The 224,661-nt window shown below is 40.9% G+C and overlaps 2 protein-coding genes across 2 annotated transcripts; both read left to right on the top strand.

The window, feature by feature from the left end:
* The first annotated feature begins 1,900 nt into the window (after positions 1–1,900).
* CCDC6 (coiled-coil domain containing 6) lies at positions 1,901–127,062 on the top strand. Its single transcript, XM_003409276.4, has 9 exons — positions 1,901–2,454; positions 63,548–63,697; positions 80,574–80,702; positions 96,868–96,971; positions 99,443–99,603; positions 106,355–106,511; positions 109,658–109,758; positions 116,449–116,573; positions 122,341–127,062. Exons 1-9 carry the CDS (start codon positions 2,146–2,148, stop codon positions 122,533–122,535), a joined length of 1,431 nt encoding a protein of 476 aa, XP_003409324.1. The 5' UTR covers positions 1,901–2,145; the 3' UTR covers positions 122,536–127,062.
* A 51,877-nt stretch (positions 127,063–178,939) lies between these two features.
* On the top strand, positions 178,940–179,294 carry MRLN (myoregulin). Its single transcript, XM_023547201.2, has one exon. It carries the CDS (start codon positions 179,154–179,156, stop codon positions 179,292–179,294), a length of 141 nt encoding a protein of 46 aa, XP_023402969.1. The 5' UTR covers positions 178,940–179,153.
* The last annotated feature ends 45,367 nt before the right edge of the window (positions 179,295–224,661 follow it).

Genomic DNA, 224,661 nt, shown 5'->3' with positions numbered 1-224,661 from the left:
TGTGGTCCTACTCTCTGCTAGCTTCACTCTCTCGTTTCACCCAGCAAGTGAGTTTTCCAGAAGCGTTTCCAACTTAACAAGCTGCTTATCTCCTGTTCCAAATCCCTAAAAGGAAAAGTTGGAGAGAAAAAATAATCCAGGGAAAATTAAACTGGATCCCGTATAACATTTAGATTGGCAATATGTTTCCGAAGAGCAAAGCCACGCCCCCGCTTTTGGCCACACCGAACAGTGACTAAGTTTGGAAGTCTTCTAGCACTAAACTGAAAAATACCTAGGAGAAATTTGGGGCTTAATTGCAGTTGGCATTTCTGAGCTGTTTGCTGGGAGCAGCCATTTTAGTAAGAGATGATGTCATTTGGAACACTTGGAGTTTTAGTTTATTCCGAGATACCAGTTTCCATTAGCCATTGAATAATAGATCAAGTTTAGGTTTAAAGATAATAGGGAAGGGGAAATAAAAATCACTCAGCCGCTTCTTCATTCTTCCTAACATTTTATAAATCTTTCAAAAAGTTCAAAACAATAGTTTTGTTTGGCGCTGCAGGCCTCCCCCTTCCTCCCTCCCCCCGCCCCCCGCCCTTTTTCTGTTTCCATGTGTTTATTCTTCCGTTGACTAAGCTTGGATAATAAAACTTGTCTGGTCAGTTTCACTTTCCAATTTTTATACATAAGTGAAAGCTGTTTTGTGTCAACCGTGTAAAGTGTTTAGAATCATTTCACCTGCTGGGCCAATTTCCTGCCAGCGTTTCTTTGGGAGGGGGAGGGGAAATAAAAATATTTGGTTTTGGATTTCTTATTTTTCAAAGCTGCTTGTTTGGTATAATCAAAATTTCAACTCACAGTGAGTCCATGTGACCGTTGAACTGCCCCACAGGGTTTCTGGAAGCAGAGCTGTTGGGTGGGTTTGAACTGGCAACTTTTCAGTTAGCAGCCAAGCTCTTAACCTTTGAGCCATCAGGGCTCCATGTGAAAGTAATTAATCTGTGTCATTTTGTAACTTATTAAAGTTTTCTAGGAGTGGGCAAGACCATAGCAAAGGCGGGTAGTAATGTCTTCCCACTTAACCAGGGCACATTTGTATAGCATAATATGCCAAGTCTGCAATGACTTTGGAAAATTGGCACTTAAAGATGTATTTCAATTCTTCCACGAGAAGTGTTTTTCCTTCCTTTTTGATTAAATGTTAGTGCCTTAATCCTGTTGCATGACATGTACTGGTACTGTTTGCAAGATGCAAAAAAGCAAAAGAAAAAAAAAGTTGCACCTTGTTTAAACAATTGAGCGCTGCGCGGTTCAAAAGACTATTAAGGGAATAAAAAAGGCGGTATGTCTCTTCTGCAAAATTCTTTCTTAACGAGGTTAACCCGTGGCTATTTCACACCAGTGAGCCCCTTGTAGGGGAACTTTCTGTTTTCTTAGCTCTATCCAAAGCTTCCCAGTCAAGCACTTTGTTCACTGGGAAGATAAAACTGCGAGGGCTGCGAGTATGTGTAAGGCAGACAGAGGGAGACACGCGCGCACACACAGTCGGCCGAAGATGGGGCCACTGCACCGCCCGGGCTGAATGCTGGAGCGGGGCTGACCTTCCCACGTGTCCCCAGCACCTGCGAGACTGGCGGGCCATCGCATTGGGCTCTTTTTCTCCCCAGCAGGCTCAAGGCCGGAAGAGGCTGGGCTGCCGCGGGTTTAGGTCAGGGGGCTCGGAGGCCCTCCCCCAGACCACGTGCGGCCGGCAAGCTGCTGGCGCGGAGGCTGGCCTGGTTTTCCCCCACTGACCGTGCCCGCGCGTTCCCAGCCCGCGGCTGACGCCAGGCGACCTGCCGCGGCAGCGGGCGGGTCCCGGAGCTTTCGACAAGCCTTGCAAGGGCGGCCTAGGGAGCGCGCCAGGCCTGGCTGGAGCGAGCCCCAGTGCAATACTGCCCGAGCCCGGGCGGGGTCTCTGTTCTCTGGCAGAGGACGTCCCTTGGCAGCGGGAAGCTCCCTCTCTTTCTCTCGCTGCCTCTCCGAGTCTGCGCCCTGGTGCCAGGCGCCCTGCTCGGCGCTCCCCTGTGCTCGCCCGGCGCCCACTCATTTGCAGCCCAGCCTTCGCCGCTGCCACCTCCCTGCTCCTCTTCCTCCTCCTTTCCCCAGCCCGCCGCGGCCATGGCGGACAGCGCTAGCGAGAGCGACACGGACGGAGCGGGGGGCAACAGCAGCAGCTCGGCCGCCATGCAGTCGTCTTGCTCGTCGACCTCGGGCGTCGGCGGCGGCGGTGGCGGCGGAGGAGGCGGCGGTGGTGGGAAGTCCGGGGGCATTGTCATCTCGCCGTTCCGCCTGGAAGAGCTCACCAACCGCCTGGCCTCGCTGCAGCAGGAGAACAAGGTGCTGAAGATCGAGCTGGAGACCTACAAACTCAAGTGCAAGGCGCTGCAGGAGGAGAACCGCGACCTGCGCAAAGCCAGCGTAACCATCGTGAGTGTCCCCCGGGGGCGCGCCGCAGCGCCGACCTCTTCCCCTCCCCCCCCCCCCAAGGAGGGACTGCACCCCGACCCGAGCAGCCCGGAGTCTCCCGGCATACTCCCTGCGGAAACCTGCCGGCCCCCTGGGTGGAAGCGTGGGGGCGGCGGAGAGGGTGGTTGTCCCTTCTTGGGGTCCAGGCCAGTCGCCGAGTGCGGCGGAAGACCGCTGGGGCTACCACTCGCGGTCCTTTTTTGCTTCTAGGAAGGTGGTCGCTCCGGGGCAGGGCTGGAGGCCGGCGGCGTGGCTGGGGGGCGGGGTGAGACTTTTTTCAGTTCTAGCACGCCTGAGGGGGTGCGTCCAGAATCTGGGCAAACCTAGGCTAGGGGATAAGGAGGAAGTTGGGGCCTGTTCCAGGGGCCTGGCTTTTGGGGTGCAAGAGGTGCGCAGCTGGGCAGGGCATACAGCTGGCATCTGGACTGCGCTAGCTGGATCGCCCGGGGAGGGGACGGGAGAGTGAGGCCGGGAATCCGGGAAGTGGAGTTTTCTGGCCAGGATGGAGAGGGAAGGGCGGGTACTGGAGCTGGTGCACCCACCTCCTTTGGAAGCCCGTTCCTTTGGGTGGGTGGTGGGGTTGCGGGGGTAGTTTAGAGCGGTCAGAGTACAGTATCTTAAACTGGTCTGCACAGGGCTGGGGCTGAAGGTGGTTTGAAGAGTGGCGACTGTGACTCTAGCTGAACAAGATGTACGTGTCTTTGCTTTATTGGTGGTGAAGTGTCCAGGGGTATCTTGCCTGTGAGTCTAGATGCTTTAGGAGAGAAAAGGCCATTTGTTTCACATCCGCCTGGGAGCTTTCCAGAAGAGGGTAAGATTAGGTCTGTAGGTCTCACTCCTGGTGTAGTAGGCGTTTTGAAAAGGCCACTCAGTACAGGGTGATGAGGCGAAACATAACTGGCAGAAGTACACTGCGTGCTCTCACCTGCCATTCCTGCCAGCTAGCCACACCATTAACATGCAGAATCCCATACAGATAACTATTCGGGTCCAAACAGTTGCAGAGAAAATGTCAAGCGATCTAGGGGATCAATTGCCATAGCTGCTGCACAATAGCTGATGAGAGGAAACCTTCAGATGGAGAAGAGGTAAATCTGGGTGTGGGTCACACCTTGGAAATGAAATGGGGTGAGTTGAGGCTGACCCTGTGCCAGGAAAAAGAGTTCAGTGGAGGAGTGTATATTTCCCCTAACACCCGCTCATTCCTGGGAACTGCATGGCCTCCTTAATTTGTTTTGAAAGCAGGCTTCCACCAAAATTTCAGTGTGCTTGGGAGCTTAATTAGAAATAGATTGTAGAAAGATACTTTCTGTGCTCAAATCCAGTCCTGGCGGATAGAATTAGAGCAATGTTCATGCATTTCCCAGCTATGAAGTTCTTGCAGTGCCCTTATGGTAGGAAGGGGGAGGAATTTGCAGAGACAGCTTCCAAGCCTCCTCTGCAGACTTTCTTGGCTGAGAGAGATGTTTCTGCTGAGTGGGGGTTTGAGAAGAGGGGGAAGTTGGTAAAGGCAGTTTATTTAAGGTTTGAGTTAGTAAATGAGAGGGTTGGTCCCTTGGAGAATTTAAACCACTGAAAGTAGTAAAACTTACATGAAACTGATCTCTAGCTTCTTGCATACAGTGAGCAATTCAGGCTGTTTTTGTTTGTTTGGGAGGGAGGGATGCGGGGTGGATATAGAGACTATGAAAGGGTTATCTGTTTGATACTTTGGCCATATTATAAGTAGGTCTGTAAATTGTACGTAAACATGTTGGCTTTACATGGACAAATATGTTCATTTCTAGTGTATCAGAGGCCTTCTGAATATTTGGCTTGAGGTGTTGTGTAAGGTGGTAGCTTTATTTCTTAGCACTTACCCTCAACTAAAACTGAAATCCAACCAAATACACTTTGTGAAATGTTCTGGCCTTAGTAAAGTTTAAAATTGTTTTAGGTGACAGCCTACAAATACCAGAGACCTCTCAGTTCTTTTCTAATCTCTGATTAATACGTTCAGGGAGACAAATGAAGGTACTTGGGTTCACTCCTATTACTTGGCAGGTGTTTAGTAAGGAGCTGTATGGCAACTATAGAGAAAGGATTCCTTCAAGATTTTGAGGCTTCTGTTAATGACCTAGGATCCAGGTTGCAGTGGGTGGATTTGACCTCTCAGGTATGTGAATAGAAGGAGAAATGTCTGTCCGTCCTTGAGATGGGTCTGGATGTGAGGAGTCCAGGGAATAACACCTGAGTGGTGGTTTATGTCAAGGTTAAATGCAGAATCCCTGACAACTCTGACTTAAACGTTGCCTTTGCTAGTAGCTGCCTAGGCAGTTGGTGACAATGCCTGGATATCTAATTAAGTGAAGGCCGTGCTAGATTTTTTAAAATTGTTTTACTTAAGTTGAAGGGAAGACAGTACCATAATCTTATTAGTTGCCTTTCTGGCTCTCATCCCTCAGTTCCTCCAATTATGATATTAACTTTCATGTTCTTGAGCACTAAAGATGATTATGGGCGTCTTTGCTTTTCCCTGAGCATGTTTTGGAAGACACATTGCTAATCAGCCACACCCTGAAGGAGAAGAAAGGGGCTCTCTTTTATTTAGCCAATTCAAAAGGCTAATAGAAGCACTAACCTAGTGGTCTCACCCATCTCAGTTGGTATATGGGTGCTGAGTCTGATCAAGCTACCCATTTATGAGACTGGTTTCATGGGCCTGTGTTCTCACAGCATCTGTGTGATAGAGGCAAACATCATCTCTGGGGAAGAATCTCTGCATCAGTATCTACAAATGCCTAGCGTATCTAGGAGTTATAACTTGCATTTTATGGGGGAGGGGGGCTTCAATGGAGAATGGAATGTTTTCAGTAATTATCCAATTTCAGCTAGTAAATCAGCGGTGGAACTGGGCTGCAGATTATAGATCATACTTTCTTTGTTGTGGGGGAAATAAACAAACAAAAAAAGACTCATCTTTTTGAGTCAGATCCCCCCGCTTCCTGTCAGGATAAAAAACCCAAACCAAACCCAGTGTGTTCGAGTCTAATTCCGACTCGTAGCAACCTGTCTTGGCTAATAGGCCAGATCTGTCTGGCTTATACTGTGGGTAAAACTGTGATTGTGGGTCATCTGATTCACTGCAGTGAGAAATGGCAAGGAGTGGTGGTCTCTGGGCAGATGAGGAAATGAAGTTGTGGGCAGTAATTGGATGGCTTCAGAGTTCTCAACTAGTCGCAGCTGTTCTCAGTATAAGCAGGGCCTCACAACCAGTGGGGGCTGGTTCTCTGGGGCCAGTGCTTTTTTCAAGACAGGTTCAGATCTTCAGTGTGGATTTGGTTTGGAAATAAAGGCCAATAATAAATTACCAGTTTTTAAATATCTTTTTTTTTTTTTTTTTTATCTGTGGGATTAACCTTTCATCGTAGATATTTAGGGGGATACAGAAATACAAAGGCATTTTGAAGTTATAGTAGAAAAACATGTTGGTATGGCATGATTAGAAAACCTGGCTAGTTTAATCATCAACCGTATAATGGGTTCATTAACCAATAAAAGCCGCTATATAGTTAATGGTGTGCCTTTTGAGTTATTTACCCTGGAAGCCTAATACACTAGTTTCCATTTTTAAGACTTCATTTTGGCAGACACTCTGAAGCTATCAGATTGAAGTTGCCCTTGTTAAGAGGTGTGGTGTGTCTTTTTTTTTCTTCTGTTTAAAAAAAAAATTTCTTAGATTCTTAGGGAAACACCCAACTTTAAACACAGTTTTGGGGAAAGTATGACCTAACAGTTAGGTCTGATTGTGCACAAGTCTTCTAAAAGAGGCTGTTCTCAATTTTTTTCTGTGTTCAGACTTTCTCACCTTTGTAGATTTAAAAAAAAAAAAAAAGTGGAGGTTGTGACAGTCTTTTACTGTGTTCTTTTTTTTTTTTTTTTTGCTGGGGGGTGGTGGGAAGGAGTTTAGAGAATGACCAGTATCCAGTTCGTGGCTGACTCTTGTTCAAGGCTGGACTTAAAAGCAAGATTGTCTGCTAACCAAAAAGTCAGCAGTTTGAATTTACCAGCAGCTCCTTGGAAACCCTGTGGGGCAGTACTGCTCTGTCCTGTAGGGCTGCTATGAGTCAAAACGGACTCCACGGCAGTGGGTTGCAGGTTAGTCATTGCTTGCTTAAAAACTTTTAATGTCTCCCAGTTACCCCCTGGGTCAAGGTAAAACTTTCTGGTGGTTTACCAATTATGTATGATCCTGGCCCCTGCTTGCTTCACAGCCACACCCCTAGGACTCTCTGGGCTATAGTTCATCTGAACTACAGGTTCCTGGAATTTCAGTAGGTTTCTCTGGCTCTTCTAGAATGTATCCCTGCCTTAAATGCTCTTCACTTCTTCCCTCCCTTCTACCTTATAAATCCAAGCAGACTGTACTGTCCCCACCACCACCGTTTGCTCTGGTACTGCCACTTCCTCAGCCATACACCGGGTTATGTGCCTGCTGATATGGTCCCACAGGGTTCCATCTGCCAGCCACTTATCCCCCATCACACAGGCCTCCCCAGTAGATGTGTAAATTCCTTTGGGAGTAGAATTTGCCTTGTTTATCCTTGAGTCTTCAGTGCCTGACATGTGGTAGACACCCTACAGGTATGTTGAGTTGACTCTAGAGGCATTGGGAGGAACTGACTTACTGGGTTCATAGAGGACCGCTTTCCTGTCCTAAACAGCAGTCATCATCTTCACCAGTGTTGGTTAGAAGACTGGGTGGATGAGTGGATACACTGTATACTTTGGGGGACCACAGTCATTAATGCGTGCCCTGAGCCCTTGCCTTCTAACCATGGATGGTATTGTAAGCTACCTTGTAGCATATCCCTGCACATGCGTGATACATTTCACCTCTGAAAGGAGAAAAACACGTCATGTCTTTGGGTTCACCTTTCCTGGGATTTATGAGCAAGGTTTGGGGAATAAGTGGCTCTGCTGGAAGTTTGATTTGCCACCTTGGTTTCGGTGATGGTAACAGATCATTCCAGGCTCTTATTATGAATTTCTTTAACACTGAAATACCCACAGCTGCCTCTGGGAAACAACTGTGGAAAATAATAGAGGGATGTACCTGTACAGGTTCAGGTTTCCTGGAACTCTCATTGGGGCAGTATCTGAAGACAGGATTGTGAGACTTGCTGAATCCTTGTAGATGTCCACGTGTGGCTTGGAGAGTGGAACTTGGGGTGTGTTGATAATGTGTGACACACCGTACTTGCATTCTGTTTTTTTTTTTTTTTTAATTTAAATCATGCCTCGAAGGGATAATTTGGTTTATACCTAGAAATGCTAATCCGAGCTTTTAAACTTGCGGCCAGGCTGAATAAAAGTAATCCTTCTTGTCCCCTCTGCATACTTTTTTCCTCGGTAGGTAGGTAGGTGTTGCGTTTTGTTTTCAATCACAATGTGCTTGCTTTTAGGTATATTGAATTAGAGTCAAAGCTGGAAAAGTCAATGTTCTCAGGCTCAGTGTGTTCTGCCTACTGGTGGTTGAAAATTTCTTGACAGGGAAACTAATGTTCTGGAAAATATGTCTAATTGTCAGGATCTATGAGAGGAGGTGTAACGTTGCAGGCTCTTTCTACTTCCCCAAGACTGTCAAATTTTCTTATCTTTATGGCCGTCAAACCCACAACTGTGAATTTTATTCCAGTGCTAATGCCAGTAAATTGCAGACATTTTTTTTTTAAATAATTTTTATTGTGCTTTAAGTGAAAGTTTACAAATCAAGTCAGTCTCTCACACAAAAACCCATATACACCTTGCTACACACTCCCAATTACTCTCCCCCTAATGAGACAGCCAGCTCTCTCCCTCCACTCTCTTTCATGTCCATTTCGCCAGCTTCTAACCCCCTCCACCCTCTCATCTCCCGTCCAGGCAGGAGATGCCAACATAGTCTCAAGTGTCCACCTAATCCAAGAAGCTCGCTCCTCACCAGCATCCCTCGCCAACCCACTGTCCAGTCCAATCCATGTTTGAAGAGTTGGCTTTGGGAATGGTTCCTGTCCTGGGCCAACAGGAGGTCTGGGGGCTATGAGCACCGGGGTCCTTCCAGTCTCAGTCAGACCATTAAGTCTGGTCATATGAGAATTTGGGGTCTGCATCCCACTGCTCTCCTGCTCCCTCAGGGGTTCTCTGTTGTGTTCCCTGTCAGGGCAGTCACTGGTTGTAGCCAGGCACCATCTAGTTCTTCTGGTCTCAGGATGATGTAGTCTCTGGTTCATTTGGCCCTTTCTGTCCCTTGGGCTCGTAATTACCTTGTGTCCTTCATTCTCCTTTGATCCAGGTGGGTTGAGACCAATTGATGCATCTCAGATGGCAGCTTGCTAGTGTTTAAGACCCCAGATGCCACTCTTCAAAGTGGGATGCAGAATGTTTTCTTAACAGATTTTAGTATGCCAATTGACTTTTTTTTTTTTTAATTGACTTAGATGTCCCCTGAAACCATGGTCCCCAGACCCCTGCCCCTGCTATGCTGGCCTTCGAAGCATTCAATTTATTCAGGAAACTTCTTTGCTTTTGGTTTAGTCCAATTGTGCTGACCTCCCCTGTATTGTGTGTTGTGCAGACATTTCTTTGTGTGGGCTCTCTCTTTTAGGGAAAGAAGGATTAACAGTTTGATCAATGGTTATTATTTAGAAATAATTCTCCCCCTTGTTTTTGGTTCCTGAATCAACTCGATGGTGGCAGGTTTTTTGAGATCCAACGTATGGGGTGCAATTTAATAATTAAAATTTATTACAGTACTCATTTGTTTAATTTAGTGCCAGAAAATTTTCTGTGATTTTTTTTTTTTTTTCCTTACCCTCCCTTTGCCTGCTTGATGTAGTGAGTAGTTAAGAGCTGAGCTGCTAACCGAAAGGTTGGCAGTTTGAATCTGTCTGCTGCTCCTTGGAAACCCTGTAGGGCAGTTCTTCTCTGTCCTGTAGGGTCACTATGAGTCGAAATTGAATCGACAGCAAGGGTTTTGGTTTTTGCCTGCTTAGTAAGGCACAGAACAGCATGTGGTAACTACAGCCTGAAACAGACAGGATTCAGCCTACAAATGCTTATGAAAGGCCTACTGTGGGCCAGCTGTAGCCTCAGTGGTGCAGACGGTTAAGAACTTGACTAGTAGCTGAAAGGTTGGTGATTTGAACCGACTCAGAGGCGCCTTGGGAGAAAGTCCATGATCTGCTTCTGAATGTCACAGCCTTGAAAACCCTATGGAATACTACTTTGCACACATGGGGTCACCATGAGTCATAATCAACTAGGTGGCAACTAACACCAACAACTGTGTGCCAGATACTCAGAAAGGTCTGAGAGGAATGTAAGGGCTCGTCCAGCAGCCTCCTGAGGATCGCGCCTGACTTTCATTCAGCTTGGCCCTGGTTGGGCCCTGTAAGGAATTCAGAGCAGAGTGAACCAGCCCTTCCCTCTCCAGCCAAGAGGGTTGTGAAGTATCAAGTGCAGGAATTACTGACATACAAAGTGGTTGTAATAAAGGAAGGCCAGGCTGAGTCCTGTAGGGGTTCTGAGGATAGGTAACTTTACCTTATGCCTTCCCAAATGCAGTCCATCTCAGTGAATACCTTTAAGGCAAACAATGTGTCATATTGACTAACAATTTAATTAGCTTGTAGTTTATTTTGTTAGGCAGAGAGGGGGAGAGCTGTTGCTCAACTTAACCCTGCTGAGGTGGCACAGGGAGGCATTTTGTTTTCAATTTTCTTTTTTATTTGGTGATGATTGAAAAGAAATGTCCTTGATGTTTTAATTTCATAGTTTGCATCTGCCAGTAGATTGAAATTATCTAGGTGGTATTTTTTCTCTTGTTATATTCTGGCGCCCACCCATGTTCCTTTCATGGAATATTGTTGGGCGGACTGAATTTCTTAAGTGTTAATTCAGAGCTATGTGACAACAAAAGACTTCTTACATTAAAATTAATTAAAAACATTATGGGCAATTTCAAATTCCATTTTTTTTTTTTTTTTTAAGAAAGCAGTGTTGATTGATGTGATAATTTTCCACTCATCTATTCCCTGTCCAACCAGCCTAGGCAGGCGCACCAGGTGTATGTCTAGAGTGATCTGGTTAATGCCCATGAGGGCATTTCAGGACACTGAGGATCAAATGAGGCCATTTGGTACTTAGGAGCAGAGTTGGAATATTCAGCCAGACCAATATTCATAGATCACAATTCAAAAAAGTTTTCCATAGAAGGAAAGAGCAAAGTGAAGGAACGAAAACAGCGTGAATTATGGGTTGAGCTAAGAAGGTTCTTAGAAATCTAGTACCAACATTAAACACTTCCATGTGTTGCTTACATAAGTGAACAGTTTGGGTCTTTTTGCGCTATCAGCTTTTTGAGACTAAATTAGAAGGGCTACAATGGATACATTGAGAAAAAAATATAGTTGGTGTTTAATATAGAAAAATCTTGATTTATGAAATTATTTGCAGGTAAGTGGTGATTGCTTTTTCATTTTATACTAATATACCAACTCAAATGATAACTTTTATTCCATGGCGTCTTTTTTTTTTTTTGGTTCTTCACTAGACAGGCCTTAATTTATCAAAATAAAGGCATTTGCTGAGAGTCAAAACATTGTGTCTCTGCTTCATTTAGTAGCTCCAGATTACAGAGAAGCTAAAATTTGAGGGAAAAACCAGCTAGATTATTCTAATGTCTTTGTTAACCAAGAGTAAAAACATAAGTATATGCTCCGTAAAGTAGAGGTTTGGACTTCTTTGGGTCCCAGTCACTGCCTGGTAACAGGCCATCTCTTTTGGAAAGTACATTACCTGTTTGACATCTTTTTGAACCTTGAATGTATGTAGCTTATTGCCTAGAAATACTTTCGGTATCCAGAGAAATACTTCAGGTACCTAGGGAAATACCTTAGGTACCCAGGGGACCCAGTGACTTGCCAAAAAAAAAAAAAGCCTTTTTTTTTTTTTTAAAGAAAAACTTACTTTGATTACAGAAGCAGCTAGCTGCTTTTTATTGTCCTGACACTAAAGCTATGAATTTGGACTTAACATATTTTAGTAAAAGTGCTGTTGGTATTTTGCTCCAACTTGTTATTATTGCCTATTGGTTATCACTGGTGGCACAATGGTTAAGCGCTTGGCTGCTCACCAAAAGGTGGGTGGTTCAAACCCACCAGTGACTCTGAGGGAGAAAGATGTAGCAGTCTGCTTCCGTAAAGAGTTATAGTCTTGGCAACCCTATGGGGCAGTTCTGCTCTGTCCTGTAGGGTCGATATGAGTCAGAATCAATTTGAGGGCAATGGGTATTGGTTTTCCCACACCTGATTCTTTTCTGTTATTCAGCAAACATGTAGAGAGGAGCCCCTGCCCTCTCCCCAGCTCTGGGCTTGTTGCCTCTTGTCCAGATTTGTATTTAGCACCCAGATGTGGAGAACACTGGTGAACAGCAAACATGTCCTTCAGGAAACAGACAGGAATTTGCCCTAACACTGTATAGATATGGTTGCTTTTCTTTTTTAAATGAAATGTATGGTAACCGTTTGATTTCCAGGACAGCATGTTGAGTAAACCATAATTTAAGAAAGCTTGAAGTTAATAACAATTCTTATTCACCAACATTATCCTATTTCCAAGTCATTTTGTGTGGCTGTGATAACAGCTAATGTTTATCAGGTGCTTACTGTGGGTTAGGCACTGTTGGAAGGGCTTTGCATACATCCTTACCACAATTGGCTGTGTTCAGTACTACGGTAATCCCTAGCTAAAAAAAAAAAAAAAAAAATCCCTAGCTACAGACTTGTAAATTTAGCTCCAGAGAGGTTAAGTTACTTGCCTCAGGTCCTAAAACTATTAGGTGGGGCTTGGATTTGAAACGAGGTTTGGTCTCAAAATTTAAGCACAGGGATACAGTGCCTCTTGGTGGGCGGGGCATAAATTAATTTAGGAATGATTTTCTTTTCATCTCCTTGTGCGCATTTTCCTCTTAGTGGTTTCTATATAGTTCTATTCCTTCAGTTAGTCCGGCTGCCCCATTACCACAGCAGATTCCCAAGATACCAGGCCTAAGGGATTGTTTCCAGGGCAGCCAAGTCCCTGTCTTGGAAAAGAAACAGTGATGGAGAAAGGACGTTCACTGTGTAAGGGTTAGTTTGTGCTCCCCTTCTGGCTCCGTTGCCCTCCAGCATTAGGCCTTGGTCTATGTTTTTAGGCCACCGGTGCCCACTCCACCCCGGTACCCTGTCCAGTGTACCCCGGGACATTGCCATTTCTGCTTGTAGCATAGCCATTTGGAACCCTCCCCCCCATCCAAATGTGGTATGAGTCTCTTCCTTTGTCCTTATGGTATACCCTCGACTTAAAGAGTCTGACTAGCACAGTAATAGTGGGTGTTTTCAACAAATGTATTGATCGCCTGCTGTGTGACAGGCAGTGTGCCATATATAGCAGCTGGGATGAGATTCTGCTGGGGAGTTGTAGGAGGGCTCCTGACTCAGTCCAGGTGTGGGGGCCATAGTCAAGGAGGGCTCTCTGGAAGGAGGTGGCTTTTAAGCTAAGACCTGAAGGATAAATTGAAGTTAATCTAGTGGGAAGTGGGAGGAGGCTGTGGAGGAGTTCAGGGCCCAGATGGGCAAGTCTGGTGGGCTCTGCTCCTGGGTCCCATCCATGGGCTAACTGGGGTGAGGGGTAGAGGGGTGAGGGGTAGGGGAACAGCAGAAGCCTTTCTGCATTTAGAAGATTTCAAAGCTGCTTAGTGGAAACATATATTTGTGTTTCCCCTTTAAAATATCTGAAGATGGGGATTTTGTCAGTTATCATCTGTAAGATTGTCCATTCCATGATAATAGTATTCCATGATAATAGCAGTATTACTGTGTGCCTGGTATAGTTACAAACATTTTGTGTATAGTGAGTGATTTAATCTTCACAACAACCCTTTGCTATCTCCGTGTCACAGATGAAGAAATGAGGTATACGGAGACTAAGCAACCCCTGAAAGATTTCGGTAAGTGGTAGAGCAGGGATTTGAAGCAGGCAGCTGGTCTGACAGTACCTGGCATAGTAACTGGCACCTACAGGCCCTGCTGTTTGAAGGATCCTTTGTGTTTTAATAGTATGTTGTTAGGTGGAGTTGATTTCAACTGATAGTGACCCCACGTGACACAGAACTGCCCTAGGGTTTTTTTAATCTTTACAGGAGCAGATAGGCAGGTCTTTCTCCTTTGTATCTGCTGGGTGTGCTCGAACTGCCAACCTTTCTGTTAGCAGCCGAGCCCAAGCACTTAACTGTTGTGCTACCACGGCTCCTCTTAACAGTGTAGTGGCTCCTCTTAACAGTGTAGTTATTCAATAAAGTCTGGAATTTATTTTGAGAGGTATTCAGGTTTACTTCTTGTAAACTCTTGAATGGAGTATGACATGTATACAGTAAAGTGTACAAACTTAAGTAAGCCCAGTGAATTTATAAATGAATTTACTGTGTAACCACTGGTGCTCAAGATAAATGCTGTTATCAGCAACCCTAAAGCTTCAGCATGCTCTTTTCCAATCAATACATCCTGAAAGGTGACCCTGCCCTGACGTCCATCAATATAGATTCATTTGGCTTGTTCTTGAACTTTATATAAATAGAATTACACAGAATGCAATTTTGTGTGTCTGGATTCTTTGATTCATTATCCTGGTTTGTGCATTTACCAATATTAAGCAGCATCCACATAGCAGGAGATCTTTTAGTGCACATAGTATTCCGCTGCATGAGTGTCTGTGGAATTGTTTTTACTTTTAGTGTCTGCCCCCTGGATGGCTCCACTCCCTTCTCTTGGTACTAGTTGCTGGGCATAGGGACAATGTGAACAGAGTCTAGTGCAGCATGGGACATATAGGCCCTACAGAACATGGGTTCCAGTGAATTGAGTTTCTAGCTGCTTTACTCACTGAATTGTATTGGGTTCATTGGATTCAGAGCCTTTGAGCCTGTTTATTTAGCTGCTAAAATAATGATATTTTAAGTTAATATCAGTCTTGCTTCCATCCCAGTAGTGTTACAAGGATCGAATAAGGTGGTACACTTGAAAAAAGGAGCCCTGGTGGTGCACTGGTTACGCGTTTGTTTGCTAACTGAAAGGTTGACGGTTTGAATCCACCCTGTGGCTCCATAGGAGAAAAGACTTGGTGATCTTCTGTAAAGATTATAGCCTAGGAAACCCTATGGGGCAATTCTGCTCTGTCACATGGGGTCACTATGAGTCAGAATCGACTCAATGGCACCCAACAACAATAACAATGCACCTAAAAGCATTTTGCTAATTTGTGAATTACTATTACTGTATAGAATGATACTAAAAATCATTAGTATCCCCTTCCTGTCCAGAAGCACACTTTCTTCTGTCTTCCAAAATACGTTTCAAAATCAAGGCTGCTGTAGTTAATCCTAACAGAAACGATAGCAAAATAAACCTCTGGAATGCTGAGAGGGGCAGTTGAGGCAGCACCACGCTCTCCAAAGACAGCAGACTGGACTACTTCAGCAGCCTGGCTCCCTAGGACTTCCCTTTTCTGGGCATTTGAAAGGGATGCCTGGGAACTTGGCTGATTTCCGAGATTTTGGTGAGCCAGGATGAAACCAGTCTGTGTAGTTGTATAAACGTAACAGTACAGCAGGAGATAAACATATTTCTTAAATGATCCACTTCTTTCTGTAGTTTTTGAGGCCTTTCCATTATTTCTTGAGCAAGGAGCCAACGTGTACTCTGTCCCTGTTTTCTGACATTAGCACTGGGAACAAAAGATGGTCAAAGCCCTCTTTCTTAACGTGTGACTTTTGACCCTGTTCTGTGGGGTAGGGATTCCAGGGGTTGGACTTTGGTAGCCAGTTCACGAGAGCCACTCTCTTTAGATAAAAACATGATTATCTTTGAATATGACTTAACTTTGCAGGCTTGCAGTACCTGTTATGAGTCAGGAGCAGGTCTGTGGGAGGCCAGTAGTTTTCTCTCTGCAGGGACTTCTCAAGGGACCTGCCCTCCCCACCCCCACGTGGCCTCTGGCTCTCTCTAACAATAGAAATGGCAGCCTGGGAGCTATTTGAATGTTGAGGAGCATGCCCTTCACCAGGGCATTTTTTATTGGCTTGGTGTGATGACTTTTGTGGTGACCAGAAAGGGCAAGGAGAATACGTTGAATTCAGGGACCAGTGGCATCACTAAGGGGGTAGGAGAATTGTGTACTATACCCAGAGACACTGTCAGAGGTGGTGACTCCAAAATGGCCGTTTCAGCAGAAATTTATTATTTATAAAAATATCCCTATTATTAACTATAATAACAAAAAAGGTTCATAATCTCCAGTTTACATGTATCAATATACCTATAAGGCTAAAACTCTATGCCAGTTTACTTTTTGAATCTTCTAATGCACTCCTGTCAGCTGTCATTATTACCCACTTACAGTGATGCTTCAAATCACGTGATTTATCTGCAGGTGCTACAGGCATGTGCTGTTTTCATTGCTGCCAGTGTTTTTATAGTCCCTGATTTTGTCAGATTTTCTGGTGGTTTAACTACAGTATTGTGGTAATTAGCATGGGAGGGTGACACCTTGAGTTACTGCATTGAATGACACCAATCCTAGTGACACCACAGACAGGGACCCCGCTCGCGTTGTAAAGAATTAGGTTAAAGTAACCCATTTTGAACCCAGGAATGCGCTTGACTGTTTGACTAGAGTCTATCACCACTAGGGAGGTGGGGCCCTCACCAAGATCGGTGGAGCCTTTTGGTTTCTCTCTGCCTCTTTCCCTTAGCAGTCACCTGGACACCTTCCCATGGAACTCTTCTTCAGGTAAGGGAGATTAGCACTAATTACAGTAATCCCTTATTTAGTTGACTTTTACTTGGCCCCATGGGAGAAAGATGTGGCAGTCTGCTTCTGTAAAGATTTATAGCTGGAAACCATTTGGGGCAGTTCTCCTCTGTCCTATAGGGTTGCTGTAAGTTGGAACTGACTCAACGGCAACGAGTTTTTTTTTTTGTTGTTGTTGTTATTTGGCCCAGAACCTTGCAGCTCTGGGTCATTGGTACCTGATGCGTAATATGAAAAGGGAACTCACTTGTTTGCTAGCCCACAAATGAAAACAGTGTTACTGCCTCCTGTAAGTACAGTGTACTCTTTCTCCAGTTCTCAAAGTCCTGTGTGTTCTACTGCTCATCTTTTCTGTTTTTAATTTTATGTGTTTCAGATTAGGATCCTCCGTTAGGCCATCCGAGTGAATTATCCCCCTTTTCAGTTTTATCCTTTAACTCTTTTCTGGTTTTCCATCCCCAGGTTCCTTGGGAGAACTTGGTGTAATGGAGAGAGACTTGGAATCCGGGTAGGGTTGCCAGATTTAGCAAATAAAAATACAGGGTATCCAGTTAAATTTAAACTTCAGGTAAACAATGACTAATTTTTTAGTATATGTAGATCCCAACGATTACATGAAGTAAATGTGTACTAAAAAGTTATTTGTTGCTTATCTGAAATTCAGATTTAACTGGGTGTCCTGAATTTTATCTGGTAAGGACAGTGGTGGTTCAGTGGTAAAATTCTCACCTTCTGTGGAGGAGACTCGGGTTTGATTCCTGGCCAATGCATCTCACACGCAGCCACCACCTGTCTGTCAGTAGAGGCTTTTATGCTGCTGTTATACTAAACAGATTTCAGTGGAGCTTCCAGACTGAGGTGAACTAGGAGGAAAGTCATGGCTACCTACTTCCGAAAATCAGCCCATGGGAAACCCTGTGGGTCACAGTCATCCCATCCACAACTGGTCGTGGGACAGTGCACGACTAGGCAGCGCTTTGTTCTGTTGTGCGAGGGGCTGCCATGAGCTGATTTACTGGCAGCTAACAACAACCTAAAACCAGGAGGACTTGCGTTAAAAATCTCAGTTTTGCTTCTTCCTAGCTGAGTGATCCTAAACAGTTCACCAAATCCCCAAGCTACCTTGTCTTTCCTAAAGATGGACCATGATATCTTCTCAGCTGTTAGGTTTTTGGGATAAGTGGTGTGATTTAAGGAAAGCCTCAGAGCACACTAGGCATGCGTGTTCCTTTTCCTTTTTCCAATGATTATGGATTAGCTTCTTGCCCATTTTTCTTCCTTGTCATCCTTTCCTTTTCTTTGGATCTGAGATAAGGTTGCTGTGCAGAAGAAGGCAACCCAGCATCCTCTCCTTAGTCGAGGGCTCTTAGGAATCTTCTTCCTCAGCTGCTTCCAGTTTGCTTTCACCTTTTCTGACCTTCCATCACCAATGTGTTTCTCCCCTCTCTAGAAGTCATCTGGAGCCCCGGTGGCACAGTGGTTAAGAGCCGTGGCAGCTAACCAAGAGGTCAGCTGTTCGAATCCACCAGCTGCTCCTCGGAAACCCTATGGGGCAGTTCTGGTCTGTCTTATAGGGTCCCTATGAGTTGGAACCAACTCGACGGCAGCAGGTTTTGGAGAAGCCATCTGTGGTTGCATTTCTTAGTGTCTTCCTTTATTTGGCCACAGGTTTCTAAGGCTCTTGTTTCATTTCTCCTTTCTTCCTGAGCCTGAGATGGCACAGGGAGAACTGGACTGTTGGCTTCTCACTTGTCTGTGCGACAAGGCATCAATCACATATGCTTTTTGGGGCCTCATGTTTCTCCTCAGTCCGCTGAGAAGGCTGGTTTAGAATGCTGTGATTGCAAACTGGCAGCCTGCATTTGGCCCACAGGTGAGTGGTTTGGCTAGCAGAAGTTTTATAAGATCTTTGAAAGAGAATGCCTTGGGAAGGGCATATGCTCTCTAGTCCCTCATAGGTATCACCTCTCTCTGTTGCTCCTCACTCCTGCAGCTTCACCTGCTTATTTACTTCGGCTCTGTTGGCAGTGGAGTTTGAGATCCTTGGAGCTGTGCTGCAAATAACGATTAATGAAGCCATGTGCATGAGCTTGATTTAGCCCTTGAAACACAACTGTGGGGCACAATTATTGCAATTTTACAGGTTGAGAGAGTTGAGGTATAGAGAAGTTAACTTGCTAGGGCCATTCAGCTGGTAGGTGGTGGGCCAAAATTTGGCAGTCTGGCTCTGGAGCCCTTGCTCTGAACCACTATGCTGTATTGCTGTGACCACTTGCTACTCTGAGATTCTATGGAATGCCTAGTAGGGGTTTGAAATATAGCAGCTTTATTTTATTTTATTTTAAATTTATGCTTTAGAGTCTGTACTGCTGGACAGTTGCTGTAATTCTTGAGTAGTGAATCCTTACAATGAATTTCTCCTCAAAAGCGTCCTTCATCTGCCCTTTAAAGATGCTTCCATGAGTTTTCGTTCCGTGGCCTTCCTCTCTTATTTGTCATAGATTATGGATTTAACTTGTTTTTGGATACCTGCTAAGTGCCAGCTATATGCTTGAGATTTCCTGTTAGGAGCAAGGCAGGATGTGATGAATGACTATGGACCCTGCCCTGGGCCAAGGGCATCTGAGGCCCAGGAAGACATGGTGTCTGCTGTTAAGGAGCTCAGAGGCTGGTAGGAGAGACAGGTGGGAAAACAGTGACCACACGGTGCTGGAGAAAGGTGGTTGGTTTATCATTCAGGGTCCACACAGGAAAACAAACCATACCAGGTGTTTGAGAGGAAGAGGATTTAATGGATAGAATTGATTATTCCAGTGGTGGAGTTGCTAAGAAGACAGCAGGAGGCAGTGAAACAGTCCAGGGTTTTGTAACGGCAGGATGCCACTCCTAAACCTTGCCTGGAGGATACAGGGGCTGAGGTACTCAGAGAAAGAAAGCTGGAATCACGGTGGGCCATGAGACAGGATGCTGCCCGAGGTGGAGAAAACCTGTTGGCATCGAGTTGATTCTGACTCATAGCGACCCTATAGAACTGAGTAGAACTGCCTCATAGAGTTTCTAAGGAGCGCCTGATGGTTTCGAACTGCTGACCTTTTGGTTAGGAGCCGTAGCACTTAACCAGTATGCCACCAGGGTTTCCCAAGGTGGAGAGGAAAGGGGGAAAAATACTTTTGGTTCTCCCTGCTACCTCCAGTCTCTTGCCAATGCCTCTGATTGGCTAAATCCAGTTGAAAGCTAGGGAACTTCAGAGAACTGGGAGATAGAACTTACAGGGAATATCCTCTGCCTTGTAGAACAGGAGAAGGGCAATGTAGGGGTCTTGAGCCAGATAGACCAGGACTGGCTCAGCATACAGTGAGAATGGAAAGACTGTGCTTGGCCTGGATAGTCAGAGAACACTCACAGGTGACAGAATGTTGGATGACACATAGGTTTTTATTCCCCCTAGGAGGTTAGGAGCGAAGGGCATTCCAGGGAGAAGGAGTATCATGGCAATGCATAGCAGCAGGCTTCACTTGTAGCATGGCTGAACTGGTACTTGAGGTCCTTCTTGTCCCTCTTTCTTCCACCTGAGAAGCCACTTTCATAACATGCTTTCTTACATGTTCACATCATCATTTATGGCTGACACCAGGGGACTGACAGGTGGGGAGCTCTGTACCCTGAATATCTTCCATGCCAGCTGCTGATGACAGAACCTGTATCACTTAACAGTGGTAAATAGCTTGGGGTGCCCCGATAGCACCCAGATGAAGTTCAGGGCCATTAGTCAGTTACACTTAGATCAATGAATGGTGCCGGGGTCCCATCATGTCCCAAGGCTCTGCCCTGATGAGGATGCTGGTGGCTTGGGAGAAGAAATGGCTGCCCAAGTTAGTGACTTAGAGGCTGCCTCTTAGCCCCGGACACCTGGCATTAGATCAGATGTTAGAAGATGTTTCTCATATTTTCCCCTGCTGTGAAACTCATTTTTATGATAGTGGATTCTGTATAAAGTGTTTTTTATTATGGAACTTTTCAAGTATACACAAAAGTAGAGCGACTGGTATTATGATAAAGTATCATGAATGTCATCTACCCATGACTTAGCTTCACCAGTTCTCAACAGCAGGGTCAATCTAGTTTCATGCTTTTACCATCTTTCCTCACTGTTTCGTTTGGCTGTAGTATTTTCAGCCAATCCCCTCCCCACCTCCAAACAGTTTGTATCTCTGATAAGGACTTTATAATCTCTGTATTAGTTTCTAGCGCTGCTGTAACAGGTACCACAAACTAGGTGGCTTAAAACAATGAAAATATATTCTCTCATGATCCTGGAGGCTGGAAGTCCGAATTCAGAGTGTTGGCAAGGCCTTGTTCTCCCCAGGGACTTTTGGGGAAGATGCTTTCTTGCCTCTCCCAGCTCCTGGTAGACCTAGCGTTCCTTGGCTTGTGGCAGCTGTAACTCTAGACTCTGTTTCCTTCTTCACATGGCTGTCTTCCCTTTGTGTGCCTCTGGCTTTTCTCCTCTTAAGGACACCAGTCTAAAGAGATTAGGGCCCACCCGACTGACATAAAGAGATTAGGGCCCATCCTAATGATGTCATTGTAACCTAACTCATATCTGCAAAGACCTTACTTCCAAATAAGGTTACATTCACAGCTGTGGGATATAGGGTTTGAACATTGACATAAAGAGATTAGGGCCCATCCTAATGATGTCATTGTAACCTAACTCATTATATCTGCAAAGGCCCTACTTCCAAATAAGGTTACATTCACAGGTGTGGGATTTAGGATTTGAACATATCTTTTGGGGGGATGCAACTCAACCTGTAACAACCACTATGCCATTATCATACCTAACAAAATAGGTAATATTTCTCCTAGTAAATTTGTCTTTGAAAAGTGAACAAGAAAGGCTTCTCCTGATCAAATGTGTTATCCTTGCTTCCCCTCTGCTTTTTTATACCCCTGCACCCTGAGGCTGCTGGCCTCAGATCTGGCCCTCCTGTGCTGCTGACAGCAGGCTTCAGGACCTTTTATTGCTGCCCTGTTTCCTGGCCCCAATCTGTCAAGCATCCTAGCCATACTGGGTCTGCCCTCAGTAAGTATGCAGACTGACTTCCCAGCCCCCATGGCACATACTTAGCTGTAAGGCACCAACATACAAGCCACCAACATACAAGCCACCAACTCTTGCTTGTGGAGCAGGAAACCTGGCTTTTGTGAGGCAGCTTATCTAGTCTTCCCTGGAAGCCTTTAGCTGGGAAATTTCTGCTGAGCATCCTGGGAGAATCATGCCCTGGGAAGATGGTCTGGTATCATTGGCTTCCAGAAAGTCTGGCACAGGGTTGTGTGTGAAGCCATGCAGAGTGGGAGAGCACCAGACAAGAAGCTGTGGGCAGCTTGTGCAGGCAAATGTCTGCAGGACAGGTAAAAGTGGTCTTTGCTCAGAATTCCCAGCTCCAAAATCTGCATCTTGTACAGCATCAGAAACTGTTTTCAACGAAATTATTTCATGGAGTCTTGCAGCAAGTCTGTGGAGGTAGGTGGGAGGAACCACACTTTAAAAACAAAGGATCTGTGGCACAGGTAAAGTGCTGTTAAATTATTGGCCAGAGTTTTTTCCACTCTGTGAGCTCCTTGGTAAAGAAGGAAAAAAGGGCCTGGTAGTTAATTAGAAGTCTGTGGTAGAACTGAATAAGCACTTAACTACTAACCAAGAGTTGGTGGTTGGAACCCACCCAGAGGTGCTGCTGAAGTGATCTGTTTCTGAAAGATCACAGCCTAGAAAACCCCTGGGAGAGCACAGCTCTACTCTGCACACGTGGGGTCTCCAGGAGTCGGAATTGGCTTGACAGCAACTGGTTTGGTTTTGGTTTTTTTTAGTCAACACTTAGAAACAAAGGGAATTGAACATAACTTTGATTTATTAATTTATTTATATTAATTTATTGATTTATTTATTAAGGAGAATGAGGTGAGAGATAGCCAGTCTGTTTCCAGAGGTTCTCCAATGCTTGATGGACCTGTGGGAGATGGGACTGGTATAGGGTTAATGAGCCTCAGTAAGAGATGGGGCAAAAGATGGCCAAGCCTTTTACTTTATGATTCTAGGAAGAGAAATTGTAGACAGCCTTAAATATTGAAATTCATTCCAAGGGATAGTCCAGATTATATTACTTCGCTACCATTTGCATGTCAATTACTGTTTTAAAAGGGCCTCTGACTTGGGGGCTTCCAAAAACCTAAACCCAGTGCCGTCGAGTCGATTCCGACTCATAGTGACCCTATAGGACAGAGTAGAACTGCCCCGTAGAGTTTCCAAGGAGCACCTGGCGGATTGGAACTGCTGACCCTTTGGTTAGCAGCCATAGCACTTCGATATGTATAGCCAATAATCTTTCACCTTTAAGGCTATGCCTGTGGTTGCCAGACTTTGCTATCCATTGGAATCACCTGTAGAACTTCAGAAGTCACAATGCCTTAGGTCATATCCCTCAGTGCCCGGGGATGGGAGCCAGGTATCACTATTTTCTCAAGATTCTCCGTTAACTCCAAAATTGCATTTGGCCCAGCAACAAAGTTGGGAGCCATTGCTGAGGCTTGAAATAATAGTAATAATACTGCTCCTTTTTAAGGTTTTTTTTAAAAAATTTTTTAATGGAATTTTTGAATAAGAAAACATCACATGGTATTTTTTCCTCTTACGTAACAGTGATGTACACTGCACTTTGTTCTCTGCCTTTTCCCTCCATGTAATTATGTTTTGGAGATTTTTCCATGGCAGTACGTTGATTACTTCATTCTTTTATCCAGTTGCGGAGTAATCCATTGCTTCTTATTAATGGCTATTTAACTTGTTTTGTCTTGGTCTCATAAACAATGCTGCAGTGACCTTGAACATGAGTCATTTTATATGTGGGCAATTATATCTGAGGGGATAAATTCATTAGCTAATACTTGTTAGTTGCTGTCGAGTCATGGGAACCCCATGTACCCACGTAAAACAGAATGTAATGTCTGGTCCTGAGCTGTCTTACCAAAGTTCTGTTGTGATCTATAGAGTTTTCATTGGCTAATTCTTGGAAGTAGATTGCCAGCCTTTTCTTCCTAGTCTGTCTTAGTCTAGAACCTCTGTTGAAACCTGTCCACCGTGGTATTTAAAATACTAGTGGCATAGCTGCTAGCATCACAGCAACACACAAGCCACCACAGTATGCCAAACTGACAAATGGGTGGTGGTAGCTAATACTTAAATATGGCAGAGTATGTACCAGTCACTTCATTAAACGTTTTCTTTATATTGATTTACTTAATCCTCACATCAGTCCTGTGAGGTAAGCAATATTGTTCTCATTTTGTATCTGAGGGAACTGAGGCCCAGAGACAGTTGAGTGGTTTGCCCAAAGTCACACCCCAGAGAGTGTCAGAGTTGGATTCATACCTAGCCACGCTGACTCCAGAGGGATTCCTTCACTTTGTGACACTGCCTTTCTGGGTAAATTCCCAGAAGTGACATTGCTGGGTCAAATGCCCTCTTATATGTGTGATTTGAATAGATGTTGCCAAATTGTCCTCGGCAGGGGTTGTACTAATTTAGACTTACATTAGCAGGATATGAGAGACATGTAACCTCATACCTCACTGACAAGAGTTTTATCAAGCTTTGATTTTACCGGTCTGATAGATGAAAAAATGGCATCTTGGTGCAGTTTTCACATTTCTCTCAAGGGGGTGGCTGCACATCTTTTCATGTGTTTGTAAGAACCATTTGTGTTTCCTTCTCTGTAACTGTCTAGTTCATGTCCTTTCTCATTTTTCTATCGGTATGTTGACCTTTCTCTTAATCCAGTTTTTTCTCAGTACTTGTAATATATTACAGAGACTTGCCGTTTTTTTTCCTCCTCCAATTTTGAGTCGTAAAAAAATTCCCCACTTGTCGTTTATCTTTTGACTTGGCGTTTGGTGTTTTTGGCCACAATGAAGTTTTTTTTTTTTTTTTATGCTTTCTTAATGTCACTTACAATCTACCGAAAACATTGCTAAGATGTTGCAGGAAAACTTGACTGTACATTTAGTTTTTTGAAAGAAAGAAAAAATAGGACAGACTACTCTTGTGTTTCTGTTGAAATGATTTATAATGCATTTAAGGGAGATTCAGAAGAAATTGTCAAAGTAATGATGCTAGGTAAATTTTTAAATCGCAATAAACCACAGGTAGTCCCCGACTGATGACGAGGTTCTGTTCCGACAACTTCGTCCAAAGTTGGTTCTGACGTAAGTCAAATACCGCTTCTTTTTGGTTTTTTAGTTTTCATTATTATTGCGTTTTATCAGTGTCTTTATAAATCTTGACATTGAATATGTGCACGTGAACATTTGAGAATGATAACATCAGCAAATTATGTGCTACAACGTTGTATGTGGTATGTATTACTAATGATAAGATGTAAAAAAGAAAAAAAAAAAAAGCCCAAAAAACAGATGGTCGTTAAGGGCAATTCATTGTAACTCGAATATGCCGTAAGTCAGAGACTACCTATACTTAAACTGATTGCTGAACTGAACGCTAGAGGCATGTCCTACTGTAACACTTTATATTTCATCTAAGATTAGGATAAATCTCCTGTGGCTAGTTGATTAGTTACTGAATTGTTTGCATTTTGGATACGTTTGTTGTATTCCCCTAGAAGCTTCTTAAATGAGCTCAAGTTTAACTGGCATTATTTCCCTGTCTTGTTCAGTTTCAGGCTCTGTTTATCTAGTGGTTTTATTTTACTCCGCAGTATTTTCCATTTCCCCTGCTCACAGATGAGTTTAAAGCTCTGGACCTTGAATTTAATCTCCTTCCATAGTGACCAATTAGCCATTCTTCTTTGTTTCTTCGACAAATTTTACTGAGGATGTTCTGTGTGCTGGATACTATGCTAGGGTCTAGGGGACAACCCTCATTTTGGAGCTTATAGTCTAGCAGAGGAAGGAAACATCAGACAACTTATTCCACAGTTACAGAATATATATTGTGATAAAATTTTCAAAGGTTGTGTGTATGGTTTTCAGAACATATAATAGGGGAAACTGATCTAATTTGGAGCAGCCAGGGAGCTTCCCTGAAGTGACATGCGGGCTGCTGTCCTCTGAGTGATGAATAAAATTTAACCTTGCAGAGGGTCGGTAAAAGAATGTTCTGGGCCAAGGCAACAGCCTATGCAAAGGTCTTGAAAGTGGCATAAGCATGGCAAGTTTGAGGAACTGAGAGATGAGTTTGGTCAGAGTTTAATAGGGATGTGGCTTGAGGAAGGATCTGGAAGTAGGTGAAGCCAGGTCTGACAGGGCTTCTAGTCCTGTCCCTTGGAAGCTCCAGAGTTTTACTTTGAGTAAACTCTGAACCCTTAGTAAAATATACAAGATGTCAACTTGAAGGAAAAAGACCTACTCTTCAGCTTACCCTCTTGCTGTCATCAAATTTCTGAGCTGAGAACACTTTGTCACTTAATGCTAGTCCAATGCTCATTTTACAAATTTTGGACCAGGGAACAACTTGCCCAAGTTTATACTGGTAGCCAGTAGCAGAGCCGGAGCTTGAGGCTTGGCTTCTAGACTGTGTTCTCTTTGCTCTGTACTTTCTCTTCCCTCAGAAAACATGAGTATTAACTGAAAATTGAAATGTATTTTTATGCATTTTTTGACTCATTAACCATTAACTTTATGTACGCATTAAGAAACGTATGACATGTAATTGGTCATGTTTTAAAACCATATCCTAATGCTAAAAAGAAATACATATTTTTTATTGTGCTTTAGGTGAAAGCTTACAGCTCAAGTTAATTTCTTCATATAAAAATTTACACACGTATTGTTTTGTGACATTATTAGCAATCCCCACAGTGTGAAAGCATACTCCCACTTTCCACCCTGGGTTCTATTTGTCCATTCAACCAGTCTCTGTCCCTTCCTGCCTTATCCTGCCTCCAAATAGGAGCTGCCCCTTTGGTCTTGTGTACCTGATTGAACTAAGAAGCACACTTCTCTAGTGTATTATTTTTTGTCCTGTCCTTTTTTTTTTTTTTAATAGTCCTGTCTAATCTTTGAAGAGTTGGCTTTGGGAATGGTTTCAGTTCTGGGTTAACAAAGTGTCCGGGGGCCATAGTTTTGGGGGTTCCTACAGTCTCTGTCAGACCATTAAGATTGGCCTTTTTATGTGAATTTCAGTTCGACTCCACACTTTTCTGCCTCTCTGTCCAGGACTCTGTTGTGTTCCCTGTTGGGGCGGTCATTGGTGTAGCAGGGCACCCTGTAGTTCTTCTGGTCTCAGCCTGGTGGAATCTCTGGTTCATTTGGTCCTTTAGTCCTCTGGGCTAGAATTTTCCTTGTGTCTTTGGTTTTCTTCATTCTCCTTTGCTCTGAATGGGATGGGACCGATAGATGTATCTTAAATGGCTACTCACAAGCTTTTAAGACCCCAGACACTACCCACCAAAGTGGGATATATAGAACATTGTCTTTACAAACTGTTATGCCATTTGGCTTAGAACCAAAAAAAAAAAACCAAAAAACCAAACCTGTTGCCATCGAGTTGATTCTGTTTCATAGTGATCCTACAGGACAGAGTAGAACTGCTCTTGTTAGGGTTTCTGAGGAACACCTGGTACATTTGAACGGCCAACCTTTTGATTAGAAGCCAAAAGCTTAACCACTCTGCCATCAGGGCTCCAAAATTGACCTAGATGTTCTCTGAAACTATGGTCCCCAGGCCCCAGCCCCAGCTACTCTGTCCCTCAAAGTGTTTGGCTGTGTCTAGGAAACTTGTTTTTGTTTTGGTCCAGTTGTGCTGAGTTCCCCTCTATTGTGTGTTGTCCTTCCCTTCACGAAAGTTGACCCTTGTCTACTATCTAGTCAGTGATTTCCTCTCCTCTTCCCTCCCCCCCTTCATAACCATCACATAATGCTTTTTTCTGTGTTTAAACCTTTTCTTGAGTTTGTATAATAGTGGTCTCTTACAATATTTGTCCTTTATCCATGTTGTGAGATGTTTTGTGGATTCATCATTGTTCTTCATTGTTTCATAGTATTCCATTGTGTGCATGTACCATAGTTTGTTTATCCATTCGTCTGTTGATGGCCATTTAGGTTGTCTCCATCTTTTTGCTGTTGTGAATAGTGCTGCAGTGAACATGGGTGTGCATATGTCTATTTGTGTGACAGCTCTTATTTCTCTCAGGTATGTTCCTAGAAGTGGGATTGCTGGATTGTATGGTATTTCCGTTTCTAACTTTTTAAAGAGGCACCATATTGTTTTCCAAAGTGGTTATACCATTTTATATTCCTACAGCAGTGTATAAAATGGAAAATATTTTTATTTTCCTTCTCTGACAGGTTTCTGTCTTACACAGGTTTCAGCTTTCACAGGTTTTACTGTAGTTCAACCTTGAGGTCATAGATTCTTTACCTCTCCTCAGTGGGATTTATTGGCAACTTATTAACATGTCTAGGGGTCTTCTGACCTGCACCTTGAGTGAATCAAAGACTCTGAACTGTCCGTGGTTGGAGCCTGTGCATTTTTCCCTTGTAGCTGTCTCTGAAACATCTCGTATGAACATTTAGGATGTTAACTGGCTGTGTAGGGATGGCAAGGGACCCTGGAAGAGAAGGTGGATTAGCTGGAGCTACAAATGAGGCGGGCCAGAGGCTGGGTCCAAAAGGGCAGGTTAAGGAGAACAAACCAAAAACCAAACCTAGTGCCGTCGAGTTGATTCTGACTCATAGCAACCCTATAGGACAGAGTAGAACTTCCCCATAGAGTTTCCAAGGAGTGCCTCGTGAATTCAAACTCCCGACCCTTTGGTTAGCAGCCATAGCACTTAACCACTACACCACCAGGGTTTCCAAGGTGAACAGTAGGGAACAATTAATGTTAGAGTCTTAGATAGGCAGGAATTGAATATAGAAAGATTTTTTCATGTAGGAGTCAGCTGCCTGGGGAGGTGAATGGAGAAGAATCCGGTTATCTAGGGCATGGTCTGGATCTTTGCACGGGGCACCACCATCCCGAAGGGGCTTGCTATTCAGTTTGTGAAGTGGAGGCCTCTTCTGTTTCCTGCCCAGGGCTGTTCCATCTCTTTGGATGTCTATGGAATTAACTCTGTTGATGAAGACAAGCAAGAGCATCCCATAGACATTTTTCCCAGGACGCAGTCTGTGTTTCTTCTTTACCCGCTTCCATCATTAAGTGTTTTTTGCTCATCTCTTGTCCTTGGTGCTGAGCCCTCAGCTGCTGTTCTCTGTAAAGATAACTGAGACTCATGCTTCACTGATACAAGATGCATAGGTTCCATATTAAAAGTACAAAAGATAAATGGTTTTATATTTTAGGGCAGATAGGTTTAAAAAATTAATCGATGCATTAAAAAAAAAAAAATGGATACATGTGGAATTCAACCCGTATAAAAGTGAAAAGTCAGTCTCAGCAGCCCTGATTCTAGTTTGTCTCCATAGAGGCAACCACTGTTACTAGTTTCCTATGCATTTTCTTAAGTGTTTTTCTGGATGTATTTTATGCAGATACAGGCATATGCCTATATTGTCCACCTTAAAAAGTACACAGCGATAAGAGCACTTTATACGTGCTGTCCTGTCTCTTGCTTTCTTCAGTTAACAACACTTCTCGTGAGTTCTTCCGTATCAGTAGACATAGAACAGCCCTATTTTTTTGAATGACTCCCTGTAAACTATTCCATGAAATGGGAGGACCCTATTTTATGTAACTCTTCCTCTGTTAATTGTTTCCAGTCTCTTGCTTATTACAAATAGTCACAGTAAACATTTAAAAATATTTAACATAAACCATAGTGATGGTTTGTTAGTATTGTTTTTAGGATAAATAGCTAGCAAGTGGAAATACGGAGTACATGCTTTTGACATTTTCTTGTTTATCTTCATTTGGGCAGTATTAAGTCATCCCTTGCTTATGTGTCATCTCTCTCTTGACTTGTAATCCTTTCTTTTTTTTTCCACTCTTGCCTATTTTGGCCTTTTCTTTGTTCTGTAGGAGGAAACATGTTGAATTCCTTATTGGTTTTACTTAGAAAGTAGCTGTCCTGTTGCTTACATCCCCACCCTATTGGAGCTTAGTCAACTTTCTTAGCTTAATTCTTCTGCCTAGATAACTTAGAATTGAGAGAGCAAAGATAAATATGGCTTTTATTATCAAACTCTCCTCTCAGTAAGAAGCTACAAATTGGTAGACATTAAGAGTTCTAAACTGGTTTTGGTGCCCCATTAAATACTGTGTTTTGTTAGCAGGGAGCACTCCCTTAAGTCACATAAGAAGGTAGTGTGCCTTGTAAAATGCTAGGAAATTTGTTCAAAGTTAGGGGCTCTCTGTTAAAAGTGAAGGTTTAGAACCTCTACAACAACACATTTAATTTATTAAGCTTGTCTGGTATATACTGTGCAAAGTCTATACATACAGTTTCTTAAAGCAGGTTCTTCCCTGATCGCTATCAGCCCACATGGTAGGACTCTTAGCCCCTCATTCTCAAATATGTCCTAGGGACTTGTAGAGCAAAGTGGATTTCTTCACTAAATACCTAATCATTGAGTTCACTCTAATTTATGAAAGTTGAACCAGCAAAAGGAACAGAAGTTTTTCAAATTATGGTCCATTTGGGTAGGGTTTACAAATTGAGCAACCTTGCAGTAAGACTTAACATAGACTAATTAGCTTTTTTTCTCCCCATCATTAACTTGTGCTTACACGTGGATTCTCTTGATCGAATAGGAAAGATCAAAGAAAAATGAAAATCTGGATTTCAGAATAATAGTCTCAGGAAGGAGGTGATGGCTCCCATCGAGGGTACTCCCGTTGCTTCTAGAGTCGCTGGTCGTCGTTGGGCTATCTTGGTACACGTTAGTGCATCTTAATTTCGACCCTTTCATCCTTTGCAAGATATCGGTGCCATCAGTTCCCTTGGAAATCTAAAAGATGAGTTTATTTCCTTTCCTTGTTGTCTGCCTCCCCCTGCATCTTCCAAGTTCATACACTTCTTTAGTCTTCGTCAAAGCCGATGTGCTGTATGCTTATGGCAAAGACATGTGGTGTTTAATACAAAGATTAGGATCTGAGGGCCATTGCCAGTGCAGAGAAATGGAGACTAGCAAGATCACATTGGGCAGCGGTTCCAGCGAATGACTTAACTTTACATGACCCTTTGGAATCCCTATTACTTACTGTGCTTTGTTGTTGTTGTTGTTGGGTGCTGTCAAGTTGATTCTGACTTACAGCTTCTCCATGTCATAGACTAGAACTGCGCCATAGAGTTTTCTTAGTGGAAGCAGATTGCCATGTCTTTCTCCCATGGATCTGCTGGGTGAGCTCAAACTGCCAGCCCCTCGGTTAGCAGCCGAAAGCTTAACTGTTGGTGCCACTAGGGCTCCTCCATTGTGCTTTGGGAGTAAGAATATATGCTTTAATGCATTTTTCCTCCTGAGTGAATTTTTTAAATTAAAAATAGACAAAACACTATAGTGAGCAGCCTTATATCTCTTACCTAGATTTGCCCCCCTTCCCTTCTCTCTTTCTTGCCTTCTTCCTCCCTAATTCCCTACTTCCCTCTGTCTCCCCTTTTGCCAAACCATCTGAAATTAGGTTTCAGATATCAGGTCATTCCATTCCTAAGTATTCAGTGTACATCTCCCAGGGATAGTAACGTGGAAGTGAGAATATTTTTGAGGCTACTATCCACCCTGTTACACGGTATTCCTTTTATGGGGCTTCACAGAAGAAATGTTTTTCTTAGGTCTTAATACCAAGTAAAGCTTTTCAGCTTCTGGGCAACAAAGAGTGTATTTCTGTTTTGGATCAGTATTATTTTCCCTGGCTACCAAAAAACAAAAAAACCAAACCTGTTGCCGTCAATTCTGACTCATAGTGACTCTATAGGACAGAGTAGAGCTGTCCCATTGGGTTTCCAAGGAGCACCTAGTGGATTTGAACTGCCAAACTTTTGGTTAGCAACCATAGTTCTTAACCACTACGCCACCAGGGTTTCCACTTAGCTACTAGGACACTAAATTTTCAAAATACATAGGACCCGTTGATAAGCATTGTAACTAACTTTTAGCTCCATTTGACTATTAGACTTCTGTTCTCTGTGACTATCCTTATTCCCCACACATTATTTTTAAACAAAATCCTATCATATGTTTATGCAAAGAGCCCTAGTGACTTTAAGAATGAATTGGTGTATAAAAATTTGTACAAAATGAATCTGAAAGTTCAGTAGGCCCTCAGCTGACCCCTAAGAGGGGAAACGCTGGTAACAGGCTTGTGACATTATGCCTCTTCTTCTGAGATACCAAGACAGAGCAGATGGAATTTCCCAGTTCTACAGCCCAATACTTTCTCTACTCTTTTGAATATGTGGCCTTGATGTCATCTTAAAACCATTCTCATCTTAAGCCTTGGAGAGTATGTCACACTTCAGCTCATACCCACTTCTCAGGGAGGGACCTTGGGCCTCACTTCTCTTAGGCCTGGCCTGATGTGACTTTGGGTACCAGGAACCCCAGATAAGCCATGGGCTTGATCCATGACGGTGGGTGAGAAGGAAGCACCAACTTAATGATTAGGTCTATGAGAACAAAAAGAGCCCGGGTGAGACAATGGTTAAGCTCTTGGTTGCTAACTGAAAGGTTGGCAGTTTGAACCCACCCAGTGGTTCTGCTGGAGAAAGACTTGATCTGCTCCTGTAAAGGTGGTGGTGGTTCCTCGGTCTAATCAGTCCCGAGTCATAGTGACCCCTTGCATAGCAGAACGAAACGTTGCTCGGTTTTGCACTATCCTCACGGTTGTTGCTGTGCTTGAGCCCATTGTTGCAGCCACTGTGTCAGTCCATCTCATTGAGGGTCTTCCTCCTTTCTGCTGACTCTCCACTTTACAAAGTGTTAGGCATTGAATTGTGTCCCCCTAAAATATGTGTCAATTTGGCTAGGCCATGATTCCCAGTACTGTGTGGTTGTCCTCCATTGTGTGATCTGTTGTAATTTTCCTAGGTGTTGTAAATCCTAATCTCTGCCTGTGGTTAGTGGGCAAGATTAGGTTATGCTAAGGAGGATTAGCGTGGGATGGAATACCCTTATTCAGGTCATAGCCCTGATGCGATGTAAAGGGAGTCTATCTGGGGTATGGCCTGCATCACCTTTTCTCTTATAGGAGATAAAAGGAGAGAGAAGTGAGCAAAGAGATAGGAACTTCATGCCACTAAGAAAGAAGCACCAGGAGTGGAGCGTGTCCTTTGGATCTGGGGTCCCTGCACTGATAAGCTTCTAGACCAGGAATAGATTGATGATGAGAACCTTCCCCCAGAACTGATAGAGAGAGAAAGCATTTCCTGGGAGCTGGTGCCCTGTATTCAGACTTTTAATCTCCTAGACTGTGAGAGAATAAATTTCTGTTTGTTAAAGCCATCCACTTGTGGTATTTCTGTTATAGCAGAACTAAATAACTAAGACCCCAAGCATGATGTCCTTTTCTAAAGATTGAGCCCATAAAGGTCACAGCCTAGAAAACCTTGTGGGGCAGTTCTACACTGTCACGTGAGTTGAAATCAACTCGATGGCACCTAACAACAATAACATGAGGACAAAGTGAAAAAAAAAAAAAAAAATCAGTATTGAATGGTACAGGCAGTACATGGCTGTTGGAATCTAAAGCATGGAAATGAGAATTATCTGAGATAGTGGAAGCCTTTGTGGAGATGGTCAGAAGACAGAAGTTTATGGATTTGTCGAGTGACCTGCTGAGCAGGACTAGAAGGCTCAGGTTGGGGAAAGAGGAGATAAAGGGAGTGTGGGAGGGGTCAGACTTTGATCTGCTCTATGCCAGTTTGTAGGAGGGAGCCATCTCTTCTTGATTTTCAACTCGGAATGAGAAGGGATGTCCAAGATCTCCTGAGTTGAATGGGTAGAGACTGGAGCCCTGGTGGTGCAGTGGTTAAGAGCTTGGCTACTAACCAAAAGGTTGACAGTTCAAATCTACCAGCCGCTACTTGGAAACCCTATGGGGCAGTTCTGTTCTGTCCTATAGGGTCACTATGAGTTGGCATCTACTCGACAGCAGTGGACTTGGTTTGACTTTGGAAAGTAGAGACTGGATGGCAGGACATCGAGTTGGTTGACTCACCATGTTTTGTGAACCAGGCACCAGACTAGGTACAGGCAAGATCTCACGTCACCCTCAAAAGAGCCTCTGAAGTAAGCAGTTATCCTCATTTATAGCTGGAAAATGAGGCTCAGGTTAATAAACTGTCCTTACTGGTGGACATGTGCTACCTCTAGAGTCATAGGTAAGTGGAGGCCTCTCTGTAGCTGTTACTCCTTCATCCCTTTTGTTGTTGTTGCTTTTTGTATTCTTTTGAAGTATAACCCATATGCCTATATACTTGTCACATGTGCAGCTTGGTAAAGTTTTACAGATTGAAGGCACTTGTATAACTTCCACTCAGATCAAGAAAGAGAACATTATGAGAATCTTGGACCCCCTTCTGCCTTTTGCCAGTCTCTATCCCCCCAAGGGTAACCATGTCCTAATTTTGAAATCTATTTAATTGGAATTATATAGCATGTACTCTTTACTGTTTGACATCTTTTCTCCATTATGCCTGTTGTTGATCCCTTTGTTTTTGAAATTGGGTCTTAGGTCCAGAAAAACCATTTAAAGTATAGATAGGGCTATAGAATCATCTTAGGGTACAGCTGGTATTTTCAGAACTTATAAATTCGCCACATGTGCTCCATTAGGTGCCATGATAGTTAGCCATGCTTTGAACTTCGGAAGAAAAAGCTATATGGATTTTCAGTTCTTGGTCTAACAAGTCATGTATCTATTAACAGGGAGACACCTTTCAGTATTTCTTCAAAGAATGGAGTAAAAAGCTTTATGCTGTCACAGTTTCAGCTGGAAACGTTTTGTCTTATAGATATAATTTCCTTCCATGCGGTAGCTAGAATAGCTAGAAATGCTTGTTTGTAAATGAAGTTAAATTTGGTTTTTATCAAGTATTAATTTGATATAAATGAAGTTAAAGTTGGTTTTTATCAAAAGCATGTGGGGGATTCTCGATGGTGAAGGAAATTAGAAATTTGTGAAATATCTGTACCTTTCAGCCAGAGGCCACCAGGAACATACCTGTAGTTGAATGAGAGTTTATTACTCATTGTCATGAGGGAGAAAAGTAAGAAGAGTAAGAGGGCTTGGAAAGAACGTATTATAGGATTTGGGCTTTGGTTGTGTAATTTTAGGGAAAATCTAAGGAAGCAGTGATTCCTCTAGACTGGATATTTTCAGAATGTGGGGGCAGTTCTGTGATTGGATACCTCAATAGATTTTATCTATAGGGAAGGCAGATTAGAGGGAGGCTAAACCTATAATTGAAAAAGATGCAGCAGTCGTTCATTTCATCATGGTTGCAAAGTGACCTTGGTTGATGTAGATGTTTTATGAGATTGTTTATGTCCTATAGGAGAACAACATGACTTAGATGTGTCAAATCAGTTTGTAATAACACGGAGACCAGCTGTGAGCATCAAATCAACTCTTAGACATCAGGCTGCCTTTTTTTTTTTTTCCTCAAGGAAAATTTCTAGGTTTTTGTTTTTCATTAATCTATACTATATAAAAAGAACCCTGGTGGCACAATGGTTAAAGCCCTCAACTGCTAACCAGAAGGTCGACGGTTGGAACCCACCAGCTACTCCATGGGAGAAAGATGGGGCAGCCTGCTTCCATAAAGATTACAGACTTGGAAATCCTATGGGGTTGCTAAGACTTGGAATCAACTCAACAGCAGTGGGTTTCGGTTGGTACTTTATAATGTGGGTGTTCTTAAAATAGGATTGATCTTTACTAGATACTTATTCCTTAAGATACTAAATAAATATTCCTAACAGAAAGTATATTCACGGTAAATCCAAAACCAAACCAAAATGTTGCCATTGAGTTGATCCCGAGTCATAGCGACACTGTAGGACAGAGTAGAACTGCCCCACAGAGTTTCCAAGGAGCAGCTGGTGGATTAGGACTGCCAACCTTTTGGTTAGCAGCCAAGTTCTTCAACACTGTACCACCAAGGCTCCATATTCATATTCAGAATATTACCTTTAAATTCTTGTTTTGTGTTGTCTTAAGTGACTGGGGTTGCCCACATGGCACTGGTTTTAGAGGATTTAGGTAACCCTTGTGAAGTCATGTGGATCTTTGGCAATTGTTTAATCACAGTTGACCCTTCTCTTATTACCTATTAAATGAGGGTAATTATAACAGTAACCCACATTTCTTAATGGCCCCTTGTGATGTAATTGATCAGTCTCAAAATAAGATGGTATCTGCTAATTTGTACAGCACCTACTTCTGAAAAGAATTCAAGGTGGTCAGGAAGATTTGCCTTCCTTCTAAAATATCTAGCCACATCTTTTCCTTTCCTCAGTGGCTTGACCTATATGAGTAGTCACAGTTGTCAAATAACTTCTTGACCACAAAGAAAAACATTTTTCCAGAAAGGAGATCTTTATCCAGTAACGCTTCATGTAGAGCTGCCCTATGAAGACACTGAAATACTTCATTATGATTGCTTTTAAAGCACAGTTTGAACAGAAACCTGTTGTACTTTGGTGAGCCCAGTGTTCCATTCGATTGTGAAGACTTAGGGACTTGCACATCTCATTCTGGGCCACTTTAGTCTCCTGACCCTTTTCACATGGGCCAGGAATGGGACTTGACCAGCACAAGCTTTTCTGATTTCCTTGTCCAACAGAACATTTAACCTTCTGATTTCCAGTGCCTCATTTTTGCTACCTCGAATGCTTGTGAATTTACCCTTACCAACAAGCTATAGCTGTGTGTAGCTTCACATCCAGTTTTATAGAATAGAACATGAAAATGGCCAATGAGAATAGTGAGTTTTACCTTGTAATATCCAGCCTGAAAGAAAAGAAAAGAAAAGAAGGGGGGAAAAAAGATGAAGAGGAATCTCGAATCAATTTAATAAAAGTTCAAACCAGTGGAGGTAGGTGAAATAAACAAGGGAGGAGCTAGAAATAGACATATTTTTGCTATTAAGTGTAGTGCTTCTTGTGAATGCTTTGAGGTACCACCTAATTTTATTTATTTATTTATTTTATTATTAACTTTTATTGAGCTTCAAGTGAACGTTTACAAATCAAGTCAGTCTGTCACATATAAGTTAATATACATCTTACTCCTTACTCCCACTTGCTCTCCCCCTAATGAGTCAGCCCTTCCAGTCTCTCCTTTCGTGAGAACTTTGCCAGCCTCCAACTCCCTCTATCCTCCCATCCCCCCTCCAGCCAGGAGATGCCAACACAGTCTCAGGTGTCCACCTGATATAATTATCTCACTCTTCATCAACATCTCTCTCCCACCCACTGTCCAGTCCCTTTCATGTCTGATGAATTGTCTTTGGGGATGGTTCCCGTCCTGTGCCAACAGAAGGTTTGGGGACCATGGCCGCCGGGATTCCTCTAGTCTCAGTCAGACCATTAAGTATGGTCTTTTTATGAGAATTTGGGGTCTGCATCCCACTGATCTCCTGCTCCCTCAGGGGTTCTCTCTTGTGCTCCCTGTCAGGGCAGTCATCGATTGTGGCCGGGCACCAACTAGTTCTTCTGGTCTCAGGATAATGTAGGTCTCTGGTTCATGTGGCCCTTTCTGTCTCTTGGGCTCTTAGTTGTCGTGTGACCTTGGTGTTCTTCATTCTTCTTTGCTCCAGGTGGGTTGAGACCAATTGATGCATCTTAGATGGCCGCTTGTTAGCATTTAAGACCCCAGATGCCACTCTTCAAAGTGGGATGCAGAATGTTTTCATAATAGAATTATTTTACCCGTTGACTTAGAAGTCCCCTTGAACCATGGTTCCCAAACCGCTGCCCTTGCTCTGCTGACCTTTGAAGTATTCAGTTTATCCCGGAAACTTCTTTGCTTTTGGTCCAGTCCAGTTGAGCTGACCTTCCATGTATTGAGTATTGTCCTTCTCTTCACCTAAAGCAGTTCTTATCTACTCTAATTTTATTTTTGACTAAATAGATGGGCATTTATCCCAGCACGATTTATTGAAATGCTTTAAAATAGTATCTAAACAAACAAACAAACAAAAACTAAACCCGTTGCTGTCAAGTTGAAATAGTGGGCACAAATTGTTTTCACCACCCAAAAAAACCCAAACCCCTTTCTGTAGAGTTGATTACGACTTACAGTGACCCTATAGGACAGACTAGAACCACCCCATAGAGTTTCCACAGCTGTAATTTTTACGGAAGCAGACTGCCACATCTTTCTTCCATGGAGCAGCTGGTGGGTTCAAATCGCTAACCTTTGGGTTAGCAGCAGAGTGGTTAACCGCTGTACCACCAGGGCTCCTTCTGTGTCACTCAGAGACCTAAAATGGCATCCAAATTATATAAATGCCCAGATTTAGTTATGAACACTCTTCTGATCTCTTAATCTCTCTGTTCCTTTGTTAATAACTTATTTTGTTTATTGTAACTTTACAATAGGTTTTCATATGACACATTGTCTTTCAAAATCAACTTTCTATTATGATTCTTCTCATAGTACTGTGTCCTTGAAATCCTGCAGGGCCTTTAGGTTGGGAAGAATTCATGTCTTTAAAAACTTTAGTTCCTCTATTTATTAAGGCTCGTTTTTCTTAATTATAATCCTCCAGTAAGTTTTCAAAAGCTATTTTCCTTCATGTAGGATTTACAGGCTTACGATATTTTTTCACTTAGGTACCTTGTTCTTGCCATTGTATAAAGGATTTTTTTTTTCTTTCACTTTCTTATTGTACTTAGGAATTATTTTATATTTTTTAGATATGTTTTGTTTCTTATTACCTTGATGAGGAATTTACTAGTTGGTTCTCTTGTGCTTTCCAGGTAGATGATGTCTGGAATGACAGTTTCATCTCCTCTTTTTCCAACATCTTCCCATCTCTTACCATAGAATCAGGCCATACATCCCACTTAACCTGTTCAGTTATTTGCACCCAGAGAAGAGTGATAATTAAATAGTTTTAGCTCCTCTGCTCCCTCTTATGCCATGTCTGTAGGCTCTGGGGCAGTCTCCCCCTCCCTTAGTTGGCCACATTTGTTTCCTTGTACCTTTCCACTGGAGCCTGTTTTTTACAGACCAGGACTCCCTAACCCTAACCCAACCATATCATAATCAAAGGAGAACTGACTTTATGCCATTTCCCACTTACACGCTGACCTTGGAACCTAACCCTAACATAAGAAACACCTCCCCCATATTTCCTTTCTGTTTATTGTATTACCTAGGACATTCTGTACAGTGTTGAATAATATCGATAATAGCAGATGTCATTCTCTTGTTCCTAATTTTAATGAGAGTGCTTCTAACACTTTGTTCTTAAATATGTTATCTGATAAAAAGCTTTTCGTAGATGCTGGAGTGTAGGATGTTTGCACTTTTTTGTTTTAATATTACAGTTTCTTGAATTTAAGTGATGTAAATGGGCAAGGGGACAAACTATTTGGAAAAAATATTTTCCTAAAAAGTACAGTAAGTATGGTCACCATGAGATTCCAGAATAATTCAAGAAAGAGCCCTTTCTTTTTCATGTATAAATTTATTTTTTAAAGATCCTGTGATTGGTTTGGAGCCATGGTGGCATAGTGGTTAAGAGCTTAGCTGTTAACCAAAAGGTTGGCAGTTCAAATCTACCAGCTGCTGCTTGGAAACTCTATGGGGCGATTATACTCTGTCCTATAGAGTCGCTGTGAGTCGGAATTGACTTGACAGCAATGGGTTTGTTTTTGGGTTATCATTGATTTGGTGCCCTGGTGGTGCAGTGATTAAGAACTCAGCTGCTGACTAAAAGATCGACAGTTCAAATTCACCAGCCACTCCTTGGAAACCCTACGGGACAGTTCTACTCTGTCCTGTAGGGTTGCTATGAGTCAGAATCTACAACGGCAACGGGTTTTGTTTTGTTTTTCTTTTTTTGTATCGTTGGTGTGATGTGTTAGTTGTATTTTTTCTAGTACTTGTTAGATACATTGTTCTTGTTGTGGTTAGCTTCTGTAGCATAGGCCTCTGACTCATGGTGACCCCACATACAATGGAACCAAACGCTGCCCCAATCTTGAGCCATCCTCATGGAGATTGCAGATTGGACCGTTGGTGATTCATAGGGTTTTCTTTTCTTTTTGGTGAAGATACACACAACAAAACACAACCAATTCAACAATTGCCACATAGACAATTCAGTGACATTGGTTACATTAAAGCATGATTGACTGAAACGCTTTAAAATGGTATCTGTCTTGGTTACCTAGTGCTGCTATAACAGAAATAACACAAGTGGGTGGCTTTAACAATCAGAAAATTATTTTCTCACAGTTTAGGAGGCTAGAAATCTGAACTCAAGAGTGTTGGCTCTGGGGGAAGGCTTTCTTTGCCTGTGTGGGAGGAAAGTCCTTGTCTCTTTGAGCTTCTGCTCCTGGGTGACCTGCATGTGGCTTGGCATCTCTCTTTACCCATCTCTGCTAGCTTGCTTGCTTGTTTAATCTCTTTTATATATCAAAAGAGATTGACTTAAAACACACCCTTCACTAATTCTGCCTCATTAATATGACAAAGACATGGGATTAGAACCACAGGCATAACCCAAAAAACCAAACCCACAGCCATTGAGTTGATTCCCACTCATAGCTACGCTCCCTATAGGATGGAATAGGACTGTCCCACAGGATTTCTAAGGCTGTAGTCTTTACAGAAGCAGACTGCCACATCTTTATCCTGTGGAGTGGCTGGTGAGTTTGAACTGCCCACCCTTCAGTTAGCAAAAAAAAAAAAAAAAGAAAAAAACCTGTTGCCGTCAAGTCGATTCCAAGCCACGTTGACCCTATATGACAGAGTTGAACTGCCCCATAGGGTTTCTAAGGAGCTGCTGCTGGATTCAAACTGCTGACCTTTTGGTTAGTGGCCACAGTGTTTAACCACTGTGCCAGTAGGGCTCTACAGGCACAGAGATTAGGAATTACAGCACATAATTTTGGGGGACACAGTTCAATCCATAACAGCATCTGAATCGAAAAAACAAAAACAAAAACCAAACCCTTTGTTCTCTATCCTTTTCCAGATTATTTTATCACCAATAACACAAACTCATTGCTCCCTCACCTTCTTATCTAACTCATCTAACCTTTTAAGTTGCTGTTGTCAGTTTGATCACATATAGATAGTTCTTGTTTTATTTTGTTTGCTGTCAAAACTGAGCAAAATTTTGTCAGATGTTTTGCATCTGTTGAGATGATCGTATTTTAAAAATCCCCATGTAATGAAATGCAGTAATAGATTTTCTAAAGTTGAGCCATCCACTTATTCCTGAGATAAACTCTATTAAGGATACTTTTTTAATACACCACTGCTTTCATTCTGCAGATATTTTATTCAGGATTTCTATACATTTATTAAAAGTGTCCATTGGCTTTTGTGTTGTACTGTTTTGGAACTAGAGTTACTTCTGGGTAGCTTTCTTTCATTTTTATTAACAGATATCGGTTTATACAGCATGGTCAAAAAAACCCTCCATTGCCATTGAATTGATTCTGACTCATAGTAACCCTATAGTACAGAGGAGAGCTGCCTCGTAGAGCTTCCAAGGAGTAGCTGGTGGATTCAAACTGCTGATCATTTGGTTAGCAGCCAAGCTTTTAACCACTGCCCCACCAGGGCTCCATATAACATGGTAGTTATCTTCATCCTAAAAAAGTTTGGTGGAACTTGCCTGTAAAAACCATTTGGGGCTGGTATCTTTTCTAAGGAGCTTTTTGCAAATGTCAGAAACTTCCATGGTGAGGGAATAGTGGTGGCAATCTATTTAGTGAGGCAGCTGGACATGCAGTGCATCAATGGTGACACGTGCGTATACATACATGTCTGTGCATGCACGTTGTACGTACACACACACACACGGGATTGCGAAATTGATTGCTACCCAAGATTTATCAAATGTTATTTTTTTCGGATTACAGAATTTAGTATTTTGGTGGGAGTATATAGTACCATGTTACATCCCATTAGCAATGTCCTTTGCATGGTATCATCAAACACATTTAGAATGCCGTGTTGCCAAGGCTTGGGATGGTCAGAGCTTTTGCCATGGTCAGTTTCAACCAGTTTGGTACCCGTCGTCTTAACAACATTGAATTGAGTATAGGAGTGTCTGTCCTGACAGGATCTTTGTCTTCCTGAACAACTATGCTTTCTGCAAAAAATCATACACTAAAAATATTAGGGCTTAAGGAACAATAGGACTTGGGTAAACCACTCACTCCAGCAACGCGATGCTGTAACTAGAGCTTTAGCCGCCCAGTTTTTGGTGTCTTGGGAGATGGCTTAGACAGCTCAGGCGGGCAGCTCAGCATGGTTGGAAGCTGTCTCAAGATATTAAAAATGCTCAACAAGAGGGCATTGAGTCAAGATAGAGCGTTGGGATGTTGGGAGTGCAGCCTTCTAGAAGCCAAGTGCAAGACTGTTCAAGTACCTCACAGAACAGACTCTAGAGGTCTCACTGAATTGGAGTGGGGAGAAGGAATTAGCATATAGGACATCAGGAAGAAAAGTGCTACAATAGATTTCTGTTAGCTGCTACTGAGTCGGCCCGCACACATGGTGACCCCGTGCACAACTGAACAAAATGCCACCCTGTCCTGGGCCATCACCATGATTGATTATGGATTGAACAATTGTGATCCATAGAGTTATCATTGTCTGATTTTCAGAAGTAGATTGCCAGGCCTTTCTTTTTAGTCCATCCTAGTCTGAAAACTTCACTACAACCTGTTCAGTGTCATGGCCACACACAAGCCCCCACTGACAGATGGGTGGTGGCTACACAGGAGGTGCGTTGGCCAGTAATCAAACCCAGGTCTCCCGAAGGGAAGGTGAGAGTTCTGTCACTGAACCACCAGTGTCTACCCAGACCGGTACAGACCAAAGCAAACTTTTTACTTTGATGTGTAACTTGGAGTTGGTGAGTAATTTTCAACAGATCGGCAACATTCAAATGAAGTGCTAATGCATGAAGTGCCTGCTGTGTGCCAGAGGTGGGAAGATAGAACAGTCTTTGTCCTTGACATTTACCTAGATGAGAATCTTTCATGCTGTGAACCCCCCTTTTTACCCCTGCATGTTCTTCCTCATCTGTCAAAAAAAGCTTGTCCTTCCCACACCTTACCTGGTTCATTCACCAAGGAGCAGCCCCAGCCATCTCTAGAGGAGCAGATCTCAGCCAGACTTTACTTTTTTTTTTTTTTGCCATCGAGTCAATTCTGACTCATGGTGACCCTATAGCACAGAATAGAACTGCCCCATAGAGCTTCCCAAGGACCGGCTGGTAGATTCGAACTGCCGACCTTTTTGATTAGCAGCCAGAGCTCTTAACCACTACGCCACCAGGTTGAACGAAACCCATTGCTGCTGAGTTGATTCCGACTCACAGTGACCCTGTAGTCATTTCTGTTGCATCTGAGGGCTGGTATGAATCCTTAGAGGAGGTAAAATTGGGATCACGTTGTGATTCCTAGGCTGCTGGCTCCTAGTGGACACACAGCATGACAATTTTCATTCGGTCTTAAGTATACCGGTACCCACTGCCATTGACCTAGCGACCCTACAGGACAGAGTAGAACTGCCCCATAGGGTTTCCAGGGAGCAGCTGGTAGTTTTGAATTGCTGGCCTTTTGGTTAGCAGCCAAGCCCTTAACCACTGTGCCACCAGGACTCCAGACTTCAGTATGATAAAACTAATGACAGTGGTGTTAAATATGGCAGCATATTATTCCACTGTGATCAATTTTATCATATCATGACATCATGATAAAGCATCGTTTATTTTATCACACTCTGTATTAATTTTCTGCTGCGATTGTAAAAAGTCGCCACAAACTTAATGGCTTAAAACAAGACAAATTTCTTATCTTACAGGTTTGGAAGTTAGAAGCCCAACAGGTGTCTCACTGGGCTAAAATCAAGGTGTTGGCAGGGCTGCATTTCTTTTGGGAAGCTCTAGAGGAGAATTCATTTCCTTGCTTTTTCCAGCTTCTAGAAACCACCCATATTCCTTGGCTGGTGACCCCTCCTTATTCATCTTCCAAGCCAGCGATGGAGTGTTTCTCAAATGACGTCACTCTAATCTCCTCTCTGCCTCCTTTTCGCACTTTAAAGGACACCTGTTATTATATTGGGCCCACAAGGATAGTCCAGGATAATTCTGTTTTAAGGTTAGGTGATTAAATACCAGCCTTAATTCCATCTGCAAATTTAATTCCTCTTTGCCATATAACCTTTCATATTCCCAGGTTCTGGAGATTAGGATGTAGACATCTTCGGAGGGGGGCCATCCATTGTTGGATCAGTTGCTTGTTTGCATTCATATATATGGAAGCCATCTGGCTTGGTCATCTAGTGCTGCTTTAACAGAAACACAAGTGGATGGCTTTAACAAAGAGAAAGTTATTTCCTCACAGTAAAGTAGGTCAAAAGTCCAAATTCAGGGCGTCAGCTCCAGGGGAAGGCCTTCTTTCTCTGTAGGCTCTGGAGGAAGGTCCTTGTCCTTAATCTTCCCCAGGTCAAGGAGCTTCTCAGACTTTGCTCCCTGTGCTGTTTTCTTGGTGGTATGAGGTCCCCTCCCCGAGGCTAGCTTCCATTTCCTTTTATCTCTTGAGAGATACAGGTAGTACAGGCCACGCCCCAGGGAAACTCCCTTTACATTGGATCAGGGATGTGACCTGGTAAGGGTGTTACAATTTCACCATAACACTCTTTTAACATAAAATTACAATCACAAAATGGGGGACAGCCACAGAATACTGGGAATTATGGCCTAACCAAGTTGATACACATTTTTGGGGGGACATAATTCAATCCATGGCATTCCAAGCTTGTTTGCATTCATATATATGGATGCCATCTAAGTGAACACCTTCATACATCAATCTCTGTATCTCTGATTAATCTGCCGGCCACCTCTCTGTAACTGGAATGTGTCAAAGTGATCATTTAAAGGCCTTTGATAAAGTTATCAAATTACTGAAAATCCAGTCTTAGTTGCATAGGAGAGTAGAAGTCAAGTTTAGTGCCATAGAGAAAATTTCAGAACCAGGATGAGGCCAATTTCTCCCCTGTTGCATTCCTGTTGGAATGTAAGGTCCTGTCTGACGTTATACTTCTGTTGTATCCGTTGTGCCTTCTGGTGTATGTAACACACATAGGAGCTTATTGGTATGTGTCTGCCGGGTAAACGAGGGAGGCAACGAGTATACATGCATGTGCAAACTTGCTCTTTTGCTTTCTCTTTCCCCGCCATTGAATTGTTCTTTCACTTTGATTCGTTGCCAGTATTAGATATCAGTAGATCTGTCTGAATTATGAACCATAGTTAATTTTGCAGCGTTTTGGTTGTTGACAGCAGTTTTGTATCTAAGTGTAATAGTGCCTCCACCTCATTGAAATGGAGGCTGTTGATTCTCCTGTAAAGCATTTAAGATGTAGTTAGATGATTTGGGCTGTTCTGTTTTGCTAATTTTAAAGGCTAAATATGTCCTGCGTTTGCACTCTCTGAATTCTTCTTTCTCCTTCTTCCCTCTTCTATTTTTATAGGCAGTTTATTACAAGATCTTTATAAGATTATGTAAATACCAGTTGCCAGAGAACCAAGGATGAAACTTGGAGTTACTTTGAATTGCAGAATAAAATGATCCGGATCCCTGGGGCTGGATGTGTCTTAGCATTAAGTTTTTCTGGCAGGTGGGTAGGTGGGGGTATGGAAAGGTAATCCTGAACGTATACCACATACTGTATGGCACCGTCCGTGGGTTGGAACTGCAGGTCATCATCAAACACATCAGTATTTCTGCAGCAAAACGGGTGAACGGTCACACTCAGTATGACAGCACAGTTGCAAACAGCCGCATGGCCATTCAGGTCAGGCTTTGCCACCAAATGAAGGCAGGTCAGGTTGGCTTCGTTTCCTACCAAATATTGCAGCTTTTGATTTTCAGAGTTTCCTGGAATTGTATTTAAAGGATTGAGGGTCTGTGCTAGATTTTGACTTGAATCCGTAACAGTGGGTTAGCAAGCTTTCTTGGAAGTTCTTGCAGGGGAGAGTTACTACTTAAGTACTATCCAGGGTAGGTGGTTTTTGTTTTTTCTTTTCCCTGCCGGAGAAGCTTATCCTCTTTGACCAGACTCACCCCTGGGTATCAGGGAGGTGATGTATTTTGACCACTATATTCTCACGTCCAACTGGAATAGAAACTTTATGCAGAAAGTTAAACCCTTGCTAGAAATTAAACCTTCCCTCATTCAACCCCTTCTCCCTCACTGAAAAACAGAAAACCACCATGCCTCAAAAACCCCCAAATCACAAAGGTACCCTTAGAGTTTAGCCAAAGCATTGTGCCTTTTACCTCTTCAGAGGGAATGCTTCCACAGAAGGTGTTCAGAAGCCAACCCCTTAGACATCCTTGCATGAGCAGGCAGACAATGAGCAGGAAATAAATTGGCTACTGCTTTTCTCATCTGCAACTGCACAAGAAACAGACATGACTTTGTAGCTGCAGATTTAGGAAGGTGTTTGCTTAAATCCCCGTGTCTTAGCTGAATATTGATACCCACCCAAGGTTGGAGCGTGGGCTGGAAGGAGCATCCAGCTAGTACAGCAGAAAACATTGTTCAGGCATATTTGTTTTAACAATTCTTATAGCAGAAGCGTTGGCAACAACTCGAATGTCAGGCAGTAGGGAAATTGTATGGCACGTTAATAAGATAGGATATATGTAACGTCAAAAATTATTGAGAGATCCTGAAGTCCACATTTCAGCCAAAGATTAGATGAGCCTATAAAAGAAACAGTAACATACACTGGGAACATGCTTCTTATTCTTAGCTCAGTCAAGTATATGAGACCAAGACCAAAAGCAAAGATGAGAAGGCAGGAAGGGACTGGAAACCTGGACTAATAGACACAGAGAACCTGGGGTGGAAAGAGAAAGGATGCTGACACATTGTGGGGATTGCAACCAATGTCACAAAACAATTTGTGTATAAATTTTTAAATGAGAAACTGATTTGCACTATAAGCTTTCACCTAAAGCACAATAAAATTTTAAAAAATTGTGGGAAGAATGTTTAGTCAAAAGAGAATATGTACAATGAAAGTGGGGAGAAGGAATAAGGTGTGCGTACAATGTGAACCAGTTTTGTTAAATGTATTAAAAAGCGTAGAGTTTGGAAGGGGATGGATAACAGTGTTAGTAGTGCTTTTCATAGGAGATTATTTAATTTCTTTAGACTTAAGAGTTTTCTAGTTTTTTTGTAATCCTTCTTTTTTTCCCCTTTCTTCCCCTTTAAATCCCTTGATCCCAGGGGCCTTTCGCTTTTGGAGGAGAATTTGTATTCTCTTATATTTTTTTTTATATTTAATCAGAGTGCTGTCCTCTTTCTGCCATTTAGCAACTGAGGATTTTGGGAATACTTCCCATGGGAGTTGCTATTCAAAGCAGACCCTCCCCTTACTCTCCCCACCTCCCCGCCAAAAGCAGGCTGATATTGTGGAAAGAACATGGAATAAACTGAACGGAATATTTGAGTTTTAATTCCTAGCTCCCCACTGGCTGGCCATCTTTCTTGGCCTTAGTTTCCACTGATAATGACAGGGCTTGCCCTTGAGTATGTGACTGATCTTTATCAGCCTCTGTGCCATAAGGGACTTTAGATTCTCTGACAGTTTACAGAGGCTTAGTGAGGAAGGTATCTTGCTGAGGTTAATTAGGAGTTAACAGCAAAGTCAGGCCTACAGCTAAGGTTAGTTGATTGCTAGTGTAGTGCCTTTTCATCTGCCCCTGCCTTTTCTTCTGGCTAACCTAGGAACCACGGGGCCATACCCCTCAGATCTGATCCAGTGGGTCAGGGGGTAGGGTCTGGGCAGTATATAGTTTTTTTTTTTTTTTTTTTAAGTGAGTGTTAAAAATCCATTGCCATTGGGTTGATTCCAACTCATCGCGACCCTACAGGACAGAGTAGAACTTCTCCGTAGGGTTTCAAAGGAGCAGCTGGTGGATTTGAACTGCCAGACTTTTGGGTTAGTGGCTGAGCTCTTTACCACTGCACCACCAGGGCTCCAAATGAATGTTCAAAAAAAAAAAAAAAAAACAAACCTGTTGCTGTTGAGTCGATTCTGACTCATAGCGACCCTATAGGACAGAGTAGAACTGCCCAATAGAGTTACCAAGGGTTGCCTGGTGGATTCCAACTGCCGACCTTTTGGTTGTCAGCCGTAGCACTTAACCACTGTACCACCAGGGTTCAGTCCGGATATTAAGATTTGGGACTCCATTGCCTGTAAAGTAGTTCCTCCCAGATTTGTGTTTGTGTGTGTGTGTACATATAAACACAAGGTGAATATTCATTTTTATGGTATTTTGAGTGTTCAGTATGTACGATGTTCTTAACCTTGGGGATGTTGTGTAAAATTATGTCTCTCCAGAGGCATTGTTGTATTTCCTGGGCACAGTTCTAGTAAGTTTTTTATGTTCAGAATTGTTTGTTTATGTAATATTTTTATATAACATAATGGACTATTGTTTATAATTTGTAATACTTATTAGTATATGAATGTTTTATTTCTGTGCTCTCATTAAATAACACTTTACTCATGGGATCATAATGCATGTTCTCTCTAGCATTTTGTCTTTTTAATTTTATGTATCTTGGGGAGTTTTTCATTTCTAAACTTGGCTCTGTCTCTTCTCTCATACCGATGAGTTTTCACTTCAGAAACTGTGTTAGGGTAGAGGTTAAACCTCTGAAACAGAGACTCAGAAGTATAGTGACTTGAGTTGATGTTGCTCTCACCTGCAGGTCCAGAGGAAGGTGGGTGGTCCAGGGTAGGTGGGGATTTTTCTCCGTGAGGTTACTCACTGGCCTAGGGACTTCTTATCTCATTGCATATCTTGTGGGGCGTTAGGCTTGCCTGCGTGGTGGAAACGGGCTCATAACTGCCAGTTCTGATTCCAGTTTGTGGGAAGGGCAACAGGTATGGATGGCAACTGTTTCCTTCTTAATGATGTGACTCCAGAATTGGATGCTGCTACTTCCACTCTCAACTTATTGTCCAGAAATTAGCTCCCTGGCCTGACCTAGATTTTACGGAGGCTGGGGAGTCATGCATCCAGTTATAATGGGAGAGGGTCCTATTATCAAATGGAAGAAGAAGGAAGTTAACGCTGAGGGTTAGCGTCTCAGGCTGAGTTCTTTAGAGAAGCAAAACTAGTGAAGTGTGTATATATGTGTGTGTGCATGTATGTATATATGTATGCGTGTATCTATGTATGTGTGTGTGTATGTGTATATATATATATATAATGTATGTAAAGGTAGAGAGAGAGGTGGATTTATCTCAAGGAAATGGGTCACGTGGTCGTAGAGGCTGGAAAGTCCTAAGTCTGTGGGTCAGGCATCAGGCTGGAGGCTACCCCTAACTCATGTAGCCACAGGGGCTGACAAATCCAAGATCAGCAGGTCAAATGGCAGGCTGCTGGCTCATGGGCTGCAGAGGCTAAAAAACTCAAGATTGGCAGGTAAGACAGCAGGCTGCTAGCTCAAGTTCCTCGAACTGGAGGTCAGATGATGATGAGCCAAATGCAGGATCCAGAGCACAGCAAAAGCCGAGAGCTTTACCAGAAATTTCATATATATTGGATACAAGCCACACTCCCAAGGAAACTCCTTTTTAACTGATTGGCTTCTCATAGCACATCTTGTCATGGAGGTGATTACATTATATCAGATCCCATCATGGAGGTGATTACATCATTATACGTAACTGCCAAACTACATCATAACTGCCAAAGCACTGAGAATTGTGGCCCAGCCAAGTTGACACACAACCTTAACCCACAGTTGGTCACTTGAATGGGCTGCTGTATACATTGTAAATAGTGGTGATAGGGTGGAAAAGTGGAAGAGTTAGGTCTCCTAAGTACAGGGCTCATGCTTTGGTATTGACAACATCTGTGAAAGCAATTATGGGGATGTGGAAGGCTATAAAGAGCTGGAATACTAGACTGTGAGTTCCTCCAAGAGTAGGAATAGTAGCTGACTTAGTACTTGAATGACAGCCCTACAGCTAAGTAACAGAAGAGTAGGGAGAAAAGATTAAGAGATTGAGAGGCTTTTCCCACATCTTAGCAAGTGTCCATTTGTTCAACCAATATTTGAGCACTTACCATATGCCAGGCACAGTTCTAGGCTCTGAAGCTACACTAGCCCTGCCTCATGGAGCCCACGTTATGATGTGGAGTGGCAAGGAGACAAATAAAGAAGTAAATCTGGTGGTAGTGAAGGAAGCAATGTAATGGGGTGGCAAATGAGGCGGGGCTGACTTTATATTTGGTGGCAGGGGCAGCTCAGAATTGGAGTACCAAAAGGGAAGTACAAGCTCACCATTCTCAAGTTGAAAGAGCTGAAGAAAACAAAGCGTCAAGTTGCAGTATTGAAGAATTCTACAGGGAAAACGTGGAACGACACAGGAAACATAAAAAAACAGATGAAAACAATACACAGAGTCACTGTACCAAAAAGAATTAGTTGATGTTCAGCCATTTCAGGAGGAAGCATATGATCAAGAACTGATGGTATTAAAGGAAGAAGTCCAAGCTGCATTGACGGGAATGAAAATTGACAGAATACCAACTGAGATGTTCCAACAAATGAATGTAGCGCTGGAGGTGCTCACTTGACTATGTCAAGAAGTTTGGAAGACAGCTTCCTGGACAGCTGACTGGAACAGATCCATATTTGTGCCCATTCTAAAGAAAGGTCAACCAAACAGAACGCAGAATTATTGAACGATTATCATTGATATCACACATAAGTAAAATTTTAATGATGATCAGTCAAAATTGGTTACAGCAGTACATTGACAAGGAACTGCCAGAAATTCAATCCAGATTCAGAAGAGGACGTGGAGCAACGGATATCATTGCTGATGTCAGATAGATCTTGGCTGAAAGCAGATCATACCAGAAAGATGTTTACCTGTGATTTATTGACTGTGTGGATCATAACAAATTATAGATAACATTGCAAAAAATGGAAATTCCAGAACCCTTAATTGTATTCATGAGGAACTACAGCCTAAAGTATGGATTGCACTTCAACATAAAGAAAACAAAAATTCTCACAACTAGTCTCCTAAGCAAAGTCATGATAAACAGAGAAAAGATTGAAGTTGTCAAGGATTTCATTTTACTTGAATCCACAACCAGCGCCCATGGAAGCAGCAGTCAGGAAATCAAATGACGTGTTGCATTGGGCAAATCTGCAAAAGACCTCGTTAAAGTGTTAAAAAGCAAAGATGTCACTTTGAGGACTAAGGTGCGCCTGACACAAGCCATGGTATTTTCAATAGCCTTATATGCATACAGAAGCTGGACAGAGAATAAGGATGACTGAAGAAGAATTGATGAACCTAAAAACAACATGCTTGAGTTGCCTTTGTGATCTCCAGTTGGAGATGGAAGGTAGGCAGTTGATTAAGAGTGTGGAGATCAGGGGAGTGGTCAGGGTGAGGTTGGAGAGAGAAAGCCTTGGCTTGAGATCTTTCTGACTAAATTGTTTGATGTCCTATTTAATCTCCTTGCTTGTACCACTACACTGAGATCTTTGGGCCATGACAAGTACAGGGTGTGCTGTCTTCTCTGACTTCCCTTGGCTTTTGAGAGATACATGAAAGGGTATTCGTTTTTAGATATGTGGGGTGTGACTTTTCTTATCCTGCTATTTCTTTATCGTATTGAATCCATATCCTTACTGGCCTGCTTGTGGCAGGCCTGCCCCTTGGGCCTCTCTGGCACATCTCCCCGCACTCTCAACAGATACATCTTTAAGTCAGTATCTGAAAGAGGAAGGGAGAAGAGCATGTGAAGTGAAATGAAATTACCAGAGCATGCTGTCAACACACAGGAGCACCAAATACGGTGATGTGTATGCTATCAGGAAATATAAGTTCTCTACTTGCAGTTTTAGTCGCAGTAGCAAAATGTGGCTCTTTTGCAGTTCCTAAAGATTACCTGTCAGTCACCCAGTGTTAGTTATTCTTGGTTTGGAAAAACAATTACAGGGTGTCTCTTCCCAACAATGAGCTGCTTTGTGATGCTCAGGTACAATGAGGCATAAATAACCTTGGCTTTAGTTGTGAGATTAGTGGATGCTGGCTTCTAGAGCATGATGCAGTACCCTTTGGCCCAGCATTACCGGAATGTTGAATGTAGGCTATATATAGAAAGACTAGGAGCTTTAGAGTCAGTCCAGGGTTTAGGTTAGAACTATAGTCCTGATACTTAGTAGCTTTGAGTCTTTGGACAAGCTGCTTGGCCTCTCTGAGCCCTTGTTTTCCCAGGTATGATGTGGGTGGGGCTGTGTATGGAGGCAGTGTATGAATTAAATGAGATGTATGCATGAGCCTGCCCATAGTGTCCTATGTATAATTGATACTTAAACATGGGCTGCCAATATTATTATAGGAATGGGCTCCATAGAGTTAAAAATGTGTGTGTGTGTGTTGTTGTTAGCTGCTGTTGAGTTGACCCCCAACTCATGACAACCCCTGACTCATGGCAGCCCCATGTGTGTCTGAGTAAAACTGTACTCCCTACAGCTTTCAGTGGCTGGTTTTTCAGGAGTAGATTGCCAGACCTTTCCTCACAGGTGCCTCTGGGTGGACTCCAGCCACCAAACTTTTGATTAACAGCTGAACGTATTAATACGTGCACCACCCAAGGGGATGTGTCTGTATTTGTGTAAGATTATGCTAGATACTTATTTAGCACATGTTTGAGTGCTTATGTACCAAACCCCAGGCCTTAAGTAGCGTGCTATCTTTCTTTTATTGCTGTCATGGATAAAATACTTAGCCTTTTCTTCTGAGTAGCTTAATCCCATTTTAAATCCCTTTATTCTTTAGGTTATGTTATGGAGCCAAGACCATTCCAAGGCCAATTACAAAGCATATGGATTAAGGATGTTGCTTTCCTTTAATTCCTAGGAAGATTATATACCCCTTCAGGGCAGGAACCATATCTGCGTTATTCTTTGCCATATTCACACAGCACTTGCCATGCAGGAGATGCTCGCTCCATCATATGTGTTGAATTACATTTTAAAAACCTGGTAGGTTCTTTTTCTACTTGCCAGCTCTTCTGATTGGGAACTTTTTATTGAAGAAGAGGTGTAGGCGGGGTTGCCTACTGCAGGTAGGGTTAAGGCTTACCACCTCTGCCCATGTCAGAGCAGTGCAAACATGTTTAGAATAACAGGGTTCCTGGTGTAGGGAGGAGCCCTGGTGGCATAATAGTTAAGACCTTGGCTGCTAACCAAAAGGTCGGCAGTTTGAATCCACCAGCTGCTCCTTGGAAACCTCTTGGGGCAACTCTACTGTTTTGTAGGGTCACTGTGAGTTGGAATTGATTCAGCAGTGATGGGTTCGGTGTAGGGGAGCTTTGTGTTGGGTACGTGGCGAATGGTTCACGGCCAGTATTCAGTCTGAAATAATATTCATTTGCAATCAATTTTCCCTCCCAGGTGAAATTGACTGCCAATGAGTTTTATTCTTTGCTCAAATTTTTTTGTTGTTGTCTTTGTTGCTGTTTTTAATTTTCTTTAAGACTTTTCTGACCTTGGGAATGTAAGCTTGTGGGTGGGTGGGAGGTGTTGGAGGAGAGATGGATTTCTCAGTCTTTTTTTCAGCTATAATTGGCCTTACTTCCTGTTTCCACAGAGTTCACCTTACCCCAGAGCTCCCTCTGTTGATTGTTTGGAGTAGGAGGTACTTGACTAACTCCTTTTCTAGTCACAGGTGGCAACTAAGTAATAATTACGTCACATCTCCCAAGCATATAAAGCTGTAACCAGTTCATATCCCTGTTCCCCAGCCTCAGTCACTGCCGTAGCACCTCAGGGGTAGGTCTCCCGGAGAAGGGAGAGTTGAAGAAGTTGTGGCATTGCTGGTTTTCTCGTGAATAACTGAAGGAGGCCTCAGCCATAGGAGCACGTCTAAGAGTAATGAATAATTTCCCATAGTGGCATTGTTGTCTGAGCCAAAATATGATTTGGGGACAGTAATTGATCAATCTAAAGATCTTGGATTTAAGTTCATCGATGGTGTCAATCATAAATCACAGTCACTGATATGGTCATTTCTCCCTTTCTGTTTAGACATCTAGTTTGTGACACTTATTTGTACAAATGTGTGGTTTGTGACTCTGTGAGGCACAGACCTTGGACCCCCATACACAGGGAGTGTAATTTTGTCTAACGTCTTTATACAGTAAAACCTGTGAAAGCTGGAATGTATGTAAGGCAGAAACCTGTCAGAGAAGGAAAACTCAAATTATTTTCCATTAATCGAGAGCGATACAAAAGTGGTAAGACTGTACCCTCTCAAAGCCAGAAAACTTGTGAGCCTGGGAAAAACAAGGCAGTCCCATTGAGTTCCAGCTCTCACAGGTTTCACTTCTAGGTCTGGGGAAGATTGCCCATGATAATGCTGCAGGACCAGTTCCTGTGTTTGTAATTGGGAAAATGGTTTGTTACTCCACACTGAGGCTCTTCCATTTCAAGTGCTGTCAACAAGAGAGAATGAATATTTGCAGTATGAATATATCATGTAAGATTAAAACAAAAATTCTTCCGATTATACTTAATTTGGTTGTTAACTTACACCTGACCTAACGTGCTAACCAAATTCTGCAGTTGTTCCTCTCCCTTGCTGATAAGTTACTGAAAAGCCTTGAGAGATTTTAGAAAATCTGTGCCTTCAAAAGAAGGGAAGATGTGTAGAAAATGGAAGTGTCCTGGTTGAGTGTGGTAGACTGAAAATTATGGGCACAATATTTTACTGCTCTTCCATCAAGAGGAAGCCCTGGTGGCATAGTGGTTAAGAGCTACGGCTGCTAATCAAAGGAGTTGGCAGTTCGAATCTACCAGGCATTCCTTGGAAACCATATGGGGCAACTCTACTCTGTCCTGTAGGGTCGCTATGAGTTGGAATTGACTTGGTGGCAATGGGAATGGGTTTGGGTTTGGTTTGGTCCCATCAAGAAGGGGAGTCTATTTCCTATTCGTGATCTGGGATATTCTGGCTCAGCTGTCCCTTCAGCCGAATGCAGACATACGCGTAAGCCAAGTGAAACTAGCGGAGGACTTGCCCACCAACACCATACCCCTCTTGGTACATACCTTGTGCTTCCTGCATCTATAGATTCATGTCTTGCATTAGTTCTGAGAAATTTTCAGCCATCGCCTCAATATTCTCATCCTCTTTTTCCTCTTTAGTATATTTCATAGTCTTTAGTTAGATGTGGTTTTGTTTTTCCTTCCTGTATCTTTTGGTACCTTTCACATTTTCTGTCTTCTTGTTTCTTTGTGCCACATTTTTGGGATTATTTCTTAGGTCTTCCAGTTCTTTAAATTGCTGTTGAGCTGTGTTGAATTTGCTGTCTAAATCCAAAATGCAAGATGGACTTAAAGATGTTTTTCGAAAAGTTCTATTTTCTTTTTCAAACTACCTGATTTTTTTTTTTGTCTTTTCTCCTAGTCCACTGTATTGAATTTCCTTAAATACTTTATATAAAGTTATTTTTATAGCTTATGAGAATTTGAATATTGAAGTCTTTGTGGGGTGTGAGGGTAGGGTAGTGTATGTGTGTGGGATCCTAAATAGATTTTTACTTCTGATGACTTACTCATAGTAGTTTATGTCCTTGTGTGTGTGATATTTGGGAGCTCAACAGGGCTTCTCTACTTTATATATACACATTCAGCTTTGGATTTCACTTAACCATTGTTGCTGGATATACTTTTATGTCAGTATGTTGGAACAATATTCTTTTTCATGATTCCACTATATTTCTTTTTGTGGATACACCATAATTTTGTCCTTTTCCCCTTTTTGTTAATTGAAGGAAGACAACAGAAGTCTTCATTGTATTTTCATTAATCAACCCGTTCCCCCTCCCCAGCCCTTCTTGTAGGTATCTCTTGAGTTCTTAATCATGCAAGGCAGTGTGATGATACACTTTATATGAATTATTTCAATTTTTCCTCACAACCAACCCAGAGGAAGGTGCCATTATTTTCATTTACAGAGGAGCAAATGGCGGCATAGAGGTCACATGACTCTCCTGGGATCACACAGCAGAGGCAGGAACAACCACACTGTAAACCAGGCAGTCTGAGTCTAGAGCCTGGCAGTGTGTATGAACATCCCCTGAGCCAGCACTATTCAAAGTGTGGCCTGCGGACCAGCAAGTGAACTCTTTGTCACCTATGCACAATAAGTTCATAAATCAAGCATGAGTTACACAAACTTCTGTGGCAAATTCACATTGCTCTAAATCCAAACAAGTGACCAGTGGACTTGCCTTCTTGATCCAGGTATGGACCAGATTGGGTGTTGAATTCATGTGGTGAGATGTGTACGTGGAGCTATGTACTAACCGTGTGTAACAGGAAATGCACAGAAGGACATCTGTGGGCCCACAGCAGACTAGTGGCGGGGCGGGGAGGGGGGAGGCGGGCATTAACTAATCTTTGCCTAAAGATGGTTTCAGAGGCACTGAAGGGGCTTCAGGCATCACATGACTGATAAACCTTAGTAACTGTCAGGGTCCTTTGGAGCCTCAAGTTTTGGAGCTCTTCATGTCCCGGAACTCACCGTAGTGCTGCTTTCTCCTTGCCCAGCACTCCTGTAACAAGGGCCTAGGCATAGCATCGGGGGAGGAGCAGCACAGTTGTGAGGCCTAACTGATGATTCCTGCCCCTTATCTTTATGTACTTACTGATGTGCTGGCGATACTGGAATGAGATAAATAAGATACATGCTTTAATTTATCGACAATTGCTTTTACTGTAAGCTGTTGTGCAGTATATGGCGGAAGCACAAAATAGCCTAGTGCTTCTCTAGACTAAATAGAGAATTGTAATACTCAGGCGTCTAACTGAAATTGTCTCCTTAAAAGTTCTTCTAATAGAGAAACAGAGGTATATATGGGCTTGTCTTCTGTGTCATCTGCCCCCCGTCTGTGTTGTAAACCTGTTGCTGTTGAGTTGACACTGACTCATGGCTACCCTATAGGACAGAGTAGAACTGCTCCATAGGGTTTCCAAGGCTTTAATTTTTTTGGAAGCAGACTACCACATCTTTCTCCCATGGAGTGGCTGGTGGGTTCAAACCAATGATATTTGGGTTAGCAGCTGAACCTGAGCATTTAACCACTCCGCCACCAGGGCTAATATGCCCATCCATTGCCATCAAGCCTATTTCTGATTCATAGCGACCCCATAGGGGTTCGTTGGTTAGCAACAGAGCTCTTAACCACTGCGCCAGCGGGGCTCCTTACTCCTGTAGTAGTGTTTTAAGGTGCCATCAAGTTGGTTCCCAACCACAATGACTCTACGTACAATAGCACAAAACACTGTCTGGTCCTGTACCATCTTCACAGTCGTTGCTATATTTGAGTCCATTGTTGCAGCCACTGTGTCAGTCCATCTTATTAAGGGTCTTTCTCTTTTTTGCTGACCCTCTTACTTTACCGAGCATGATATCCTTCTCCAGGGACTGGTCCCTCCTGATAACGTGTCCAAAGTACTTGAGATGAAGTCTCGTCATCCTTGCTTCTAAGAAGCATACTGGCTATACTTCTTCCAAGACAGACTTGTTCGTTCTTGTGGCTGTCCATGGTACATTTAATGTTCTTCGCCAGCACCGTAATTAAAAGGCGTCATTTCTTCTTCAGTCTTCCTTATTCATTGTTCAGCTTTTGCATGCATGTTGTTGTTGTTGTTAGGTGTTGTTGAGTTGGTTCCAACTCATAACGACCCTTTGTACAACAGAACAAGACACTGCCCAGTCCTGTGCCATCCTCACAATCTCTGTTACGCTTGAGCCCATTGTTGCAGGCACTCTGTCAATCCATCTCGTTGAGGGTCTTCCTTTTTTTTGCTGACCCTCTACTTTACCAAGCATGATGTCCTGTTCTAGGGACTGATCCCTCCATGCATATTAGGCAATTGAAAACGTGATGGCTTGAGGCAGGCCCACCTTAGTCCTTAAAGTGACATCTTTGCTTTTCAACACTTTAAAGAGGTCTTTGCAGCACATTTGTGCGGCGTAATGTGTTGTTTCTTGACTGTTCTTTCCATGAGTGTTGATTGTGGATCCAAGCAAAATGAAACCCTTAACAACTTCAGTCTTTTCTCCATTTATCGTGATGTTGCTTATTGGTCCAGTGCTGAGGAGTTTTGTTTTCTTTATGTTGAGGTGTAATCCATACTTGATCTTCATTAGTAAGTGCTTCAAGTCCTCTTCACTTTCAGCAAACAAGGTTGTGTCATCTGCACATCGTCGGTTGTTAATGAGTCTTCCGTCAGTCCCAATGCCATGTTCTTCTTCATATAGTCAAGTTTCTTATGTTATTTTGTTAGCATACAGATTGAATAAGTATGGTGAAAGCATACAACCCTGACACATACCTTTCCTGATTTTAAACCACACAGTATCCCCTTGTTCTGTTCGAATGGATGGCCTCTTGGTCTGTATACAGATTCCTAATGAGCAGAATTAAGCGTTCTGGAATTCCTATCCTTTGCAATGTTATTAATAGTTTGTTATGTTCCACACGGTATTAGTACTTAAATGTGACAGATTTCCACTGGACAGTGGTTTATGCTGACAAACTCATTGGCATGAATAATACTCCCTCTAATCCTGCAAGTGCCAGCCAGCTTTCAGTCATCAGTCATGAGGGATGCTGCTAAATTCCGAGCATCTCCTGGAACAATCGATATGTGCAGTGGTATCACCTAGTAAATAACAGTTTTTTCCACCCCCTGTGTGTGTTGGGTGGATCCTGCCTTCATAACTCTATGGTTTCAGATGCTATTTTGAATTGAGATGTTAAGGTCATTAAAATTGAGGTTTGACTAGACAACACAATAAAAACCAAATCAAACCCATTTCCATCTAGTAAATTTAAATAATTAGAAGAACACATTTAGATAGATATATAAATTTAAATAATCAAAATAATATATAGGGTGTTCCAGGGTTCTTAAGCATTAAAACTTATAGGTACCTTAGTTTTATGATTCTTTGCTATTAAAACACGTCACCAACTAACTTAAAAGAAGTTTTTTTTTTTTTAAACAAATGCAAATGTATTGGGTACCCACTTGAACTTTATCCTGATCTTCTCCTTTACGTATGGCTGCTACCAAGCAGGTATTTGCCTGTAATTTCTTGCTGGGAAAACTGTCCTTTTTCTTGGGCTTGACATATCATGAGTCGAGTCATCCCACGTGATTTTGTCTTTGGTATCTGGATTTTCTCATCAGCAATGGATGCTGTTGTTCAGAGTTTTTGAATTTTTCTTTCTCTGCTAACCCTCGATCTCCAAAATGCCAATGATAGGAGAACCACTAAACAATCACACTGGAATCTTCTGTCAAATTTGTTCCCTGGTTACAATAACAGTAGGTCAGAACAACCTGTATTTTCCTTAACCACCAAAAATTACTTTCATTTATAATGTGATCATCTAAATATGGGATGACTCAGGAGAAGATAACTGAAGAATTTTTTTTGGTGTGTATTTTTCCCAGAGGATCTGGTAAGTTTCTCCAGTCACTCCCACCACCCCTTTCTCCTTCCCTTTTTTTTTTTTTTATTTCACTTTTTTTTTTGTGTGTTGGTTCTTTCTTGGGATGGGGAAAGAATGATGGAGAGATGCTTTATACTCTAGTCCTCATGTTAACAGGTATTGAGTAAGTACTGCTGGGTGAGGGACAATGTGTTAAATAACAGACACCAAGTAACGAGTGAAGATTATACCAAATTCACTGTTTCTAAGCATAGCAACTAGAAACATATTGATCATGAAAACAGAATGACTAATTCTTTGATTTCCCCAGTCTTCAGTTCTGCAAACGTATCCAAAACACTAATAACAGATTTCTTCCTTCAATGAGTTCCTAATTTTTTTTTCCCACATTTTCTTTGTTGATGAGAGCTCGCAGTGAATCTTGATGCATTTGTTTAGTATTTGAAAGGCAGCTTTATTTTTGAATTTGGGTGTATTTAGGTATTGGGTGATTTTCAAGCACTTCAAATAAAAAGGAAACTATCCTGATCATCAAACCTGATGATACAGCTTCATAAGGCAGCCTATTTTATTTCCCCTCTGTCCACCCACTGTCTGCTCCCAGTCTGTCCCCCTCATAGTACGTACAAACGGTGGCTGGGGCTTGCGTCTTTGCTACCTGGCTGTGTGTACTTGGCTCCTGGCTTCTTTTGGGGGAATAAAATGGGAAGGTAATTTGTTTTGCAGCTCAAGTAGAAAACCAGGACTAAGACTAAGATTGAGATAGTACACAGAACATGGGGAGAAGGCAGCAGGGTGGATCAGCCAAAATGGATGCTTAATCCTTGTCTGTGATACGTGGCTTATTCTCTGAGAGTCAAGGTCTTATGCATGTTGTCAGAAGGGCGAGCTGGGTTTTATGTATTGGGGACTGGGAATCTTACTTTTCTGGATGGTTTTCTCTGAGCTTTCAGTTTCTGTGGGGGGCAGAATAACATCCTCCCAGTGAGAACCAAGAAGTAGGAAAGACTTAGCTAAGGAGGCCTCTGGTAAGATCTGCATTGTGTTTCGCTACATTAGATAGGCCTTCACAGGCATCGTAACGGTTCCTGTTATTTATTTAGGGATCCTAAAAGTGGCATTTGCTGCTTGATGGGCTTTGCCAAGAAACAAGTGGCTATTCTGCAGTGATGAATAATGTTGTTTGCCAGTGCCTCAGCTGCCCACAGCTGTTGATGGGTCACTTACTTTGGGAAGCACTTTTTTTTTCTCTTTCTGCTGCATTCCCTGGGAAAAACACAACAAAGAAAAAAATGCTCTCTGAACTACCAACCCTCCCCACCCCCTGAAAAAAAACAAAAACAAACCAGTTGCGATTGAGTCAATTCCGACTCGTGGCGACCCCATGTGTGTAGAGTAGAACTGCACTCCACAGGATTGTCAGAGCTGTGGCCTTTAGGAAGTAGATGGCCAGGCTTTTCTTCCAAGCCGCCTTTGGGTGGGTTTGAACCACCAACCTTTTGGTTAGTAGTTGAGTGCTTAATTGTTTGTACCACCCAAAGACTCCTCCTTTGAACTAACCATAACCAATCAAACCCATTGCTATTGAGTTGATTCTCACTCATAGTGACGGTATAGGACAGAGTAGAACTCCCTATAGTGTTTCCAAGGCTGTAATATTTCCAGAAGCAGACTCCTGCAGAGCAGGTGAAGGGTTTGAACCCTTGACCTTTCAGTTAACAACTGAGTGCTTTACCACAGTGTTCCCAGGATTCTTTCCTTTGAGCTACAAACCCTGCAGATTTTCAGAGGTTTTTTTTTTCATTGAGATATAATTCACATACTGTAAAATTCACCCATTTAATATGTTTTTAATATAGTCACAAGGTTGTTTTAATTCCAGAACATTTTAATACCCCCAAAAGAAACCCCATACCCTTTAGCAGTCATCCCCAACCCTCCATCCACCCCAGCTTAGACAACCACTAATCTATTTCTTATCTCAGAGTTTTTTTAAAGAATATTACACTGAAATCTGTTGTCCGTGTAACTTAATGGTTAGATGAGGGTATTGGGGGTAGGAAGAAGGTAACTCTTAGGGTCCAGCCTCTTGTTTTCAATTTCTCATCTCTAGGCTCCTATGTAAGAGGGAAGGGAAGGTGGTAGTATGATCTTCTGTCTGGTTCCCTTTTACTGTTTACGATTAAATTTGCCGGTTGCCTAAAACATTAAATGTGTAATATGGGTAAGATGTTGAGTCTCGTTGATAATCAGGCCTTTTGCATGGATGGCAAACACCCTTTTGAATTCTAAATACAGAACCGACAGCAGAAGCAGTACAGTGGCTCTCGACCTTTCTTTTAGAGCAATCAACATTCAGATCATATAGAACTTGGTCAAAACCAGAAAAACAGGTAGCTTGAACAGATTGCAGGCTTGGATATATGTGTCAAGTATGCCCTCAGTAAATGCCTTGGATTCCTGCCCATTGCACTGGTATGAGAAATCTGGAGATCTTGAAGTTTATGCACTTTGAAGATGTGTCAAGATTAAAGGGGGAGGGAAAGTACCGATCTACAGCAGTTTCCCTTGACCTTGGTGGAAGCAGTAACGCATTGAAAAGTGCTAATGAAATGTGAAGTGTGTAAGGGAACCACGGGGGGATAGGGAGTGCTCACTTGATGTCCTTGGCTGGTAATAAAAATTAATTAGCTGAATGACATGTCCTTTGTTGCTCAACCCTCCCAGTCGATCCCAGACTGGTGTCTTAAAGAACTTGAGTACGAGGCCTTCTCCTGGCAAAGCTACCACCTTTCGTGTAGCAGTGTTTCTCAGTTTAAGATACATGTGTAGTCCTCTTTTGTAGAATTGCTTGGAAAGCACTTTCAGGGATTGGTGTACTTCCTCTAAGGCCACTGTAATTGAGAGCAGGGATTGTAGAATCCACAGAAACCATGGATATCAGGGTGTGGGTGTTGGGGGAGCTGGCGAATATGTACAGAAATCTGAAGCACCAGAGCTGGGAGTGGTTGTCAGACCTTTTTACAATAAAAGGTGGTAATTGCTTAACGCAGGTACCCTTTTCTCTCCTGCTCTTCCGACCCTCTTGTATTTTTATAAGTGACAGGTGATTGGAGGCTTGGGATTCATGTAACTCTCCCGCACTTGGCAGAAACACTGGAAATGCATTTTTTGGGATGAATGCATCAAAACGTTGCAGTTTAAAAAGTGCTTTGAATAGCATTGAGCCTATTTGAGACAAGTAAGCTCTTTGTGGAAAGATGAATTTCCTTCAAGGATTGTTAGATTTTTCTGTTTCTTCCGTTGAAGCATTTTGGGGGGGATCTACAGAAGAATATTTTCATCTCTACTGAATTATGTCAGACCTTCTTTCCTCCCATATTTTGAAAATTCAGTAATGCCTGTCCTGGTCCTTCTCCCCAAAAAACTCCCCGAAAGGAAAATAAAGTCAAAGATGAAACTCCTCCCATTCGGCCTTACCCTCCACCCCCTAGATTCCCACTATCTTGCAATAATGACTTTTTAGCCATTTGGTGTATTTCTTTCTGTTCAGTAGTCAATGAATATATAAATGTGCCCATGTGTCTCTGTACGCCTTTTCTAATGGCATATCCAAACCGTTTCAGTAACATCCTAAGTAAGTGACATGATGTTGCTTTTAAGTACGTTGAACTTCTCTATACCAGTCCCCTAAATATTTTAATTATAAACCTCTGTGCTGTATGTAGGGACATGCAGAAGGTTGTCACAAATCAGCGCACATACCGCAGAAGCGAACCAGTGTTCTGTATTCTGTTGGACTTGGGATTGCTGCTTAAAAACGACAGGATGGTCTTGGCTAATTTCTTTGAAGTATGACTTTAAGAATGACGCGCTGGTGGCTCAGTGGTAGAATTCTTACCTTCCACACGGGAGGTCTGGGTTCAGCTTCCAGCCAGTGCACCACATGCAGAGCCTCCACCTGTCTGCCAGTGGAGGCTTGTATGTTCCTATGATGCTGAACAGGTTTTAGCAGAGCTTCCAAAGAAAGACTAGGAAGAAAGGCCTGGTGATTCTACTTCTGAAAACCAGCCAGTGAAAACCCTGTGGAGCACAATGGTCTGATGATCCGCAACCTGTCATGAGGGTGGCATGTTGTGTTTGGGGTTGCCCTGAGTCAGGGGCCAACTCGATGGCAGCTAGCAACAATGTCCGTTTAAGAAGAGGATAGTACATAGCACAGGAGGGTCCTTTGCGATAGTAGTAACATTTGCTTTTATGGTTGCTGCTCAGCTCGTCTGGTTTGTGCTTCTTGGGATGTGCCGGTTCATAGTTAAAAATAGAGCTCTAATTAAAATGGGTACCCACTTTGAAACTAAAGAACTATATTTCAATTAGTGAATTTCCTATTTGCTTAACATGTGCTTTTGTTTTGTTCTCTCTTAATTTTTTTTTTAAACAGCAAGCCAGGGCTGAGCAAGAGGAAGAATTCATCAGTAACACTTTATTCAAGAAAATCCAAGCTTTACAGAAGGAGAAAGAAACCCTTGCAGTCAATTACGAGAAGGAAGAAGAGTTCCTCACTAATGAGCTCTCCAGAAAATTGATGCAGGTAAATTATCTTTTCTACCGTCTCATCTTCCCTGCCGAATTTTCCTCTCTAGGAAAGAAAAAAAGACTTGGATGGGGCACTTTGCTGGAAACATTTGCGATGAGGTTGCATCTCAGGTCCTTCGGAGGTTAAAAATACCCAGGTAAAGATGGTGGCAGTGTGGTAGTCAAGGCTGGGGTGTCGTAGCTCATCTTCTTAGGTAAGGTAAGACATTTTGTACCCGGAGTACTTCAGAAAATTGCTGATGAGTATGAAGCCTTATCCTAGGAGAAATTACATAATGCAGTCGGTAGCATTCTGGGAATAACGGAGTTTAACGTCAAATGCGAAGTTTCTTTCTCCTTTTATGTTGTGTCTATAATGAATTCACCATCAACCTTTTTGGCAGCCAGAGCTGAGTCATTTGTACTCAAATATGAGTACATGAAGTGAAATGTCACTTTCAGGGAGAAAAGAAGTATCCGTGATGGTTAAAATTACATACAACAAACCATGCTCAGATGAGGAATGTATCACTGAACAGATATTAGACTAATGTGTGATATTAAAAACTGATGACAGTGTTAATCTCTAATAGTATATGGAAAACACCACAGAAAACATACGGAATGATCTGGTCTCTGGGGTTCAGCGGCTCATTTCCCGCCCCCTCCCCCACCTTGCTAGTGAAATGCGAAAGTGCAACATGTTCAGGGGAGACAAGTGGGATATTTAGTTGTCATTCATTCTTTAGCATCGCATGTCCAAAATAGTGAGCAGGCATAAAACTAGCTAGCATCACTAAAAATTACATTCATTAATTTAGGTGAAATATTGTATTTTAGTGAGGTTATAAAAAGATATTTAAGTCTTTTTAAAAATTTTCCTAAATTTGTATCTTACCTCTCTACGTAGATGATCCTGTACTATTGTACAGCAAGCTTTGGTGTAAAAACACATATACAATGGGCCAGGCACTTTTACCCCTGTCTTTTTTTTAATTCTCACTTGTCTACCTAATTACTGGATAAAGATACTATTCTAGTTGTATTTAAAAAAAAAAAAGAAGAGAAATTGATTTGTATAGTAGTTCTTGAAATGTGTAGAATAAGGTGCCCAGGCATTGTTGTCTGTCAAATTTATGGCAAAGTTCCTGTGCTGAAACTTTTTGTTTATTCATGTGCGTTCTGATTTAGAGAGAAAATGAGGAGGGAGAAGGTTCGTTTGACCTTTGACTGTATCTCACCTTAGCAGCACTAGATGATTCATTCTATATGTTGCTTCTAACTATAGGGGTGCAATTATGGTTGGTTTTTCTTAGTGTGTACTCAGGTACCCTAATCTTTAACACTGCAAGAAACTTTTTTTTTTCTTTTTTTTCATTTTACATGGTTGTTAGTATTTTGAGTCTTTGACCAAAGTACATGGTAAAGCCATCAGAACCCAACCAGGTCATGCACATTTTCGCTCATCTTCAGCGGTAGAAGGTTGTGCAGTATATCATCATTTATTATCACAGCCTACCTACTTTCCAAGGACATTGATGTTTATCGAAATAAGATACTAAGTAAGAGTGAAAACAAAAGAGCTGTGAACAACAGAAAAGGAAGTTAACTATAGCAATACACTTGGCATAAGAAGGCTTGAGCTTAAAATTTAAACTCTGAGCGTCCTAGAAATAAAGCGATAACCTAGAGCAAGGTAGTGATTTTTTGCATAATTCTTGTATCTGAAATAATAGTTCTTCACTGAGTTGCTGTTGAGAGTGTTGGAAAAATTTGGAAACAAGTAGTGCTGATGGTTGTATGACATGATGAATGTAATTAATGTCACTGAATTGTACACATAAAAAATATTGAAATGGCAAATGTTTTGTTATATATATTTTTGCCACAATAAAGAAAAAAAGAGTTCTGGTTGGTCAGGAGGGGAAAAAAAAATCATATATTAAAAACCTAAAAAAAACTTTTTGGGGGGCTGGGGCAGATGTTTTTAAAGAGATGGAATAGTATATAAACCAAATAGCACAGTAAACTGTTTTTATTGAATATAAAATTAGTATGTAATGTTTGTATAGCACAAGTCTTCATGACGCCATGTCTTATTTTTGCCCTCAGTCAAGACAAAAGGTTTACTAGTTCAAAGGTATGATTCTGAGAAGACATGTTTGGGGAGCGCTAGTGAAAACCCTATTGGTGTAGTGGTTAAGTGCTATGGCTGCTAACCAAAGGGTTGGCAGTTTGAATCCACCAGGCACTCCTTGGAAACTCTATGGGGCAGTTCTACTCTATCCTATAGGGTCACTATGAGTTGGAATCGACTAGACGGCACTGGGTTTGGTTTTTATTTTGGTCAGATGGATTAGTAGACGGTTGATGACCTAACTTAAAGAATCTGAACAAATGGATGGTTAGCATGTCCTTGAGACAGTCCCTCCTGTATCCTGGCCTGGTGCGTAGGCTTTTGAAAGGAAATGGATAGCAGGTAGTGTGAGGTTAAGGTCTCTGGCAAATTCTATAGCTATGTTTATTCTCTGGCATTATAAGTGATCTTTTTAGGTACCAGTTAGTACAACATGCGATAAATACCTAAGAACCTGCCTTCTGTTGTTGACCAATTGGAGAGATCTCTCATAGCTGCAGGGGAAACGGCTGTTGGGTCCATGCTGTCCACTGGCCAGGCTTCCAAATATGTATTTCCTTAAGGGTTCTAACTGGTCCTTTGTTAAAGGCCCATATTTTCTGCCACACTGCATGGAGAGCTGACCTCCACCTGGAGGATTTTTAGAGTAATTGGTTCTAATAGACCTTTCCAACTATGTGATTAATGTGTCTCTCTAGGTGTTTGCTTGTGGATAGGTCCTTGTTCTGAAGAGCCTGAAAAGAGCAGCCATACTCCAGATTTTACTGAGAGACCAGTGAATGCATTGATTTCACCATGCAAGTGTTTAACGTTTTTTACAGAAAGACTGCAGAGGGGTTACTTTACAGAACAATTTTTGTTTTGTCACCGTGGCTTGTGTGTTATCTCTGATAGTGATTGGACAGTGCTTTTCTGCATATTTTAAAGGGATTATGTGATCCTGAGAGAAAATGAGATTATTGTTATGGAGAGGACTTCTCTCTTCCCAACTACTGTGATAAAACTGGTATCCAGTGCCATGAAAAACTAAGTCAGGATTATTTATGTGTAAATTAGAAGACGACAGGAAACTCCTTTGCCCCTTTAGAAGATCAAGATTGTGAAATAGCTTTAATGTCTACAGAAATGATAATTCTCACCAAAAGAAACAAAAACATACACATAAAAACAAGTGTAAAGCTTTTCTCCCTTGCTTTTGTATGTGTCCAATGGACAGACACAAAATTATATCTTCATTTTGAGGAAACACTTGTCTGAAAAATATATATCCTTCTGAGTCCAAACCAGGGAATTGATCACTGGCCAGTAAAACATTGTCCTAAAAAGAACCTCGTAGTACTTTTGGTAAGCCCAGCACAGGCCTGCGTTAGAACTTAAATTTAGCTCTGGATATCCTTGAAGAGAGTTTGTAACTTAATCATTATTTATAACTTAAAATTCACAAGAAATATTTTATGTGCAAAAGTCTTCAGAATTTATAAGGTTTATGTTAGATAAAAGTCTAAAAGACTGTTCTTTAAAATGTTAAAGTGATTGTGCTTGGGTGGTGAGTTTATAGGTTACATTAATTTTTCTTATGTCCCTTTCTTCTAATTTTCTAAAAGCAGTGTGAATTATTTTTATAGTTAGAAAATATCTTTATAAAAAGGAAATTTAAAAACCTGATGCCCTTTTTATCCTCCCCTTTTGAAATCTCCTTCTACATCACTGACTTTGAGAGCTGAGTCCTGCTGTCTTTGTTGCATCTGTTTGCTATGGAGAACAATGCACTGAAGGCCCCCCATAGTGCCAGGCTCACTTGCTGATGATAGAAGATTCTGGACTGTCCACATCATTAAGAACTAGTAAAATCAGCAAACACTGGACAAGAATAAGGAAGACTGAAGGAGAATTGATGCCTTCGAATTATGGTCTTGGCAAAGAATATTGAATATGCCGTGGACTTCCAGAAGAATGAACAAATCTGTCTTAGAAGTACAGCCAGAACGCTCCTTAGAAGTAAAGATGGCAAGCCTTCATCTCATGTACTTTGGGCATGTTATCAGGAGGGAGCAGTCCCTAGAGAAGAACATCATGCTTGGTAAAGTAGAGGGTCAGCCAAAGAGAGGAAGACCCTCATGAGATGGATTGACACAGTGGCTGCAACGATGGGCTCAAGCATAGCAATGATTGTGAGAATGGCACAAGACTGGGCAGTGTGGTACATAGGGTTGCTGTGAGTTGGAATCGACTAAACGGCACATAACAACGAGCAACAGCAGTGTGATTAGAATGCTCTAATGACTAGTTTGGAAACCCTGGTGGTGTAGTGGTTAAGTGCTATGGCTGCTAACCAAGAGGCTGGCACTTTGAATCTTCCAGGCGCTCCTTGGAAATTCTATTGGGCAGTTCTACCCTGTCCTGTAGGGTCGCTATGAGTCAGAATTGACTCGACAGCAGTGGGTGGGAGTGATTAATTTAGCTGTCTTGTCAGTCTTCTTTTGATTTACTGTACTGGCCCTCAGCTATACAACTTTTTTTTAAATTTCTGGTTTCTCTGGTAAGGCCTGATCACCACTGGCAACTAGAAGTCCTGCTGTTGCTGAGATTAATATGGTTTTAGCAATTGTGAATTTTCCCACCTGCATTTATGCATCAAGTTCACTTCCTGTTCTTTGGGGAGCCCTGTCAGCTCGTTTGTTTGTTGCCTACACTCTGCTCAACCAATATCCCCGCCAAAAGTTAATGAGTACTCTTTTTCTTACCCTGGAACAGAACTGAGATGAGAAGCTACTGGGTATTACATCTCCGAATGTTTTCAATCAAATCCAAATTTCAAATTTCAGACCTTAAAATAACAAATAGACCTGTAGCATTATACTTTGGATTCACATACTAAATTGGATCTGGTCCTCAGAAAATAATACCACCGTAGGTATTAGAAATTATTATACCGTATCCTCATGAAGGGGATACATTCTTATTGATAATGATAATTGAAAGTATGCAAGAATAAAAGTGTTTTGGATCTCTTTCCAAGTGGCATGGCTTATTTACTTATTTATTATCGACTCAGTCCCTGAGGTTAGGATGTCTCCTGAAATTAAAGTAGTTGAAGTTTCCTAGCTTCTGTGGAAAGATGATATATGGAGGAGAGGAAGGAAGTTGTGGGTAAAAACCACTGCTGAAGCTGCCACTACCAAATAATTTATAGCTGAGTGGTTCAGAAGAATATCATGCAACAGCTTTATTCTTCTCTTTCTGTTTACACAGGAATAAAACTAAGAGGAAGAATTTTAATAAGTCCTCAAATCTGCATGCTCCCCTGACAAAAGGCTTAAACTACGTCGTTCACCCTCTTTCTTTCCTCCTCCCAATTCTGGAGAAGTGGTTTCTCCTTCCAATACCATCTTACTGGATCCAGTTTTTGCTGGAGCTTATACTTCCCTAACCCTTAACCCTAGAAGGGGTGTGTTTCTGGGTATCCTGGCCTGTCTGCAGGTGAAAGAAGTACATCTGGACACTCCAGTCCCTTTTTCTCCAGCGTGTAGACCAGAATCAGAGGCTGTTTATTTTTCCCAAGTCACTAAGATGGCAATGTAATCATTTTGTTTGTGCAGGCAGCAAAATCAGATGTCAGGTGATGAATATGTATAAAACTCCGTTTAGTGAATTTGAAGGGCACCTAAACTAAGACCGCCATTGCATCCATTCTGATGAAGACTTGGTTCTCCCTGTGGTTGGGCAGAAGAGTCCTTGAAATGTGTTCTTCATTAATGTGGTTAGACCTGGGCTCTGTTGGGTTTTAGTTTTTCAGGGCTAGTAATACTGGTCAGAGAAATGTGCTATCTCATCATAGCTTACAAAATGGTTGGGCAGAGTTATTATTTTTTGTTATTTTTCTTTTTAACTCTCCAAGCCTCAGCTTCATCTGTTCATTGTTTCTTTTTACGGGGCAAAGGACTTGGATACTGCATTCACAGAACATCTGCAAAGAGCTCTTGGGCTGTTTTTAATGCGTTTTAAGTGCTGTAGCCACCAGTGGCCAATGTATAAGCCAGAATTCTCCTGTTAGTAGCACCCCAAAACTTTCTCAGTTCAACATAATTTGTACAATTTGCACAATAAACTCAAAGGAGTTCTTCAGTCCTGAGAAGTCACTGAGTTTCTTTTAAGGCATGCATGCATGTGTGTGTTTACGTTATGGCTAGATTTGATGTGCCAGCACAAATTCTCAAAAATGTAAGGGCTATAGGAAGGTCAAAGAAGTTTCCCTTGCTGACTTCTTTGACATAAAATGTGGGAAATGCTGGTAGAGGGAAAATAAAGGTAGAAATAATAAGATGCAGCTGGGGCGAGAAGTTGCTTTATTTTCCAGGGTGGATGGAAAGCACTGTTAAGTCTAGTTGAAAAGATAGATCTTGGCCCTACTGTAGATGAGCCTTAGCCATCACTGGAAATGCTTTTCGAATGACTTTAAAACTTTGTAGTTTTAACATTTGGTTATAAATACAAGTTGGTTTCATGGTTTGGTTCTTTTTTATTTTCAAAACAATTTACAGACAACCTAGTCAGCAATTACCTTAAAATACAGAATTATATCCCTTAAAATACAGAGTTATATCCTGCTGCTGTCTTCACCTTCTTTTTTTCCCTCTTTACTCATAAACTAAGAAAGATGATCCTTTTTTTTTTTAATTTCCAGTGATAACTTAGAATGAACTCTTTGAGCTAAACACTCTACTTCTCAGAAGAAGAAACTGGAGATATTTTAAAATGGATTTTCAATGCAGTAGTCTGACTCCAGAGCCTAAAGGACTTCTTTATCTATTTGTGGAGCATCTTGTTTTTAACCTTCTTCCTAAGCAGATTTCTCTAAAGGTGTTAATGCTTTTAGCCTCATCACGCTTTTGGAAATCTAGGAAACTCATATTTAGCCCTTTAGGTATTCTGAGTGTATGGGAAGCTTGATGTTGGACTGGAGCTATTTAATCAGAAGTAAAGGCCTGACTTTAGTTCTTGGTGTTGAGAATGCTGACAAGGAACTAAAATGAAATAAATAATTTCCTGGAAGGACCTAGTTATTTATTTTTTTTCCTTTACAGAAGTTATATATGTCTTCCCTTCTAGGAAATGACAGATTAGATAATTCAGACAAACCTTGCTTGAAGATAAATAAAAGCTAAACAGAATGCTTTTCAATTTTTATTAAAAACATTAAAGACTAACAAAGATGGTGAAGAACTGTCGGGCTCAGATCTGGGGGAGGCCGGGAATAAGAGAGGAGACACCAGTACCCATTGTTGCTTTTGTGCTGAGGGCATTTGCTATTCTTTAAGAAACAGCTAAGAAACTGAGTTGTGCTTTGGTAGTTTTGTGGGGCTAGGGTACAGAAATCAAAGCTTGGGCTAGCCAAAGGTAGGGATTCTGGTAAATCATCCCAACTTTAAACTGAAATCATAAGAGCCCCACCCTCAGAAATAGAGTGAACCGGTTTTGCATCATCTGAGTGAACATGAAGGTTTAAGTTTGGATTAAAGTACACCCGGATTTATGGTGGCTGGCAGAAATTTTTTTTTTTTTCTGGAGGAGGGTACTATTGTCCTAGGCTTCAAGTTTCTCCTACAAATAACTTCAAATACAAAGTCCAGCACACAGTAAAGGAGAGCCAGGCACATCAAAATATGGGATTCCATGAATATAAACCAGCAATAATAACAGAACAGAAAAGGACTTCACAGACACTTCAGGTATTTGATTATCAGGCATAGACAGTGAAAGCAACCATGCTTTTACTGTATTCAAAGAAACATAAGCCAAGCTTGAAAGCTTTGGCAGGAAACTGGAAACTGTATAGACATTCATATTTGAAAAATGATCAGAAAGTCTAGAACTGAAATACAGTAGCCCAAATTAAGAGCTGAATAGCAGGATAGATGCAGCTGAAGAGAAAACTTATAAACTGGAAAACATTTCAGAAGAAACTATCCAGAATGCAACCCAGTGAGTTAACAACATGCAAAATACAGAAGGATTAACGGACATGGAGGATACAGTGAAAGTTTTATGCTTTTCATTGGGGTTCCAGAAAGGAAGGACAAAGAATAGGATGAAAACAATATTTGAAAAGATAACAAGGAGGATTTCTGATGAAAGACGGCAATCCAAGAAACTTATTAAATCCCAACTAGGATATAAAAAAAAAAAAATTAAAGTGAACTTTCAAAATCCTGAAGACAAAAAGGAAAAATCTTTTAAGCAGCCAGAGGTGTATCTAAAAAAAAAAAAAAATTAAAGTAAACTTTCAAAATCCTGAAAACAAAAAGGAAAGATCTTTTAAGCAGCCAGAGTAAAAAGACATATCTTTAGAGGAATAATAAACTAATAGCTGATTTCTCAACAGAAAATGGAAGCCAGAAGACAGTGGAATAATATTGGTAAGGTGCTGAAAAGAAATCACTTTTAACATGATATTTTATATCCAGCAAGAATATTCTTCAAGAACAAAGCTAAAGATATTAAAAACAAAACAAAATTTACTATCTGTACCAGAATAAATTCTCAAAGATGTACTTCAAGTAGGTAGAAATTGATCTCAGATGGATGGTCAGAGATATAGGAAAGAATTAAGAACGTGATATTTTATATCTGTGTATGTGTAATTATATACATTATAATTTAGTTTAATTATAATTAAAAACAATAGCCTGTATGCTGGGAAGGGGAATTAATCACAGTTAGGATATTCTAAGGTTGTTGTGTGTCTAGATGGAGAATAAAATATTTATTTATGTTAAATTTTCATACAATCATGCTTGTAATTTCTGAGATAACCACTGAAAAATGAAAATGAAGTGTATAACTTTGAAATAATAAAGGGCAAAAAATTGAAGGATGATATAATCAATTCTTGAGAAGGTAAGAAAGACTGGAAAGCACAGAATAAGATGGATTTAAGTCTAAATATAGCAACCCAGAAGAAAAATGACTAAAGGCTTGACCAGGCTTTTCACCTAGGTGAATAGCCAAATGGTTAATAAATGAAAAAGTACACAAACTCACTAGTAATCAGGAAAGGGGAATTAAAACCACAACAAGAGACTACAAGGGAATTTTCATGCACTGCTAGTGGGAATGGAAATTGTTACAAATGTTTTGAAAACGATTTGGTGTTTCCAATAAACTGGGGCTCTCTGGTGGTGAGATGGTTATTAAGAGCTCAGGCTGCTAACCAAAAGATCGGCAGTTTGAATCCACCAGGTGCTCCTTCGAAACCCTATGGGGCAGTTCTACTCTGTCCTATAGGATTACTATGAGTCAAAATCCACCCAGTGTCACACAACAACAGCAACAGCGATAAAGCTGGAAATACTCATTCTCTTTGACCCAGGAGTTCCACATAATGTGTGCACACATGCACCAAATGTGTGCAGAGATTTTCATGGTGGCATTGCTCATAGTAGTCGAAACTAGAAATGGCCCATCACCATAGAGGGGATAAATTTGTGATACACTCATCCAGTGGGATATTATAAGGCAATAAAAGTCCCAACTACAGTTAGACTCAATCACAGATCAGTCTCACTAGTGCATTTAGCAGAAGAAGCTACACAAAAAAGAATATAAAACAAAGCAAAACTAATGTTTAGAAATAAACACATGGGGGTAAAATTTTTAGGAAAAATATGCAAGGAAGTAAATGCCATAAGAATTACGGTAGCAGTTATCTCTAGGAGAGCGGGAAGCTGTTCACAGGAAGGACATAGGAGGCTCTTTGGGGAGTGGGCAGTATTACATTGTGGGTGATAGTTATATATATGTAATTCTCCTTAAAACTTTTTGCTGTTCTCTGTTCTACAGTCTCTTTGACAGCTTCTTTCTGTATAACTTAACATCCGCGTTATAATGATCATATCTATTCATTTGTTATTCTGTCAGCTTTTTAATGACATCTTTTATACTTACCCAGCTGTTTTGCTCATCCGGAGGCTTAGTTTAGAGAGGAACGGTTCACACAAAGTTAGGATTTTTTCATTTATTCAATTGATATTTGCATATGTAGTGTTTTCTAGATCCTTTGGAATACAGATTTAAGGAAGACCTGACCACCATCCTTCACAGTTCTTGAAGTCCTCTAAAGGTGATCGAGAATGCACCCACGTGCTAGAAGGCAGCAGCCCATGTCAGGGTTAAAGGCAAAAGCTTTGAAGCCAGAGACCTAGGTTGGAACTCTGGATCTCCTCCTCACCCACTGTATGACTTTGGGTAGGTCACCTAACCTCTGTAAGCTGTGGTTTCCTCTTTCATAAACTGCAGGTGATAATAACATCTCCCATGGAGTTACAAAAATGAAGTGCATTGGCAGACATTAAATATTTGGTACATAATAAACACCCCAAAGTGCTCAGTGCTTTTAGAAGTAACTAATAGAAAGGAGAGCCCTGTGGTTAAGTGCTTGGCTGTTAACCAAAAGGTGGACAGTTCGAACCCACCAGCCACTCTGAAGGATAAAGATATGGCAGTCTGCTTCGTAAAGATTTACAGCCTTGGAAACCCTACAGGCAGTTCTACTCTGTCATACAGGGTCTTTATGAGTCAGAATCAACTGAATGCCAGTGGGTTTGGGTTTTTGAGTAGAAAGGATGTGAAGAATGCCATGAAATAATCACTGAAATGCCAGAGCAAGTGGACGCGTTATGCCAAGGGTATGTGGGAATGCACTGTAGTGAATGTCTTATGAGCCATTCTCCCAGTTTCTCTAAGTTGGAGTGAGGGATTCAGACACTCTAGGCAGAGATAGGGAGGCAGGAAGTGGGCAGCAGTGTCTGAAATCAGTGGACTCTGACTAGCAGGGGCTGCAGTCCAGAAGCCCTGAGACTAGAATGACCTTTCAGCAGTCTTTGGCCAGGATGGTGGGTCTTACTTTTTTACTCTAGTTTTTAGAAAAAGACATGAGCTATGCTTTTGATTGTGGTTACCACCATTCTCTGTGCTTAACCTCATCCACTCTTTGCACTCAGCTTGGGCCTAGAAGGCATTTACCTTTGCAAACCTTGGACTAGCACTTGGGCTGTGTGAAAATAGCGCAAGGAAGGGATGAAAAGCTTGCATAGAGATTGGATTGTGGAAGGACTGGAATGTTGTGCCAAGGGGTTTAGACTTAATCTGTAGGTGGTAGGGTGCCATCGAAAGATTTTGAGCAGGGCAGCAAGGACTAGTCTGCTAGGTGGATCTCTACTGGATTTAGGGAGATCAACTAGGAGGCTCTGACGGTGGCCCAGTTAAGAGCAAAGAAAGACCTGAACTAGATTGGAGCCATGAGCACAGAAAGAAGGGAGTGTGCTATTATGGAGGCAGACTTGATAGAGTTTGGCAACCGATTAGATTTGAGGTGTTGGATGACTCCCCCACCCCCCCGCCCCGAACTCTCAGCCTGGGTGACTGAGAAGAGTGGTGTAGTAACAGAAATAGAGGAGGAGGTGGGAATAAGTGATGGGCCCAAGAGTCGTTTATTTAGTGTTTAGTGAGGGAGGAGTCTGACTTTCTGCCACAGCTGCTCAGTAGAGCAAACAGTTGGTTCTTGAGAGACTCCTGATACTCTGAGAGACATAGTTGAACTTCCTTTCAAAGCTTGTATTAGTTACTTGGTAGGTTTTTGACAGTTGAATGACATAATGCAGTTAGTGACCTGTGGTGGCCTTTACTTCGTCCAACGCAGGCAGCTCTAGCCTTTGGTTTACCAGTTGCCATTGAGTCTGTTCTGACTCATGGCAACCCCGTATGTGTCAGAGTAGAACTGCGCTCCATAGGGTTTTGAGGGGCTGATTTTTCCACAGTAGACTACCAGAACTTTCTTTTGGGGCTCCCCTGGGTGAACTTGAACTGCCAACTTTTCAGTTAGCAGCTGAGTACAGGCATACCCTAGCCTTTGGTACCAAACCAAAAACCAAACCCAGTGCTGTCGAGTCGATTCCGACTCATAGTGACCCTATAGGACAGAGTAGAACTGCCCTATAGAGTTTCCAAGGGGCGCCTGGTGGTTTCGAACTGCTGACCCTTTGGTTAGCAGCCGTAGCACTTAACCACTATGCCACCAGGGTTTCCTAGCCCTTGGTATTGCCAGTAAACCAAGGGTGTCAGCTGAGGGGTTGTGAGAAATACACAGAGAAAAAATAATAGTGTTGACTAATGAAGACAGAGGTGGGGGCATCTTCGGTTTATTCTTAAACTGTGTTGAGAAAGCTAGGTCCTGGGGCTGGTGGCCAGAAGGCTCGCCTCATTTGGCTTGGGCTAGATTGACCACAAACCCAGAACTGCAGATTCATTCTCCTTGCAGCCTGGGATTTGGCAAACCCATTGCGTGCTAGGTGGACAGGCTTGTTCAACAGACAACATAATGTGCACCTATTATGGCTTTTCGAGATAGTTCTGTCAAGTAAACAGTTCCTCTGCCTCTACCTCAGAATTTTGCTGGGAATAAAAAGTCATTTGGTGAAGAGTTTTTCAGTCTTTTATATCAGGTTCCTGGTTCACTGAAGTGCTTCCAGAAAGCCTTTGTAAATTATAAGGACAACAATTATTGCTAATCGAGTGATGCTTAAAGCTAGCCTGCTTTAGATCAAATTAATGCTTCACTTGTGTTTTTAACATGCTGGAAGTTTGCTTTGGGGCCACATATACAGTCAGTAGATACAGTAAGATAATGCTCAAGTTTTAGTACTTAAAATTTATAGGTCTATAGTTGTATCTTTGCTCATGACTTTTTCAGTTATATTAGTATGTTTTTAATGCTGAAACTTAGGGAACAAACCTTTATTTATATAGCCCTAATTCTCTTGAAAAATGTGACCAATGTGACCTGCTGGTAGATCATCTGTTGGAATGCTGTGTGATTCCAGTTTTATAAGGATTTTTTTTTGTAGTGTTAACAGTATGGTGCACAAATAAGGGTTATAATACTACTCCATAATCTTTGTGATTGACTTTATAAAAAGTATACGTACAAAGATTCCAATTAAAAAAATTTTTAATCTTCCTAAATGTTTTGCTTTAGATATTATCTAAGGCAAACACGAGTTTCATTTCAAACACACTTCTTGCCAGAATACTCCTTAGAAGCACGGATGGCAAGACTACAGCTCACATACTTTGGACATGTTATTAGGGGGGACTAGTCCCTGGAGAAGGACATCATGCTTGGTAGAGGGTTAACAAAAAGGAAGACCCTCAACAAGATGGTTGTCACAGTGGCTGCAACAATGGGCTCAAGCATAACAACGATTTTGAGAATTGCACAGGACCGGGCAGTGTTTCCTTCTGTTGTACATAGGGTCGCTATGAGTCAGCACCCACTTGATTGACAATTTATTTCCTCGTTTGAATTATTTTTACAGTAATTCAGAATCACTGACCTTATTGGGAGTTTTAAAATTGCTTAATTAGTGTTATTTTAAGACTTGGAATTAGAAATTTAAAATCATGCCTTGAATTTTATGCCTATTTTGAAGACACTACTCAGAGACGAAACTGGAGTTTATTTTTGATAGCTAACACTAAGCTTTAAAGTTGTTACGTTTGTGGCATCTGTTTAAAAGCAGAATCCAGCCCAGGAGTTCTGATTTTTTCCCAGGCAAACTGGTAGTCCAGGTGACACTATAGTTATTAGTTCCTGAACATTTCACCCCTTTCTTCTGCCTCACTCCCCTCTCCCTCCACCTCCTTCTCTTCCCTGCCCTCTTTTGCCTTCTTGCCCTTGTAGATCTTAACCTTCAGCTTAGGCTTTTTTGTTTTGTTTTGGTGATTGTCAGTATTTCTCTCTGTGCTTATCTTCTTGTTGACGGTTCTCTTTGTTCCAAGGAAAAACCATATTCTCTGTTTGTATTCCTAGTGTTCCGTTCAGAAACGCCACCTCCTGCTTCCTAATTGCCATGTCATCTGAGAGGTGGCAGAGCAAAGCAAGCAGCAAAGCCATTGGTTTTAGCTCTCTGTTTTGGGGGTGGTGAAAACTATGAATCTTTGGCAAATGGAATTAGATCTTGGGAAAGGCTTAATGTTCCTTAAATGGGTTAGTGTAACCCAGGGACCTTACTTGAGTTATGATAGTGATGACTTTACCACCAAAATTCTCCTTAGGGTATAGCTCTTCAGAGGAAAAAGCCTCTTAAAATTGAGAGCTCTTCTAGACTTTATTACTAGTTAATGTCTATCCTTAAAGGAAATAACCTAATCAGATACTGATGTTGCAAGACCGTATGTCCAAATACGAATATCTTTCTGCAAGTTAATGAGAGCCTTACGCTTTCTCAGGTTAACATTCTGTGACAAACACCGCTTGGTGGAGAGAGATTTTTTCAAAGTTAGATTGCATCCTTTATTGTTTTAACTTACCTCAGGGCAGAACTATGCCATTGTGTTTTTTTTTTTTCAGGGCAGAAGCATAAAACATAAAAAAAAAAAAAAAGGGAGATCTTTCCAACTAAAATGACAGCAATTGAAAACACATTGGTGAAAACACAGCTACTATTTTAAAAATTTATATAAATGATTTCAAGGTTTTAAGACTCCAAAGTTCATCATTTCTCTAAAATCAGTTGATACCACCTAAGCTTAGTGTTCATAAACTGTTTTAGGGCAAGGATAATGTCATAACTATAGATTTCACCTACTACTAGCATAGTTCCTACAGATAGAAGACACACAACACATGTTTATTGAATAAAAGTGATATATAAAGATGTACCTTTTTTTTTGCTGGGTTTTTTTTTTTTTTTTTTCTCTCCCCTTATAAGTGATAGGGGTCTTGTTGAGGTCTTCTATGTCTAAAATGCTCAGGACTTTTCTTGTTCTCCGTCCATTCCTTAGTTCTTTTCTTTACTGCTTGGTTTTTGCCGAACCTGAGTTTTAAAGGGATAGCTAAAAATACTTGTCACTGTAAGCACCTCCACACACCCGCTTTTTTCCTGGGTACCTGGAAGGTTGACCAGCCCTTTTTGGAGCTGCACATCAAAAACAGTCGGAGGGAAAATAGCAGCTGTTTAGTTAACATTTTCAGTGTTGGAAGACTGTATTAAATTTAAAACTTTTTTTTTCCTTAACCGTGGAGTATGTGTTTTTAGAAGAGTGGAAATTGTGTCAAATGTGGAAGGGGGGTTTGTGTAGCCATTTTGAGGTTGATGAGGCCCAGCTATGCTTTCTGAGTTGCCATTGCACCACATGGAGGGTTTACAAAGTGACACAGCATCCCCTGGGGGGGAGCACACATGGCTTATTTATTTGACTTATTTATTTATTTTTTTCGTTTAATCATTTGACTTTCCAAATATGAAGGGTGCATGAGGCGCCAGTGGGTAGAAGAGTCTGAAGTTGACCCCTGTCAAGTATGCTCAGTGATACAGTGAAGAGAGTTCAGCTTTGGGGTTCAGACCGGAGTGTGGATCCCAAACTCTTCTGTTTTCCAGCGGTATTAATAACCTATTGTGTCACGTGTGAAATGAGGGTGGGAGTCCTGGGTGGCACAAACAGTTCAGCTTATAACTGATAGGTTGGGGGTTTGAATCCACCCAGAGGCTCCTTGGAAGACAAGCCTGACGATCTGCTTTTGAAAGGTCCCAGCCTTGACAATCCTGTAAGCCCAGTTCTACACTGTAAGACATGGAGCTACCATGAGCCAGAACTAACTTGATGGCAGCCAGTTTGGTTTTTTGGTTTTTAAAATGGGAGCAATCACACCTGCTTCAGTGAATGTAAAGAACTTTGTGTAATAACCTGGAGAAATGGGCTTGTTTTGTAGGTTAAATTAGGAAGCATTGTCATCTTAGACCAAAAAGTCAAACTCTGTGTGCGTCATTATTTTTAACAGCTTTCACCTAGCCTTTCCTTGTTTCTGAAAACATTGAGCCCTGTGGCTATCATTCCTCAACCACCATTATGGATCGATCCCACCCCACACCAGTGCCATTGATAGAACCTCTAATTTAGAGCGCTAGAAACAACACACGGGTATTAATGAGAACTGCAGGTTCACCCATGTCCAGCGGAGTTTCTTTTTTACCTTTTTTTGGCTTACGAAGGTAAAAGTAATTAAAAAAAAAAAAAATCCCTCGTAACTGCATGCGTCCACATAACCTTATCTTTTAATTGCATAAATAAGAGGTTTTTCTCCTTGATTTTTAGGGAAGGTGTAGGAGGTGTGATATAGGATCTCATTATGGAAAGGTAATTAGTTGCACTGATTTCGGCCAAGGCGTGCTTGCTAGACGTTGTGAAATAGCGTCCTAAATAATGTACTAAGTGTATTTTGTGATTGTGACATCGCCTGCCTCCCTACATACATTATGTAAATCTAAATAAACTGCAATTCATCTAATAAAAACTGACAGTGTGAAATTTCTGTTTTTTAATTTATTAATTTTTATGTCTGTGGTATAAAACTTAAAAGGTACAAAAGGGTTTATGTGGAAAAGGAAATTTCTTTCTTTACCTCATTCCCCAGCTTCCCAATTCCTTCCTATGGAGGCATCCACTTTTGTGTCTCTTGAAATTGAAATCTCGGTTCGTGACTCAATACCTACATGTATTTGTCCTACGATCTTTGGTTCTGTGTTCCAGGAACCAGTTAGGAGCAGATTGGTAGGTATATGCTTGGCTATACGAGCAGCAATGAGTAACGTCACCTTAGTGATGGTGCCTCTTAATCAGTGTGACCAGCTTTGGAGTGAGCGTTACTGTGGCTTTTGAGCGTCTTGATTTCCACGTCTGTGTTTCTTTCATTTTCCAGTTGCAGCATGAGAAGGCTGAGCTGGAACAGCACCTTGAACAGGAGCAGGAATTTCAGGTCAACAAACTGATGAAGAAAATTAAAAAACTGGAGAACGATACCATCTCTAAGCAGCTTACATTAGAGCAGGTAAGCATCGATCGCTCTCCCTCAAATTATTAACCGACCTGTTCTTTCCAGCTTGAAGATGCCCTGAGGACTATGAGTGAGGCATATTTTTCAGCGTTTTGTCCCTGCAGTGGCACTTTCCCCTCTGAAGTAAGCATCCGCGGGTTTACATAGCACCTGCTCACTCTCTTGCACGCTGTTTCTTTTTTTAACCGCAATTAACAAAGTGTCAGGAGATGTGTTGTTATGTACTGATTTATAGCAGGAAATGTTAGGTTCCTTTCACAAAGCAAAGGGGGAAGGATACGTTTTTAACCACAGGATAGTTTCTATGAAATTTCCTGAGGTGGTGTTTCTGTGGAACGAAAGCTGTCCTCTCCAGAGTTCTTCAAAATAACCAGTTAGCTTTTTTATTTTTTGAATTATTAGCAACCTCAGTGGTTAAGCACTTGGCTGCTAACTGAAAGGTCGATGGTTTGAACCCGCTGGTTACTCTGTGGGAGAAAGATGTGGTAGTCTGCATCTATAAACACTACAGCCTTGGAAACTCTATAGGACAGTTCTGCTGTGTCCTGTAGAGTTGCTATGAGTTGGAATTGACTAGATGGCAACAGGTTTTTGGTATATGGACCTTGTGTTATCCAGGTAGACTTGTTATATAGATACGGAGTTGGAGATTTGGTTCTGCCTTCTGAGTCAGCCACTAACCAGTTGTATGACCTTGGATTAACTTCGTTGACTTCTCTGGGCCCAGATGCTCCATTTGTAAATAGAGCAGGACAGATCTAAATCAGGAATGGCAAACTTAAACCATAATAGATGCACAATCCCTTTGTCCATTGCCCTTGACAGATGTTGGTATTTGATTACAGTACTTGCCTTGGGAGTCCAGGCTGGGCCTCACACCATTACTCACACATGGGCAGTGTTATCAGTCCATCCAAGTTGTTGTGCCAGACAAAAAAAAGTACCTGCTGTTCCTGGCGTAGGTGTTCCCTGAGGCGTTTTCCATCTCTGAGGTCCTAAAGTTTTATTTTCCCTAAGATAAATTATAAGAGACTGCCCGGAGTATACTGCTACCTGGGTTCCCATGTAAAATTCAGTGTATTGATTATGATTTTCCAGCTTTTTGTAATTTAGATTCTGATTGTCATTATGATGATTTGGCTAAGCTCTTCACGCTAAAGTGGTCTGGTTCACCTCAACTTTAACGTCTTGGTTGCATATCTTAGTCCATGCTGACTGGTCCTTAAGTTATCCTCAGGTCCTCTCTAGTTTCAGTATTTTACCTGAGAATGAAATGATGGTGGGAATATGAGGTTTGAGGGGAAGTCAGGGTTGGTTTTAATCTAATACTAATTGACCCTTGTTTTTTGTGTTGTTCTCATGCATGCCTATAGGGAGAATGTTACTTAGTTTTCCAAGGCTATGTATGAATGGTGGCCCTAAGTTTTTCTTCTAGGGGGGAGAAAAAAACCCAAAAACATAAGTTTTCAAAGGTTAGCTATTTTATACACATTCAGAGAAATCTATTCTTACCATTTATCTTCAGAATTTGATGTAATATCTACTTTTAGGAGAGTTCTTTCCCCACAGTTTAAAGGCATTTTGTTCCGAGTTTCTCCTATTTAATTCCCAGGACAGTCAACAGCTCCCGTTCTGTTTAAGTTAAAACTTCGAACATTCTTTGGGATTGTTTAAATATCTGACACACCAAGTATTTGCTATTCGTACTTGTTAATCAAGAGTTAATCATGTGACCAAGTGAAATTGTCATAGTTGGTGTTGTGAGAACTTCACTTGTTTGCCACCTTCATGGTGATGATTGTCAGTGTTTTTAAACAGCTTCTCTGTCTCATTTGTTCTCTGGCTCCTAAGGAGACTAGAGACAGACCGTGACCCCCAGGTTTAGCTATGGCCACAAGGTGGAGATAGTTGCTTAGTGTCAGAGAGAGAAGGCCGTCTGATCTGCTGCACGGTCTTGACTAAAGGCCCTTTGGGGGCTTCACAAGCTGAACTTCTTGAAAATGAAGTCCAAGACTTACCTTCCCTACACCAAATGAATGACTTAACTTTTTATATTCGGACCTCAACATTAAAGAGTGAATTTTCACAATGGAATATGTGCATTGTAAAGTCCTCTGCTAGGAGTAAACCTCATATCCAGAATATCAAATCCATATAGTAATAAAAATGGAGAAATTCAGCATTGTTATAAAGTTTTTTTTTTTCCTTCTACTTTGGGTTATTAAGTTTTGGGCATTTAACTCTGTTTTCTTTAGCCGTAAATAATTTTTTGGAAGTGTTTAGAGGGATTTGTTTTTCCTGTAGTTGAAATAAATATCTTCTGCACTTCTGTGGATATGATCTCTCTTGTGGTCAACTCTTGGGATTGTCAGCTGTAGCATATTATAGTATGGGAGTCCCTGGGTGGCACAAATGGTTAAGCGCTTGACTACTAGCCTAAAGGTTGGCAGTTCGAATCCACTCAGAGGTGCCTTGGAAGACAGGCCTCGTGATCTCTTCCTGAAAGGTCTTATGGAAAACCATATGGAGCTGCTGTACTCTGCACATGTGGGGTCACCATGAGTCGGAATCGACTCCATGGCAATGCTATACATTGTAATAATTTATATATCTTTGTTCTTCTATCTTACAATAAACTTTTTAACCCTGTAAGTTATTTGAGGGCTATCACTGTGTATATCTTGTGCACCACACATGTACTATTGTGTACACATGTACCGTGGCATTGTTGGAACAGTTAAGCCTGGATTTGGACTGGTAACTGGAGAGCAGTCATTTGTATTTTAGAAGGCAGCACAGTGTCATGTTCAGGGCCTGGGCGCTAGAGTCTAAAGGAGCCAGGTGTGAACCTGTTTTCTCTGCTTAATATCTTAGCCCCTCTCCTTTTTTTGTTCTTTTTCTTATTTTGTAATGATTTTATTGAGATAGTTCACCCATTTAAAACATTCAATTCATTGGTTTTTAGTATATGCACAGAGTTGTGTAAGCATCACCACAATCAATTTTAGAACATTTTTATCACCTCAAAAAGAAACCGTGTGCCCTTCGGCTGTCGTTCCTCAATCCTTCTATTCCCCCTCAGCCCTAAGCAACCACTAATATACTTTTGGCCTCTGTAAAGTTGCCCGTTCTGGACATTGCATTTAAGTGGAATCATATAATACGTGGTCTTTTGTGACAGGCTTCTTTTCACTTAAACCATATTTTCAAGGTTCATTCATGTCGTAGCATGTATCAAGACTTCATTCCTTTTAATGGCTGACTAATACTTCATTGTATGCCTGTACCACATTTGTTTATCCATTTGTCAGTTGATGGACATTTGGGTTGTTTCCACATTTTGATGATTATGAATAATAATGGTATGAACGCCCATGTATAACTTTTCGTGTGGACATATGTTTTCATTTCTCTTAGTTATATCCTTAGGAGTAGAATTGCTGGGTCACATGGTTACTCTGTTTAACTTTTTGAGGAATTGCTAGACTGTTTTCCAAAGCCACTGCACCATTTTACATTCCCGACAGCAGTGTATGAGGTTTTGGATTCTCCACATTCTCACCAAAATTTATTATCTGACTCTGGTATAGCCATCCTAGTGTGTGGAGGGGCAGAGGTGGTTCAGGGGTCGAATTCTTGCCTTCCACACAGGAGACCTGGGTTTGATTCCTGGCGAGTGCACCTCACCCGAAGCCACCAGCTGTCTGTCTGCAGAGGCTTGCGTTTTGCTGTGCTGCTGAACAGGTTTCAGCGGAGCTTCCAGACTAAGGTGGACTAGGAGAAAAAACCTGGTCATCTACTTCCGAAAATCAGCCAGTGAAAACCCTAAGGAGCACAATGGTTCAGTCTGCAAACAATCATGGGGATGGCACAACATCAGGCAGCTTTTAGTTCGGTTTTGCATGGGGTTGCCATGAGTCGGAAGCCAACTCAGTGGCAGCTAACACCACCACCACCGACAGTTGTGTGTGGAGTGGTATCTCATTGTGGTTTTGACTTTCACTTGTTTGATGACTAATGATACTGAGCATTTTTTCATATGCCTATTGGCCATTTGCATAGCTTCTTTGGAGAAATGTCTATCAAGATCCTTTGCCCACTTTTAAATTGGGTTGTTTGTCTTTTTATTGTTTAGTTTTGGGAGTTCTTTGTATAGTCTAGATAAAAGTTCTTAATCAGATATATGATTTACAAATATTTTCTCCCATCCTTTTGGTTGTCTTTTCATTTTCTTCGTAGCAAAAGCTTTTAATTTTGATGAAGTCTAACTTAGCAGTGTTCTCTTTCATTGCTTTTGTTTTTGGTGTCATATCTAAGAATCCTTTGCTAAACTAAAAGTTGTGAAGATTTACCCCTATGTTTTCTTCTAAAAGTTTTATCTCTTACATTTAGGTCTTTGATTCATTTAGATTTAATTTTCATTTATGGTCTAAGGTGGGATCCACTTCATTCTGGTTTTTTTTTTTTTTTTGGTGGCTATCTAGTTGTCCCAGCCAGTTGAGCCTCAGTTTCCTCATTCATAAGTGGAAATAATAGCAAACCTATGGCAGGTACAATGAATGAAAGAGAGTGTAAGGTAATTCGCGTAGTGCCTGGTGCATAATTATTCAACATGGGGTAGCTGCCACTTTCGTTTTAAAAATCATCCATATTTTGGAAGGCCTTCTGCCAGGGATTTGTGTTGGTTTTTATGTGTTCATTTTGAAGCTCTAGCTTGGATTGCAGTGCTTTTCTAAGTAGGCATCTCCCTGTTTTCTGTAAGAAGAACTTAACTAGGTTTGCGACTCAGTCTTGGGCTCCTTCCAGAGTAGCCCCCAGTTAACTAATGCACTGGAAAGCTTTCGTTTTAAGTTCATCTCACCTAAAGACAGGCCTTCTACATGAACACTTTAATTAATCAAACAGCTTTTATTTTTCTCTTAGACCTAGAAACTGGGATCGTTTCTTTTTTCAAATAGGGGATGTTAGCAGCTTGTTTTTCAAGCTCTCTGAGCTACAAATAGGTTCTGTTGGTGTTTTTCAGTGTGTGAATTCATAGAATTCTGGAGCTGGAAGGCCATGCTGTGGGGAAGAATATTTGTTCTTGTCCCCAGACGCTAGTGGTTGCTTAAAATTCAAACCCGTTTCCATCGAGTCAATTCCAACCCATAGCAACCCTATAGGACAGAGTAGAACTGCCCCATGGGGTTTCCAGGGAGCAACTGATGGATTTGAACTGTTGACCTTTTGGTTAGCAGCCTGAGCTCTTAACCACTGTGCTCCTGGGGCTCCTGTGGTTAGGCCAGGAGGTAATATGTGCACATTCAGAAACTGCTTCCAGAATGGGACAGTAATAGCCTCTTGCTCCTATTTCCATCTGCAAAACTTGGTGCAGAGAAGTAAGTGTGGTGGGACTTGGTGCTTGGTGATAGACCAGTTGGGCCTGCAAGTGGCCCAGTGTTTTTCAATGCTCCTTTTACACAAATGGAAACCCAGAGAGATCAAGAGGCCTTCCTGAAGTCACACAGCTGAGGAGTAGCAGATGGGGGCCTTTTGGTTCTGCGCCTGGTCTTCTTTCCTTAGACCCAACTGGCTCCATAGCTTTTGCAGAAATAAAGGCAGTGTTATCTTCCTTCTGTACATCAGGAAACTCTCCTTTCCTGTGCAAACAGCCTGTGTTTGTTTTTCAGCATTTATTTTAGTTACCCTTTTGACACTTATCTTGCATTTTAGGTGCTTAACTCCTAAAGACAATTTTATTAAGCAAATGTTTAAAAAACAAAAATGTTCAAAATAAGATAAAGCTGTGAGGTCTTTGTGGCCCGTGGTATTTGTCTAATGAACTAGATTAGTCTAGTCAACATGACTTTTGTGCCATTAAGGGCTCTTTTTAAAAGAACACTGGTGGCTACTGTAAACTCTTGTTTGAAGGTTTTTGCTCAAACATGGTCGCTGCATGTTTCTTAGTATTCACATATTCTTAGATGACGTAAAAACATTTAGAACTTTGGATTTTTTCTTAGTGGCAAGAAAGCTTGATCTGAATGATGTTTTCTGCCCCTTAGGGAGGATTTTCCTTAATTATTTGGTGAAGGGTAAGCAGCATCAAGAGGTACACATTAGCTTATTTATTAAATGACGTTCAGCTCAGTGGATTTGAGTGCCTTCTGTCCACATGGCTCAGAAGATTATCTTGTGGGAAAGATGAAAGTGGTGGCCGTATAACATGTGAACTAGATACTAAAGCATATTAAGTAGTACACTAGAAAACTAATGGAATATCCAGAGTGTAGGTTTCCTAGTTACGCCTGGAATTTGGTATGTATTTTCTAGCCCGAGTTGGCCCCTGAAAGTACTGACACCGTATCTAAAGGTTGGATTTATGTTTGGTAGCTGGCTTTTTTTTTTTTTTTTTAAGCTGGCTTAGTTTCTTAGTGCTGCTATAACAGAAATACTACAAGTGAGTGGCTTTAATAAACAAAGTTAGTTTCAAGCAGTTTAGGAGGCTAGAAATCTGAGTTTAGGGCACTGGCTCTAGGGGAAGGCACTCTGCTCTGGGGGAAAATCCTCGTCTCTTTCAGCTTTTCTTTCTTAGCGATCTCCATGGGACATCAGTCTTCTCCCATCTGTGCTTCCTTGTTTCTGCGCCTAATCGGTTCTTTCATATCTCAAAAATGGTTGGCCTAAGACATACACTACACAGATATGGTCTCATTAATGTAACAAAGAAAGCTCTATTCCCAAATGGAATTACATCTACAGGTGTAGGGGTTAGGATTTATAACACATATTTTTGGGGGACACAGTTCAATCTATAATACTAGGATAATTTTAGCATCCACTTATCATGACAATGTCTTAGCCCATGTAGTTTAGAGGAAGTCTTCCCTGGGTTCGAATCTCCCTTTCCTCTGAAATAAGTGGCATGACCTCAGGCAAGAAATTTAATCCCTTTTGTGATAAAAGGCAGGCTATCTAATTCTAATACCTAGTTCATAGGTTTGTTCTGAGGGTTAATCTTCTCAATGAATCACTCAGTGAATATTGCAGTTCTTTCATTTCTCTGATGCAGAGTTGTTCAAAGTGGGAACTACATAGTCAATAATAAGTTTACATGGTAAACTGATGGTAACTGATGTTTTTGTAAATAATATATATATATGACTGAAACAAGTTTCATGAAACAATACTTACACGCTTTGCACTGATTTTGGTTCACTCCTACTTAATTAAAAAAGACGTACATATTAGTGGCTACTAGGAGCTGAAAGGGAGGGAGGAAATGGGGAATTATTGCTTAAAGGTACTGAGTTTCTCTTTGAGGTGATGGAAAACTTTTGGAAATGGATAGTGGTAATGGTGATAGTGGTGAGTCACAGCATGGTGAATGTAACTAATGTTACTGAATTGTCTGCTTAAAAATGGTTAAAATGGAAAGAAAATGCTTTGTGGGTATTTTATCATAATAAAATTAAAAATGAGAAATGCAAGTCATGACCGACTGAGGACCCGCAGTTTGAAAAGCATGCTCTGACGTGAAGAGTGCTTTCTTGCCTCCGGACCTTTATGGATCTGTTCTCTCTGTGTGAAGTATTTTCTCCCTCCTGTGTTTCATCCCTGTTCAAGACTTCCTGACTTCCCTCCTCCAGTCAGTGAGATGTCTATGCTATCATGTCAACGGAGCCCTGGTCACTGTGAGCCGTAATCTACTTGATGGCAGTGGGTTTGGGTTGTTGTTTTTTTTTTTTTTTTTTTACGTAAGGAATTGGGATGAATGTAGTAATGACTTTAGAAAGGAATGATTCCTTTTATCAAGAAAACATCCATTTTGGATAAAGCATGTCAAGAGATATTTCCCTAATGTTATTTTTTTAAACTTACTTGAGATAATAGACTGATGTTAGCAGCTAATGTGATACTGTATTTGCGATAGTTGTAGATGGGATTTCTTTCCCAAGGACTTCTGTTACACTCTCGAAGCAGAAAAAGAATTTGCACCCGATGCTTTGAAACTTGTTTTCCATCAATGATAATGATCCGGTAAGAGGATCTGTTAGAATTATGAACCCGATAGTTAAATCTGAGTGAAGTTTAATAGGGTGAAAAATTTGGCAATACCCAAATGGAGAAGATTTGCCGCTGGCATACACACCCTGGAGATCCTTGTGTCGCTGATATCTTTGTGTAATATATTGTATTGATGTCAGAGTGATGAAAGCGTAAGTCCAGACCACTGAAACCTGAGTAATTATATCTGTGTCTATTTCAAAAAACATTATTTTTCAACATTATCGAATAGAAGTAAAATTTACTGAACTGGTAAACTGTTGAAACAGTGTCAGTAGAGTGTGATATTAATATTATTCTGAAGTTATATCACTTTCAAAGAACTAATCTAATTTTAAGATTAGGTTAGGAACATAAGTTTCGAGACAAAAAAGAGTGTAGGCTTTAGTAAAAAAGGTTAGCTGTGGGCTATCTGGAAAATTTACTCACCTAGAACACAGATTTCTCGGAGTCTCCCAGATAACTAAGGTTTCACTGCCATTTATCTTTCTGGGAGTTGATTAGCACATTCTGTATTTTCTATGCATAAATTTATACCCTAAATTAATGGATGTACTGTAGTTCAAATTATATTAGAAAACTCAGTTTTGAAAATTAGATTTCTTAAAATGTTTTCTATTACAAAAGTATTAAATGTTCATTAGAAAACATGGAAGGGGCAGGAAAAATAGGAAGATAAATTGCTACCAGTATTTTATCTAAGGAGCAAACCATATTTATCTTATGATACAACTCTTCGATTTTTTTCACCTTTTATTTCTTTTTCCTCTGTCAGTGTGTTTCTGATACACATAGATAAATTTCTTTTCAACTATAATTTTGACCTCCTAGACTTGAAAAAAAGGACCCTGGTGGTGTAGTGGTTAAGCCTTCAGCTGCTAACTGAAAGGTCAGTGATTTGAAACCACCAGCTACTCCGTGGGAGAAAGATGTGGCATCCTGCTTCCACAAAGATTACAGCCTTAGAAACCCTATGGGGCAGTTCTGCTCTGTTCTACAGGGTTGCTATGAGTCGGAATCTACTCGATGGCAATGGGTTTAGACTTGAAAATGTCTGAGCTTTCTCCCTTTTCCTCTTGCTCTTTACCGACAGACGTCCCTCGTCACCTTGTGTGGTCAGCATTGTACGAGCCACGGTGATGACCTAGAACTTGTTCTGAATTCTGAAACCAGTAGCAGCTTGATTAATCACATAGGCACCTTGGGGGCTCTGTGATCTATGAACACCTGTCTTAACTCATCTGTAGTACAAACTGGCTGCTTGACTTCTCTTAAAAAAATATTTTCCAGAAGGCAAGGGTCAGATCTCTTCTAGCCTAGGAGGAGAATTGCCAGGGCTGAGCAAGACTCCACTGATGATGACCCGAGCAGACGCCAGCAGAGGCAGTGCTGAGGTTTGACTTTTTGTCTGTGTTGTTTTAATTCGTGAGGGCCCTATCATGGAGCGAGGACCATTGTGCATTGTTTTCAACTATTTCCATGTCAGTTTCACATGGTATGTTTTGATAATAGCCTCTTAAGAATCCTATTAATGACTTCTTTACAAACTATATGTAAAACCTTGATTAACTCAAATACATTTTATTGCCTTTGCTCTTGTGGTAGAAACAGAACTGTGTTCATTTTCTGACTGTGATTTAGTCATTTTCCAGATATTATACTTAATTTTTCCAGGTGATCTTGATGACCCTAGGGTCAGCCTTCTGAACATTTGAACAACTAATGGTATTATGTAATGAATTAATAAGAGATTGGGCTGAACTATTAATGACCTTTGGAGTCCCTGGATGGTGTGTATGGTTAAAGTGCTCAGCTGCTAATTGAAAGACTGGAAGTTCGAATCCACCTAGAGGTGCCTCAGAGGAAAGGCCCGGTGATCTGCTTTCCCACAATCAGCCACTGTGGAGCACAGTTCTACTCAGGAGTTAGAGTTGACTCATGGCAGCTGTTTTTTGTTTTGTTTTCTTTTTTAATGACCTTTAGACATAGACGGTTTTGACCATAGAAAGTTTTTTTGGGGGGGGCAGGGGCTTAGGGGGGCGCAGGTTTTTAATCCCCAGCAGCTGCTTGTTTTCTTAAGATTTGCCCCTCTCTGTTTAAAAAAAAATCTGGTCAACTGAGAGTTTGGTTAACGCAGGTCTCAGGGTGCTGGGCTGTTTCTTTTTTAACCATTAGGGACATTTCTTGTAATGTTACCGTTTTTACTATATCTGTGTTCTATTTATATGGTAGCTGTTACTTTGTGGGCTTTCACTTCCTGTAGTATGCTTAGCCCTGGTGGTGCAGTGGTTAAGCATTAGGCAATTAATCAAAAGGTTGGAAGTTCGAATCTACCAGCCACTCCTTGGAAACCCTATGGGGCAGTTCTCCTCTGTCCTATAGGGTCTTTATGAGTTGGATTAACTTGACAGCAATGGATTTGGGTCTTTTTTTTTTTTTTTTTTAGTATGCTTGGACTAGTGAGTGTTAGCTTTCTGACACATAGTTTTTAAGTCAGATGTTTCATTTCAAAACATATTTTCCCATAGAAGCCATGACAAAATAGTGTTTAGACTAAAACCTTCTAAAGTTGTTTGAAAAAGTACACTAAAATCTCTCAGAATCCTATAGCTGATCACAATAGTCAAGCTAAAGCTCTCATCAGACTTTTTTGCCAACCGTTCCTTTTCCCTGCCACCACCTCAGCATCATAGCCATTAACCCCGTGTGTGTCAGAGTAGAGCTGTGCTCCATAGGGGTTTCAGTGGCTGATTTTTCCAGAATTAGATCACCAGACCTTTCTTGTGAGGTGTCCCTGGGTGAACTCGAGCCTCCAACCTTTCAGTCAGCAGCTGAGTGTGTTAACCATTTGCACCACCCAGGGCCTCCCTCCTCAGCATCATAATCCCCTTTAAATGGAAAATACAGTGAGAAAGAAATATGATAGTATTGGAGCCTATCTTTTGGCTTCACCTGCTTTTCCTGCTATTTTGGTGGTGCTCAGTGTCTGTTGAGAAGACAGCTAGGAGGGGCTGTGAATTCAGATGAGGCCAGCTGTATTTTTTTACACTGTTTATCCATTGGAGGAATACTGTTTGGGGAACATGATAAAGAACTCCTGATTTGATGTTAATTAACCTGCAATGAGAGAGCTAAAGAATATGGCAGTCCATTGAACTGACTTAATTACAAAGCAGCCTTTGAAATGAATACTGTATAAACCAGGTATATTCATTCGTGCTCAGTGCTCGCAGAACAAGCATGGTCAGAAGGGGCTTGGGTTAGCCTGAAACTTTGAAGTTTCATGACGGATGGGTGAGTGCCTGCTGCATGAACTTAGAATAAAGAGAGTGATCAGATATTTCTAGGAGGGAGATGGGCAAGACTATTATAGATAGACACCACTTTAACAAAAGCAATGTGTCACTGGGCTAATGTTTCCATTTCAAGCAAGAATTATTGACTTACTGCCCTAGAAACTCAACATATACAGTCAGGGTTGAGGACTGATCGATGATCAGGACAACCCCAAGCACTGAAAATCTGCTTCTGTCTGAATGGGCAGTACTGGTGTATTTGATGTGGGATTAGGTGGGCAGCGGGTGGGAGGGCGATAAAGAATGTAAGGGTTGGGGGGAATTAATCAGGTGGCTTAACATGGTTTCCTCCAGTTTTGCTGCCCTTTAATGTCAGTGAGAGTTCCTCAGCAATGCTGAGAAGTTGAGATTTTTCAAAATGAAAAAACAAGACAAGATATTCAGCTCTTTCTAAGGCTAAAGATAATGTTGGCTTCTATAGGACTGGCAGCCAATGTCATGAAATACTAAAGAATCCAGTCCAGTTGAACTGGGGTCTGCTGTGTGTTATCAGCTTCATGAAAATATGTCAGTAGAGCAAATTGGGACAGCAAACCTAAGCTTCACAGCCAGGGAGCCCTGGATTGCTAAGGTGAGCCGTAAATTGGTAGCTGGTCAGCTCCACCAACAGGTGCTAACAAGAATCTGAGATTCATGTACATATTCAGGCCACGTTTTCCTGCTCTCCTGTCTCTTTCCTTATGCTCTCTCGCTCAAACTCCCGAAGGTATCCTTCATTGCCCATCATCATCTGCCCCCTACTCTGCCACCTCCACGTAATGCTGGCAAGGGAAATCAGCTCACAAAGTGTAACATAATTTACCTCAACTCCTGTTTTCCCTCAAGGCCTTCTGCCCAGCTCTTTTGGCTGTGACGGTGGCGAATATCCATTCCTATTTGGGTGGTATCCCTTTGCCCAAGTCACATCATCTCTTAGGCCAGTGCTTTCCTCATCTCTAAAATGAAAGTTCAATTTAGATGATCCCTTTTGCTGTGTCTAGCTCTAAATGTCTGTGACTGAAGACAAGTGTCATCTTGAGATTGGGTGGTTCTGGAAGGGACCTCAGAGATCATTTAGGCCCACCTTCTCATTTCACACATGCGGTCTTTGAGGCCCAGGGCAATCATGTGCCTAGTAAATTACACATGGGCAAAGACAGCTTCGTCTTGATTTTGCACATCAGAATTACTGCTTAGCATCTGAGTTGGAGCAGACCCTAGGCTGCTAACAGCAACAAACAACAACTTCAAAATTAAAAGCACTTTTAAGTAATGAAAAGTAATTGGGCACCAGTTTCTCTGCCAGACATCCTACAAAAAGGTGCCTTGCCTCATTTCTCTTGCTTACCAAGCATCTCCTCTAATACTTTTAGCTTTTAGTTAAACACTGGAATAGGATCCTGAAAGGGTGAAAGCATTGGATTTTTTTTTTCTTCAAAGAAATGGCTGGGAATTGTACTTCAAAGGTTGGCCAAAAATGTGTTGAGCACAGAGAAGCACAGAGTTCAACAGGGTTTCTATGAGGTGTTCCAGAATTTTTCCTCATGGCTGCAGGGAGGAGCTGTTTAACATTCTGAGGAACGTTTGAGAGTTAGCCTGCTCCCAGCTTTTCGGCACAGAGTGCTTCTGGCTTCTTCTAACCTTCTCCTTCCCTTTTTCACTTCAACTGTTCTTCAGAGTCACATTCTGTTGTACAAAGAAAGTATTTTGAAGCTGTACTGTTAGTTGACTATGTGATCTTGGCTCATTTACTTGTCAAATAAGCTCTTTGATAATTATGGGTGGCCTGTTATATGCCAGGCACTGTTTCAGACACTGAGGATACACCAGTGACCAAAACAGTGAAACCCCTTACCTCGGGGAGCTTACATTCTAGCAAGCTAAGCAGAAGTAAAGCAGGTATTCAGGATGATGATCACAGTAGCTGTCATGGATTGAATTGTGCCCCCCCCGCAAATATATGTTAACTAGTCAGTGATTCCCAGTATTGTGTGATAGTCCACTGTTTTGATAGTCCACTGTTTTGTTATCCGATGTGTTTTACTGTATGTTGTAAGTCCTACTTCTGTGATGTTAATGAGGTGGGATTAGTGGCAGTTATGTTAGTAGGGCAGGACTTAATCTACAAGATTAGATTTTGTTTTAAGCCAATCTCTTCTGGGATATAAAAGAGAGAAGTGAGCAGAGAGACATGGGGACCTCATTACCACCAAGAAAGAAGCACTGGGAGCATAGCATTTTCCTTTGGACCAGGGTTACCTGTGCTGAGAAGCTCCTCCTAGTCTAGGGGAAGATTGAGGACCTTCCTTCAGAGCCGACAGAGAGAGGGAAAGAGCCTTCTGGAGGTTGATACCCTGAATTTGGCCTTCTAGTCTACTAGACTGTGAGAGAATAAATTTCTCTTTGTTAAAGCCGTCTGGTTGTGGTATTTCTGTTATAGCAGCACTACATAACTAAGACAGTAGCCAATAAGTATTGAGCACTTACTAAGTGCCAGTCAGTTATCAGTGTTTTGCATGGCTAAGACATTTAATGCTCACAATAACCATATGAGACGAACATTATCTTTATCCCTCATTTTACAGATGATGAAATTATTTCTAGTAATTTTCCAGACATCTCCACCTAGAGATGCGTGGAGCTGGGATTTGAACCCAGGTGTTTGGCTGAAGGTCTGTGATCATAACCACCCTATTCTGCTGCCTTTCTGAGACAGAAGTATAATTCACAGGGAGTCTATTGGCTGGTGCTTTGCAAATGTACCTAATTTTCAAATTGAGAGTTGTTTCTAAAGCTATTATTGTGGTATTGGGAGGAGAAAAGGAAAACTTAGAGATTTATGTTGTCAGATGAGAATATTTTCCCCATATATTCTGAAGCTTTCCCTCGCCCTCAACTTAGGAGTGATCATTTATTATCTTTACATCATTTCTTCCCAGGTCTTGATTGTTTAGGTCCCAAGACAACTGATTTTGTACCTACTTGTTGTGGCTTAGATGAGGAACGAGTAGCTGCTTGCCTTTGTAGAGCTCTCCTATGCTGCTTGTGTGATTGATTACAGGCAGGCCTTCTACCCTCTTTGGGTTCCTTAAGGACCCTGAGGGGATGCAACATACTAATCATTTCTAGGGATTGGAATTTCTGCTGCTTTTGCATGAAGACTAAACTGTGAGAGATGTTGCAGAAAGAGGAATTTCATTTTGGTGTAACAAAAATAAAACTGCACAGGTCACAACATGAATGAGCTTCAGAAACATGCTGAGCAAAAGATGTCAGTCAGAAAAGGACAGATATTGTATATCTCGTTTATATGAAATAAGCAAATATATAGAAATCAAGGATTGCTAGTGGATACCAGGGGCGGGAGGGAGGGGGATAGGGGAGTTTTTGCTTAGGGGACATTGAGGCTACATTAATGGGGGTTGGAATGATTTGCAAAAAGTTAGCGAGGATGGTTGTACAACTTGAAGTGTATAATCCATGTTATTGAATTGTACATGACAAAATTGTTGAGATGGCTTGTGTTTTGTTATGTATATTTTCACAATAAAATAAAACTGCACTCTAAATGTTGTTTTCCGATGTTTGATGCTTTGTTTAAAAGACTATATTTTTACATAGTATTGGGCCAGCCTTACTGTATATATACAAGGGACCTTTGATCAAAGAGAAACTTGCCCATATGACCCACTAGGGACATGTGAAATCTGCCACTCTGGCATCTTTGCAGCTGTGTAATTAATAATTTGTTGACCTAACAATTTGTTAAACATTTAAGAAGGTAAATTGCCATTGGTCGAAGAAGCAGTCTGGGGACAGTAACATAGCCATTCCCTGTTTTATAATTTCCTTTTACAATTACTTATATTTCAAATATATAGACAAGTATAGAAAATGATATAATACTATGCAACACTATAAAATATATTTATCATTGTACTTAGTCTCACAGTCCTATTTTTCTTCATATCGCTTTTTCATCCTCTACCAAAGTTTATAATTAACTTTCTTCGTTTGCTCTCTTGACCCCACTAGAACGTAAGTTCCGTGAAAGTGGAAATTCCTAATTCCTTGCCTCTCCCGTATGTACGTCCTTATTTATCTACTGCTTGGCATTGTTCTCAGATTTTATTCAATATTGCCGAGTACTGATTGATTAAATGAGTTTTTCCATGTTTGCTTCTTTTTATGAAATAGAATGCAGTTTGGAGTTCCCTCCCCAAATCAAATTTCCCCTCTTCTTTACTCCTCCTCCCGAGGTAACCAGTACTGTGAGTTGGTTGTTTGTAATTGTCATGCATCTTTCTATATTTTAGTACGTTTTTATGTGCATACATTAACCAGTAATAGAATTGTTTTTAGGTGCTTAAGAGGTATAAAAATGTCATATCCTTTCTGGTTTGATGTGGAACATTTGACTAAATGTAGGACTGAGGAGACAAACCAGGATACATTTTGATATGACTGGCGAACAGAAGTTCCCCAGATCCTCTTCAAGGAAGTTGCTCCATATGTCTTGAATAAATGCGGAAACAAGAAGTGTGATTCATGTACCAGACGACAATTAAGCATTAACATCTAAGAACAAATGAATCTATCTCGGTTTTCTCAATTAAAACTTAGGAACTAGATGCGGTTAATGTGTCCTGTGCCAGAAAATTGGTCATTTCTTTGCAGTTTTCTCTAAGTGAGGAGGTCCTAATTGTTCAGTCAAAAAATCTAATTACCAGAGTTTAAGTGGCTTAAGATTCTCAGTAAAACTTTTTTTTTCTCTTTAGTTGAGACGAGAGAAGATTGACCTTGAAAATACATTGGAACAAGAACAAGAAGCGCTAGTTAATCGTCTCTGGAAAAGGATGGATAAACTGGAAGCTGAAAAGCGGTTTGTTTAGTCTTACTGTTCCACGTTGGGGGGTGTGTGTGCGTGTATCTGTCTAGGGTACTGTTCTGGATGTGACTGTGGGATAATAACAAATGAACAACGGGACGTTTTAATTCCTCGCTTGATGCACGTCATTTTAATTTGCTAATGGAAAAAGAATGTTGGAAGGGTTCTGGAATATTCCCATATTGGCTGCTTCTTTTTTCTTCTCTGTCTTACTATCCCAGAAGGATTTCTTTTTCATTTGATGTTACAAACCTATGATGAAATTAGTCATAGGTGCTATTGTTTACCTTTAAATTGTTCTGAAAGATAGCAGCAGTTTTAACTTCCACCTTATTGAACTGGCTTCCTCAGTTGTTTTCCAAAGTATTTAGGATGTACTACGTTAATTATTACATATCCCTGAAATTTACTTCATTAGGGAGTATTTTAGTCATCTAGTGCTGCTGTAACAGAAATACCACAAGTGGGTGGCTTTATCAAAGAGAAGTTTATTCCCTCACAGTCCAGTAAGCTAGAAGTCTGAATTCAGGGCACCAGCTCCAGGGGAAGGCTTTCTCTCTGTCAGCTCTGGAGGAAGGTCCTTGTCATCAGTCTTCCTTTGGCCTGGGAGCTTCTCAGTGCAGGAACCTCGGGTCCCAAGAATGTGCTCTGCTCCCAGCACTGCTTTCTTGGTGGTATGAGGTCCCCATGTCTGTCTGCTCATTTTTCTCTTTTATATCTCAAAAGAGATTGGCTTAAGACACTAACTCTGTAGATCTCATCAGTATAACTGCCATTAATCCATCTAATTATATCATAGTGATAGGGAAATCACATCACATGACAAAATTATAGACAATCATACAATACTGGGAATCGTGACCTAGCCAAGTTGACAGATATTTTGGGGGGACACAGTTCAATCCATGACAGGAAGCTTGAGACTTTAATAGAAAATTTGCTATGTATTTGTTTTTAGAACTCTTTGTAAAGAAATACTTGCACATATTTAAAATTAAGATTCTTTGAATTAAATATATATATGTGGATGTGAAATGTCATTCAGTTCAACAAGCAAATATTTCTTGAATCCCTTTGTGCAAGGTACTATCAGATCCTTATTTTAAAGCATGGTATGCTTTGGAAGTGGTGGGGCAAGACTTTTAAGAGTGGCAGGCAGGTTCTGTATGTGGAATGTCTGTATGGGTGAAAGGGTGAGTTTCGTGAAAATGTGTATTCATCTGCTTACCAAAGTTTTTGTGCTTGTTAAGCAAAGTCCTGCCTTAAGTGTTTGGTTTAGATGAATGTCGATAAATTCTTTTGAGTGCATCTCTAGATCTGTAAAATACAGACACATGTCATATAGCTTGGAGAGCAGTGAAAATTAGAGCTATATCTACAGGGGAATATTCGAGCCATCAGCTAGGCTTTGCATTACTATAGTGGTAGTAATAATAGAATTATGAAAAATTATTTAGTAAAATAAATACAGAAACCGCTATAATATTTAACCTATCGGTTTTTTCGGTAATGGCAGGCTTGGAGGTAATTCACAGTTTGGCCTTGGGTAAACTCAGAGGTAAAGAGTTAAAAACAAAACAAAAGAACCTGACAGCTTATAGAAGGTACCAGAGATCTGTTCCTTTGCAGAATGCTGTTGGAGGCCTTACCTATATTAGTATCAAATTATCAGGTTGAAGAATATGAAGCTGTCATTTTGTAGGTCAAAAGCTGCTGGGCATCAGCAGTTTCATGTGATTAAACCTAATACTGACAATTGGTACCATCTTCTCTCCCAGAGTGATTTCTGCTATGGCCAGAAGCAAAAGGCCCTCAGTCCATGCTCCCGGGACCTGTTTTACAAGAGGGAGCTTTAGACGTAGAGCCTCTTCTCTCACCATAATGACTAAATCTTTATGACTCCAACATCCAGCCTCTAAGGACATTCACAGTAAACAAAAACCAAACCAGTTGCCATTGAGTTTTTAATGGCTTTTCCGAGGCCTTCCTTCCAAGGCACCTTTGGGTGGACTTGAATCACACACTGCTGAGTTGGTAGCCAAGCACATAACTCCTTGCACCCCAGGGACTCTGACATTCACAGTAGGTAGTTCATAAGTTCCAGCCAAAGGTGTTGAGAGAAATTCTTTGCCCTAAAACCAACATGCTGAACATTTACTCAGCAGATAATTCTGAGAGCCTACTGAATACCAGGGATAATAGTCAGAACCAAATATTAAATGCACAATTAACAGTGGTAATATAAAGGCAAAAAAAAAAAAGCGTCAATCTTTTAACTGCCTTTTGATCCGAGATACCAGGTAAGGGCAACCAGAAATTGATATAAAATAGGAAGAGGACTTAAGCTGCCTCGTGGATTCTGGCAATTAGCAGGAGCTTGCTTTTAAAACAAACTCTCCAGCTTATATTTTATCTTTTAACAGCAAACAGTTTTTTTATTGTCCGAATTTTTCTTTTCAATGAAGAATCCTGCAGGAGAAATTAGACCAGCCCGTCTCTGCTCCACCATCACCCAGAGATATCTCCATGGAGATTGACTCTCCAGAAAACATGATGCGCCACATCAGATTTTTAAAGAATGAAGTGGAGAGGCTGAAGAAGCAACTACGAGCTGCTCAGTTACAGCGTATGTAACCCCTGGTTTCACTGGTCTTGTGTTGTAGAATTAATAAATTCACCAGAGGCGGGGTATTTCTGATATTTACCTTTGACTTTGCATTAATCAAGTCAGCGTTGTATTTTATCACAGATTACATGTTTACATAAATCTGTATATCCTGTCATAATTTGTGTTGTTGTAAGCCACCAAGTTTATAATAATTTGTTACAGCGGCTCTAGGAAACTAATACACTGTATTTTTTAAAGGTTACATAGGTAATCTTTTTTTTTCCAAACAAAAGGCCTCACATATTTATTACTGAATCCACTTTTTTAATGCAGAAGCATTAAAACAAAAGAAGAAACCAGAATTTTCCCAACACAACGTGTTTCATTATTCAGACAGTGGTAGAATTTTCAGCTTGATATGGTAAGATGCTAGTGAACTTGATGGAGCACAAATATATGTGCCATCACTTGTACAGCTCTTATAGACCCAGCTTAGTTCTTCTCCAGTGTCTCTTCTTGGAGTCGTCCTTGAATTTTATTACCAGTTTTCATTCAAATCCATTGGAGAGTGAGACAATTCTGCTTTTGTTTCTTGGCCCGGGATCTCTTGATCTGAAAGTCTTGTGAGAAGACATGGTGGGGATGGAAGTTGGCTGCACACAGGACAGTGGCAGAGAAAAGGAGAGGGACTCCACAGAGGAGCTCCATGCATCGTCCCAGATGCACCACTGGACTAGAACGTGCCATGCCCTTCAGAGAAGAAAATGTAAAGAAAAGAACTACTGACAGCTTAAAAGTATATTCTGCCTGATCCAGCAGTTCCACTTCCTGGAATTTATCCTGAAGGTGTCCTTGGACAGGTGTCAAATCTGTGTACAGAGATTTTTTTTTTTTGGCATTTTTTTGTTGAGGTAAAATTAACCATTAACAATTTTCAAGTGTCTAATTCAGTGGCATTTAGTACAACCATCGCCTCTTTTTAGCTTCAAGACATTTTCATCACCCAGAAAGAAACCCTGTACCCAATAAACAGCCTTGAAGTAAATGATTTTATTATCATTGAAGTAGATGTTGTATTATAGTAGGGCAGGGCAAATCATTTAGAATACTTTCAGAATGTAATTCAGATAACGTCAGGAGGCTCCAAAGATCAGAGGTAATATTTAATATCCCCGCCCCGCCCCCATGCTCATCTCTAGGCCCATGCTAACAGGAACATTGCAGGAGCCTTCAGTGTACTTTTGGGGAATTAAAGCAGAGAATAGAATGTTTACGTTCTTGACTGTTAAATTTAGCCTCAGCTGACAATCATTCCAGGTACTTGAAGAATAAATAGAAATTTATACTTACTATTTTGGGGACAGCCAGGATGTTGAGTTGGAAATCAAAGGAACTAGATTTCTGAATACTTGATTAGGTCTCTGTATTTTCTTGGATCTCTCTTATTTCTGCTTTTATGCCATTGAAATTTATGTATGTATTTTTGAATAGACAGAATCGACTCAACAGCAGTGGGTTTGAGGAGATAATATGGTAAGAGGTTTGCACTGAAAAATAAGTCTCCCTCTTACCCTGTTCCCCAGCCAACCACAATCACAAATTTTTTTATGTATTCTTCAAAATACATACATGTGCGTGTGTACTAGCACGGCAAACATACTTTTTTGCACCTTTCTGTTTTCACCTATTATATCTTCAAGTTTTCTCTGATCGCGCAGTGGCTAAGCACTTGCCTGCTAACTGAAAGGTCAGAGGTTCAAATCCAGCAGCCACTCTGTGGGAGAAAGATGTGGCAATCTGTTTTTGTCAAGATTACATCCTTGGAAACCCTATGGGGCAGTTCTGCTCTATCCTATAGGATTGCCGTGAGTTGGAATCAGTTGGACAGCACACATCACCACCACCATCAACACATATAGAGTTGCCTTACTCCCATGTTTAAAGGCTGCATTATGTTCAGTTGTATGAATATGCCATAGTTTATTTAACTAGTCCCATACCAGTGGACCTTTCTGGGTGATTTTTGGAACTTTTACTATTTCAAATAGTGCTGCGGTGAACATTCCAGTGCACGCATCTGACACCTGTGCAAAGACACCTTCAGGATAAATTCCAGGAAGTGGAATTGCTGGGTCAAGTAGAATGTATATTTAAAATGTCAATAGTTCCTATCTTTAGATTTTTCTTCTCTGAAGTTCATTGCATGTTCTAGTCCAGTGGTGCATCTGGGATGGTGCATCAGGATCATCTGTGTAACCTTTAAAAAAGTGTAGTGTATTAGTCTCTTATGACTGCTGTAATAAATTATCACAAACTTAGTGGCTTAAAACAACACAAGTGGATTAGAGTTCTGAAGGTCAGAGTCTCACTGGGCTATAATCAAGGTGTTGTCAGGACTGTTTCCTTCTGGAAAGTTCTAGGGGAAGAATCCATTTTCTTGCTTTTTCCAGCCTTTGTAGACCACCTGCATTTCTTGGCTCATGACCACTTCCTCCCACCTGTGTTTCAATGGTCACTTCACCTTTTCACCCTGACTCTCCTGCCTCCATCTTATCAGGGCCCTCATGATTACATTTTACAGGATAATCTCCCCATCTCAAGGTCCTTAACTTGAAAAATCTTCAGTGTCACTTTATCCGTGGAAGGCAACGTTATTAACAGGTTTGAGAATTTAGGATGTGGGCATCTTTGGGAAGCCATAACTTTGTCCATCTCATATTTCTTATTCCGGGGTGGTTTATTACTGACGTAGAGCTTGGTCCTTTGTAATTTTTTTTTTTTTTTAATTTAGGCAATTCCGATGTGTGCCCTAAGTTGAAAACCGCTATATGTATTCCATAAAAACAAATGAGATAAATCAAGGCGTTCTCAAATATTAACTACCTTAAGGTGTTTTTGAGTTTCAGCTGTGTTGGGCAGGCACATTTATTTAAGCACCATTCTGAGTTCTTCTTAGTGCCGCCAGTTTGTGTTTTCTTCCTCATATAGACCTGCCTTGTTGTGCCCCAAGCAAAATTTTTGGAAGAAATCTGGGAAGAAGTTTTCATTCCCACTGTTTCCTCTCTATTGTACTATTTGATCTGTGAAGGGACTACAGATACCAACAGAGGCACCCATAAGTGCTATTTTGATTCTGTGAGGATAGAGAATGAGCTGAACTGAAGCAACAGTGAGTGGCACTTACCTGCTTCCTGTGGTTTGGATTGGGTTTAAGAAAATGACTTGACTTTCCTGCATCCATTTGCCGCATCCTCCTTAGTTCCAGTGACCCTTGGCTCCCTTGGATGGCAGCTGTGGTAGTTGGCCCTGCAGCCTACAAGCCCGAATATGTCTAAACCTGAACCTCTCTGCAGGAGTTTGCAAGTCTGGCTGAACATTGGAATTACCTGGGGAGCTTTTAACATACCAGCACAGAGACCTCATCCTCAGGGGCGCTGATTTAATCGGTCTGAAGGCGCATTGGTGTTTTCTAACCAAACATTTGAAAAGGAATGCAAAATGTAAAGACCACCTTTAAGTCATTGGGGAACCACTCCTTGTGGTCTGTCTGGGAGTCACGCTCAGTTGCTACTGTCTTTGATTACATGTTGTAAGATGGCCGATGATGAGGGAAATGTAAGCGGGAGCTCCTAAGTACTGGAGCCCAGTTTCAGAGAAGGTGGGAGGCCGACTCACACTAGTAAACTGGTCTCTCTCTGATGTAGCTTGAAATCATCAGATGTGGAGGTGTGCCAGCAGAGGGCACTCAAGGTATGCCAAGACGCGGTGGCCATCTGTACCTAAGTCTGAAACACCTGGAGGTGTGGGACCTGGTGCCTTCTTTGAGCTTCCAGCATCTGTGTTCATTGCTAAACTGCCAGGAAGTCTTCTGGCCATCTATCCTGATGACTTTCTTGTCTATAGATTATTGTTTAAGGTTCTCCTTGCTGATTCCCCAGACATTAAAGTATTGCCATTTTCTTTGAAAGATTAAGAAATTATGGTTCTGAAGTTATTGTTCTCGGAGACTCATGGATTCAGAAGCTTTCCTGTGTTTGGGAAAGAAAGACAACTTGCTCTGACACTCACCCTTCTGGTTCTAGAAACAGTATTCCAAGGCAGGGGGTGGGCAGTCTAGTGCTTCCTTAGAGCTAGTGAGAAATTCTGCATGCTTGCATATTTGGGATGGAATAATTTAAATCATTTATATTAAAAGTGTATTTTGTAATATTTTCCCAGCATGCCGTCAATTAAAGAGATTTTTTTGCATCTGGATTAGCCAGCAGGGCTTCCGACTATATTGAAAACAACCAAGGGATTTAGTGTTTTGTATGCATAATAGTGTTTAATAATTTTGGCATTTTTGTTTGAATTTCTAAAATAAGCATATTTGACTACTTTTATATGTTCTGTAATGATGCTGCCTTGGAAATCATTGATTATTATCAAAAGTTATTATTTGGTAAACAGCAAAGCTTGATAGAGTTGTTTATAACTAACTTTAGCTGTAACTAATTTGGTGGCCCTTGGGAGTTCTAGAAGGGTCATTTTGTGGGAGAGAAATGGTTAACATGGCATTCAGCTCATTCTTTCTTTAATATGGAGCAGTGGCCTGTAGGACTCTCTTGGTTGGACATGGTCATGACCACTCTGAATTTGGTTATTTTTTTTTAGAAAAGTGAAGCACATGGAGATTTTACTTTTCACAAGTTCCTTGGCTGAGACAGGGAAAAAGGAGGAATCAAGTAGATGGGTAGACACAAAGTTGTTTTGTATTTATATTATTTTGGTGACTAGTAACAAGAGATTTGGTGACTAGTAACAAGGGGCCATGTTCTGTAATTTATTGGAAGACTGCTGCAATATGCCACAGAATCTTAGAAACATAGTCTTAGAAGTGCAGGGACTGCAGTCAACCAAAAACCAAACCCGTTGCCATCAGGTCAATTCCAACTCATAGCGATTCTATAGGACAGAGTAGAACCACCCCTCCAGGGAACTCAGCAGAAGAAGATACTATAACCTCATGAAGATCTCAGCTCCACATTTCAGATTCTTGGGAGAGAGAATCTAATTGGCTCAGCCTCAGTCCAGCACCTGGCTCAGGGGTCATCAGCTCTAACCAGGGAGACAGATGCTATAGTAGAAACCTGGTTATATGGGGGCAGCTCCTGAGTAAGGAGTATTTGTCATAAGCTAGGCACTTTTCCAAGAGGTGTTGGCTGTACAGGTCTTTACCTACTACCTGGCTCAGAAGAGCTGCAAATGAGTTAAGGAAGCAGAGGATTGGGTGTACCACAAAAATTATCCATCTACGGTTTCCTTGCTTAACTACATCAGTTTCTATTATAAAAAGAATACTAACCATTCTGGAGAATGGTCTTCTAGCACAGGGCTCTCAGTGTACTTCTAGCACTGTGCAAGGTGGAGGTGCTAACAAGTGTGACAGGCTCCCACAGAGGACTTGGCTGTGTTGTATCTGGAGTTTAGGGGCAAGAGAACTGGTGCCTTCAGGGGAGCCTGTGGGCAGAATCTATATCCCCGACTTGGCTCCCTCACTTCCAGTTCCAGCACGTAGAGACGAGTTCTAGTTGCGGCCATATCCAAACTTAGCTACGATTCCACAGATTCCTCTTCCACTTAAAACACATTAGAATGTAAATGAGTGGGAGAGAAGATGCCTAACCTCACCTCACTGACTTTTGTATCTTTTTCTAAGTGCAAGTCATTGGTACACTTTGATCCTTGGGGTGCATCTGAAATCCAAATCTCATGTCCCTGTGTGTGAGAACTACTGCAGTCTTTTTTTTTTTTTTTTAAGATTTGGGAATGAATGCAAGGAACATGGTTTATTTTTTTATCTACCTGTCTGTCTGTCTATCTATCATCTATCTAATCATTTGTCTATACATTGTATTGTGCTTTAAGTGAAGGTTTACAATTCAAGTTAGTTTCTGATACAAAAACTTACACACGCATTGTTATGTGACCCTAGTTGCTCTCCCTACAATGTGACAGCACACTCCTTCTCTCCATCCTGTGTTTTCTGTGTCCATTCAGCCAGCCCCTGTCCACCTTTCCCTTCTCATCTTGCCTCTAGACAGGAGCTGCCCGCGTACTGTCATACCAGTATCGTTTTATGTCTTATAGTCCAGGCTAATCTCTGTTTGAAGAGTTGGCTTTGGGAATGGTTTCAGTTCTGGGCTAACAGAGTCCAGGGGCTGTGACCTCTGGGGTCACTCCAGTCTCAGTCAGACCATTAAGTCCGGTCTTTTTACTAGAATTTGAGGTCAGTATCCCAGTTTTGTCCTGCTCCATCAGGGATTTGCTGTTGTGTTCCCTGTCGGAGCAGTCATTGGTGGTAGCCAGGCACCATCTAGTTCTTCTGGTCTCAGGCTGATGGAGTCTCTGGTTTATGTGGCCCTTTCTTTCTCTTGGGCTCATATTTTCCTTGTGTCTTTGGTGTTCTTCATTCTCCTCTGCTCCAGGTGGGTTGAGACCAATTGATGTATCTTAGATGGCTGCTTGCTAGCTTTTAAGACCCCAGACACCACTCACCAAAGTGGGATGCAGAACATTTTCTTAATACAGTTTGTTATGCCAGTTGACCTAGATGTCCCCCAAAACCATCATCCCCAGACCCCCGCCCTTGCTACTCTGTCCCCTGAAGCATTTGGTTGTCTTCAGAAAGCTTCTTAGCTTTTAGATTAGTCCAGTTGTGCTGATTTCCCCTGTATTATGTGCTGTCCCTACAAAAAACATGGTTTAATTAAGAGCTCTGGCTTTTTAGATTCAGAGAAAATGGCACAGTATCTGGAGGAGGAACGCCACATGAGGGAAGAAAACTTGAGGCTGCAGAGGAAGCTGCAGAGGGAGATGGAGAGAAGAGAAGCCCTCTGTCGACAGCTCTCCGAGAGCGAATCCAGCTTAGAAATGGATGATGAGAGGTATGTGCATGTCTTCTCAGCATAGTAGATAAACCACGCCCGGGGAGCCCACCACATTAAACTAGATGCTGAGAATGAGACGCGTGAAGAAGATTGAAAGTTCTCCTTCAATACAAAAGAAGGGGGAAAAAATCACCTTTCCAAGATGACTTGGTGTTGAGAGAAATGGAGGCAGGGTTATTCGTAGAGAAGGCAGAGTTTGCATTTGTTGAGTTAATCTAATCCTGTGTAAAGCATGGGGGGACATTCTAATTCAGAGATGGGGAAAAGTTAGCCATGGTGAAGCCTAAGGAGGCAAATGCATACATGTGCTGAAAAAGCCAGCAGGAGAAAGGGAGAGATTGTTGAAAAACTGAGACCTTACTTAACACACTGACAACTTTTGAGCCTTTTTGCAGCTACTTTGAAAAAATAAATGCAATGCATTTATCTGCTCAAGCCTCAGCATCAAGCTCCCTCATTGTCCCAGTGGGGAATGGGCTGAAATAAGAGTATCATCTGTAGGTTAAATGGAGGACGTGGTCTCAACATTTGTCTCTCATCCAGATCTTCCTCCCTTCCCTCCTTCCCCTCTGCCTCCATCCTTCTTTTCTCCCTCTATTCTTTGTTTTTCCCACCTTCCTTCTCTCTCCCTCCTTTCTTCCATGTATAAAATTATCACCCTAAAATTCCCAATATCACTGATCTGTTTCTGAGAGCTTCTAGTTCTCTCTAAAGTCCTTATCCTCTGAGAAGCATATCACTAAAAACATTGGCTAGAACACTAAATAACTACTTTTTCAGATATGGAGGACTGCTTTTAAAATTAATTACTTTAAAGGAGCAGACCCATGTTAGCATACATGACACCTTATAACCATTTTGGGTAAGACACCATGTAAACTCTGAGGGACATGTTCTCCTAACTACGGTGACAATCCTGCAACTGCTTCAGACTGCCTTTTGTAGGTCAGTTCTTCCAGGTAGAGTACAGCTGCCCAGCTAGTACTTCTCTCCCTACATGGAATGATGATCTCACACTTGGGAGAGGGAAAATAGTCTGATACTTAGATGTCTACAAGTGTATTTGTTCTTCCTTAAAGACCAAGAGCCAGTCTTAGATGCCTGACTGGATGTACAATACAAGGTACTGTCCAACATGGTGCCACCAAGTAGGCGCTTTAAAGAGAGTAGGAGGAATGAATGGCGGGGTTAAAGTGCTCGGCTGCTAACTGAAAGGTCAGCAGTTGGAACCCACCAGCCACTCAGTGGGAGAAAGATGTGGCAGTTTGCCCCCCGTAAAGATTTACAGCTTTGGAAACCCCAGGGGGCAGTTTTGCTCTGTCCTGTAGGGTCGCTATGAGTCGGAATTGACTCAGTCACAATGGATTTGGTTTATCTAGTTGAGATGAGGGCAGTGGTGATTCATCAGTAGAGTTGTCGCCTCCTAAAAAAAATTTTTTTTTTTTTTATGTGGGAGACCTGGGTTTGATTTCCAGCCAGTGCACCTCATACGCAGCCACCAACCATCTGTCATTGGAGGCTTGTATATTGCTATGATGTTGCACAGGTTTCAGCAGACTTTGTAGACTGAGGCAGAGTAGGAAGAAAGGCCTGGTAATCTCCTTTCGAAAATCAACCAATGAAAACTCTGGATCACAAAGATTCGATCTGCAACAGATTGTGGGGTGACGCAAGACCAAGCAATGTTTTGTACCGTGTGCATGGGGTCACCATGAGTTAGGGCTGACTCGACAGCAACTAACAACGACAACAACATCTAGTTGAGAGCAGTTGAGAGAAAAAAAATTTTTTTTTTTTGCGTGTCAAATTAGCAAGCCAGGTTTTGTTCCAGTTGAATAACCTAAGTAAAAGGTGGCCACATTAAAGTTCCTCATGCGAACCGATGGAGTGGCAGGGCTGAGGCCTTGTGGGATGATGATGCATGTACACGTGAACATTCCTTCCTTGGGTTTATTACAAAGCTTCTCAAGCAGAAACTTTTCCTAGACAGCATTCTGTGTCCGGTTTACAAAGTGAAAACTGATGTTCGTGATAGTCACCCTTCAGTGTCCTCAGGTTCCATTTGACTTCGGGATCTAGGAAGAAGCTAGCATCAGCATGGTGTGGCTCACTGTGGCCCTGGAGTAGAGCTCTGTACTCATGTCTTTTATTACAATCTTAATGCAAGTAGGGAGCTCTGGTGGCGTAGTGGTTAAGAACTACGGCTGTTAACCAAAAAGATCAGCAGTTCAAATCCACCAGCCACTCCTTAGAAACACTATGGGGCAGTTCTATCCTGTCCTATAGGGTTGCTATGAATTGGAATCCACTGGACAACAAATGGGTTTTGTAAAATGTAATTAGGATGTAATTATCACATCCTAATGTAGCGGTCTCTATGAGTCAGAATCAACTTGATGGCAACGGGTTTGGTTTTTTGTTTTTTAATATAATGGTGACACAGTGGTTAAGCCCTAGGCTACTAACCAAAAGGTCATTGTTACAAACCCACCAGCTGTTCGGTGAGGGAAAGATGCCACAGCCTGCTTCTGTAAAGATTACATCCTTGGAAACTCTATGGGGCAGTTCTACTCTGTTCTGTAGGGTCGCTGTGAGTCAGAATTGACTCGACAGCGGTGGGTTTGGTTTTGTTTTTTTTTAACGTGGTAATTTGTTAACCAAGGTTTGCCTTGTAAAGAGTGGACATTCAGCTCGTGGGAATATGTATTGTTAGGCTTTAATTGGATGACATAAATCTCAGCGGGCTTGTTTGGTTTTGAGTTTCAAATAACAAGTTCAATGTAGTTACTAAAACGTGGCTGCCCTTGTAATTCTTGGGACAGTGGAGGTGAATTTCTTCATAGCTGTCCTGTGATGGAGGAGAGGCCAGTCCTCGCTGTTGTATATAGCACAGCTGTCAACAGGACTCTGTCCTGAGCTAAAACATCCTTGATTCCTTAACCTCTGCCCTGTGGAGGGAGACTTGTCAAACAGCGGAGCAGCTTTAACTTGGGAATCCATGTTTACAGACGTTCCCTAGCTACAGCGCCACTCTAAACAATCAGGATTTTGACCTCATGATGTGAACCCCAAGCATTTTCTCAAAGGCTCACTCTTTACTTAAACACAGGCAGCTCTGATTGAGTCCTTCTGTCTCCTCTTAGGTATTTTAACGAGATGTCTGCTCAAGGATTAAGACCTCGCACTGTGTCCAGCCCGATCCCTTACACGCCTTCTCCAAGCTCCAGCAGGCCTATTTCACCCGGTGAGTATGTGTTCTCAGCTTCTTCTGTGACTGGGTTTCTGGTGAGTTTAACAGGCAACCCTGAGTATGTTCCCTTCCAGCAGAAAAAATCTTATAAACAGAGAGATAACATTGACATATTTTTCAGAAACATCAAAAAATAAATCATTATCAAGACGAGCAGTCTTAGTCTTGAAAATCTTGAGCATAGATGGCGTACTGCCAGCTGGTGTCGTTTTTCAATTTTTTTTTTTTAATGGCAAAGGAATTTGACTCCAGAGAAGCCTTTTTAAAAAGAAGACTATCTTCAGCTGTGATTTTAAGAGCCAATGGACTGATAAAAAGTCTCGGGTGGCTTTTTAAGATGCATACTAACACATCTTTGGTGTGTTCTTTTTCCGTGTTTCACATATGCTATCTCATTTTATCCTCAGAACAGTTACCATAGGTGTCATTTTTCCCATGTCAGAATTGAAGCAATGACTCAAACGATCAGTAACTACTGATCACAGCCAGGAAGTGGCAAGACAGGGCGCGTTTGTCTCCAACACGCCTGTGTTCTTCCTAGCATGCATGAGCTGCCTCCCAGTAGTTCCAACGATCCATGAGTGAACTCAGCCTCAGTAGGCAGGCAGGCAGTACAGGGAGGAACTTCCATCAGGCGGTCTGCTCCTTGCTTTGTTCCTCGGAAGCCTTTCCCTCAAAGGCATGCTTGTCTTCATCTGACCCCAGAAGAACTCTCCCCGGGAGCTCTGGCTCAGTGCCAGCATAGTGTGGGGTCTCATGGGGCTCTTGGGCCAGGAGGGCAAGTAAATGATCCAGCAAGGGAGAAGGATGAAGCAGAGGGGGTGGAGACAAGTAGAGCTGAGGGAGGAAAGAAAAGGTAGCGGGCCAAAGGAGAGCATCTTGTGACTCAAGTGATGAGACTGGCTTTCTTGTACTTGCTGGTAAACAGATTTTATGCAGAGTTGGGTGGATGGAGGAGGAGTTTCACAACAGAATAGAGTGAGCTGACTGCTCTGAAGAGTGGCAACATAGAGGTTTTATTGTTTTGAAACGTAATGCAGCTTAATATTAGAGTGACATCTCATTTTGTCTGTGATATTATTTAACAGGAATGCCCTTTAAGTTGATAAAGGGGAAATGCCATAGATAGAGGTTGAAATAGAAATGGCTGGGTTTTGTGAGTTTAGGGTTTAGCCCAGCACCATGCCTCCACGATTTTTTTTTTTTTTTCCTTAAGTTTAAAAAAAAAAAAGATGAAAAGTCTAGCACAAAGCACGGTAGTTTTTGTACACTTCAGGCCAGTGTGCTCGCTGGCATCTGACAGGGGTAAACAGGGGCTGTTTGCAAACCAAAAGAACTTTCTAGCACGGATCAGTGGTAATGTCACCACTGCTTTTTCCTGCCAAGAGGATGTCCCTGAGTCTGTAGCCTAAGTCTCTGGGAAAGCTGCTCTTTCTAGCTGCCTCTCTGTTTTCCCAAAATAGCACTTGGGGTTTCATTTCCCTGGTAGAGACCTTCCTTCACCTTCTGATTGATTAATGTAAAAGGAAGGCGTGAGGCAGGAAGACGCAAGGTCGGGGGTTGTTTTTGTAGTTAATGGTGGTGCTGATTCATACTAAATACAATTGAATGCCCTCCTTGATTTATTTAAACCTAAATAAATTTCTACCGGTACCAGTTACTGTCAAATCCATTCTGACTCATGGCAACCCCATGTGTGTCAGAGTATAACTAACTATGCTCCTTAGGGATTTCAGTGCCAATTTTTCGGAAATAGATTCACCAGGCCGTTCTTCTGAGGCACCTTTGAGTGGACTCAAGCCTCTTACCTTTTGGTTAGCAACTGAGCACATTAACTGTTTGCACCACCCAGGGACTCCAGCGAAATCTTTGTTGATGTCGTTAGTTGCTGTCAAGTTGGCTCCGACTCGTGGCAACCTTACATATAACAGAATGAAATGTTGCCAGGTCCTACGCCATCTTTGTAACCTTACCGATGGTTGGTAACGAACTCTTCAGAGGTGTGTAATTTTCAATTGGTTAAATATAATGTTATGGGCACTGAAAAAAAGAAAAAACAAAAAACTGAACATCATGCCTTGGTTTGGAATATTACTTATAACAATTATCTGTGAGAAAATCTTACTCCATTTACATAATTTTGATTGCACATTCCTTCATAGAAACCTACTTAGAGTGTGTGGGGTTTGCTTGTACGTACAAGTTGTCTGGTTTTTCTTTAAACTGTGTAATACATAACACCTATGTGTCTTTTCCTTTCAATGTCCTTAAGTGATAACATTTTTATCCTACTTTAAGTTCCATAATAACATCAAAGTAAATTTTATCTCCTATTTGGCAACAGAATTATTCTTGTTCTCATCTAGTATGTTGCAATGTTATACGTGGTAGATCAGCAAAGCCTGAATAGTCAAGCTTTCTTTTCACTTTAGGTTATGTTGGAAGAGTTTATAGTATTAAGACTATCTACTCACTTTCTGGGTGGGAACATGCTGTTTCTATAGTTTTCATTTCCATTTTAAGCATTTTGGCTCTTCTTCCTCTCTTCCCATTTTTGGTTGGTGTGGAAACCTTGCACGTTCCCCACCTTCTTAAAATATTTTTTCAAATATCTCACAATTTGATTGAAAGGTATGTTTCCTAGAACTTTTGAAAGATCCTCTTCTTGATATATGTGGACTTCTTTGAGGGGAGGATGTTACTACTATGTTATGCAGCCTGAGAGAAGGACATTCCCAGTTAGCATGTGCCTATATCAGAAATGGGGAATGATGAAGTTTAAAAAAAGGGTCTGATCCCTAGCAGCAAGCATACCCAATGTCCAGATCTTGGTTTCTAATACCATTCTCCAGTAAAAGGAACCAGGGCTTCTTGGGGAAATGGATGATTCTAGGGCTGGGGCAGGGCTGAGTACACAACAGCTTTCCATAGTATTTTTGAAACTCCTTGTAAGTCATATATTATCTCAGAATGAAAGCTATAAAAAAGAAAAGCTAAATAGTGTAAAAGGCCATTCAAAGAAGAGAGAGTTATCGGGGTTTTGAGATGGGCCTTGAAGAAGGGAGTTAATGAGCTAAAACTAGTTGAACACTTACATTGTGCCAGGCAGTTACTAAGAACTTTGTGAAATTAATTCATTTCATCCTTGCGACAACCTCGTGAGGTAGCTATACAATTATCCTATTTTACCATTGAGGAATCTAAAGCATGGCAAGTTTGACGTGTTCATCATTGCACAATACCAAGTGGCAGAGCTGGGATCTTAGATAATCTGGCAGTCTGGCACCAGAGTCTGGGCTATTTGCCTCTCCAGAGGATGAATGAGATACCGATTGCCCTTGACATTGGGGGAAGGAAGCAGCAAGTACTATAGTAAAGGGCACAGTATGCGTAGAGACAGAGAGGTCTGAATCCAAGTGAGGTGGGAGATCACCTTGGTTCTCAACACTGGTTGCCCTGGGGCCCTGCTCCTCAGAGATTCTGATTCATTTGGTTTGGGGTGGGGCATGGGCTTTGATGCCCCTTATTGAGAGCTACAGAGCTAGAGCATCAGACGATAGTTTAGAGCCAAATGTAGAGCCCTTTTATATCAGCCACAGAAGAGTTTCTTTTTTTTTTTCCTTAAGTTAAGATGGCAGTAGGGATCTTTGAAGATTCTTGATTAGCACCTTAGCATATCTTAATTACTTTTGAGAAGAATTAACCTAGCAATGCTAGAAAACAGACTGATCGTATTGCTTTATTATGATTTGAACCTTATGAGCTTTTCTATTTGTGGATAAGGATCCACTTTCATAGCCTTTCTCTTAAATTTCACCATTTTCATAAGAAATAGAATTAGGATTGTATTTCCCAAAGCTGTTGAGAGAAAACTACTTCTTCCCTCCCCCAGCTGAATGAAGTCCTTATGATACAGTAAACATTGCATTAAATAACCATTTGGCTCCCAAGGACCTGTACTTTACCTCAGAGCTTCATTTTGTAAATGTGAACCAAAAATCCACAATTAGAAATGGAAATATGTTAAATGGAAAGTGTCATTAATTGAAAGTCAAACCAGGAAATAAACTCTTAGTGTTAGGTGTCAAGGGCACAGAAGACTTCTGCGATAGGGCAGCTATAGGTAGGCTTGGTGACTGCATGTCTCAGTCATGGAAGCTGAAATACAGTATAGAAAAGAGCCCTTGGCAGCTCGTTGTTTTCACATAATTCAGAACAGAGGTATGTGGAGTTCACCCTGCTTGCCATCTTGGTTACAAAGTGATTGACAGAGGTAGTTTCTATCCAAACTCCTCCAAATTGCTTCTTCATTTCCATTTTCACTCCATTCATTCAGTAAATATTATGGAATCTACTCAGTGCTAGATTCTCTGGTAGATGCTGGGAACTCAAAGATGTGAAGACAGCTACATTCAAGTAGTGACAAGTAAGTGATGCCTCAGATAACCATATACATCAGCGCTCAACTCTCCAAAAACGGGAGTGCTTAGGCAGGCATGTGGTGACAATCACTTTCAGAGCTTTTTCAAAATACAATGTTTGGACCCCATCCCAGACCTATTAAATTGTAAGGAGAGTCTAGGCATGCTTACTTTTAAAACACTTTAGGGATGATTCTGGGGCCCTACATTATGACAATGCAGAATATTATAGTAGACTGGGGTTGTTTCTTCCTTAAATATCACTTTCTTTATTAGGGAACATTAGCATATGTAGGGCTTTTGTTCCCTGTATTGAATATCCTCAAGTTGCAAAGTTCTCAGTAGTGATCATTCTTTGCCTTTATGGCTGCTACACACATAAACACACACAAAACGGTCATGTCTCATCTTGTTGGTATGTCTTTTGACCCTTCCTGTTTTCTCTCTCTTTTATTATGGTCATATATGTACCAAAAAAAAAAAAAACATATTTCATCAATTTCTACATGTACCCTCCAGTGGCATTTATTACATTCTTCAAGTTGTGCAACCATTCTTGCTATTTTTCTCCAAATTATCCCACTGCCATTAACATGCATTCAGTGCATTCTAAGCAAAACCCTCCACTTTCCCCCTCCCTCCCATCCCAGGTAACCACTAATTACTTATGGTTTCTATACATCTGTATATTTCATATAAGTGATATCATACAGTATTTGCCATTTTGTGTCCGATTTATTTCACTCAGCATAATGTCTTCTAGGTTCATCTGTGTTGTGGCATGCATCAGGACTTAATTTCTCTTTATGGCTGAGTAATATTCCATTTTATATATATACCATCTTTTGTTTATTCATTCATCGGTTGATTAATCTGTCAGTCATTTCTACCTTTTGGCTATCGTGAATAGTGCTGCAGTGAATGTTCGGGTACATATGTCTGTTTGTGTTGCTGCTTTCAGGTCTTTTTGGAATATACCTAACAGTGGAACTGCTGGGTCGTAGGATATTCTATGGAGACCCTGGTGGTGTAGTGGTTAAGTATTATGGCTGCTAACCAAAAGGTCACCAGTTCATATCCACCAGGCGCTCCTTGGAAACTCTATGGGGGCAGTTTTACTCTGTCCTGTAGGGTTGCTATGAGTCGGAATTGACTTGATGTTAGTAGGTTTGCTTTTTTTTTTTTTGGTATGGTATTCTATGTTCAACTTTTTGAGGGACCACCAAACTCTTTTCCACAGTGGCTGTACCAGCTTAAATCCCACCAGCAGTGTGGACAAGTGGTCCTGTTTCTCCACAACCTCACCAACACCTATTATTATTATTTTTGATCATTGCCATTCTAATGGGGGTGAGATGATATCTTACTGTGGTTTTGATTTGCATCTCCCTGATGGCTAATGACTTTGAACATCTTTTCATGCACTTGTTGGCAGTTTGAATATCCCCCTGGGTGAAAAGTCTGTTCAAGGAGACATTTCACCCGTTTTTTTTGATTGAGTTGTCTTTTTGTTGTTACATTTTGGAGTATTTCATACGTTTTGTATATTAGACCTTTATCGAATATATGGTTCCCCAAAATTTTTCTCCCACTCTGTAAGCTGTCTTTTCTTTCTTTCCTTTTTTTTTTTTTGATAAAATCTTTTTCATGCACAAAAGTATTTAATTTTCATGAGGTTCCCTTTGTTTATTTTGTTTTTTGCTGCATATGCTTTTGTTGTCTTACCAGATAGGCCGTCACAAAAACCTCAGTCCTACAGCTCCGCCCATACATTTTCCTCTATGGACATGTTGGTTTAGTTTTGAGATTAAGGTTCTTGATCCATCTTGGTTTGGTTTTTGCGTATGATGTAAGGGTTGGATCCTGGACACATCGCTTTTCTTGCATCTCATTTTTACCCTTTTGCCCCCTTCTTTTTTCTATTTTATTCTTGTTTCTTCTCCTTCTCCTCATTCCTTCCATACCTCATAGTTGAAGGCCTAGCAGTACTTGATTTTTATATCTCCTGTCATCTAGGGTACTCTGTCCTATAGGGTCTCTATGAGTTGGAATCAACTCAGCAGCGCTGGGTTTGGTTTTTGGTTTGCTCATAGTGGGCCGTTGGTGAGCCCACTGCTCTTGTCTATTTTCTTTTTTGTGGATAATGGAGATCTTTTGCATTTTCAGACTTCCTGAACAGCTGGAAATACCAGATAATTGGGTGCCATATGTGTGGATCTTTAGTGTTGAGAGATAAACATAATAATTTGTTGTTTTATTTCAGGTCTATCATATGCAAGTCACACAGTTGGTTTCACACCACCAACATCACTGACTAGAGCCGGAATGTCTTATTACAATTCTCCTGGCCTTCACGTGCAGCACATGGGAGCCTCCCATGGCATCACAGTGAGTATTTGTGGGGAGAAGCAGCACTTTACTCCTGATGGTGGTACCAAGTGGTCCTCTTTGTAAGACCGGGATTGGTGCCCTTAGATGTTTACCTTTCTTCCTCTCTCACTTGTTGTTCACCTTAAAACTATAGAGGCTTCCCAACTGTTTGATATTGAATCCTGGAGTGTTGAAACCGAAATCCTCAGGAGGCAAAACTTCCACTTCACTTCTTGTGAAAAATTGCCCTTTGTGAAACGTAATTTGAAATCTGACCAGTGCCTCAATTGATCTCCTTGCCATAAAGAATTATTGTTGGTTGTTCAAAGTCTAAAAATATTTATTGCTGCACTTCCACAGGTCATTGACCCTAAACATAATTCCTAATATTAGCTTTGTTTCTAGATTTACTCAGAATTTTCTCTTTTGGAGTTAGAAGGAAACTTAAGTTCACCTATAGACTCCACTCAAAGGAGTCTCTTTCTTCTTTCAGAGTTGGTTTTCAGTTGACTAATAGAGCAGTTGGAAATGTAGCTGACACAGGTTACAGGACAGGCAAGAACTGAGGGTATTCCCCAAAATAGAATATTTAAAGGAAGATCCCTATTCTATAAAAGCAATTAAGATAATTCTGTTTTGCCAGCTCAAGGGACTTTATATAAAAGTGGGAACTTCTTTGGTTGAGCTCTACGTTTCAGGGCATTGAAAGGGGTTAAAACTTGTTCCAGATGAATGGTAGAAGGAACTGGGCACATATGGCTGGCAGAAATGATTTAAGGGGATAACATGACAGCTGTTTTTTTTTTTTTTTTTTTAATTGGACTGTCATACTGAAGGGGGAGTAGAGTTGTGCTAGGTTGCTACTAAGAATAGAATTCGAACCAGAGCAAAGATAGTACTTAAGAGGAAATTGTATCAATGCTAAACAGCAGTGACAGGGGCTGCCTCACAATAGTGAACTCCTCATCACAGGAGTTATTCAAGCAGACCTAGTGACTGTAGTTTAAACAGCATATTAATGCTTTTGCTGCATGGGAGATTGAACTAGGTGATTGATGAGCTCCCTTTCAACTCTTGAGTCTCTATGCTGTGTTTCTAAAATCTCTTCACAGTCTGGGTCAGGGTTTCTTAGCCTTGGCATTACTAACATCTTGGGCTGGAAAATTCTTTGATGTGGGGGGCTGTCCTGTGCCTTTTAGAATGTTTAGACTTAACCCCTGACCCCTACCCATTCTATGCAGTAGCAACTCCAAGCTGCAACAATCAAAAATGTCTCCAGATATTACCAGATATCCACTGGGGTTGGAGGGGTGAGGGCAAAACCTCCCCTGGTTGAGAACCACTAGCCTAGGTTGATGGTCTCTGTGCAGGAAAACTGAAGCCCCACTACCTTATTACTGCTCTGGAAAGAATGGATGGTAGCCAGCCAATAGGAAAATCTTCAAGGCATTCGCACAAGATTCTCTTGCCCCAGGACAGGCACCATTTATGTTGGCCAGGTGGCTGAAAAGCACAGAATAAAACTGAACAAATATATGGGCTAGCATCTGTATTTTATCCATGTTGGATTGACTTTCATCTGCAGTTGGGTATCTATCATTTCAAGAATTCCAAAAGTTTACTGTGAGATGAAGAGCCAGATAGAGCTGGGAAATGCTGCAGGACACGCTCATTGGCCAATCTCAGACCAAGGGAGGCTCATTTGAGGCTGTGTGTGCCCCTGAGAGTGAAAACAAACACATCTGAGATGAGTCTTCCATGGATATGCTCTGTCTGCTGTTGCTAGTTTCTTGTTAACCTAATTTCTTTTTTTACCATAGGAATTACTTTCTTAGGAAAAAAAAAAAACATGATTCTCAAAACTCTGAAGGTCAGATCAAAGTCTCATAAAAAATAGGATGTTAAGGTGGGAAGGGCTCAAATATGGATCTCTTCCAGCTGGATGGCCAGGTAGCTGTCTTCCAAATTTCTTGGCATAAAAGAGTGGGTGCTTCCAGTATTGGCGTTTGTTTGTTGAAACATCTCAGTTGGCAGTCCATCAATTCCTGGAGCCTTGTTTCTCGCCAGAGCCTTCAGTGCAGCTTGAACTCCTTCCTTCAGTACCATCGATTCTTGATCAAATTCTGCCTGTCAAAATGGTTGAATGTCGACAATTTTTTTTTTTTTTTTTTGGTACAGTGATTCTTTGTATTCCTTCTGTCTTCTTTTGATGCTTCTTGCATTGTTCAATATTTTACCCATATAGTCCTTTGATATTGCAGTATTGTAACTCAGAGCTTGAATTTTTTCTCAGTTTTTTCAGCTTAAGAAATGCTGAGTGTGTTCTTCCCTTTTGGTTTTCTAACTCCAGGTCTTTGCACATTCTTTATAACAGAATGTGGAAATTATCGAAGTCATTAATGTGACACACAAGTAAAATTTTGCGAAGATAATTCAAAAATGGTTGCAGCAGAACATTGACAGGGGATGGCCAGAAATTCAAGAAGAGGACATGGAATGAGGGATATCGTTGCTGATGTCAGACGGATCCTGGCTGAAAGGAGAGAATACCAGAAAAATTTTATTGATTATGCAAAGACATTCACCTATGTGGATCACAACAAATATGGATAACATTGCGAAGAATAGGAATTCCAGAACATTTAATTGTGCTCATGTGGAACCTGTACATAGACCAGGAGGCAGTCGTTGGAACAGAACGAGGGTATACTGCATGGTTTGGGATTGGGAAGGGTGTGCGTCAGGGTTGTATCCTTTCACCATACTTATTCAATCTGTATGCTGAGCAAATAATCTTAGAAGCTGGACTGTATGAAGAAGAACATAGCATCAGGATTGGAGGAAGACTCACTAACAACCTGTGATATGCAGATGGCACACCTTGCTTGCTGAAAGTGAAGAGGACTTGAAGCACTTACTGATGAAGATCAAAGATCTACATGAAGTCTACAAGTCTTCAGTATGAATTACACCTCAACGTAGAGAAAACAAAAATCCTAACAACTGGACCAATAAGCAACATCAATCATGATAAATGGAAAAAATAATTGAAGCTGTCAAGGATTTCATCTTACTTGGATCCACAATCAATACCCATGGAAGCATCAGTCAAGAAATCAAATGATGTATTTGCACTGGGTAAGTCTGCTGCAAAAGATCTCTTTAAAGTGTTAAATAGCAAAGATGTCACCTTGAGGACTAAGGTGCTCCTGACTCAAGCCATGGTATTTTCAATTGCCTCATATGAATGCAAAAGCTGGACAATGAATAAGGAAGGCCAAAGAAGAATTGAGGCATTTGAATTATGATTTTGGTGAAGATATTGAATATACCATGGACTGCCAGAAGAATGAACAAATCTGTCTCAGAAGAAGTACAGCCACAGTGCTCCTTAGAAGCAAGGACTTCATCTCATATACTTTGTACATGTCATCAGGAGGGACCAGTCATGCTTGGTAGAGGATCAGTGAAAAAGAGGAAGACCTTCAACGAGATGGATTGACACAGTGGCTGCAACAGTGGGCTCAAGCATAGCAACAACTATTGTGAGGATGGCCCAGGGCTAGGCCGTATTTCATTCTGTTGTACATAGGGTTGCTGTGAGTCTGAACTGACTCGACAGTACCTAACAATAAGTTGGTAACTGATGATGAAGTCAATAAAAATAATTCTTAGGTATCTATTTACATATACCTTTATATGTATATATATCTTAGGTATCTTTATATATACCTTTATATATATATATATATTCTATTTATATATAGCACAGTGGAAGGCACATGTAGTTCAGTAGTTATTAGCAAAAAATCTATAATCTCTCTTGAAATAGAGTGATATGATATAATTCTGTTATTGGATTATTTACTTACTGTTCATTGCTAGTAAGTGTATTAAGCTACACTGTAAGCCTGGGTTCTGCAAGCTTTTTCTGCAAAGGGCCATATGGTACACATTATTAGGTTTCGTGGGTCTCTGTCATTAGTTTCCTGCTAATATAATTCTTCCTTGATCATGGGAATTACACTCTCAAAAAAACCAGTGATTCCCAAAACTATGACTAATGAAATCAGACTTTCTGTTTCCATTAACTCTAACAATGCTGTTCAAAAGCAGCCATAGACAATATGTAAATGCGTAAGCATGCCAGCATTCCAATAAACCTTTGTATGGGTACTGAAATTTGAATTTTGTATTATTTTCATATGTCATGTATATTTTCTTTTGTCTCTTTTCAGCCATTTCAAAATGTCCCTAGCTTGCGGACCATACAAAACAATATTAAGTCTCGGCATATTTCCTACATTCTTTTCAGTTGCAGGCATAGTATAACCTTTTCATTAGCCCCTCCCCTAGAAACCATTCTATTTTTCTGTAGACAGCAGACTTTGCACACCATGGTATGTTCAGAGTTAACCATTAGTAAGTTGGAGGCAAGTATTTTGCATCTTTTAGGTCAAGTTGGTTACTTTTTATTTCTCTCTATGGGTGGCAGCTCCGTAGGATCACTTTTCTTGAAAGTGGAAGTATAAAAGAAAACCAGATTAAAAAACAAACAAGAAAACCAAGCCATTTGACAGCGCTGGTGGTACAGTAGTTAAGAGCTTGGCTGCCAACTCAAAGGTTAGCAGTTTGAATCCACCAGCGGCTCCTTGGAAACCCTGTGGGGCAGTGCTAACTAAAGTTACCGATCAAGTAACCTTTCCGAAAATTTATAGAACTACTGTCTTACATTTGGCACTTAACGTCAGATGATAGCACTGTAGATTTATGCCCTTTGGCTGAGGGGTACCGTTCTCAGTCATTGCTTTCTGATCCCAATATGAAGCTGAGTCATTGTCCCATTTTTCTGTCGTTTTAATTCTCTGGGTACAAAGAATTATTTTCGGTTAACCTTGTAATTTAAAAATTAGTTGTCTTTTGTGGAAAGTAATAGTGCTTTCCTTTTGCTAATTAATAGCTATTCATTGAGTAATTACTACCTGGCAAGCCGAGAGCATGCTGAAGGCCTGATACGTATTTATTCGTGCAACAAAATCTTGAACACCTACCATATATCAGGCGTTATGCTGAACCTGGAGATACAGTAGTGAAGAAATTGGGCCCAATCCCTGCCCTGACGGAGCTTACATTCTCATTTAATTTTTACAACAAGATGAGAGCTACCTTAAAGATGAGAAAAGTGAGGCACAAATAGTTCAGAAACTAGCTTTCCGAAGAGACAGAGTTGGCATGTGCTGAAGCGTGGATTCCTACCCAGATTTTAACCATTGTGCTTGCTCTCTTCTTGCATGTATGTGTGTGTTTCTTAAAAATAGGCACACTGTTCAAAATAAGGTCTGGCTTCAGTCTAGACCTTATCTGGTCTAGTCTGAGCAGATAAGGAAGTCTCTGATGGTCTGTAACATGAAAATGTCTTGTATTTCCTAGGGAAATACAGATGTCTGCCATTAACATTATTCTTGGAGTTTGTCCTGTCTTACAGTTTTATTGAAATTAAATTACAGGCATGCATCAGGATAACCACAGCTCTAAAATGGGTCCCAAGTGCAGCAGTTTGGTCAATGCAAGTTTTATAGTAATTTTACATAGCTCTTTTTTTTTTTTTTTTTAGATGCTAGCCCAGCCTTGTTAAAGTGTTCAGAAACCAGCAGGGATGGATGAGGAAATCCCTAGTTTCTTGTCTTTGTCAGTCAATTTCCTTGCCCCTCAGCTCTGTGTCAGGCTGTGTTAGAAAAGAGCTGTCTATACCTTGACTAACCTGCTGTTCCCGTCCATTCCACAGAGGCCTTCACCACGGAGAAGCAACAGCCCTGACAAATTCAAACGGCCCACACCGCCTCCATCTCCCAACACACAGACCCCAGTCCAGCCACCTCCACCTCCGCCTCCGCCACCCATGCAGCCTGCGGTCCCCTCGGCAGCCACCTCGCAGCCCGCCCCTTCGCAACATTCGGTGCATCCCTCTTCCCAGCCTTAATGCATGTGCTTAGTCTGAAGTTTAAGTTGGGACTCGTAAAATGGAGCCGTCTACTCAACGCCAAAGGCTTCCTTCCCTGGCATATTTGGATCTGACTTATTTGCACTGAGGTTATCTACGCTTCACTTTTAATTGTGTTGTAAATGTTTGTCAGAAACGCAGCCAGTGTTGTGGGTCGGCGACACTAACCAGACGACTTTTCCATCAGTGTTTTACTTGAATCTACATGTACGTCCATTCCCTGGCTGGAACATTTGCTTTTCAATATTTGGTAATCAGCAGCAGTGTGCAATTCTTGCTTGGCCCCAGAGCTTCATTTTCTTGGCTTTTAGGTTTGTAAAATAAAAAGGGATATCTTTTTTATATTTTTTTTCCCATGAATTTGCAGAAACTTACTGAGCTGTTATTACCCCCTACCCCATTATAATGGTGTTTACCGAACATCCAGTAAATTCAGCACTAGAATTCCCACCTTTGCAAAATCGAGCTTTCAGTATAGAATGGAAAGTGAGATGAATCAGTGCCCAAGACATCCATACTGTTTGATAGAGCTTTCTACAGATACACTTTTTACAGGTTATTTTCAGTATGTATCGACATCTATGTTGAAACTGTTGTAAAACAGCTAAAGTAATGGATCATGTGGTTATTGTATATGAAGATGTGGTTCTTTATCTTTAATGTTCCCCGAACTGGCTCCCTCTGACATGAGCTGATAAATGTTGTACCCCTACCAGGGATTTTGGTGGCTGATTAGAACGTGCTATTTGATTTCTGCTGCCGGAGGTAATGTGATTGTAACAAAAACAGCTATTTTCCCCTTCCGTTCTTTATTCGTGTTCCCCTAAGATAGAGTCCGAACAAATATTTTAAAGATGCAAAAATACTATTAGAAAATGCTATTTGAAGTGAACATTATAGAAATATCTTGGCATCATGGCTACAAAATACTGTATTGCTTGGCAGAAAAGCGAAGAGGCAGAGGGGACAGTAGCCCGTGGGCATCGACGTATGCTTATTTCCCCCAGTATAAAGCAAGTGCAGTGTACAAAGAAGTATATTCTGAATACATTATTTGCATTCATTTAGCACAAATAAATCATTTGGTTTCACTTTGAAGTGAAACACTGTGAGTCACTCTTTTCTTCATACTTGCAACATCTTTGTTTTTCAGCAGTTCTTGTTTTGTACTTTGGTAGTAACATGGTTTTTACCACCTGTGTTGGCATATTTCTATATGCCGTGGATGAAAATAACTTACTAGAGAATGTATATTTTATGATGAGATGTGTATCTGTTGGATATAATCAGAAAACTGAAAATGAATTTATCAGTAATTTTTAAGAGTCCAGGTTTCGTGACAACCATCTCTAATAGCTAGCGCTTTATTGACCACACTCCTAAAAATAGGGAACCATAACCTTGTAGATATTTAATATTGTACAGTATAGAAACCTCCATTTTTGCCTTCAAATGCATATTTAAGAGTTCCAGAATGAAAAAGTCTTGTTGGATAATAGTGTTTGACTAGCATTTTAAGAGCTTGAGAGTAAAAGCAACAATAGGACTTTTCACCTCTCCCTGCTTCTGCCCCCAGACTGAGAACATCACTCACTCCTCAGTTGCTTAGAAGAAATCGTACGTCTATATAAATTTTATTTATAATGTGTGATATACATAATCATAGTACAGTTCTCATATACAAGGAAGGAGTTTGGTGTTTAGTTATTGAGACTTTAGGCTTTTCATACGATCAGACTGGGTCATGTCAAACCCAGAGATTCCACCAACAGCCCACTGACCGTCCTGGTACATTGCCATTCCAAGGAATTCTGAGTAGCAAACAAATTTTGCCTTCATGGTACAGTTCTTGGTTTTTCTTATAGGAGGAACATGGCATATGTTTACAAGACTCTTTTACGAGATGATCGATTTCAATGCTGTTGGGTAGCGTCTTACACTCAAGCAAAAAGTCCGTAATGTGATGATCGTCCCTCAGCTTCCTGCACATTTAGTTACCCTCTGAAAGCACAAAAGTGAAAACATTGCCATATGTTGAAAAAGCACTTGGACTGAGCAAACAGTTTCTGATAAATGCCTCTTACGACAGGGTTTTGACGTTCTGCCGAAATGTACTGCTGGTTCCCCTAGGCGTTTCACTTCAAAATAAGACACAGCTCCTTCAAACAGCCCTTTTCCTCCTTAAATCTAGTCACCTCACCCCTGTGGACATTCAGAATTGCTAGAACAAAACACTACTGTTTGAATTTATGATGTTTCATTTTTTTGGGAAGCAGTAGCTGCAGCAGTAGCGCTTACTGTATGCCAGGCCTGTGCTTCTTGCCTGACCTGCCTCATCGCATTTATTTTTTTGTTCCCCCCTGTAAATTTCCCTTTTTTGTGTGTGTGCTTTAGATGAAAGTTTACAGGGCAAATTAGTTTTCCCAATTCAATAACTTATACACAGAGTGTTGCGTGACACTGGTTGCAATCCTGCAATGTGTCAGCACTCTCCCCATCACCACCCTGAGTTTCCCGTTTCTGGTTTTCCTGCCCTTCCCTGTCTTGTCGTCTTTGCTTTTGGGCAGATGTTACCCTTTTGGTTCTCATATAGGTGATTGTTCTGAGGAGCACTTTCCTTGTGGGTGTTACTGTTTGTTTTATAGGCCTGTTTGTATTGGGGTGAGAGGTGCTCTCCGGAAGTGGTTTCAGATCCAGTTCAGGAGGGTGTCTAAGGGCCATAGTCTCGGGGGTTGTTTCATGTTCTTTTAAAGTGTTTTATGACCCCATGTGGAGCCTGTACCATTGGTTCAGTAACTGCCAGGACAATTTCTTGGCAGTTGTTTAGTCACCAAGGACCCATAAGATTCTAAATCTGACCCCACAGAGGCAAGAGACCCCTCACCTGTGGGAAGCTGACTTACCTCAGGGCACTTCTCATGGGGGGCTGAACATAGTTACTGCTATTCCTGTTGTCCGCTCGCCCAGGTTAGCCCTGGACTGACTTCCAGAAGGCCTTTGTAAGATCAGTAGCCGTCACGAGGGCAGGTGGGAGCAACAGTGGCTTCAGGACACCTCACTTGCCTGTCTAGCTGACAGAGACCCTTGGCTACCACTGTGCTGCTAATAAGACAAGTACTCCATTGCCAGAATACCATGCCTTTTGTACAAAACCAAATTAATTTACCCTAATACCTGACACCTCTCTGGGCTCTGAACTGCTTTCTTTCATTGAGCATGCTGGCCGTCTGGACAGAATCTAGAAATTTGGCAGATGGTAGAAGTATTTAAGATTTCATTTAACTTGCTCCTTTGTTGATTGAAAGGAGTCTTAAATTCTGAGCTCCTGAGATACCAGCAACCATGGAATGAATGTGTGACCAGAATGTGGCTTTGACCCCAAGTGCTGCTGCCTCTTTGTAATTGGCTTCTGAATGATTCCACCAGGAGTAATTGACAATGTGAATTTTTTTTTTACTGCTCGATTATAGGAAAGTAGAAAACGTATCTCCCTTTGTTAGGTAGACATGAACTTTTCCTGCACGAAGCCTTGCTTACAGAGGATGCTGAATAAGACAAGAAAAAGCATAGTACCTTGTGCTTTGAGAGCTCAAATCTTTTTCTCTAATTAGTACAGAAGAAATATTTCTATGTAACTTGATCTTCTGTCTAGTAGTTGTCTTACAGGTAACCAACACTGAAAACTTTCTGGTGATGCCTACCAAAGAAACACCTAGTAGAACAACATTTTATTTCCAAATTATTAAAGAGCCAGCCATTGACGCTGCTACATGAGTCCCCCTGCTCAAGAGCCATTGTAACACATTAAGGGGTTTTTAGGGTTTTTCGTTTTTTCGATAAAACATACACACAGCTATTAGCATAAAGTTATGGAGAGCATTGTCCACAATGCTGAGCAATTGATTAACTGCCAAGCCTCTCTCATTAGGCGATTGTTCCTGATAGCATGCGTGCTGCGTGTGTGTGTGCGTGCGCGCATGTGCATTCATTCATGCCTTAACTTGGTCACTGCTCAACTTTAGTTCTTGACTTAGTCTGCACCGTCATCTAGATCGTATCGTACATCTCTATCTGAACTCATCCTGGCAAAAACAAAGTTGCAGGCACAACAGTGTAAGAATGCATTCTTCCGGGTGTGTATTCGATCAGGTTGACCCTGAGTTTTCTTTTGGACTTTATTTGGTACTTAGCATGTGAAGCAAAAGTGGACCGCCCAACAGAACGATGTCAACCAGGAAAAGAGGAGAGCCGAGTGCTAGCATGTCTTCTGCCTCTGCATATCCGTGCACATTGTGTGTTGTTCATGATAGCTTGTCCTACAGCTCGACTAGGTTGGAGTTCTGGTGATAGTGGCAATTTTGACATTCTTGGTCAGAGTTTAGAGAGATGTAAGACTTCCAATTAATGTCTTATTTGCTTCTTTATGTTGATTAGTCTTTGATACATGTGCTGAATCAGAAACCTAAATAAAGATAATTTTTTAAAATGTGCCTCTTGAGCCTTAAACGCTATCTCTTTTTTTGTCTTTGAGTCTGAAAACGAGCGTTTTTTCCCTATTACTTCTGATGTACAACTAACTTAGAATCGAAACGCTGAAATTTTCCTCAGCACACAAACCTAGCAAGAGGGCATAAAAGGGGCTGGTAGTGTTCCATTTATTAATCAGGATGCTGGCTACCTATATGTATTGCTTCTGAAAATTCATCGAGTTGTCAGCTATGATTTGTGCACTGCTCTGTATGTTATATTTCAATTTTAAAAAGTACGCTTAGCTCCATCACACACAAGGATGGTTATTATCAGAAAAACAGAAAACAAGTGTTGGCAAGGATGTGGAGAAATAGGAACACTTGTGCATTGCTGGAGGCAGTGCAAAACGGTGTGGCTGCTATGGAAAATAGTTTGGCCGTTCATCAAGAAGTTAAACAATTACCATATGACCCAGCAATTCCATTCCTAGGTATATACTCAAAAGATTGAAAGCAGGGACTCAAACAGATACTTATTCATCATTGTACATTGCAGCATTATACACAATAGTGGAAAGGTGGGAACAACCCAAGTGTCCATCAACAGACAAATGGGTAAACAAAATGTGGTATACCCACACAATGGAATGTAATTCAGCCATAAAGAGAAGGTAAGTTCCGATACATGCTATGTATGACATGAATCAACCTAGAAAACATGCTAAGTGAAGTAAGCCAGACACAAAAGGACAAATACTATATGTTACGGGTGGGATTGTGTCCCCTTCCCAAATATGTGTCAACTTGGCTAGGCCATGATTTACAGTATTGTGTTTGTCCACCATTTTGAAATATGATGTGATTTTCCTATGTTTTGTAAATGCTCTCTCTATGATGTTAATGAGGCAGGATTAGAGGCAGTTATGTCAAGGAGGCAGGACTCAATCTACAAGATTAGGTTGTGTCTTGAGTTAATCTCTTTTGAGATATTAAAGAGAGAACTCAACAGAGAGACAGGGGGACCTCATTGCCACCAAGCAAGAAGAACCAGGAGCGAGCATCCTTTGCACTCGGGGTCCCCATGCTGAAAAGCCCCTAGACCAGGGGAAGATCGCTGACAAGGACCTTCCCCCAGAGCTGACTAGACTGTGAGAGAATAAACTTGTTTGTTAAAGCCATCTACTTGTGGTATTTGTGTTACAGTAGTACGAGATGACTAAGACACTGTATGATCCTAATTATATGAAATATTTAGAATAGACAAATGCATAGAGATAAAAGTTTTGTAGTGTTTACCAGGGGCTGGAGGCAGGGGAAAATGGGAAGTTAATTACTTGGAGATGGGTACTGAGTTTCTGTTTGGGTGAGGGAAAACTTTTGGAAATGGATAGTGGTAATGGTTGTACAATATGATGAATGTAATTAGTGTCACTGAATTATACACTCAAAAATAGCTTAAAGTGACAATTTTTCTTGTTATATAAATCTACCACAATAAAATTAAGAAAAAAAAGTAATAGGAGACTATAAAAATGAAAGCCACACTCATCCCCAAAATGTTACATACATAAACTTATTTAGGCTTTGGACTTCACATTTGGTATGTTAGTGAAGTTGTTCTTAAAATTTTAAATCCATCTGTGTAGTTTTCTCTTTCTACTCTGGAGTAAAAAAAACTGGGTTTTAGAGTCAGTAACCCACTCAGAGTTAACTCAGAAGACAGACCTGATGACCTGCTTCTGAAAAGTCACAGGCTTGAAAACCCTATGGAGCAGTTCTACTCTGCACGCATGGGGTTGCCATGAGTTGGAATTGACTCGACAGGAACTAACAACAGTGTGTTTTATTAGCAGTAATCTCTCTGGGCCTCAAGTTCTTTACCCGTAAAATAACAGTATTATGTTACTGTTGCTGTTAGGTGTTGTCCAGTCAATTTTTAGCTCATAGGAACCTCAGGTGACAGTACTGCCCCCATACAGTTTTCTAGGCTGTAATTTTTTTTTTTTTTTAAGTAATATTGTTTTGGGGTAAGGTTTACACAGCAAATGAGGTTCCTATTTTCTATACATGTGGCCACCAGGGTTCCTCATATAGTTCTGTATGTATTGTTCTGTGACATTGGTTACATTTTTTACAGCATGTCAACATTCTCATTATTCCCATTCTGGTTGTTCCATTTCCATTAATCTAGGTACCCCCTCGCCCTTACCTTCTCATCTTTGTTTTAAAGTAATGTTGACATTTGGTCTCATATAGATGATTTTTTTTTAATTGTACTTTAAATGAAGGTTTACAGAACAAACTAGTTTCTCATTAAACAGTACACATATTGTTTCATGACATTGGTTAACAACCCCACAACATGTCAGCACTTTTCCCTTCTCAACCTTGGGTTCCCTATTGCCAAGCTTTCCTGTTCCCTCCTGCCTTCTAGTCCTTGCCCCTGGGCTGGTGCGCCCCTTTAGTCTCGTTTTGTTTTATGGGCCTGTCTAATCTTCGACTGAAGGGTGAACCTCAGGAGTGACTTCATTACTGAGCTGAAAAGGTGTCTGGGGGCCATACTCTCAGGGTTTCTCCAGTCTGTCAGGCCAGCAAGTCTGGTCTTTCTTTTTGAGTTAGAATTTTGTTTCACGTTTTTCTCCAGCTCTGTCCAGGACCCTCTATTGTGATCCCTGTCAGAGCAGTCAGTGGTGGTAGCTGGGCACCATCTCACTGTAATAGACTCAGTCTGGTGGAGGCTGTGGTAGATGTGGTTGATTAGTCCTTTGGACTAATCTTTCCCTTTTATCTTTGGTTTTCTTCATTCTTCCTTGCTCCCAAAGGGGTGAGACTAGTGGAGTATCCTAGATGGCCACTCACAGGCTTTTGAAACCCCAGATGCTACTCACCAAAGTATAATGTAGAACATTTTCTTTAAAAACCATGTTCCCCAAGACCTTGGTCCCCACATAGGCTGTAATATTTATGGGAGCAGATCACCAGGTCTTTCTCCCGCTGAGCTGCTGGGTGAGTTTGAATCCTAACCATTCAGTTAGCAGCCGTGTTTAAACATTGCACCACCAGGGCTCCTAACAATATTATATACCTTGATAAAATGAAACAATCAAAATGAAAGCCTTTAACATGATTCATCTCGCACACAGTAAGACATGGGCCAGTCTCTTCTACATCCTTTTATTTAGGAGGAAACCCATATGAATGACTGCTTAGGGTAATGAATATGTTGGGGGTGGGGGTGTATGGTTTGTCAGTGGATCCCTGGGTGGCGCAAATGGTTAAGTCCTCCACAACTAGCTGAAAGGGTGATTCAAACCCATTCAGAGGCACCTCTGAAAGGTCACAGTCTTGAAAACTGTATGGTGTAGTTCTACTCTTGAAAATCCTATAGAGGAGTTCTACTCTCCACACATGGGGTTGCCATGAGTTGGAACCGACTCGACGGCAACTAGCAACAACATAGATTGTCAGTTGTTTTTATTAAGCCCCTGGCAGTTAAGAGTTCCCTTTCCATGGAAAAAAATACACAATCCTTAGCAGGATTCTGTCTTGAGAGCTTAGTCTGTAAGAATCTAGTTATGGTGCCATCTTCAGAGTGCCAACTGTTTGAGTCTAGGCTTTTTTCTATTGAAAAGTGGTAAATAAACCTTTTAGAGTAGATCTAGACACAGTCTGGTTTAGGTAGGATTCCATCTTAACTACTAGTTAATACAATGAGTTTTTCATTTGAGTAATCATTTGGTGAACTGAGATGACCAAATGACAAAACACCTCTCTACGTATGGCAGCTAGGTTGTAACTTGATGAAAATGCTGACCAAGAAATTACCCAGGACCTCTATTCTGGCTTCACCCACCAGCTTCAGTCTTCTAATCTGTATCATGGGGATAGCAGTTCTTATCTCAGGTAGCATTTGAAGAAAACAGAATTTAAGCAGTGTTTAACAAGTAAAGTTTAAGCCACACGTGTACATTTTCTCCCTCTTTTAATACCTTTTAAAGGCTAAGAATCCACATGGTGCTTTTAACATTGAAAAGGATGGTTCGGAACTTTTTTTTTTTTTAAACTCTGCAAGTAAACCTGGGTTTTTGTTCTGAGGTATAGGTTATCTATGTAAAATATACTTGTGGCAATGCAATTGGATTTGGTCATGAATGTCTAATCCTGACTCAAACTTTTTCACATTCTCTTTAGAAACAGAGGAAGAAGTCAGTGTGTGGTCATCTATGGTTTGTGTCCGATGTGTTTGTTCACATGAGAGATTGACTTTCTGTCTCTTGAAGGTTTCTGTTCTGTCTTGCATATCACCCCCAATTTTATATTGCATTGAGTGCTACTGAAGTAAATATATTTAAATACTTTTCTAAAGATGTTATTTTCTGATACCCTACTGTCTGTCAGCATTGCACATGCAGATAGACTCTGCCTCACAATTCTGAAACAGCTTTAAGACTGCTCAAAGTGAGGACTTCACCCCGTGGCACTAACCACTCCTGGGTGCTATGTTCATTCAGTATGATCAAGTCGTACATGCAAGACACTGACACAATGTTGGCAAAGTGAAAGGCATTATTATTATTTATAGAAGGCAAACAATAAGCAGTGGGAACAGAACTGGTCCCTCCACACACAGGACGCTCATCTTGTAGGACAGGAACCTGCTTACATCTAAAACTGGGAACCTTAGCTTACCCTGCTCCTAGATTACCCAAGTCCATACTTAGGTCACTCAGCAGACACACTGTGGTTCAGGACAGATGCTATGTTCAGTCACTGCTGCCTCTGGCTCCCCCCATGCTGCCTGGGACCCAGGCGGCTCCATCTGCACTGCAGGGGGTGGGAATAACCACTGCAGGGGGCATACCCAGGCCTGTGCCCTACTCCTGCAAGTGCTGCAGCTCTCAGCAGCAGGTACACCATCGGCCCTGCTCGGATGCCACTTGCAGGGACCTGGACTACAGCTACTTGCCCTTTTCAGAGCACCTAGCTTCATCGACGACTCCTTGCCCAGAGGTGACTGGCTATCTCTGAGGGCCGAGCAGACCACCGCAACCGTCTCTTTTCCATGAACTAACAAAGCCTACTGTCTCGATCTTCAGCGGTACAGCCCTCAACCCCATTCCACTAATAAAAGAAAACCTCCTGTCAATCTCAGGGCTGCAAACCCACCAATCCCCTAGGTGGATCAGAAGTCGCTCAGTCCTATTGGGTGGATTACAAACCACCTGTACAGTTAGTAGGTGCCCTGGTGGTTAATGCACTCTGCTGCTAACCAAAAAGTCAGCAGTTAGAACCCACCAGCTCTGAGGGAGAAGAATGTGACAGTCTGCTTCTGTAAAGATTTACAGCCTTGGAACCCGATGGCGCTGTTCTACTCTGTCCTATAGGGTCACTATGAGGCAGAATCACTCCACAGCAGTGGCTTTAGTTTAGGTGTGCTAGTGAATTGATCCATCGCTGCAAGCTGCTTATACAGATAGTAAATAGCCCAATCACTTGCAAGATCGTGGCCTGACCAATCATTTTGGGAGAATTACAAACGCAGGGTCAGAAAGGCCATATATAAGAGAAACCCACACCTACTAATGACTTATTGCATCTTTTGGAATTACTAGTTACCCAAAGAGGAGATAGAAGTAATTAATCTTAAAATTATGCACCTTAAAAATCAAATAAAAAAAAAAAAGGAAAAACCAGACCCAGAAGTGACACAGATGACAGAATTAGTAGACAAAAAACAGCTATTATAAACATGCTCCCTGTGTCAAGAAGGAAGAGAAAAGCACATACATGATAAGAAAAAATGAAAATACAAAAAACACCCAAATTAAACTTCTGGAGATAAAAAATACAGTATCTGAAATGTAAAATGACAAAAAACATGCTTTAAGGTTTTTGTAGATTTGGGCTTGTGCTCTTTAAATGTTCCTAAGGTGCATTGAAAGACAACTCTTAAATTCAAGTTGGCCTAGCTGAACTGCGTTTCTCCCCCATGTAGCTTTGCCTGGGTTCTGGTGGGCCACTATTGGAAAATTATTGAGCTCAGGGACTGCCCCTATTAGTCACTTTAATGTTGGGCTTGAAGCCTCAACGTAGAAGGCACGAGGGTATAGTAGAAAGTCTCCTCAGTTCAAGTCCACTCTAAGTCACATATTCTGAGCTTTGTTTCTTCATGTATAAAATAGGATGTGTACCCGACATCATGGGGTCATTAGAATCAAATGAAAATATTCGTGTCCAAATGTTGAAGAACATAAAGTTCTTCATCATATGACTTCTTAAATGTTTTCCATGTAATTTCATTCAGTCTACAAATAGTTTTTAATCACTTGTCATGCCAGTTGTTGTGCTATGTAGTGGGAATGCAGTGGGAAGCAAGAAAGCTGCAATCTCTTCACTTGGAGAGTTTACAGTTAACAAGCAATAACCAAATGCAGAACTGCTGTGACTGGGGAATCCCACAGTGTGAGAAAGAGAGGAAAAATCAGAAAAGGCATCCAGAGGAAGAGACATTTAAGCAGATTCTCGAAAAACAAATTGGATTTAGGTGAACAGTGTTTCAGACAGGGGAAACAATACATGTGAAACCCTGGGAATAAGAGTATCAACTCAAATGCTGACTGTGCTCCCTGAAAGTAGAGACAAGAACTTGGTTGCAGAAAGCTTATTTGGGAGGTGATTCCAGGAAGTAGAATGCAAGAGTAAAGAGAGAGACCAAGAAGGGTGTGCTAATGAGCCAGTTAGCATTAGGGGCAATTGTAGCTTAATTCCACTGGGGTCTCCTGGAGGAATAGTTTAGAACATTCCACAGAATTGTCCCACCAGAGGACAGGGATGCTGGGATAGTGATTCACCAACTCCCTTCACCCACTGATTGAAGGTGCTCATAGGGAGAATGACCTGAACATTTGAGTTTCCTGAGTTGTTAGCGTAAGACTTCTGAGAAAGCCTGAGGCAGCAAAGCCCAGAATGGCTGCTCCATGTTTGATGAGCGAGGCTGGCCTAGGCATAACTGTCTGTGTTGAAGTCAGATGGGCCAACAGGTGCGAGGCACCACACCAGGTCTGCTACAGGTAGCTCTTGGGCTAAGTGTCTCCCTCTGATGTTTGGTTAGACCTGAAGTGTTCAAGAGAATTTGAAATACTTTTTAATTTAAGATGAGAGAGACATGAAAAATGGCAGAACCCTAATTTCCCTTGAAAAATATGATCAAAGCAGGGCCCCATCCCTCCACTGGAGTCAGCAGGGCTGCCTGAGAGTAGAGAGTACCTGCCGCTCTTCAGAACCACAGTTGTTACTCTGCCCACCACAGAGGACTTTTGTGATCCATTGGCATAGGGTATTTTAAGAGTGAAGAGAACAACGGAAGGCAGGAGGAGTAGGGGAGTGAGGCCCAGCTTGGAGAGAGGCCTGCACCATTAGTTCCTGGCACAAGTCAGCTAATAATAAGAAAGTGGTACATAGACATACAAGGGATATGGGAAATCAATCTCTCTTGTGAGCCTTATGAGAAAAGTTGGTGAAGATTTGAGATAGGATTCAAGTATTCCTGGGTTCTCTTATCTGTGCTATCCTCTGATTTTCCTCTATAGCCTTACTCTTCCAACTCAAGATATAGCATGGTTCCGGCATACTGAGATGAGGAGGTCCCTCCGGGTCTAGAATTAGAGGAGGGATGAGTCAGGCAGGGGTTTACCAAGAGAGATTTCCCTGGTATTTCTGGCAGATTGTCTACCTGTGGAAGCTTTCCCTTTCATTAAGAACCCAAAGTCTTACTCAGCAGAATAGAATCATCAGGATGATGACAGTCTTGCCCCAGAGGTAAGAGTGTATGGAGGGAAATGGGCAGAACTCCAAGCAGAAGATGTGGGTTTGAAGCTGTACTAACTCTTTCCTAACACATGACTTTATGCAAGTTCCTAAATCTGTCTAAGCTTCTCTATTTTTTTTTTCTCCTACTTTTTATTCACACGTAAGACACACTCGGAGGCCCTAGGTGGCACGCTTAAGCGCTTATCTACTAGCCGAAAGATTGGCATTTTGAGCCCACCCAGAGGTGCCTTGAAAGACAAGCCTAGCAATCTGCTTCTGAAAGGTCACAGCCTTGAAAACCCTTTGGAGCTGTTTACTCTGCACACATAGGGCCACGATGAATCAGAGTCGACTTGATGGCAACTAACAACAGCAAGACACATTGAGCCTGTTTCTTATCTGTATAATAAAAGATAATATTTTTACAAGACTTTTAAGTTTTCATAATTAAAGTTCATAAGTAATGATACGATGTCTTATATTTGCTTTAAAATGATTCAGTGTTGGAGATGGGGAATTGGGTGTGGGTACAATGGAAACAAAATGGTAATATGTCAGTTGCCTAAACTAGGTGATGGATACCTTGAAAGTTCATTATTCTGTTCTCTACTTTTGTACATATTCAAAATTTTCATAATAAAATTTGCAAAAAATGGAGGGAATGGGTAAAAACAGATTTTAAGGATGGAAAGGAAGATGAGAGCATTGGGAGAAGAAGTTCTAGAGATACCACCATTGAAAAATTCTAATTTTTGCAAGAAGGCAAGAGTGTTTCATACACCACTCTCCAAAATGCGAGACATGATGATGCTCTGAGCTCAGTTTAAGTTTTGGGTTTACTGGTGTGGACTCTGGGCAACTGGATTGGAGTGATTGACATCCTGGTAAAGTTGAAACTAAGATAACTTTCTCTTATTCCCTTTCTCTTTTCTCATCTACGCCTTTCTATAGATAGCAGGGCTGAGGTACTGGGGGCTTCCCTTTTCCTTGGAAAAGACCACCGCATGTAGTTACCCCATTTGGTTCTAATATGTTAGTTGGTGTATGATGTTGAGTCACCATGTTTTGGGTTGATCTTATGGAACTTTGGGACCTTTACTGGGTTGAGTTGAGTTCAGATAGTTTGGGGGAAGTTACCGCCATATTGAGGCTTCTGGAGAAATAATCTACACTTAGCCAAGTATCGGAGTGAGACACCCATGAGTATGCCTGAGCTGAAGAATGAGATTGGGAAGAGGAAATCATTGGACTTTATTTCACTATGACTTTTCAAATTCTTTTTGTAAATTTAATCTTCAACTTTTGAGTGCTTTTAAGATTGCTGTGGTGGGTGCTCATGACTTACCGTATAAGCTTTCTAATGCCCTAGGCTTAATAAATCAAGGTGAGATAAAGAACAAAGGGTCTCTCCTCTGATCTATCACTCGTCTGCCAATTGTTGTACTGTGGTGGCCTGTGTGTTGCTGTGATGCTAGAAGCTATGCACCAATATTCAAATACCAGCAGGGTCACCCATGGTGGATAGGTTTCAGCAGAGCTTCCAGACTAAAATAGGCTAGGAAGAAGGACCTGGTGGTCCATTTCTGAAAAACTGGCCAGTGAAAACCTTATGAACAGCAGTGGAATATTGTTTCATGTAGTGCCAGAAGATGAGCCCCTCAGGCACTCAAAATATCACTGGGGAAACTCTCCCTCCTCAAAGTAGAGTCAAACTTAATAACATGGATGGAGTCAAGCTTTGGGGATAACCTTTGTTTGCTGATGTAGCACAACTCAAAATGAGAAGAAACAGCTGCAATCATTCATTAATAATCAGAATGTGGAAAGTACAAAGTATGAATCTAGGAAAATTAGAAGTTGTCAAAAATGAAATAGAACGCATAAAGATCAATATCCTAGGCATTAATGACCGGAAATGGACTGATATTGGCCTTTTTGAATCAGACAATCATATGGTCTACCACTCTGGGAATAGCAAATTGAAGAAGAATGGTGTCACATTTAGCATCAAAAAGAACATTTCAAGATCTATGCTGAAGTACAACACTGTCAATGATAGGATAATATCCATTTCCCTACAAGGAAGACCAGTTAATATGACAATTATTCAAATTTACTCACCAACCACTAAGGCCAAAGATGAAAAAATTGAAGATTTTTAGCAACTTCTACAGCCTGAAATTCATCAAACATGCAATCAAGATGCATTGATAATTACTTGGGATTGGAATGTGAAAGTTGGAAACAAAGAAGAAGGATCGGTAATTGAAAAATATGGCCTTGGTGATAAAAATGGTGCAAGAGACGGCATGATAGAATTTTGCAAGACCAATGACTTCTTCATTGCAAATACCTTTTTTAAACAACATAAATGGTGACTGTACGCCTGGACCTCACCAGATGGAACCCATAGGAATCAAATTGACTACATTTGTGGAAAAAGATGAAGCCGATATCATCAGTCAGAAGAAGGCCAGGGGCTGAGCAGAACAGACCATCAATTGCTCATATGGAAGTTCACATTGAAGCTGAAGAAAATTACAGCAAGTACACGAGAACCAAAATATGACCTTGAATATATTCCACCTGAATTTAGAGGCCATCTCAAGAACAGATTTGATGCATGGAATGCTAATGACCAAAAACCAGACGAGTTGTGGAGGGACATCATACAAGAAGAAAGCAAGAGGTCATTAAAAAGACAAGAAAGAAAGAAAAGTCAATAATGGATGTCAGAAGAGTCTCTGAAACTTGCTCTTGAATATAGAGTAGCTAAAGCAAATGGAAGAAATGAAAATGTAAAAGAGCTGAACAGAAGATTTCAAAGGGTGGCTGGAGAAGACAAAGTATTATAATGAAATGTTCAATGACCTGGAGTAAGAAAACCAAAAGGGAAGAACACACTTAGCATTTCTCAAGCCAAAAGAACTGGAGAAAAAAATTCTCGAGTTGCAATATTGAAGGATCCTATGGGCAAAATATTGAATGACGCAGGAAGCATCAAAAGAAGATGGAAGGAATACACAGAGTAACTGTACCAAAAAGAATTGGCCAATGTTCAACCGTTTCAAGAGGTAGATCAAGAACCAATGGTACTGAAGAAAGAAGTCCAAGCTGTACTGAAGGCATGGGTGAAAACCAAGGTTCCAGGAATAGATGGAATACCAACTGAGATGTTTCAACAAACAGATGCCTCGTTGGAAGTGCTCACTCGTCTATGCCAAGAAATTTGGAAGACAGCTACCTGACCACCCAACTAGAAGAGATCCGTATTTGTGCCCATTCCAAAGAAAGGAGATCCAACAGAATGAGGAAATTATTGAACAATATCATTAGTACCACACACAAGTAAAATTTTGCTGAAGATAATTCAAAAACAGATGCAGCAGTACATCAACGGGGAAATGCTAGAAATTCAGGCTGGGTTCAGAAGAGCATGTGGAACAAGGGATATGACTGCTGATCCCAGATGGGTCTTGGCTGAAAGCAGAGAATACCAGAAAGATATTTACTTGTATTTTATTGACTATGCAAAGGCATTCAACTGTGTGAATCATAACAAACTATGGATAATATTGCAAAGAATGAGAATTCTAGAACACTTAATTGTGTTCATTAGGAACCTGAACCTAGACCAAGAGATAGTTGTTCAAACAGAACATGCGGATACTGCATGGTTGAAAGTCAGGAAAGTTGTGTGCCTGGGTAGTATCCTTTCACCATACTTACTCAATCTGTATGTTGCACAAATAATCCCAGAAGTTGGACTATATGAAGGACATGACATCAGGATTGGAGGAAGACTCATTAACACTATGTAATATGCAGATGACACAACCTTGCCTGCTGAAATTGAAGAGGACTTGAAGCACTTACTGATGAAGATCAAAGACCACAATCTTCACAATGGATTACACCTCAACATAAAGAAAACAAAATTCTTACAACTGGACCAATAAGCAACATTGTGATAACAGAGAAACTACTGAAGTTGTCAAGGATTTCATTTTATTTGGATTTACAATCAATGCCCATGGAAGCAGCATCAAGAAATCAAATGACATATTGCATTGGGCAAATCTGCTGCAAAAGACCTCTTTAAAGTGTTAAAGATATTACTTTGAGGACTAAGGTGCTCCTGACCCATGTCATGGTATGTGAAAGCTGGATAATAGATAAGGAAGACCAAAGACAAATTGATATTTTTTATTATGGAGTTGGCAAAGAATATTGAATATATGATGAACTGCCAGAAGAACAAACAAATCTGTCTTGGAAGAAGTACATCCAGCCTGCTCCTTGGAAGCGAGGATGGCGAGACTACATCTCACATGCTTTGGACATATTATCAGGAGGGACCAGTCCCTGGAGAAGAACATCATGCTTGGTAAAGTACAGGGTCAGTGAAAAAGAGGAAGATCCTCAACAAGATGGATTGACACAGTGGCTGCAACAATGGGCTCAAGCATAACAACGATTGTGAGGATGTCGCAGGACTGGGCAGTGTTTGGTTCTATTATACATAGGGTGGCTATGAGTTGGAAGTGACTGGATGGCACCTAACAACAACAATCCTCTGACAGTGTGGCTGTGAGTTGGGCTTGCTGTCCTATTTGACCCATGTCAAACTTCTGGGGCATCTCCTAACTTCCTTGTCTCACCAGCTCTTGGTCATTACTAAAGAACAGTAATAACATTTTAAAAAATAACCACATGGGTGTGGGCATTACGTTTCCTTTCTCTAAGGAGAGCATCACACCTTTAGCTTTTGCTGTTAAACAAAATAGTTTAACAGAACTAAAAGTAGTGAAATATAGGGTGGAGGAGACCCTCTAATATTCTCTATTTTCCTCCTAACTTCTCCACAAGGGGAGAATTTGTTAATCTGACTGGGTTAGAGTCTAGAACAATGACATTTGGGCTGTGTGAAACCAGCAAAAGTTTGATCAGACTCTACTGGTACCCAAATTCCCATCCACCTTCTTAAATCTCGGTGTCCTTGCGTTCGAATTCCATTCTGTCATCTGATAAGAAGTCCTTGGTTTCCTTGGGCCTAAAGAAATTCCTCAGAGGCTAGTTCTCCTCAGCTCTCCATAGTTCATTTACTGAGATGGGAATTGTAGCAACTTGGAGGGAAAAGGAGTGATTTTATTTGTAAAGCAATGAAAAAGCAAGTATTGTTTTACATCATTACTCTCTGTGGACTTTAGAAGAATGAGTGCCTACGTTGGCATTAAGATCCTCAATTATTAAAGAAATTTTATGGCCATTCAGACAGAGCATAGGTTGTTCATATTATTGGCCTTCTTATGCAGAAAGTGTCCCTTCAAAGGCTAGGAGGCAATGTCCACTTTGCAAGTCCTGAGCGGTTTTTCCTGAAGTATCTATGAGCCCATACTCTGAGTTGCATTGTTTTTTGTTTTCGCGTGGCAAACGGAATTACTTATAACCTTGGATCAACTCGTTTATGCCTCTGAGGGAAAGTACAGCCTATACAGACAGAGGACATTCACCCTGGTTAATCAGTTTCTGAGAATTTTTCTTCCCCAGGGATTTACCCTTTGTCCAATCTCGCTACAGGGTGAATGAGCAGTTCTATTGTAAACAGTTATGTTCATTACTGGGCGTGGCTTCATTTTTATTTCTATTTATTTATTTTTAACATCTGTATTAGTTTCCTAGGACTGCCATAACAAAGTACCACAAACTGGGTGACTTAAAACAACAGAAATTCATTTTCTCACAGTTCTGGAGCTGCCCAGTTCCAGTTGCCGTCAAGTTTACTCTGACTCATGTGTGTCAAAGCAGAACTGTGCTCCATAGGGTTTTCTTTTTATATATACGTATATATGTATGTATATAAACCCAGAAACCCAGTGCCGTCTATATATACAGATGTCAAGTTGTGCTTTAAGTGAAAGTTTACGATTCAAGTCAGTTTCTCATACAAAAACTTATACACAGATTGTTATGTGACCCTAGTTACTCTCTCTGCAATGTGACGGCACACTCCTTCTCTCCACCCTATTTTTCCCGTGTTTTATTCAATCAGCTCCTGTCTCCAGTCTCAGGCTGGTGGAATCTCTGATTTATGTGGCTATGAGTTGGAATTGACTTGAGGGCACTGAGTTTGGGCTCTGTCTCTTGGGCTCATATTTTCCTTGTGTCTTTGGTGTTCTTTTTGCTTTGCTCCAGGTGGGTTGGGACCAATTGATGCATCTTAGATAGCTGCTTGGTAGCCTTTAAGACTCAGATGCCACTTACCAAAGTGGGATGCAGAACATTTTCTTAATAAATTTTGTTATGCCAAGTGACCTAGATGTCCCCTGAAACCATGGTCCCCAGACCCCTGCCCCTGCTGCTCTGTCCCTCGAAGTGTTCAGGAAGCTTCTTAGCTTTTGGTTTGGTGCGGTTGTGCTGACTTTCCCTGTACTGTGTTGTCCTTCCTTTCATCTAAAATAATTCTTGTCTACTATCTAGTTAGCGAATACCCCTCTCCCTCCCTCCCCACCCTCGTAACCATCAAAGAATGTTTTCTTCTGTGTTTAAACCTTTTCATGAGTTCTTATAATAGTGTTCTCATACAATAGTTGTCGTTTTGAGACTGACTAATTTCACTCAGCATAATGCCTTCCAGATTCATCCATGTTGTGAGATTTTTTGCAGATTCATTGTTGTTCTTCATTGTTGTGTATATTCCATTGTGTGAATATACCATAATTTGTTTATCCCTTCTTCCGTTGATTGGCACCTAAGTTGTTTCCATCTTTTTGCTATTGTTAACAGTGATGCAATGAACATGGGTGTGCATATATCTATTCCTGTGAAGGCTCTTACTTCTTTAGGATATATTCCAAGGAGTGGGATTGCTGAATCATATGGTACTTCTATTTCTAGCTTTTTAAGGAAGCACCAAGTTGGTTTCTAAAGTGGTTGTACCATTTTACATTCCCACTAGAAGTGTAAGTGTTCCAGTCTCTCCACAACCTCTCCAACATTTATTATTTTGTGTTTTTTGGATTAATGCTAGCCTTGTTGGTGTGAGATGGTATCCATTGTAGTTTTGATTTGCATTTCTCTAATGGCTAATGATTGTGAGTGTTTCCTCAGGTATCTGTTAGCCGCCTGAATGTCTTCCTTGGTGAAATGCCTGTTCATATCCTTTGCCCATTTTTTAATTGGGTTATTTGTCTTTTTGTTGTTGAAGTATTGCAGTATCTTATAGATTTTAGAGATTAGATGCTGATCAGATTTGTTGTAGCCAAGAACATTTTCCCAGTCTGTAGGTTGTTTTTTTACTCTTTTGGTGAAGTCTTTGAGTGAGCATAAATGTTTGATTTTTAGGAACTCCCAGTTATCTGGTTTCTCTTCTGGTGTTTGTAGATCGCTACTAATGTTTTTTGTTCTGTTTATGCCATGTATTGGGGCTCCTAGCATTGCCCCTATTTTTTCTTCCTTGATCTTTATCATTTTCGATTTTATATTTAGGTCTTTGATCCATTCTGAGTTAGTTTTTGTGCATGGTGTGAGGTATGGGCCCTGTTTCATTTGTTTGCAGATGGATATCTAGTTATGCCAGCACCATTTGTTAAAGAGACTATCTTTTCCCCAGTAAGGAGACTTTGGGCCTTTGTCATATATCAGCTGCTCATAGGTGAATGATTTTATATCTGAATTCTCGATTCTGTTCTATTGGTCTATGTATCTATTGTTGTAGCAGTACCAGGCTGTTTTGACTACTGTGGTGCTACAATAGGTTCTAAAATCAGGTAGTGTGAGGCCTCCCACTTTGTTCTTCTTCTTCAGTAATGCTTTACTTATCCAGGGTCTCTTCCCTTTCCATATGAAGTTGGTGATTTGTTTCTTCATCTCTTTAAAAAATGTCATTGGAATTTGGATCGCAATTGCATTGTATCTATTGATGGCTTTTGGTAGACTAGACATTTTCACAATGTTGAGTTTTCCTATCCATGAGCATGATATGTTTTTCCACTTATAAAGGTCTCTTTTGGTTTTTTGCAGTAGTGTCTTGTAGTTTTCTCTGTATAGGTTTTTTATGTCTCTGGTTAGATTTATTCCTAAGTATTTTATCTTCTTGGGGGCTATTGTAAATGGTATTGATTTGGTGATTTCCTCTTTGACGTTCTCTTTGTTGGTCTAGAGGAAACCAACTGATTTTTGCATGTTTGTATTGTATCCTGATACTCTGCTGAACTATTCTATTAGTTCCAGTAGTTTTCTTGAGGATTCTTTAGGGTTTTCTGTGTATAAGATCATATCATACTTTTACTTCTTCCTTATGAATTTGGATGCCCTTTATTTCTATTTCTAGCCTAATTGTTCTGCCTAGGACCTCCAGCACAATATTGAATAAAAGTGATGATAAAAAGCATCCTTGTCTGGTTCCCGTTCTTAAGGGGAATGCTTTCAAGCTCTCTCCATTTAGGATGATGTTGGCTGTTGGCTTTGTATAAACACCCTTTATTATGTTGAGGAATTTTCCTTCTATTCCTATTTTGCTGAGAGTTTTTATCATAAACAGATGTTGGACTTTGTCAAATACCTTTTCTGCATCAATTGATAAGATCATGTGGTTCTTGTCTTTTTATTTATTTATTTATGTGAAGGATTACACTGATTGTTTTTCTAATGTTGAACCATCCCTGCATACCTGGTATGAATCCCATTTGGTCCTGGTGAATTTTTTGTTTGATATGTTGTTGAATTCTATTGGCTAGAATTTTGTTGAGGAGTTTTGCATCTAAGTTCATGAGGGATGTTGGTCTGTAATTTTCTTTTTTTGTGGTGTCTTTGCCTGGTTTTGGTATCGGGGTTATGCTGGCTTCATAGGATAAGTTTGGGAGTATTCCCTCCTTTTCTATGCTCTGAAATACCTTTAGTAGTACTGGTGTTAACTCTTCTCTGAAACTTTGGTAAAATTCTCCAGTGTAGCTGTCAGGCGCAGGGCTTCTTTTTGTTGGGAGTTTTAAAAATTACCTTTTCAACCTCTTCTTTTGTTAAAGGTTTATTTAGTAGTTCTACCTCTGTTTGTGTTAGTTTAGGTAGGTAATGTGTTTCTAGAAAGTCGTCCATTTCCTCTAGGTTTTCAAATTTGTTAGAGTACAATTTTCATAGTATTCTGTTATGATTCTTTTAATTTCAGTTGGGTCAGTTGTGGTATCAACCATCTCATCTCTTATTTGGGTTATTTGCTTCCTCTCCTGTTTTTGTTTTGTTAGTTTGGCAAATGGTTTATCGATTTTGTTGATTTTTCATAGAACCAGCTTTTGGTCTTGTTGACTCTTTCAATTGTTTTTCTATTCTCTATTTAATTTAATTCTGCTCTAATTTTTATTATTTGCTCTCTTCTCTTGCCCGAGGGCTTCTTTCGCTGCTCTCTTTCTACTTGTTCAAGTTTTAGGGTTAATGCTTTGATTTTGGCCCTTTCTTCTTTTTGGATGTGTACATTTATTGTTATAAATTGACCTCCAAGTACTGCCTTTGTTGTGTCCCAGGGATTCTGGCAGGATGTGTTTTCATTCTCATTTGATTCTGTGAGTTTTTTTTTTTTCTGTCCTTAATTTTTCTACAACCCAGTAGTTTTTGAGCAAGGTGCTCCTCAGTTGCCATGTATTTGATTTTTTCCTTGCTTTTTCTGTTATTGATTTCTACTTTTATGGCTTTATGGTCGGAAAAGATGCTTTGTAATATTTCGATGCTTTAGATTCTGTTAAGGCTTGCTTTGTGGCCTAATATGTGGTCTATTCTGGAGAATATTCCATGTGTGTTGGAAAAGAAAGTATTCTTGGCTGCTGTTGGGTGGAGTGTTCGCTATATGTCTCTGAGGTCAAGTTGGTTGATTGTGGCATTTAGACCTTCCTTGTTGTCTTGGTCATCTAGTGCTACTCTAACAGAAATACCACAAATGGATGGCTTTAACAAAGAGAAATTTATTTCCTCACAGTATAGTAGGCTAAAAGTCCAAATTCAGGGTGTCAGCTCCAGGGGAAGGCTTTCTCTCTCTGTTGGTTTTAGAGGAAGGTCCTTGTCCTCTATCTTCCTCTGTTCGAGGAGTTTCTCAGGCACAGGGGCCCTGCATCCAAATGACATGCTCTGCTCCCAGTGCTGCTTTCTTGGTGGTATGGGGTCCCCAACGCTCTGCTTGCTTCTCTTTCTTTCTATCTCTGAAGAGATAAAAGGTCGTGCAGGCCACACCCCAGGGAAACTCTGTTTACATTGGATCAGGAAGGTGACCTGAGTAAGGGTGGTGTTACAATCCCACCCTACTCCTTTTAACATAAAATTACAATCATAAAATGGAGGACAACCACACAATACTGGGAATCATGGCCTAACCAAGTTGATACACACTTTTTGGGGGGACATAATTCAATCTATGACAGGTGTCTTTATTAAGCTTCTTGCTGGATGTTCTGCCCTTCACCGAAAGTGGTGTGCCGAAGTCTCCTACTATTATTGTGGAGCTGTCTCTCTGTTCAATGTTGTTAGGGTTTGTTTTATGTATTTTGGAGCCCTGTTGTTGAGTGTGTAAATATTTAATACGGTTATGTCCTCCTGGTGTATTGACCCTTTAATCATTATATAGTGTCCTTCCTTATCCTTTGAGGTGGATTTTACTTTAAAGTCTATTTTTTCAGAATTTGATATTGCCACTCCTGTTCTGTTTTGATTGTTGTTTGCTTGGTATGTATTTTTCCATCCTTTGAGTGTTAGTTTGTTTGTGTTTTCAAGTCTAAGGTGTGTCTCTTGTAGGCATCATATAGATGGATTGTGTTTTTTTTTAATCCATCCTGCCACTCTCGGTCTCTTTATTGTGCATTTAGTCCATTTACACTCAGCGTAATTATTGATAGGTGTGAGTTTGGTGCTGTCATTTTGATGTCTTTTCTCATGTGTCATTGACAGTTTCTTTGTTCCACTTGCTTTTCTGTGCTGAGTCATTTTTCTTTATGTGTTTTCATCTTTTTCATTGTTATTGACTTTGTATTTGCTGAGTCTTTATGTTTTTCTTGTTTTTTATTTTGATGTGTAGGATTGTTAGTTTCCTTTGTGGTTACCTTAATATTTACCCCGATTTTTCTAAGTTTATACCAATCTTTTATTTCTTTATATTGCCTTGACTTCCTCTCCATATGAAAGATCTATGACTACATTTTTTAGTCCCTCTTTTTTTGTTTTAATGTTGTCATCTTTTACATAATTGTGCCTCTGTTTCCCTATTTTCAATGTTTTAGCTTTGATTTATTTTTGTGATTTCCCTATCTGGATTGATGTCTGGTTGATTTGTACTGTGTTCTAGTCTTGGGTTGTTATCTGGTGTTACTGATTTTCTAACCAGAGGACTCCCTTTGGTATTTCTTGTAATTTTGCTTTAGTTTTTGCAGATTCCCTAAATTTCTGTTTATCTGGAAATGTCCTAATTTCATCTTCATATTTGAAAGCCAGTTTTGCTGGATATATAATTCTCAGCTGGCAATTTTTTTTCCTTCAAAGCTTTATATATATCATCCCATTGCCTTCTTGCCTGCATGGTTTCTGCTGAGTAGTCCAAACGTAGCCTTATTGACTCTTCTTTGTAGATGAGTATTTTAAATCCCTAGCCCCTCTTAAAATTCTCTCTGAATCTTTGGTTTTGGCAAGCTTGATTATAACGTGTCTTGGTAAATGTCTTTGAGATCTTCCTTGTGTGGGGTTTGATGAGCATCTTGAATAGATAGCTTCTCATCTTTCACGATATCAGGGAAGCTTTCTGCCAACAAATCTTCAACTATTCTTTCTGTATTTTCTATTCTCCCCCTGTTCTGGTACTCCAATCACTCATAGGTTATTCCTCTTGATAGAGTCCCACATAATTCTTAGGGTTTTTTCATTTTTAAAAAATTCTTTTATCTGATTTTCCCTCAAATATGTTGGTGTCAAGTGCTTTATCTGCAGTCTCACTAATTCTGACTTCCATTGCCTCAATTCTGCTCCTATGACTGTCTATTGAGTTGTCTAATTCTGGAATTTTATTGTTAATCTTCTGGATTTCTGTTTGCTGTCTCTCTGTGGATTCTTGAAGCCACTTAAATTTGTCATTATGCTTTTCTCTAATCTTCTTAAATTCCTCTATTGCTTTGTCTGTGTGCTCCTTGGCTTGTTTTGTGTTTTCCCTGATCTTCTTCACAATCTCTTGAAGTGTTCTGTATATTAATTTTTTGTATTCTACTTCTAGTAATCCAGGAAGTTCTCTTCATCCAGAGCATTTCTTGATTCTTTATTTTGGGAGCTTGCTGAAGCCATCATAATCTGCCTTTTTATGAGATTTGATATCAATTGTTGTCTCTGAGCCATCAATAAGTTATTGTATTTATTTATTTTATGTTTGCTTACTGTGTCCTAGCTTCTTGTTTTGTTTTGATATGCCCAAATAGGCTGCTAATGTGAGCTAGCTTGATTATTGGGGCCTCTGAAGCTCTCATGTCCTGTTACCAGGTGGTTAGAGCTCTTACTTAGGTATGCGAGCCCAGGAGTCCATTAACTTTTCTTGTATGGATTCAGCTCCGTGTCCAGGCAGTCAGTCACCAAGTGTGTGGTGCAGGCTGTCACCTAAAGTCCTAGACGGACAGGGGTGATTGGTGTAGGCACAGGTATCTGGCTACAGTAGGGAGTCATGCACTGAGCAAAGCAGGAGGTTGACAGCCTCCCCTGAGTGTCTGTGAAGAAAGCATGTCCCTGTTCCTCAGAGCACGTAGGTGGGTGAATTTTGCAGCTAGACTATGGGCACTGAATGCTATTGATTGTAAGGACTGGGAGGCACCATTTATTCTTGGACTGCTGTTGTGGGTGGCTAGGTGGGGTGGGTGGTGCCACCAGTCCTCAGGCCCCTGATGTGGGTAGATGAGGTCCCTGCTTAATAGGCAGAGTGGTGTCAAATGTCGCAAACCTACTTCTTCACCATATAGCTGATACAGTTGATGTTAGACTTTAGGTATATACCCTGTTGTACTGTGCTAATGAGGGCCTACACTGTCGAAATGGGCCCACACAGGTCGATGCAGGGATGAAAGGCTTTCAAAGTCTGTGGGCCCCTTTTGCCTGTGCCTAGGCAAAGGAGCTATTTCTACCCTGAGTTCCCAGTTTAGGGGAACTGGCAGATTATCTTTTCCCATTTGTTAATTTATTCCATCTCCAAGGCCTGGAGAATGGCTCAGGGTGCTTGATGGGTCCTACTTCTGGCCCCAGGGACACGGCAGTCTCTGAAGCCGGCTTGGATCCAGTGCAGATCAGGAAGAGGGGGACGTAGATGGGAGAGAGGTTTTTCCCAAAGGGGTATTTTTTGATCTGTGTGGTAGGTTAGACACATGTATTTATCTTTTGCCAATTTGAGTGCCTCTTTTCACTAATTCTGGAGGTGTGAGTAGACTCTCCACGGCTCGGTCTTTCCGGATGTGGAAAATGTGTCTCGAATACCACTGCTTGCCTCACTGTGCTTGCACCAGTGGCTCTGGCCTGAGGGTTGTGGGTTCCTGCCAGGTCAGGTCTGGCAACTCCTTGCTGCCTCTGAATTGTCTCCCCCTCCCCCTGCTGCTCAGTCTGATTCCTCAACTTTGCCTTTGATGTCCAGGGCTCCTAGATTGTCATATATAATCAATTCACTTGCTTTTTGGGGTCTTTGTTGTAAGAGGGACTACAGGAAGTGTCTGACTACTCCGTCATCTTGGTCCTACCTTTTGCTCCACAGGGTTTTCAATGGCTGAATTTTTATACAAAGATCACTAGGCTTTTATCCTAAGGGACATCTGGGAGGACTAGAACCTCCAGCCTCTCAAGCTTGTTTGCACTGCCCAGGGACTCCATCAGGAGTCTAGTTCTGAAATCAAAATATTGGCAGCACCATGCTCCCTACAAAATTGCTAGGAAAGAATCCTTCCTTGCCACTTCCAACTTCTGGTTCCACCAGACATCTCTTGGCTTGAAGTGTCTTGACTTCATTCTCTGCTCCCATCTTCACATGACCATCTTGCCTCTCTGTCTCTTCCCTTCTTATAAGGGTGTCAGTCATATTGAATTAAGAGCTCACCTACTCCAGTATAATCTCATCCTAATTTAACTAATTACATCTGCAAAACCCTGTTTCCAAATAAGGTCACGTTATGAGTTTTCTGGAAAGACATGAATTTGGGGAAGACACTATTTAACCCAGTATGGCATCAAAACATATGCTTTTGTTGTAGCTACTCATGTGTATTTTGAAAAGCAGCAGGGCAGGAGTTAAGAGCAGAGTCACTGGAACCAGACTTCCTGATTTCAGACACAGGCTCTGACACCTGTAACCTTGAATAAGTTGTGAAACTTCTCTAAGTCCATTTTCTTATCTTCCTCCTAGGGTTATGTGGGCATAAATATGTTACTATATGTAAAGCTGTAAGTACAGCAAGTGGAATAAGTTACCAAAAAGCAGCTGCCATCTAGTCGATTCCAACTCATGGTGTCCCCATGTGTTTGGAGTAGAAATGTGTTTCACAGGGTTCTCAATTTCTGTAACCTATAGAGTCACTGTAAGTTGGAACTGACTCAACAGCAATGGGTTTGGTTTGGGTTTAACCTTTTGGAAGTAGATCACCAGGCCTTTCTTTTGAGCTTTTAACTACAACCATTTTTGAAATTTAAGAAATGAACGTGAGAGATCTTTCTCCAGCAAGACAAGTCGGGTCTTAGAGGCAAAGTATTTAAGTGTGTAAAACTCCTGTTCCATGCAAATGAGTGAGATAAAAGGCATTTGCCAATTTGAGGTGGCTGGAGCTAAGACACATTTTTATTATTTTTGGTGTTGAAAGTCCCAGAAGATCAAAAGTACACTCCCAGTCCCTCAGTACCTGAAATTTTCTTGTAGGTTGTCTTCTGGATATCTGAGGACTATTATTTATATATTTCCATATTCAGTGGCTTCACAGCAGCAGGATCATTATAACATTAAGCTCTGATGATAGAAGTCAACTTAGCTTGTCATGGCACTAACGTGCTTTTTTTTTTTTTTAATCGGTACTCATTTTCTGAACATACAAGTTAAAAAAAAAAGACGGTTGCATTCTTCAAAACCGACTTAATTTTCTTGGCAGTAGTAGCATGTGAATGGTGGAGCTAAAATACGTGAAATTGCCTTTCAGAATTTTTCTGAGTTTTATATAATCTCCTTTAGAGCTCTGAGCTTTATTAAAAATTACTCGATGGGTTGATTATTACCAAGTTCTCATCTCAAATATGTGATAACATATGTGTCAGTCCTGAAAATTAAGCAGAGCTCACCACCTCTGAAGTCAGCATCTGAATCAGCCGCACAGCATCCACCCAACTTGCCAAGAAATTGTAGCTTGACCAAAACTGAGCCAGATGAAGCAAAGACACTGGGCAACAACTTTTGATTGTTGTTCCTTGTCACTTGCTGCCCTCCGCCCTCCCGCCCCCACCCCCCAAGCCATTCTCGTCTTTTTAAAAAATACTGGGCTGATTAAGGACAGGAAGCTGTTTCCTGATAAATATTATTGCTGAAGGGAAGTCCTTTGCTTATATTTGCCAGTTACCTTCCCTTTAGAGAAAACTTCCTGCAAGAATCCAGTCTCCCTTCCTCAAACAAAGCTTCACTCCCATGGGATTCTGTGCATTCTGCTAAAGAAACACATGAACAGCGTTTCGCCAACTCTAGCATTACTGTCAAGGGGTGTGCAGAGCATAGCATTCGATGAACTCTTCCTTCTGCTGTTCTGAGAGGGCTTGGAGGGGTGGGAGGGTCTCAGAGATGGGCGTGAGTTGGTTCTTGAATTTTATTCTTTGAGGATTCTCTAAATTTTCTTACTAGGCTCACTCACTCCTTCATTGCATACACTTTTATCAAGCCAGGTTCTGTTGAACACAAACTTAACAATAAAAAACAAAACCAGCTTCTTAAAACAAAATTGGGGGTAGTGGAGGGTGGAACACCTCTTGAAAAATAGCTTAAATCCATAGTTCTACGGAGTGAGGGCTTTGTTTTTTTTTTCATTTATTGTACTTATTGGCAGCTTTTAACTACAACCCTTTTTGAAATTTAAGAAATGAACATGAGAGACCTGTCTCCAGCAAGACAAATGGGTCTTAGAGGCAAAGTATTTAAGTGTGTGAAACTCCTGTTGCATGCAAATGAGTGGGATAAAAGGCATTTGCCAATTTGAGGTGGCTGGAGCTAAGACACATTTTTTTTTTTTTTTTTGGTGTGGAAAGCCCCAGAAGTTCAAATGTGCACTCCCCGTCCTTCAGTGCCTGAAATTTTCTTGTTGGTTGTCTGTAAGGGTCAAGAGCTGTGATGCAGGAGACAGAAATCTTATTCCTGGAAAAGGCCCATTTCTCCAGTCGCAGTGGGGTATGTAGGAAAGTGCATAAACTGGATGGGAGGCAGGGTTTCCAGTGCTCTCTGGCCACACATTTGCTACGGCCCTGAACAGTCCTCAGAGTCTCTTTGCATCAAGTGCCCAGCTCCATGCCTGGCCTATATGAGGTATTCACAGGCTCCTTGTCCTTCTTTATCTTATCTGCCCAAAACACTTAAATCAGGAATCTGGGCAGTATGCTGGATTTCTTTCAACTTCCTTCCACCCAATTCTACCCAGTTACTAAATCTTGCTGAGTGTTGCCTAATCCTGCTTGGTCCTCTCCACCCCTTCCCCAGGTCAGTTATCTGACCTCATTGGGCTGTTGTGTGAATTGGTTTCCCAGCTCTTTTTCTGGCCTCACGTGTTGCTCCACCAGCCCTTCCTCCACAGGCAGGCCTGCCTGCCAAGTAATCTGTCTTAACTCTGGGCGACTATATCTCTCCCCTGTTTAAAGAATCAGCCCCATCTTGCCTATTGGGTGAACTCTTTAGCATAATATAAAAACAGTAAACACGTAATTCTTGTCTGTGCTCTTCTAAATGTGTCATGGCTGTGACCTCACTTCAATCTTATAACAACTTTACATGAGGATCGCTTTTACCTCCATTTTACAGGTAAGGACACAGGGACTTAGAGAGTCTAAATAACTTGCTTGGGTCAAACTTCTTGTAAGTTGTGAAGCAGGATAGTGAAGGTTTTACGATCCCTGTTTGTTCTCCCAGCCTCATCTGACCACTTCTACCTCATCCCCTGTCCTTCCACAATGGCAGACTACATGCCCTTCTTTCCCATCCACACCCACCTTCCATCCTCCAAATTCTGCTCCTGCTAATAACTCTAAAGTGTCTTTTCCCTGTACCGCCTTGGCAAATTCCCACCTCTCCTTTCAGAGTCACCCAGGCACCACCTCCTCCTCCTCCGACAGGCAGTATTCCCACCTTATTCCCTCTCTGTGTTGCCCTTGTGCTCTGTGCACACCTCCAAATATCTGAGGGGCTGCTATGCATTAGGTATAGGAGAAACAATGGAAACCATGATCGAGGCATGACCTCAAGATCTTATGTCATGAAAAGAGGCAACAACAACAACAAAAACCCACCTTAAACCCAAAACAGGAGGAAAACAGTATGACCAGCCCCAGGGAAGGTAAACAAGGTGCATGTGTGCCTAATATGTGTCAGGCACAGAGCTAGACACTTGATGCAAAGACATGCCAAGGGACTGGTCCAGGGCCACAGCAAACATGTGCCTGAAGCATACCGGGACGCTAACCCCTGCCCAGTTTATACGCTTTTCAACACACCCCACTGCAATCTGAGAAATGGGTCCTTCCTGGGGGTGAGATTATTCCCTCTCACATCACAGCCTTTAACCCTTAAAGACAGACAACCAACAAGAAAAATTTGGGCAGTGTGCTGTGTGCACTTTTGAACTTCTGGGACTTTCCACACCAAAAATAATAAAAGTGTCCTTCCTCCGGCCACCTCACATTGGCAAATTCCTTTTACCCTGTTCATTTTGATGTAACACAAGTTGTACACATTTAAATACTTTGCCTTTAACTTCCACTTTTATTGCTAGAGACAGACCTCTCACATTTTTCTGAGTTTTTTATAATCTCCCTACCATTTATGTGTCAGTTTGTTGTACTGCGGTGGCTTGTGTGTTGATGTGATACTGGAAGCTATGCCACCAGTATTTCAAATACCAGCAGAGTCACCCATGGTGGACAGGTTTCAGCAAAGTTTTCAGACTAAGACAAACTGGGAAGAAGGACCTGGCGATCCACTTCTGAAAAAATTGGCCATTAGAAAGCTTATGGAAGATGGCAGAATAGACAGACACTTCCGGCGAGCAATCTTTACAAAAAAGAAATGAAAAAACAAGTGAAACGAGTATATTTGTGACAAGCTGGAAGCCCTGAGTATCAAAGGCAAGCTTAGACAATGAACTGAGGGACGGGGAGGAAGAAACCATTCAGAAGTGGAGAGGAGTTACCAGACCTGAATCATGGGGAGCCCTCAGGCACCATTTCCGGAGCAGTGGTGGCGGTGGCGGCGGGCTGGTACTAGTGTTCAGCCGCAGTTTCCTCAGGGAGAAGCAGCCAGCCACACAGCCTACTCATACCTCTGGAACCTGAGGAGAATGGTGCTCTCAGCAAAAGCTAAGTACTTGCGTATATTTTACTGTGCCCCCCCCCACCCCCAAGCCAGCTTCAGCGGCTGAATCCCTGGGCCTGAGATAGACCCTGGTGAGCACCTAGAGCCAACCTCCCAGCCTTCGGAAAGGAAAAAATTTGCAACTGGGGGGAAAAGATAATTTGCTAGCTCCACTAACCAGGGGCACTCAGGACAGAAGCGGCTCCTGTCTAGGCATAAACCATCCGTGGACCTGGAGCACCTTTCCCTTCTGCATGGACCTGTGTGGGCCTATTTTGGGAGAATAGGCCCTTTTTGGCAAACTCCAGCCATTTCAGCTGTGCGGTGGAGAGGTGGGTGTTTGACGTTTGACATTGCTTTGCCTATTAAACAAGGTCCTCACTTACATCAGGGACCTAAGGACTGGTAGCTCCACTCAGGTCACCCAGCCACCCATGGCAGGGGTCCAAAGAGAGCTGGTACCTCCCAGTCCTTAAAACCAAAAACTTTGGGTCCCCGTGGTCCATCTGCAGAACCCACCCACCAGCATGCTATAGGGAACAGAGATGCATTTTCCTCAGAGACACTTGGGGGTCAGTTCTTAGCCCCCTGCTGCAATCAGATACCGGTATATATGCCAATTACTCCTGCAACTCTAAGACTGTAGGACAGAACCTGTACCACACACTTGATGATCAGCTACCCGGAAACCTGAGCTGAATTCATACAAGAAAGCTGAATGGACTCCTAGACTGATATACCTGATAACAGCTCTAGCCAGCTGGGGACAGGACACCAGAGCTCCAAAGATGAAAATAATCACGCTAGCTCACTCAAGCAACCCAAAGCAAGAAGCCATGACACAGTAAGCAAGCATAAACTAATATAATATCTTATAGATGGCTCAGAGACAACAGTCAATATCAAGTCACATAAAGAAACAGACCATGATCACCTCAACAGGCTCTCAAAACAAAGAATCCAGGGATCTTCTAGATGAAAGTGTATTCCTGGAACTACCAGATTCAGAATACAAAAGTTTAATATATAGAACCCTTCAAGACATCAGGAAGGAAATGAGGCAATACACAGAACAAGCCAAGGAACATACAGATAAAGCAACTGAAGAACTCAGAAAGATTATTCAGGAACATAATGAAAAGTTTAATAAGACTGAAAAATCCATAGACAGACAGCAATCAGAAATTCAGAAGATTAACAATAAAATTACAGAAGTACACAACTCAATAGAAAGTCAGATGAGCAGAATTGAGCAAGTAGAAGCTAGAATTTCTGAACTCGAAGGTAAATCACTTGGCACTAATATATTTGAAGAAAAATCAGATGAAAGAATTAAAAAAAATGAAGAAACCTTAAGAATCATGTGGGACTCTATCAAGAGAAATAACCTACAAGTGATTGGAGTACCAGAACAGGGAGGGATAACAGAAAATACAGAGAAAATTGTTGAAGATTTGTTGGCAGAAAACTTCCCTGATATTGTGAAAGATGAGAAGATATCTATCCAAGATGCTCATCGAACTCCACAGAAGGTAGATCTGAAAAGAAAGTCACCAAGACATTATAATCAAACTTGCCAAAACCAAAGATAAAGAGAGAATTATAAGAGCAGTGAGGGAAAAAACAAAAAGTCACCTACAAAGAAAAGCCAATAAGAATAAGCTCAGACTACTCAGCAGAAACCATGCAGGCAAGAAGGCAATGGGATGACATATTAAGAAAATTGAAGGAAAAAAATTGTCTGCCAAGAATCCTATATCCAGCAAAACTGTCTCTTAAATATGAAGGTGAAATTAAGACATTTCCAGATAAACACAAGTTGAGGAAATTTGTAAAAACCAAACCAAAACTACGTGAAATACTAAAGGGAGTTCTTTGGTTAGAAAATCAATAATATCAGGTATCAACCCAAGACTAGAACACTGGGCAGAGCAACCAGAAATCAACCCAAACAGGGAAATCCAAAAAAACAAAGCAAGATTATAAAAAAAAAGCCCAAAACAGGGTAACAGTGATGTTATTATATAAAAGAAGACGTTAAAATAATAAAGAGGGACTAAGAAATGTAATCATAGATCTTCCATATGGAGAGGAAGATATGGTGATACAAAGAAATAAAAGTTAGTTTCAAATTTAGAAAAACGGGTAAATAATAAGGTAACCACAAAGGAGACAAACTAACCTACTCATCAAAGTAAAATACAAGGGAAAAATAGAGACTCAGTAGAAACAAAATCAACAACAAGTATGAGGAAAGACAATATATAAAGAAAATCTACTCAGCACATAAAATCAAGTGGGATAAAGGAAACTGTCAACACACAAAAAAAGACATCAAAATGATAGCACTAAATTCACACCTATCCATAATTACCCTGAATGTAAATGGACTAAATGCACCAATAGAGAGACAGAGAGTGGCAGAATGGATTAAAAAACAAGGTCTGTCTATATGCTGCCTACAAAAGACACATCTTAGACTTAGAGACACAAACAAACTAAAACTCAAAGGAAGGTAAAAAAAAGTATATATATATATATATATCAAGCAAACAACAATCAAAAAAGAGCAGGAGTGGCAATATTAATTTCTGACAAAATAGACTTTAAAGTTAAATCCATCATAAAGGATACGGAAGAACACTATATAATGATTAAAGGGACAATACACCAAGAAGGCACAACCATATTAAATATTTATGCACCCTATGACAGGCCTGCAAGGTACATAAAACAAACTCTATCAGCACTGAAAAGTGAGATAGACAGCTCCACAATAATAGTAGGAGACTTCAACACACCACTTTCGGTGAAGGACAGGACATTTGGAAAGAAGCTCGATAAAGACATGGAAGATCTAAATGCCACGATCAACCAACTTGACCTCACAGACATGTGCAGAACACTCCACCCAACAGCAACCAAGTATACTTTCTTTTCTAGTGTACATGGAACATTCTCTAGAATACACCACATATTAGGTCATAAAGAAGCCTTAGCAGAATCCAAAACACTGAAATATTACAAAGCATCTTCTCTGACCATAAGGCTATAAAAGTGGAAACCAATAATAGGAAAAGCAGGGAAAAGAAATCAAACACTTGGAAACGGAACAATACCCTGCTCAGAAAAGACTGGATTATAGAAGACATTAAGGATGGAATAAAGAAATTCAGAGAATCCAATCAGAATGAAAACACTTCCTATCAGAACCTTTGGGACACAGCAAAAGTGGTGTTCAGAGGCCAATTTATATCTATAAATGCACACATCCAAAAAGAAGAAAGGACCAAAATCAAAGAAATATCCCTACAACTTGAACAAATAGAAAGAGAGCAACAAAAGAAACCCATGGGCACCAGAAGAAAACAAATAATAAAAATTAGAGCGGAACTAAATGAAATAGAAAACAGAAAAACAACTGAAAGAATTAACAAGGTCGAAAGCTGGTTTTTTGAAAAAATCAACAAAATTGACAAACCACTGGCCAAACTGACAAAAGAAAAACAGGAGAGAGAGCAAATAACCTGAATAAGAAATGAGAAGGGCGATATTACAACAGACCCAACTGAAATCATATCAGATTACTATGAAAAACTATATTCAAACAAATTTGAAAACCTAGAAGAAATGGATAAATTCCTAGAAACTACCTAAACTAACACAAACAGAGGTAGAACAACTAAATAGACCCATAACAAAAGAAGAGATTGAAAGGGTAATCAAAAAACTCCCAACAAAAAAAAAAAGCCCTGGTCTGGATGGCTTCACTGCAGAGTTCTACCAAACTTTCAGAGAAGAGTTAATACCACTACTGCTAAAGGTATTTCAGAGCATAGAAAATAACAGAATACTACCAAGCTCATTCTATGAAGCCACCATACCCCTGATACCAAAACCAGGTAAAGTTTTTTTTTTTTTTTATCCCTCATGAATGTAGATGCAAAAATCCTTAACAAAATTCTAGCCAATAGAATTCAACAACATATCAAAAAAATAATTCACCATGACCAAGTGGGATTCATACCAGGTATGCAGGGATGGTTCAACATTAGAAAAACAATTAATGTAATCCACCACATAAATAAAACAAAAGACAAGAATCACATGATTTTATCAATTGATACAGAAAAGGCGCTTGACAAAGTTCAACAAAAATTCATGATAAAAACTCTCAGCAAAATAGGAATAGAAGGAAAATTCCCCAACATAATAAAGGTCATTTACACAAAGCCAACAGCCAATACCACCCTAAATGGAAAGAGCCTGAAAGCATTCCCATTGAGATCAGGAACCAGACAAGGATCCCCTTTATCACCACTCTTATTCAACATTGTGCTGAAGGTCCTAGCCAGAGCAATTAGGCTAGATAAAGAAATAAAGGGCATCCAGATTGGCAAGGAAGAAGTAAAAGTATCTCTATTTGCAGATGGCTTGATCTTATACACAGAAAACCCTAAGGAATCCTCCAGAAAACTACTGAAACTAATAGAAGAGTTGAGCAGAGTGTCGGGATACAAGATAAACATACAAAAATCAATTGGATTCCTCTATACCAACAAAAAGAACATTGAAGAGGAAATCACCAAATCAATGCCATTTACAGTAGCCCCCAAGAAGATAAAATACTTAGGAATAAATCTTACCAGAGATGTAAAAGGCTTATACAAAGAAAACTACAGTACACTTCTGCAAGAAACCAAAAGAGACTTACATAAGTGGAAAAACATACCTTGCTCGTGGATAGGAAGACTTAACGTTATAAAAATGTCTATTCTACCAAAGCGATCTATACATTTAATGCAATTCCAATCCAAATCCCAACAACATTCTTTAATGAGATGGAGAAACAAATCACCAACTTCATATGGAAGGGAAAGAGACCCTGGATAAATAAGGCATTACTGAAAAAAGAAGAACAAAGTGGGAGGCCTTACTTTACCTGATTTTAGAACCTATTATACTGCCACAGTAGTCAAAACAGCCTGGTACTGGTACAAGAACAGATACATAGACCAATGGAACTGAATTGAGAATCCAGACATAAATCCATCCACATATGAGCAGCTGATATTTGACAAAGGCCCCAAAACAGTTCAATGGGGAAAAGACAGTCTTCTTAACAAATGGTGCTGGCATAACTGGATATCCATCTGCAAAAAAAATGAAACAAGACCTATACCTCACTCCATGCACAAAAACTAACTCAAAATGGATCAAAGACCTAAATATAAAATCTAAAACAATAAAGATCATGGAAGAAAAAATAGGGACAATGTTAGGAGCCCTAATACATGGCATAAACGGTATACAAAACATTATAAAGAATGTAGAAGAAAAACTAGATAACTGGGAGCTCCTAAAAATCAAACACCTATGCTCATTCAAGGACTTCACCAAAAGAGTAAAAAGACTCCCTACAGACTGGGAAAAAGTTTTTAGCTATGACATTTCTGATCAGTGCCTGATCTCTAAAATCTACATGATACTGCAAAAACTCAACTGCAAAAAGACAAATAACCCAATTAAAAAATGGGCAAAAGATAGGAATAGACACTTCACTAAAGAAGGCATTGAGGTAGCTAAGAGATATATGAGGAAATGTTCGCGATCATTAGCCATTAGAGAAATGCAGGTCAAAACTATAATGAGATTTCATCTCACTCCAACAAGGCTGGCATTAATCCAAAAAACACAAAATAATAAATGTTGGAGAGGCTGTGGAGAGATTGGGACACTTATACACTGCTGGTGGCAATGTCAAATGGTGCAATCACTTTGGAAATCGATTTGGCATTTCCTTATAAAAAAATTTTTTTTTTTTTTTAACTACCACATGATCCAGCAATCCTACTCCTTGGAATATATCCTAGAGAAATAAGACCCTTTACACAAACAGATATATGCACCCCCATGTTCATTGCAGCACTGTTTACAATAGTAAAAAGATGGAAGCAACCAAGGTACCTATCAATGGATGAATGGGTAAATAAATTATGGTATATCCACACAATGGAATACTACGCATTGATAAAGAACAGTGAGGAATCTGTGAAACGTTTCATAACATGGAGGAACATGGAAGGCATTACGCTGAGTGAAATTAGTCAGTTGCAAAAGGACAAATATTGTATAAGACCACTATTATGAGAACTTGAGAAATAGTTTAAAGTGAGCAGAAAACATTCTTTTTTTGGTTACGAGAGGGGGAAGGGAGGGCGGGTGGGAGAGGGTTATTCACTAATTAGATAGTAAATAAGAACTACTTTATGTGAAGGGAAAGACAGCACAATGGACTAAACCGAAGCAAAGAAGTTTCCTGAAGAAACTGAATGCTTCGAAGGCCAGCGTAGCAGGGGCAGGGGTCTGGGACCATGGTTTCAGGGGACATCTAAGTCAATTGGCATAAGAAAATCCATTAACAAAACATTCTGCATCCCACTTTGAAGAGTGGCATCTGGGGTCATAAACACTAGCAAGCAGCCATCTAAGATGCATCAATTGGTCTCAACCTACCTGGATCAAATGAGAATGAAGAACACCAAGGACACAAGGTGATTACAAGCCCAAGAGACAGAAAGGGCCACATGAACCAGAGACCACATCTTCCTGAGACCAGAAGAACTAGATGGTGCCTGGCTACAACTGATGATTGCCCTGACAGGGAACACAACAGAGAACCCCTGAGGGAGAAGGAGAGCAGTGGGATGCAGATCCCAAATTCTCATAAGACCAGACTTAATGGTCTGATGGAGACTGGAAGGACCCCAGTGGTCATGGCATCCAGACCTTCTGTTGGCCCAGGACAGGAACTGTTCCTGAAGCCAACTCTTCAGACATGGATTGGACTGGGCAATGGGTTGGAGAGGGATGCTGGTGAGAAGTGAGCTTCTTGGATCAGGTGGACACTTGAGACTATGTTGGCATCTCCTGCCTGAAGGGGAGATGAGCGGGTGGAGGGGGTTAGAAGCTGGTGAAATGGACATGAAAAGAGAGAGTGGAGGGAGAGAGCAGGCTGTCTCATTAGGCGGAGAGTAATTGGGAGTGTGTAGGAAGGTGTATATGGGTTTTTGCATGAGAGACTGACTTGATTTGTAAACTTTCACTTAAAGCACAATAAAAATATTAAAAAAAAAAAAAAGCTTATGGACTACAGCCTTCAGCATGAATTACACCTTACCCTAAAGAAACCAAAAACCCTCACAACTGGACCAATAAGCAATATCATTATAAATGGAGAAAAGATTGAAGTTGTCAGAGATTTTATTTTACTTGGATTCTCAATCTACGCCCAGGGAATAGCAGCAGTCAAGAAATCACAAAAAATCAAATTGTGTATTGCATTGGGCAAATCTGCTGCAAAAGACTTCTTTAAAGTGTTAAAAAAAGCAAAGACGTCACCTTGAGGACTAAGGTGTGACTGACGTAAGCTGTGGTTTTTTCAATCACGTCATATGCATGCAAAAATTGGACAACAAATAAAGAAGACCAAAGAAGAATTGATGCCTTTGAATTATGGTCTTGGCTAAGAATATTGAGTATACTAAGGACTGCCAGAAGAACAAACAAATCTGTCTTGGAAGTAGGATAGCCAGAATGTTCCTTAGAAACAAGAATAGTGAGACTTCATCTCACATACTTTGGACATTCTATCAGGAAGGAACAGTCTCTACAGAAGGACATCATGCTTGCTAAAGTAGAGGGTCAGCAAAAAAGAGCAAGATACTCAGTGAGATGGATTGACACAGTGGCTGCAACGATGGACTCAAGCATAACAACAATTGTGAGGATGGTGCAGGACCAGGCAGTGTTTAGTTCTGTTGTACCTAGGGTTGCTCTGAGTCAGAACAAACTTGATGGCACCTAACAGCAACATATAATCTCCTTTGGAGCTCCATGCTTTATTAAGAATTACTTGTTTGCTTGGTTCTTATCAAGTTCCTGCCTCAAAAAAATGTGATGAGGAGGATATAAGAGGGTGGAGGAATCCAGGCCTATTGTGTGCTGGAAGTGGAAATTCTGACAGAAATAAAATTGCAGTGGGAACTGAGGACAGGAAAGGTCTTCTAGACAGAAGGAATAGGGTTTACAATCTCAAAACTGAGAAAATTCATGGTAGGTTTGGGGAAGTCATTCAGTGAGTTTGTCTATTTGCTCATCTCTCTCCCACTAGACTGACCTCCCTAAGGATGTCAAATCCACTGTGCCTGGTTCAGGCGGACCTCTGTTCCTCATCTGTAAAATTATAGGAGGTGAGTGAGGAGATGCTAAGATCCTTTAGGTTTTCATTGTTGTTGTTGTTAGTCACTGTCAAGTTGGTCCCTGCTCGTGGTGACCTCATGCACAATGGAACAAAACATTGCCCAGTCCCATGCCATTCCCATGATCATTTACAGATCAGACCATTGTGATCCATAGGGTTTTCACTGGCTGAGTTTTTGGAAGCAGATCATCAGGCCTTTTTTCCTATTCCTTCTTAGTCTGCAAGCTCCTCTGAAACCTGCTCAGCATCACAGCAACACACACGCCTCAAATGACACATGAGTAGTGGCTGTGCACAAGGTGCATTGCCTGGGAATCAAACCCGGGTCTCCTGCGTGGAAGACGAGAACTCTATCAGTGAACCACGAATAGCTCCCAGATTTTCTGAGATTCTATGAAACGCATAAAAGGAAGAAGGCAGGCAAGAAGCCTTCAGCTTGAGAGTTGCCTGAGAATCCTGGGGAGCCTGAGATGATACTCAATTGGTGAAAAAAGAGGGTGGTGGGGAATAGTAGTCGAGGCAAACTTAGCCTCTACACACTTTGGCTCCTACTGACAGGAACTGGAGTGGCTCTTACCATCATCCCCAGGATAGAGTCCAGAGTCATCCATAGGGCTGGCCAGACATCTGAAGTCCTCTTCTAAACACAGGGTTCTTGTAGAAAACAGGAGAGATTCTCTGGACCTCTTGGGTATTCTGTTTATTTTTTTTTTTTAGTCTGGGTTCTATATTCTTAGATCATTGGAGAGTGCTTTTTGCCATCCAGAAACACTGACCAGTGTTCGATACAATTTTTCTGCAAAGAGCACTGTTTTCTATGAGATCAAAGATAGTACCTGAATTCCCAACTCTGCCATTGGTGCTGTGACAGTCGGCAAGTCCTTTAGCCTTCTTGCACATCCATCACTTTACCTGTAAAATGGGTCTAAGAAATTGCTGTCTGCTTTTTTAAATGTCAGGCAAGACCCCATAACCTTTGAGGTTTATATGTAGCACTTTCTCACTAACCCCTGTCAAATAAAGACAAATCCAGACTTAGGTAAAGTGAGATTTTATGTGAAAGACTTTGCGATGGAGGAGGGGACCATTATGATACTGGGAGGAAGGCTATTGTAGTAGGAAGAACGCTCCAATCACAAGATCAGCAAGAGTCTCAAAGTCAGGCAGAAAAGGGCTTTTCTTTTTTAGGGAAGAGTAAACAAGGCTAGAAGGAGCCCTGGTGGTGCAGTGGTTAAGCGCTTGGTTGCTAATCGAAAGGTTGGCCGTTTGAACCCACCAGCCGCACTTCAGGAGAAAGATGTGGCAGTCTGCTTCCATAAAGATTACAGCCTTGGAAACCCTAGAGGCAGTTCTACTCTGTCCTGTAAGGTCCCTACAAGTCGGAATCAACTCGACAGCAATGGGTTAAACGAGGCTAGAAAGAACTGAGAGGGGGTAATGAAGTGAACTGGTGGTGTGATCAGACGGCTGATCAGGAAATGTCTGTCTTTGCGGATGTTCTGTAATCTTTTGCTGGCTCAGGCTGAAGGTGGGTCAAAGTCCAAAGGCCTGTTGGGAAAGGAGAAGCCTGACTAAAGTTTGGTCAAGTCAAAATAGCAGACATTTTGTGCAGATTGGTCACTGGGGGCAAACAGTTCATCCTTATGAAACAAAGAATGGTAATTTAAAGGGTCTGTGTGTCTATCCTAGAGCCCTGGTGGCACAGTGATTAAGAGCTTGGCTGCTAACCAAAAGGTTAGCATTTCAAATTTACCAGCTGCTCCCTGGAAACCCTATGGAGCAGGTCTGCTCTGTCCTATAGGGTCGCTATGAGTCGGAATCGACTAGAAGGCATTGAGTTTTTTTGTTTTGTTTTCATGTCTATCTTTGTCCTAGGTAAACAAGGGAGTATCCATGAGTCTTATCTAAGTCATATGGTACAGAGTGGCTCTTTGCAGTAAGTCATTTCCCAGACCACAAAAGGGTGGGGGAATTTCTTGTCCATTGCTATTTTCCAGGAGCACAAGGCTCAGGTAAAGTTCAACATCGACTCACCTGCCCCGCCCTGTAAATGCTCCCCACCCTCCTCAAGCCTTACCCTGTCAGCAGATTCTGAGTTGCAGGTTTTGAAGGAATGCTCCACCAGAGTCATGTAGCCTTACTCATAAGGGCTCAATAAGGATAAGCTATAGTTTTTATATTCCTGGCACCATGCTGAGAACAGGGCATGTCTCACATCCCTTAGTTCTCAGGCTAACCTGATGATGTGCTTGAAGGTTTTCATACCCAAGAAATTGAGGAGCAGGGAGAGTAAATATCATGAACAGCAACACATAGCTAATAAATGGTGGAGTAGATTTTTTAGGATTCTTAACCACTCCCTAGTGGTCCCCAGAGTGGGCTGTTCAAGCCCCAAGGTCCTGTAAAGGTGACCCCCGGGAATGTGGGAGGCAATGTTAGAACTTCCATTTATTTTTTAAATTTCATCTTTCACAACTATCTCTTTGTGTTTTACGATGTACATATTTATAACAGTACGTGAATATACTCTATAAATATAGTTATACTCAGTGGATACGCAAAATTTTTTCACTAATCAGAGTGTGAAAAATCAAAAACACTTGAAGGCCCCATGCTCAGCTTTACCGCCTCTCACCTATCCATTAAACTGGGGCCACTGATTTATTAGTTTCTCTTTTTATGAACTGCTGAGCCCTGGTGGCGCAGTGGTTAAGAGGTTGGCTGCAACCAAAAGGTCGGCAGTTTGAATCCACCAGCCTCTTCTTGGAAACCCTATGGGGCAGTTCTACTCTGTCTTATGGGGTTGCTATGAATCGGAATCAACTTAATGGCCCCGATTTTTGGTTTAAGGTTTATAGTGAGGTTGTCCTCTACCCCCCAGAATTTTGTTTTACCCTTTGAAAAAGGCCTGAACCAGGGTGACAGGTTGCAGGGCCTGCAGAACAAGGCAATTTAACAAGCATTTGCTCCCTTTGGTTTGCTTTTTTCAGATCTTTCAGTAACTTTTGTCTAATCATTAATTTTCTTTTAACACTCAGACAAACAGGGAGGGCCAGTGTTTAATATAATTCAAGTCTGAAGACAGGCTGTTAATAGTCTAACAATTTGATGTCAGAATTGGAATTTTTTATAATGTGCATTTTCAAAAGAGGAGAGCCACTATAAACAAGAAGCCAAGTCATGGTTACATCTTCACTCTTACCATCTCAATTCTACAGGTAGTTTCTTATATATAATACAATCTCAAGATCCACTCTCCATCCCACACACACATACATGTTTCTAGGATTTGTTTTAGGACCCTTGAGGAAGGAAGGGAGGCTGATATTCTCATAGGTAAGCAAACTTCCCTGGTGGCACAATGCTGAAGCGCTTGGCTGCTAACCAAAAGGCTGGCAGTTCGAACCCACCAGTGGCTTTGAGGGAGAAAGACCTGGCAATCTGCTCCTGTAAAGACTGCAGCCTAGGAAACACTATTGGGCAGCTCTGTTCTGTCATGTGGGGTGCCTACGAGTCGAAAATCAGCTCAATGGCAATAACAACAACAAACAAACTTCAAAAGGCTGATCATGTATACTTGAAAAGATTCAGACATACTTGGAAAAGAATTGCTCAGAAGAACAAAGGAGAACATTGAATGAGTCAGAGCTTTTTTCAAGAGGGTAGAACATTAAAGGCATTTTTTTGTTAGTTGACTATTTAAGAATACCTGACCTAAGGCTCTATTGATTGTGGAAGGACTGATCCCCTCCTTCTGGGTTATTTGAACCCTTGTATGTGTATAAATATATTTGGTTATAATTTATTCCACCTGTGTCTGTCAATTCCTTCTCCCTTGCCTCCTCCCGTGACATTCTGGCTCATGTTTCTTCATAAAGCTTGAAGCCAGTTACTAATAACAGTCCAGTGTGCTTCTTGATCCATCGAAGAGCATATGGTGTTTTTCACAAAAGAGAGAAGCCTGTTCTGCTCCTTCCCTTGACTTTGGACTTTGCTTGTTGAACCCCTGAAAGGTAAGTTTTGGTTCTAAAAATGTGGGATTTTTAAATGTTGATGTAGCTGAGTGTGACAGAAAGAAAATATAATAGGTTAAAACTTACAGAGACTCAAGAAGTCTACTCCCCTTCCCGACATTCCAACATCCCTCCAATTTTTATAAGACTGCTTATAGGATAATTAACAAAATAGAATTCAGCTATTTTGTTATTCAGCTTTCATTTTCTTTTGGCTAACTAAAGAAGGAAGAAAAGCAAGAGATTAATAATATATCAATTACTTGACCATGTCTTGTGGCTGCCTCTTGATACATACTTCTGTTTCCTGTGTTTCTTCTCCAAACAGCATTCCAGTGATTTCAAAGAGAACATTCGCATATGGAAAGTATATTCTGGGGAATGTTGGGCAGGAGACCTGGCCCCCTGTTATTTTCCATGTTAGATGTTTGGATCAGAAAGGGCACCCGTCTTGTTCTATGGATCCATTGCTTTCTTGTTTTTTTAGCCAGAGGCTTTGTCTTTCAGCCTCCTTTCTAGTGTTTGTTTCTGAGAGGCCTGCAAAGTAGGTCACTGTGTTTTCTGTCTGGAAAAGGAGGACCCTGAAGCCCAGAAACAGCTGAAGCCTGATACTCGAGTCCTTCTTCAGGACCAGGGACTAATACAGCTTTCAGCTTTGGTTACCTATGTTCACTTTTCTTAAACAGTGTGCATCAGGTTCCTAAACAAAATGTGTAAGGAGACATTACACTACACTGGAAGGAGTCACATGCCAGCCTGGTGATGACCTCTGGTCTGGACCACTTAACTAGTTGCATGACTTTAAATAAATTACTTAACTTGTCTGAGCCTCAGTTTCCTCATTTGTTACCTATGTTACAGGTGTTGGGGTTTACTCATAATGTATATAAATCACCAAGTATAGTGATTGATATTTTAATATTATGTATAAAATTCAATATTAAAAAATTTCCTGGTCTTCCTAACCATCTCTATTGTCGTTGTTAGGTGCCGCTCAGTCCAACTGCCTGATAGGGTTTCCTAGGCTGTGATCTTTACAAGAACAGACCTCCAAGTCTTTTGCCCACAGAGCAGCTGGGTGAGTTCGAACTGCCAACCATTTGGTTAGGAGCTGAGCACTTAACTTCTGCACCACCAGGGCTCCTCATCTCTGCATTTGTTTAAATTCAGATCTAGAGCCTCCAGTGTGGTCTTTGATGGGAAACGTAATTTAAACTGTTGAGACAATATTTGATTTTTATTGCTTTTTGTAACTTTATCTTTAGGGTGGTGTAAGCCATGCAGATATTGGAGGATGAGTGGATTGGACAATGGAGTACTGTTAGCAATTCAGGACATTAAGATTACAGCTAAGATTAACAGTGATGGGGACCCTCCAAAAGCAATTTGGAAATATAAGCTATTATTTTTTTGAACTTATCTGCTCTATTATCAACAGCATTCTAAAATTTTTCTTTTGGTTATGTGTTCCCATGGTCCCCAAAAAACAGGGACTCGATTGGACTACACTGGACTCAACCCATGTGTCTGGATAGGATAGAAAATAGGATTGTCTCAGAGAGCATCTGTTTCCCAACACGTGTTACCCTATAACTCAGGAAATATGAGTAGATTTTTGTTTTCCTCTAAAAAATTTCATTCTGCAAACATTTATTTAATTCCTACCGTGTGACTAACACAGTGCTACGTTAGCAAGGTCTCAATATAGTAGCAGGAAGAAGTCGATTCATGAGTAACTCTGATAAAAGTGGAATGGGCTTGTTTCATGGTGCATGAGAACTGAAGGCAGGATATTGTAGATTTTCAATGGGGCCATCACACCCAAAATGTGTTCACCCAAAACAGGCATTATTGTCTAAGACTTCCTCTGAGAAGGCCGTATATTCTTAGAAAATGCTTACCTTATTCAGTGCTTTTCAGGAGTCTTCCTTGGGTATCACCTTCTAAGTAATGAACTTGTGAGCCACAGAAGAACAGCACCCTAAAGTTGCACCTCATCCCACCCCGCCAGTATTTATTGAGCACCTACTTTGTTACAAGGTCCCTGCGTGAGGCAAAGGATTTGCATTTGACTAAAAGACAAAAACCAAACCCAGTGCCTTTGAGTCGATTCCAACTCATAGCGACCCTATAGGACAGAGTAGAACTGTCCCATAGAGTTTCCAAGGAACGCCTGGCGGATTTGAACTGCCGACCCTTTGGTTAGCAGCCATAGCACTTAACCACTACGCCACCAGGGTTTCCTTGCATTTGACTACTAAGTCCAAAATGACGTGTTTTTTGTTTTTGTTTTTGTTTTTTTTTAACTTTGCTAAAACCCCTCTGTGAAATTCTGGACCTATAGTTTCTGCCCTAAAGGAAGTCATAGTCTTTCATTAAACTTGAAATTCTATTCTCCAACCTAGCCAGCTACCTTTTCAGCTTTACTTGACTCTGCATAACATGTATCTGGTTCCAGAAATCAAATCTGCCCCTTAAAGGATAATCACTTGCCCACCAGTGAATTTATGCAGAGAGGAAGGCACATTAAAGATTTTGCCAAAAATTTTTGAGAATTCAAGCAAGCCCCTTGATTCTCCACTCCCCAAACCCCAACAATGAATGACATGCGTTTGGATATCAGAGTTCTGTGGATAAAAAACAAAATCTTAACAAACCAGCAAACATCCTGCATCCCATTTCCGCTTCCTCATACCACTTGAAGGGCAAGTGTTGGGTGGCACCACTCTGTTGGGTCTCCCTGCGAAAGCCTTACAGAGCTGGTCCCCAGCCAGGGCTCTGGGCAACTCATCTGGCCTTGTAAGAGGGCACTACAGCTGTGATTCATGGACAAGGCTGGGGAACTTGGCAGGGAGAAGCTTGATAACATTTTGATTATTTTGGTTCCAGAAGATTTCTTCCTGTTAAGTGCCTGTAACTGAGTGATTTACATCTTCCCAGAGGCAGTGCACAGTCTCCCAGTTGGCGCAGGAATGTGACAGTGGGAAGTTTCAGGAGTCCTGGGAATGGATGATTAAGAAGACCCGTCTGTTCATGTGGAGGAAGCTATATATATGTGTGTGTATATATATATATATATATATATATACACATACCCAGAATATTCACTTAAAGGATTTGAGGCCTGGCCATAGATAGCTTAGGAGGGCCCAAACTAGACAAGTGTTGACATAGAGAGAAATCATGAGTGGTACAGTCAAAGAAAGTCAAAGACAAACAAAGTGGCTCCCCAAAAGGTCTGTGGGTGATCAGGTAGACTCTCGTTGATGGTTGCCAGGCAACACGTCTGTACATCTGCCTCAACTTCCCAGGCCTTTCCATCTCTTAAGGACCATTTGTTTCCTTTTATCCATCTGAGCTACTTCAGCCCTCTTCACTGTAGGTTTCCTCACCTTGGGCCGCAGGGAAATGATGTCTTTCTGATGCTGCTGTTTCATAATACTAACCACTATTGAGCAAGTGCCAGGCAGCGGGCTGAGCTCTTGGCTTTTCTTTTCACCAGTCCTGTGGTGTTGCAGTGGCTGAGGTTATTGGCTCTGGAACCAAGCAGTCCTCCATTTCAAATACCTGGCCACCCCTTATTAACTGTGTAACCCTGGACAACTTACTTAACCTCTCTGGGCTTTAGTCTCTTTGACTAAGGAAATGGGGATATTAATAACCTAGCACATAAGGTTTTATGAGAGTAAAATCAAAATGCATGTAATTTTAGTTATAAAAAAATCCTTTCAAACTCCTTCCAGGCATCTATTATCATCTCTGTTGTACAGATGAGGAAGCATCCTAAGGTTAAGTGCCTTGTACAGGACGAAGAGCTAAAACTGGTCAGACCGTGATCAAACCAGTTCTGTTTGGCTCCAAAGCCCAAGCTCTCTCCCCACTCCACCTTGCTGACTGACCTTCTGTGACAAAGCACATGTTTTTGTTTTTAGTCGAAGTTCATTTTTGTTAAGTTCTATGCCTTGCCAGCCTGACCTATGAAACTTCCCAGTTTTCACTTACGATTTGTTTTTTCTGGACTCTCTGTTCTTACATCGACCTGAGGCGAAGACATTGGGTGGTGATGAAGGTAGAATTTCTCTAAACAGCCAAGTCTGGTGAAATGCAGAATCCAGTTTATCATAAACGTCAAGAAACTGCTGAGGCAATTATGGTACTGGCTCTGGAACAAAGGACCTGTGTGACCTCAGACAAGTGGCTGCATCTCTGTGGGTCTTGTTTTTCAAATGACAAGTTTACAAAAGCTCAAATCTCTTTTCCAGTGCCAACTTTTTCTTTAATATTTCAGACCTTTCACAACTGTGGTTTTTCTTAACTGGAAAGATAAAAGCTCTTTGAAATCATGTCTTAATCAGGAAACAAGGTGCAACAATCAAGCCTGCAATCATTTAAACGTAAGCCCATATTCCATTGATTGCTATTCTCTTGGAGGGCGACAAGCTTTCTCTTCTACAGGGCTCATAAGCTAATTTCTCAGATGCGTGTTAGTCAAATTCCTTTTATCATATGACTAAGCTTTGGGCAGAATCTCATGTGACCTTAATTAGTTCTGCGACTGCAACTTAAACTCAGATTTTAGAAACTTGTGGGATGCACAAAATCCACTTACAGCTGAACATGCCCTTGTTTTCAGGTTAACTCCGAATGACTCAAATTTGGGGAGCCTGAGTTTCTTGCCCCACCAATACAGCATTCCTTTCTGAAGTCTAGACAGCAAATCTCCATTATCCTATGGAAACTAGAGCCATCTCAATTGGACACTCCTGAAACCCTGCAGGGCCTGTGCCAGATTTTTTTTTGCTGCCTTCCAACAACTTGATTTGGTTCCCTAACTACAAACAAAAAAAACAAAACAAAAGTGACAACAACACCAAAACCTAACTCCTGTTACTGCAAATCGCAGATTTGAGCCGCCTGCCACGAAGCCAGTACTGAGACAGGAGGAGGTAAGCAGCAAGAGGGCTTTGTTGAATACCGGTATCCAAGAGACCAAAAAACCCCAAACCAAACCCACTGCCCTTGAGCCAATTCCGACTCATAGCGACCCTATAGAACAGAGTAGAACTGCCTCATAGAGTTTCCAAGGAGCACCTGGCAGATTCGAACTGCTGACCTCTTGGTTAGCAGTCGTAGCACTTAACCACTATGCCACCAGGGTTTCCATCCAAGAGACAGAGGGGGTCAAATTTCTCCTAAATTCTGTCTAACACTAAAGGGTTAACGGGAGGGTTTTATAGGGGCAAGGCCAGGGATACCTGATGTTTTTAAGTACATAGCCCACAGATCGTCTTATATATCACACAACAACTACAAGAAACTATTAAACTAAAGATATGCATGTCAGACATCTGGACTCTAATCTGTATGTTTGTAACAGGCTGAAAAAAACTTACATAAGACTCTCTTGGCTAGTGGAACTGCTATGCCAAGTCTACTCTGACTGAGATAAGGAGCAAGAAAGTCACAGATCAAAAGCACCAGGCAGCCTTCCTAGCTGCTGTCTTGCAGGCCGAAGTCCATTTGCAAAACAAAGCTCAGTCATGCTTGTTACGTTAAGAGTGGAACAGGCTGCTCAGCCATATCTTGAACAGAACCTGCGCCATTTTTCAAAGACTAGAGATTAATCACAGCTTTTTTTTATACAGCTATACTAAAACAAACTAGAAAATATATTCCCTCTACTTTAATATTAAACACTAAAGAAAATGTATTTTCTCTACTTCATTCCTATATGATTCCTTAAGTTTCTAAAAGATAATTTTATTATACACAAACTTTCTGGGAAAAGTGAGACATTACCCCAATGGAGACAAATTGAAAATGCCCAAATATGTGGTTTTATTTTTAAAAATACTTCCTGTGAAAAATAGGTTTAATTTATGAATTTTTCTTGTAATTGTCATTTGAACAAAGTAGACTTTTGGTCTCCCAAGATAGCTTCTACATTACGTACAATTATGAAATCAATATTTGGTGAGAGATAACTAGGGCTGACCAGACACTGTTAGGCACCAGGACCCAGGATGAAAAAGGCCATCTCCACTTTCTAGAGAGACGACAACTGCCTATGGATGGTATATGTCAACAAATAACCTTAATGTAGTGCGGTGAGTGGCAATGTGCTACAGACGAGTGAGGAATTATTAATTCTTCCTGAGGAAGCCCTGAGGATCACAGAAAAGGCAACATTTGGATCTTGTAGTTTGAGTAGGAGTTTAAAAAAAAAAAATTTTTTTTTTTTTTCTCTTCAGGTGCTTAGAGAACTTGAGAGGAATGACTCACTCAAGGGGTAGTCTAGCAGATAGCATACCAACCAAAAACCAAACCCAGTGCTGTCGAGTCGATTCCGACTCATAGCGACCCTATAGGACAGAGTAGAACTGCCTCATAGAGTTTCCAAGGAGCGCCTGGCAGATTTGAACTGCCGACCCTTTGGCTCGCAGCCATAGCACTTAACCACTATGCCACCAGGGTTTCCAGCAGATAGCATACTAGGTTATAATTAATAATAATAGCTGCCATCACTTATTAAATGTTCACTTGCTAGGCACAAGTATTACCTTGTTGAATTCTTATACCACCCTAAGTAGTAGGTATATTTTTTATAGACGTGTTAATGGAGGCACAGAGAATTAATGTAACTTGCCTGAGGTGTCATGGTGAGTGGCAGACCTGAGCTTCAACCCCCCTCAGTCTGATTCCAAAGCCCATCTCTCAATGACAATGTCGCAGAAGAATTCTCATTATTTCTCTGCCTAGCTGATGCTAAGACGGCAAGGGGAGAGACTTGTCAGCCGTAGGTTGATCAGTGATTAGATAACAATATAACAATAAATAACAGTAAAATACCAGAAAGAAAAAAAAAAAATTAAAAGTAATAAAAATATATTTAAAAAATCTACTTTTACCTAACCTGGTTACTAGACAGTGAGCTTGTAGTGGTGGTCTACAAATTTCCCGTTTACAAAGGGCAGATTGTTTTGATGTGAATAAATTAATAAGCCACTGTTGTAAAGCTCTTCTGGCAAATTGAGGATTATCAGGCCTAGAGGGGTAACGATGAGACCATCCATCTCACTGTTCAACAAACAGTTTACATACACAGAAAGGAAACAGGACTAAAGAAGGAGAGTGGCTATTAATAATTATATTATTAATTATTTTGATTTCAGCATAGTCATTTCCACCGTAATATAGATTTTTCGAGAGTAACTTTTCATTTGAGAACATTATTGAATCAGTGTAGTCGAAAGAACATGGCACCTGGGGCCCAGGTTGTGGGGTAGTACCCAGGCTCCAGCACAGAACACTGAGTAAGCTTCAGCATTTGCTCTATCTCCCAATAGTATATTACCAGGGCCTGGCATGTAGTAGGCCCTCAATAAATGGTAGTTAGTTTTTTTTTTATTACCATTTACTTAATTAAGGGACCTATTAAGGGTTGCTATGAGTTGGAATCAACTCGAAGGTGAGTTTGATTTGGTTTATTAAGCAAGAGGTGATATCAGTGATTTAATGGTAAGATTCACACTTTCCATGCCAGAAACCCAGATTCAGTTCTGAGCCAATGGACCTCGTAGGCAGCCACCAGCCATCTGTCAGTGCAGGCTTGTGGGTTGCTATGACGCTGAACAGGTCTCAGTGAGCTTCCAGAATGAGACGGACTAGGAAGAAAGACCTCATGATCTACTTTCAAAAATTAACCAATGAAACTCCTATGGACCAATGGTCTAATCAGCAACCAATCATGGGAATGGTGCAGGAACGAGCAGTGTTTGTTTTGTTGTGCACGGGGTCACCATGAGGCTGGCAGGCTTGACTGCAGCCAACAGCAATGAAGCTAGAATGGATAGATACCATTATGTCTCATTTTTCAACATGTGTTTCTTGGGAACCTCTGTCAATATTATTTTGACTGTTAAGATACTGACAGAAACAAGAAGTACAGATTAGCAAATTCTTGTCAAAAAAGAAAATATTTTTGAAATGAGACTCTTGCGCTTAAGACTATAAACTTGAATCCAATGAAAAGTGTTTTTCTTTTGATTGAAAAAGAGAAGTTACAAAGTATGTCCTGTTCTTTGTCTTGACCTAGAATCCACACCTAATTAGGCAAAATAGTATGGGTTGAGAGACCTTGAGAAAAGGGTGAAGTCTTAGTACCAGTAATCCCTTTATATAATAGAATTTTTTTGCCCGAGGACCAAGTCATTTAATAAATCTACCCTTCTAATGGTCCCAGCAGTTAGAGTTGATTGGGGAACTGTATTTTATATAAAAACAAGATGGTCAAAGTTAAGGCAAGGGGCAGAAGCTCATTGCAGAGGGAAGACTAGAGAACACAATGAGGCCCAGGTCTCAGAGTGAGTGTTAGTTCCCACTGATCTAATTTTCTGGGATAGCATTGTTAACTATCCTACAATTTGTATCAGATTATTTTGACCTAAATTAAAAAAAAAAAGAATTTTCTTATTATTGAACTTTAGATGAAGGTTGACAGAACTAGCATCTCATTAAACAATTAGTATACATATTATTTTGTGACATTGATTACCAATCCCACAACATGTCAACACTCTCCCCTTCTTGACCTTGGGTTCCGTATCACCAGCTTTCCTGTGCCCTCTTGCCTTCTCGTCCTTGCTCCTGGGCTGGTGTGTCCTTTCAGTCTTGTATTGTTAAATGGGCCTGGCTGAAGGGTGAACCTCAGGGGTGACTTCATTACTGAGCTAAAAGGGTGCCCAGGGGCTGTACTTTTGGGGTTTCTCCAGTCTCAGGCCAGTAAGTCTGGTCTTTTTTGTGAGTTAGAATATTTTTCTACATTTTTCTTCAGCTCTTTCTGGGACCCTCTATTGTGATCCCTGTCAGAGCAGTCAGTGGTGTAGCTGGGTACCATCTAGTTGTGCTGGACTCAGTCTGGTGGAGGCCGTGATAGATGTGGTCTGTTGGTCTTTTGGACTAATCTTTTCCTTGTGTCTTTAGTTTTCTTCATTCTAGCCTTGGCCCCGAAGAGGTGGGACCAGCATTGTATCTTAGATGGCCGCTCACAGGCTTTTAAGACCCCAGACGCTGTTCGCCAAAGTAGAATGTAGAACATTTTCTTTATAAACTATGTTATGTCAGTTGAGCTAGATGTTCCCCCAAGACCATGATCCCCAGAGCCCTCAGCACAATAGTTCGGTCCCTCAGGGAGTTTGGAAGTGCCTATAGGGCTTCCATGAGCCTGCCTTGGACAAGCTGTGCTGGCTTCGCCAGTATTGTGTACTGGATTTTGACCTAAATTTTGATGCAGAGAAGGGAAAAAATAAAGACACGTTTTAAAAAAATAAGAGAATATCCTTTCTATTTTCAATACTACATTCTATAAAATAATAAAATTGACTCCAGTGTTTTCTTGATGGAGAGGAGAAACAGAAAGACAGAGGCATGCAAATGGCAGAGAAGATTATCTGTAGTCATCTGAAGTTTCAACAGGAAATATATTTGGCCTAAATAACCTAGCATGTCTTCTATCAGAAATTAGAAGTCATATCATTTTGGCTATGCTAAATCTGATGAAATATTTAAAATAATGCATTCAAGGTAAGACCAAGGTCTTGAGATAGCCACACTTTATATTCTCTAGCATACTTTTAGAACAGTGTCCTGACCTGATTGAAATTTATTTTTATTTTTAATTAGATAAAGAAACACTAGGAAAAAATATTTCCCCTGAAAATTGCTGTTATTAAATATTTTTTCCCCAAAGATTGTCCCTTGAATCTCAACAAACAAACACTTGATTACCTTGATCCCTAGCTGAGTAAGAACTAATTAGCAAAATATAAATCAAAGTACTGTGGCACTCATGATTTTAATCCACAGTAAAATCTGGGTGTATTAGTAAGCTTGTGAGGATACAAATTGTGTCCTTCCAATGGTTTGTGTCTAGAAATGGATCTAACGTCAAGGGGAAGAACCAGACGGGAACCACCCAGCTTCCTGTTTCTCCTGAGTGTTTTCAATGATCCAAGAACATGCTCTCGAGCAAAAGAGACCTACTTCTTGTTTAACATATCAATTACAAACTTACATGAAGATGTGTCACTGGTAAGGTTAATTTTTTCTTGAATGTATATTTGTTAAAATGATAGGGTTGACATAAATAAAATCAGTATCAATTGCTTTCAAATATATGGAGAGGGAAGGGTACTAGCAGGGAGTATTTTCTTTAGTTTTCTGAAGTTAAATAAGCAGCATACCTCTAAACGAAAATGGGAAAAGCCAGGGAAAAATCACCTGTTGTCTCTCCACCCAAACTCAATCTCTAGAGACACTAAGGTATTTGTGTGTATTTCTCTCTGGTCTTTTACTCTGTATGTTTTATTTTGTGTTGTCTAGCATACATACAGAAAAGCACATAAAACTTCTATGTACAGTTTAATAAATAGTTAAAAAGTGATTGCCAATGTAAACACCACCCAGGACAAGAACTGAAACACTGCTGGAAGTTTCCCCCATTCCTTCCCCTCCCTTCCTCCCTGAAGTCACTACTATCCTGACTTTGGGGACAGACAAAACCTTGCTTTTCTTGACACATTTACTTTGTATGTACCCCTAAACTATCCACTTCAAATCTGTTTTTGTACTTTATATAATTGTATTTATACTGTATACTTTCTTTTGTGCCAGGCTTTTAAAAAATTCAGTATTATGTTCGTAAAATCCACCCCGTTGTCGTATATAGCTGGAGTTTAATTTTTATTATTATATAATATTCCGTTACATAAATATGCTACAATTTATTTATCTGTCTACAGGTAGGAATTGAATTGTTTCCAGGTTGAGAATATTATGAATAATGATTCTGGGATGTGTGTCCTGGTGCAGATATCCATTTGATTCTTTAGGGCATAGACCTAGGAGTGTAATGGGTGGTCATAGGATATGAGTTGTAATCATATTCTGATACATTAAAAATCAGTTTCTAAGTGATGTTTCTATTATTTCATAGTAGTAATAACCATTAATATCCCATTTGTTGCTGAATCGTGGTCTATTTAACCAGTCTTCTGTCATTGCTTCTATTTTTTTTTTCCAGTAAGAAAGATGACACCGCAGATCTGATTGCTGGATATATGCATGTGCTTACTTTATAAAAAACTTGTCAAGCTTATGATTTATTTTTTACCTATTCAATTGTGACGACTCTACTTTTCTATTTGTATGATACACTCCAGTAAAAAAGCTTACCAGAGAAAACGGATGTGTTGCAGGGGTGGAGAGGGAGAGGAGTACAGATAGACTGAAATGAACATCTTTGAGCATAATTTTTTTTTTAATATTTAAAGTAATGTCATTTGCACAGATTACCAGAAAGAGATTTATATCCTTAAAGATATAGAAGCCATATTTGATAGCCTTGTCTTTTCTAATAGATTTATTCCTCCATTTTCTAATTTATTAATGAAAGTGATACAAAATCTTAAAGTATATAGCGCTTAAAAAAAAAAAACCCAGCCATACCATGCCTTTTACGTAGACAGAGAAATTTTTTGTTGTTGTTATTGTTTTTTTCAAGGAAGATATTGAAGCAAATCTATTTAAAAAGAATTTTAGGGAATCATTTTTTAAAAAAGCATTGAAATTTTGCCCTGCCAGGAAAATCTTAGAATTCAGGTTGACCTTTCTGTTACGGTTCAGGTTTTAGGCATGAAATTCTGTAGTAAATTGAAATTAAAGTGTCACATTTTCCAAATTCCACTGTTTGACATCTCCTTCCTTATTCCTTTGAGGATAATTTTAGAGTTTCTCCATGAGGGCTCCTGCCCCCCACTTCCTACACCACCTCACCGCCCACTAAAACCTTTTAATGTGCTTTGAAAGCACAGAACCACGGTTGCTAAGAGACACCTGTGCTGAGTGCACTTTGTTTTAGCAAGATCAGAGGGAAACAAAAGCAAGGAGCAGTGTTATCTACCACTACCTGGGATTAAGTCAGGTGAGAAATGGGTCTCTATTCGCTTCTCAGTCCCTACCAGTTGCCTCCTCTCCCCTTCACTTCTTATTCCAGTCTTTCTTACTGTTTCTGGAGAGAGTTGAAAGCACCCCTTTGAGCACAGTTAAAGAAACACAAGCTGGACAATGAGCCTACATGGACTTTACAGTCCTTTTTTCCTGGGGATCAGAAATGCTTGAGGCCAATATTTGCAATTTGAAAGGAGAGATAAGTCACTCGCAAACCCATATATTACTCTTGTCCTTTTTTTTCTGAAACACAGGCAAAAGGAATAGTTGAATCTAGGGAAAATTCTGGATGTTTACTTTGCCAACGATTGCTGTGTTAATCAGGGCAAATCGTTCCCTCCTCTAGGAAAGGGGCAACTTATTACAGAAATTAGTCAAGATTGCTAAAAGTGGGAGAAGTCACTGGAATAATCCTTATCTACCTTCCTCTCTTTCTCTTTTAAATTTCAACCTGCCTTTTTGGTTTTTGGAAACCCTGGTGGCTACGGCTGCTAACCAAAAGGTTGGCAGTTCGAATCCACCAGGTGCTCCTTGGAAACTCTATGAAGGCCGTTCTACTCTGTCCTATAGAGTCGTTATGAGTCGGAGTTGACTCGACAGCAACGGGTTTGATTTTGGTTTTTACGTGAAAATAACAGACAAAATATTTTCCTACTGAAATCTTTCCACCTTCTTAAAGGTGTTGGGGTTCATTTCAAGTTGAGTGTGTATAATATATAAGGAACTTTGGTGTAAGGTTTTGAAAATTACTTGACTTTTGTGTTCTTACATTCCTGTAAAAGGGGTTAAAAATGGCTTCAAACTCCCTACCTCACAGGCATTCAATGAAATGTCCCCGCAGTGTGGAAAACAGATCGTGAATTAATACCTTTTAAAATTCCAGCCCTTTTAAAAAATAAACTGTTTTATTAAGACAGAAATGTAGAGGAAATTAAATGCTTGATGTCTTAGTAAGTGACCAAAACGTGAGAGGATCATGAGGAAAAATCAAGGAAATGACAAAGGACCTTGCATTGTCTTTAAAAATTTTATTGTTACCCACCTTTCCTCATGTCTTTATATTTTTGTTTCCTAGTAACATCAACTGGGCAGGTTGGAGGAAAAGCAATTTCACTGATGCAAAAAAAAAAAAAAAAATATTGCAGATGACTTTGCAGACAAGACTTCATAAATTAATTACTGATAACATGAAAAAAGATGGGGAATTATAGCTCCTTGAGCTGTTTCTCTTAGAAAGTCAAGTTCAGCGTATAGAACAGCCTGTGATTATAAAACAATCAAAATAAGTGAGAAAAATATTATAGTTCATTGGCTGACTACAAATTGGTACTGAGTTCTCCCTGGAAGACTTTTCTTTGTCACTACTTCTTCACAAATGTTACACTAAGTTGATATAATCAGATTACAAACGTGCTCACTTGAGGACACTTTTCTCTTTTTTCATCCTAGGGAGAAGAAGCATTCTGGATATGACGTGTAAAAACTGGATATTAATTTCTACCACTACTCCCAAAAGTCTGGAAGATGAAATTGTGGGAAGACTTCTAAAAATTTTGTTCGTTATCTTTGTTGACTTCATGTCCATTATATATGTATTTATAACTTCTTAGAAAGCTGTCTTCCCTTACTTTACGTGTACGTTTCATACTGAATACCAGTGAATAAAAATTTGCATTTCAATAGGAGTGATTTTAATTTGATAACATCTCTAATTTATTCCATGAGCCCACAGGACAGTATAACAACAAAGATATGATTTATCAGACATTCACATAAATTGGAGGGGAAAATTTTTCTTCTAGAAAGTCTACATCCCTGAATCATAAAACTTTCTGATTTTTAACACGGTTGTTGCTTGGTGGATTAACTAAAACTTGTAGGTGAAATTACAAGTGAATTCATTTTTTAAAGATTTATACCAATGTGAAATTTTATGTGGTTCTCTTTTCAACACACCAGACTTACAATATCAGGTGCATCATCTTTACATACAATATACCAATAGCTTATATCCATTCTCATATAATATTTCATCTGTTCATAGGTAGGTTGTTTTTCTTAACCCTGAGCAATTAAATAAATGAGAAATGTTTCTACTAATAAAAACTTAGAGTTTGGAATACCCATTGCCGTCCAGTGGATTCCAACTCACAGGGACCCTATAGGACAGAATAGAACTGCCCCATAAGATTTTCAAAGAGCAGTTGGTGGATTCCAACTGCTGACCTTTTGGTTAGCAGCCACTGCGCCACTTAAGCCCCAGAGTTTGGACTAGAAATACTTAAAAGATGCATTGAAGGATATTTAGCATATTGCCTTCTGTGGCTTAACTCCTAGTAACCTCTCCCCTGGTGGTGCAGTGATTAAGAGCTCAGCTGCTAACCAAAAGACTGGCAGTTTGAATCCACCAGCAGCTCCTTGGAAACCTTATGGAGCAGTTCTACTCTGTCCTATAGGGTCGCTATGAGTCGGAATCAACTCCATGGCAACGGATTTGTTTTGGTTTGGTTTAACTTTCCCCCAAGCTCTCCATATATGTTCAAACACCCCCTAGGGGGACAGTGTCAACCATGGAGAGACACTACAAAGCCACCGGTAGCATCTCAGTTTTATAGATGAGAAACAAGAGGCACTTGAAGCTTATGTCACTTGTCTAAGCCTGTTCTTCCATGTCCTACAAGGTGCTATGGCCTTCACCTTGGTGCTGGTGGTACCATCTCTCCTACCCACCCGCTGCCTTCCCTGAGAGTATTTACCTGCTACTGGCATTTCCCATCCATGGTAGCAACAGGATAGGTAGCACAGTGCTTATCCAAAGGAGGGGCTCAAAAAATAGTAATGAATGAATGAACAAACAAATGAGAGCAGAGAAAACTGCCTTCTTTCCTGCTTGGATCAAAACCTGAAGGAGAAAAGGAGAGAAAGAAAGAGAGAAAAATACTTAAAGAGGTTCTTTCAGGAAAACAGGGCGTTACCTGTATTGACTTTCTATTTAGGACTAAATGCTCAAGTTATATTATTTTATGCAAAACAGTAATCCTAAAGGCAGGTTGTTTGTTGTCCCCATTTTACAAACAGTAAAACTGAAACTTGGAGAAATTATGCTAGCTCGAAGCCATAACTAGGAAGTGGCAGAATCAGGTCTTGAGCCTTCACAATACGTTCATAAGACAAATAGGAGTCCCTGGCTGGTGCAAGTGGTTAACAAACTCTGCTGCTAGCCGGGAGGTTTGAGGTTTGAGTCCAAACAGAGGAACTTTGGAAGAAAGGCCTGGGAATCTACTTCTGAGAATTCAGCCATTGAAAATCCTATGGAGCAGAGCTCTACTCTGACACACATGGGGTCACCATCAGTTGGAAGCGACTTGACAGCCAATTGGTTCTAATAAGTCAGGTTAAAAGCCAATCTGTAGAGCTCAACTTTTTTTTTTTTTCACAATAATGCTTAAACTACACTTTATTCAAAATCCTAGTACAGTTTTAGTGTTGCCCCTGTTTATTTTCTTACTCCAGATTCAAAAATATTTATCAAGAAGAAAGACAAAGTTTGCCCTTTTCTCATGTTCAGTTGGACACTGCATTCGCCTCCCTCGTTTCCTTAATTCCTTCGTTTTCTCACAGTGAGTGTTAAAATATAACTGTTGAACTTCTGCTTTCTAAACTATTGAAAAAAAAAAGGTCTCTCTGTCCTTCAGACTTTTTGGGTTTTTACACCAGACACACAAGCTAAAAAACAAAATTCCGATTTCTTCCATGTGATGACCGTCTTCTCAGATTTGGCCCAATCATTAAGGCAAGATTTCAAAAGAGAGCTAATGAGGTGTGAAGGGAATCTGGGACCTTTGAGACACATTTAACTGACTCTTACTTAACCTTTCAGAAATGTTGTATATTTAACCATAATCCAAATAGAGGCAAATTGAACATTCACTGTAACAGAAAATCCCATTAATTTTTTTCTCCAATAAATTGTCAGACCCTTCCTTTTGGGTATAAGGGTCACCTCCTGTTGATATGACATGTTTCTCCCCTATTTCTTCTATGTGGGGTTTGTCTGAGTCCAGGTAAGTAAAGTCACTCCCATCTTCAGGCTGTTTGTTTTCTTAGGAGCTTTCTGGCAATAGGCGACATGACAAGAAGAACAGACTCAAAAACCACACTGCCTGGGTTCTAGTCCTGGCTTCATCTCTTAGAGTTTGATAACCCTGTGACTGAGCTTCCTTTCCTAGAAAATAAGTGCCTATGCCAAAGGTTTGTAGAGATGATGAAATGAGGCCAGTGGTGTAAAGCTCTCAGTGCAGTGCTTGAAATAAGGAAAAACCTCAATCCATGTGGGTTGCTGTTATTATCCTCAGGTAGGGGCAGATGGGACATGGCTTCCTCCAAGCTGATGTTAGTGAGCCTCAGTTCCACTGCCTGTTTTACTCTTCTACCTGTACTTAGAATGACCTCACATTAACCCAACACATTGGGCCCAAGAGCGTAATGTGTTCCACTGGAGCCTAGGTGTAGTTCAACTCCACAGCATGGGGTCTTTTGGTGCTCAGTATGTAGCAAACATTATGTAATTTTATCTGTACTAGCAAGTCTGAGGTAGTCCCATTTTATAGATGAGGAATGCAGACTCAGAGGAATTAAGTAAAATGCCCAAGTTCACACAACACTCCAGCTAGTGGTGGCCCAGCTAGGGAGTGAGAAAACCAAGACCCCCACCCCCAAAACTGGAACCATTGGCCTCTAGAACCCTCTTCTGAACTATTCAGTTATTCTGCTTGTATCAGGCCAGAAAGCCTAATTATTTCACTGGTTCCTCACTTGGAAGGCAAGTGGTTGTATTACAATGAAGCATCCGAATCCTACACTTAAGGATTCAGTGTTCCATCTACCCCATATATGTCATGAAGTCTTGCAATGCATTGTCTACCCACTTTACAGGCAGCTCTGTCTTCTCTAAGGCATCAGTGTATAATAAAACGCGTAAGCATTCCCCAGTCTTGGAGCGCCATTGTTTTACGTTATCAAATGTGAAGTCAGGCCTTGTAAACGTGAGTCTCAGCTCACTGTTCTGTATTTGGTAGACAAGGAAATTAAAGCTGTATCCATAAAATCATTTTAATGTTAATTTTTAAATAAGCGAAATAAGCTCAAATGCCATTTTGAGCAATTTGTTTCCAAAGAATTCACAAGTGACGTACAGGTAAATGTGCTGATTACTTGGGCTTAATGAAATCTTTCGTGTGACCACACTGTACAGTTAATGAAGCATTTAATGTCTCATTAAGGGTTGTAGATGGTCTAATGCTAGAGTGTCCACTTGCATGAAATGATTTACCAGAAAAATAACCAGATACTCATTCTGAGTAAGAATGGACAACTCTTAGCCCTGGAATAAAGTAGTAGACATGACTGGGATGAACTGTTTCTGTGGAGACTGGGGATAAGGTCTGAAAGGGCATCTTAAGTGTGTGGTGTTTGTGTGACCACTTAGGCCCAGGTTGTTTTTCTGGGTGGTCCTTTGCATGGCTGTTGTTTGCTGACCTACTAACTGAGCGAGCTGAGGGCAGGATGACATGCAGGCCAGCCTGAGATCAGCAATGAGCCCAGGCTTATTTATAAACCCTAAGAAAAAGTTCCTGAGCATGCATCACCATCTGACCTGGGACTAGGCAAGGGGAGATTAGTGCAAGAGAGCGGGAAGTCCTTGGTTGCCAACTGGGTTTCCAGTCTGAACTGTTTACTCTTTCAGTCAGGAGGTGGCTACAGTTTGTTCTTGGAGCGTCAGTGTTCCTGGATGCTTGTATAAGGTGTAATGTCAAGGTACAGAGGCTGACCTTTTAGGTGTTGTTTATAGAAATTAATTGCGACTTGAACCATGGAGATCATTTACTCACTAAATATCAAGCATCCACTGCCTATCTGGTAACATTGTTGGTACAGGGCTATACTACTGACCAAGGAAGGCAGGGTTCCTGTCCTCGTGGAGCTTGCTTTCCAGTGGGGGAGGCAGACAACAAATTGATAAACACATGAGACTTTCAGGTAGTGTAATTGCTGTAGAGAAAATAAAACAGAACAACAGGAGAGAGGGTTTATGTGGGGAAGATTACATTAGCCAGGAAGATCTAAAAAAGCCATTCCTGAGAGGGGGATATTGGGGTGGAAACTTAGTGGATGAGGAGCCACCAGGCAGAGACCTGGGAGAAGAATGAGCACTTCAGATGCAGAGAATAGCAGGTACAAAGGCCCTGGGGCAGATAGAACACAGCACAACATTAGAAAGGCCAGGTTGACTGCAGCTGAATGAACAAGTGGCAGAGCTAATTCCTCAGGGTGATAAAAGCCAGCTTTGATGTAACTTGTCTATTTGTCCACAAGCTGGATGGTGAGGGCAACTTTCTCACAGCAGAAGGTAGAGAAACCATGAGAACCTCTGGTATTCTGTGTCCTTTGTGCCAAGGCACATCACAACTTACACTGAACTGTACTATCTCTGAGGGTCACAAGTTTTCCTTGGTTGTTCCAGGCTGATCATGTCCGGCCTCCAGCTCATGGCAATTTTAGGAAGCTCCACCTCTGCTAGAAGATGAAATAAATATCGTGCTTTTATGACAGTTGTTAAAATATCATAAGCAGATAAAATTTCATCTGCTGTAGTTTTATTGGACATAGTGGTATGCTGGTTAAGTGCTATGGCTACTAACCAAAAGGTTGGCCGTTCGAATCCACCAGGCACTGCCTGGAAATTCTGTGGGGCAGTTCTATCCTGTTCTATGGGGTTGCTACAAGTCAGAATCAACTCAATGGCAACTGGTTTTTTTGGGAGGGTTTTTTTTGTAGTTTTATTGAGGTGTAATTCACATCCCATGCAATTCATTCATTTAAAATGTACGATTCAGTGGTTTCCAGTGACTTCACAGAGTTGTGTAACCATAACCACAATCAGTTTTAGAACACTACCATTATTCCAAAATGAAACCCCATACCCCTAAGCCATTCGTCCATTTCCCCAGCCTCTGGCATTGACTAATCTACTTTCTGTCTATGGATTTGCCTATTCTGGACATTACATATAAGTGGAATCATATACTATGTGCTTTTTTGTAGCTGGCTTCTCTCATCTTGACATCATGTTTTCAAAGTCTATCCCAGTTACAGCATGTATCAGTACTACTCCTTTTTATTGCCAGATAATATTCCCACTGTATGAATATATCACATCTTGTTTATCCACCCATCAGGTAAGGGATATTTGGGTTGCTTCCATTTTTGGGCCACTGTGTTATGAACACTGTGTCCACTGGGTATATACTTAGGAGTAGAATTTCTGGGTCACATGATAACTTTATGTTTAAACTTTTAAGGAACTGGCAGACTACTTTACAAAGCTACTGCGGCACATCTGGAGTTTTTCAAGCGATTTTCACATGATCTCTAGTGGAAAAAGAACTGCTTTGTTACCCAGATAATCCTTAGCATTTTGAATATTAAATGGATAGATTATGAAATAAAGTCTAAAGATTAGACTTTTGTCCTTTTCTTTGTTTTGAGTTTTAAAAATTTCATCTGTTTTCTTTAGATCTCTATTTTATGTCATCTGGCAATAACACCTTATTGTTTGGGGTCCCTATTGCCCACTTCATGTTATTGCAAATAATCCTGCAGTGAACATAGGTGTGCAAATGTCTGTCCATATCCCTTTTATTAGATCTCTAGGGTATATACCTAGGAGAGGGGATTGCTGGATGATAAAATATTTCTATTTCTAGCTTTTTGAGGAAGTGCCATACTGTTTTCCATAGTGCTTGTACCATTTTACAGTCTCACCAGTAGATAAGTGATCCAACCTCCCCACATCCTCACCAGCATTTGTCATTTTCTGTTTTTTTTTTTTTCTCATCAGTGTCATTTTTGTAGGGGGTGAGATGGTATCTCATTGTACTTTTGATTTGCAATTCTCTAACGGCTAATGTCACAATGGTCTGTCATTTTCTCGTACTGCCAGTATTTCCCATATGCGTGTGAAAGCTGGACAATGAATAAGGAAGATTGAAGAAGAGTCGATGCCTTCGAATTACAATTTTGGTAAAGAATATTGAATATACCATGGACTTCCAAAAGAATGAACAAGTGTGTCTTGGAAGAAGCAAGGCCAGAGTTCTCCTCGGAAGAGAGGATGGCAAGACCTTTTGTCTCATATATGTTGGACATGTTATCAGGAGGGACCAGTCCCTGGATAAGGACATCATATTTGGTAAAGTAGAGGTTCAGCAAAAAAGAGGAAGACCCTCCATAAGATGGATTGACACAGTGGCTGCAACAATGGGCTCAAACATAACAATGATTGTGAGGATGGTGCAGGATGGAGCAGTGTTTTGTTCTGTTGTACGTAGGGTCGCTATGAGTCAAAACTGACTAGACAGCACCTAATAACAACAACGACAATGGCTAAAGATTTCGAGCATCTTTTCATATATTTGTTAGCTGCTTGAATGTCTTCTTTGGTGAAGTGTCTGTTCATGTCCTTTGTCCATTTTTTAATTGGATTTTGTCTTTTTGTTGTTGAGTTGTTGAAGTTTTCTATATATTTTAGAGATTAGGTGCTTATTGGATATATCATTCCTGAAGATTTTTTCTTAGTCTATAGATTGCCTTTTCACTCTTTTGATAAAGTCTTTAATGAGCATAAGTATTTAATTTTTAGAAGGTCCCACCTATCTAATTTGTCCTCTATTCATGTATTTGGAGTTGTAGTAAAACAAAACCGGTCTCATAATTTTGTCCCTATGTTATCTTCCAGGAATTTTATAATTTTAGCTTTAACATTTAGGTCTTTGATCCATTTTGAATTAGTTTTTGTGGCTGGCCATTTCATCTTAAAAGTTAATTACACTAAGTTTCTGTTGGGGTGATGAAAAGCTTTTGGAAATAGGGTTATTGGTAACACAATGTGGGGAATGTAATTAATGTCATTGAATTGTACACCTAAAAATGGTTAATATGGCAAACTTCTTGTTATATATATTTTACCACAAAAAAAATCTTTAAAAATGTAATTACATAAGAAATTTCTTTCATTTCCTTCAAGTACCTTAGGTTAGGTAATGAAGATCTAAGTTAATAAGAGATACTTTCTCTTTGGGGGTAATTAGATTTTTTCAATTAATAGTGTTTGGATACTACATTATGCTAGGTATATGTGAAAAGATATTTTCCTTGCTGTTTTCTACGTTAGGAGGTTCACTTAACTAGTTGTGTGGTTGGAGGTATATGGTGCACCATGACAGATTCCTGTAGCTCAGTTCCGTAAGTAGATCCTTTACAGATTGAGTTTTGGCTTTTTGTACTCATTATCTGCATACTTCTCCCTATAAAATATACCATTAGGACCACACTTATTAAGGCACACTTATTGCAGATCATAGTTATCAGCATAACAAGTGTTCCATTTGGTCTTTCTTTTTCCACCCCACTGCAACCTTCCTATTGTGATTTTTTTAGTGGTATCTTGTAACACTTTGGCTAAAGAACCTATCGAAAAATAATCTTGACCAGCCAAAGAAAAGTTGAACTAAGAGCCTTTGCAAGAATTACACCTAAGTCAGACTCCAACTCTTCAGTTCATTAAGAGATAATTGATGGATGTACCCAAGTTGTAGAAATATTGCTGTGATTTGGAGTCAGGGTGATGCTTGGAGAATGTTTCAAGGCTACTTAGCTAAAAGATTAATTTTCAAACTCTGTTGATCCCTGGACTTTGTTGATTACCTGGAATGCTTACCACACCTGCCTGTTACCACACCCTCTCTGAGTGCATTTCAAGAACTCAGGTGCCAGTTTTGATAAGACCATTGTCATGGATTGAATTATGTCCCTCCAAAAATGTGTATACCAATTTGTCTGGGCCGGGAAACCCTGGTGGCGTAGTGGTTAAGTGCTATGGCTGCTAACCAAAGGGTCGGCAGTTTGAATCCGCCAGGTGCTCCTTGGAAACTCTATGGGGCAGTTCTACTCTGTCCTGTAGGGTCGCTATGAGTTGGAACCGACTTGACAGCACTGGTTTTTTTTGTGTGATTCCCAATATTGTGTGATTTTCCTATATGTTGCAAATCCTGCTTCTATGATGTTAATGAGGGAGGATGGGCGGCAGTTGTGTTAGTGAGGCAGGACTCAATCTACAAGATTGGATTGTATCTTCAGGCAACCCTTGAGATATAAAAGAGAGAACCAAGCAGAGAGATGGGGGACCTCATACCACCAAGAAAGTATCACCAGGAGCAAAATGTGTCCTTTGTAACACCAGCTTTACTCAGGTCACCTCCCTGATCCAAGGTAAAGGGAGTTTCGCTGGGGTGTGCCCTGCACCATCTTTTATCTCTCAAGAGATAAGAGGAAAAGAAAGCAAGCAGCAAGGGACCTTGTACCACCAAGAAAGCAGCACCAGGAGCAGAGTGCGTCCTTTGGACTCGGAGTCCCTGTACCTGAGAAGCTCCTTGACCGGAGGAAGATTGATGAGAAGGCTAAAGGAAAGAGAAAGCTTTCCCCTGGAGCTGACACCCTGAATTTGGACTTTTAGCCTACTTTACTGTGATGAAATAAACTCTTTTTTAAAGCCACCCACCTGTGGTTTTTCTGTTACAGAAGCACTAGATAACTAAGATAACCGTTAAAGGATATTTCATATGACACCCACCCATAGTCATTGTCAATCTGTTGATGGATATAATTTCCTTCATCTAACTATGTATATGAGAAGTAGGATTGGAACCCTGGTTGTAGCAAGGTTCTTTGGTATGCTCATAAAAGCAAGCATTTACTGTGTTTTAGGTTATTCTAAGCATTTTATCCTGTTTCATTCATTGAATCTTCACAACTATCACATCAGGTAGCTACTACTATCCCCATTTTACAGATGAGGAAATAGGTATAGGGAGGATAAGGAGCCTCACAAGGCAACACAGCTAATAGGTAGCCTTGGCTTTGGGGTCTGAGCTCTTGTCCTTTATGCTTTCTGCCTCTTGTCATTCAATCTCTTGGGGCATCTGTTTCTTCATCTGAAAATTTAGCAGATTAAATTCTACATTGAGTGTGAGCTTGCACTTGATAATCTCCAAGGTCCCTTTCAGTTCTAAGGCTCCAATTCAAATTTAGCAATTTCACAAAAAGCATTTGTAGCCCATGTGTGGCTAAGAGAAATTAGCATGGCACAAAATATCCTGGGAGTGTTAAAAATACCCAGCCCTGTGCTACGGAGCAGTCCTTCCCAACCATAGCTCCAAATTGACCAAAATCTTCCTATGTTCTCCAATTTGCTTGTTGATTTTATTCTATCCTGCCAAGAGATGGGAGCAGGAGAAGATTATCCAATAGGCTTACCCAGATCACTTGTAGTCATGTGGTGAAACCCATGTGAAACTCTGTTCACAGCAAATTAAGAGGTAAGCACAGGTAAGCCTATGCTTATCTTGCTTACTGGCTCATCTGCACTTGTCAGGGATTGTAAATTTGAAGAGAGGCTTCGATTCTGTAGAAAGGTGCTGTGGGGTTCGGAGAGAGACAGATGCCAGCCACATCTAGAAGCAGAATCTTGTAAATGGTTAAAAAAAAAAAAAAATGTGAAATTGTCCACTACAGATGATCTGGTAAGTAAAGTAAGTACCGTGCTTATCTTGCCTATTGGATAGTCTGCCCCTGGATGGAAGCTATTGTTTGAAATCAAAAATCCCATCCCCTGTTTTCCACTTTCTACAAGTATCCTGACTTTGAATCATGTATAATTACCCATTGTAATTCCCTAGTGTATCATTCAGCAAATGCTCTTCTCTTTGTTTTGGAACACTCCCCTTTCAACCCAAACGGTGCTTCCATTTTTGTGATCCTCTAACACAGCGCAAACGCTTTGACTGAAGTACTTAGCACATTCTGGTAATTATTTACCTCTCAGTCTTTTCTCCTAGATTGCAAACCCATTTGCTTTTCTCTATTGCCTGTCACAAAATAAATAATTAAGAATTATTTGGTAAATGGATAAAAAGAATTGTCAGTGTATTTTGTAGTCTATGCATGAAGCCTTATGTTATAGACAACAAGTGGGGCACAGGTCCTTAATTCAAGAAAAAGACCTAAAGTTGAAGCTAAGTGAATCAATATAAAATGCATGAGACTGACCATAAAGTGAACTGTTGATGAGATTAGAAAAGACGAACAAAATATTTTGAACTGAAAAATTATTTGGAGCTGCTGGAAACTTTGTTAAGGAATTCACTTAAGTCAGACACCTAGGGTATGGCACACTTTTTTTTAAAACTGGCACAGTTTCATAAAAAGATTCCATTTACTGGTCTTAGGTTTACTTTAAAAGAGTATTAATCTACCCCACCTGTATTTTCATAAGGAATTGGATCTATTTGTACATTTGAACTTAACAGTCTACACTTGGGAGTATAAACCCTTTTCTTGTAATCCGTTATCTAACGTGGTTACATCATAGATGATGTAAACTGAATTTGTAACACACACAATTCCATGAGTGAATTAAAAATGTGGAAAACGGTCCTAAACTGTCCTGGACATTTGAGGGAATTTTATCTGTCCCTCCTTCAACATGTTTATGGAGAAACTACTATGTGGCAAGCGTTGTGCTGGGTCCTGGGATAAAACGGTGAAGAAGCACCAGGAGAAGCTGGTTAGCCTAATGTTCTGGACTCACACTGCCTGTGTTTGCTTCCTATCTCTGCTGCTTTGCTGCCCTCTGATTTTGGGCAGCTCGCTTAACCTCATGAGGCCTTAGTTCTCCACCTATAAAATGGGTACAAAGTGGAAGAACTACTTATGCCTTATGGGATTAAATGGGACAATGCTTATAATTACTTAGAATAGAATAGAACTTTGCACAGAGTAAGGCAACTGAGGAATTTGAATGATCTGTTGCAGCAAATTAATTACTGGCAGTTTGAGCATGTATCCTTATTAGCTCTTTTGGTCTTTCATTCATTCAGCCATGTATTCATTCAACTAATGATCATTGAGCAAAGTTCTACTCTGTTCTAGCCACTGTGCTGTAGGGAACAGTGATAAGCAGGACAAGCCAGGTACCTGACCTATGGTGCTTAGAGTTTAGTTGTGTAAACAGACAATAAGAGTATTCCAGAGGTCGTGAGTCTTATATACGGAGATGTACAGATAGCTGTGGAATCTGGTGCTAGTGACAGAGAGAGTTGTTTTTGGTCATGGCCTTGAAACCATGCAATGTAAGCCAATGAATGTGAAGTAGAAGGTGGTGTAAAAACGTGCACACGCAAAGACATACACGAGGACGTGCTCATTCCGTGTGATTTTGGATTTCTGATTTCCGTTTTCATGAGAATATAGAGTTGTGATTCAGGGTTCTTTGTAGCCAGGCTGCCTGGATCCAAATCCCAGCCCCACCACTCACTAACCATGTGATTTTCATCCTGGGTGAAATGGCAAGGAAAATAATAGTCCTCACTTCTTAGAGTTAGGAGTCCCTGGGTGATACAGAAGGTTAAGTGCTTGGCTGCTAAAAGAAAGGTTGGTTGGAAGTTCAACTCCACCCAGACGTGGCTCAGCTGAAAGCCCTGGCCACTTACTTCTGAAAAAGCAGCCATTGAAAACCCTGTGGAACACAGTTCTACTCTGACATACATGTGGTCGCCATGCGTTGGAGTCGACGCCACGGAAACCGGTGGCGGTTCTGAGGGTTACTGTGAACATTGTTGTTGTTGTTGTTGTTAGGTGCTGTCAAGCCGGTTCCAACTCACAGCAACCCTATGTACAACGGAATGAAACACTGCCTGGTCTTGCGCCATCCTCACAATTGTGGCTACGCACGAGCTCATTGTTGCAGCCACTGCGTCAGTCCATCTCATGGAGGGTCGTCCTCCTTTCCCTCACCCTTTACTTTTTTTACTTTATCCAGCGTGATGTCTTTCTCCAGGGACTGATCCCTCCTGATAATATGTCCGAACTATGTGAGATGAAGTCTCACCATCCTTACTTCCAAAGAGCATTCTGGTTATACTTCTTCCAAGACAGATTGGGAGCATTAGATGAGTTAATTCATATGAAATGTCAGCTCTTAGTGTCCTTGGAGCATTTTTCTAAGGTACAGTGTAAAGAGCATAGGCTTAGCAATCAGCCAGGCCAGGGGCTGTGCCCCACTCTACCACTCATCGATTGAATGTCTCAGGCAAGTAACAATCTTTCTGAACCCCAGTTGCCCCATATGTAAAGTGGAAATAACAAGACGTAATCACACAAGATTGTCTTGAGGACTAAACAACATAGTTCATGGCAAATGCTAGGTACTCAAGGAATAGCACTGATCTCTCTTCTGCCTTTCCCTAAGGTTAAAAATAATTTGAACCAGATAGTCCGATGAAAACCAACAGAAAGGTGAAATGACATTCTAGAGAACTATAAGTAAAAATATGATATAGTATGTCTTTAAGATCATTTTTAGCATTTGAAAACTTGTCCTTTTAAACAAAGCTCAGTAAGCATAAAAGGGAACACTTTATCCACATCCGTTATTTTCAGGTCTTTTAATGTGAGAGAGTGAAATAGAATGATTAGATTTTTTTGTAAATGTCTGAGCTAGCACTGTGAAAACTCTAAATTCTGTTGTTTTTAGTGATTTTTATTTCAAAGTGTGGTGTCTTTGTAGCTGTGATGTCACTCATCAACAAGGAAGAACGATGTGTTCAAAAGAAATGAAACCTGCTGTGGCGTTGTAAGTCAGGAAGTGAAGTCTGGTCACCAGGCGAGGGCCGGACCAGGGGCTTAGATGCTGCAGAAACGCATCCACCCTCACCACCAACATGTCTCTGTACCTTCTGTGATTCTGCTTCTCTGCCAGGATGAGGCCTGCAAACACTTTTAGGTTAATTAATTCCTCCATCTCATTCTCTGAAGGACTGTGGCAACAAATGGCCTAAGAAGGGAGGGAACTCAGAATATTTCACAAGTTAGAAAATTCTTAATGACTGCCCCGTAACAATAATATAGGACATGTAGAATGGAGTTTCTCATCAGAGTACCACCTCTGTATCAACTTTTCTTTCAATACTTCTCCCAGGTTTCTTTTCTTCTCAAGGGAGTTTCTTAGATCCAGCTTACCTGACGACCTGTCTTTTTCTCTCACTCCAACTTTGTAGAAAGTTATCAACTTCTGGGCTTGGAGACACCCAGAGGCCCAGTCCTGTGCAGAGCTGTGGAGCCAGCAAATATTTAACTCCTCTGACCCTCACCTGGCTAGCAGATTTTACATCTTCACTTCACGGGGGGTGAAAACGCTGGTGCCTCTAGTCTTGCCGCTACCAACACCCCTCTCGGTGATCATTCATCGGCTAAACGTCAGGATTAAACCAGATCTCCGTTCTCTTGTATGCCTACTTGCTCTGTTGAGGTGTGACTGCACAATGAAACTTCACAAGGAGGTGGGGGCAATTTTCACATTCCAGCCTGCCAACAACTCCCTGAACCAAGCAGTCATTGTCCCTGGAGCCGGATTCTACACTCTCCAAGTTCTCAGGCAGCCTCTGGCCACTTCACTTAGTACTACAAGCTTGGCTCTACAGTCATTTGAGTCTGCAATCCTTGGGATCAAGTCTTCCTCTAAAGCTGGGACCACGCCTATGGGTGAGAAATTGCTGGCTTTCAGTCCCTAGTTGCTGGGAGTGCTGGCCACTTACTCTCAGAAAGAGATCTGTGAAAACTTGGTGGAGGTGAGCATGGGGGTGCAACAATTTCAGAAACCAGTCAGTGGTTGTAGAAATATTTTTCGAGCAGGGCTTGCTTTTCCCTAAAATAAAATTTCATATATTTGACATGACCAATGATTAAGATGACAAGTGCTCTGGTGGGTAGGAGGTATCTGAGTTGAAGAGATGGTTTTCTAAAAATACCTTTTACTGAAATATATACAGAAAAGTACACAAGTTATCAGTGTAGAGGCCAATGCATTATCACAAAGTGAACACAGTTGAACTGCAAACAAGGTAAAAAACAGAAGATAACACAGAGCCCCTATGGTGTCCCTCCTCCTCCTCAGAAATGAGTTTTTGATGGAATCAACAGCCTTACTTCTCCGTCTTTCCTTCCAGAAGACATTATTGGGGCCACCTCCCTCTCCTTACCGTTACTCCCCCCCGCCCCCCACTCTTTCCCCCTTTCAAGACAAAGCAAACTAATATCAACTAGCATTGGTGTCCTCTTCCCCATAGCCTGAAAGTCAGTAAATTGGAGGGAGAGGAATGGTGCGGGGCAAAGGGGATGAACCATCTGCCAACTTATCTGTACTATAAGAAAACAGGACACGTGTTGCCAGATTACACAGGTTTTTTTTTGGACTCTCATCTCATGTGGACTCCATGATGCAGGCAAGGCTCTTGGAACCTCATTCCCATTTTATAGATGAGGGAACTGAGCCTTAGGGAGGTTAGGTAGCTTATTTGGACTATGAAATGGATTCTTCGTAAGGTGTGGAGTCTTTGGTTAGAACCAGGGGTATTCAATGTTTAAGGGGAATTCTTTTTTTTTTTGTAATTTAGATGGAGGATTACAGAACAAACTATTTTCTCATTAAACAGTACACATATTGTTTTACGACATTGGTTAACAACCCTACGACATGTCAAGACTCTCCCTTCTCGTCCTTGGGTTCCCTATTACTGGCTTTCCTGTCCCTTCCTTTCTTCTAGTCTTTGCGCCTGGGCTCTGTGCCCCTTTAGCCTCATTTTGTTTTATGGGCCTGGCTAATCTTTGGCTGAAGGGTGAACCTGGGGAGTGTCTTCATTACTGAGCTAAAAGGGTGTCCAGGGGCCATACTCTTGGGGTTTCCCTAGTCTCTGTCAGGCCAGTAAGTCTGGGGATATTTTTTTGTGAGTTAGAATTTTGTTCTACATTTTTCTCCAGCTCCCTCCAGAACCCTCTACTGTTATCCCTGTCAGGGCAGTCAGTGGTGGTAGCTGGGCACCATCTAGGTGTACTGGACTTAGTCTGGTGGAGGCTGTGGTAGATGTGGTTAAGGGGAATTCTTACTCAGCAGGTGGATGGTCTCTTTGAGTCCTGCAAACTGTTCACACTGAACTACTAACTGAAAGGTTGGTGGTCCAAATCCAGTTGGCAGCACCTCTGAAAAAAGGCCTGGGGATCTGCTTCTGTAAAGATTGTTGCCATCGTTAGGTGCCATGGAGTCGGTTTTGACTCATAGTGACCCATGTGACAGAGTAGAACTGCCACATAGAGCTTTCTTGGCTGCTGCCGTTACAGAAGCAGGTTACCAGATTTTTCTCCCATGAAGCCACTGTGTGGGTTCCAACCACCAACCTTTCGGTTAGCACCTGAGCTCTTAAGCATTGCACCAGCAGGGCTTCTACAGTTTTCAAATTATTAATTTCCCACTGAAGTGCATAACAGACCGGCATAAGGTAGTGTTGCCCCTGGAGCAGAAGATGTGCGTATCTTCTGAGGGGGTTCCCACACGTGGTGAGCTACAGATGCGTGTAGACTGCCCCAATCCAGCGGCAGTGATCCTCTACGCGGATACAGCACGCATCCATCTCGGAGACCCGCCCCACACCCTTCAGCCAAAGATATGACTGCCTTGTCGGTGCAGTTCACCTGCCGGCCAGACTAAACGTCCCCAGATGCAGCCTCTCCTCCAGAACACGCTGTGTGCACTACGGGGGCGTCCTCCTTTCCCGCAGAGCTGTCACAAAGGGCAGCACTTGGCATCCTTACTCCCCACTGCCCAGGAGCACCGACTCCACAGAAGTTCTGGTGCCCGCTTCCCGGGATCACTGCCAGCTGGGTATACAGCTCCGGGCAGGAGGACGCCTGGGTCCACGGCGGACTCAGGAGCCAGGGAGACCAGGGATGACTAGCACACATTTCTAGAGTCGGGTTCTCCTCAACCGCGCACGGTCTTTGGCGGGCTTGACAAGGGCACGCAGTGGGCGGCGGGGGCGCAGCGGCGCCGGGGGACGCGCGTGTGTGAGCACCGCCAGGGCGCCTGGCTGCCTGTGCCCAGCTCTCCCGCGGCCTTGGTGGCTCCGGGCCGGGCCGGGCCGGGGCTGTGGCTGGGGCAGTGCCCTCCCTCCGCCTAGTCCCGCCTGGCCTGGCCCGGCCCAGGGCCGCGCGAGCAGGCGCAGCGCCCCTACAGCCCGCTTTTCCGCTTCCATCTCCTCCGCCTCCTCCTTCCCCCAGCCGCCCGCGCAGTCACAACCGGTTCAGACTGGTCGAGGTGTCCCGCAAAGAAGAGAGAGAGCGGAAAAAAGAAAGAGAATAACTTCCCAGGGAGGCGGAGGAGAAAGAGAAGGTGGAGCCCGGAGGAAGGGGCTGGCTTCCTCTCTCCATGTGCCCGCCGCCGCCGCCACTGGGCTCGGCGGGAGCAGAGGGCGGCGGCTCCCGGGGTAGCGAGTAGCTGGACCGATTGCCCAATACTCCGGCGGGGGCCCGGGCTCCGGATAAATAGCCGCCAGGCCGGCCCGGTGCTGCAGGGAGAGCGGCGGCCGCGGTCCCCACCGCACCACCCCCCCGGCCCGCGCAGGGCACTGCGCCCCGTGCTGCGCCCCGGAGCCCCGCCGAGGCCAGCACCCAGGTAAAGGGCTGGAGCCTTCGGGGAGGGTTCCACAGGTCAGCCTCCTGGAGACAAGAAGTAACTCTTCGATTCTGAGCAAGAGAAGAAGGAGGAGGAGGCGGCGGCGACGGCGCTGTCACCGGCGGCCCAGTAGCCTGGAACGGTTTCTTGTTTGGAGTGTGTGCCCAGGGGTGAGAAGGTTCCTCTTGTTCCAGCGCGCAGCCTTCAACATCTGCCTCTTTATGGGGCGCTTCTCCACAATAGGCCAGTTTTCCCAGGAATCCGAGGCCAGCATTTTGCACGGAGTTGGAAGAGAGAGAAAGGGGCTTCTAGGGGAAGACGATGGTCCGGGATGGGAATCTGGGAGGAGATCTGTCCTGAGACTCCCCAAGATAGCTGCTGGGGCTGCTGGTGGCAGAGGGGGAGGAGGATGTGCTACTCGTGTCCCGGAGGACCCCGAGATCTCCCATCTCCCTGACTCGGAGGGGTGCACGCAGGTGTCTCCGAGAGGGCCTGGGTGGGGGCAGCTAGGGTGCCCAGAGCAGAGTTGGGGCGCCCCGGGTGCTGCTGGATTGCAAGGAAAGCAGGTGCGCAGGGTGGCGGTGCCAGGTTCAGCACCACCGGGTCAGCCCCTTGGAGAGCGCAGCAGCCTAGCCTTTGCGAGGGCCGCGGGCTGCATGGCACCTCGGGTCACCAGAACACCAAGCGCGAACGTGGCAGAACTTGACGCTTGACGCTCCATCTTTGGCTCGTCTTGGTAACCTACCCTTGCTTCAGCAACCCCAGAGACTTTGGAGAAAGCTGATAACCATTTAAAATTGCTCATCAATAGCAAATCAATGCTTTACCTTGTTATTGGGTCGTCAAGTCTATCCAGCACAAACTGTCTCGGAAATGTAGGCAGGATTTACATTAAATATTGTAAGTTATTTGATGTAACAATTTTTTTTAACCCATTTCCTGGGCCCCAGTTAAATTGGGTGTATTTTTTATCTTGAATTACTGACCAGGTGATTTTTTCCCCCTAGAGTAGATTTTCCAGTCATTCAATTCTGTCAGTTTGGTTTTCTTAAGAGTTTCTTAGATTTGGGATAGCTTTACCTTTGAGAACTTCTGGCTGGTAAACCAGGCAGAGGAAGAAGCTAGAAAAGATCCTGAAGTGATTACAGCGTTTTGAGTGATATGTAAATACAGATAACAGGGTTAGTATCCACATCATTGCCAGAAACAAGTTTTCTTTCTTTCTTTTTTTTTAATGCCCTGGGAAGTATAAATTAGATAAGAAAATATCTTGGCCTGAAATTTTGCAGCAACTCATATTTTTAGCACCACTATCCTCTTAAATGTTAGCAGTTCAAATCCACCAGCTGCTCCTTGTAAACCCTGTGGGGCAGTTCTCTGTCCTTTAGGGTTGCTGCGAGTGGGAATCGACTTGACAGCAATGGGTTTGGTTTTTGGTAATCTCTTAAAAACCTCCTTCTGGGTTTCTTCTCTTGTGTGTGCAGGTGAGAGTGGGGTAGCAAGGACCCTCCGTATTTATAGGATGAATATGAGAAAGGGCAAAAGATATGGGCAGGTAAATCAGGAGAGGAGGAAATTTTGTCTAGCTTCTGACTTTGAAAAGGTGGTGGTGATGTGGCTTGGTTGGTGTCTGAATCTTTATCAGGGTGGGTCATGGTGTTTTGAGGGTGGATCTAGTCGTAAAACTTGAGCTACACGATAATAATAAGACAGATGTGGTCATATTTTCAAACTCTACCCTCTCAATCCAATCTTTTGAATCCCATTTTTGTTATCTTTTTCTACAGTGAGCTATCTATGGATTGAACTTAATTCATAGAATGTAATTGAGTGTAGAAGGCTTGTGGGAAGTAGCAAAAGAAACGTCTTGTGTAACTTGAGCTTTCCAAGAAAGTATCAGCTAGCAACTTTATTTCTAATTAAAGATTGCAGAAGTTCATATTTCGAGCTAGTTGAGCTTTTCTTTGAGAGGTCTTTTGTAGACACCAAAGCATAATGGGATTGAACTATAACTTAAAGCTAAATTCAATGAAGGGACACATAGTCCCTGCTTTCAAAGAGTTTAGCCTACTGGGAAAGATAGTCATGTTTACAAGTATCTACAGTGCAAGTTAGTACAAATGGAGTCATATGACAGTAACATCAATAGTGTGCAAGTGAAGAACAGAGAAAAGGAGGCTCATTCAGGATTAAGAACTGAGAAAAGTTTTTATGATGGGTGATGCATTTTAGCTGAGTCTTGAGGAAGGATTTCCTGGGTAGAATGGAGGCATTCTGGAACAAGGGAGTATAGGCACTGAGGTATGGAAAATCTTCTTATATTTCCGCATCCCATTCATGTTTCCGTGTGTCTTGACTTTTAATTCTGAAGATGATACAGCCAACATACACAAACTACAAAAGTGTGTTTTAACAGATTGGACCCTACATAATCAGGTACAGATTGTGCTAAGCAAAAGACAGGCTCAGTGTAGAGAGTATCATGGTAAGTTTCTTCACCAGAATGCTCCTCACTGTGCCACACTCCGCAAGATAGAGATTGCGATAAACTGAAGCAAGAATCTGGCAGCATGTGAGCACAGGAAAAGTGGGGCCAAGGGGAGATGATTATAATAACTTGTGTCCTAGTGTCTGACCCTCATACTTTATTTTACTTATACTTCCTTCTTTTTCAGACTCTGAATGGTTTACAAATCCTGCTATGTTCTTCTCTAAGTCTGAGAGCAGGAGTTGGAAATAGGTGACTATTTGCAGGATTGATCAGTAAGGGATCTTGATAGTAGCCTCTTCCCCAGTATTGCCTGAGTTTTCTCATCTCTAAAATGAGAGGTTGAACTAGGTCTGTGGTGGCAAATTCACACTGTTGCCCCAAGTGAGACTGCCATGGATCATGAATAAGCAAAGCAAATTGATTATAGAAAAAAAAAAAAAAAAGCACAGGTGAAACTCTAAATGCAAGTCAACCTTGGCCTTGTTTCAGGGAGATATTAGGGAGTAGAAGGAACTGGAGAGAATATGCCCCATCCAAAGAGAGCCAAAATTAGTTTCAGCCAACTGTTACGTAAGAATGAGCGCCCGGTATTGCCAGTTCTTCCAATATTTCAAGAGAATCCGGAAATTCATATTTTTATGTGAAATCTTAGAGTTTTAAAACATCGGTAACTCACTCAAAATAGTTAAAAAAAAAAAAAAAAAAGCCAGAAACACTGAACAGGGCAAACAAACGAAGTCTAGTAGGGGCCAGATTTGGCCTGTGTCTGCCAGTTTGTGACTAGATGATTTCCAAGGTTCCTTCTGGCTTCAGACGTCTCTGAATCCATTTTATCTCTAACCCATTTCTTCTCGTTTTGCTAAAACATATTGCAGAGATCCCCATGCCCAAATTGTGACAGCTTTGGAAGAGCACTTTGGCCACTGCTGAACAATGATAGATCTACAAGACTTTTAAGGTCAGAGAATGTCCTTTTGCGATAGTCATGCTGTTGATATAATTCAGAGGGCCCAGCAGTTGGGTCCAGGGACAATTGTTGTTGTTAGGTGTCCTTGAGTCGGTTCCGACTCAGAGCGACACTATGTACAACAGAACAAAACACTACCCGCTCCTGCGCCAGCTTCACAATTGTTGGTTTAATTTCAGAACCCAGAGCTGTTTCTCTAAACATTTGCCTTCCTGTTCTTCCTTTCCACCCCAATGTGAGATAATAAGTAGCTGGAAAATCAATTCTGGTTTCCACTTGGATAAGGTGTATTTATAGGCTTGGTGCTCAGACAAAGAAACATTCATTGTCTTTACCTTGGCGAGGTTTCACTATGTAGCCTATCCCTCTTCTTAAACATCTGGGAATGTCCTTGAATTTCAATTAGGTTAATAAGCTAATGGTTTGGCTTTTATGAATTGAGCTAGTAGAGCAGTTGAGATTTAAAACAAAAAGCATTATGGATCCAAAATATAAAAATGAAAATGAAAGAGATAGAATTGCATATGATTCTAATTCCCAATCCTCTTCAACGCCTCTGGATCCTAGGAGAACTACGCAGTGAAATCCTGTAATACAATTGTATTATTAAAGCTGGATTTCTCGGATTTGACTGGCTAGGGTGTATTCTTTGCACGTTTATGTCAATATGCTGTCTTACAAACAAGTGGACCTAACTTAAAAGTTCAGGACAGACATTGACAATAGGAAGGAAACACGAATGACATGTCCAGAGAAATGGTATACCTTATTGTGACAGAGCTGACTGTGAAAGGACAGAGGGCTCTGAATGATGATTCGGAGTCATAGTTCGTCCTTGTACTGATCCCAGAAATGAATCAACCCTCTCTTGCACTTTAGGCGGTGTTTTCACTGTCACTGGGTGCTTAGCATTTAAAACTAAATATGAGTCAGAGAATTATCTGATCATTAAAGACGTACTATCTGATGTTACTTTTTTTTTTTTATCTGATGTTACATAGGTAAAAGGCTTGGATTTAAAAAAAAAAAAACTGATTTCTTTACTTTTACCCATGTATTTGGCTAACCTTTCATATTAAATTATGGAAGTAGACTGCAAGGTCCATGAAGGCAGGGGGCACATTTCCTTTGCTTCACATTGCTTTCTAAGTGCACTCAATTCAGTTGTGTTGAATGAAAGATATTTGGTCAAATATTTTAATATATTAAAATATAGGGATTTAAGTAAGTAGATTTCTATTCATTCATTCATTCATTTCGTAAAGATTTGTTGAGCCTTGAGTATATGCCAGGCTTAATTCTTAGTGCTATGGATGTGACATATGCTTGTGGATTAGATATGTCAAAAACAAATTACAGTACATTTTGATAAATGTTATAATAACAGGGTTGTCCAAAGTAGTGTGAGACCTTGGAGGAAGAATGTATAATCCTTGGAGAGTTTCAAGAAAGAGGATACATTTGGGCCAAATCTTGAAGGAAAAGCAAGAGGCTGTCAGGTAGGCAAGTTGGGGAAAGGTTTTACAGCTATCTCTAGATCAGGTGGGGACTGAAACGACAAAGGGACAAAGGCGTGGAGAAGGGAAAGAGCGTGGTTTATGTGCTGAATTGTGAGCAACGGCTTGGGGAGCCCAGGTCTGAGGAAAGTGCTAGAGAGATGTGGTTGGAGGCTAGATCATTATAAACCTTTAGTTGAAAACCAAAAGAATCAGGTAACTCGCTGGTATTTAAAGATCAAGATATCTGATGCCATATGAACAAAACATATGGATTTATAAAACAAAATTTTTCAGTTTCATTGATAGGAGATTGTAAGCTCCACGAGGGCAGGAAGGAGCATCCTTAAAAAGCCAGTGCTTATAGTAATAAATTAAATAAAAAACATGCACTCTGCCAAGGGATCAACTGTGAGTGGTGATTTGAAAGATTGGAAGAAGGATGTGAGATGATCAAGTCTATGGTTTAGAAAGATGGCTTTGGCAACAGCTTGGACGATGAACTATAGGAGGGAGAGACTAAAAGCAGAGGGGTGCATCAGGAGGTGGCTGTGACAGTCCAGGCATTTGCAGAGAGTATGGAGAGGAAGAGTCCAATTGTAGAGCTGTAAAGCCTGTTCCTGATTGGCATGGGAAACTGGGCAAGGAGGAGTGGGAATGGGATGAGGAGGAGGCCTCCTGCTTGGGAGTATGATAATGTCATTTTCCAGATGAAATTCAGAAGGAGGAATTATGGATGTATTGAGTTTGTGGGGCCTGAGTACATCCAGGTAAGTTTTTTTTTTTTTTATTAAAATATTTTATTGTGTTTTTGATGAAAGTTTACACAGCAAATTAGCTTCCCATTTCACAACTTGTACACAGTTTATTCATTGACTTTGGTTACATTTTTCACAGTGTGTCAACTTTCTCATTATTTCCACTCTGGTTGTTTTGTTTCCAGTAATCTAGTTTCCCTGGCCCCTTGACTTCTCGTCTTTGCTTTTGATGAATGTTGACTGTTTGATCTCATAGGGATAATTTTTTAAAGGAGGACAGTACTTATGAATGATACTGTTTATTTTATGAGCCAATCTGTTATGTAGCTAAAAGATGACCTAATGGAATAGTTTTGGTTCAAGATTTAAATAAAGAGTATCACGGTGAAAGTCTCAGGAGTCCTCCAGTCTCAACCGGTCCAATAAGTCTGGGCTTTTTAGAAAATTGAGTTCTGTTCCACATTCTGTTCCCATTCTATGAGTATCCATCTGTTGTATTCCTGACCAGAATAGTCCATAGTGGTAGCCGGCACCATCTAGTTCTTCAGGTCTCAGGGTAGATGAAGTCATGGTTCGGGTAGACTATTAGTTCCAAGTGAGATTTTGATGTTCAAAATTCTTAGAAATTGTTTAGAAATATGTGTCTGATATTCAGAAAAGACATCAGAGCAGGAGATGGAGTTGTAACTACTTTGCATATCTGATGATAATTTAGTGAGGCTAGAAAGAGCTTGGGGGAGAAAGTAGATGCCGGAAGAGTGGTCTTAAATTATTTTTTCAAGAAAACATTGAAACATCAGTAACAATACCCAACATCTCTTGACATTTAGTCAATGCCAAGCACTGTGCCTAGTACTTCATAGAGATTATTTCCTATATTCCTCATAAAAGTTCTATGAGGAAGGAGTCCTTACTGCTCCTGAGAAGGTTAGCTTGCCTAAGGTTGCATGGCTAATGGTAGAGCCTCAACTTTAAACCCAGATGAAAAGACACCCAAGACCATGTTGTAGACCAGGAAATTTCAACTTTTTTGACTGTAACTGTCAGTAAAATATATTTTACAGCATGACCTTTACACAGGCACACATATAAACCCCAAAGCAAAGCTTCACAAAATAATACTTAACCCTTACTGCCATGCAGGATGTACTCTTATATATTCTATTCTAGTCTCTTTTATTCTGTTGTAAATTTCAGTTAAAACGAAAGCTGTTCACAACCCTCTACTGATTTTACAACCTGTAGTGCATTGTGGATTTTGAATAACACTGTCTAGACCACTTTTAGACCACTACTTTCTATTGCCTCCCAAACTACAGTTTAACATGTGTTTCTATTAAATTCAACAAACGTTATTTGTTGAGTGCCCACTATATGCATAGATGTGAAAGAACATAAAGAATATCAGACTTGCACCTTGACCCTGGGATTTTTCAGTGTAGTGAAGAGAAAGGGAGAAAGACAAGTAGGTGGATAATTATAACGCGTGCTAGAATGGACTAAGAGGAAAAGTGAGGTATAAGCAACATATGGTTGCAGTACAGAGAAAGGAGTGGTTAATATTGCTCTAAATATGTATTGATTTAATTAGTGCTGGTCTTTGTGTGGTATGAGAATATTAAAAAAACTTATGAAATGACTAGAAATGTCTTTTGGTGAAGACTTTAAGATTACGAGCCAAAGGAGATCTGAAGATTTTATTCTAAAAGGTCTTTGAAGATTTCGAAGTGTTATTATTATTACTTAGACATAAGTTTATCCAACATTTTCTCTTCTCTGGTATAAGCCCCTGAATGATGTGAGCAAATTCAGGCATATCAAGGAGAATCCATGAAAATAAATAAATAAATAAAAGGTTTAAGATCAACTTCCCAAAGTAAAAGAATGCAACCATATTGACAATTCATGAACTTGCATTAGCTGATGAGTCGAGGGTTAAAAGGAGGGAGCCTCAAACAGAATCTAGCAAAAAGCCCATGGATACTGGGGATCGAGTGAGGGATATGGATAACTATCTAGTACAGCTGTATGTAGATTAAAAAAGAGAGTGTTTGAAAGTGCTTGGCACTGTGTCTGACACATAGAAACTGTTCATAGGAAATAGTTATTAAAAGTTATTTCATGGTGTGGCTAATACTAGTACATTTAATTTTTAGAAAAGCTTCTTAACTCGACCCCTTAGGGAATTCCTAAAAGAGAATGGTATCATCATTGGAATATCAGGATATTTAAATATTTTTCTAGAGCCATGATTGAAAGGGGTAAAAAAAAAAAAAAAAAAAAAAAATCCATATAAATAAATAATAGCAGTCAATCTTTTCATTTTATGCTTCTGCAGCTAGGATGTACAATTAAGGTGGTCTGTCTTGCTGTAGCCCCGGTTTAGCTCAACAGCTACTCAACTGGAGTTCTTTAAAGACCTGGCCATACCACCAGAGATCCTGTTTTAATTACTCTGCTGTGGGCCCAGGTGTTGGTCATTTTTAAAGCTCCCTGCATAATTCTGTTGTTCAGCCAGGTTTGAAATCCACTGCATGCTTTTAGAATATGCCTTACCATGTGGAGATATGACTTTAAAATGGGGCACTTTGTAAGTTACCACCTTTTCTTGAGAACTGGTTTAAAGGAAGATTCTGGGACTCTTTGAAATAAGAAAGGTGTCTCCTTGAACTGGGAAAAGAGCAGAAAAGTGGAATATGAAGAAAGCAGAGACAAACTTTACTCATGCAGTGCTTAAGAGACAAAGTAGCTGATTTTTAAAAAGCCACTTGTAGCCTTTGTCAACTTTGATAATTGATTCCTACCTCCATTCTACCAGTAAGTACCCTAATAACTGTACTGCGGCAACTGGATAAAAGGGTAACTAGTAAAGTACATAGCTTTCTGATTTGAGGAGAAAGAAAGAAGGAGAGAGAGAGGGAGGGAAGGAAGAGAAGAATGGAAGGAAGGAAGGGAGAAAGAGACAGAAAGAAACTGAGTGAGAAAATGAAAGAAAGGGAATGAAAGCAAGCCTTGTTTGGACTTCAGTGCCTCTGTTTTGTCTTCTGTCTGTTGGTGACCAAAGGCCTTTGGTGACCTAGAAGCAGCCTGTCATTGTCATTGTGGTCTTTCCTTAATGCAATTTCCCTCTTCCCATATGCTGCCTTTTTTTTACTATCAGAAAATTATCCTAAGAGATGTTGAAAAATGTTCCATATCCTATTTTTTTTCTTTTTTGTGGGAAAGGAGGAGGGATGTGGTAATGAGATGGTTATGGTTGTGTGTCAGCTTGGCTGGACCATGCTTCTCAGTGATTTGGCAGTTGTGTAATGATGTATTTTGGCAGTTAGTTAGGTAATGATGTAGTTATCCTCCATGATGTAATCTGATGTGATCAGCAAATTAGTTGTAAGGGGAGTTTTCTCGGGGGTGTGGCCTGCAGTCAATATATATATGGATGTTCTGGCAAAGATTGCTTGCTTTCTTGCTTTGGATTCTGCATCTGGTTTATCATCATCGGACCCTTGTTTCTTGCGACTTGAGCCAACTACCTGCTGTACCGCCTACCGATCTTGGGATTCGTTAGCCTCCTCAGCCTATGAGCCAGCAGCCTGCCATCTTACCTGCCGATCTTGAATTCATCAGCCTCCACAGCCCATGAGCCAGCAGCCTACCATGTGACTTTCTGATCTTGGGTTCGTCAGCCCCTGCAGCTACATGAGTCAGGAGAAGCCTCCAGCCTGACACCTGACCCATGGTCTTGGGACTTGCCGGCTTCTACAACTGTGTGAGCCATTTTCTTGAAATCTCTCTCTCTATATACACATATATATGCTTCAATGGTTTTGCTTCTCTAGAGAACCTAGCCTAAGACAGGCAATAATATTTTGTGTGGGGGCGGGATATGTATGTGTGTTTTCAATGCAGGCGAATTTGAGGTAGCTGAAACCTAAAACCAAGTGTCTGATAAAAGAAGGAGATGTGCCAGAAGACCCTGGCATCTCCTGGACCAGCCTCCCCAAACCGAGAGATTATTTTGCTAATGTGAACAACTGACTCTGTCACCATGTTGACAGCCATGTATAATTGTCATCATTATCTCCATCGTCGTTATAGTCTTCTCAGTGTTTTCCTGCTGAGCCCTTGCCTGCTCTGTTGGGAACTGCAGAGGCTGGCTGGGGAGTATGGCTTATGCTGAGCGGGGGCCAGGGGGGACTGACTTGACATCGTCTATCAGGAAGTTCTTGGAGCTACTCCTCCCTGTTTGCCATAGAGGAGAAGGATGGCCTTATGGGTGACTGCGTGATTCTCTAGAGGCAGCTAACCCATGCTTGGCTGTTTGGGACAACGGGAACAAGATGGGAAAACACTTTTCTCCCTCCTGGCTGGTGATGGCATGTGCTTGACCCTCCTTGGAGTTGAAAGGATAGATCTGTGTTCATTTTCCAGCCAGAGACCAGCCAGCAGGCTTTGGGGATTTCCCACATCAAAGTGTGGGATTAATAGCACTGCCACCGCCAGTGGGGACAGAGCCAAAAGTCACATGTGAAGACGGAGCAGGCAACTGTACATTTCCTTTGTTCTCCCTCTGAGCTCCAATTTGCTTGCCCCCGCAAAAAACAAACCCTTTGCCATCTAGTCAATTCAGACTCATAGTGACCATGTAGAACAGAGTAGAACTGCCCCAGAGGGTTTCCAAGGCTATAATCTTTTCGGAAGCAGACTGCCACATCTTTCTCCCATGAAGTGGCTGGTGTGTTCGAACGACCAATCTTTTGATTAGCAACCGAGTGCTTAACCTCTGTGCCGCCAGGGCTCGGTCCAATTTGCTTAGTGATAAAAAAGAAAAAGAAAAAATCATGGTCTCCTGAGAGGTCCAACTATTTTGCTTTCTTGTTTTGTAAAGTTTTGATTCTTTAGAGAGAGGTGCTTATTTTTCTATAACCCTCTATTCATTTAGGTATTAGCATGTTAGATGTTAATTTTTTTTTAAAGAGTCGTTTGGTATACTTTCTTACATCACTCTCTCCTATGTTCATTAAAATACTTTTGCAAATCTGCAGTTAAATGAATGTATTCACTTATTCAAATTTGTATTATCAACAATGGTCCCTTCCTGCATTTTCCCAAATATTTTATAGAAAAACAAGAAAATAACTTTTGCATAGTCATCTCTCCTACAAGGATTTTTGCTTTTGCTTTCTATTTGAAGCCCCAGATGCGGTGATCAGTAGAGATTTGGGGAAGTGAATAAACTTGGTCCTTTATAGACTAGACGGCAGGTTAGAGATAAAAGAACAGCCAAGTGCTAGCTGCTGTGTTTGGGTAGGTGGGCTCCCAGCATTAGTGTTTTCACTCACTCTGGTTCCCCCTCGGTCTGGCTGCCTTTTAGCCTCTTTACTATCCTGTTTGTATCCTTCATTCACTGGAACAGAAGATGGGACAGCTGGTCAGCAGTTGTCCTTCCATCCTGTAGAGATTTTGGATGCTGGCTACATGTTAGAATCACCAGGAAAGTTTTAAAGGCACACTAAGGGTCAGCTGACACCCCAGAGCAGTTATATCAGAATCTCTGGCATTGAGACCTGGAGTAGGGAGTGTTTAAAGCACTCAGGTAATCCAGCGTGGTCAGAATCAAGAACCACTGTGATTGGGCAACATTTCTCAAGGTGTGTCTGTGGACAGTCTTGCTCAGAATCGCAGTGTCTCTTTAAAAATGCAGATTCTGAGATCCATACCACTGAAAAGACTTAGACCTTAAACCTGAAATTTGAAAGGAATCCAAATTCTAATGGTCGACACCACTTTCCACTTTTGAGTTATTCCAAATTGTTTTTCTGTCAATAGCTAGTCTTGATTTAAATGTTGTAAGTAGTGGGTGGGTTAAGTATCAAGAAACCATTCAAGGAATAAAAGACCGTAGAAGCCTTGAATTCTAAATGATTCAGTAACTAGTTGCTCTAGAACTCTGGCAGAAGTAACACCAGACCTTAGAGAGTGGCTGTGAGATTTTCAGAAATCCCTTATAGTTATGAAAATAATAATAGCCAACATTTATTAAGCTTTTCTGTTATTCACCAGGCACTGAGCTTTGCACTTTAAATCCACTATTATCCCATTTTACAGATGAGAAAACAGGCTCAGAGGCATTAAGTCACTGGCTCAGAATCACATGGTAAATAGTGTAGACTGGATTGACACCTAGATACACATGTAATAACAAAGCTCAGGGTTTTAACCATTACTCAGCTCCCACCATTCAGGAACCAGAGACTACAAAAATGTTCCTTCTTCCTTGCTATCCCAACTTTATGGCAAAACTAAGAGGAGTAAACAGAGACTATCATGCAATTGAAAATACTGTGAACTTGCTTCATATCATTTTCTTGTACATCCTTCTTCCATATGTGCACAAAGCGTGCACAGCTTGCCGATGTTTGCTTCAGAAACCTTGAATTTACTTTCTGTTTTCATTGCTTAATTTTTTCTTTTATGATGTTTAGTCATTCCTGCACCTTAATAAAAGCTTTGCTCTCTATTATTCCTTTGTTTGGGGAGCTACAAGTGAAATAAGCCACCCAGGATCTCATGGTTTTATTGCTGTGGTGCAGACCTGTTTCCTGGTGAAGGCCTGGGTGTGTATGTGGGGTTGTGGGCGTGGGCGTAGATGGGGAAGAGAGCAAGGCCTGGGATGGAACTCACATTTATGAAGGACTGTATACAGATATTGTTGATGTTATCTCTAAATCAGGCTATATGTACAATCTTTGGAACCACGTGGTGTTTGAAGCATTATTTTTTTTTTTCTTTTTAAAATCAGCTTTATTGAGGTATAATTTACATACAGTAAAATCCACCAATTTTAAATGTACAATATAGTGAGTTTTGAGAAATTGGTACAGTGGGGATTTGTATTAATTTTTTAGCAGCTTTATTAAAATACATTTTATGTACCACACAGTTTACCCATTTAAAGTATACAGTTGGATAATTTTTAGTCTATTCACAGAGTTGTGTAACCATCACCACAATCAATTTTAGAACATTTTCATCACCTCAAAAAGAAATCCTCTACCCATTAGCAGTCACTCCCCACTTTCTCCCAACCCCATTAGTCCTAACCAAAAACAAAGTCCTGCCCCGCCAAAAAAAACAAAAAACAAAACCCACTGCCATTGAATCCATTCCGACTCGTAGCAACCATATAGGACAGAGTAGAACTGCCTCATAGGGTTTCCAAGGCTGTGAATCTTGACGGAAGCAGACTGCCACATCTTTTTCCTGCGGAGCGGCTGGTGGGTTCAAACCCCCTAACTGTTTTGGTTGGCAGCTGAATACTTTAACCACTCCACCACCAGGGCTCCTACTTGTCAGCCCTAGGCAACCACTAATCAACTTTCTGTCTATATAAAGTTGCCTATTATGGACATTTCATATAAATGAAAGCATATGATATATATATGTATTTTTTGTGACCAACTTCTTTCACTTAGCATAAGGTTTTTAAGGTTCATCCATGTTGTAGCATGTATCAGAAAGGACTAATTCCTTTCTGTATAATATTTCTTGTATGGATGTACCACATTATTTATTCATTCATCAGTTAATAGGCATTGGTTTTTTTCCACATTTTATTTTATCACATTAATTTTTAAAGTGTAAGCTTTTAATTGATACCTTAATTGTTATATCCCCACTATTATAAATTGAATTGTGTTCCCCCAAAATATGTACTGTAAATCCTAACTTCAATGCATGTGGTTGTAATCCGATTTGGGGATGAGTTTTCTACTATGTTAATGAGGCAGGATTAGTATAGGGCATGTTTTGAGTCAATCTGTTACAAGAGATAAAAGGAGCAGATGAGGCAAGCAGAGATGGGAGGAGATGGCAAGCCACACGAAGGCTGCCCAGGAGCAGAAGGTCAGAAGAGACAAGGACTTTCCTCCAGAGCTGACAGAGAAAGGATTCCCCTAGAGGCGGCACCCTGAATTCGGACTTCTACAGTCCTACTCTGTGAGAAAATAAATTTCTGATTGTTAAAGCCACTCAGTCATGAATTTCTGTTATAGCAGCACTAGATAGCTAGGACAGAATATGATAGTACTGGAAGAATGGGGTGCTGGTCTAACAGACACCTAAAACGTAGAAATGGTTTTGGAATTGGGTAATGAGTGGAGACTGGGAGATTTTTTTTTTTTTTTTTGGAAGAGTTTTAAGGCATCTAATAGTAAAAGCCTAGATTGCCGTGAAGAGACTGTTGGTCAGAATTATAGACGCCAGAGGCAATTCTCATGAGGGCTCAGAAGAAAGTGAGGAGAACTATAGAGAAAGTCTCTGTCTTCTTGGAGGATACATACAACACCAGCAACAGAATGGTGCTAGAAATGTGGATGTTAAACGTGCTTCCGGTGAGGCTTCAAAGAAAATGATGAATACGGGATTGGACGATGGAGGAAGGGCGATGCTTTTTATGCAGTGGCAAAGAACTTGTCAGAATGTTAAAATGTTTGTGGAAGGTAGAACTTGTAAGTGATGAATTTAGACACCTGGCTGAGGAGATTTCTAAGCAAGGTCTTAAAGGAGCCATGTGGTTTCATCTTGCTGCTTATAGTAAAATGTGAGAGCAATGGAATGGACTTAAAAATGAACTGTGCAAAATGAAAACAGAACTTAAAGATTTGGAAAATTCTGTTCTACAAACTAAGGACATGTGTCCTAGAATGTTCATCAAGGATGTGGCTACACAATATTTTGCTAAAGAGCTTAAGCCTGTGACTGATAGGTCTAACCAACCACCACAGCAGAAAATCCATCAGCTTAGACTAAAGGGAACAGAGAAAAAATGAAAGGAAAGAAAGCTGTCTGCCTCTTGGAATTCTACAGGCAGGAAATAGGTCAAAAGAGCTGCGTGTGTTGTCTTCCGAGAAAAGAAAAGAACCATCCCTAGAGCAACTCTGAGATCAGCAGAACTGTTGGAAGGAGCATGGGGAGCAGGGCCTTCTCGATTTCAAAGGGTGGGGCCACAGTCTCCTGAATCGCAAAGGGTGAGGCCAAAGAGTTGGTTCTTCACGAACTCAATTTCTGAGTGTGGGGTTGCTGTTTAGGTGTGCCAGGGGGATGGGGCCACTACCCAAAGCTGAGAGAGTGGGGCTGCCATGCTCAAGGGGCAAAAGAATAAGGCCTGCCAGGGCTAAGGGGGTGGGGTCACCACTCAGTTGGATTAGGAGAATGGGACTGCCCAAAGCCAGGAGAGCAGAGTTGCTCTCCCAGTGGGCTTGACAGAAGGAGGTGAAGCCCAGGGCCAAGAGGCCTCCATCCGGAATTCAGAGGGCATGGGCCAACACCCAGAGTCTGGAGGGTGGGACCATTGCCCAGATGGTCTCAGAGAGCAGAGAATTATTTTCAGGAATTGAGAGCAAATGTAATTTATTTGCTGAGTTTTGGACTTATACTTGTGCCCTGTTATCTCTTCTTTCCTTCCAGTTTCTCCCATTTGTAATGGAAATATCTACCTTGTGTCTGCTCTACCATTGTATTTTGAAGGCAGATAACTTGTAATCTAGATTTCATAGGTTCACAGATGAAGAGGAATTTTGCCCCATATTTGATTAAGATGATTCAGAAGATGGGATTTAAGACTTCATGGATGATGTGATGGGGTGAATTTGTTTTGCATGTGTCAAGGACATGAATTTTGGGGGGCCAGAGGGTGGGATGTTATGGATTGAATTGTGTCCCCTCAAAATAAGTGTTGTAAATCCTAACCTCTATGCCTATGGTTATAATCCCATTTGGGAATCGGTTCTCTGTTATATGAAAGAGGTAGAATTAATATAAGGTGTATCTTTAGTCAGTATTTTACAAGAGATAAAAGGAGCAGATTAGGTAAGCAGAGATGGAGGAAGAGAGGTGCTAAGCCACATGAAGATTGCTCAGGAGGAGAAGCTCAGAAGAGACAAGGACCTTCCTCCAGAGCCAAAAAGAGAGAGAAAGCCTCCCCCTAGAGCCGGCACCCTAAATTTGAACTTCTGCCCTCCTAAACTGTGAGAAAATGAATTTCTGCTTGTTAAAGCTACCCACTTGTGGTATTTCTGTTATAGCAGTACTAGATAGTTAAGACACCCACTTTGGTTTTTTTTCTTCTTCTGCTTAATATACCGGGACCCTAAAATATGGAAGTGTCTTTGTCGTCTCTTAACTTCTGAGACAATCTGATTAAGGCCACCACAATTGGATTCACAGTTGTACTAAAACTATTAGAGTTCACTTTTCATAGCTATTTATATTGTAGAAAATGCTTATAAAATTACAGATATGTTTTTTTTTTATGTAGAGGGTAATTTTTTTAATATAAGAATGACTCCATATGATTTTACGAAGAGGTTTAATAGTTTATTTAGAAGCAAGACAAACAAACAAAAAAACCCATCACTGTCGAGTCAGTTTAGACTCATAGAGACCCTATAGGACAGAGCAGAACTGCACCATAGGGTTTCCAAGGTGCACCTGGTGGATTCAAACTGCCAACCTTTTGGTTAGCAGCCGTAGCTCTTAACCACTATGCAAAGGCTTTCCAGAAGCAAGACAAAAGGCAGGGGCTTCTCCTTTAAAAAGTGATTTTGATGTATGATTAAATTTATTTTTCTTTAGAAGAGAAATCATGAGCTGTGCTAATTATGAACTGTTAGCCAGAAGGAACAGAATTGAGGCAGTGAAGATAACTTTTAAAGGATCAATATTAGTGCTAACGCAACCATGTTCACTAACAGATGAATCTACGAGTAGATTCTCTGTAAAGTTTATGTATTTGACCCAGAGGGAGCTTCTATTATTTTAAAGCTTTATGTTTATCCAAAATTGTTATAAAAAATAAATTATAATTGGGCTGGCACTTTTGCAACTGATGACCACAGATTTGGCACTTTTTACCCTTCAAACACTGTAGGATGAAATTACTTAACAAATAGGAAAGTCAAAGTGGAAAAAGCGTTGGTAGAAGGCAGACTCAAGAACTAGAGAGGGTTGATTGCTTGTACATCTTAACCGCCTTTTAAATACTTTTTTTCCCATTAAATAAAATTTAATAAATTTATACTCTAGGTATGAACTTAAGTATGCTTTAAAGTGTATTTGCTTGGCTACATTTTCGTTAGAATTCACAAAGAATTATGTTTATTTACATTGTTAGGAGAACACCCAAAGAATAACTTGTTTTACGTACATTTTGGTTATAATTTCCAAAGAATTGTTTTCCCAATACCCAGAATTCCTTTACCCCAGCTGCTGTGGTCCAGAATCAGTGATATATGGCTGGAAGGGCAAGGGTGGTAGTTTGGGGGAAAGTACAATATCAGTAATAGAACTGCTTTGGCAGAGCAGTCTTGTCTAGTTTATGAAATATATTTATGAAACTTATTATTATTATATGCTGTCTAGTTTATGAAACTTATTATACTGAAGTCAGAACTGAAATATAATTTACAGTAGTATTCAAAGTGTTTTTTTTTTTAACAGCTTTATTGAAAAGTAATTCATATGCCTTAAAATTCACTCATTTAAAGGGAACAGTTCAGCTGTTGTTAGTATATTCCCAGAGTTGTGCACCATGCCACAATCTAATTTTAAACTATTTTCATTACCCCCAAAATGAAACCATGTACCCTTTAGCAGTCATTCTCCATTCACACCCTTCAAACTGTTTTCCAAAGTGCTACACCATTTTCATGCCCACCAACACCATTTTCATGCCCACCAGCAGTGCATGAGGGTCCCAATTTCTCCACATCCTCATCAACACTCCTTATTAACTGTCTTTTTGGTTATAGTCACCCTAGTGGTTGTGACTGGTATCTCATTTGATTTGCATTTTCCTAGTAAGTAAGGGTGTTGAGCAATGTTTCATAGGCAGTTGGCCGTTTGAATACCCTCTTCAGAGAAAAGCCTGTTCAAGCACTTTGCCCATTTATAGATAGGGTTATTTGGGTTTTATTATTGTTATTGTTGTTGAATTGTAAGAGTTCTTTATATATTCTGGATATAAGTTCCTTGTCAGATGTATGATTGGCAAACACATTCCCCCATTTTGAGTTGTCTTTTCATTTTCTTGATGGCATCCTTTGAAGCACAAAAACTTTTAATTTTGAAGAAGTCCACTTCATCTTTTTTTTTTTGCTTCTGAAAAAAAAATTTTTTTCTTTTCTGATTTTGGCATCATATCTAAGAAGCTATTGCCTAACCCAAAGTCATGAAGATTTACCCCTATGTTTTCTTCTAGGAGTTTATAGCTTTTATCTCTTAAATTTTGAGTTAACTTTTGTGTATGGTGTAAGGTAAGGGTTTAACTTCATTATTTTGTGTGTGGATATCTAATTGTCCCAACACAATTTTTTGGAAAAACTCTTCTTACTCCATTAAATTTTCTTGAAACCCTTCTTAACAATCATTTGACTATAAATGTGAGGATTTATTTTTGGAGTCTCAATTATATTCCATTGATCTATATGTCTAGTCTTTGCCAATTCCACACAGTATTGATCACTGTAGCTTTAAGTTTTGAAATCAAGCAGTATGAATCCTCCTTTTTTTTTTTTTTTTGGCAAACCTCAGTCCCTTTCATTTCCATATAGAATTTGGATAGGGATTGTATTGAACCTGTAGATCAATTTGAAGAGTATTGTTATCTCAACAAGAGTAAGTCTTCTGATCCATGAACATAGGCTATCTCTCTATTTAGATCGTCTTTAATTTCTATGGAAACCCTGGTGGCTTACTGGTTAAGTGCCACGGCTGCTAACCAAAGGGTAGGCAGTTCGAATCCACCAGGTGCTCCTTAAAAAGTCTATGGGGCAGCTCTACTCTGTCTAATAGGGTAGCTATGAGTCAGAATCTACTTGATGGCACTGGGTTTGGGTTTGTTTTTTTTTTAAACAATGTTTTGTAATTTCCAGTGTACAAGCATTGTACTTCTTTTGTTTATTTGTAAGTATTTTGTTCTTTTTGATGCTATCAAAAATGGAGTTTTTTTAATTTTGTTTTTGGATTACTCATTGCTGGTAAATAGAAATACAGTTGATTTTAGTATATTGACTTGTATTGCTGGACTTATTTATAGCTGTAGTAGTTTTTAGTGGATTCTTATGATTTTCTATATGCAAGATCATGTTATCTGGAAATAGTTATAGTTTTACTTCTCCATTTACAATCGGAAGGTCTTTTGTTTCTTTTTCTTGTGGAATAGAAGTGGTAAGAGTGTACATCCTTGTCTTATTCCTGATCTTGGACGGAAGCATTCAGTTTTTCTCTGTTAAGTATGATGATAGCTGTGGGCTTTTCATAGATGGCCTTTATCAAGTTGAGGACATTCCCTTCATTTCTTAGGTTTTTTAATGTTCTTATTATGAAGAGGTATTGGATTTTGTCAAATACCTTTTCTGCATCTATTGAGATTATCATATAGTTTATGTCTTTTAAACTACTAATATGGGGTACTATATTGATTGCTTTTCATATTTTAAGCCAACCATGCATTCCTGGGATAAGTCCCACTTGGTCATGATGGGATGATTATTTTCATATGTGGCTGGATTCAGTTTGTTAATATTTTGTTGACACTTTATGTGTCTATATTCTTAAGGGATATAGGTCTTTAGTTTACTTGTGATGTCTTTGTCAGGTTTTGTTGTCAGGATAATACTGGACTCATAGAATGAGTTGGGAAGGGTTCCGTCCTCTTCCATTTTTTGAAAGAATTTGTGATGAATTTGTGATATCCTTCTTAATGTTTGGTAAAATTCACCAATGAAGCCATCTGGGTCTGGCCTTTTCTCTGTGGGAAGTTTTTTTGATTACTAATTCAATCTCTTGTTATAGTTCTATTCAGGTTATCAATTTCTTTTTGAGTCTGTTTTTGTAGTTTTTTTCTAAGAATTTGTTCATTTTATCTAATTTATCTAATTTGTTGGTATGCAGTTGTTCACAGTGTTACCTTACATTCAAAACCAAAACCAAACCCATTGCCACTGAGTCAATTCCGACCCATAGCAGCCCTATAGGACAGAGTAGAACTGCCCTGTAGGGTTTCCAAGGCTGTAATATTTAAGGAAGTAGGCTGCCACATCTTTCTCCCATGGAGCAGGTGATGGGTTGAACTGACGTCCTTTTGGTTAGCAGCTGAGCGCTTTAGCCACTGCTTCATCAGGGCTCGTCTTTTATTTCTATAAGGTCAGTAGCGATGTTTCTGTTTGAGATGTTTTTTGTTTGCTTTGTTTTTTTAACCCCAGGACCCTGCCCTCTGACTACATCTGTGTCTGAAGAACCATTGGTGCAATTAAGGGCAACTTTAATGAGCATAGAAATGAAGACATAAACTATATGGATTTAAATGGCTTTCCTACAAAACTATTGTTCCATAGTTATTGAACCTCTTGTGTGTAGTAATCACAGTAACTGGTCCTCTCCTTTATACAGGTGCCGATGGTGTATAGACTTCCATGTAATAAGAGTACCATAAGTGTAACTGAAGGAAGGTTGTGGAACCCAGTATGATTTAGACTATTGACATGCCTCACAGATGTCTAGTTAAAGACAACCTTGACCCTGAGTCAGCCATTTTTTCCCAAGGATGCAATTACATAATCTCAGGCTCTTAAAGGAAACCCTGGTGGCATAGTGGTTAAAAGCTACAGCTGCTAACCAAAAGGTAGCAGTCTGAATCCACCAGGTGCTCCTTGGAAACCCTGTGGGGCAGTTCTACTCTGTTCTTTAGGATCGATATGAGTCGGAATTGACTCTATGGCAATGCGCTTTTTGCGGGGGGGCGGGTTAGACTCTTAAAATGAAATGTTTCAGCATCATGTAATTAGGTGGTGATTGAGATTCAAATCAAAATTTTCTATTTTTACCTCCTTCCATATTTCATGTAAAAAATGCATCTTTGAATTTCTTGTGAGATATTTATAGATCAAGTTCAAGGAGGGGCTATCAGAGATTATTGTGGTGAAGGGGAAAAAGACTAGAGGGAACTGTCAACTGAAAATAAGATTAAAAAATTGTCAGTCACTTTATATTTAGCAAAAAAAAAAAATATGTGGCATACATTTCAGGGACAGAAAAATTTCTTTGTCAAACATGCTATTGAGTTTATTAAACATCCATAAAATGTCAAATAGGAAATTCTGACATCCTGTATCCGGGAGAACTGAAATTTTCAACAAGTATAAAGAGTTGAGGATATTACAGAGGACTGGCATTGTTTAAGCCCAAACTAAATGCAGGCTAAGGCATTGGAGCTTAACACTTTACTGTGAGTGAAATGAGGCTTACATCAATAGTCCTTTTGATTTTTCAAAGGAATTGTCTTTGAACTTGCCCTACCCTCCTTTCCCTTTAACAAAACAAATTTTAGCTTTAGGAGATATGCTGTCATTTATACTAATGATAATCTAATTTTGTTTAATAATGATATCTTACTATGGTTTTATTTCATGTTCTCCTCTCCCCTCCACGGGAGGGTAGCAATATGTGGAATATATTTAATTTTCAAGTTAATGTTAGTTAAGATATACACTTACATTGTAAGTAAAAGTTAATTTTATGATATTGCATCAGACCCTGTAAAGTGACAAAACTGTCTCTAAACCACCACAAGTTGCCGTTAAGTGCCGTTCATGGCAACTCTGTGTGTCAGAGTAGAAATGTGTTCCATAGGGTATTCAGTGGCAGATTTTTCAGAAGTAGATCACTAGGCCTTTCTTCTGAGGTTCATCTGGGTGGACTTGAACCTCCAACATTTTGGTTAGTAGCCAAGTACATTAGCCATTTGCACCGCCCAGGGCCTCCCCTCGAAATTATGGTATTCTTCAAATGGTCTCTCAGAATGGTTTCTAATTTTGAGTTTTCTAAGGTGTCTGGACACGCAGGCTCCTGATTTGTTAACACTCTAGTTGATACAGATCTAAACTTCTCAAAGAATTTACTAGACTATGCTAAAATATGTGAGTATCCAAGAAGCATATTTTCATAAGTTTTATGACTAAAAATCCAAACTTTTGAATATGCTCATAGAACACTAGTCCAAATTAAACAACACCTTCTTGTATGTATAGATGTTGTTATTTTTTAGGAAAAAAATCCACTTTTTAGATAATATGAATGGATTATCAATACCAGGGTTTATTACATAAAGTGTGAGAAAAATCCTATTTTGGGGTTATAAACACAGACTTCTTCAAACACATTCTTTTTCTTAAATTTGAACTGAGAGAACTATCTTTCTAATCTTGTTTTCCTCTATGAGCCCTGAAGACCTCCCCTCTTCACTTCCCACCAAGCTTTTCAGACCGACCCTGATTCTACACCTTTGTTCATGTTGTTCCTCTTGCCTTGTGTGATGGCTAAATTTGTGCATCAACTTGGCTAGCTCATGATTCTCAGTGGTTTAGCAGTTATGTGATGGGATTGTTTGGCAACTACGTAATGATATAATTTGGCAGCCATGTATTGGTGTAGTTATCCTCCATTTTGTGATGCAGTGTAATCACCTCCATGGTGATCTGATCTGATCAGCCAGTCAGTTATAGGGAGAGTTTCCTCAGGGGTGTGGCTTGCATCCAATATATATTGCCGTTCTGGAAATGCTCACTGACTTTTGCTTGTTCTGGATCCTGCATCCAATGCCTCATCATCGAATCTTTGGATGTTGGGACTCTAGCCAATGGTCTGTAGTATTGCCTGCTGATTTTGGGATTCAGTGGCCTCTGTAGCCTGTGAGCCGGTAGCCTGCCATCTGACCTGCCCATCTTGGGCTTGTCAGACACTACAGCTACGTTAATCTGGAGAAGCCTCCAGCATGATGCCTGACTTACGGACTTGGAACTTGCCAACCTCTACAACCATGTGAGCCATTTCCTTCAGATAAATCTCTCTCTCTCTCTCCTTGCTTCTAGTTTTGTTTCTCTAGAGAACCCAGCCTAAAGCACCTGGGCTGCCTTTGTGTGAATTTCTCCGTTGTCCTTTAGAACCAACCAACTTAATGAGGTCTTTCATTCCTGCTCCCTTTTCAATTGTTTTCATTTTCTACCAACTCTTAAACATGTAATATTCATCCACCTCTTTGACACAGAATTATATACTCTCTTGTGCATATATCTTCTCTATGTCCATGTGTCTTAACCTTCCTGATGGGGGTTATAAAGTCCTAAGGGACTTATATTTCCTGTAATTTTCTTAGTATCTAGTGCAATGTAATTTAAATTGCAAGTGATACAAACAAACAAAAAACCCAACTGTTTGAATGAAGACCACCTTTATTATGCTGGATTCTTATAAATATTAAGATGAATGGGTATAGTGGAAATTTTAGAGTTTTCAATTGAAAAAATGCTGAATATGCCAGATAAGACAGTTTATTACATTGGATCATAAGAAATAGGAGAGGGGATAATAAGAAGAAATTTGAAGAAAAAGTATGATATATCTATATTTCTTATATTCTGTGGTCATAGACTATACTCGAGCTTTACCTTTAGTTAAATGGGACCAAGAGGAGAATACAAACCAAAAAAACCAAACCTGTTGCCGTGGAGTCAATTCCAACTCATAGCAACCCTATAGGGCAGAGTAGAGCTGCCTCATAGAGTTTCCAAGGAGCAGATGGTAGATTAGAACTGCCAACATTTTAGTAAGCAGCCAATTTCTTAAACACTGTATCACCAGGGCTCCAAGAGGAGAATGGATGGATAAATTAACTTAGTTACTGCATACTCACAATAGATCTTAGGGTTGTTCTGTTGAAAGTAAAAAAAGCTGATACTAGTTAACAATTTACTGGTAAAGGTATTGGGTTCACTCACAGAATAAAATGGAGGGCTAGAGAAACCACACTTGAATATCTCTAAAGGTCAAGGTACTAGGAACTCAGCGAGGGTTTCTTCAGGGTACTACTGTTGTGATGAATCAACTCCACAGATTTTTCATCCCTTATAGCATTTTTCTCAAGATTTAGGGTCTTGGGAGATAGATCTTACTGGTGCTTGGGTTAGGTACCACTGCATGGTTCAAGGTCAAGGAACCTTGATTAACAGTTCCACCAGTGGGGGGGGGGGGGGGTTTCTAAGTCCCCAGACTCCCTCAGTGGTGCAAGTATGTTTAGTGGCTAATCAAAAGGTTGGAGGTTTGAGTCCATCCAGAGGTACCTAGAAAGAAAGGCCTTGCAGTCTACTTCTGAAAATTCAGCCACCAAAAACCCTGTGGAGTAAAGTTCTACTCTGAGTAGAATCAGACTCAGAATCATGAGTCAGTATCAGCTTGATGGTAAATGGTTTAAGTTCTCAAAAGGAAACAGGTTGCTATTACAAAAAGAGGGGATGAGAGACTGCTAAGAAATAGAGGTAGCTGCAGGAAAAATGTGTTACCCTGATAGAAAACAAGAAATCACTAAGCGGTATTTTTTACCCTGTTCTAGTGAACACTACATATATCTTAAACTATGAGACATGACAGTATGAAGCTGTTAACCAACTGTTTATAAAAACTTATCTTTCTAGTCAGAAATGATATACATGGGAGCTTTGAATTTCAAAGATTTTCTCTGCCCAAATGTTTACTGTGAGAGGAATTTCTCTGGCTCCTGTCTTATATGTCAAAATGTCACCCAAGGCAAAGAAAGGAAAGGAAATGCAAAGATTTTGGGATAGAAAGGCATTATGTCTACTTACAGTTTGAAAACTGGCAAGCAAGATACCCCTCCACCAAAAAATACTGGTTTTGTTTCTGATTCTGGTGCTCTGCCTATGTAAATGTGTACTTTTCCTGAAGTGCTGTAATTTTAGGATTTAAATGAAGGACAATCTCATAAATATTTGTCTTTATACAACCCTTTAGCCTCGTTAGATATTTGACTCTTTCTACCATATACTGGAGTCCTGGTGACACAGTAGTTAAGAGCTTGGCTGCTAATCAAAATGTCGGCAGTTCAAATCCACCAGCCACTCCTTGGAAACCCTATGGGGCAATTCTCTGTTTTATAGGGTTGCTATGAGTTTTTTTTTTTTTTTTTTTAATGAGTTGGAATTGACTCGACAGCAGTGGCTTACCGTTACCATATATTTTCTGATTTAGGGAATTAAGACTGTATTTTCTTTAAAGGGAATTCTGAACAGAATTATAAAGTCCTAAAATTGTCAATAGAAGGACCAGAATTACATTGTTTAACAATAGAGTAGGTACTCGAGGGAATAAACTTTTGATGGAGAGACAAGTCTGATTACTTCAAAGGATATAAATAATTGGAAGTTTGGAATAGTCTGCCTGTTAGCACAATCATGTGGTTCGAGAACCTGAATTTTAGAGCCTACAGTTTTGTGCACAAATTGTCACATGTCTTGGTTAATAAGTGTTAAAAGTTAATTTGTACAAAGGCCTGTGGCAAGTGGTGGCATGATTTTCTGCCCAGCACTCTGAATGCCTAAGTGAAGAAATTCACAGAAGCCCAGGTAAATGATGGGTGTAACTATGACTTTCTTCAGGTAGTCAAATGCTTTGTCATCTAACCACACGCATGAATGCATGGATGATTTTCACACTTGGCAAGATCTGTGGGCAGAGAAGACATTGTTGAACCTGACTGTAAGCTTGGTATAGTGGAGAGACACAGGAGATGTAGACCAAGTGGGAGGCCTGGTTGGGGGCAAGGAGGTCAGACCTCTGGCCTCCAAATCCATTGCCATGTAAACTGTTTCAGAACTTAGAAAAAAAAGGAAAAGATTACAGACTCTTCTTATAAAGTAAATATTTTTTACTAAAACCTGGAAAATATTGAAAATGTGAAAAATATACGAATCTCACTTATGAATTAAAAAATCCTAAAATATACATATATATACATATAATCGAAATAATACATTAACCAAGGAGGATTTAAGGCAATAATTCATGAATGGTTCTATAATAAAAATATAGATTTTATCATATTAAGCCTTATAAAGGAAAAGTTATACAATTATCTCCTTAAAACCTGTTGGTATCGAATCAATTCCAACTCATAGAGACCCTATAGGACAGAGTAAAGCTGCCCTATAGGGTTACCAAAGAGTGCCTGGTGGGTTTGAACTGCCAACCTTTTGGTTAGCAGCTGAGCTTTTAACCATTGCTCCACCAGCACACTCAAATATAGAAAATGATGGATGCTTTCTTAACTTATAAAATAAATTTATCAGAGGCCCAGAGCCAGCGTCATGGCACCTGAAGATATTCCCATTAAAGTTAGGAACTTCACAAAGATGTATGCTCTTATTATTTAACATTATCCTGGGTGTACTCTTTAATGGAATTAGAAGTGTAAAAATTCAAAATGAGGTAAAACTATCACTGTTTGCAGATGATTACATAACTGTACCATCTCAAATATTTTATATACCCAAGGGAATTATCTGAATATCTACTGCAAACAAAAGAATTTAATTAATAAGGTAAGGGGATACAAAATTAACAGACACACGCCAGTAGCTTTCAAATATACAGAAAATAAGACAAAGAAATGACCTCAATTACAATATTAGCAAAAGGATAAAATAATAAAAGATAAATAAGAATAGTTGAGGAAATTTTAGACACTAAGAACATGAAAGTAGACTTGAATAAATGGAAAGGCACACCATGGTCTTAGATAGAAAGACTCAACACCATAAAGGGGTCAATTCTCTTGAAATTAATTTATACATGTAACTGAGTCCCAAAGAAAACAACATCAGATTTCTTTTAGAACCAGTCAAGCTGATTCTGAAGTTTATATAAAGAATTAAACAAACAAGAATAGCCAGGGAAATACTGAAAAAGAATGAAATGATGGGGAGAGGGGAAGGAATTTTTCCCCACTAAAGATTAAAAATTAAAAATATTAAAATGATTTTTAAAAAAAAGACGAATAATTAAACTAATGTGGTAATGGTGTGTAAATAGATCAATGGACCAAAATAGAAAATTTAGAAATATACTGAAATACACGCAAAAGTTAGGTAGTGTCTTAGTCATCTAGTGCTGCTGTAATAGAAGTACCACAAGTGGATGGCTTTAACAAACAGAAATTAATTTTCTCACAGTTTAGGAGAGTACCAACTCTAGGGGGAAGAGTTTTCTCTCTGTCAGCTCTGGAGGAAGGTCCTTGACTCTTCATCTTCTGCTCTTGGACAATCTTCATGTGACTTGACATCTCTCTTCCCCCATCTCTGCTTCTCTTGCTTGCTTCTTTAATCTCTTTTATATCTCAGAATAGATTGACTCTACATTATTCTGCCTTAAACCACAGGCATAGAGGCTAGGATTTACAACACTGATTTTGGGGGGACACAATTCAATCCATAATGGATAGGAATTTTAAATGGCTTTTAACCTATAAAATGATGTCCAGCAACATTCATACTGCGAGAATCACAAGTTCAAACTACAATGAGGTATAGCTTTAAAGCCAACAAACTGGCAAACATTCCAAAGTTTCACAACCCACTCCAAATTGCTGGGGATAATATAGATTGTTTCAGTTCCTTTGAAGCCAGCTTGGTAATGCCCATCCCATTTACCAATGTACATACCCTCTGACTCACCAATTCCACTTTTGGCTTTCACCTAACAGATGTGCGTATACACAGAAAGATATAAGTGTATATAAGGTTATTCACTGCAGCACCGTTTTTCAGTCTAAGCCACAGGAGGCTGGTTAAACAAATTAAGAGCAAATCTCTATGCTGGAATCCAAGGTAGAATTAGAAAAGAAGGAAAAGATATAGTGTCAAGATGGGGGAAAAAAAAGCAAGGCAATACTAGTATGTATATTTATATAATATACTACTTTTTGTGTTAAAAACAGGAGGAAATCCATATTTGCATTTCCTTGTATATATATAAAGAAACTCTTCAAAAAAAAATTGCTGTCGAGTTGATTGTGATTCATGGTGACCCCATATGTTGCAAAGTAGAATTGCACTCCTAAAGGTTTTCAAGGCTGTGACCATTTGGGAGCAGATCACCAGGCCTTTCTTTCTTCTCAAGTGTCTCTAGGTGGGTTTAAACCTCCAACTTTTTGGTTAGTACTCAAACATTTAACTGTTTGTGCCACCCAGAACTCTTAAGGAAACTCTGCCATTGTTGTCAATGCTTGTGGAGTGGTTTTTGACTCATGGTGACCCCATGTGTGTCAGAGTAGAACTGTGTTCAGAAAGATATAAAAGAAAGAAGTAGCACAGGATTACCTGTGGAGATTAGGTAGATAGTGGACTGCATATAGTTTTGTCATTTTTTTCATTTTTGAATCATGTGAATGTTTTGCTTATTCCATAAACTAACAAGTACACAATCATATTATGTCTTGTAAAAAAAAAAAAAAAAAGACTAAGGATGCTGTCTACGTGTTGATATGAAAAAAATCTCCGAACATGTTGTTTTGTGACTAAAGCAAGGTACAGAATAGAATGTACAGTATGCTATCTTTTGTTGAAAAAGACAGAAATCCTAGAATATTTGTTTTGCTTGTATAAGTATGAAGACACTCTGGAAGGATACTCAAGTGGGTGAATGTTGTGATGTGTCACCACTTTCCCTCCAAGCCCCCTTCAGGAATGAAAGATTCCTTTTTCCATCTGCTGGCAATGCTGCTGGCAGTTGAGCTCAGCTGA

This window comes from Loxodonta africana, chromosome 16 (assembly GCF_030014295.1).
Source record: "Loxodonta africana isolate mLoxAfr1 chromosome 16, mLoxAfr1.hap2, whole genome shotgun sequence".
NCBI classification, from domain to species: domain Eukaryota; kingdom Metazoa; phylum Chordata; class Mammalia; order Proboscidea; family Elephantidae; genus Loxodonta; species Loxodonta africana.
The sequence above is the reverse complement of the archived record's forward strand: the minus strand, read 5'-3'. Positions and strand labels throughout refer to the sequence as shown.

What these genes read in the sequence shown, in the direction of transcription:
- CCDC6 (XM_003409276.4), top strand. Translation starts at nt 2,146, where the DNA reads ATGGCGGACAGCGCTAGCGAGAGCGACACGGACGGAGCGGGGGGCAAC. An exon ending in GCAAAGCCAGCGTAACCATC is followed by an intron (nt 2,455 to 63,547) that starts GTGAGTGTCCCC and finishes TTTTTTAAACAG; the next exon opens with CAAGCCAGGGCTGAGCAAGA. An exon ending in CAGCAGGCCTATTTCACCCG is followed by an intron (nt 109,759 to 116,448) that starts GTGAGTATGTGT and finishes GTTTTATTTCAG; the next exon opens with GTCTATCATATGCAAGTCAC.
- MRLN (XM_023547201.2), top strand. Translation starts at nt 179,154, where the DNA reads ATGACGTGTAAAAACTGGATATTAATTTCTACCACTACTCCCAAAAGT.